Genomic DNA, 269,204 nt, shown 5'->3' on the forward strand with positions numbered 1-269,204 from the left:
GAAAAAAAACCCAGCGCTGTGTGCAATAAAGGTTATGTTTATATGTGGGGCGTTTGTGAAGTGAGCAGGGAATAAGCCAGAGCAGGGCTGGGGCAGGACAGGGCAGGAGGATGGAGAGGGACAGCCCAGGGCAGCCAAAGTACAGAAATACAAAGACAAGGGGTTAAATATTAAAGAATAATAAGGCAGAGCTGTAGGGCAGCAGGAGGGTCAGGAACTGGAGCAGGTCCTGGGAATGGTTCCACAGAGCAGGACAGACCAGAGTGTGCCACAGCACGGAGAGAGCAGTACAAGTCCAGCTCCAGCCCAGGACAAAGCGTGGTGCCAAACAGGAATCCTGGTCCAGCTCGTGCAGAGGAGTGAACGGCTGCCCAACCCTTGTGAGGCACAGCACAGCTCTGGCAGCTCACGGTAAGTGCAGGGTGGCTCCAGCATGGGATCCAGCATCCAGCGAGGCACAGCAGCTCCTCCAGGCAGGGTCTTGCTCCCTGGGATGTGTCCCAGCCCCAGCTGAGAGCAGGAGAAGGAGCACCGCTGTCCTTGGTCACGCTGGAATGTGCCGTGGTGGATCCAGCACAGCCTGGAGCCTGGGGAATCCAGCAGAGCCCTGCCCCTGGTGTCTCTGCCTCCCTGAATCCTGGTGAATCGAGGCTCAGGGCAGCACAGCACTGCACAGGTGCCCCAGGACACAGGGCAGCACAGAGAACCACCCAGCACCACCTCACCCAGTCATTTGTTCTTATTTCCCCCTCAGTTTTCACCACAAGCCACGCCAATATCAGACCAAAGAAATGCTGCTGCTACTTCCCCCCTTTCATACAAGGTTGTGAAAACAAGAGCACTTGAGAGCCCAGGGCTGCCAGCCCCCCTTACCTGCTCCAAAGGCAAAAACCAGCTCAGGCCATTATTAACTCTTGTTTAGTAACCCAAAGTAGAAGTTCCCCTTTCTGGTGCTGTCTGAGGTGTAGTTAACTAACTGCACTTTCATTTCCTTTTTTCCTGTAATTTATAAGCTCAAGTTTCCATTACTTTCCCATCCATGCAGGGTACCAGCTGGCTCCAGCTCTTTCCTTACAAACAGATCCATTTCCATTTCAGCCCAAAGCAGTTGGATTATCTACACACAGATTTGTACCCTTCTTTTTTTTGTTGTTGTTGCTCTTGACAGGGTTTAATTCATCAGCTATAATCAAGCACTGCAGAGGTAATTTTTTTCAACCTCTCTCTCTCCTTGTTTTTTTTTCTTTTAATTGGAGTACCCAAATTAAAATGACATGCAAATACAGTGATGTTACTGCAGCTCTGCAGTGCCCTTCCCAGCCTGCTGGCACACTGGCCAGCAGATCCTCCTTTGCCATCTGGTTCTTCCTAACAAAGGTATCTCCTGGAATCCTGCAGAGCAGGCAGCGCCTTGGCCAGAGCCTGGCAGCTGTTCACCTCTGGGGCTTGAGAAACAAGCTGCAAAGACAATTTCTTGTGCCCATTTTTTATAATTTTTGGCCATTATTCAGGTAGCACTCAGAGCCAAACTCTGTCAAGGAAGATCCCATATGGAGAGGGGCAGACCCTTCCCAGCCAGGCTGGTGGGGAGGCATCAGAGCACAGAACATTTATAAACCATTACACAACACAGGCTTTAAAGAAAACCAAGTGCCCAGCCCTTAAACCAGGGTCACAGCCAGGCAGCACCTCCAAAATACCAACCCCAGCTTGGAATAGAAATAGAAGGGGAAAACAGAATTAAAAGTAGAAGAGGCAAGAAAAGGCAAGCGTGTTCAGCCGTGAGAGTAAGCAGATTAGCAAGATAAATAGAGGAACAGATTAACAGAGATTAATACAACTTTATTGGAATTGCCTAGTAGATTTCCTTCTACATCTCAGCAAGGATTGCCCCCTTCCCTTCCCTGGCAGGCACAAGCCCTGGCCCTGCACATTTTAACACAGCACGAGTTTCCAGCAGTCCCCCTGAGCCCCTGCCACCCCCCTGCTCCCAGGGAGCCCCCTGCCCTTCACCACAGCAGGGTGGGAAGGAGAACAGCCCCCTCAGGCCATGTCAGACCAGCTCTGCCTCCCAACAGCAGAGAGGAAGCCACCAAGCTCAGGAATGCCCCAGAGGAGTAGGCCAGGGGGCTGGGTGGGCTCCAAGCCCAACCCCAGCATTGCCAGGGGGCTGCCTGGGGAAGGAAAGGGGGGTCAGCCCCAGGACACAGAGTCCCACCCAGTGCTGCTCTGGAACCAGGACACCCCAAGCAGCTCTGCCCAGGAAAGGAAAGAGCAGCTCCCAGCTCACCTCCTGCTCCCCTCCTCGCCTGCAGCACGTTCCCCTGGCAATGTCCCACTCCAGGCTGGCCCCACGCACCCTGCTGGCCTCTCTGCTGGCCACACAGAGCAGGGGACAAAGGCAACTGTTCTACCCAGCTGCAGAGGCAGAATGGAGGAGGTGGAGGCACAGGGGAGGGTCCTTGGGGTGAAACAATCCCCAGCTGGGCAGCGACCAGCCTGCAGAATCCGACTCTGCTGTGCTGGACCCCCTCCCACCCACACAGCTGCTGGGGCTCACAGCATCACTCAAGGGCTGGCCAAGGCTCCCAAACGTGCTGTGACACCGGTGCCCTGTCCCCAGCAGCCCCTCAGCAGCTGTGACCTGGCCCACGAAGTGATGCTGTCTGGGGAAGGACTGAGCAGGACGGAGAACTCCTGTGAGCACCAACACAAGGGCAGAGAACCTACACCTGCACCAGGAGCTACGAATCGGGGCAGGTTCACAGTCACCACAGCCCCAAATGCCTCTGGGGTACAGAACACACAAACAGGAGGGACAGTGCAGGCCACAGGTGGCTGCTGTGGCTACTTCTTCTCCTGCTTCTGCTGCTGGTACCTCCTGAAGTGGGTCTGGATGGTGATGGCTGCCCTCTCAGAGGGGTCAGTGACCTTGCTCTCCTTGCTGCCATCAGGGGTCACGTCACCTGGGGGGGCAAACAGAGCATCACAGTTAGCACAGACAGTGCCAGCAGCCCTGAACAAGCTCCACGGAGCAGGGCAGGGCTCTGGCATCACCCCCATGGGATCAGTGGCCTCCCCATTGCCCAGACAGGACAGCTGGCCTTGCTGCAGAGCTCTCAGCACGAAACCACCACTCCACCGGCTCACAGGGACAGCTCCAGGGCAGAAGGAGCAGGGAGCAGGAGGCAGAGCAAAGCCCAGCCTCCCTGGCAAGGCTAAGCCCTCTATTTACCCAGCTCCAGTCCCCGAAGGCAGCAGCTTCCCCACGTTTAATCACCACGCAGGATGCTCACTTACTTTCGCACACACAAATAAGATTAGAAGCGAGCCCGGCCCCGCGCAGCAATAAAGCTCTCACGCTGACAAATGGGAGCCCTCCCCACTCCCGCTTAATGTGGCATTAGGGAAGTATTGTGAAATTCAACAGGAACTGCATCAAAGCCACTCAGCGGTGCTCCTCTAAGCCACTGTGTCACTGCTAAGCACCCCCCGAGCAGCCATCAGCAATCCTGGGGCCAGATGCTGCTGAACAAACTCACCGCTGCCACCTGAACCCATCTCCCTTCCCTGCCTGAAAGAAACTGCAGAGTAAAAGGATAAATAAAAGGAGGGAGCAGGCTCCCCCCTGCCCTGCTCAACAAGACACTGCCAGCTGTGAATCCTGCCCAAGGGCAGAGGCTGAGGACAGGCACTGCTGGGCACTGGCAGGGCGAGCCTTGGCTGGGCAGCTCTGCCACGAGCTCACCTGCCCGAGGGGCTCAGCCCCTGGCACACCCAGACCTGCCCGAGGGGCTCAGCCCCTGGCACCCCCGGACCTGCCCGAGGGGCTCAGCCCCTGGCACCCCGGACCTGCCCGAGGGGCTCAGCCCCTGGCACCCCCGGACCTGCCCGAGGGGCTCAGCCCCTGGCACCCCCGGACCTGCCCGAGGGGCTCAGCCCCTGGCACCCCCGGACCTGCCCCTGTTTGCAGTGAACCCCAGCCCAGAGCCAGGCTGGGCAGAGCTCCTGGGCCATGGGGAGGGGAGGCAGCCCCAGCCCCCACGTCCCTTATCTGCTCGGCACCAAGAATAGCAGGGCTGAAATCCTCTTTGCTGAGCACTGCAGGGCCTCGAGACAGTCCCAGAGAGGAGGGGTGAATGCCAGGTGGTTCTCCCAGAAGCAGGAGAAGGGGGCTGTTCCATGGGACAGCATGGCCCCAGGGGAGTCAGTGGGGCAGATTTCCAGGGAAGAGGGGAGCTGGGGTCTGCACAGACACATTGGGGTTATAAATTCAGCCCTGCAGCACTGGGACCTTCTCTGGCTGATGCTACACACACTAACAAATATCTCATCATCAAATACCCCTTAATAACGTCACAGACAGATCTGTGGAAGGAGAGAGAGGCCAAGAAGGATGGGAAGGAGAGAGAAGCCAAAAAGGATGCAGGTACTGCAATGCCTGCTCTTCTGCTGCATCCAAGTCCCAGCCCTGAGTTCCACCCGTTTCTTGCGTTGATTGGGGCTTTTTCCTGCCTCCCTGCCTGTTCCACACTCACCTTTCTCTCCAGAAAGCGAGTAGATGCTGTTGTGCCGGGAGTTCCTGCCTCTCTAGAAAGTAGAGAAATAAAATAAAAGTTAGCTCTATCCCAGGCAGAGGCAGTGAGGGCAGTCCCGTTCAGGCCAGCCAGGAACCTTCCACTCTCCATTCCCTTTAGGAAACTGGAACATGCTTACTGTTGTTCCCTTAAAGAGCTCTGATTAATTAATCTGCATTTATGGAAAGACCTCCAAGGAGAGGCAGGAAATAGCTCTGCAGCCAAACTCAGAGCAGTGAGATGCTCCAGTCCACGGATGGATGTTGGCACAGGCTATCCTCACTGGATCTGCATTTCAAACCAGTAAGGAGACAGCCCCACACCATGAACCTGCAGCTCCTGGGCTGCCAGGCCTTCCAGAGGATATTCCCATTTCTAAAAATAAGCTTGAATTTGTCTGCAAATACCTCTCCAACATTTTCCAGCTTACCTTGCCCTCCTGACACTACATTTCCCCTTTGCCTAAACCTCCAGGCTGCCTGGCTCACAGCTGCCCCTGCAGCAGCACTGCCACCCCCTGAGCCTGCTGTCCTGGCAGTGCCAGCATCCCTCATCTGCTGTCCTGGCAGTGCCAGCATCCCTCACCTGGCTGTCCTGGCAGTGCCAGCATCCCTCACCTGGCTGTCCTGGCAGTGCCAGCAGCCTCACCTGGATGTCCTGGCAGTGCCAGCATCCCTCACCTGGCTGTCCTGGCAGTGCCAGCAGCCTCACCTGGCTGTTCTGGCAGTGCCAGCATCCCTCACCTGGCTGTCCCGGCATCCCTCACCTCGCTGTCCCGGCTGGTGCGGCGGCTCTGGGACACGCACTGGATCTGCCAGGGCAGGGGCTGGTACACCAGGTAAGGCAGGGGCTCCTCACGGAACAGGTTGGTCCCCAGCTGCACACGGGGAAGGTTTTTCAGCAGGGAAGACAACAGGGGAGGAAGAAGAACAGAAAGAGCTGCTCAGCCACGCTCAGCACCAGAGATGCCAGCCCTCCCCGACCCCACAGCACTCCCAGCCCTCCTGGCCAGGTGGTTTAGGAGGCACAGAAGCCATTCCCAGCAGGGCAGGCAGGAGCTGCTGCCTCCTCTCCCTGCCCCGGGCAGGTGAGAACTGCACTGCAGCAGTAGAAGCTCCTTCTGGGAGGACTCACCTGTCTGACCACCCTCACCACGAAGAACAGCGCTGTCATCAGGGTGCCCAGCATGGCCAGGGGTGCGGGGGCTGCCTCGGCCCAGGAGCTCTGGGAGCAGCACTCCAGGACCTCCAGCTGCCAGGACTGAGCTGTGCCTCCTTGGGCAGGCAGAGGCCAAGCCCCTTAATGAGCTTACAGCCCTGCTCAGCTTGCTGAAGTAATCAGGCCCTGCCCTTTTGCTCTTCTAATCGCAGTATCTCCAGCTGACAGGGCTGGCATTCCAGGAAAGGCAAATCCTCTGCTCCAGGAGCAGGCACAGACAGCCCAGCCCAGCCTGGGGTCACACCTGCTCCATGGGGACCCCCCTCGGCTGGGTCACAGCCCACCCAGGGCACCCTACACTCCAGCTGGGATTTGGGATGCTCAGCAGTGGGGTGGGAGCCTTGTCCCCAGCAGTGCCTGCCTGGACAGCGTGGGCTGCCTCCAGAGCTCTTATCCAGCTCTCCAGAGGGCAAAGACACACCAGTGCAGCTCAGGCACAGCAGCAACTGGGGCAAAAAAGCCTGGAGGTGCTTTGTTCTCTTTTTGAGGACAAAACTAGCTGCCTCCACTTGTGCACAAGCTGATGCACACCCTGCCCCACCCTGTGCCTCACCTGGTGCATACCCTGCCCCACCCTGTGCCTCACCTGGTGCACACCCTGCCCCACCCTGTGCCTCACCTGGTGCACACCCTGCTCCACCCTGTGCCTCACCTGGTGCACACCCTGCCCCCCCTGTGCCTCACCTGGTGCACACCCTGCCCCACCCTGTGCCTCACCTGGTGCACACCCTGCCCCCCTGTGCCTCACCAGCTCCCACAGGCTGCTGGCAGGAGGCGAGCAGGAGATGGGAGCAGGAGGAGAACACGTCACCAAGCCTCCCTAAATCCTGGTGAGGGTTACTCAGAGATCCCACAGCACCCAGCACGCTGCTGGGGCAGTTCCTGGCTGCTCCCAAAGCCAGGGGAAAGCAGCAGCCCTAGCCAAGCTGCAGGGAGACATTTCACAGATCCAGGCTGCCAGAGAGACGCCTTGTTTGCGTTTTGTAGTTTTGGTTTTCAGCTTTCTTCTCTCTGCCTCTGCATTTGCTACCCTGTCCAGATACTTAAAAGAATAATGGTAACAAAGCCCCAGCGAGCTTAAGTGGTCTTGGGAACTGTCAGAAATGACCTTGACAAGAAAAAAAACATGAGAGAGCCCAGAGACAGGGGGAGATGTGAGAGGTAAGTACAGCAGGATACCCAGCTACAACAAAACAGAGTGACAACCACCAGCATCATACAAAACAGGCTCATGTTGATTTAATTTATACAAAACCAGATACAGCTGCTACCCCGCGTTTTAAAAGGAAAAAGGAGCATGTTTCAAACCAAGTTATTGTTTAAAAATGGCATTTCCCTGCACCATTAATGCATGCTTCTCCCAAAACACAGAATGGACTCAGTGATATGGCTTGGGCCACAGCAACCACAGCTGTGGGGTCTCTAAAACCCCTGGCTGGAAGGACTGCCAGGTGTCCTCTGAGCATGCAGCAAACTAAAAGCAAATCCCTACAGGAAGGGGTTTGTTCAATCCAGCAGCAGGGGGATACCCGTGTTTGGACCCCTCCTTTCCTAGGAAGGAATAAGGCTACTGAGCAATTACAAAAATTCTAGAAAAACAGCAAGGAAAAAATAAAATAAATACATTCTTAAGAGTATTAAAATGGTGTTCATCAAAAAAATATTTCCGTATTTCTATTTGCAAGTAAACGTCCCCGTGCCAGGCTCTCGGTGTGTGCCAGCGTGCTGCACGCAGGGAGCAGAGCTGGGGGCTCCCCCTGCCCACCCTCACCCCCCAGGGGCTCTCACGGCACAGGGGGTGTGGGGCAGCAGCTCCAGAGCCTCCCCCCAGCAGCTGTCTCGGGAGAAAGGCTTTGAAGATGGTTTCTCACAGATGGGCTCCCTTGAAGTGCAGCGTCCTCGTCAGCCGGAAGGGGCGAGCGGCTCGGCAGCTTTTTAAAGCATCAAATATTTAGAGTCAGCTCGGAGCAAATACTGACAAAGACAACCAAATAGCACCTTCCCGTGAAAGCCTGGCTCCTCCCCGCTGGCGAGGGTGAAACCCCTCCCAGTTCCAAGCATCCCAGCGGGCTGGGACACCCTCTGCATGTGGCCTTTCCAGAGGAACCTGGTGAGCAAAGCCATGAGCCACTGGGAGCTCCAGGAGCTGCCATCCCAACTCCTCAGCCACTCTCCAGCCTCCCCACAGCCCTGCTCCCCCAGATCACTGCAGAGCTGCTGCAGGAGCAGCAATTCTGGGCTCCAGGATTCATGGCAGGGGCTCCCACCCGTGCATGGAAAGAGATCCCAGCTGCTGAGCTGGATCCCTCTCCCCAGGGCATGAAGGATGCAGGTGGGGCTGTCCCAGCACCCACAGGAGCTCCTCACCGTGCCTGCACAGACCCTGCCATGTCCTGCCACCCTTCTGCTCCTGCTGCCATCAGGGGACAGAGCTGCCTGCACAGACCCTCCCCGTGTCCTGCCACCTCCCTGCTCCTGCTGCCATCAGGGGACAGAGCTGCATGCACAGACCCTCCCCGTGTCCTGCCACCCCCCTGCTCCTGCTGCCATCAGGGGACAGAGCTGCCTGCACAGACCCTCCCCGTGTCCTGCCACCTCCCTGCTCCTGCTGCTGTCAGGGGACAGAGCTGCATGCACAGACCCTGCCATGTCCTGCCACCTCCCTGCTCCTGCTGCTGTCAGGGGACAGAGCTGCATGCACAGACCCTGCCATGTCCTGCCACCCTCCTGCTCCTGCTGCCATCAGGGGACAGAGCTGCAGCAGCTGCTTTGCTGCACAGCTCTGGCCAGTCTGGTGTGAGAGGAGCAGGGAGGGCTCCTCCAGATGTGCCACTCTTGGTTCAGCTCCCTCAGCTTCCACCCCAAAACAAGCAGAACATTCCCCAGGAGCCAGAATGTGCCATTCCCTGATTCTACCCCCATTCTGCTGCTCCCACATGCCAGAGGCCACCTGCCACGGCCCACCTGCCACCAGGCACTGCTGGGCATGGGGCAGGCTCATTCCCTGACCCATTTCCTCCAGCAGAGCCTCAGCTGGATGCACATCCTCCCCCTTGACCAGTTACTCCAAGTCCTCTGTGATTCACAGCCCTGCCTTGCCATCGCTGGAATACTAATGAGGGAAATGTTGATTTATTGAAGCCCTGATATGTCACTGCTGGATTAAACAGTCTATAAAGTATATTTGGACACATTACAGGATTAGAAGAACCCGCCTGGGAAGTTCTCTTCCTCCTTCCTCCACTCTCTTGCAGAAACATCCAGTTTCAAGGACGTGGCCACAGAGTGGAGGTGCCTGGGTGGGCATCCCCAAAACCCAGCCTACTGCTGGGGAGACTGCACAGGGCCCTCACCCCACCCTCCCTGCAGAGAAAAACCCCACCTGTCAGTAGTGGTACACCTTGATCTCTCTGTTTTCATCCAGTCCCAGCTGCAGGAGGCTGGGGGTGCTGCCTGGGGGTTTCTGTGCCCGTGGGGAGAGAGCTCTGGCAGCTGGGTGAAGGAAAAGCCTGGCCCACAGCAGGACAGGTTCCAGAGCCAGCCCAGTGCACACAGGCTGTGTTTGGCCTGCTGCATCCCAGGAAATGGAATTAGAGGGGGATTGGCAGTTCAGAGGCACACCACGCTCAGGGCAGCGCGGAGCCCACGGGGATTTGCTGCTCAGATCAGTGTACACTGAGGAGACCCCCAGAGCCCCAGCACAGGCTGGCACCACACAGCCTGGGAGCACCCCTGCCCACTGCTCAGAGAGGTCTTGCTGCCTGGATCCAGCCCCATGCTACAGGATTCCTCAAAGCAGAGCTGGAGAGAGCTCTGGGGGCAGCCCAGCCCCCCTGCCCCAGTCACACATCTCCAGGTGCCCCCACCTCCTCCCAGGCTGCTCAGCAGGGCCTGCCCGTGCCAAGGGCTCCATCCACAGCACCTGAAGCAGCTCTGCAAAGCCAGACCCCCTTCTTGCCCACCCCATTCTCCACTCTGCACTGCTTAAATCCGTGTTTTCAAATCCTCACATTCCCAGCTCCAACTGCTCCTTCACTGAGCAGCATCACTGAAGAGCATCACAACACAGGGAAAGGAAGGGAAACTTCCTCAGCCAGGTACAGCCCCGAGAGCAGCACACAGATCCCTCCTGCTCCATCTGCTGAACACCTCTGCAGAACAGGCACTGCCACAGGGGCCAAGGCCTCGAAACTGCTGCTCAGCTCCTCCTTTCACACCCTCCTGCCACCCTCCTCCCACCTGCTGCGGGAAGCAGGAATGCAATTAAAGACCAGACCCAGGTAAAAGATACACTTTGGAATCCTTCTTGAAGCCTTTCAGCCATTTCTTGTTGCTCTCAATCATCACCTCAATATTCTTTGTCTCTGGCTCACTGAACTTGGAATGCTGGAAGAGCCTGATTTGTTCACTGTGGCAGAGAGAGAGAGAGAGAGAGAGAGGGTAAGTGGGGGAAAAAAAGAGGTCTGGGAAGAAATTATCCCAGAGATGAGAAAGTGATGGGCTGCTGAAGAAAAAAACACCTCCTCTAATATACCTACTGATAGTTCACCTTTCCTCCTCAGTAAGTAGTTCACAGTAATTATCAAATTGTAATCTACTGTTACGTGAGGAGTGACCCAATAATCACTGCAGAGAAACAAAGCAGCACAGGGGAACTCAGGGAAAAAGTCCTTACTCTGCAGGGACATAGCCCAGCTTGCTGTCCAGGGGCACAGGAGTCCCACCGAGCCACGAGGAGCCACCTGCAAAGAGACATGGAACACAGAGCCCACAAACCCATATTTCTGCAAAGAGACATGGAACACAGAGCCCACAAATCCACATTTCTGGAACACAGAGCCCACAAATCCACATTTCTGCCTGGGTGTGCTCTCCTGCACCATGGGCACACTGCCCAAAGAGGACACCAAGGACACAGATGGAGAGGGGGCTCCAGGGGACAGGCCTGGCTCCTCCCTTGCTGCTCCCTTGGGCACTAAGGAGCAGGATGAGAGGATCAGCCCCATGCTGCACTTCTGCAGGCAGCTTCTCATCCCTGATGCCCTCAGCACCCTTCCTCAGCAGCACCAGTGCCCCCACCCTCCCCAGCACTGGAAGCCCGAGACAAAATCAGAAGCTGCAGGCAGCAAAGCAGGGGGGAACAAGGCCAGGAGACTCACCTGGGAAATACCTGTGCCATTTCTCTGCCAGCATGTTGTCCACTGACTGTCCTGGGATGGGATAACCAGAGCTGGGCCTGCTGCCCCGAGCCCACTGGTCCAGGGGGGACACCCTGGGGGGGTTCCCCAGGGGGCTGCCCCCCCCCAGGCCTGCCAAGGAGGGGTAGGTGGGAAGAGGGATGCCCTGATGGGGTGTGGAGGTGAGGAGAGGGGGCTGGTGCTGGCTCAGGGAGTCCAGGAGCCCCAGGACCCCGTTGAGCTCGCTGGTGATGCTCTGCACCGAGTCCCTCAGGTGCTGGATCTTGTCCTGCTGCAGCACGGGCCAGAAATCCATCCTCAAGTCAGCTGAAGGAAGAAAGGGGAAGAAAGGGATCACAGACCAGCCCTGACAAGAGCAGCCTGTGTGCAAGCAACCCAACCCTGCTGCCTGCCTGCCCTTCCTCCCCCAGCACCACTCCAGGCCAGCAAAGCCCAAGAGAAAGCAGGAGCAGCAGAGAGGGAGTGGCAGCAGCTTCTCCTGCCACGACAGAGGAAGGGGAAGCCCAGAGTCCTGCAGAAGAGCAATACAGATCTGCAGGATCAGAGGGAAACCAGAGAGATCTTATAATCCACAGAGATTTAAAAGGCAGGTTCCCTCACAGCTCCCATTCCTCTTATCTGCCACTCCAGGCAGGAAAGTTTCTCACCCAGGTGTGGGACACAGAGCAGTCCCAGACCTGCCTTGGACACAGCTGAGCAGAGGGAAAGGCAGAACAGGCCTAGAGCCTCCCATGTGGGCACTTACACCTGGACTGGCCCAGATTCACACTGGACGTGCTGTTTGTGTCCTCAGAGGTGCTCAGATCAAACGTCACCACCTTCCTGCACGCAGCACTCTTCAGTGTATCTTCATCTGAGAGCTGCTCAGGACAGGAAAACAATGCCAGTAAAACCTGCTGTATCATCCCTGGAACATAAAAGCCACTGGAAATCTGCCTGCAGAGCTGGGCTGCAGTCAGGCACAGGTCAAGTGAAGGCAAACTTGTCTCCAGCCCTGACAGCACAGCCTGAATGTCCAGAGACTGCTGTGGCTCTCAGAGAGCAGAGGCCAAAGCCAGCAGCCACGTGCAGCAGCCCCTGCAGCAGGAGTCAGCGTGGTTTGTGCTGTAAATAACCTCAGAGCTCTTGCAGGGCTGGGCTCTCTGTGCCCAGGGCAAGAGTTTGACCACCAAAGGTCTGGTTCTCTTGCATCTGCTGCTGCCCTGCCTGAGGCCACGTGGCAGAGCCAAAGGCTCCAAGGTTTGCCTTGGTCAGGAGAGCAAGCTCCATCCTGCTCACAGGAGGTGACCTGCCCTTGTTTCCTCCAGGCTCAATCCATGCAGCTTTTCCAAGCTGCCCTCTGCAGACACACACTCAGCAGCCTCTGGTGCTCTCGCAGAAAGTGGTTCCAAAATCCAGCTCTGCTGCCAACAGCAGGAGAGTTTACCTCCTCCAGCAGCGAGGACTCCAGCTGGCTGAGCTTCTCCTCCTTCTTCTTCAGCAGCACCTGTCCTTTCTGCATGGCTGACTTCATCTTGTCCAGCTCCTTTGCCTCCTGCACAGACCAACAGCCCCGCCAGGGAGGGAAATCAAACAGCAATGACAGGAAATAATCCCTGTCAGCAGCTGGGGGGAGTGTCACCCCTCACTCTGCTCAGCACAGCAAGTGCTGCTGGAGTGAAATCCCCCCAAGTTCAAGAGTGTGGGAAGGGCTGTGCACGGTGAGCACATGGCTCAAAGCAGGCTCAGCCCGAGGAAAAGGAGCTATCACCTCCAAACCCCATCCAAGAGGGTCCCCAAGCCCCCATCCCAAATGGACCCAAGCCCAGGGTCCCCAAGCCCACACCAAGAGGGTCCTCAAGCCCACACCAAGAGGGTCCCCAACCCCAGGGTCCCCAAGCCCGCACCAAGAGGGTCCCCAAGCCCACACCAAGAGGGTCACCAAGCCCAGGGTCCCCAAGCCCACACCAAGAGGGTCCCCAACCCCAGGGTCCCCAAGCCCACACCAAGAGGGTCCCCAAGCCCACACCAAGAGGGTCCCCAAGCCCAGGGTCCCCAAGCCCACACCAAGAGGGTCACCAAGCCCAGGGTCCCCAAGCCCAGGGTCCCCAAGCCCACACCAAGAGGGTCCCCAAGCCCAGGGTCACCAAGTCCACACCAAGAGGGTCACCAAGCCCAGGGTCCCCAAGCCCACACCAAGAGGGTCACCAAGTCCACACCAAGAAGGTCCCCAAGCCCAGGGTCCCCAAGCCCACACCAAGAGGGTCCCCAAGCCCCCACCCACAGCACCAGGAGCTGATGCCAGGACTGCGGGAGCTCTGTGACACCCAACACCCGAGCTCAGGCAGCACTCAGGGCTCACCTCCTGCAGGTTCTGGCGCACTCCCTGCAGGAGCTGGGAGCTGTGGGGATCCTGCTGGGCCCCCTGGGCCCTGTGCAGCTCCTGGTGCCACTGCAGGCTGGCAGCCCTGAGCGCCGAGCGCCGCCGGCGCAGGGAGCGGCTCTGGCGCAGCAGGAACTCCTTGGCGCTCCACAGGGACTGCCCCTCGGCCGAGAGGTAGCTCTGCACTCTGTGGGGAAAGCAGGGCTGTCCTGGCTCCCTGCGCTGCTGCACACCTCACACAGCAGCCCCAAAAGGGGCTCAGTGCCTGCTGTGCACACCAAGGGCAGAGCAGGGAGCTCTCCTGGCACGGGATCTCACCGGTCGAGCTGGAGCTCGCTCTCCTCGGGGCTCTGGGAGGCTGGGGAAGGCTCTCTGGACGAGTGCTGGGAGGGTGACACATTGCAAAAACCAAGTGTTTATGGGGGAAACAGAAGCCCAGGGCCCCCTGAGAATCCAATGACATCACTCTGGCACTGCCCAGATCAAGCACAGCACCAGGGCTGTTCTTGACGTGGCTCTTGAAGGTAACAATGACATTTCCATCCCTGCTTTTGATTTGAGTACCCCACACTCCTCTCCACCCACTAATAATAGACAGACACCTGCAAATACTACTGAACACACCAGCAAAGAAAATCCATCTCTGCACCTCAAATGGTTTCACACAGGGGGAACAAATGCTGGGATTTTCAAGGGAGTTTCAGCCTCAGATCTCACAAGGCAAACAGCTTCACAGGCTCTTTACTCACAGCTTGAGGAGTTTCTCTCAGGTCTTCAACACAGAGCTCAGCTTTCTTTCTTGGAGATTCCACACTTTCTTCTGCCTCCAGTTCTTTCAGAGCCTCCTGCTTGCTCCTGATTGCTTCCTCCAGCTCTCTGCCACAAGAAAAAGCAACAGCAGAGGCACTTGATTAGCCTGCAGTGGTGTCCACAGTGAGCTCCAGATTCCAGCAGGGAAAGGGCCACAGGTGTGCAAGACAACACCAGGGCTGAGCAGGAAACTGCTTTCCACCCTTCCTGAGCAGCTCAGCCCCCTCAGGAAAACCTCTTTGCATTTCAGTGCCCCTCTCACAGCATCTCATTAACCACCCAAGGCAGGAGTGGAGGAGACAAACCTGACCTGCAGAGGTGGAGGAGCAAATTGAAATCCACACCCTGAATTAATGAAAAATCCAGAACCAGCCCCCAGCAACCCTGTGCCCCCATGGGCACCTGAGGATTCTGAAGGAACATGGCCCAACACAGAGCTCAGAGGCCAGGGAGAGGCCCAGGTTAGGTTGGAAAGGTTTGCCAGGGGCACAGGGCAGATGTTTGGGCATCAGAGGCAATTTCTCACACCCACCCAATGCGTTTGTGCAGCCTCTGGCTCCGGCTCTGCAGCAAATCCACCTGGGCCTCCAGCTCAGCCTTCTGGTCCTGCAGCTCCTGCAGGGTCCTGCGCAGCTGCCGGACGGACTCCAGCAGGCTGCAGTGCTCCTTCCTGCTCTCCTCCAGGCGCCGCTGGGAGGCCAGGGCAGCTTCCTAGGAGAAAGCCAGAAGATCCCTCACAGTCATTTCCCCAAGAGCCAAACAAGGGGTCCCAGAGCTACACAGCCACACGGCAGTCCTGGGAGAGCAGGGCTGTTCTCTTTGGGGAGCTCAGAACTGACCCACCACCCAGCACTCTGCTTTCCTAAAGCCCCAGCTCTGAGGTGCTGCCCTCAGCCCCCGAGCAGCACAGCCCCTCTCCAGAGCCCAGTTGTCCATACGTCTCTCTCCAGCTGCATCCGTCCGTCCTCATCCAGCAGCAGCTGCCTCCTCCTCTGCAGGGACTCCTCCTGTGACAGGGGAAAGGCAGGGCAGTGACAGAGCCAGGACACTGCTGATGCTGAGCAGCACCTCAGGCCTGAGTCTCAAGACCTTTCCAAAACAAGGAGCGTTGTCAGGTTTGCTTCACCACCCCTCTGACTGCCCCCCAAAGCACTGAGCAGGCCCAGAGCTTGGACTCTCCCAGCAGACACCAGCACCAGGAATGCTTAGCCCTGCTCTGACTGGTGACAAAGCTTTACCTCTGAGTGGGATGGCAGCAGAAGCCCTGGCTGAGCTCTCCTGAGCAGCTCTCTGTGAGGAAGCAGCCCAAGGAGTGGCACAGGTCAGGGGAGCTCTGTGAGCCCAGCAGAGGACTCACCTGGCTCAGGAGCTGCTCTGATCTGGCTTGGATGTTCTTCATGCGGATCTCAAGCTCGTTCTCTGAATCCTGGAGCTTTCTTTCCTGCACAGGGAGCTGAGTTAAAGAGAAGGGCACAGGCTCCTCCCTCACCAGTAAAACACGAGCTGGGAGGGCGACCTGCCACTCGTGTCCATCACCCTGCAATGGTGACAGACAGGGGGACAGGCTGGGGAGCCTCCAGGCCACCCCTCAAGATCCCCAAGGGCCGGAGGCAGAGCCTGCTGCTCACCTTCTCCCTGTGCCTCTGCTGCAGGGCCGTCAGCCTCCCCTCCAGCTCTGCCTGCAGCTCCTTCACGTCGGTGTCGTGGAGCTGCCGCAGCCGCGCGGCCTCGCTGCGCAGCCCCTCCAGCAGCTCCGACCTCTGCCTGTGCTCCTGCCAGCCCAGAGGGCAGGGAAACACCTCTGTGAGGCACAGGGATCTCCAGCAATGCAGCACGGGCACACAGGGCTCTCCAGCAATGCAGCACGGACACACAGGGCTCTGCAGCAATGCAGCACGGACACACAGGGCTCTCCAGCACGGGCACACAGGGCTCTCCAGCATGGACACACAGGGCTCTCCAGCACGGGCACACAGGGCTCTCCAGCACGGACACACAGGGCTCTCCAGCATTGGCACACAGGGCTCTGCAGCACGGCACACAGGGCTCTCCAGCACGGGCACACAGGGCTCTCCAGCATGGCACACAGGGCTCTCCAGCACAGGCACACGGGCTCTCCAGCACGGACACACAGGGCTCTCCAGCACGGGCACACAGGGCTCTCCAGCATGGACACACAGGGCTCTCCAGCAATGCAGCACAGGCACACAGGGCTCTCCAGCACGGACACACAGGGCTCTCCAGCACGGGCACACAGGGCTCTCCAGCACAGGCACACAGGGCTCTCCAGCACGGGCACACAGGGCTCTCCAGCACAGGCACACAGGGCTCTCCAGCACGGACACACAGGGCTCTCCAGCACAGGCACACAGGGCTCTCCAGCACGGGCACACAGGGCTCTCCAGCACGGGCACACAGGGCTCTCCAGTGCAGCACGGGCACACAGGGCTCTCCAGCACGGGCACACAGGGCTCTCCAGCACGGGCACACAGGGCTCTCCAGCAATGCAGCACGGGCACACAGGGCTCTCCAGCATGGACACACAGGGCTCTCCAGCACGGGCACACAGGGCTCTCCAGCACAGACACACAGGGCTCTCCAGTGCAGCACGGGCACACAGGGCTCTCCAGCACGGGCACACAGGGCTCTCCAGCACAGGCACACAGGGCTCTCCAGCACGGACACACAGGGCTCTCCAGCACGGGCACACAGGGCTCTCCAGCAATGCAGCACGGGCACACAGGGCTCTCCAGCATGGACACACAGGGCTCTCCAGCACGGACACACAGGGCTCTCCAGCAATTCAGCATGGGCACACAGGGCTCTCTTGTATTGCATCTCCAGCAGCACCCACAGACATGCAGCACCCACTGCGAGTGCAGCCCCCCACCCAGTACCTCCTCCTGGTACTGCTCCTGGATCCGCTCCAGGGCCTCCCTGTGCTCCTCTCTCATCCTCTCCATTCTCCTCTCGTGCTCCTTCTCCACCTCCCGCCGTCTGTCGCTCATCAGCTCGCTGAGCTGCAGGGGTGGCAGGGAAAGGGGCTCCCCTGAACTGCAGCCCTGCACCAGAGTGGCCTCCCCAGCACCAGCCTCCCACCCAGCCCAGAGTGGGATCAGGGACTGTGTCCTGGGGAGCACAAAGCCTTCACCCCGCTGAGGGGAGATGCTGAGGGATGTCCTGCCCCTAAGGCAGGGGATGTGGGCACCAGAGCTCAGCCCACACCTGAGAGCATGAAGAGCCCTCAGCACAGAACCACCACTCACCTCACGCTCGTATTCCTTCACTTTAAGGGCTTTTTCCTGCACTTTCTGATCTGCTTTCTGCAGCTCCTCACGTAGCTGGGCCTCCTGGCTGCTCTGTGCCTCTGCCAGCTGGGCTTGCAGGCTGGCAATGACCTGTCAGGAAAGCCACCCACAGAAACTCTCAGCCTTGGCACAGGATCCATCCCGTGTCCTCCCCAGGACACTGCACAGCCTCACCAGGCCCTGCCTGCAGCACGGCCAAACACTGAGCCAGCCCAGAACCATAGCTAGGGAGGGGAAAAAAAACTCATGCCACCCTCCCTGGCCACCTTTGGTGACAGCACGAGGGGAAAACAAACAACCAACAATTTACATTCTGAGGACACCATCCTCACCTCACGGTGCTTCTCCTCTGCTGCAGCCCTCAGCTGCTGGAGCTCACTGGCAAACTGTTCTTCCAGCTCCTCTGCTGCCTACAGAAACACGAGCAAAACAGTCTGCTGGGAAACCTCAGCATGTGGGCACAAGGTGCATTTGCAATTAAATTCTGTCCCAAAGCATCAGAAGGCAGAGCAGTGACCCCCTCCAAACTGGGATCTCTGCAAGGTGCCTTGACTCTCTCCCTGCTTTCCCTCCCAGGGGATCTCGATGAATCCCAGCCATGCTGGGCTGGAGGCACTGGAAATGCCCCACTGAGGGGCTCCCCAGTCCCTGCAGGACTGAAGCAGCAGCCAAAGAGGTGCTGGGAGCTGATGAAGTGCCTCAGTCCAGTTCTGATCTGATAACAGGGCTGGCTTAGCTCGGGACACACACACAGAGTGATCCTTGTCTTGTCCTCAGATGCAGAGTGGCCATTGAAGTAATTGTTAGTTAATCACCACTGTAATAACAGCTGGGGGAGCTCTCCTGCCCACCTCCCTGTGTCTCCAGCAGCCCTGGCACTGCCCTTGGTGCCCTCAGCGAGCTGTCACCAAACCCTGCAGCTGAGAGTTAATCCCACACTTGGCACTGCCCTGCCAGCCAGCAATGGCCCAGGCTGGCCCTGCCTGGCAATAAAGATCTCACCTTCTTCTTCTCCCTGTCCAGCCTGTCCCTGAGCTGGCTCAGGAACTCCTCCTGCTCCTGTTCCAGCTCACTCATCTCCTTCTGCTGGGCCTCCTCTGCTGCCAGCTTCATTTCCTGCAGGGCAAGCTGCTGCTGCCTCTGCAGGCTCTCCTTCTCCAGCAGCTGCTGGGATTGCCACTCTTCCCTGAGCTTCTGCAGCGTGGCCTCCTGCTCTGCCCTGGTGGGTGTGGAGCAGAGCACAGAAATGGGGACCCAGCACTGGATGGGGCTCGGAGCTGCTGCCAGGGCAGGGAGGCCCAGAGCTCATCCCTGCAGGGATGTGCCCAATCCTCCCCTCCCAAACCAGCACTGCACAGCCCCAGGAACGGCAGCAGAGCCTCTCACCTCAGCCTCTCCTCCTCTGCCTCCACCTCTGAGGCCATTTGGGCTCGCAGCTTTTCGAGTCTCTTGGCTTTTTCCTCTCTGAGGAGCAACTCTTCCTCTTCCTCTTCCTGCTCAGATTTTGCTAAATCTTCCTCTGGAGTGCTGACAGAAAATAAAACCAAAGAAGATAGGTTCAGTGTCTCCCAGTCCCCTCTCCAAGGGCTCCAGCTCAGCTGGGGATCTCACTGGCTGTGAGACATTCATTCCCCCCACACCTGCAGGACCTGCTGCTGGCACAGGAGATGCAGCCCCAGCACCAAACCTGAGCAGTGTGGGTTTAAAACTTGCTATATCATCATAGTTTACACTTCTTTTGCGGTTTTTGTTCTTTTTTTTTTTTGCAGGTAAGTGAAATCCACTCTCACTAAATGGATGTAGGCTCTCAGGCAGGGTACCTGGATGCATTAGCACATCTGGAAGCTCCACATTGCCATCTTACACCTTTTGCTACACGTTTTTTCCCCCTTCAGGTGCCATTTCTGCATCCTCCTTCCCACCCAGACTGCATCCCCATGATTTCCATGCCAAGATGCTGTTTCTGGCTGCTCAGAACATGAGCATCGAGGCCAGCAAGGTAACAGAGAAACCCCAAGAGCAGACTCCCAGTGCTGCTCCAGCCCTGCCCTGCTCTCAGCTTTCCCACAGCCATCCCTGCCCTGTGCTAGGAGCCTGGTGTGGAAGGCCCTGTGTAAAACAGCCCCTAGCAGAACTGCAGACAGCTCCTCTGGGGTAACCCCACCTCCTCTAACATTCCCATTTCCATCCTGCTCCCACCATTCAGCCAGGGTCTGAGCAGCTGCCAGGTGGGAGAGCTCCAGGCACTGAGCTGCAAACTCCTCCCAGGTTAAGCACAACCCACAGCTCTCAGGGTGTGTGGGACCACCCTGCAGGATGCTCTCCTGCCCCTCTGCCAGGGGGCCAGAGCCCTTTCCTGAGTTCCACTGGCTTTGCAGATCCTCACACACAGAACTGTCCCTGACAATGCCTGTCCTTCCTCCTCCTCCTCCTCCTCCCTGAGAGCCCTGATCTTGCTCCTTCCCCAGCTCTGCCCCACTTCCCAGGTGGTGGCTACAGCAGCACTGAAATCCCACCTTGGAAAGGCTTGCAGGAGATGGAGTAAAAAAGGAAAGTACCTGAGGGGCTTTTCTTTTTGCTGAAGAAGCTTTTCAGCTTCCTCCTCCTTCTGCCTCATCTCCTCCTGGAATTGCTGGGTTTTCTCCCCCTTTGCTTGAAATAAATGTATTTCCTCTTGCTCCAGCTCTGTCTCCACCTCCTTGACTATTTCCTCCAGGGATTCATCGAGAGGCTGGCTCAAGGACTGCTCAGTTTCCTTCTCAGGGTGCCTACCAAAGACAAAAAGCTCCTTTGGCAAAAGGGTGACAGAAAACAGAGTAACATGAAAGGAACAGCAACCTCCTGCACAGAGCATCAACTCCAAACCAACAGTCTCAGAGCCACCTGCTCCAAAACCTTCTTTGCTGACCTCAGGTAGATCCTGAGGATCACTGGTGGATCCTCTGGAGAATCTCCAGCTGAGAAACTGAACCCAGCCCCAGCTGCACTCCAGGCCCAAATAACTCTGATTTTGGCCCACCAGAGCTCACCTTGAGAGGTCAAAAAGCCCTGGCCAGGCTGCCAGGCACAGGAGCAGATGCCATCAGTACCTGCTCCCAGCCCAGGGATTGGTGCTTCTCATGGACCAGGTACTTTTCTGCAATTGCATCCTAAAGTGTGCTGGGAATTTGCCAGCTCCAGGAAAAGCCCTCAGCACTCCAAAAATTCAAACCAAATCTGGTTCTAATTAAGGGTTTGTTTTTTTTTTCAGAGAGAGAGCAGCAAAATTAAAAGCTAAAGGGGAAGGAGGGGAAAATTGAGATTAATCTAGGAAGAAAGATTTTTGTTCTTTGCTGCTGAAGGCTGGAGCAGGAAGGTCTCACCATGCTGTGAGACTGGCAGTGCCAGGCAGAGGGACTTCTGCCAGGAATCAGGGAAATAACAGCCCCAGCTTTTCAGCCTCAAGTCAGGAGAGAAAAGGTCATTTCTGCAGCCATTAGCAAAAAGAGCAAGACAGAGCACAGTGGTGGGGTTCTGGAACAATCCCCCTTCATGGTGCCCCCCCTACACCACCCGCTGCAGGTGCAGGTGCTCTGCAGAGCAATTCAGCCCCTGCCACCTGGTTATCACGGTGTTCTTTTGCCCCAGTTTCTGCTCCAAAGGAGACCCAGGCAGCACACACACATTTACACAGCACCACAGCTCCTGGGAGAGCAGAGATTCCTTCCCCAGCACCCTGTCCCCAGAGACACTGCCTGATCTCTGCAGCTGCATCTGCTGCTGTGTCACTTGGCAGGCAGTGCAGAGTCAGCAGCTCACATCCCCGGAGCTGCAGGTAGGAACCCACACCCACCACCCTTGGAGCGGCACACAACAGCAGCTTGGGCTCTGACCCCACTATTTCAATGCCCCCAGGGTGCCCAGTGGCTGTAAATGGGGTGATCTGAGGGGGTTTTGCCCTTTTTGCCCAGCTCAGCATCCCTCAGCAGGTTCTGTGTGGAACTTTCTCGGGAAGGGAGAGCACGCCAGGGAATGGCTTTCCCAAAGACACAGCAGCAGCTCCCCTCAACCCAGGCAGTCCCGAGGCACAGCCCCCAGGGCTGAGCTGCTGCCCTGGCCCTGCCCAGCTGCCCACCTGGCACTCGGGCAGGGGCACAGCTCTGGCACGGGCACACAGCCCCGCCATGCCCACCAACCCCAGCGCCAGCCAGCCCGGGGGCACAGGGGGACAGGAGGTGCCACAGCCACACAGCAGGCACTGACACCAAGCCCTTACACGTTCTGTGGGGCAGGAAGCTCCTCAGGATCCACCAGGCTGTCCAGGGCTCCCTCCTGCTGCTGCACAGCCTCCTCCCCACGGGGATTTTCTACCCCCCAGCGACCCAGGGGTGTCTCAGCAGCACTGGGATCCCTCTCACTTGGCAGCACAAAAGAGGGGACAGAAGATCAGGTGAGCTCAGGGCAGAGTCAAGGGGCTGCTGCAGGTGGACAAGGATGTGCAGGTGACACAGGTGGGCACCAAGCCATGCCTGCCAACAGGACCTGCCTGGCCAACACGGGGCTGCCAGCGCTGCAGGGAAGCTCCACGCCATTCCCAGCTCCTCATTTTGGGCATTTTGGGCAGCTGAGGCTATCATGGGCACCAGCTCAGAGTGCTGGACCCCTTCCCTGGGTTATCCCACTCTTTCCAGGCCCTTGGAGAACACCCCCAAGGTGTGCCAGCCCTGCCAGCCATACTCACGCTGCTGTCCCCATCACAGGTGGGAGTGTTGGCAGGCATGCTTGTGTCTGCAGTCCTGCTGCAGCTCAGAGGCACAAGAGGAGAGACAGGGCAAGCACCAGCAGCTCCACAGGCAGAGAGAGAGAGAGAGAGGTGCTCACTGGGAAGCAGGAACAAGTGATAAGGAGACAATTCCTGCGGGCAGAACACGTTTTTGGAGACCCTCCCCCCAACAGCTCCTCCAAGAACAAGGCTGCAAATCCCACAGAGCAGTCATTAGGATGGACTGCAGGGTTTCCTGGCACAGGCAGCAGCTCCTTGGTTCCCTGTGCCCTGGAGAAGGTGTGACTCTGCTGGAGGCCAAGAGCTTTGACACCACTCATCTGGAAATGCCAGGCTGGGCTCTCCAAGCAGGAGGAGCTGGAGGGAGCACAGAGCTCACTGCTCAGAGCAGCATTCCAACTGCTCCACACAAATCCCCTCAAGGAGGCTGAAAACAGCTCCCCCAGACAGCCCAGTCCTCGTGGGCCCTGGAAGGCAGCATTCCTCCTGGGAAAATGATCTGCCCATGAGCCAGGACACAGAACAGCTCACACCTGCTCAAGGCCACCTCTGTGGAAGGAAGAGAACTGTTCCCATCACAGCTGGGCTCTCCTGGCATCAGGAACAGACACCTGAGAGCCTTCAGCCACAGGCTCAGCCCAGCAGGACCAGGGAGGTGCCATCAGGGAGTGCCCAGAGGTCACATCTGCCCTGGTAACAGCCCAGGGCCCAGCACAGGGCGTTACCAGCCCAGACCCTGCTGGCAGAGCCCAGCTGGGGCAGCCCCAGGGACAGGACAGGCTGGCACTTCCACTCCCCAGCCAGCCAGAAGCTGAAGCTGCTGGGACAGGGAGAAGGAGGCAGCAGAAGCAGAGGGAGCCCCTGAGAGAGGCTGCAGCACAGGGGGAGCTGCCCAGGGCACAGCAGGCAGGGCAAGGCAGGGAGGGCAGCAGGAGCTGGAGCTGCCCTCGCCTCCCTTGTGCCTCTGTTTGTACCATACCTCTCAGCAGCTTCTGCTCCTTTCCTTTGCTCTTCCTCTACACTGGCTTTGCTCTGGTCTTTGTCCTCTTCTCCCAGTTCCTGGGCCTGCAGGGAAAAGCAAACAGGGAGGAGTTTGTGGCTCCCTCAGCATCAAAGACCTCAGGGGAGTTCTGCTGAAGGTCCACAGAATCAGCTGGGCCACGTGGCACCCACAGGCTGTTCCAGAAGGCTGGATGTGCCAGGCTCCTCTCCTGAGGGTATCCAAGGGTCTCCAACCATGCCAGGAATCTTTCCAGAAGCACCAGGGGAGGCCTGGGAGCTTTCTCAGGATAAAAGATTAGTTCCCTGCCAGCACTAAGAACTTGGGACACGGGTTTGGCTTTTCTTTCCTGGAGGTCATTTTACAATCCTGAACTCCCTGGAAAGCACAGGAGAGAAATCCCCCAGAAGAGAAATGTCACACACACCAAGTGCTGTGGCAATGAAGCAAAGGCTGCATTGTCTGGGACCAAAAACCACACCAGGACTCAGTCCTACCTCCCATTTGGGCTCTGGGGCAGGGTGTGATGGGCTGCACAGAGTCACCAGTCCAGGGACTTCTGACTCCAGGGTACATCAGCAACCCAGCCCCCCTGGCAGCACAGTGAGCATTCAGTTGGCTCATTTATGGCATGGTAAACACTAGAAATATGAATGGAAAATATTGGAATGTGAAATAATCAGCTGCTCTTTCCCCTCCTGCCAGCTCCCAGATCCCTCTGTCCCTGCAGCAGGGACACCTGAGGAGGGCAAGGACTTCCCTCCTCACCTGTCAGCCCCACGGGAAGCAGGGAGGGCCCATTCACAGGTTTTTGGGGACCCCAGCAGGTGTGGGGCACGCAGGCTGTGCGTGGAGCAGGGCCAGGACAAGGCGGAATTAACGCCGCAGTAATTAATGCAAATGTTCAGCAGAGCAAACGGCAGAAGGATTCCCTGCAAGTGCTGTCAGCTCCCATCACATCAGCCTGGCCCCTCCTGCCCCTGAAACTGATGGCTGCAATTCCCCAGAACCGAGGAGCTCAGCAAACGTTTCCTCACTCCAAATGGGCTCTGTCAGAGCAGCCTGCAATGGGAAGGAGCCAGAAAAATGGGGCAGGAATCCTCCTGGAGAGAGGGGAACTGCTCTCAGGGAGCTCTCTGAGCCCCTGCACAGGGCTCCTGCTCACAGAGAGCCCTCTGAGCCCTGGGGCTCCTGCTGCCCCTCTGCCCAGCAGGGCAGTCCCTCCCGAGGAATCACAGGCTGCAGGAGCCTCTGGACACGTTGGGAAGGTGAGGACAGCCCCCATCTGCAGGGAACGAGGGCAGATTTTAGGCCCAGCCTGTGGAACTCTCAGAGCCTTGCCCCTCCTGCTGGCCCAGCATGCCAGCAGCCCCAGCAGCCCCAGCAGCTCAGTTCTGTGCCCACTGCATCCCCGGAGGACACTTCACATGCTCAAGACCCAGAACCAGCTGTGTGAACACAGGGCTGACAGATCCTGGGCCACCTCCTCCCTGTGCACAGCCCAGAGCCCGAGGGACCATCTCACATCAGCTCAGATCCTGCTGTGAGGTGCCAGCACGGAGCACCTGGCACAGCCTGGCTTCTTCCTGAGGGCCTGGCACTGCCCAGGCTCCCCAGGGAATGGTCACAGCCCCCAGGCTGCCAGAGCACTCTGGGGTTTTGGGGTGTCCCTGTGGGGCCAGGAGCTCAACTATGATGGTGTTTGTGGGTTCCTTCCAGCTCAGGACATTCCATGGTTCCACAGTTCTGCAACTTGAACCTCCAAGGGGGAAAAGGGGGAAAAAAAGGGGGGAAAAGGGGGGGGGAAGGGGGGGAAAAGGGGAAGGAGCAGCCTCCCCTCTCCCAGGTGCAGCAGGACACATCCCACCGAGCCTCTGCAGCCACCACAGCTCCTGCCAAACACACCAACAAACCCCCTCCAATTCTGTGCTCACAGAGCTGCCAGAGGTGCCTTTTATTTTTTTTTTTTTTTTTGAACAAGAGACTATTTTGCCAATGAATTCAAAGCAAGGCAAGCCCCTCGCATGGAAGCAGGCACATTCCTCCAGCCCAGCCTCCGAGCACAGACACAAAAGAGCAGCTGCAGTTCTGCAGGGAGCACCATTTCACACCCAGCTCTCCCCAAACAGGGCTGTGACAAACCCGACGTGGCTGCTCCAAGCAGCATTTGCATGCACAGTGCCTGCTGCAGGGAGGAGAGGGCCAGCACAGCAGGCATATGTTTTGTTTTCCCTTCACATCTGATTATGCTCATTATTAGGCACAAGAGGACAGGTGTATTCTCCAGACACAACCTGGCAGACAGGATTGCTCCTCCCTGCTGGACAGGTGGGGACTTTGCCACTCAGGGGCTCTCCTGCAGAGCAGCTGATGTGCTCACAATCAGGGCAAGGCTGAGTAACCCCAGCTGCATCCTGGACCCTGCCTCCAGCCACAGAGACGGGGCGGGAGGGCTCCAGAGGAACGTGGGGCTGAGCAAACCAACTCAGAGCCATGCTGAGAAGACAAGGATGAAGCAGAGATCACAGCAATCTCCAGGCAGAGCCGCCTGGCCAGTGCTGGGTGCCAGGCTGACACAGACATGTGCCCACCACGCACACTCCATGTGCCACAGACTCGCTGAAAGGAGCCCCTTTCCCCCCTGCATTACAGCAGGCAAGGCAACCAAATGCTTAAAAATAAGCTTCCCTCTACCAAAATCTGTCAGAGGGAGTTAACCTCCTTTTCTTCCCATTGATTCTATCGTGTTCTGCCACACAAATCCTTCCCATCTGCTTAGGAGAAAGAAAAGGACAAATGCACTCACAAAAGAAGAAAGGAGAGCAGACTCTGCTCCCTCCATTCCCCAGGAAAGCCATTTATTTACTGGCTCTCCTGCTGGGGCAGGGACAGCACCCAGGGCAGCCTGCCTGTGCACACCCCTCCAGCCACCTCTGCTCAGGGCTTGTGTCCTTGTGTAGCCACCTGCACCTCCTCCCTGCAGAAGAAACAATGCCCTGCTGGTGCTGCTGGGACCCTGGCACTGCCCACACCAAGCCCTGCTCAGCTCTGCAGGGCCTTCACTGACAGCATCACACCTCAGGGCTCCCCTGCCCGTCCCAGAGCCCCCCTGAGCCCCCACACAGCTCTGACCTTGCACCTGGGGCTGTCCAGATCAGGAGACACAGTCCCCACACCCAGAGCCTCCTGGGAGAGCTGGCTCTTGGAGTCCCAGCCCTAAAGGAGAGAGCAGAAAGGATCAGTCTCTGATGAGCCACCAGAGATCCTGACACCAATATCCCAGCACAGCTCAGAGCCCTCTCCCGCCCCACTGACAGCAGCTCAGCAGCATTGACCCTCCCTGTGGGACCAAGGGACACCAGTGTCACACAGGGAGGGCACTGTCACCCCCAGTGCACCCCCCCCATGCCACCAACCTCAGCAGGAGTGGGTGGCACAAGGAACACCCAAAGGGGGCACATCTTCCCAGCCCCTCCTGCTCCCCTTTGTGCCACTGCTGCACATTCCCAGGGATGATCTCTGTGCTCACAGCCAGCCCCACAAGGTGCTGCCCCTTTGGGACAATCCCCCCTGCAGCCCTGGGGCCCTGCACACACCAGGCAGAGCCCCTGGCCAGCACAGGCTGGTGCCACAGGAAACAATGACATTCTCTGCCATTTGCTGGCCTCTGCTCCCACTGGCAGATGGCAGTGGCAGCTTCCTGTGGAGGTGAAGAGATGCTGATGGGCATCTCCCCCCAGCCCAGGGCTGCTCTCTTGCAGGGACCCTCCAGAGTGGGGTCTCCAGCCAGGCACACCCCCCCAGCAAAGCTGCTGAGCCCCCAAAGCACAGTCCTTACACTGCCTGTTATTTTCCTTTCTGCAGTTACCCAAGCAGGCTCCCAGCTCTGTGTGACCTACTTTGGCAGGGATACCCCCTCACCCCCAGCCCCAGCCTGCGAGGGGCAGGGGGGCACTGCAGAGGTGGGCACTGCACCGTGCCAGGGGAAGCCCACCCCCAGGGAAAAAGGAGAAAAAGGAGGTTTTGGTGACTCACCACAGGCTGAGGCACCTCATGGTCGGAGCTCTTGGAGACTGGCAGGTCCTGCTCACAACCACTGACCCCGGATGCCTTTGAAAGCTGAGAGGAAAAAGCCATCACAGCCTGCACAGGTCCCAGCCCTGCAGCTTCACCTGGGCACTGCCAGCACGGCAGCTGCTGCTGCCAACACAAACCTGGCCTGTCCCAGGGAAGAAAAGGTGACTGGACATCATGGGGAAGGCACCAAGGATGTGTGCGACCCACAGGACAAGCACAAAGCACCAGAAGGGCAGGAGGTGGGGCTGGGGAGGGCAAAGAGGTGCTCTTTGAACATCCCTGATAAAAGGCACTTGCTTCCTCTCCATCTGCAAGGATCTCTGCAGCTCTCAGAGCTCCCACCCCACCACACAGCACTGGAGCCATAAAAGCACTTTAAAATCCCACTTTGCTGTGCCTAAGTGCAGCGAGGGCTCCTGCATTCCCAGCCATTTGCAGCTGCAGGGAACTGCTCGATGGGAGCACCCTGTGGCCCTGCTGACCTCGGCAGAGCAGCTCAGGAGCAGGGAGCTCACAGATGAGTTTGGGAAAGCAGCACCCTCAGCTCTTCAGGGCACAGCGCGCTTTCCAGGCTCGGGTTTGTAGTTCATCATTTCTTACAGACATTACACATCGGTGAACTTGAGAAATGATCAGAATCAGCAGGAAGGCAGCCAGATTGGAGAGAGATCGTCCATCAGATCCCGAATTCTGGCTGGGATCCTGCCCTGGAGCGTGAACACGAGCAGGCAGAGCGTGTCTGGCAGCCCAGCTGCGGGGCAGGCAGCGTGGGACACGGCCCCAGCCCCAGCCCCAGCCCCTGCAGCGTGGGCAGCTCTCCCCCCAGACTGGGACCAGCAGGTTCTGTGCTCCCAGCTCCAGGACTAGCCCTGGGCCCCGTCCTGCCCCGCTCCCAGCTCACACCTCGCGCAGAGCCGCGAGCGCGGCGCCAGGCAGCTCTGAGCAAGCTGAGAGAAACAACAGAAGGAGAGAAACAAAGCAGCACGGGCAGCTGGGCTCAGTGTGAGCTGCAGGATCAGCCCTGCCTGCCCAGCACAGGCCCTGGGAGCTGGGACTGCTCCTCCTCCAGACTCAGAACACGGCGCAGTCCAGGGCTCTGCCTGTGGCTGGCTCTGGGCAGCACTCATGTGTGCAGGGGGAAATGACTGCCCAGCTCAGCCCTGAAGGTGCCCAGCTGGGAATTCAGAGCACCCGTGCCCTCCCAGGAATGACTGCCCTGCTGACCAGGAAAGCATTTGGGCTGGCTTCTCAGAAAAGCAGATGGTGCTCCAAGAGCTTTCCTGAGTCAGGGCCTGACGAGACGATGGGAGCAGCCAACACCAAAACCACACAGGCAGGACTCTTACTTTGCCATCATCCAGCCTGTCCTCTGATACTGAATCTGCTGCTGCTTCTTCCCTCTCTTCCTGCAGCACCTTTTCTGCACAGGACAGGGTGTCAGCAGTGGCAGCCAGGCTGGCTGGCTGATCTGTCCCTTCCACAGCCAGAGGGGCGGCTCGGGGCTGCCCGGCACAGCTGGGCACGTCCAGCCCTGCTGTGCTCCTTTCCCCCTCAGACAGAGGCAGCTCCTCAGCTGCAGAGGCGTCTCCTTCCACCTCAGCATCTTCTTTGTGCACTGCCTCATCACCAGCAGGCTCCTGCTGCTCGCCCTGGGCAGACAGGCTGCTGCCAGCCTCCACAGAGAGGAGCTGAGCTGGAGACGGAGGGCACGCGGCTCCAGAATCCAGGGAAGACTCTGCCACTTCTTCAGGGTACCTCGATTTTAAGGATTCCTTCTAGGCAGCAAGTCAAACACAATTATAGAGCCAATATTCTCTCTGGGGGAGGCAGGAGTCAGGAACAGCACAGGCTCTCCTACAGCAAGCAGCACAATCACAAATCTTTGGGTGACTTCAAGACCTGTTTGACTTCTTTTGACACAGTCCCGTTCCAAGGCAAGGGACTCCACTGCCATCATCTCATTCATTTCTCAGGCTCTGACTTTTTTTGATCTGTTGCTTTTTTATCACAGGGTGTCAGTGGATAAGAGTGGCTGTGCAAGCCCCTGTGAGCACCCACGTGCCCCACTGCAGGCCCTTTTATGCTCCCACATTGGATCTGTCCGGTGAGAGATGGAAATTTGTAAGAGACCACGACAGGACATTTCACTTGTGCCTGACATTTCAAGCAGAGGAGAGGAGGCAGGATCTCCATCCCACCTTCCAGTGGGACAGACTGGAGGGTGGGCACTGACTGACGGCACCACTCAGAGCTCAGCAAGAGCTTGTGACTAACACAGGAGGCTGAGAGATGGGGGAAGAACAGCCCCAAATTAAAGCTTAGTCACCCAAAGGTTCATCTGCCTCTCCCAGCAGCGGGGAGGCCACAGCACTGCCCAAGGAGAGGGGAATGGCCAGGAGAAGGCTCCCTCATCAGCATGCAAACAGAGCTGCTGGCACGCCCCACTTCCTCACTGTTTTATTAATGCCACGGTGTCTTGTCAAACACTCCTGCATCCTGTGCACGCCGTGTTCTGTACACTGAGCGCATATTTTAGCGGTGTATTTTTATCAGAGTGCCTCTGGAATGCTCTCAGCTCCCAGGCCAGGCTGCAGCACTCCTAGAGAACGTCCCGAGCGTGTCACTGCTCTGCCACACCTCCCAGGGGCTGGGAGAGCATCCAGCAGGGTGGAGAGGGCAGAGGAGTCCAGCTCCAGGCACTTCCCAAAAACCCTTTAGCTCTGGGTCTCAGCTGCAATCCCCTGGAACTGAGATCTCCCAGCCCCTGTCCAGCAGAGTCCCAGAGTCACCAACCAGCCACACGAGGCTCCCTGGGGACAGCAGGACCCAGGGAAAGGTGGGCACAGGGAAGTTCTTTAGCCACCCTTGTGCTTCCCCTTTTATGGGGATTAGGGAGGCTGGAAAGTTCTGCTCCCTTTGCACAACTTGCTTCAGAGTTCTCCTGAGGACATCCCACCAGGAGACCTGGCAGTGTCCACAACATCCCAAACGAGGCCAAGCAGGGCTCTGAGGCTGAACACAGGATCACACACACACCAAAAGGTATCAGCACACCTGCAATGCTGTGCACACAAAAGGACTTCTCTCCAGGCAGGTTCACCTGAGCTACTGAAATATCCCAGAATAATCTCTCTGGCTGGCAGAATCCTGTTTCAATGGCAATAACAGGCAAACCTTCTGTTAGCCTCACACCTTGATGATCACAAATGTAACTCTGCAGAAGAGGGACCGTGCCAGTCAGACCCACAGGAGGAGGAGGAGGAAGAGGAGGGAGGTTTTTCCTCCTGCAATAACAGACTAGAGATTTTCTCTGGAGTTCAGAGCTGGACAAGTCAGTTGGGTTATAACTGGCTTTGGGTGTTCTTTTCACAAGCTGTAACATTCTCCCCACCCTGAGTGGCACTAACTGCTGGGAAATCCCTGCCCATCCAATCACTGCTTCCAGTGAGCAGCACTGAACTTTAACCAGCAACAGAAACAAGCCAAGCAGCTGCAGACACACACCACAACACCAGGAGCTGCCTACTGCATGCAAAGCCTGGCACCCTGCAAGCAGGCCAGGGATGCCAGGGAGCCACTGTCACCTCTCCCAGGCTGGCAGCTTCTTCCTCAGGGCTCCCATGGGGCTGGGGAGCAGCACCAGCAGCACCAGCTGATGGGCTGCCACGCTCCTCCTGCTCCTCCTTGCTGTTCTCCTAGTTGGGGGGACACAGCCACTTGCAGGATTCCCCACCCCACCTTCCCAAGCCGGAGGACTCGCCCACCCAGGACAGGTCACCACCCACCCCACGCAGCCCCAGAGCAGAAAGGGAGCTCACAGGCCCAGATTCCCAAACATCGAGCTGCTGGATGTTTCACTGCTGCTTTTCCTGCTGGCCAGCTCCATGAACTCACTGCTCCTGCTCTGAGCTCCCTGTGAGCCGTGCCTGATGCTGCCTCTGCTCCACCCAACACCCTGGCTCAGCAAGTCACTAAAACCTCCTATTTCCTTCCAACACAGCCATCCAACCCCGACCCCTGGCAACATGAAGGCAGTTTTTGTATTAATTCACCCACTACTGCTTCGATTTCCCCCTTAGGACTTGCTACACAAATCCTTTCCTGCTGCTTTGCAAGGGAGCAGGAGAGAGGCTCGGGAGCAGCTGAGGCTCCTCCTAGGAATGCTTTTCTACTGCCATCTCATGGAACTGCAGAGGAATTCTATCTTCCAGTCGGGCACTGCTGTCTTATCAGGACTAGGCTATCGCCCATCTGGGTTAACAGCCTGGCTGTTGGGCAGCAATTGCCTTTCCATAATAGATTCCCAAAGCCCCATCCCCTCGGCACTGAAATGCCAAGACAGCTCTTTGTTCCTGCAGACATTAACATTTCAGCGAGGAACTGGGCCCCCACAGGCTGCTGTTGTCTGGAGATGAGAGAGTCAGGGCTCCCTTTGTCACATCCACTTTAGCATAAGCCTTTGCAGATCCTGCCCAGCACCCTGAATAGGTTCTCCAGCAAAGTACTTTACAGCTTAATTTTCCTGTGCTGTGAAAAGGATAAGGAAAATACTCTAAAACACTTTAAAAGAAATTAATTTGCCTTTCAGATACTGGAACAGGATTTTCAAAGCGGCGAGAAAGGATTAATGTCAGCACAAACAGTCGGGCCAAATCAGCAGAGCTGCTTACAACGCACTTCCCATTGTGCCCTTGTCATCCTAAGCCTGATCCCAGCTAAGGAAGCGCAGGGAAAGCACAGCCCCTGCACAAGGCCTTGGCTGCGCTGCATGCTCTGAGCCTCAGCCACGGGATTTATCCTCAGGCTGGCAAGAAAGGAGAACAGGTTTTGTGTGGGCACAGAAAAGGGACCACGTGCAGCCCCCGGGAGAGCTCCTGTGGAACCCAGTGACAGCAGCAGAGCATTCCCACAGGACACTCCCTCTCCCCTGCCCAGGGCCAGCACTGCAGCTGCCAAGGAGCCTTCCTCCACAGCCCTGACAAACAGGGAGCAGAATGGAAGTGCCTCTTCCTCACTGAGCCTTCCTCCACAGCCCTGACAAACAGGGAGCAGAATGGAAGTGCCTCTTCCTCACTGAGCCTTCCTCCACAGCCCTGACAAACAGGGAGCAGAATGGAAGTGCCTCTTCCTCACTGAGCCTTCCTCCACAGCCCTGACAAACAGAGAGCAGAATGGAAGTGCCTCTTCCTCACTGAGCCTTCCTCCACAGCCCTGACAAACAGAGAGCAGAATGGAAGTGCCTCTTCCTCACTGAGCCTTCCTCCACAGCCCTAACAGAGAGAAGAATGAAGTGCCTCTTCCTCACTGAGCCTTCCTCCACAGCCCTGACAAACAGAGAGCAGAATGGAAGTGCCTCTTCCTCACTGAGCCTTCCTCCACAGCCCTGACAAACAGGGAGCAGAATGGAAGTGCCTCTTCCTCACTGAGCCTTCCTCCACACCAAGTGCAGCAGCACCTCTGACCCCAGAGCCTTTTCCTGCTGCTCCCTGGACAAGCAGATTTCCCCCTTGCCTGCTCCACCTACCTGCCTTTATTTTCCCTGTCTGAGGATGAAGCAGAGCTCCAGCCTGGGCAAAGATGTCTCCTCAATCCCAGGTACCAAACCAAACCACTCCAAGCACAAATTTCCCTTCAGTGCCCACCCCACTGTCCCCTGTGGGTCACACCTGACTTCCCCCAGCCCCCAGCCCTGCTGCTGAGCCTTCCTCTCCATCACTCTGCTCCAGGTTGTTCCTCTCAGAGGAAACTCATCCCTCTGGCACTATTCCTGCACCCTCATGCCCTGGCAGTGCCTCTCCCACCTGGGCAGCCTCCCCTGCCCATCCCATCACCCTGGTCTCACCTCAAAGTCAAAGCTGCCTGCCAGGGCTTCCACATCCAGGTACACGTTTTTTAACAGCCTCGAGGTCCCAGGGAAACTCTGCAGGATAAAAAAAGAAATGGCCAAAAGTGAGTTCTGGCAATGCCACAGGAGGGATCCTCGGCAGTGAAATTGGGCAGCAGAGCCCAATTTCAATTGCAGAGCCATGGCAGAGCACCTCCAGCCCGTTCATCCTGGAATGACCCCATGGCAGGTGCTCACTCACAGGGATTACCAGTGAAAATGGGATCAGATGCTTTTGGGGACCAAGCAGCACAAAGAAAAGAGAGCACAAATGAAAGCCCAGGGGCAAATGGAACAGCCATTCCCAGGGGAGCACCAGCAGGCTTCAGCACTCTGCTTACAGCCAGGGCACACAAATACCTCATTTTCACTCTCTTCATCTTCATTTGTCCATTTCTCTGGCACTGCCACGTTCAAGGAACTTTTCTCTTCACAGATCAAATCCAGCAGGTTCTTGCTGTGGCTGGTGGGCTTCGGGATCTCTGCAGGCTGTGAAGGCCAGGAGCCAGGCAAGTGGGAGGTCAGACAACAGAAGAGGGGAGATAGAGACCCACTGAGACACTGAGCTGCTGGGTCCTGACAGGGAGGTCAGTTTCCCACCACTTAATGTGTTTGTTTATTTTTGAAGATATTTATATCTATGTTTTGCACACATTTTCCTTTGGTTTCCTTTAAGAGGTCAATTTCTTACCATTGAACAAGATTTATTGACCATCAGGTCACTTTCTAGTAATGAATAAACAAAGCATTCCACATGGTTGTAAACCTTACACTCACCAGGACAACAGATCTTTTGATTTTATTCTTCAGTTAAATTAGTTTATCAAATTGTATTATCTGCATTTTTTCTCATGTTTCATTTGGACACCAAATTCTACTAAAACTTAACACACTTTCTTTCCTCCTCAAAAGGTATTGAAACAATCCTTTCAACCTGCCAAAGACAGCAGAGGAAAGCTCACCACTAATTTAGCACTAGAAATAGAAGAAATACAATTTTTAACATACAACAGTATTTCCAAACTGACAGAAGATGACAGATCCTGCCATTTAAGTGTCCCCACACCTGTGACCCTTTGCAGTGTGCTTCCAGGGCACATTCCCAGGGAGGAGGGAGCCTCACCAGCGTTCCTTCCTTGGGGGCGAGGCTGGAGTCCACCACGTTCCCCAGGTCCAGGCTCAGGGCCCCGCGGAGGGCGATGGAGGAAGGTGGGGTGAGCCCACGGAGAGGAGAGAGGCTGCCCAGGGGAGGCTGGATGGGGGCCAGCTGGGAGCCTGGGGGCTAGAGGAGCACAGGAAGGTCACTGGCAGGACAGCACGGGTGTGCAGCTCACACTCCTGACCTTGGAACGGGACAAGGAGCTCCCCTGGGGCTGTGGGACCAAGCCTGCTCAGTGCCTCCCCACCCAGCCCACGGGACAGGGGAGGAAACAGGGTCTGAGTCACTCACACACTTTGCTTTCCAAATGCCCACCTGAGTGGGTCCTGAACACTCCCCTCCCTCCCAGACACACCAAGGGTGGGTGTTTACTACAGAGTGTCTTACAGCCAAAATCAAAGGTGATTGTGCACCCAGTGCTCCCACCCCAGCTGATTCACTGCCCGCCACCTGGCTCTGGGGTCACAAGGCACTCTGTGTGCTCGTCATCCTCTGCCAGCCCTCCCCAAAGCACTCAGGCAGAGCCTACTCACAGGGAGTTGCTTCAGGAGCTGCTTCTCCTTCTTGTCCTTCTTCTTCTCTTTCTTCTCCTTCTTTTCCTTCTTTTCCTTCTTCTCTTTTTTCTCCTTCTTTTCCTTCTTCAGGCTGCCCCGTGCCAGCAGCTTCTCCCTCTCGCGGATGACCAGCTGCTTGTAGTGCTCATCACAGGGGTGCTCCCATGTGGACAGGCCACTCTCAAAGTTGAAGAAATAGATGTCACCCCCCGCGATATCCTGGCTGCAGGACAAAAACAGCGGGGAAAGGTGAAAGAGCACAAATTAAAAATACAGCTGCACAGGCCAGAGCACCTCTGCTGATGGTGTGAGCACCTGAAGCTCAGGGAAGAGGAGTGTGCTGTGTCCAGGAGGCCACACATGTACCAGTGTGGGAAGGAGCTCTCCCAGGATGTCATACCCAGCTTCCCAAACACTTCTTCCCCTTCTTCTGCCACCCCAAAAAAGCGCTGAGCTCCTGATCCCCCACCAAACCCAATCCTCTGCCAGCTGGAAGCCATTCTCCTTGTCCTGTCACTGGGAATGCCCAGCACAGCTGCTCCAGAGCTCTCACCAGGCCTTCCACTCGGGGGGCATTGGGGTCACCAGGCACTCCCTGGCCAGCCACAGCAGCTCGGATTCCTTGTCAGGGTCAATCCCAATTGTTGGTGCAAAATCCCGGATTTCTGGGGAAACAGAGAGCAACCTGTGAGCTTGGTCTACCCCACAGAGCTAAAGCTGTGGGCACACTGCGAAATCCTGAGCCCAAAGCCAGCAGCAAAGTCCTGTGTGCCTGTGAAGCCAGGCAGGAGACAGGGGCAGTGAACTGGAAGTGACCTGCATGCCTGAATCCCTTCTCCCAGCCCCTGGGAAGACAGGCTCGCTCACCCTGTTCCATAGGAACGTAGGAGTCATTGTAGTCTTCTTCCAGAATGAGCTGGTCCCCGATGAGCACGGCTCCTGCCATGGGTGCCACTCCTGGCGTGGGGAGGAACCAGCACAGAGTCACAACTGCCCTCAGGAAAGGCAATTCCTCACCCCCTGCACACAGCACACACAGCAAAACTGAACCAAAGAGCCTCCACACACTCTTCCATGGGCTGTGGAAATGGAGAGCAGAGCTGAAGTGGAACAAAGTTATAATCAGAGCCCCCAGGCCTCCCAGTTCCTACAGAAAAAATGCTTCAGGCACTTCTCAACCAGGAGAAAATAAGCTGAAATGAGACAGGGAAGAAGGAGAAAGCAAGCACCTTTCCCAAAGCATTGCTTCGTGATTTAACTCCCAGAGCACACCACAGCTGGGCCCTTCCAGCCCACCCAGCATGGTTCACACAGCTGGGATTCACCCAGCTCACCCCAAACGTCCTCACCTGTGCCTCTGTGTGGCCACATTAGTCCAGCACGAGCACTGGGGAACCACAACTGCTGCTCAAACACACAACTGAATGCCAAGGTCAAACATTTCAGCCTAAACCCCCCAAATTCTCAGTGCAAAAACCATTCCCTGCTTTCCTCGTGAGACCCAGGGTGCTGTGGTACCTGCCAGGTACCCGCAGTGACAGCACCCAGAGCAGGATCACCACCTGTGACACGGCCAGCGCTGCCCTCTCCACCTCCCCGTGTCCTCAGCCCACTCTGTATTTATAACTCTTATGTAAAGTCTCAGAAGCAGCAACTAATCCTGGCCTTGCCTGGCGAAGCTATTCTCAGGAGATCCAAACCACACCAGCACTATGGAGCTCGCACCACTCCCCCTCCCAAATGTCCCCAGTCAGAGCATTTGGGTGTGGGCAACTCACTCAGGGCCTTCTGTTCCTATTTTCCTCTCCCAAAACTATCTCAGCCCCGGCTCCATTCCTGGCGTTGGCCCTGGGGGATGAATTATGGGCTCACTCCTCTCCTGGAGAATCTGCCTTGCCACAAATGGGGGGACCTCAGTGCTTGAGGGGCAGCTACAGCAGATGGGGACAAGGGGGAAAGGCTTTAAACCGAAAGAGGAGAATCTAGGTGAGATCTGGGGAGGGAATTCTTTCCTGTGAGGGTGGGGAGACCCTGGCACAGGGTGCCCAGAGAAGCTGCGACAGCCCCATCCCTGGAAGTGTTCAAGGCCAGGTTGGATGGGGGGCTTGGAGTGAGCTGGGATACTGGAAGGCCCATGCCCATGGCATGGGGTGGAAGTGGATGATTTTCAGGTTTGTTCCAACCCGAAAAACCGTTCTAGAGCTCTGTGCAAACAGAACCGAAGCCTCTGTGCAGCCGCCGACGCGCCAGCCTGGAGCCATGGAAAAAGCGCGGCTGGCAAGGAGGACAAACAGCTATGGTTGATAGGGTAGTTGAAAAAGTAGGAAAAAAAGCCATTTTCGCCCGTATCACGACAGCACCCACGAGACACAAGCACAGCCCGGAGCCCGCGTGTGGCGGGAGGCCGGAACCGCGCGGCGCGGGGCCGCTCCCCGCAGCCCCCGCTCACCGAGGGGACCCTCCCGGGGCCCGGGCCCGGCTCCCTGCCGCTGTGGGACCCCTCCCCGCCCGCCGCTCACCGTGGCGCGGGCCCCGTCCGCCGCCCCGCGGGTGCCGCCGGTTGCCGGGAGCGCGGGAGCCACCGCGGCCGCTGCTCCAGGGCCCGCCCCCTCCCCGCCATTGGCCAGCCGGGCGATGAGCGCCATCCCATTGGCCGTCGGGGAGGCAGGATGCATGACGTCACCGCGGAGGGGCCGCCGGGGGCTGCGGTTGCCATGGCGACGCGTGGGTACGGCCCGCGGCCCGGCCCGGTCGGTCCCGGTGTGTCCCGGCGTGTCCCGGTGGGGCGGGACGGGGCAGCGGGACGGGCACGGGCAGGGGGACCGGGCAAGGGCCGGGGGCACCGGGCAGGGCCGGGGCGGGTCTCTCGGTGAGCGCTTCCGCCGGCGGGCGGGCTTTCCGGGGCGGGTCCGTGCGCGCCGCCATGCCCGCCGCCGCCGCGCCGCCCGCCCGCCCCGGCGCGGCCGCCCCGCCGAGGCGCGGGGCGCTGCGGGCCCGCTGACCGCGTCCGCCGAGGGCTCCCCACGGCCATGGCGCCCGCCTGGCCCTGGCTGCTGCTGTGGCTGGGCGTCCTGCGCGCCCTCCCGGCCCCGCCGCGCATCCGGCTGCCGCTGCGGGGCGGCGCGGCCCCGCCGTCGGGGCTCCGGCAGCGCCGGGCGCCGCTGGACGCCGAGCCCGACAGCGCCGGCAGCTTCGTGGAGATGATCGACAACCTGCGGGGCAAGTCCGGGCAGGGGTACTACGTGGAGATGACGGTGGGCAGCCCCCCGCAGAAGGTGAGGTGGGAGGGGATCCGCATCTCTCGCATCCTCCGCATCTCCCTCATCCCCTGCATTCCTCTCACCCCCGGGGGCTGCGGGTGCCCCTCCGGCCCGGTGCGGGGCTGCGGGGCGCAGGGCAGAGGCGCTGCGGGTGCCACCATGGCTTCGCGTGCCCCTCGCCGCACGGCCCGGGCAGCATTCCTGCTTCTCATCGCTCCGGTGATGCTTTTCCTGATGCATTTCGGCTAAAACTGGCCGCAGGGGCCCGCCGAAGGTGACCCCAGCGCTCCCGGGGCTGCCCGGGCGCTCTGGGCGCGGTGGCCGGTGCTGCGTGTGCCTCTACGTGCGGGCGAACCAGGCTGCATCGCTCCATCCCTCCCTTGCCGCTCCATCCCTCCCTCCCTCCCTCCCTCCCTCCCTCCCTGCCTCCATCCCTCCCTCCGTGTCTCCCTGCCCGCTCCCGAGCCGGAGGATGCCGCTGGAGCTGGCGCGGGCTGTGGGCGGCAGGGGGTGGGATGTGGCTGCGCAGCCCCGTGCCCGCCTGGAGTGGGCACATGCAGGCACGGAGGAGCCCACGGCCGAGCCGTGCTTAGCACCTCCTCCCAGCACAGCCCCGAGCGCAGCTGCTGCCTGGCTCTGCGTGCTGCTCCCGGCCGGGGAAATTCTCCAGAAATCCTCCCGAGCTCGGCTTTCCCGGGGACCTCGTTACGGCTTTCACTGCGCAGGAGTTGGGGCAGCCTGGGGAGGCAAAGTGCAGGACAATGGGATGGCCTGGATGGAAAGGGAGCCCACAGAGCCGGCAGAGCAGGCGTTGGTGCGTCACCAGGCTCTGATCCTGCTCCATCTTTTTGTCAGCATCCCTCACATGCTGCCCAGCTCATGTGGCACCGTGTGCCTGCCTGCTGGGGACGGGGCGAATGCTGAGGGCCAGCACAGGACAACCAGCTCCTCCTCTCTTTTATGGATGAGACTGGGGAGGTTCCCACTGCTAAATTCTTTTGTGCCCATCCTGATCAGCAGCAAGTCTGGCCCAGGGGTCCAGCTCGGTGGTCGAGGCTCCAGGTTCCTCCAAGCACCGGGCCACATTCCCTCATGCCTGCCATCACCACTTTTTGGGTGCTGCCAGAACAGCCAGCACCCACACAGGCTCTGAAATAAAGGCTGGCTTTCCCCACGAGCTGGTTGTGCTCTCTGTGCGTGGTGGGAGAGAGCGATGGGAGCAAGAAGTGGACGGAGGGATGATACCACTGCCATGGAAATTGCATCTCTGGGAGCACTATTCTGTTGTCTCTGTGTGCCTAGGATAAATTGCCTGGCAGGGTGTGTTTAGGAGGAAAAAAAAAGGAGGAGATTATTTCTAAAATCTAGTTTTAAATGTGATTTCATCATCTCCTGCCTGCCACGTGTCGCAGCTGCCAGATAATTTCCGTGCGAACCACCTGTTCCAGGCACTCGCGTGTTCCGGAGCCAGCCACCCTTTGGGCAGCATCTTCAGCCTTGGATTGCTTCCAAATGCAAACGTGGTGCCTCTGTGTGTGTGTGTGTGTGTGTGTGTGTGTGTGTGTGTGTGTGTGTGTGTGTGTTTGTGCTGGAGCAGAATCCCTCCAGGCATTGCAATGGAATGAGAGAATTCAAATGAAAGAGTTTGACTGTGCCTCTGCAGGAAATTGGGAGCCTGTTTGCCCCGGGGTGGGTGCATCCTTCCCAAAGGCTCTCACGCAGCAGGGAGATGGTGATCCATCTCCTCACCTTTCCTTTCACCTTCCCGATGCTGACAAGGAAGTTTCTGTATCCCCTTTTGCTTTAATTTTGGTTCTGAGCCGTGCTGCGCTGCCAAGTCACCGTCAGCAGCTGATCGCTCACACATTCCATGTGCCCAAGCATGTTGGTTTCCCTGGCTCCCCAGAACGGGCTGATTCATAAACACACAGGGGAGAGGGGTGAGCTGAGCAGCAGGAGCCAGTGTTTTGGGAAGATGGCACAGGCTTGGTGCCCCAAGAGCAGCACACAGTTCTAGGGACACGCGTGGCACGGAGCCAGTGCTGCTGCTGAGGTGCCTGGAGGGGCTGTCACTTCTAGGAACAGGTTTCAGGCAGTGTCCCTGCCACACATGTCTTGGCCTCCCCAGTTCACGTGCCATGTCCTGGCCTGAATGGATGGCTGGGCTGAGTCTCAAGGATCTGGGTCCTCTCCACGTGGGTCCTGTGCGTGACCCCTTCAGCAGGATGGAGCCTGCAAGAGTAAAAGCCTTCCCTGCCTCCTCTCCCTGCAGCGTCAGCTCAGCAGGTCCTTCTCCAGGGAAACCAGTCTCCTCTGGGTGCCCTGGGGATTGCAGATGAGCTGTGTGGAGCAGGTGGCCCCTAATGGCACAGGACTGTGAACAGCCCTGGGAGTGCAGCTGCCGGGTTGCCAGGCTGTGTGGTGGGTGCTGAGCTGGCACCTGCCCAGGGTGGGTACTGGGGGGATGAACGTGCTGCTCTGGTCTTTACCCACAGCCTGAAACGTTCCCCTTGGCAGGGAGGTGGAGCTGGGGCACTCAGGACATGCCAGCCCCTGTCAGGGAGAGCACTCGGCAGCTGCAGCCGGTGCTGCTGCGATTAACACAAGCGCATTAACCTCCTTCCTCTGCCTCTGACTCCACAGATTAGGGGCCAAAGCCCTGGAGCTGCTGCCCGGGGTGCTGCTGTGGAGCAGCTCCTGGGTCTGGGGCCAGGGCGTGCCCTGAGCTCTGCTGCCCAGCACAGCCAGGAGGCTCGGACAGCCCCACTCCCACCCCGGTAATTCAACCAGGGCTATCCCACCAGGGCTATCCCACCCAGCCATCCCGCCCCTCTCCTCACCAGGGCCACAGGCACGGGTCAGCTGAGGGCAGGATCAGGCTGGCCCACTCCTGCTCTGCCAGTGGGATGTTTGCCAAGCGTGGTAATCTTGCCCAGGCAGGAATGAATCTGGAGCAGGGCTCTGCATATGGGTGGTGATTAGTGGGCACAGGGACCCGCGGGGGCTGCCCACCAGCCATCCTTCCCAGCAGCTGTGCCAGCAAATCTGCTCTCCTGGCAGGGGGAGCCTATGCACTCTGTGTTGCTGCTGCTTCTGTCTGGCCCCAAGACACCTGCCAAGCGGTTCCCGAATCCTGCCTGTGGATTTGGGGGCTGAGGCTGGGCCGTGCTGAACGAGGAGTCACGCTCTGTTTGCACAGTGCTGCATGGTGTTTGCTCTTTGTGCAACTCCCTGATGTCACTGCCTCCTGCTCCACCACCTCCTCTCCTCTCTGGACACAACAAAAGGGGGTCCCACTGCACTTATGAGCCTTCCTGTCTTTCTTCCTTCTCCAGCTGAATATCCTGGTGGACACAGGGAGCAGTAACTTCGCCGTGGGAGCTGCACCACACCCCTTCCTCCGGAGATACTACCAGCGGCAGCTGTGAGTATTCTGGGGGGACACAGAGCACAGCCTCTCAGGCACACTGCTTCTCCTTGCTGGAGGTCTGGCCAGACCCTGCCAGGTACGACCTGGCCTCTGGAATGGCTGGATGCACATAAACCCTGCTGGTCTGACTCGTGCCTTTGCTGTCGTTGCAGCTCCAGCACCTACCGTGACCTGCGGAAGGGAGTGTACGTGCCCTACACCCAGGGCAAGTGGGAAGGGGAGCTGGGCACTGACCTTGTCACCATCCCCCACGGCCCCAACGTCACTGTCAGAGCCAACATCGCTGCCATCACAGAGTCAGACAAATTCTTCATCAACGGCTCCAACTGGGAAGGGATCCTGGGACTGGCATATGCTGAGATTGCCCGGGTGAGTCCTGGCTGACAGTCCTGGATGTCAGCACCAAAATGCTTCAGCCTTGTCCCTGTTTGTCCCCTGGGGCACGGCAGTGCTGTTGAGGGGAGCTCCCCTGGGTGCAGAGAGCTTCTGGAAAAAGGAGAGCACTGACACATCCCTGTCCTGCCTCTGCTTTCTCCTCCCACCAGCCCGACGACAGCCTGGAGCCCTTCTTTGACTCCCTGGTGAAGCAGACACGGGTGCCCAACATCTTCTCCCTGCAGCTGTGCGGAACAGGCTTCTCTCCCAACGAGACAGAGGCCGTGGCCTCGGTGGGAGGCAGCATGGTGAGTCCTCCACAGGTGGCTGGGGGGTTCCTTTGTGGCGCTGCCAGCGCGTGGTGGCAGCGCTGTCCTGTCTGCTCTGCAGATCATCGGTGGCATCGACCGCTCGCTGTACGTGGGTGACATCTGGTACACCCCCATCCGCAAGGAGTGGTACTACGAGGTCATCATCGTCAAGCTGGAGGTCAACGGGCAGGACCTGAACATGGACTGCAAGGAGGTGAGCAGTGGTGGGACCTGCCCCACAGGCCCTGGAGGCACCCAGCATTGGTCAGAGGCTGGGAGGGGAGTGGGCTGGGGTCCTGCACCTGGGTCACTCCTCCTCTTCTGCCCCCCAGTACAACTACGACAAGAGCATTGTGGACAGTGGGACCACCAACCTCAGGCTACCAAAGAAGGTGTTTGAGGCTGCGGTGAAATCCATCAAAACAGCATCTTCGGTCAGTGAAACCTATCCCTTCCCCACAGGCACGGCCCAGGGCAGGGCTGTGGGCAGTGTGGCTGCCCCTCACCAACCTGGCATCTCTGCTGCATGCCCAGCTTGGCCCCGCTCACCTTCCCTTTCCCTCTGGTAGACGGAGAAGTTTCCAGACGGCTTCTGGCTGGGGGAGCAGCTGGTTTGCTGGCAGGTCGGCACCACCCCCTGGCACATCTTCCCGGTCCTGTCCCTCTACCTGATGGGGGAGGTCACCAACCAGTCCTTCCGGATCACCATCCTGCCCCAGGTGAGTGCTGGGCTGGCCAGACCCCGCCCAGGGAGAGTGGGCTGGAGAGGGCAGCGCAGGCAGGACAGAGCTGCCTCCCGTGCCCCCTGCCCTGACTGCTCCTCTCCCCCTGCAGCAATACCTGCGCCCCGTGGAGGACGTGGCCACCTCTCAGGACGACTGCTACAAGTTTGCCATCTCCCAGTCCTCCACCGGCACCGTCATGGGCGCCGTGATCATGGAGGGTTTCTACGTGGTGTTCGACCGCGCCCGCAAGCGCATCGGCTTCGCCGTCAGCGCCTGCCACGGTGAGCTGGGCCCGCGGGGAGGGCGTGGAGGGGCCGTGGGTGTGCAGAGACCAGAGCCTGCCTCCCTTTGCCACAGTGCACGACGAGTTCCGGACGGCCGCGGTGGACGGGCCCCACCTGCACTCCAACATGGAGGACTGCGGCTACAACATCCCGCAGACGGACGAGTCCACGCTGATGACCATCGCCTACGTCATGGCGGCCATCTGCGCCCTCTTCATGCTGCCCCTGTGCCTCATGGTGTTCCAGTGGCGCTGCTTCCGCTGCCTGCGGCGGGACCACGACGACTTCGCCGACGACATCTCCCTGCTGAAGTGACGGCCGAGCGCGGGCGCAGCCCCGGGGCCGCAGGTGAGGCAGCAGGGCAGGGGCCTCGCTCCGGGGCTGGAGTGTGGCAGCAGCGTGGGGAGCTCACACCCTGAGGACTCGGTGTCCATCGGGGCCAGCAGCCAGGGCAGCCCCAGCCCGGGCTCCGTTCATCTGGGAGCTGCAGCAGGAGCGTGGCAGCCGGGCGGTGGGAGAGCTCAGCAACCCCATCCTGGGAGCTGGGGGCAGCTTCTCTGCTCCAGCACCAGGACAGGACCAAGCTCTCCCACCCAGCCTTGCCTGGCTTGGTGGAGTGACGCTGATGAGCCATCCCCTGCCTGTCCCCCTCCATCCCTGTGCGTCCCTTTCCACCTTGCCCCACCAGGAAGCTGCCAGCCCAGGCTCTCTTGTAGGGAGCTGTGCTGCAGCTGTGCCTCCCCTGTGACTCCCTGCACTGAGCCAGACTCTGGGGATCATCCTGGAGCCATCCAGCCTCGGGCTTTTCAGAGACAGCCCTGAAGGGCCAGCCTGGGCTGCCCAGACAGAGCTTTCCCTCCTGCCCTGCTGCCCCTACACTGCTCACCCTTACATTTCCCCTGCATTTTCCTGCCTTCCCAAGCTGTACTGCTGCTGCTGCCAGCCCCAGGATTCCCTGCACCTTCCTGGGACAGGCAGGAGCAGGCACCCATCCTCTCCCCACATCACATGGGATGGGAAACTCCCTGCCCTGGCTCCCAGCATCAGCAGTGGCTGCCATGCAGAAGCCAGTGCCAGGAGTGAAGTTCCCAGCCCTGGCACCGGCTGCTCCCCAGCCCACCCAGCCCTTCGAAAGCCATAGGGGAGCCTGGGCCCCCCCTGCAGCCCCCCCAGCTCACCGCCGGCACATCCCATGGCACAGCAGCTCCTCCCTGCTCACTCCACACGTCCAGGCCTGGCTGTGAGACACCCTGGCATCCCGGGGACAGGCGGCAGCTGCGGGAACTGCAGCAGTTATTGTTTTGTAAACACATGGTTGTATTTATTTTTATTTTTTTTTTACGAAGTGTGTCACTGGTAGCGCAGCTGCGCGTTGAGAGCGTGTACAGAGCCGGTCCCACGTGTACAGAGCACGGCTGCCTCTCACCTGTACAGTATATCCATATATCTATTTTTAATTCTAGCCCTGAAAGCCACTGTTCCAACATTAGGGGTCGGTCCTGTTTTGTTTTGGAGTTTTTTTTAAATCTTTTTAGCCTTCTGCTCAGCCCTCGGCTACAGTGGGCACCACGCAGGACCAGGGCTCACCCCGCAGCCACGTGTGTGGTGGGAGCAGGTGATGGTGAGGGGCTCCCAGCTGGCTTGAGGAGGGGCTGCAGGGCTGGAGCACGCAGAGCAGTGGCTCACAAGCCCAAAGGACCCTGAGCACAGAAGGCACCTCTGTCCTCAGAGAGGATTTTCGGTGTGTGAGGACAACCCCTCCTCCCCGTGCTGCAGGATCACCGTCCCTTCCCCAGAGCAGACACCCGTGACCTTGCAGGCAGTGGTAGTGCTGTATTCCCTTGCTTCTCTGCCTCCAGCCTGGATAGGAAAGAGCTCAGACACGGAGATTCCACAACTGAAAGGCATCACTCCTCCCTGAACAAAGAGGGGATATCTGCTGTGCCAGGGCCGAGCTGGCAGCTGCCCTGTGGAACCACTGGGTCAGGCAGGGGCAGGCTGAGCACCCGCAGCAATCGCCGAGCATAGAGCTTGTTAATTAAACCCCGCAGCCAAACGTTTCTCTGGGAAGGCAGCGAGGGAGCCAGGAAACACAGTCAGAGTAGGAGACCAGCCAGCCCTGCACGGGGCACTGCCACAACAGCCCCCACACTGCCCCTGCTCACACAGAGCCCCCCCAGCCCCAGCCTCGCTCCAAACCCCATCCAGCCACTCCCTGCAAGAGGGCAACATTCTCCCCCCACCCTCGTGCCTGCCCAGGACCCCCAGGACCCCAGAGACTCTGTTGTGGACCACTGCCTTAAAACGCCCCGAGCGTGCGGAGCCGCCTGCCCTGCGGCGGGTGGGCACCAGGGGCTCCCCTGCCCGCGGGGCAGAGGGGCTGCCAGCAGTGCCCAGTTCCTGCCACAGACCGCCAGGAAAGGGGGGGGGGATTTTTAGAGAGTCATTGCCAGATTTTCAGCGGTGCTGAGCACCTCGCAATCCCACCGAGATCCAAGGAGAAAGGGCTGGTGAGCCAGCCCGAGCTTTAGGAGGAGGGACAGGAGGGGAACACAGGAATTTTGACAGGTTGGTTTATCCCGAGCTGCAGCGCAGCCGCGTCCGTCCACTCCCTCCCCGGGCCCGGGGACAGCAGGGGATGGGACAGGAGAGGGTGGGACCATGGGCTGTCGCTGGAGGCTCCAGTACTCTGTAACCCAGTGTCTATGTAAGAACAATGAATGTTAACACGGTAAATTATTATGACATTAAAATAAACGACCACGAAAAATCGGCTCTTCATCTGCAACTTGTTCACTGGCAAGAGGGGAAAAAGCAGGTGATGACTGGCAGGGATGTGGGTGAGGCATCAGGTCATGAAGAATGGCCCTAGGAGAGGAGCTGATGGGAGCTAAGTGGGAAGAGGTGGTTCCCAGCAAGCAGGGAACTCTGACCCTCATTTGGAAGAAGCCAGCAAGGCTGCAGACTAAGAAATGAGGAGCTGCAGCAAATCACTGCATAATATACACACTTTATTTATGAATTTGTATGTTTACAGACTTTCTATACACACATTACCTATATAATAAAAATGTACATGTGTATACATGATCGTATAAATATAGAACTGTAGAAATCTTAGAACTGATCCTGTCCTATTCACAGCAACTCCTCCCAGGGGCCCACGTTGTCCCAGCAGCCGTCATTTGAGGCTTGGGCAAAAGGGGCAAGTGTCATTCGTGTTGGTTTGTGCCCAGAATTTGATGCACTGGAAGAGAGAGAATTAGTCAAGAGCCAGTGGCCCAACCCAGAGGTGCCATCATCATCCACAGCACTCGCTTTAGGGATGGTGTCCTTTGTTCCTTGCAGCCTCCATCACAAGATCACCACGAGGAAGGAGCCCTTGTCACCCTTGCAGGACCATCAGGCCCTCCTCAACAGGAGTTCCATTTCCTTGAGGGGCCACTGCTGGAGGCCCCAGAGCTGTGGGGATGGGGGTTGCCCACACAGGTGACCCACTGCCAGACCCACGGGACAGGAAAGTCTCCTCTTGCCAGGAGCTCCTGTCTGGCATCCCCAGCCCAGACACCTGGGCAGCAGTGGCAGCTCTCCCCTGACCCTGTGTTCCAGATCCTTCCAGACTGTGTTGCTCCAGCATCCAACCCTCACAGACACAGCACAGGCTCAGGGACACAAGGGCAGCCTGTTCCTAAAGCCACCACCCGCTGGCCAAGAGTAAAGGATGGGATGACAGGATGCAGGGAAGCTGTTTATTGATCATACCCTTCTCCTGGCAAGGTGTCAGGACAACAAGGACTCAGGAAGGGTCACCTGGAAGGACCAGGAGGAGGCTCTGAGCAGCAGAACACACTCACCTCCTTGTGCAGCACATGTGAGCAGGCCATGGGGTGAAGGTCACCAGGCTGCACGAGCTTCTGGCACATCAGACACAGCTTACAGGCAGCTGGGGTCTGGGAGGGGCAGTGAGGGAAAGAAAGGAGCAGGCAGGGAAGTCAGACACACAGCTCTGACCACGGAGTCAGCTGCAGCCCGAGGCCACAGTCCCCTCTGCCCACAGCCATCATGCCCTGAGAGCCACCATCATGCCTCGTGTCCCTCTGTTCCAGTGTGAAACCCAAAGGGTCTGTGCCCCCAATCCTCCCCTTCACCTCAGCAGCCCAGGTAGCTGTGGGAGGAGAGCTCCCAGCTCCAGGGGCTCATCCCATCCCTTCAGGACATCCCAGGCAGGCTCCCCCTCCCTACTCCCCAGGGAAGCCCAGCAGCCTTACGTGTGATGCCGTTCCTGGGTAGGCGACCTGGGCCGAGGGCAGGAACATGGGTGTGCTGATCTGAGGCAGGGGAGCAGAGAACATGGGGGCCCTGATCCGGCCCAGAGGCTGCAGCAAGGCAGAGGAGGCACGTCAGAACAGCCCGGGAGGAAAGGACAGAGGAGTCACCCCAAGGAAAACTGTTCCCTGCCAACACTGCAGTCAGCAGGACAGGGAACCCAGGGGACAGCCCTGATGCACAGCCCGAGCTCTGTGGGGAGCCAGGGAGCAGGGGCAGCTCTCCCTGCTCCCCAGGCAGCTCTCCCTGCTCCCCAGGCCCCCCTGCAGCAGCCCCCAGGCTGTCCCACCTGAGCACCAGCCGCTGCCCGCTCCTGCTGCTCTGCCAGCTTGGCTGCCACCAGCTGGTTCAGCTCCTCCATGGTCAGGCCGGCCATGGTCCTCCGGGCAGTCTTGATCTGCTGCAGGATGTTGGTCAGCTGGGCCCTGCGTGGACAACAGCCTGCTAAGAGCTCCTGGTCCTCACAGACTGGGATCCCTCAGCCAGCGCTGCCTGGGAGAAGCCGTGTGCTTTCCCTCCACCCTCCAAGTGAGGTGAGCCATGTGCTGAGGAACTTCTCTTCCCAAACCACTGGGGATAGAGCAGGGAACCCCCAGAGCCAGGCTGAGGGGGCTGTGCCCAGATATCCCTGCCATCCTGCAAAGCTCCCAGTGATCCCCATGCCCAGCACTAGTGTAAACCTCCTGGAGACCACCACCTCTGCCTGCCTCCCTTCCCGCAGACCCTGCTGACACCGGGAGCCCTCCTTCCCCTGATCCCAGCTCCCACTGCCCTCCCAAAACCACAGCAGACCCTTACTTGTTGCACTGTGGGAACCGAGCCAGCAGCTTCTCCAGCAGCTTCTCCAGCTTGTCGGCCGGCTGGGGCCGGGGGAACTCGGGGGCGACGCCGCCCAGGCCGGGCGGAGGAGGGATGGGGGCAGCGGGGGCCATGTGGGGGCTGTGCGTGCCCAGCAGCGAGGCCACCACCGGGCTGCTCCTGCCCTGGGAGGCGGGCAGGGGTGGGGAGGGCTGGTTGGGCCTGGACATGGCGGGGTTCAGCAGAGGGAAGGAGAGCGCCCGGGGATCGGCGCTCGGCATGACCATGGGGACGGGGACGGGCCCGATGGGGAAGGGGAGCCGGGGGGTCAGGGATGGGCTGGGCTGGAATGCCGTCAGCATGAAATCTGTCTGAGAAAGAAAAGCAGGGCAAGAGGGAAGGGCTGGTTAGAGTAAGAGCACCTGGAAGCAGAGCAAGTGCCTTCCTCTGCAGGCAGCGAGGTGGGAACTGCAGGCACTGGCAGCTGGAAAGGGAAGGAGACCTTTCCCCTCCTCTCTAGTAAGCCCAGACAGGCACTGGGTCACCCCACACATGCCCAGCACCAGGCAGGCTGTGCCAGGGCCTGGCAGCAGGGAATGCCCGTGTTGAGGGGCTGGAGAGGCACTCACTTCTGAAGGCGGAGGAGGCAGCGTTGGAGTTGGGATCTGGGGGAGGCTGCTCAGCTTTGTGCCATTCCTCACCATCTGGATGTGGTCATTGAACTGATCCTGACAGAGAGGGAAGAAAACAGGCACGTTTATCAAACCTGAGAAAGTTTGGGGCATTCCAAGGCAGGGGTGGCAGACCCTAAAGTGGCACTGTTTGGCTCCACAGAAGAATGGAGAGGAGCTGAAGGGAGGAACATCGTGTATGTGAAAGGCTGCTCACTGTGTGTGTGAAGAACTGCTCACTGCTAGGCTGGGAGAGGTCAGCAGGAACTTACTCGGACACTCTGCTTGGTCATACGTATCCTGTTCAGCCTCATCTCCCACTCCTGCTTTGGCCTCATGGTCTCCAGCGTGGGCGGCGCAGACCTGCAAGCACAGCTGAACTTTCCTACTTGCAACTGTGCTCTCACTGGCTGCAAAGTGGGAACAAGCAACCCCCACACCCTCCTGGCTTCCCCTCCTCCAGCAGGGTGGGAAGGACTCACCCCAAGGTGAGGCACCCACAAGGGAGAGGGACTGACCTGGGGGACACACAGGGACACCACAGCCAACAGCACTGGCAGATGAATAGTGACAGGGGATAAGCACAGCCCCACACACCCTTGCTGTGGGACATTATTCAATCACTCTGACCCAGCAAGAAAACCACAGGAAATCCTGAACTATTCCAGTCCAACCTCCAACGTAAGCAGAGGAAGAGGAGATGGGACACGGGGACACCTGAGTGACCCTCCCTGCCACTTCTGACACAACACAGGCTTACTTGAGGTAGGTGAGGTGTAGCTCTGCTTCTTTTTCTGCTTCTTCTAGTTTTAAGACCAGCAGCTCCTTCCGGCTCTCCAGGGACAGGATCTGTGGGGAGAGGCTCAGTTTTTGTACTCCCATTTCTTGCTGCCAGACCAGGCACTGGGCACGGCTCCCTGCTAATGCTCACTGCACCGACAGGTGTTCATCTTTCCTCTTATCCCACAGAGTGGGACTGGGCCTTGCTCCTAATTTCACAGCACTGTCCATTACCCAGCTGGAATCTCACACCAACCACTTTGCAGGGAGGGAGTCACCCACTCACCTCTGCTTTCCAGGCCCGCTCCGTCTCCTCAAGAATGTTCCTGTTGATTTCATTGTGCTGGTTCTTCAGCTTGTCCAGCTCCATCTCCCACAGCTGCCTGCACACAGAACAGAGCAGAACGAGCCCCCTCAGGCTCAGGCACTGGAATGGCCCCAAAGGATGGATCCCAGGAGCTCTGGATGGGCTGGAACACGGAAGATCAGCAGTCTCCAGCCTGTGACACCAGCCCCAGCTCCCTGGGCTGTGTGAATCACTGTCCCAGCAGGGAGCTGCTCCAGAGCACACAAACAAGCAGCGTGCAAAGACGCTGGGCCAAACAATGGGAATTCCCCTCAGCAAAACTCAGTCCAATCCCAGGGAAGATCTGAACCAGGAATCAACCCAAGCAATTATGCTGTTCTGATCCTGGAGAAGTTTAAAGCTGGGCATTTCCACCTGTGCTTTGGGAACACCTGGAGCATCCCTGCCCAGCTTTTAATACCCAGAGTTTAGTGTAGCTGGACAGCTGTGGGGAACAGATAGGGAAATCAGTCTGCCCTAATTCTGGGGAGTTGAAATTCAATCAGAAGTAGCAGTTACAAGCTGAGTCAATCCACCAAGCACAAACTCTAATCTTATGGGATCTTTATGTCACAAGTATCCAGGAGTCTGCTTGTGACTGGGATCAAGGAAGATTTAATCCAGAGCCCTGATGCTGAAAGAGGAGATAAAACCTCCAGGGCACTGGCCAGCAGTGCTGGCTCATTGTCTGTGCTCTGTCCCACCCAAATTCGGATTCACTCTGAGGCAGAATGACAGGAAGGAGCAGTGCTCTGGGCAGCACTCATCAGATGAGGGACAAGAGCCTTACTTCTCATCAGACTGCTCTGCAATCAGAGAGGCAATCTTGTTTTCCTTCTCCTCCTGCTCCTTCAGCAACCTGCACGGGAGAAAAGGGACAGCACAGCTGGAATCCCCCGGGAGCAGGGCCCACATTCCAACATCCCCAGGCCAACCCCACACCATGGGGTTGTGTGTGTGGGAAAACAGCCACCAACAGCCTCTGGAGCACAAATCCTGCTGTCTCATGACACTGCACAAAGGCTGTGGCACAGAACCAGGCTGGCTGCAGGCAGCTGTGCTGCTCCCCCAGCACATGCTCTGCCACGGTCACTTGCTGCTTCCTAAAAGTTTAAAGCTCTTTGTTCCATCAGGTTTATATCACAGTTAAGCAAGAAGAAACACTTTCTTTTCTGTACAAATACCTTCTGCCTTTCTCACAGAGTTTCTCAATTTCAGCTTTGAGATCCTGCTCTTTCTGCAGGAATTCTTTCTTTTCTTTCTCCATCTTTTTCTTAGTCTCCTCTCGCTTGATTGTAACATCCTGAATGGCTTTGAGGATCTCCTGGAGTAAAAGAAGCATCACACAGATACAGAGCAAAATTACCAAGTACTGGTTTTGATTTAAGATACATTATTTTTTTGATTAATTGATTAATGAGATTACACAGTGAATTCTTTCTTTTAAGTAGGATCAGTCAAGATATAAATTGTTTATTACAAGGAAACTCAGGAGACATGCTCTGGACTGCATGTTCTCCTGCCTCTTCATAAAGACTTTAAAATTAATTACAGGGCAGGTTAAAGAAAAACAGTTCTTCACCAAGTACCTGGTGGTTTTTCATCTCCTCTTCCCTCCGCTGCTGCAGCTGCTTAAGCTGGACCTGCAGCTGATTCTCCACCTGCCTCTGTTTGTCCAACACCTCCTGGTAGCGCTCCTTCAGCAAGGCCCTCTCGGACATCATCTTGTCCTGCAGTGGAGAGCAAAGCTGCTCTGTAACAAGGACAGCCTGTAACAGACTTCAAGGCTGACATCTGATGGACTTGGAGGTCTTTTCCAACTGTAATGATTCTATGATTCTATTTTGACAGGAAAAAAGTGGGAAGAACAGCTCCAGCTCCTGTGCCTGGGAGTGTGAGTGGCAGAGCCTGAGCACAGGGCTTTGGTACCCACCAAGTTCTTCTCGATGTCCTGGTCCGTGTTCACATCCGCATCGGCCGCCTTGAAGTCGGTCTGTGAAGGGACGTGATTGAGATCAGCCCCTGCAGTGACCAGAGAGGGACTCCAGGCCCTCCCTGGACACCTGTTCCAGTGCTCTGCCACCCTTCATAGAAAGGAGTTCTCCGTCATATTGTGATGAAAGTTATTTTAGTTTATGGCCATTGTTCCTCATCCTATAGCTGGGCACCAACAAAAAGAAGCCGGCACCATCCTGACGCCCCTTGGAGATATTTATATGCATTAATGGGATCCCCTCTCAGACTTATCTAGACCAACCAGGCCCAGCTCCTGCAGTCTCTCCTAATAAGAGAGATGCTCCAAACCCCTCATCATCTTCACAGCCTAGGCTGCACCCTTCTTCACTAGCTCCTTCTCTTTCTTGCACAGAGGAGCCCAGACCTGAACACAACACTCCAGCTGTGGCCTCATTAGGGTCGAATTTTAATTAAAGATTAATTAAAATTCAAGCAGAGGACCGGGTTCACAGCAGAAGCTGTAAAGCTGCAAGTACAGATGTGTTTCACCCTTCAGTCACGGCTTATTCAGTTCTTTGTCCTCCGGGTTCCACAGGAGCCGTGCAGGGCCCCGGCCCCGCAGAGCACAACCCCGGAGCCCCGGGGAGCTGCACCCACCTGCACCGCGATGTTCTGCGACGGCCTGGCCGGGGCCGCCTCCTCGTCGGGCTCCTCGGCCGCCGCTCCGCTCTGCCCCGCGGCCTCCGCGCCGCCGGGCCCGGGCTCCGCATCGCCGCCGGGGCCGGGGGCGGCCGCGGGGTCCGCCTGCCCGCCGGGCCCGGGCTCGCTGGGGCTCTCCGGGGCGGAGAGCGGGCTCCCGCTGCGGAACGGGGACATAGCTCAGCGCTGCGCCGCGGCCGCATCCCGGCCCCATCCCCGCTCCATCCCCGCTCCATCACCGCCACATCCCGGTGCCGCTGCCGCCCCGCCGGGCCCCCCCTTACCTGCAGGGCGGCGCGGCGGGGCCGGGCTCGCAGAGGCGCGGCGGGTCGGGGCCGTCGACCTGCGCCTGTTCCAGCGCCATGGGGGCGGCTGCGGGGCTGGGCCGGGCCGGCGGAGCGGCACCGGGGGGCACCGGGGGGCACCGAGCGGCACCGGGCGGAGCGCACGACCCGCGCCCCCGCCGCGCCGCCCCTTCCGCCCCGCGCCCCGGCGGATGTGACGCCGCTGTCAGCGGCACCGGGGTTCCGGCGGCGGCGGCGGCTCATGCCCGGTGAGGGCTGCGGGGCGGCAGCGGCGGGCGGCGGGGTCCGGGCGGCGGGATGCGCACCGGGCCGGGGAGCGCCGGCCGCGCTGCCGCCGGCTCCCCACGGGCCCGGGCGGGGGTGGCGGAGGGGAGCGGGGCTGCTCTGCCCGGGGGTGACCTCCGCGGTGTCCCTGGTGCCGGTGCCCAGCGGAGCGGGGAGCGGCGCGGCTGCCCCGGGGCGCTGCGCGGTGCCGCTGCCGGGGGGCATCGAGGGGCGCTTGGAGCCCGACTTTTAGGGAGAGAAAGCCGGAGGTCCGTGTCCAGCGGCAGCCGCAGCTGATGAGTTGTGTCAGAGGGGAATGGACCGGGTCGAGGGAGGAAAAGGGCCGAGGGTGTCGAGCTCCGGGCGCGTCGGAGGCAGCGGTATCCCCAGAGGTGTTTTCCCCGCTCTGCGGTGCCGTGGTTTATGGACTGCGGGTTGAACCGGGGCTCGGTGGTGATTTCTGCCCATGCCAGGGAAAAGCAGGTTCCTCCGGCCGTGGAGCAGGTGAGGAACGAGTTCGGTGGGGCTCCTGCAGAAGGGGAACCGGCTCTCGACTGCCCACGGAGCATGGCGGTGCCCGTGGTGTTTGTTCTGGGGAACCACGCATCAAGAGTTTCTTATCAGTTCCTTATCAGAGGCAAGAGGGGAAGTAGCTGCTCCTGCCAGCCCAGCGCGGTGTATTCTGGCCCGGGGCTGGCACCCAGCAGGCAGGGCAGGGCAGGGCTGGGATCGGTCCCTGCCCAGCCTGCGTGTGCCTCCCGTTCTGAACCGCTGGGAAGGAGCCGCTGGGGTTTCCCGGGAAGGGGATCTGCCGTGCAGCGTGTTGGTGGCAAGCCCCGTGGGGCTCTGTGGGACCTTCAGGTGGCCCTGGCCACTGCGTCCCTCACCAGGAGGGGTTGTCACCAGTTTCACGTCTGCCCTTGCAGCCCGCCTGTCTGATGCCGCATTGGAGGCGGGGAGCGCCGCTATGGAGTGCGGGGATGGAGGCCACGCTCTGCATCCACACGTGCCTTTGGCTCAGCGCTTCCTGGATCCCCCTGGCCTCGCCGGCCCTGGACGCTGAGGGCCGCCACGGGAAGCTGACGTGGGCAGTCAGCTTGGAGGCACCCGAGGAGGAGCTGGAGCAGCGGGCAGAGGAGCTGGCCCAGAGCGCGGGGCTGGTGAACATGGGCCGTGTCGGGGAGCTCAAGGGCCATTACCTCTTTGCCTACCAGCCCCACAGCCATGCGGAGACTGAGCACGAAGCCATAAGGAGATCCGTGGACACTTTGTTTGCACAGCACGACAGTGTGCGGTGGCACTCGGAACAGAAGCTTCTGAAGCGCTCCAAGCGCAGCCTGCACTTTAATGATCCCAAATACCCACAGCAGTGGCATCTGGTGAGTGGTTTCCCAGCTCCTGCTGTGCTCCCAGGCTCAGGCTGTCTGCGTGGCCACGGGCAAGCTGTCATGCAGGAGGCACAGCAGCCTCTTTCTGTTCTTTAAAGAGGAGGGAGCTCGCTGAGAGCTCGCCCTGCCTGCCACATGCTCGCTGTGATGATGGGAGGAAGCAGCTCCTGCAGCTGGTTGTGCACTGGTGGCACTGGGGTGGGCAGAGGGCTTTGGCTGGAGCACACTGTGCCCTTCACCTCATGGCTCCAGCAACTGTTGCTCACTGTCAGCCTCAGTTAATCTCCCCTGACTGTCCTGTGAGTCCTTCCCGTGCTGGCCCCAGCCCCACACATCATGTCCAGTGCCCCCAGGAGGTCCCCTCAGCGCTGACCATGTCCCCTCACTGTCCTTTCTGGTGCATAGAACAACCGCAAGAGCCCCGGGAAGGACATCAACGTCACGGGCGTGTGGGAGCGGAACGTGACAGGGCACGGGGTGACGGTGGTGGTGGTGGACGATGGCGTGGAGCACACCATCAAGGACATCCAGCCAAACTACGTGAGTGCCTGTGCAGGCTGGAGGCTGGGCAGTGTGACAGGAGTGTGTGTGAGTCCAGCCTGTGCTGTCACCTTGGCTCAGCCAGGGCAGAAAGTGCCAGCAGCAAACCTTTCCTGGGAGGTTCTGCACCCAGGTTTTGGGGTTGCCTGCCTTTGTGCAACCCGTGGGAGGCGGCTGGCATCCCTCTGACCCGCAGCACTGCCGGGAGCTGCCTTGGTTGGTCCCTTCCCCACAGCAGATAGCAGTGTTGAGCAGCAGCCCTGTGAGGAAGCAGCCTCCAATTTCCCATGACATCCAGCCTGTGTTTCAGCCCGTGTTGTGTTCTCTTAACTCCTGCTCTTCCCAAACTGAGGAGAGCAGAGCCCCAGTCTTGACCGTGGGTCTGTTTCCAGAGCCCAGAAGGCAGCTATGACCTGAACTCCAACGACCCTGACCCCATGCCTCACCCCGACGAGGAGAACGGGAACCACCACGGGACGCGCTGCGCCGGGGAGATCGCGGCTGTGCCCAACAACAGCTTCTGCACGGTGGGAGTCGCCTTCGGCAGCCGCATCGCGGGTACGTCAGGCTGCTGCACACCCTGGGCACTGCAGGGTCACCTGCACACCCCGGCCGAGCTGGGCTGGCCCTGCTGCTGAACCAAACAGCGGCACTGTGGTGTTTCACCCTGAGACACTTTTGGCCATGGGTGTGTGGTGTTTCACCCTGAGACACTTTTGGCCATGGGTTTGTGGTGTTTCACCCCCGGGACACTTTTGGCCATGGGTTTGTGGTGTTTCACCCCACAGACACTTTTGGCTGGCTGGGTGTGTGGTGTTTCACCCCAGGGACACTTTTGGCCATGGCTGTGTGGTGTTTCACCCCACAGACACTTTTGGCCATGGCTGGGTGGTGTTTCACCCCACAGACACTTTTGGCCATGGCTGGGTGGTGTTTCACCCCACAGACACTTTTGGCTGGCTGGGTGCTACAGCTGGGTGCTTGGAGACAAGTCCAGGCGTGCAGGAGCTCAGGTGGTGGTGGGATGAAGCCTCCTCCCATGGAGGGGCTGCTCCTCAGGTTTCCCTCTGTGGAGAAGCTTTAGGGCCATGGGGAAGGAAAGGAGTCGGTTCTGATGGACGGTTTGGATCCAGAGCTTTCTTCTGGCCCACAGCCTGAACCCAGAACCAGCTCCACCAGAACTCCTGACCCACGTGGATGCTGCTCCTTTTAACCCTGGGGAGAGGGCAGGGAAGGGGTAGGGAGCCACCCTGAAATCACAATGCAACGCCTGGGGTGGGACAGGGCTCTGAGGCAGCACTGCCCTGCTCGGGCTCACTGGGCTGCAGGGAGGGCCTGGTGCCTGCCTGAGCTCCTCTCCAGAGGAGCTGGCTCCTGGCAGCTTTTCCAGAGTGTTCCTGGCCTCCCTGGCTGCCAAACCTTTGGCAGAGCAGCTGTGCCGTGCTGGCTGAGCCAGGCAGTTGTGCCACGACATGCCCAGGTTGTGTCTGGAGGCACTGGGGCAGCAGATCTTGGCCAGCCCCTCTCACTGCCCTGGCTCTGCTCTCAGCTTTGCCTTGTGGGGTGGACAAGGGTGAAGAGCCAGTGCTGTGTCTCCCCCCTGCAAGGGCAGGGAACGTGTGCTGTGCCCCAGCTGCCTCCAGAGCTCCTGAGCTGCTCTGCAGAGGGAGGCGAGATCTCTGTGCCCTGCAGGATGTGTCCCTGGCAGGGCAGGGTCAGCCATGCAGGGACACCGTTGTGTCCCTACCTGGTCACACCACAGTCCCTGGGGTGCCAGGGGCAGCCAGGGCTTGCCCAGGGCACAGCAGGCAGAGGCTCCCAGCTGGCAGAAGCAGGGATGAGCTCATCATGTACCCAGAGCACAGGGAACAGGAGGGTTTGCCCCAGATCCAGCAGGACCTGGCGCTGCCTCAGCCCTCCAAAGCTGGGCTGGCCTTGCAGGGTGAGCACAGCGGGGCAGCCTCGAGCCAGGAGTTTGTTTGCAGTTTGTGCAGCTCACGTGACCCGTGTCCCTCACGTCCCTTGTCCTCTGTGCTGCAGGCATCCGAGTGCTGGACGGGCCCCTCACGGACAGCATGGAGGCCATTGCCTTCAACAAGCACTATCAGATCAATGACATCTACAGCTGCAGGTGAGCCCTGGGACCCTGAGCTGGCTGCCAGCCCTGCTCTGCCTGGGCACAGGGTCACAGCTCATGGCTGAGTGCTCACACCAGCTCCCATCCTCCCGTGGCTGCAGTTAGCATTGAGGCACCACAATCCTGATCCTGGAGACTGTCCTGGGCTCTGCACAGCACCTGCAGTTGTGAGGTGTCTCTCTGTGTGCTGCTGCAGCACGTCCCCTGGGCTGGCTGTGCTGGAGGGGGCACTGTGCTCCCCTCTGTGGTCAGGCTGAGCTGTGTGACAGGGACTGGAATATGTGAGAAGCCGCTTGTTAAATAAAAATCAAACATTTTGTGCGCTGGAATCTGACCCAGGGGCACAGTGCAGGCACGAGAGCCATGTCCCAGCAGCGAGGGGCCATCCTGATGGGTGGGAAAGTGCAGTGCTCTGCAGTCCCAGTCGTGGCTCTGGGAGCAGCTGGTGGCTGCTGGGAGCTCGCTGTGGTGGCAGGAAGAGCCGCCTGTGGCTCCTGGGGCTGTCACCTCACGCTGTCTCTCTTTGCAGCTGGGGTCCTGATGACGATGGGAAGACTGTGGATGGCCCCCACCAACTGGGAAAGGTAAATGCCAGCCCCAGCAGCCCTGGGGGAGCCTCCAGGGCTTGTGGCTTGCTGCCTGCCCGTTCAGGGGGGGAGGGACGTTGCCGTGACACTCTGCACGTCTGCGTGTGTCCCTTGGTGCCAGCAGAGGTTTCCCTGGCTGGGAGAGGCCACGCTGCAGCAGGAGGGCAGCGTGCAGGCGGGGCAGGATAGGATGAGCTTTCCAAGGAGAGGCTTCTTCCAGCAGGGAAAGGCTCTTTCACAACCTGTGAAAGGTGTGGCACTGACAGCTTGTGCAGCCCACGGGGTGCTCTCTGCTCAGGAGTTGGAGCTTTCCCTGTGCTCAGGGTGACTCTCCAGGCAGGGATGGTGCCTTTGGATACTGGGAGTAAATAAGGGAGGTGGGATTGCAGTGGGAGGAAGAGACAGAGCTGATGCTGCTCCTTCCCAGGCCATTAAGGCTTCTTTCTCAGAGCTCCTGTGCTGCAGAACACACCCAGCCTGCCTGTGCTGCAGCAAGGGCTCACCAAGGGGCCCCAAAACCAGCAGTGGGGTGTGGTTCTGCTCCAGTGCTCTTCTGCTGTGCTTTTCCAACCACAGCTCAGCAGTTCCTGCGCCCTTCGTAGCAGCGCTGACAACCGAGCTGTTGGCTCACCATAACAAACGGTTTCCAGTCCTGCAAGTTAATTTATTCCCTTCCTGCCTGCAGAGACAGCTGGAACAAGCTCCGGGACACAAAGCACAGGCAGAGCTTGCTGTGCCACAGAGAATGGGCAGAATGTGCCTTCATCTGCCAGGGGAAGGAGAGCAGGGTGGTCACCTCCAGTGGGGTTGTGTTCTTGCTCCTCCCTCAGGGGGAGCAGTGTCTGGGCTGAAATGTGTTCCCAGGTGGGGCCCATGCTCTGGTGTGTCCCAGCAAAGGCAAAGCCCCAGGGTCTGTGGGGCTGGGCGCTCCGAGAGGGGCGGTGGCTCTGTGTGTGGAGCCCTCATCACACGTGCTGGGCTGGCTGCTGCAGGAAGCCCTGGGATCAGTGTGGAAGGAGCCCCCCCTGCCCTGTCCCTCTCCACAGGCTGCCCTGCAGCACGGGGTGATCGCGGGTCGCCGCGGCTTCGGGAGCATCTTCGTGGTGGCTAGTGGCAATGGGGGCCAGCACAATGACAACTGCAACTACGATGGATATGCCAACTCCATCTACACTGTCACCATAGGTGAGCCTTCTGTCTCCTCCCCTCCCAGCCTGCAGCAGTGAGCTCATCCCAAAAGCACAGAACCTGCCCAGCTGGGAGCTGCTGGATGGTGGGAATCTGTGGGGAATGTCTGGGAACAAGCATGACAGTGTCTGGGGTGTGCTGGGCTTCAGCCCCCATGCCTGCAGTTTGCTTCTGACCTACAGAGCAAGAGGAGGCCAGAGAAATTCTTGCCCGTGCCCAGGCCTCCCTCCCGGGGCTGTGACAGACACTGCCCTATCTGGAATGCAGCATTCCCATCATTTGTTAGAGGAGAAGTGTGTAATCCACACTCTCCAGAGCAGAAGCTGCGTGAGGGGCAGGAGATGTGTGTGACACTGAGCACAGTGAGGGATTATTTATTGTGGCTGTCCTTCCTGTAGATCTTCCAGGCGGGCAAAAACAGGCTTGGTTCTGATTCCCCTGCCCAGCTCCCAGGCCCATCTGGCAGGAGAGGCTCTTAAGGATCAACACCCCGAAGTCCCAGCAGTGGGAGCAGGGCAGTTTCACACAGGGGGTGCCTCTCCTGTTTCCCCAGGAGCTGTGGATGAGACGGGCTCCATGCCCTTCTATGCTGAGGAGTGTGCCTCCATGCTGGCTGTCACCTTCAGCGGCGGGGACAAGATGATGAGGAGCATCGTGAGTACCTGTGTCCCCTGTCTGTGCCCTCCTGGCCACCTCAGGGACAGCCAGGACATCACTCTGTCCCCTCTGATTCCCTTTTGTTCCCTCTGATGTGCCTTTTACCCAGGCCCTGCACAGAGGGAGGCTCCTGCCCAGCCAGCCCCCCTCGCTCTGCTCCCAAGGGATGCTGGAGCACAGAGGGCAGGGAGAGCATCAGGCTCTTCAAACCACTTGGCCCCAGCTTCTCCTCTGTTCTGGCACGTGGGCCTCTCCCAGTTGAATTTTAAAGAATATTTTTATCAGCTTTTCCCTTCTTTTGCCAAAAAACAGCTTCTTGTCAACAGCACGTCCTTTCTGCCCGAGCCAAGCAGCCTGGGCTGTTTTCCCCGCTGCCTGCCTGACCCAGCCTGTCCCTTCCTTGGTGCCAGGCTGCCCCCACCCCAGTGGTGTGAGCCCTTCCTGTCCTGTGGGGCCAGCAGGGACTGCAGAGCCCACCCACCCCAGGGCAGCCTGGGGGAAACATCGCTGGCTCCTGATATTTAGGGTTGGGCTGTCCATGTTTGGAGGATCTCCCACCAGGACAGGACTTCCCAAAAGCTCTTTCCTGTGGCTCTGTGCCTGCCACAGAGCAGCTGAATCCAGGCTTGTCAAACAGGCTGGGGAAACCTGGGGAACAGGGAGAGCCTGGGATCCTCAGGCACCTGCCTGGGACTCAGCCAGCTCCTCCTGCAGCCCCGAGCCAGGGCAGGGATCTGTGCCTAGCCAGGGCATGGCACAATCTGCCACAGGGACAGTAAAACCCAGAGCAGGGCTGATTCTTGCTGTCAGAAATCGCTGCAGTTGTCCCAGGCTGGTTTGGAAAGTGCTGACCCTGGGAAAAAGAGAACCAGCGAGGGCTGTGCTGCATTCCACCAGGGGCTCCAGGCTCAGGGGTTGGTCTGGCTTCCCCAGCACGGTGTGAGTGCTTTGGAGGTCACAAATGCACGTTCATTTCAAACACTGGCTTTAGGGGACACTAACAGGGGAGCTGGCACTCCATGGGGCAGCCTGGGCAAGGTGCACACGTGGCCTGGGAACAGCCTGTACCACAGTGGCTCCTTCAGCCAGCCCAAGCCTTGCTAAACCCCACACAGCCCTTTTCAGGAGCACAGTCTGCTCCTGGGCACCCTGGAGCTTGCTGCAGTGCTGCCAGAGTTAACTCAGAGTTAATTTCCCTGCAGCCATCTGCTCCAGCTTTGTTTTTTTTTCCTTTCTTTTACCAGACCATAAACTTTGTGTGGTTTCCTTAATGGGAAGAATTTAATACGGCTTCTGGCACTGGATGTGTTTCCTACTGAAAGTTTGTGCTCTCAGGATGCTCTGTGTGGGACACTCAGTGTCCCAGCATGAGCTGGAGCCACTCACAGCTGGAAAAATGGGATGGAGTGAAGCAAAAACAGCAGAAACCCTTCAGATTTTGGGCTCTCTCCCCATGGGGAGCAGAGGGAGATGGATTCACTTGCTTTGCAGTGAAGTGGCAAAATTTGAGAGCTTCCTGACACCTCTTCAGAGGCTGTGTGTGCTCTGCAGAGTCCCAAGTGGCCCTCCTGCAGTCTGGCTGTGACACTGACCAGCAGTGACAGTGAGGAAGAGCCCAGACTGTGTCTGCCAGGAGCTTCCCACCGAGTTGCTTAGTTAGGGCTAGTTTCTCTCACTCTCCAAAGGGAACTGTCTCCATGCATCGTTTCCCACCTGGGATCGCTGTCCCTGCAGTGAGGCTGTCCCAGGAGCCCTTCCTGGCTGGGAGCAGGGACAGTTGTGCCACAAGCTGAGCTCGGGCTGGCACAGGCACGGCTCGGGTCCCTGTGCAGCCACCCCAGCCCAGCAGAGCGGCCTGAGCCAGGCCTGTCCCCCGTTCCTCGGCAGGTGACAACAGACTGGGACCTGCAGAAGGGCACGGGCTGCACAGAGGGGCACACGGGGACGTCGGCGGCCGCCCCGCTGGCCGCGGGGATGATCGCGCTGATGCTGCAGGTGCGGCCCTGCCTCACCTGGCGCGACGTGCAGCACGTCATCGTCTTCACCGCCACCAAGGTCAGGGCCTGGCCCTCCTCCTCCTCCTCCTCCCTCCCCTCAGGGGTGCTGCAGGGTGCCGGGGCCCTGCTGAGCACATCCTTGTTTGTGTCTGCTGCCCCTCCATAAATCTCTGCCTCGTCTGGCTCTCCCCTCACCCCGTGTTCCTTCCAGGAATGTGGCTGAGGCATTTTCCCCTGTCATGATAATAAATGGGTTATTTGCCTCAGGAATGCCTCCATCTGCCAATGTAGGGGTCTTCCAGAGGCTCAGCAGGTTCCAGGGCTCAGCAGGTGGGGCTGGCCCAGCCCAAGGGCTGACACCTCTGCGATGTCACCTCATGGTCCAGGCAGTGGGAAACAGGAGCTCTGCCCTGCCCTGGCCTTTCCTGGGCTCTCCAGAGAACTGGGCTCCTGGAAACAGGCACAACAGAGCCAGACAGCAAGCACAGCCCTGCCCTTCACCCAGAGCAGGAGTGGGAACTCACTGGAGGGATGGGACTTCTTCCTCACCCCTCTGGGGAGCAGTAGTCCATGTCCAGCTGATGCTGTGCTCTCTTTGGCATGGGACGGTGTTTTCCATAACTTCCAAGCCAATGTTGCCAGAGCAGTAAAATGCAGTAAGTGATGGGACCCAGATCTGTCCTGCCCCAGCTCTTGGTGATTTAAAGGACTCGGTTCCTTCTCTCCAGGGTTTCTGCCGTGCCACAGGCAGCGGTGTGGGCAGCAGGGAGCAGCTGGGATGTTTCAGAGCAGAGGCATTTGTGCCCTTTTGTGCGGCTCCATTTCCTTTCTGAGGAGCTGGAGCTGCTTTGTCCTGGGTTTGTTTCAAACAAAGATCAACCTGTTCCTTTCTAATAAGGCCATGTGGGTTTGCTTCCCCACCCCTATGGGATGTGTCTGGGCCTCCTTCCCTTCAGGCTGGGGATTCAGGCTGCCTGGGTCCCCCAGGTGAGCAGGGCACCCCGTGTGTCTTTGCAGTACGAGGACCGTCACGCCAAGTGGGACACGAACCAGGCTGGCTTCAGCCACAGCCACCAGCATGGCTTCGGCCTGCTCAACGCCTGGAGGCTGGTGAACGCTGCCAAGGTAATGCCCTGCCCTCCCACACCTGCCCCGGGGGCAGGCAGAGTAGCCCAGCCCTATGGCGGGGACAGCTCCTGTCCCGGTGATGCTGTGGGGTGACACCGCTGCCATTCAGCACTTTGGCCACCATCCTGCTGGCCCTGCCTCTGAGGCTGCTTTGGGTATGAGCTCACAAGGCTCCCAGCAGTGCCTGAGAGCTGCCCCCTGAGAGCTGCTGCTCTCCAGCACTATATATAGCCATGGTGAGGGCCCTGATCCACAGCAACGGGAGCAGCCCCAGCACCTTCCTCCCTCGGAGGGGCTGCAGGGAGGGTGTCCTGCCCCCAGAACCAGGCTGTTCTCAGCTGGCAGCTCTGGGGGAGTGGTGTGCTCACAGCAGGCAGAGGCATCCCCATCTCTTCCTCCTCTGTCACACGGAGCCCAGAGCACGTCCCTTTGGCACTTGGTCTCAGCTGTGTGTGGAGCTCTGTGCAGCTGTGCCGGGTCACTGCCACTGCCAGCCGTGCCCCCGGGGTCACAGGGACCTCCAGGCTGCTCCCTCTTCCTGCAGGCACTTGGGTTCTGCTCTTTCCTGTCCCCTGTACAGGGCCTGGAGTGGAACAGCCTCAGGACACCACTCAAAGCCACTGTGACAAACCCAGAGCTGGGGAGTCCCAAACCTTGGTCAGCCCTTCTGGCTCCCAGGCAGTGACTTTCCCTCCTTTCCTGGGCATGTGGGCACTGCTCCCATCCCTGGGGTGTCCCAGAGCACCATCAGGAGAGGCCCCTTGGCCTGGGCCCACATCCAGCACAGGAGCAGCCTGTGGGAGCTGGAGGGATGGGTGTGCAGGAAGGCTGCAATCCGGGCTGAACCCTCTCTCCTTCCCCTGGCAGATCTGGGAGTCCGTGCCATACCTGGCCTCGTATGTGAGCCCGGTGCTGAAGGAGGGCAGGAGCATCCCGTGGCTCCCTCAGGAGCTGGAGGTGGCCTGGAACGGTAAGAGCAGGTGTGCCATGGAGAGCAGGTGTGCCATGGAGAGCAGAGCCACCCTGCCTGGTCAGAGCAGGTGTGCCATGGAGAGCAGAGCCTGCCCTGCCGTGTGGCACAGCTGGGCAGGACCAGCCCTGGGCTGCAGGAGGACAGGAAGGGGTTAAGTGCTGGGCTGCCTGGGCTTTTTCCGCTGCCCATCCCCAGGGGATCCGGTCCCCACATCCCCATCCCTGCTCTGATGTGTTTGGGGAGCCAGTCGGGCTCAGGAGCAGGGCTGGGCTGGGCAGCGGCCAGAGCCGCTCTGCTGCCTTTGACCATTTTAGGAAATGCTGCAGCTCCCGACTTGGCCGGGCTGTGCCGAGCAGCAGCGGCTGCTCCGGGCTACCAGGGGCAGGGAGAGCTCGGCCCGGCCCTGCCCGGCCCCCAGCAGAGCACACAGGGGACAGTGCTGGCTCTGTGACATGCCTGTCCCAGTGTGTGCCCACGTCCCCCCTGGCAGGGAGCACCCACCCAGCTCGCCCTGCTGCAGAGGGGCTGTGGTCAGCAGCCCTGGGGCTGTGAGCATTCCTGGAGCTGGGAACAGCTGGAGATGGGCTGGGCCAGCCTGGACACCTGGCTTCTGCTCCCAGCCCCACACAGGGCAGCTGGGAAGAGGCAGAGAGCACGTGTGTGTCCTGTGAAGTGGCACCAGAGCCCAGTGGGGCTGCCTGGCACTGGGGACTCCATCACAACACCACCAGCCTTGACCAACCCCCCTTCCCTTTCCCAGTGACCCCTGCCGACCTGCAGCTGTCTGGCATGAGGACCCTGGAGCACGTGGCTGTCACTGTCACCATAACCCACCCTCGCCGTGGCAACCTGGAGATCCGGCTCCTGTGCCCCAGCGGGATGATGTCCCTGATTGGCACCGCCCGGAGCATGGACTCGTGAGCACCGAGGGCACAGGGCAGGGGCCGTGTCCCCCCTGGTGGCTCTGTGACCCCAGGTTGTTTCCTCTCCCCCCTTGGTAGGGACCCCAATGGCTTCTCTGACTGGACCTTCTCCACGGTGCGCTGCTGGGGCGAGGAGGCACAGGGCACCTACAGGCTGCTCATCAGGGACATCGGTGAGTGCTGCCCTCAGGGGACCCTCAGGAGTGCTGGCAGCTCTGTGCCACGTCCCAGGGAGCTGCCAGCTCATAGCCTGGTTGGCTCAGAGAGTTCCCCACTGGACCAGCCTGCTTCCTCCCCAGGAGATGACAGCCTGAGGCCTGGCACCTTGAAGCAGTGGCAGCTGACCCTGTATGGCTCCTCCTGGTCCCCAGCAGAGATGAAGGAACGGCAGAGGTAGGACACCACAGTTTGGGGTGGTGGTAGCCACAGAGGTGGGACACCACAGCTTGGGGTGGTGGTAGCCACAGAGGTAGGACACCACAGCTTGGGGTGGTGATAGCCACAGGGGTAGGACACCACAGCTTGGGGTGGTGGTAGCCACAGAGGTAGGACACCACAGCTTGGGGTGGTGGTAGCCACAGAGGTAGGACACCACGTGCCCAGCTTGGAGGGAGCCAGCAGAGGGAGGCTGGGGGTTCATCCCTGCCTGTGAGCAGTGGGTGGGTTGGAGCCGTGTTGCTGCCAGGTGGGGCTGGGGCTGCCCTCACACCTCACAGGGCAGCCATGGGCTGCAGAACACAGCTCTGTGTGCTGAAGAAGACACTCCAGACCCTTTGTGGGCATTCTGGAGGTCCCCCTGACCCATGGAGCCTCACAGGGTGTCTCTGTCCCCAGGCTGCTGGAGGAAGCCATGAGTGGGCAGTTCCTGAGCAGTGACTTCTCCCTGCCCTGTCCCCCAGGGCTGGACATCCCCGAGGAGCAGCGTTACACCATCACAGCCAACACCCTCAAGGTGAGCCTGCCTGCAGGCTGGGAACCCTGCATCCCCCAGGATGAGCTGGAAGAGCAGGACCCTGCTCTGTGCCCTCTCTGCTGGGCAGTGGGCAGGGCCCTCAGGGGGTTGAGAGCTGTGTTTTTCAAGGCGTTTCCCTCTGCAGACCCTCCTGCTCTTGGGATGCTTTGCCGTGTTCTGGACATTTTACTACATGCTGGAGGTTTGCCTGACGAGGAACGAGGTGGGGCTGGACCTGGCCTGCTCCAGCTCCAGCAGCTGCAGGTGGTACCAGCAGGGCAGGAAGCACCGAGCCCTGGAGAGTGACCTGGAAATGGAGTCGGTGCCTCTGTACCAGGAGAAGGACGTGGAGGAGGCTGAGATGGACTGTGAGCACCTGGAGCCTGCCAAGGATGGAGAGGAGGGGTCCTGGACCCCCACCCACCCCAAACTTTCCAGCAATGGAAGAGCTGTGAGCTTCCATGAGGCAGCCCCCACTGGAACAGGGTTCCTGGGCCAGGAGGCATCGACTGAACTCCTCGGGGAGGACAGGGAGCACCAGCCCTGCTGACTGGGGCTGGGGCCCTCCCTTGGTACGACCTGCCTGGGCTCAGGCAGCACAGACTCATTCCTGAGCCTCCACGGACCATTGCCACTGTGTCCTGCAGGAGGTGGTGTTGGAAGGGGCTTGGAAACAAGGAGAGAGGGCTGGTACTGGAAAGGGAGCTGCCCTTCCCTCCTCCTGGAAAACAAAGCAAGCCTTAAACCCTTTCCTGTTGGAGCCTGCCCTGCTGGACGCTCAGGGCACCGTTGTGAGTGGAGTGCCATTCCCACCGAGCCCCTTCCTGCCGCTGCAGCAGGGCCAAGACGTGTCCCTTTGTCCCTGATTTCTGCAGAGCCAGCCTGGAAATGCAGCAGGGCCCCAGCAGCCGCCTCTGCAGGCAGGGACCCCGCAGCACTGGCATTTTCTCGGGCTGGCAGCCGGCCCCTACCCACCAGTTATCCCAGTTTAGAAGCAGGGAGTTATTTCACTCATCTCCATCCAGCGCTTCTGCCTGCCCCCGTGCTCCAATCCTGCTGATTCCTCCTCTCCTGTGGGCACAGAGCAGCTGTGGGGTGGGGGAGGCAGGAGCCAGCCAGTTTGGGGGCAGGATGGGGCTGTCCCTGTGTCACTGGGCACTCTGGTAGCACGTAGGCCTGCTTTGGGCTGGGAAGGGGAGGCTGAGTTGCTCTGTCAGTGGCTGTCTGAGCAGGGTTGGGTTGTTCACATGTCTTTGGGTTCGGTGGTTTATTTTTTTAAAGCTGGGGTTTGTTTTTTAATCAGCAAAGCCCTTTTGTGTAGCTTTCCAAATAAAGCCTGAAAAACCCTCCTCTCCCCCATCCATCACTTTTCTGCCCTCCCAGAGCTTCCTCACTGTGGAAAAATGTGCCACACAGCAGCTGCCAGCCCTGGGGCCGGGGGGGACCCAGTGCTGGGGTGCTGCCTCTGGGGGGCTGTGAGCCCTCTGTGCCCTGGGATAAAAGGGGCTGCTCGGGCAGGGGGAGCCAAGGACTGGGCCAGAGCGTTGGAAGGAGCAAGGATAAGAGCGGCTCTCATGGTTCAGCAGGGAGAGGGCAGAGTTTTCCAAGCCAGGCAGGGAAAATCCAAGCTCCAGCTTTGGCTTTCCCAGCTTTGGAGGTGGCAGAAGGAGCAGCTCCCTTTTAGGGGACGGGACTTTGTCTCTCCAGGTGCCATCGGCCAGCCGCAGCAGGGCGGGCAGCAGGAAACCTCGTCAGGCCACGCTAGATGAATATAACCTTTTAATTTTGACAAAAACGAAGTACAAAACAGAGGCCAATTCTCTCTTCTCCCCGTTGCAGGGATCTCTGCGGCGGTGGCGCGGGGCTGGTGCGGGCGGCGGGCGGGGCGGCGGCCCCGGGGGCCGGGGCGCGGGCCCGTCCCGCCCGAGGGTACCGGCGAGGGCAGGGCCGGCTGGCGGCGGGGGTGCGAGGCCGGGGGTCTGCCGGGGGCAGGGGCTGCCCGGGGCACGGCGCTGGGGGCTGCGGCCCTGGGGCGGGGGCTGCGGCGGGCAGCGTGCGGCCGCTGGCGGGGCGATGGGGCTGGCGGGCGGATGCTCCTCAATAAATACCAATGGATGGGCGGCGGCGCTGGGCCGGGGGGAGCGGAGACGGAGGTCCCGGCTGGGGAGGGCTGGGGGCGGCGCGGCAGTGCCTAGCTGATGATCTGCCGGGGCCGGCCGTAGCTCATGCCCGCCTGTGACGCTCCCTTGTTGCTGCCCATCTGTAGCCCGATGATGTTCTTGCCCTCCTTCAGCTGGCTCTCGGTGAACTCCCGTTTGTGCTCCTGAGCTTTCCTGCGGGGCACAGGGAGAGGCCGTGGGGCACTCGCACCCCCGGCTGCCCGGGAGCCACCCCCGATCCCCAGGAATGTCCCAGCCACCCTCCCTCCCCAGCCGAAAGTCTGGCATCCCAATTCCATGTGCTTCCAGGCACAGCAAAGAGCCAGCTCTGAGCAGGCGCAGGACAAGTCCCCGTGCCCAGCTCGGCGCTCCCCCACTTACTTCATGAACCAGTTGGGGTCCCCGTGGTAGTTCCCGTCGTTCTTGGTGACTGCCAGGCTCCCCAGGGCCATCAGCGTCCTCTGCACCGCCGCCATGTCCTTGGCTGCCCAAGGAGAGAGGGCGTGAGGACAGGCACAGCACAGCGACCCTGGGACCCCCAACCCCTCCTGCCCCCCTCCCACACCTTCAAACAGGTCCACGGTCTGGAAGATGTCTGTCTTGACCACACCGTAGTCCTCGGCCGCCTTCAGGAACTGGGCAATCTGTTCCATCTGCTTGAAGACCATGGTGGGCGGCGCGTCGGGGATCTTGACGGGCTTGGAGCCGTCGGGGTAGAGGCTGTTCACCAGTCTGCTGAGCACCTGCCACAGAGGGGAGCCTGGGCTTGCTGCACTGCCCTCGGAGCTCCCTGTGCTGCCCTCGGAGCTCCCTGTGCTGCCCTCAGAGCTCCCCATGACCGCCCAGCCCCGGCCCCACTTACGATGCCGTTCTTCAGCCAGACCTGGAAGCCCAGGCGGCCCCGCTCGGGGCGTCCCACGGCAGCCCCGCACTGCGCCACGATCCACTCCACCAGCCGGTCCTCCAGCTCGTCATCGTACTTCTTCTCGATCTTGGACTGCACATCCCTGCTCATGCCATAGGCTGGCCCTTTGTTTGCCATGGCTGCTGTGGTGGGAGACCTGGTGGCACAACGGGGACAGTCAGGCTGTGGAGATGCTGTCTCCTATCCAGGGACCCCACGGACACCATGGTGTCATTCGCCTGCCACTCTGCTGCAGTGGGGACAAGCCCTTCCAAGTGTTCCCTCTCCCTTCAGCTCCATCCAGGTGTGTTTGGAGGAACCATGACCTCCAAAATCTGCCCCGACAGACGGTGAGTGTCCGGGCAGAGATGCCTCATCCCCAGCTCAGACAGTGCACAGGAGCAGCCTCATCCCTGTTCCTTGCCAGCTCTTGGTTGGCATGGATGTCCCTGGTGTGACCCATGCCAGGATCCAGGGGGCAGGGTGACCACGTCAAGGCTGGCTGGCTGTGGCACAGCAGGGTGGCTGTGGCACAGCAGGGTGGCCATGGCACAGCAGGGTGGCCATGGGTTGGCCTTGGCACAGCAGGTCCGGGAGCCAGGGAGGAGCGTGGGTGAGGCGGGAGCAGCGGGAGCCGTGCCCGTGCCCTTGTAAGGACATGCTGCGGGCAGTGATGGCAGGTAGCCGGCTGCAGGCAGGACCCGAGGGTGCCAAGGAGGATGCCAGGGAAGATGCCAGCAAGGAGAGGCTCTGGGAGTGGCAGCCAAGCCTTTGGTGAGGCTGGCATCGCTCCTCCCTGCCGGGCTCCTTGTTTGGCAGGAAGCCTCCGGGTGCCTCCAGGAGCAGTGTGATGTCCCACAGCCACACCCGGCCTCCAGTGGGCTCCTCCTGACCGCGGGATACCCCGGATCCTGCGGGCTGGGCTGAGACCCGGCACAGCTCAGCAAGAGAGAGGACACCGACCCCAGTGAGCTGCCAGCAATGCAGGGGTGCCCCCCTAGCCCCGTGGTTAATGTGGTGATACCCCACGAGCCCTACGGGCAGCCTGTGCCCAGACGCCATCACGGGCACGTCCCGTGATGCTGCAGCTGCCCCAGCCAATCCCGCTCCGTGTCCTGGCCCGACCTGGCACAGAGGGGTCACCCACGGCTCCCTCGGCCACATGGCATTGCCTGTCCCCTAGCCCGCCAGCCCTGTGCCCATCTCCCGTCCCCGCCGAGCACCGGGCAGACACGGGCACTAGGGGCTGGAGTTGCCCCTCCATCGCTGCCCTGAGCCCCGCACGGCCCCTCCGGCTGCCTCGGGGACCCGCGGCTGCGGAGCCCCGCCGAGAACGCGGTCCTGAGGGGAGCAGCAGGACAGAACCCCAGCAGTGACCCCAGCCCGAGCAGGGGAGCCCGACCCTCCTCCAGGGAGCATCATCCCCATCCCGGGGGGCCGCATCCACCCGGAGGAGCAGAATCCGCGGCATCCGGGGAGCAGCAGATCTCAGTCCCGGGAGCGGCTTCGCTACCCCGGCTACAGGGTCCCCATCCCGGGGAGCAGCACCCTCGTGCCGGGGCCGGAGTTCCCATCCCGGGGACCCTCCCCGCCGCCCCCCTCCCCCGCGGCAGGACTTACAAGCGGCTGTGGACGGAGCGAGGGCGATGCTCGGCGAGGGACCAGCGCACTGCCCCGCGGGGACCCCGACCGTGCGCTAAAAGGCGGGCGGCGGGACGGTGATGTCAGCGGGGCGCGGAGCCCGGCCCCCCCCAAACCCTCCCTCCCGGGGCGCCCGGCCCCGCAGCGCTCCATGACTCCATCCCAGGCACCATATTTGGGGAAAGACTCCGAAAAACAGCGACGAAAGCCCGTGCTGGAGCATTCCCCGCGTACCTCCGCCCCAGCGGGGCCGGGGCCAGGGCGGAACCGGGCCGGGGGCTGATGGAGTAAATCCTTTTATAGCCAGGCGGCAGCGCCGAGGGCTCCTGCTCTGACTTCATGGCTGGTTTTCCCGTGCGCTCACCGCCGGGAGCCGGGCCGGCCGCGCAGGGTCCCCCCGCGGGGATGCTGCGGGGGCACGGGTGACACCCACGGGGTCCGCCCGGGGCTGCCGGGACCGGCAGCGAGGCTGCGGCATCCCGCGGGCACCGCGCCTGGGCAGCCCGCAGATCCCGGGATTCCCCCTGCCCCGTGGGCACCAGCTGGAGCCGGTCAGGGCACAGCGCGGCACGCAGCAGCCCTGGAAACTGGCAGCGCGCTGCGAGGATGCCGCAGCCCGCAGGGAACTTTGCTGCCCACGAAGTGGGACCCCCCTCGGGCATCCCTTACCCACCTGTGGGGCTGCCAGTGTCCCCGTGACCCACAGGCCACCCCCACCCTCCCCACATGCACTCTCCAGGGCAGCATTTCCCAGCCCCTGCAGCATCTCCCCCCTCCCAAAATCCCGTGGGGAGAAGGGACCCCTGGCAGGCAGCAGAGGCACGGGCAAAGTGCAGACACTTTAATGCGAGTCCCTTCCCAGCAGATCCCGGCGCGGGGAGCGCGGCACCTCGGGGGGAGCGGCGGGGGCCCACTGTGGCCACCCCTCCTGGCACACTCCTGGAGGAGACACGAGTGGGGCCTCTCCGGCCACTGCCACTACCGTGCTGGCCCCACGCACCCCCCTCCCACACCCACTTGACTCAGGCACTGAAGAGAGACCCACACCCACGTGCTCGGGGGGCCATGGGGCTGCTGGCACGGAGCTCGCCCCAATCCCCCCTCTGTGCCCACGGGCACGCGGACACGGAGCAGCAGCAGCAGCAGCACCTTTTCCAGTGTCACTTGCCACAGAGGACGGATGCTCTGGTGGCCCCCCAGCCCCATTTTTGGCTGTGACAGGCCCAGGGATGGGCACAAAGTGCCTGGAGGAACCCGGCTGACGGAGAGGAGGCAAACCAGGACCCCAGGGCTATGTGGGGAGGGAGACAGAGTGGCTGGCAGAACCTGCAGCACAGACATCCCTCCCCAGGGGTGGGTGCCCCTCCCGGAGGCTGCAGCCGGGCATTTGGCACAGTCCCAGGGCAGCGGGTGGCTGCAGGCTCTTAGAAGACGTAGATCTTGTCCCGCTGGACACAGTCCAGGTCATCGTCCAGTGTCAGCAGCACCTGTGGGGCGAGGGCAGTGAGGGGAGCAGGACACTGGGGACCTGGGGACAGTGGCTGCCGTGCCAGTGGAACCGGCACCTACCAGGAAGGAGCCGAACATGGCGATGGAGGAGAGGAAATGCCAGATGTCGTGGTCGTCAAAGAAGTCGAGCAGGATGCAGTCACGGTTGTGCTCCCGGGATTCAGCTGGTGTTTTCTGCCGGGCACAGGGCCAGCGTCACTGTGCCCGCCCATGGCCACCCTGCCCGCCCTGCTGCCTATGCCACCCTCCTGCTCACCTGCCAGGTGCTGAGCCCCTGGAAGAAGAAGAAGAGGGCGAAGCCCCAGACCACGGAGGTGCTGATGATGCAGAGCAGGGGGATGAGCTTGATGCGCTCGCCACTGCGGAGCTGCGGGAGAGGCCGGGGTCACCATGTGGGCAGGGGCTGGCAGCAGTGCCCGCCCCTGTCCTGCCCTGCCCTGCCCTGCCTGCTGGGGGCCGAGGGCTCAACTCCCACCTTCATGATAATGTAGAAGGCGAAGTAGAGGAGGAGGTTGCAGATGCCGATGGCCAGCAGGTAGGAAGCAAAATCATTGGGGCGGACAATGAGGCCGTAGGCAGCGCTGGGGAGGCAGGGACAGGCAGTGGGGTCAGCCTGGGGGTCCCCCTGCCATGCCCACCGTCCCCAAAGCATGTCTGCAGCCCCCAGGAAATCAGGCAGCATGTGAGGACCCCGGGGTGCCACAGCTGCAGGGGGACCCGTCATGCTGGGCTCACAGCTGCCATGAGCTGCCAGTCCTTGGCCCAGGACTGGCCTGGACTGGTGAGGGGGTGACAGCAGGGATGGGGAAAAGCACGGCGGGATCTGGCACGTGCCCAGCTCTGCACTCACAGTGACCAGTTGATGATGTTCCCCATGACCAGGAGCACCATTCGGTCCTGCAGAAGAGGAGGGGGCTGTGAGGGGCAGCAGGGAGCAGCTCTGGGGGGGCTGCCAGGGAGGGTCTCCACAGAGCCGGGGGCCTCGGTGCCAGCACTCACCACGTACATGGGCCCGCTGCACTGCCGCACGCAGTCCGTGTACAGCACGTGCAGGATCCTGCGCAGGATGCCCGAGTCTGCGGGGAGAGGGGAGGTGACAGGTGACACAGGGGGCCACCACACTGTCCCCTCCCACCTTGCTCCCAGTGCCCCCCCTCACCCAGCTTCCAGCGCCCCATGTAGTACAGCTGGGTGCTCAGCAGCAGCGTGGCCACGATGTGGATGACGGAGAAGATGATCCAGAAGGCCGTGTTCCCCTTCCCAAAGACCTGCAGGGCGAGCAGGGGGCGGGCAGTGAGCCCTGGGGGCAGCCAGCCCCCCTCCCTCAGTGCCCACTGCACTCACCACGCCCACCACGGAGAAGAAGATGACGAGGGCCAGGCAGGCGTAGGCGCTGTAGGCGCTGGCGTTGATGTCCGGGTGACGCTTCTGGTAGAGCTTCAGCATGCAGAGCCCCGCGATCATGTACATGAAGGAGGTGTCTGGGGGGGCACAGCAGTGAGAGGGGTGTGGGTGGCCCTGCTGTGGGTGGGGGGGACTGGGGGGGCACTCACCGAACTGGAAGTTGGTGTAGTTGGGGCAGACGTGGTAGCAGGCACTGAGCAGCCCCTCCATCATGAGGGCAGTGCCCATGGCGTAGAAGAGCCCAAAGTGCTTGGGGATGCCACACTCCTGTGGGGCAGAGGAGAGGGAGGGAGGGGAAGTGGGGGGTCCCAGGAGGCTGAGCCCCACCAGGCAGCTGGAGCCCCCCAGGCAGCCCTGTCCCTCACCAGGGCGTGGGCATCGTTGCGCAGCAGCGCGCGGTTGTAGTTGATCTCGCGCTGCAGGATGATCAGCAGGAAGAGCAGACCCAGCAGCACGTAGCCCAGGTTGCTGAGGATGTTGTTGAAGGCGCTGCAAGGGGCCAGTCCCAGTGTGGGTGCCGTGAACCCCCTCCCTCCCCGGGGTCCTGCTGCAGCCCAGCCCTGGGCACAGGGGACCCCCAACCAGCCTCCACCGGCCCCCAGCCCACCTGAGGTTCCCCAGCGGGTGGGCGCACAAGAAGTTGTAGTAGCAGATGTCCTGGTTGCCAGTGACATTCACCACCTGTGGGCACGAGCAGGGTGAGGGACACAGCGGGCTCCCAGGGATGTCCCCACCATGCTGGGGAGCACGGTTTGGGACTGCAGCCCCCAGAGCTCCCAGAAGCCCCTCACTGCTGCCCTGCCACACTCACCGTCTGGTAGGTGATGACGAGCTGGATGACGGGGAGGGCGTAGAAGACAGCGATGGTGGCGATGTTCCTGGGAGAGGGTGGGGCTGTCAGGGGGTCCCTGCTGTGCACCCCAGACTGGGACACTGCTGGGTGCCCCCGTCCCCACTGCCTCCCACTCACCAGAAATAAATCTGGTACTTCTTCCGCAGCACCCGCTTGTCCTTGCGCGCCAGGTCGGCCACACACAGGTATTGCTGGAAGGAGAGGGGGGTCAGGGGCCTGCCTGGCCAGTGGGAACACGCTGGGGCTGGGGGGGACACCCACCTTGGTGCGGATGACATTCTTGTCATAGTCGATGTCGGCCAGTGTGTCGTAGTCATCCTCCTCCACGGAGCTGAGCGAGTCCAGGCGTGGCCGGCTGGCCACGTTCTCCAGTGACCGCTCCCCTGCGGCCGGGCCGGGGCCATCAGCAGAGACCCTGGGCCAGCCCGCCTCCGTGCCCACCCCTCAGAACCCCAATCAGCCCCAATTAACCACTGGGCTGCCTCCCTGCCAACTCACACCGGGGACAGGTTTCAGCTCCCTACAGTCCTGCCCTGGGGACAGGTGTGGCCACGCCACGGAACGCGAGGGCCAGGGGACAATGTCCTGCTCTGCAGCCCCTCAGGTGCTGTCCTTGCTCTGAGGGAGGGGAGCGGGGTTCTGTGCCCTGGGCACAGCCTGGGGCTGGGCAGATTTCGCCCTGATTGGCCCAACCCTGCCCGGTACCAGCATCTACCCATGGGAATGCTCAGTGGCCTCGTCGGGGCGGAGGGCGTGCGCCGCTTGAACTGCTCCTGCCCTTCAAAGAAAAGCCAGAGTTACTGAAGCAGAGCTCCCTGAGGTGTGTCACAGATGGAAACCCCACTGGGGGCTGCACAGAGGGGCCAGCAGCCCCAGGACCCTTCCCAGAGATGGAGGGGACAGAGCCAGGATGCCACTGGGCACGAGGCTCCGCAGGGCTGCAGCCACACCGGCAGCCCAAGAACTCACCCACGTAACTGTAGGAGACTTCTGCTGAGCCCAGGCTGTCTGTGATGCCCTCGGTGCTGCTGGAGGAGCCATTCCCTGCAAGGACAAGGTCAGGCAGAGGGTGGGCACAGCCCACAGGCAGGGGGGTGAGGGACAGGGAACAGTGTGTGGCACTCACCGAAGGAGCCGTAACCGTAGCTGTCGTAGGGGCCATGGTTCAGGAAGGAGTCGGGGATGCTGCGGGAGTGACCTGTGGGACAGGAGGGTCCCTGTCACCCTCTGTGACACCCCTGTCCCAGGGCTGCAAGGCTTTTGGGCACAAAGCAGCTCCCACCACCCCTGCCCTGGCACAGAGTGAGCTCAGAGCCAAGGACAGAGCTGGCACCTACCCAGGAGCGATGCTGGGAGTCCCCGGGAAAGCCATGAGAAGAAAGAGATAGACCTGGTGAGATGCACAGCCCCAGCACAGCCCTGCCAGCCCCACAGCAGGGACCTCCCTGTCCCTCTGACACTGGGATTTACCCCCAGGGACTCAGGGGGATACTCCTGCAGAGGCAGAGGCTTTGCCACAGGTTCAAGAGGGCAGAACAATGAGGAATTCCCCAGGCAGACCCCTCCATGCTGCTACCTCCAGCCCTCACCTGTATCCAGGCTGGGCGAATCCATGGCTGCCAGGAGCCCTTTCCTCTTGTGCTGCCTGCTGGGGGAAGTGCCTGTCAGCCCGTTGGTGCCACTACTGGGGCCAGGGGACACAGCCCCCGGGCCCCAGCAGGACTGTGCCCATGGGCTCAGCACCCAGAGGGGAGTGACAGCCAGGCACTCACCGGCAGCTCTCCCAGCAGGCGATGAGCAGGGTGAGGATGTAGAAGGAGAGGAAGATGCCGAGGCAGAAGAGAACACTGCGCACGTACGCCTCAGCTGTGCAGAGCCAGGACAGGCCCTCAGTGGGGGTGGCACCTCGGGGGCCCTGCCATGGGTCCCCACAGAGCCCAGCACCCCCAGCACCCCCAGCCCCTCCCAGACTCACAGGTGATGGCAGGTGACACCATCACTTCCAGTGTCTTCTGCCGGTTGTGCTGATCCACAGGCTCATCTGGAAGAAGGCAGGGACAGGGCTCAGCTCTCTGCCCTGTCCCCAGCTTGTCCCCACACAGAGCCTGTGGTGGCAGCTGCACTGCAAACCTGGAGAGGCATTCTTGGACAGGGGGTAGTAGGGCAGAGCCCCCCCGCACGCCTCGTCCTCCGTCTTCACCACCACCACCACATAGAAGCTATGGCTGGGGAAATCCTTCTTCTGCAGCAAGAGACAGGGGTCAGCAGAGCCTGGCAGGGGGTCTCGCATGCCAGAGGTTATCCCAGAGACATCCTCTGTGGGCTCTGGCAGCACCAGGCAGGGACAGGGCACAGCTCAGCCCTGTGGCACAGCCCCACGGCTCAGCCAGTGCCCACCTGCACTGTGATGGCCGCCTTCTTCGTCATGGTCTGGTACATCCCGATGAAGGCCACGTTGTTGTCCAGGTCGTACACGGGGCACTGTGGGGGCAGAGGAGCCGTCAGCCTCTCTGGGCACCACGGGTCAGCCAGAGAGGAGACGCACTGCCCAGACCTACCAGGATGTCCTGGATGGAGATGACGGAGCAGGGGAAGGCCATGGCTGAGGTCACCTTCACGATCACTGAGTCCACTTCCTCGGGGAACTCGTACTTGAAGTACTGTGGGGAGAAAGGGCCCATTGCTGCCATGGTGGCCACGCTCCCACCCTGGGGGCAGACCCCTCCCGTGCCACGCCGTGCTGGCTGCCCTCACCTGCGGCTGGGCGGCCGTGGCATTGAAGCTGAACCTTTCATTGGTCCTGCAGAGAGCACGGGAGAGGTGATGGGTGGCGAGGGGGGTCCACAGCCCCTGCAGCCTCCCCAGGCAGCAGGCAGGGAAGGGGACAAGGGCGCGGGGCTCCCCTCACCGCAGCACAAAGTTCTCCACGCGGGTGACCCGCAGCTGGTAGGAGGTGTTGAGGGAGAGTGTGGAGACATCCACGTAGAAGTGCTGGGTCTCCACCTCGGCCTTGGTCTGCGGCTGGCAGAGTGTGCGGCTCACCTCCTGGTACGCGTATTTCCGCTGGTACCTGGGCAGGGAGAGCCCAGGTGTGTGCCCAGCAGCCCTTCCCAGGGACCCCTGCGTGGGGCATCCCAGCCTGGGCAACTCCTGCGTGGGGAAGGAGGAGTCCCTGCCCGCCCCCTGGTACTCACAGGCCCCGGAGGATGAGCGGCACCTGGAAGGAGACCACCGCCTCCTTCTGCCTCACCACGAAGAGGACGGGCTGGTCCTTCTGGTCCGAGAGGACATTGACCGACACCCGCACGCCCTCGGTCTGCAGGGACAGGGGCAGCTGAGGTGCTGGCCGGGCAGGTCGGGCCGCAGCGGCTCGAATCGAAGGCTGGACTTCGCTCGGCCGCCGTGGCAGAGGCTGCCGTGCCCGGCGCACCCCGCAGCCGCCCTGGGCACGGTCAGCCCGCGGGGGACGCGGCAGGGGCGACCACCCCGGCTCACCCTATTCCTGCGGACGCTGTGGTTGAAGGCGTAGATGTTGAGCAGGTTGGCGTGCACCCAGTCGCTGTAGGTGGTGTTGAACTGCGCTTCCTTCTCGTGCACTTCGCGGTCCCCGTGGGGCAGGGGCTGGGGCCGGACGGGCGGCGGGGGCAGCAGCGCCCCGGCCAGCAGCGCCCAGGCCAGCACGGCCGCCCCGGCGCCCGACATCCCGCCAGCATCCCCGGCCAAGGTCCGCGGGGCGGGACGGCACAGACGGGACGGAAGGGACGGGTCGGGTCGGGACGGGACGGACGGACGGACGGACGGGACGCTCAGCCGGGGCGCGCCCGGGCGCGCTGCCCCATGGCCGGGCCGGAGCGGTGCCGGGCGCGGTGCGGGCGCTGTGCCGGGGCGCGGAGCCGCTCCGGTGCCGGTCCCTTCTCCCCTTCCCGTTCCGCACCGCGGTAAACACGGACCGGCGGTGACGTCAGCCCCGGCGCACGCCGAGTGCCCGGCCGGGGAAGTGACGCGGCGGGCGGGGCGGGGGGACCGGTCCGAACCCGGGGGACCGACCCGAGCCGTGCGGACCGGTCCGAACCCGGGGGACCGGGCCGAACCCGAGGGACCAGCCCGAGCCCGGGGGACCGGGCCGAACCCGAGGGACCGACCCGAGCCGTGGAGACCGGGCCGAACCCGGGGGACCGGGCCGAACCAGAGGGACCGGCCCGGCCGGGAACCCCCGCCCCGGGGCACCGAGCTCCGTGCGCGACCCCGCGGGGGAAGCCCGGCTCCGTAGGGAACCACACAGGGGATGCCCTGTCCTACAGGGCAGCCCCTGTCCCATATAAAACCCCATAACAGAGCCCTCCCTGCTCCCTATGGGACCACATTGGGGCAGCCCTGCTGTATAGGAGAGCCCCATGGCCATAAAGGACCCCGGCTCCAAAGGGGAGTCCCTGCTCCATATGGGATCATGTGGAACCCCACAGAAAAAGCCCTGGTCTGTAGGGCAGGTCCTGCCCCATATAGAACGGTGTAGGGCAGCCTTGTCCTGTATAGCCCCTGCTCCATAGGAGACCCCATATGGAGCGCGGGCCCCAAGGGGGAAGCCCAGGTGCCATGCAGCACTGCAGACACCCACCCAAACCCCTTGCCCGGCCTCCGTGCCCCTAAAGTCCATAAGGACGTGGAAGAATCCTGTCGAGGAAGGGCTGGGTCTGCCCCATCCCTTTCTCCTGCTGCTCTCTGGATTCCTACTGGGGTTCCTGCAGTCTCTCTCCTTTGTTGCACCCTTCACCACCAGAGATGGAATAATTCAAAGTAACTTGGGAGTTTTCCCATGCTTGAGGGAAGTGGCAGTGATGCCACACTGCATTTTTTGTGTGCCTCCCAAAATATCCCGATTCCAGCTGTTGCTGAGCCTCCTGCTTCCAGGCCTCTCTCCAACAGCTCTGTGACCTTTCTATCACATTTTATTTGCCTGCAGCTGGGGGTTTTGATTTAAAATCCCCCTCTGAAGGGGCTCATCCCCGTGTCACCTCACTCAGAGCCACTTCCTCGGTTGGCTCTGACATCCGGGACCGCTGCCAGCTTCCTGCTCTGCTCCAGGGGACAAACGCCACGAGACAAGGCACTGCTGCTATTGTGCACTTTATTTCTCCGGGCCCTCCTGTCCCTGAGGATCCCACAGCTTGGACAGTCTGCCCATGGTTTCCAGGTGCAGGTGGTGGCGCTGGCGGCAGATGGGACAACCTCAGGGACAGACATGCGGGAAGAGAAGCAGAATTCCAGCTGACTCCTAGGCCATGATGGAACTCGAGTCGCCTCTTGCAGGATGGCTGTGAGCAGGACTGCGTGGGGATGTGCATTCCCTGTTTGTTCCAGGGCCATTTTAGATCAATCTCTCAGGAATCCAACACAAGCCAACGTCCTGTCGAGGGCCAAAATAAACCAGTCCCCTTCACCTGCAGCACCGTGCTCACAGGTTTGGGTGCAGCACCCAGATCTCCACGGGGAAAGGAGGAAAAACAGACAAAAACAGCCCCAAACAGAGTGGGGGAAAGCAGGAATTAAACGAGGAGCAAGGATCTGGCAGAGCACAACTCCCAGAGGCGGAGAGGACCCGCAGTGGGAGCTTTGGCAGCACCTGCCCGGCCCCATGTAGAGCTCCAGGAGTGACCGAGACAGGGCAGGAGACGGCTGGGCACACACACACACACACACAGGCTGCGACACGGTGGGTGAAACATTGACATTTATATTGAAATATGCACTAACAGTGACTTCTACCAGCCGATGCATTTTTGCCAAAGCAGAATCACAAAGGTTGTGTCCTGGGGAAGGCTTGGGGCAGTGGGTGGGCAGAGGGGAGGTATGGGGGCCTCCCCACTCCTGCCTCACCCTCCCCCAGCACCTCACAAGACTCTGTCATTTCACATCTTTTGTTTGTTTTCCTCTCTGCTGCATAAACACAAAACTGGACACACTCACTCAGAGGAGGCCACAACTCCAGCCCAGCCCCATCCCGAGGGACATCCAGAGCTGGAGCCGAAGTGTTTTCACAGGAGGCACTCGGATTTCAGCAGGGGGTGAGCAGGAGGCAAAACCCCTCTTGCCCACCACACCTCTCAGGTGAGCAGGGCAGTTTCCTGCCAGGCAGCAACAAGCAGAGCCAGGAGCACGGAACCAGCACAGAGCATGGCACCTCAGCAAGCCAAGCCTAAGCAGAGCCAGCAGAGCCTCCCTGGTGACACCAGAGCCTGCCAAATTCCCTGGGCCACTCGGCACTCTGCCCACAGGGCTGGCTCACAGCAAGCACAGGGTGCTGAGCAGTCAGAGCTTTACTGCAGAGTACATTCCTGGTTAGCATCTCTTCAGCCAATGCAGCAGCAGCAGCAGGGAGGGAAGGGAGCAGGGATGCAGAGATTAAACTAGCACACGGCCTTTTCTCACAAGCCTGGAGATGGAAAGCTCTCAGGGAGCAAGAATGGGTTTTATCCCGGCTCCCTGAGGAGCCTGGGTTTGGGATAAACCCTTCCCCAGGAACTCTCCACTGCACTGTACTTTTAACATTTGATTTTCCACTTGCCCTTCCCCAATATTTCCAGCTTATGGGAAACATGAGCAGTGTTTCCTCAAAGACTGCCCTGCAAGGCCGTGGAGCGCCAGGGAGCAGCACCCCTGGTCTGGATCACGGGGGTAGGATGTGGTCCCTCCTCTCCCATGGCACTCTGCAGCTCCCTGTGTCTGATCCTGGCCAGGGGAATGCTTCACCTTTCCTTCATCTGTGTGTAGATCACATATACTGGAAACAAAACACACACTATGCATGCAATCCAGGCAGGAATCCTGCTATGATCAAACCTACAGGAGGAGGGGGATGAGGTGGGACGTTAGGGGATTCCTCAACGCTAGGTCAGAGTTACACACCAGCCCCTTGGCTACAGCAAAGGGCAGACAGACTATGTACAGTACCTATGGGCTTCAGCAAAGCCACCTGACACCTGAACACCCCTCCCTTGGAGCACGGAGTGAAGCTCTCTGTTCCTCCCAGGATTACCTGCCTGGCATCCTGTGGGAAGCACAAACCCAGTGTGGCACCACTGAGCTCCAGCTCCAGCAGGTAAGGCAGGGAGGAACAGATTTGGTTTAAAATAGGTTATTTGCAAGTTATCAATTCATCTAGGACTCTGCCTCTCAGGTTCAAAACACATCTTTCTGGAAGAGAAGCTCTGAGTTTGAAATGAAAAGTTGTTTTGCTACAACCAGCCCTCTGAACTACAAACCAAACCAAAACCTCACTGAGCCACAGCCCTTTTAGGAGGGCACCTGCCCCTCTGGCTCCCTTGCTCAAGGTGAGGAGCAGTGTCCAAGGCAGAAGAAGCTACACCTTAACTCCACTTTTTACTCTAAGAGGCTGTAGTTGCTCAAATAAAATGTTTATACAAGTAAACCAGTAGTGATAAGGAAATATACACCTTGGGATCTGTAAAGCTTCAGAGTGTTTTAGGCCTCGCAGCCAGGGGCTCTTCATGTGGGTTTGCTTTAGGGAAAAAAAAGGATATAACAGTCATACTTAATAAAAAAACAGAAAAAGAACTGCAAAGAGCCCGGGCACCTCAGAGGGATGTCTGTCACTTCCAGAGGAGTGAGGAAGTGACTGCCAATTACTGGATCATTAAAATCCTACACTGAGCAACTGCTAAAAGCCAGCAACATCACGGGCAGCAGGAGCAGGGGCCAGCAGCAGCACCCAAATGGGAGCACTCCCAGAAGAGCTGCGTGGGAGGGAAGGGAAGAGAAGGTGCCCCCGGGAGAGCTGCGTGGGAGGGAAGGTGCCCCCGCTAGCAGGACTGGGGAAACGAGCACAAGACAAGCACTGGGGAGTGTTACACAAGTTCAGGTAACTGTTTGCTTCTTTAAATTTCTGAATTCCAGTTTCAGGCTGCTTCAGAAAGGAGTGGGAAAGCAACACGTGTCATTTAAACCCCCCTCAGTAAAACAAACAACAAACAAACAAACAAAAAAACCCAAACAGAAAAATCCAAAACCACCTAAAAGGTGGAACCGAGTTTGGAAAAATGCATCTGTTCTGGCTTTTGCAAGTGGAATGTGATTCTTGTTCCCAGGCAAATACACAGAGCACGATGGCTGCAGCCAGGAACGGTGAGCCAGGAGCGGGCTGTCGGACAGGCTACAGGGGGTCTAGGACAAGCACGGGGCAACAAGACATGAGAGGGGCACAGAGTGACAGTCCTGTTCTCGTTTTAAATGAGGAATGGTTTAAAAGTAAAACTCTTCTTCAGCTAATTTCCTCCTGCAATAAAACCAACCCAGCCGGCCCTCGTATGTACAAGACCAGTTAAACATGAGCCTTCCCCCTCAAAACACTAGGTACGGACATCCGGTAACATTCTACAATGGAAAGTGCTTTAAGAAAGAAGGATTCTGTAGTGCCAGTGACAGAACTGATCTGATGGGCTGGATGATGCTCTCCATGCTGACAGCAGCGACTCAGGCCAGGGCAGCTCGTTTCTCCTCGGGGGTCTCCTCCAGCAGCTGCATGATCAGTTCGTGGAGGGGCTTGCAGACCTTGGCGTAGCCCCCGCCTGTCAGGTGCAGGAAGTCGAACATGTCGTGGTAGGAGATGGTGCCATCCGAGTGCACGAAGCCCACGTCCACGTCCAGCAGCTGCACGTTGGGCAGTTTGGGCAGCGAGGCTTTCAGCAGATGGTTCACCTTGGCGTTCTTCTGCCGCAGCGGGTTTGGCTTCTCTCCACGAGGTAGCAGGCCCTGGCACGAGAGGAGGCACAAAAGAGCTTTGATGCTCTGATGGCATCAGGAGCCCTGCTTTCCCTTCCAATTTGGGCTGCCTGTCAACATTTAGGATGTCTGTGACAAGAGGAAATCATCCCTTGAATCGGAATTTGTCCATTCAGGCCTAATGTGAAATGCAAGTGAAGGAGCCAGATGAGCTCCAAGCACTGACTGGCAGGGAAACTGCTTTCTTTTATTTTTTAAATGTATCAGCTTGTGCTCTTTCCATACACTTTCAGCTCCTCAGCAAGACAGGCAGCAGCTTCCTCAGGACAAGGAAGCCAACTAGGATTCCCAATGCCAACTGGGATTTGGGCACCTATTTTCCCCTCACAGGACTTCCTCAGCAACATTAATAAGTGGGATAGTTACTGGGAATGAGTCCACCCAGCTCTGGAAGGGCCAAGGGAGGGCTCCTGCAAAGCCAAGCCAGTGAGGAGAGGCACAAGCAGAGGGCAGATCAGGGGACTGCCCTCCCAGCACCACCCAGGGACTGCCAGTAAGGCAGAGGCACAGCCCAGGGAGCAGGGACATACCAGCACAATCACTTTGGCCTGTGGCTGCTGGGTGTTTATCAGGCGCACGATGGCCTCGATTCCCCCTGCGACTTCTTCTGCTGTGTTTTCGTGGTTATTTGTTCCAACCCAAACAACAATGACCTGCAAGGAGAGAAAAATGTTTGCAGCTTTTCCAGAGCCAAGCGGTAACAGGGCTGATGACCCTGAAATCCCTGCATAAACATCATCTGTGGCCAGAGGGCTGCAGGGAGAGTCAGGCTTAAGAGTTCAGCCCCGGGGCTGGCACTGCCCACTGCCCTCGGGGAAGGCACTTGTGCCAGGCCTGCAGCTGCAGGTGACCTTCACTGCACACCTGGATACCCTCACTAGCTCTGCAGCTCGTACCTTGGGTTTAATGTTCTCCAGTTCCCCGTTCTTCAGTCTCCATAGAACATGGCCAGTGGTGTCTCCACCAATCCCAAAATTCAGTGCATGGAGCGGTGAGAAGAGCTCTCGCCAGATCTGCAAGCAGAAACGAATGTGCTGCTTCAGAGCAGCATCCTGCCCGTGAGGCAGAGACACCACACGGTGTCCTCAAGGTCACTGAGGGCAGCCACGAGCCCTGCTCTGAAAACTCTCTCCACAAAGGGCACCTAGACAAGAACGAGGTTTTATGTGGAGTCAGAAGAGATGGAGCTGCTGAGGTTCAAGCTCTCAGACCTGGCACAAAGGAAGGAAAGATCTCTGGAGCAGTGATTTGCTGCACTCATCAGAGCGCTGATCTATTGCAGACCGTGGTGTCCCTAAGCACAGGGCCTTTGAAGAAGGAGTCTATGACCTGATTAAATCCTTCTCATCCCCAGGTAACAAAACTAGAACAAAGGGAAGCAGCTCTTGCAGAACAAAGCTGCTCAGCTGCCACCACGGCAGAAGAGAACTCTTCTTTCCCTCAATAATTTTAGGGAGGAACCAGTGGAACAATGCCCCTGGCACCCTGAATTCTACAGGCTAAGTGTGTGCAGCCACAGGGAACTCGATGGCCCTCAGGAGGCTGGGATCTGAGAGCTGAGGGGCTGTGCACACATGCCAAAATGCAGGCAGCCGGTCCTGGCCTCAGAGAGGGAGGCAAAAGCAGCCAGGTAAAGCAGTGTCCAGGCCCTGGGGAGTTCAGGAAGCAGGGCAGGAGGGCCTCAGGAGACAGCAGTGAAAACGGGAGCAGTGGAAGTCATCAGTGTTACACATGATCAGCCACTGGGTTAGAGAGGGATGCTCCAGTTGCTCCACCCCACCCCTCCCTCCCTCCATCCCTACCTCGTACTGCTGTAGCAACTGCACCATGGAGTCCCCCACGAAGAGCACGTCGGGCTCCTTGTCCTTGCAGTCCAGGACAAACCGATTGTGCTGCCAAAGAGAGCAACAAGGTGAGCTCCAGGTGACAACTGCCCCTGGGCACCCACCCCTGCTGCAGGACAGGGACAGCTGCCCAGCCAGCTCCCCCCTGCCATGGCCTCCAGCACCCTTGCTGGCATTAACCCCTGAGCTGCTGGACACTGCTCCCAGCTCCACAACCCCGCTGAATGGAACTTGGTGTGGTTTAGTTCATGGCCATTGCTCCTTGTCCTGTCACTGAGCAGAGTCAGGCCCTATCTTCTGGAGATTTTGTGTGGATTGATGGGATCCCCTCTCAGTCTTCTCAGGACTAACCCAGCTCAGCTCTTGCAGTCACTCCTCATCAGAAAGACACTCCAAACTTCTCTTTCTTTGCTCCATCATGGGAAGACACACAGCTGTGACAGCTGCCAGCTCCAGGCTATCGTGACCTCAGGGTCCCAAGCGTGGCCTGGCCCAACACCCCCCCAGTAGGGAGGATACCCCTGCCAGCCTTACCTGTGACATCCACCTGTCATCTCCCTGAATGTCCTCGGCGGCGTGTGGGACTGCTGCCGGGTTGGAGTCCCCCATGCCCATCCTGTTCCTGTGGGAAGAACAGTTCACAGCCACTGCTCCAGCAGCTCCCACAGCAGCCAGGCTGGCAAAGGGCTGCTGGAATCTGCTGCACACAACTCCTGCCTGCTCCTGTGCCTGCTGGCAGCTGGCTGAGAACAACAACACGGATGCTGCTCCATGCCAGAGTGACTCCGCAGCACACATTCCCCTGGAGCCAGGCTCCGATGGATGCCCCAGCACAGAGAACAAAGCCCAGCTCCGAGGATGCTCTGCAGCCCCACACCTGAGCCACGAGGGCTTTAATAGCTCAGCAACAACGGCTGAGACTCCCAGGATAGATCCCTATTAGCACCCAGGGATCCAGCTTACAGCTGCTGAGCTGCACAGTCCAGGTGGATAATCTGGCTCTGGGAGCAGCGCAGTGTGGTGGGATTGATCCCATTGATCCCAGAACCATTACAGAACGATCTCTGGAGATCGTCCAGTCCATCCCCCCTGCCAAGGCGGGGCCAGCTGGAGCAGGTGACACAGGAATGCATCCGGGTGAGTTTGGAGTGTCCAGAGAGGGAGATCCCCATCTCCCTGGGCAGCTGTTCCAGTGCTCTGCCGCCCCCCACGGAAAGAAGTTCCTCCCCACGTTGAGGTGGAATTTATATTTTAGTTTATGGCCCCTGCTCCTTGTCCTGCTGCTGGGCATCACTAAAGAGAGTCTGGAAGCATCCTCTGGCGCTCCCTGGAGATATCTGTACGGATCGATGGGATTCCTTTCTCCAGACTGACCAGGCCCATCTCCCCATCATAGAGATGCTCCAGCCCTTCATCATCCTTGCCCATCCCGGAGAACCTACAGCGGGTAGAGCAGCGGGCGATGCTTCCCGCGGCCGCCGCTCGCAGCCCACCGCGGCGAGCTGGGCTGGGCTGGGCTGGGCTGGGCTGGGCTGGGCCGGGCCGGGCCGGGCCGGGCGGGCTCCCCCCGCGGCCCCCTCCCCTTTCTCCTCCCGCTGCCCCGCGCCCCCGGCGGTGCTGGCGGGCGGGCGCGCCCCGCCCCGCGGTTCACTCGCACTCACGGCGGCTGCGGCTCCTTCCCCCGCGATTCCATGTCGGGCGCGTCCCCTCCGCTCGGCCCCGCGCCTGCGCCGCTTCCGCTTCCGCTTCCCCGCGCGCGCCCCGGCCGCCGCTTCCGCCCCGCGCCCGCGGAACTCCCGCCTTCCCGCCGTGACGTCACGGCAGCGCTCCCCTGACGTCACGCTGCGCCGAGGCGAAGCGCTACCCGGGGGGGGGGTGATGGAGTGATGTCACGAGGAATCCTTTTCCTGTTTATCGTGGGTTTCACCCTAAAACCACGGCACCTCCCGCCCCTCGCCATGACGTAATTCTACCCCTGATGCCCCTGACGTCATTTTGTCCTTAAGATGAGACGTGACCTGCATGTGCGGGGGTCCCCGATGGCCCTACAAGGAATGTTGTCACAAGAACAAGTTTCCAATTACCGTGGGTTCTGCCTCAAAACTGAAGCAGCTCCCTGGCCCCAGGGGGCCACCAGATGGGGCGGTCTCACCATGACATCATTCAGCTATCCCCACTGGAGAGTGACGTCAGACTCATCTCCCGTATCTCATTGGTTTCTCCTCAAAACCTCAGCACAAACAGCTCGCCGCAGCCCCTCTCCGTGACGTCATTCTCCTCCCGAGATGACGCGTGACCCAGGTGTATGTGAGGGGGGGAGATGCTGTCCCTGATGGCGTGACGTCACGCGGAGCAAGTTTCCGTTTCCATTTCCCGCGGGTTTCTCCCCAAACCCGCAGCGCGCGCCTTTCTCTCTCGCCGCTGCCCGCCGCGCGGGGGCGCCCGCCGCGGCCCGCGCGCCGTGACGCGAGCGGTGGCGTCAGAGCGCCGCCCCCGTCGCCATGGCAGCCGCCCGCCCCCCGGCGCCCCCCCGCGGATGAGCTCACGCGGTGCCGCAGCCCCGCGGGGGGGTTCGCTCCGCGCGACAAGATGGCGGCGGCGGCTGCGGCGGGAGGAGGCGGCGGAGCGGGGGCTCCCCCCGCGGCCCCTCGGCTCTCCCCGGCCCCGCCGCCCCCGCGGCCCCCCGGGCCCGCCCGCATCGGCTACTACGAGATCGAGCGCACCATCGGCAAGGGCAACTTCGCCGTGGTGAAGCTCGCCACGCACCTGGTGACCCGCGCCAAGGTGAGTCCCCCGCGGGGGTCTAGGCGCCGGCCCGGTGAGCGGCGAGGGAGCGGGGAGCGGCCCCGAGCCCCCCCTGCCCCGAGCGGGCGCTGCCGGAGAGCGGGGCCGCTGTCACGGGTGACTCGGGTGTCCCCGCGGGTCCCGTGGCACCAGGATAACGTGGAGGTGGAGCGGGGGGATGCTCCCGCGGTACCCGGGGATGCTCCCGGCGAGCCGGGGGGACACGGAGGGCAGGTGGGGGACAGGTCGTTTCTTACCGAGACGGTGGGAATCGATCGTGGCCGAGCCCTCAGGGCCGTGGGAAAGCGCAGGGAGCAGCGCAAGGAAGGAAGGGCCTCCCGAGGGAGCGGCGGATCCAGGTGGATCCAGGTGCGGCCGCGCTGCCAGGTGAGCCCCGGAACACGGCAGGAGATCCGGGTGGATCCCGGCACGGGCGAGCCCTGGAGCACGGCAGGAGATCCGTGAGGAACCGCACTGTCGCCGCTGTGCTCCCGGTGGTGCCGGTGACACCGAGCTCCCGGACGCGGCTCGTCGTGCTGCATGCAGCAGTGCCAGCCCGGGATGTCCCCGGAGCTGCGGCAGGAGCGGGGCTGGCATGGGCAGGCAGCAGACAGGCCTGAACCAAAGCCCTGCGCCTGCCCTGCTCTTGGCTCCGTGCAGCTCCTTGGAAGCGCTGCAGAGGGAGGATGGTGTTGGCTGGCCTTGTCCCTCAGTCAGTTCCCGGGGTTGTCCCTCTGTCACTTTCAGGGATTGCTCCTCTGTCAATTCCTGGGGTTGCCCCTCTGTCACTTTCAGGGATTGCCCCTCTGTCACTTTCAGGGTTGCCCCTCTGTCAATTCCTGGGGTTGCCCCTCTGTCACTTTCAGGGATTGCCCCTCTGTCAATTTCAGGGGTTGCCCCTCTGTCAGTTTCAGGGGTTGTCCCTCTGTCAATTTCAGGGGTTGTCCCTCTGTCACTTTCAGGGATTGCCCCTCTGTCAATTTCAGGGATTGCCCCTCTGTCAGTTTCAGGGGTTGTCCCTCTGTCAATTTCAGGGGTTGTCCCTCTGTCACTTTCAGAGATTGCCCCTCTGTCACTTTCAGGGATTATGCCTTTGTCACTTTCTGGGGTTGCCCCTCTGTCAGTTTCAGGAGCAGCCTTGTTTTGAAACAGGAGGAGAAATCCGCCATCGCCTTGGTTTGTTGGAGCTCTGGCTCTTTGCCCGGATAATAAAGTGAAATTAATTTCAGGGGCTATTTAAACATCAGTTATAACACCTCCTGGACAGTTCTTTGCAGAGCTGGGCTGCATTTGCCTGCCCTGACGGCTATTTTGTGCCTGCAAGTGCTTGATGCCACAATTAAACCTGCACTTGAGGTGCTCTGTGCTGTTGTTCTCCCCATGATGAACCTGAACCTTGCTGAGAGTAACAGGGTGATGGGTTCAGGTGCTCCGAGTGCAGGGGACTGACCCCTCTGAGTGGAGATCACTCCTGGAAAAGGAGGAATCTAGCTCTAAGCTGCTTTCCTGTTCCTGTTTCCAGACTCCCTCCTTGGGTCAAGGTTTCTTCTCAATGGTGCTGACTCTGAAGTTTGCAAAATACCAAAGAAGCAGAGACCATCTTTTGTGCAGGAATAGTTGATTTTGTCTGAAGAATGGCAGTGTACACACACAGATTTTGTCTGGAAATTGTGTCCCGGGTTTACAGGGCCAAGGCCGGATATTGCACATTGGCTTTGGGTGATGGAAGGGGATACTAAGCTTGGAAAGCTTTGCTTTACAGCAGTGTACACTCATTCCTACTGCCCTGGAGTGACTGAGGGTGGGCTGGGGAGTTCAGGAAGCAGCTTTCTGGTGGGATGGTGAGGTGCTGGGGGCTCTGGAGCAGCAGCATGTTCCCTGCATGAAGGAGATCCAGTCCCTGTCCCTCTGAACTCTGGGGGCTCCCCAAGCCTGGGGAAATACCTGTGCTGGAACAACTGCCATCTGTTCGGCTGAGCTGGGATAGCTTGGAGCTGAAACTTGACCTGGAAGCTTTCTTAAGTCCGAGGTCAGGTTTCCTTTCAAATCCCAGCCTCTGGAGAGGAGTGCGAGTGAATGGATTGGATTCTGCTTGCAGACCCTGAGCGCTGTGGGCTCAGTACTTTTCCTTCGCTGACAGAGCTGTTGCTGTTGGCTCTGGGAGAGGAGTGGGGAAGGAGAAAGGAGCTGCTTGGTTCAGGCTCTGGGACTCATGAGATTAGAGGGGAGGTGTTGATGTAAATGCACTGGAAAAGCCAAATCCTTATGGGGAAGCGTTTTTGACTGGCAGCAGAAATACAAAATAATGCTACTGCGAGCTTGTCTTCATCACAGTTACACTTTTAACACTTTGACTTAATGGAAACAACTTGGAAGCGAGTGAAGCCTTGGCAAAATGGTCCCATTTAGGGATCTGAAAGAATTCTTTGATCACGAAACGCAAGCGCAGCCCGGTTGCTGCCTGTGCTGGCAGCCCCTTCCTGAGGTGATCCTGCTCTCCCAGTAGTAGCTGCATAAGAGATCCGGGCAGCTCAAATATAGCCACCAAATCCCTGCACAAACTTGACCCCCTGTCATAATCTCTAAGAGAAAAGCGGGTTTGCTCGTCACAGCCCCTCCTTGGGAACCACGCTCCTGCACCCTCTCAGACGGAATTCCGCTGTGAGTGTCTGTGTGAGCTTGGAAATAGATGTACCCTGTGATTTGGGGCCTTTTCCAGAAGCTGGAATTAGTGACGGTGTGGGCTGGTGCCCATTGCTGGGCCTGGAGTTAGAGGTGGTCTGTGGATGGGTGCTGGATCCTGTTTTCCTTTTTGACGGACATTTACCAGGTCAAGTGGACTTTGACATGACAGCTCGAGATAACAGCTGGAGCGTTCCTGGCTTGTGTCCCCTTTTCCCTGAAAAGAGAAGCAGAAGGTAGTTGGGTCCTGAACTTAAAGGACTGAGATTTTCCTGGCCCTTGGGAAGTTGAGCACTGCATTTGTTTAGAGAGGAGCAGAGCGCCCGGCCCTGCTGGGCTGGCACGTTCTGCTGACACGAAACGTTGCAGTTTACACAGAACTGCATTTCAGGAGCTGAATGTGGGTCAGCAGTGCTGGGGACACTGAGGAAGGGGAATGTTAATCATCCCAAAGGGCAGGAGGCCTGTATTCATAATTGTCTCCGCTGGAGCTGATGGAATAGAAGGGAACAGTCTGCAATTTACGTATTAACCAAGGCAGCAATTTACATTCAGTCCCTGCCCATGCAAAGTTGGACTCTTGTGCTCTGTCAGAGCTGCTCTGGTGGCTGGGCAGGAGCTGGAGCCACTGCTCTGCCCTGGATGAACTGGGCACCTGTGGGATACCTTGCTGCATCCCTCTTTCTGTCCCCCTTCCTTTTGTCTCTTCTCATCTTTTACAAGAAACCCTTGTTTCTGTGCTAAAAATCGTCAGAGTGATCTGCTGAATGAATTGTTTTCCACAGAATTTCCATTTATAAATCATCCAAGTGACTTCATTAGAATTCCAGCTCTGTTCAGGCAGTGGGGTTGTTTTTAATGCCACATTTTTTCACAAGGGCTGGTCAGGGAATGTTGGTGAGTGTGCTAAGGAGCACATACCTTATGTTCCTATGCCCTTTGGGTGCTGTGTTTGAGCCTTCAGGAGCTGTTGGGGCTGAGGAGGACAGAGAGGGACACTGTGGTCACTGGGCACTGCTGAGAGCTCTCTGCTGTCCTGGTTCCATTCCTTCCATCAGCTCCATGTGGCTGGAGATGCAGCTGGAGCATGGATCAGCGCATACCTGCCGTGGGTGCCCTGCTCTCACAGAGTGCTTCACTGGGAGACAGGTGTCCCTTTCATGTCCATCTTTCTCTTGAAATGGGATTGACAGTCCTGGGAGAACATGGCTCCTTCCCAAGTGCAGTGATCTTCCTGCTGTGCTGCCTTAGCTTCTTGAGTGCTGGTTGTCAACTTAGGTTTGAGTTAAATTTCAATAATACGTGGATGGGCAAAGCTCAGAGCACGTTTCACTGGCTGTCTGTTGTGAGATCCTGTTTAAGGGGTACCTGGAATTGTTTTAGTGGGTGATAACCCAAATCCATGATGCTTTAATCCTTGGCAGAGCACAGCCCTTCTACCAGCACAAGCACAACTGCAGAAAGGCTAGAATTGAGCTGATTTTTTTTGAGGTTTTTAGGGAGCTGGAGAACAGGAGGCAGCTCTGCCCTCACTGGGAGAGGACATTCCCTTCCTTGAGAGAACAGGCTTAGTTTCTGTGGTTTGTCTTTGGGTGAGTTGGAGACATCAGTGGAACACATTTTTCACCAGAGTTCTTGGAGGTGGGCAGTGTGACACTGGAGCCCAGGATGAAGAGCGGGCTGGCACGCTTCATGGGGAGTTGGGCTTTGCCCTGAGAGTGCTCAGGCTTGGTTTGGTACACTCTGGTCTCTGAGCACGGGGGCTCCAGGACTTGCCTGGATTTCTCTGCTCAGATGCAGAGTGCTCTCAGCCCAGAGGGTGGGAGAGCCTTGGTGGCTCTCTGTCCTGCTCTGGCCGTACTGCAGTGAGGCACGTGGCTCTGGGCTGACTGAGGGCTGCTCCCTGCAGCCAGCTTGCCCGTGTGATAAGCCCCGTGCCAGCGTGCCCTGACTCATCGGCCTCGTGTCAGATGGGATTGTTCAATACCGGTGCCACACGTTTTGTAATGACCCACACCTGGTCACCTTTCATCAGTCATTTTCCTTTTCTTTTCCAGTGTTTGGTGGTGCTTCACCTGTCCTGCTTGTTATTTCTCCTGGCCATAAGGAAAGCTGATGCTGTGGATGGCTAATTCCTCAGGCAGCATGATCCTGCTGCTCACAGGGCCTTTGTTCTCCTCGCTTGTGTGCTGCAGGAGAGTTGTATTTTAGTTCTCATTTGGTGGGGAGATTTAGCAAAAGCCTAAAAGCTAGAAATGAACTTTGGCTAAGCAGAGTTGCCACAGTGAGGATAAGAGGGAATATTTCCTAAAACCTCAGAGAGCCATTGCCTGTATCAACTGTGGGCTGAAGTACTGACATTTTATGTTTCATTGCAATGTTTTTCTTGCTATAGCAAATAACATTTGATTACCGAGATGTTAATGTCAGAGCATGATTGAATTGGAAACCAGGCTGCTTCTTGAGATGCTAACAGGTGGAAACAGGAGAGCCAGCTGACAGTGGGCAGGGTGAGCTGGGGGCCTGTGGCATGTGTCCTGAGCCTTTCTGGGCAGGGAGTATTCTAAGAGAGCCAGGGTAGTTAATACCTATTTGTCAGCTGTGCAGCTCTTAGCTTATTTGGGGGGTGAGGTGGGTACAACTTCTGTACCTCTTCAACCTGGCTGCCTCCCACCTCCTGCCTGGAGTCCCTTCCTCCCGAATATTTGCTGTACCAGAGCTTTGGGGCTGCTGCAGCAGGAGGCAATCAACAGCTGATGAACGAGGTGGTGGCACCTTTGGGCAGGCACAGGGGCTGCCCTGTGAGGAAAAGCCACCGACAGGAACAGGAGGAGGAAGGGCTGTGAGAGACAGGGATCAGTGTCTCTTTTCCAGGAGGGTCTCATAGAGGTTTGGTGAATGCTGCTGAGGCCTAATGAGGGTTTCTAGAAGCTGTCTCCTCATTTGTGTTTGAAGGAGGAATTACATGAGAGGGAAATAAGGAAATGGCAGTGTGTTGCTGGGAGACTGGGCTCCTTGGGTATTAGACATTTTCACAGAGAAGCAGCTCTAAGCTCCTTTTTCCCATGTCCTCTCTCTGGGTCCTGTATCAGCCCTGTGCAGTGGCTGTACAGGGTGCTGCCCCTTCTTGCTCTCACCAAGATGATTGCATAACAGCTCTGTGTTTATCCCCACGAAAGTAAAGCTTTGGGAAGTTGCTCCAGCATTGCCAGCAGAATAGAATTCACAGTTTGTGGTGGAAGTTCTCCCTTCCTTTCTGACTGGAAAGATTCTCATGAGAGTTGTGACTTCCCTGTGTGACCACGGTGGGTCTCGTGCCCTGCACACCCCCAGCAAGATGCTGCATTTAGCTGAACCTGCACGAGCAAAGGTTGGAGTGGCTTGGAGCTTGCACAGGTTTAAACAGAGCAATTTGGAGATTCTCTAGTTAAGCCATTGTACTCATTTAATGCATTCAGGGCCTTTCTGCTGATCCCAGGCCAGGGGTTTAATATGCTGCATTAACACTTAAATGAAGAAACCACTGAAGGCTGATTCATTATTAGTCATTATATGTCTTTTTCTAGTAATTCTGACCCCAAGTCTCTCTAGTTGAGGCTAAACCTCACCCTCTCTGCTAAATGGCCATCAAAAGGGTTCCATGAAAAGGGAATTATGTGGCTTCAGCCAACTTTCAAAGTAGTCGAATCATGCTATCCCACACAAACAAACTCCCACAGCCAGTGGAACTGACACGTTGAGCTCAAAAATAGCCCAGCATGTGTGGGGGGAGCCGAGCTCAGCTCTGCTCTGCACATCAGAGGATGGGCAGGAGATCCTGGGGCAGCACAGCAGCAGGAGCAGAGCTGGATCTATTTGGAGCTGTCGGACCTGGACGGGTGTTATCTTGAAGCTTTGGGTGCTTTCCGAGTGCGTGGTCTGATCCCAGAGAAATGCTGCTGATGCTTCTGGTTTCTTCTCTGCATCCAGTGTAAGGGACAATTTCCTGCCAGGGCAGCTGTAGCTTGGGAGATCTGCAGGAAAGAGCTGGTGCTAGTGCAGTGCAGTGCAGGTGTGTTGGGAGTGACTCCAGCATCCCTCTGTGCAAGATGTGGAACTTATCCTGGGAGCTGGGCTTGGGCCTGCACTTTGTGGCTATAACTCAGTCACAAGAGTGCAAATGCTCTTCTTGGAGCTGCTTTGGCCATGGAATTTTGAAATGAGGGTGTAAATATGAGTATTGGCTTGTGCCCACAGCTGCAGTGTGTGCAGGAGTGGCTGCCTGTGCAGGGTTTGTGACAGCTGTCAGACGCAAACATGGCACTGGGAAACCTCCCCATGGGATTTGGGAGCTGCAGTTCCTGAGAACCTGAGAACCTGAGAACCTGTCTGAAGGAGCAGGTGAGGAAGGTGGGGATGCAGACACAGAAACCAGACGTGCTCTGGCACAGTGCAGGGTGCAGCAGCGGGCTGTGGTTCACCCGGCCTGGATGGCAGTGCTGGGGTCAGCTTGTGCACAGGGTGATTCAGCACAGCCTGCAGCAGGTCAGCTGAGCCATGGACAGAAACTGGCCATGTCCTCCCAGGGCCTGGAGTGGGAGCCTAACCAGCTTCCCAAATCCTGCCCTGGCTGCCTAACTAGGGCCTGCTGACAGGAGTGATCTGTGTGTTGAGTTACCGCCTTGATTTGCAGAGGGATGAAGGGACTGGCCTGAGCCAGCGTTGTGCAATGCAGGGGGTGCCTGTTCCCCACGGCCCACTTGGGTGTTGCCATTGCAGCTCGGGATCTCCTCTGGCTCTCCGGTATGGTTTGGCTCTGCCTTCAGCTCCTTAAAGCATCGGCTGCAGTTATAGAACATTAATTACAGTGCATTTGGAAGATGGTTTAGAAGAAAAGGAGTCTGTGGGGTATCAGCGTGCGACTGCGGGCCCGGAGCTGGAGGCCAGCGTGGTTTGACAGGGAGCCAGGCCCAGGACGACTGTCAGAGCTCCATTAGCTGAGCACACGCCTCGGCACCGCTGGGAATACAGAGAACGCGGGGCCGCGGCAGCACATTAAAGTGTTTCAATTAAAGTCTGCATTTGGAGGCTGTGTGCGTCTGCTGCCTTTCAGCAAGCAGATGGATGTTTCTTGTCTCCTTCCAATAACTTTTAAAATGTGGCTGGTCCTGTTGGAAGGAGTTCTGAATGAGAGGGATGCAGCGAGGTGTTTTCAAGGCTGGGGAAGTATGCGTGGATTCCTGCAGCAGAAGGAAGACACATTTTTTCCAGGTTTTTCCTTACCTACGCAAGTCAGTCTCAGCTTGTCCTGGTTCTTTGGCTGTCTTGGCTTTCAGCTGTGCCTTTTCCTGCAGAACCTCTCTCTGTGCAGAGTGTTAATTGCAGGAGTACCTTTGGAATGTGTATGGAGGATAGCAGGGATGGGTGTGTGACAGACCCATGGCCATCACACTGTGGGCACAAGGAGTTTTTTTAAGGCTCTGGGATCTGCTGTCATGTAACCTGAAGCGTTTCTGAATTTTTTGCTTGTGTTCAGGCTCATCAGGTACTTCCAGGTGTGTTTCTGGCCCCTCTCAGGGACAGTATCTTTGGAGCCCTGAGGCTTCTTGCTGTTGGGCGAAGGCAGCTGCATTGAAGCTGATGCCTAAAAACTAATTGTGGCATTTCGCAACGTGAAGTGTTCCTAATGGAAGGAGTACGTTTATGAGCTGTGTGTCATTGTGTGTGAAGTGTGATCAGATAACACGCTGAATTGCAGCACTGAGCCTAATTGGAGCTGGTTCCTGTCTGTGGAATGGAAGGATAGAGTCTGTTCAGGTGTCGTGCTGCTCCTGCAGGCTCGCAGGAGTCTGGAGCGGTGCTGATGCTCAGGGTACCCTTGCGAGGTAGATCTTCTGTGATACAGTCTTCAGACAGTGACAGTGAAGAAATTAAGGGAAAAAATGCCTCTTGTCACGCGTATATCTAAATTCTTAAAGATGTTTGTGCCCCTCTCAGCTGAAATAATTAGTGCTACAGGAAAGGGTTTGCTTTTGTCAGTCACTGTGACAGTGTGATCGTGTCTCTGCGTGCCCCAAATTTTCGTTTAAGCTCACAGCACTGGCAGCAGCCAAAGATGAAAGTATTAGTCTTGGTACTTAGTCCTTCCTCTCTGGATGTGCTTGTAGGAAATCCTTGGGCTGTAATCTTGCAAGTGGCTCTGTCAAGGTTATCAGCCCGGCTGGAGTGCCGCTGACGGACGGGCTCCGGGCAGCCTGCGCGGCTCTTCCCGGCTCCCACCAAGCCACTGCCACTGCCGGGAATTGTCCTGGCCTCTCCCCTGCCTTGGACAGAGAAAGCATCATGTGCTGGGTGATTTATGGCAGGTTTGCTCGTTCCCAGGTGGCCGGCAGACAATGGTGCTCTTTTGTTGTAGCCGGTGTCCTCTGCAGCCCGAGGCTGGAGCAGCTGTGGCTGCTTTCAGCAGTTTTGGAGGTCGGAGGACCCCCCCCAGCAAACTGACTATGGTACAGCTTAGCTTGTGCTCTATTTCTTTGCACATGTACCATTAATGAAATCGAACTGCTCCCCAGCAGCCATGGAGGAGCATGTTCTCAGCTCTACAAAGCCCATCTATGTTCTCCCATCTCTCTGACACAGTGAGAGGGTTGTCACTCGTACAGCAACTGTTTGTTTTCAAGCACAATCTCATTGGAAACCAATAAAAATCATTCTGATTCATTCTCTGTACAAGGATTTTAATACTTGGCTTCCACAGAGGCTGTTTTTCCCCTGAGCGGCTCTGGGATTTAAGTGTAAGATTTAAAAAAATCCAAAGACTTTTCCTTTCTGCTGGTTAATTCAGCTGGTTTATGTTAGAAACAAAGTGCAGAGTTGGTGGAGAGGGAAATCACGGTCGCTCCCTCCCCCTTGCTGCAGCGTGGGTGTCGTGTGCCCACTGCCCTGGCAGAGCTGAGGTACATGGGGAAACCTGTGCTTAGTCAGAACAAAATATTCATGTGTTTTTCATCCAAGCTGAGACTCCCATTACACAGTAAAATGACAAGTGAAGGCTGACTATAGGTATTTTCCCACTCAGTGGGCGCTTGTGCAGTTTCTGAGTCATCAGCTGACAGTGTGGGCCTTAGTCTCTGCTTTTCCTCGTGTGTGTGTGTGCTGCTGGTCCCAGTTTGGTTCCACAGACACAACTGGATCCTTGTTTTCACTTACCATTGACACAGTCAGGAATGAATTCAGTCCCTTCATGTGAGCCCAAAGGAAAATGGGGTGGTTTGGTGACTGCACTCTGGGATTTGAAATGCACCACCTTCTTTTAAGGTAAGGTGGGATACAGCCCCTGATTAGGAGATCACTGAATTGTCTAGTTCCTTTTTGAGGGACTGTCAAATCTCTAGAACTTTTGTAGAGCTTAAAGGCAGATGGATTTAGGATATTTAGGAGGTGTAACTGAAGTTGCCTGGAGCAGTGCTGCTGGCGGTGACCAGCACGTGGCTGGACCTGCTCCTGTTTCTGGGGCTCTTGGGGTTCCTTGTTGCTGTGCCATGGCAGTGAGGTGTGGAGCAGCACTCGCTTTAGTACAGCAGGAAATTAGTGGGAAAACTAAACGTGTCAGAGCTTTCACCATGGCAACAAAGCCCGGCTGGCTCGCAGCACAGTGAGACAAAAGCGGGTCAGGTCTGCACAGAGCAAGGTGGGAGCCTTCTGCAGGCTGAGTGTCTCCAAACCTTCTCCTGGGAAAAGGGCTTGTGAGGTGACCAACATCAGGATTTGGAGCTAGGGGATTGTAGGTGTGCTCCACTGATCTCATTCTTATGTCATCAAAGCACCTGACTTGGGAAGTGCCCACAGCCCCAAGGCTGCAGGAGCTCAAGGAGTGTTTGCACAAATCTCTCAGGCATATAGGGAGATTCTTGGGGCTGTCCCGGGCAGGGCCAGGACTTTGGCTTCATGGGTCCTTTCTGACTCCAGATACTCTATGATTCTGTGCTTTTTGCAGTGGATGGGAATGTTTTCTAAAGGCCACACAGTCACTCTGATTGTTTCCCTTTCCCTGAAACTGTTTGTAAATAATGGAGAGGTTGTAAGTCTGCCTTGTGTGACAGTGCCCAGACACAGTTGCTTAATTCCTCGGCTCTTTCTCTTGGGTTTGTGAACAGCCCAGAGGTTGCACGAGCACTAAGTCACGTTCTGATGGCACACCATCCGTTTGCCTATCTGTCTTCTCATTGCATATGTTCCAGCATTTTCAGCTCTTTGGTGAGGTCAGCACAGAAAGGGTTGAGAGCACTGACAGTGCCAGTGACACGTGGAAGGGCTGTCTGTGCTCTGTCCCCCTGACAGTGTCTCAGTGTGGCTTGGCCGTACCCAGCCAGGCTCAGCAGCGATGCTCCTGCCGTGCTGCTGCTCAGGAGTTGTTTTCCTCATAATTGAGCGGGATATTAAAAGGTTTATGGTTTACAGTTACAGGCGTTGCTCCGGCTGGAGGAACGTCGAAATCGATACGGCAATTACTGCCCGGCCCGTCACGGGTTGTGACTCTCACATGCTTGGGGAGACAAAAGTGGAAGTGGCTGGAGGAGTGCCACCAGCGGGGTGGCCACGGGCTCACCTCCAAGCCAGGGACAGGGTGCTGGGCAGCATTCCTGAGACGGGGATGGGGTGGCACACAAGGAACTCGCAATTGGGCTGTCGGTTTTGCAGAGCACGAATATTAAAAGAGAAAAAAAGTAACTTTAGAAGAGCTCTAAGAGCAAATTTTATACAGTTTTCTTGTTGTTGTCATCTTCTCTTCGGATTCGTCATCCAGGCTGGGACTGCAACTGGAGGAGGGTAATGGCAGCAGTGACCAGGCCTGGGTGGCCCTGGTCGGGAAGCGCCGCTTCCTGCCGGATTTGCATCCCAAGCCCTAAGTCAGCACTTCGGGGCTGTGTGTGGTAGGGTGCCCTGGCTTGTTGGAGTGAGTCATCATTCAAATAGACACCAGAGCAAACGTGCTTGTCCAAACAAGAGCAGCTCTGCAGAGGCAGCGGCTGCTCCGTCTGAGGTGAGCAGCAGAAGGCTTCTTGTCTTACCACCTGCAGCTCTCCCAAGTCCCAGCCCTTGCGCAGTGTCGGTGTGCTAGCACCGCCTTCCCTCCCCGCTGCCTGGAACAAAGCTGGCTTCCTGTGCTCCGAGGTCAGATCCTATCGCCCTGGAGGGAGCGGTGCTTTGGGCCTGGCAGATGTTTTCCTCACCAGGTCCCAGAACAAAGGCTGCTCTGCACAGTCTGCCATGGTGCTTCCTGCCCCTCGCTGGTAGAAACCTCAGCCGTGCATCTGAGTGTTGGGATTCAGTGCTAGGATGGATGCTCCAGTGGTTTTGTTAGAATAGGAGAATCAAATCCCAATTAAAATGGTGATTAAGATAGCTTTTTGGTTTTTGCTAGCTGTTTTTTTCTTATCTTAAATGTGTTTGAAGATCTTGAACAGCAATTCCAGTCCTCTGTTTGCTTTGATCCTTTGGTTTCAGGAGAGGCTGCGAGCGGCTCTGCAGGAATGGCATGTGTCACAGGAGCTTTGTTTGAGTTCTCTGTGCTCCAAATTCAGGGCTGGAGTAAGAAGTGTTTATGATGTGTGACTTGAGTGAGTCACCTCGAGTCGGAGGCAGCTGTCAGCCACGGGGACCTGCACAGCCCAACCCATGTGCAGTACACCTGGCTGGGGTTATCCCGAGCAGGGCACCTTGCTCAGCAGGCTCCTGGCTGGGCTCCGCTCCTTCTGTCACACAGAAACCATTAAAGCTGTGTGAGAAAAGCACTGTCACCTCAGCTGTGCTCTGCCTCCTGCCGTGCTCCTACCTTGTCATCTTTGGAGGGATTCCTCCCCAAATGCCCTCCCAAAAGGCAGGAAGAGAGTTGTACCCTACACAAAGGTGCAGATCAGCTCCTGCTGGCACAGTCCTGCTGCTCTGGCCCTGGTAGCATCCATTTGGGGTGACAACACTGGGTTCCCAGTGTGGGAATCCTTCCATGGAGTTCATTTTCCTCATTGTTGGCAAATTGTGAGCCAAATGTGTACACAGTTTAGAGCAACAACTTCCTATTGACAGTGCTTTCAGAGGAGCTCTTGTTTATAAAGTGAGGGATTTCCAGCTTTGTTTTTCTCTCTCTCCAGTGAAGAGTAAACTCTTGGAATGGAATGTTTCATTTTTCGACTGTTTGATAATAGTTGTTGGATTCTGCTGCTATTGGTGAAGCCCACAGGCTGAGGGGAAGGCTGAGCTCTGTATTTTGGATGTTTCTAGATCTATATGCAGTGTAAGTCCTCAGAGGATGGACGGGATCTGGGTAACAAAAGGTGTGTCAATGGGAAACGCAGATGTGCAGCTGAGCCTTACACCTTGGCTCTGTGTGATATCAGTAGAAAGGTCTTGACAGGCTCTGTCTGTGTTTGAGCTGGAAGAGAAATGGGAACAAGAGGAAGAAAGGCAGGAAAATAGGTGTATCCCTGTAGTTTGGTCTCTGTGTGTACAGCACAGAGGGCCTGAGCAGTGCTGTGCTGCTGTCCCGTGTACTCGGACTCACTGCTCAGTTTCTTAATGCAGGCACTGCAGGAGCATTGCCAAAAGCTCTGAGGGGAGTGCAGGAGATGGGATCCATTGAGCTGCTATCAAGCTGGTGTGTACAAAGTACCTTTTGATGCCATTGCCCAGCCAGTTCCATCTGGGTGAGCGGGGCGAGTTCCTCTCCGCACGGTTGGGCTTCATGCCAGGGTGTTCCATCTCACACACACGGATGAGAATGTTGTAAAAACATAAATCCCTGAGCTTCTCCTGGTGATATTACTGTCATTACTTTGCTAGTAGTTTTCAGAAGTTGGGGTTTAAGTGGTTCCTTTATTCTGCCATCTCCTGTGATATGTCTCAAACAGCCCCTGGAATTAGTGCCAAGCGCCGTGGTTGGGAGTCAGGTTGAGTGACGCCTTCGGCAACCAACTCAAGATCAGCAGGAGGAGATACAAGATACTCGGGTGCTGTTCGAGCTGATAGTGCCAGAGAAATATTTAGCACATAGGTGACACTTCTAATCTTTAAAGCACTTCATAAACATTGGCTAATCCCACAGTGCAGTCTTGGTTGGCAACCTATCTGTCTTCCCTGGAGAGAACAAACGGCTGGGGGACTCTGGGAAGCTGCAGTGCAAGGCTGTGATAGAGCTTGAATTTCAGTTGGATTTTTTAAAGTATAATCGAGCTACAAGATCCACTGCTTCTGTGACCTGAAGCACATGAACTGCCTGCACTTCGCTCGTACCTGGAGTGGGGGTTCCCTGTCCTCGTTCAGAGGATGCTGGACTGAGCCGTGCAGCCAGGCAAGAGAGGATGAGGAGAGCCTTCAGCATGCCCTGGGGCCTGGCCAGGCAGCTGCAGGTGGTGCTGTGTGAGTACCAGCTGTACTGGAGAGTCATGAGCAGTCAGGGTGGGAGCCCTGAAAAAAAAACGTGTGGCAAAATGCTGTTGTACAGCTGCCATTTACTGTAAGGAGAAAACCTGAATGACTTGTGCTCTTCAAGAACTTGACCTTTTCCTTCAGCACCCTGCTCTCATGGAAAGAGCAAATCCAAGGGCAGGGAAGGTCAGTGCTTCCATGGTCTCCTGCAGCCGTGTCCTCAGTGGCAGTGAGCACTGTATCCTGTGGGTGAGTGAAAGGGAGCTGGGAAAGGGCACTCAGTGTGATACCAGGTGAGGCATCTCCTCGAGCCTTGGGGCGTCCCTGACTCCAGTTCTGAGAGTGCCCAAATCCTCAAGCTACAGGCTGAGGAGGGAGGAGAGGCTCTGCCTCTCATGTTGAAACCGGGGCACTGTGTAGGAAGGAACGTAAGATTTGTATCATCAAAGGGCTGAAAGCAAGAGGGAACATGATTTTGTAGCCTAGTGATGAGGGAACTCCCCTGGGAGGGGATAGGGATCAGCTTCCATCTGTGCTCCAGGGACTGTTTATGTATTTTGTGTTGAGAATTGCTGGATGAAGCACATCTCGAGCAGCAGTGAGTTACTGAGGAGTAACTGGCAGCTCTGCTGGGCTGGCTGGCTGTGCCTCACCACCGCTGGGGCTTTTGCACTCACCTTGTCTCTTTTAGACTCTTTCAGGACAGGGACCGTGGTTATTTACAGCTGAGTTACCAGAACTTTGAGAAATAATAGACCTCATCCCACTGCAAGTATTAAGCAGCCACAGGAGTACTACCAGCCTTCTAGAAGGAAGCTAAAGTGTGTTTGTTTGACCTCCTTCATACACCTGAAGGTGTAAAGATAATGCAATGTGTGAGACAGCTTGGACCAGAAGAAGGTGGTTATCAGGAGTTACGAGGTGACGAAAACCAGTGTTGTTTAGATCTGGCGATTAAGAGCCTTCCTTTCACTTCTGATTTACTGCTTGAGTATCTAAATTGCTTAATGAGAAAAGTAATATGGAAAACTAACAAGGTAGGAAGCCTGGTTTCCAGTAAAGCTTAAACCACAAGGAGTTTATCACAACCTGGAGGGGGGCAGTCCTCCTATGTACTAATAAAGAAACCAAAAGGGTGTCTTCGCTCCCCAACTCAGAAGACAGAATAAATTTTTTATTTTTTCAGGCCTTGGTTTGTAAAAGATGGCAAAAGGCAGCCAGGTGAGGTGTACAGAACTAACTGCTCACTTGCTACCGGGAGTAGAAGCTACAAGGGCGTTGCACCAAACAAGCCTGGTCCTGTAGCATTTTGCTTAGATAAAAGATACAGAGAACCCTGGGCAGTAACCTGCAGTTCTTTCCAGGTGCTTGTGAGTTAATGAGCCTGTTCTGTGGAGCTGCCAGGTCAGGCAGCACAGCTGGGAAGGGGCTGGGGCAGGGAATGGTGTGACCCTGACGCCAGGAGAGGGTCACACCATTCCCTGCCCCAGGGTTTGGGGTAAATAAACTCTGATCTCTGCAGATTTTCTGTACAGGATGAGAGAATTCACCGTGAGCTGGCAGTGAGTGCTTGCAGCTCAGAAAGCCATGGGTGCCCTGGGACACATCCAAGGGAGTGTGGGCAGCAGGACTGGGGAGGAAATTCTGCCCTTCTGCTCTTGGCAGACCCCACCTGGAGTCCTACACACAGTTCTGGGATCTCCAGCACAAGCAAGACATGGAACTGTTGTAGCAGGTCCTGAGGAGGCCATGAAGTTGATAAGAGTACCTCCCCTGTGGGGACAGGCTGAGAGCTGGGGCTGCTCAGCCTGGAGAAGAGAAGGTTGTGTGGAGACCTTGCAGGAACTGGAAGGGTGATGAGGTCCTGCCCAGGGTGCCCTGAGCAGCTGTGGCTGCCCCATCCCTGGAAGTGTCCAAGGCCAGGTTGAACAGGTCTTTGAGCAATCTGGGATAGTGGAAGGTGCCCCTGGCCGTGGCAGGGGGTGGAACTGGATGGTATTTTTGGTCCTTTCCAACCCAGACCATTGTGGAACTCTATTCCATGCTCCTGTCAGTGGGCATTATCTGGCAGCTCAGCTCAGGCTGCAGCACGCTGCCTGTTGGCTGGGGAAGTTGTTTTGATTAGCTGCATCACCCTCGTGTGTGCAGGGATGAGTGTTTTCCTCGCAAACACCAGTCACCCCTCCATAGTGAGGAGACTATCAGCTCGTGTGCAAGAGGAAGGGTCTGAGCTTTATATAATCTGTTGGCTCAAAGACTTTTCAGAAACAAATCTTGCGACGGAGCTAGAGGCTAATGACAGCAATATGTCTGCTGGCAGGCAGCAGTGATTCAGAAGAGCTTCGGATCTATCCATATGCTCTTCTCCTTGCGTTACTTCTCAGCAGAGCTGAGTGCACTTGAGGAGGGGTTTGAGGAGGGTGTGTGGCATGGGAGAGATTCCAGCTTTCCTCCTGTCGAGGTGATTCCACTGCCTGCTGTGTGAGGGAGTCATCTGCTTGTGTGCTGTTACCTCTTGCGTCACAACATGTCATGGCCTTGGAAATAAACCCCCACCTAGTGAAGAATGGGCTGTATTTAGAATTGCTGGGGTGCTTCATCTCTGTAAGTTAATGTCCTTAAGCAGCCACTGCAAAAACTCTGGTCTGTGACTGGATGCTCTTTTGGAGTGCAGCTCTAGAAGCCCAGGAAAGCCTGTGTGTAATGCAGAATTCCTGCTGGTTTCAACCAAGACTTGCATTCTTCTCTTCTTTCTCCTTAGGTAAATGGCTACAGTGCTTCAGCAAACCCTGTCATCTCTTTGAGACAGGGTGTTTCTCACAAAGCTTGTGGAAGGATGAGTCCCACCATTCCATGAGTGTCTTGGGATACCGTGAGAGTGGGGTAGGGTAGAGCTCATGTCACCCACTCAGAGCTGCAGTGGTGAGGAGGTGGCCCTGCTGCACAAAGCCTCTTTACTTAGGAGTGGTTTAGGTCTTGCTTTCTGCTTTTTATGGCTCTTACCCAGTGGTTTTGTACTGCAGCTGATAAGTTGCTGCTGCTGCTCATCCTCCTTCCTGCACACCTCTGCAGGGATGTGCAGCCGAGGCAGGGATGAGTAATGCCTCTGGAAGAAGTGCTACCCTAACCTTTCATTCTGGGTGCGTACATCGAACATTCGAACCTCTACATTTTCCATTGCATTGGATGACTGTACATTCCTATCAAATGATTCACTGGATTAACATAACTTTTCTGTGAACCAAAATATCTCCTCAGACCCTTAGAGCTGAAGGGTTCTGTTGGATGCTCCATGTGTGCCTTCCCCAGCCCAGCGCTGTGTACACACGGGCTGGAGTGTGAGGCTCTCCTTTCTCTTCCCCTACAAGTGCACTTGGTTCCCTCACATTCCATTTCATTGACGTTTGCAAGCTTTTTTCTTTCTTTTTCCCCAGAGGGACTGAGCAGAGCTGTTTACCCTCAGCTGGCCAGCTTCCCCTCTGAGAGCAGGACTGGTGGACACAAGGGCGAAGGACAGCAGAGCACGGGCTTAGGGTGGGAGCAGGTTGATCCTCACCTGCTCAGGTGCTGTGCTGCTGCTCGTTCTGTTTCGACAGCTGTTCTGCAGCTCTCTCTGGGCTTTCAGACTGATTTGGCATTGAGCTGTGCTTGGGGCTCTGTAGCTGCCTGTGCCCGTTTGTGATGGAGTGCTATCCCTGCAGTGGTTCCTGGTTCCATCCCTCGACAGCTGCTCCTTAGAGAGTTGCAGGCTGCAGAGCTGCTGCCCAGAAACGAGGCATGTTCTGTGTGAGCAGCACGGCTCAGCTCACAGCTGCCAGAATCACAGCCTGGGTGCCTGTGGTACCACTGTGGAGATGAGTGGATCCCAGCTTTGCAGGGAGATAATTCCAGGCTGTTCCTCAGGACTTGTCGATGTGGGGTTGATTTTTTTCTTGGTTGTTGTGAAACTGCCCTCAGTGTACGCCTTATCTCAGAGCTGCTTGCCTGTCCTGCTCGTGTCCTGCTCCTCCTGGAGCCCTACTCCTGCTCCCAGGCTGGTTTCCAGGGGTGTTTATCTGTGTCCTGTGAGCTGCAGTCCTGGACGAGTTGTTCCTGAGCAGTAAGCTGGGAATGATTTCAGCTGGGCAGTGCTGGAATGCTCTGTGCCCATGGGGAGTTGTGGACTGTGGACCATTGGGGTGTTATGTGTGCAGTGACCTTGTGTCCTGCTCTTCTGGTGACGTTCAGTACCTTGATGTCCCCTGGCTCTAGTCCCCTCTGTGGCCATTGAACTCTGGCTACACCACTCCATGAGCTGGCCCTGCAGCTGTGTTCACCTGTGTTAGGGTGTGAAACTATTATTTAAATACTTATCTCCTCTTCATGTGACTTTTTTGGGTAATTTTAAGCATCTCCAAGTTGTTAATTCTGCTCGAATGATGGCCCTGTCTTTTGCAGCTCCCTGGGATACACGGCTGTGTGATCTGAGGGTGCAGCTAATGACTTTATAGCAGCTTTTACAGCTTGACCCTGGAGCCTGCTGGTTGTGTCTGGGAAGGAGCAGAGGAATGTGAGGCATAGAAGCTGCGGCTTGTAGGAAATACGTTTTTGTGGAGCCTTGCTGATGGCAGTGACTGGCTCCCCAGCAGCCTTGTGGACTCTTTGCAAGGTGCACGTTTTGGTCCTGGACCATTACACTTATCTCAGATATTATGTTTATTGTCTGACACTCTACCACATTCTGCAACCAGGGAAAATTCTTGTTTTTCCTGAGGCAGCTGTTGCGTTTATGGAATTTTTGGTATGTCCTAGAATAGAAACTCATTTTCATTTTGTACCTGAATCATAGAAAGTCAGGCTAACATGACAGATCTCGTTGCTGCAGAGACAAAAGTTCTCCTGCACCACACAAACCTCTGGCTGTGCTGGCTCCACTCAACTCTTCCCTCTCCTCACTGGCCCAGCTTAGCACAGCTGTAACTGCATGGGGCAGACACTGAGGGCAGCTGCCTTATGAGAGGTATTTTCCTGGAAAAGTGACAGCACGTGCTGTGGATTGGGGAGCAGCGCCCCTCACCCAGCTGTGCTGGAGCAGGAGCAGGACTCTGCACGTTCCATGCAGGCTGTGGAGAGCAGTCCTGGCCTGAGCGTTCCCCTTGCACACTCTGAACAAAGTAAAAAGCAATCCTTGGGCATGCAGGATCTCCTCTCTCCTGGTGGCTGACATTTTCCTGCATCCTGCTGCTGGGATTGAACTGAAATAAGCTGATCTGGTTGCTGGCACCGAGAGCAGCCATCAGTCAGTGTGGCCAGTCCTGCAGCTGGTAAATAAGCCTTTGTTTTCATCTGCATGTAAAGAGAGAAAAAATACTAATCAGCCTGGTGAGACAGCGCCTTCAGTTTCTTGCTGCTATCATTCAAATTAATAGAAATCTCATTTATCTCCTTCTGGTGATATATGTCCCTGGAGAGCAAGGTCATGGCAAATGATACAAATGAATGAATAGGGGAGATGGGAAATATGATCTGAAATTCCTGCAGGCTCGCTCATCTCGCACCCTCCGTGTGTCAAGGGAGCCTGGATTTACGTCACTGTGCCTTACATAAGGATCTATAATGTGATAGCTCCCGAGGTTGTGTGGGTCTTGGGAGGCTCCTGTGTAATTGGTTCAGTATGTGCTCAGCAGAGCTGCACAGCTCTTGTGCAGGACAGCTCTGCAAGGCTTGCTGCTCAGGAACCTTTATCCAGCCATTTTTTTCCTATAGCATCACCATTTTCTTTGGGGTTTCAGCTGTTGCAGGTGTCTTAAATGGTTAAAAATGCTTAAGGGGGGGAGAATTCAGTTAAGGTTAAATCAGCTCCCTGAAGTTGGGCACTCAATATTTCACAGAATCCTGGAATCACTGAGGTTGGAAAAGACCCAGGAATATCAAGTCCAACCTGTGCCCCATCCCCACCTTGTCCCCAGCCCAGAGCACTGAGTGCCACATCCTGTCCTTCCTTGGACACCTCCAGGGATGGGAACTCCAGATCTCCCTGGGCAGCCCCTGCCGAGGCCTGACCACCCTTTCCATGGAGAAATTCCTGTTGGTATCCACCCTGAGCCTCCCCTGGCCCAGCCTGAGGCCGTTCCCTCCCCTTCTGTCCCTGTTCCCTGGGAGCAGAGCCAGAAGGGCTCCCCTGATCCCCCCTTTTTCCAGGCTGAGGCCCTTTCCAGCTCCCTCAGCTGCTCCTGGGGCTCCAGTCCCTTCCCAGCTCTGTTCCCTGCTTGAACACAGAAGCAAGGAAAGAATTTGGGTAAATGTTGATATCAAGTGTGAATAGGCAAGGCAGTGTTTTTGGATTGGTGCACTTTTCCATGCTTTCTTGTACAGCTGCAATAAATCCCTTGCCCTGGACTGGTCAGCCACTTATTAAATGAACTGCCCCCCTCTCCTACTCCAGGCACTCCAGATGCTCTCTGGATGTGCCCTGACCAATGTGCATGTCCCCACATAAGCAGAATTGCAGATGAAGACTCGATGCAGGTCTGTGCTCAATCCCTTGCAGGTTTTGGGGCACACTCAGTGGTTTGGCTGCAGGGCTGGGTGTGAGCAGGCACTGCTGGGCCTGACATTTGTGTCGTGGTCTTGTGATAGTCCAGGTTTAGAAGGCAGGCAGCTTGTTTTACTGGGCACGTCACCCGAGAGCTGTACAGTATGAGCTGCTGGCTGCAGTCCCCTCTGACTGTACAGCCCAGGCAGGAGGGCTTTAGAGCACTCGAGCTCTGGGCCATGTGAAAATCTGTGTGTGACAAACCTGCCCTGCACTGCCTTTGTGCTCACAGGGATGGATGGAGCAGCCTCCCTCCCTCAAGATGGGACTCATCTCATCCTTGAGATAAGAAAGAGTCACTTCAAGTTGCATCTGGACTTTGAATTTTATTGTGGTTTTGTGTGGATGTGCAGAGAAATAAAAACTGCTTTCTGAGAAACACTGAGGTGCTGGAGCCTGTGCAGAGAAAGGCAATGGAGCTGGGGAAGGGTCTGGATCTCCAGGAGCAGGCAAGGATCAGCCTGGAAAGAAGGAGGCTCAGGGGGGCCTTGTGACTCTGCACAACTCCCTGACAGGAGGGGACAGCCAGGGGGTTGGGTTCTCCTCCCAGGGAAGAGGGACAGGAGGAGAGAAAATAGCCCCAAGTTGTGTCAAGGGAGATTTAGATATTAAGGAAAATTTCTTCACCAAAAGCATTGTCCAGCCCTGGAACAGCTGCCCAGGGCAGTGGTGGAGTCCCCATCTCTGGAGGTGTTTTAGAGCCATGTAGATGTTGCACTTGGGGACAGAGGGGGTGGTGGCCTTGGCAGTGTCATTGGACTGAACTTTGAGGGCTTTTCCACTCTAGACAATTCCATGATTCCAAGGCAGCAGGGCAGACTGAGACCTTTATTTGCTGAGGCAGGGGTGATGGTGGTCTGTTCCATACACAGCACCTTTCTGGGCTGCCATTTTCAGTTAGGAGTTCTTAAAACAAAGTCCTGTAAGGGAAATGAAGCCCTGCCTTGGCAGCCCTTCTGTCTGATCTTTGGTAAGTGCAGATGTGCATCTTGGAACAATTTACTCCTGGTTGTGTTTAGGGCTACCAGAGTGACTGTTCATTCCCACATATGGAGCATGGTTTCAGAAGGTAATTTAAACAAATGGAGCGCCACTTCCAATTTTTCAGGCTTCTAGTTTAGGAGCCAAAATTGTTCTCCTGGCTCCAGCTTGCCCACCCTGGCTGTATCAGTTCCCACATGGCCTGCCAAGTTTGCAGAGAACTATCTATGGTCCCTTTTCCCTTCTGAGGAGGCAAAACTCCCTTGGCTGAGAGTGGTTTGGGCTTTGTTGGGACATGGGGCGGGGCAGGGGTGGGCAGGGAAAGCCCTGCCTGGGACTGACCCCTGCTGTTCCTGAAGTCACAGGGGTTTTGTGAGCCCCAGCTGTGCCTTTGCCCGTGTGAGGGGTTAACACGAGCTGTGAGGTGCTCCTGGCTCCTGCTGGATGCTGCCAGGTGCCATCAGTTCCTGCTGCTGCACTTTGGGAAGGGTAGTCTGGGATCAGAAAGTGCCCTGGGCTGTGTGGTCAAGGAAAACACACCTCTGTTTTGTGGCTGTTGGCACTGGAGAGGTGCCTTAATACGTAGTTCTTTTGCTGTTCCATGGCTCTCGCTGGACTGTTAGGTCTAGGCTAAGTGAAATGATTTAGTAGCACATCAGCTTGTGCTTGTGAAAGTAAATATTTTTGTTCTACTGAAAGCAAATGGAAACGTGTGGTCAGTGTCCTGGTGCAATAAGTCCTGACCTGCTGCTTGGAAGAAGTAGGAAATGCTGTGATGAGGGAGAAGCGATGTATTTTGAGCTTGGTGCGTGTGTGTGCAGGGGAGCAGTGCTGCGCCCCAGAGATGCACAGCAGTTCCTGGGACACTTGCAGTGGCCGGGGGTCCATCTCCTCTGTGCTGCTGTTACTCAGTGGTCCCATGAGCTGTGAGTACCCACTGCCTGCCCTGGGCTTTGTACGTGTGGAACGGCTCAAATACCCAAAATTCAGACACGCCGAGCTGTGGGCTGCAGACTTGGTTTAAGACCCCCAAACGGATCTGTAGGTTGGCTGTATTTGTTTGGTTTTTGTTTTCTTGCAGTTTCTGTACATATAAAAGAGGCTTTGTCCTCTGTGGGCCCTGAATTTCCCATGGACAAGGAGAGGCATTGAGAGAATTCCAGGCTGCGGCTTTGCTTCCATGTGCCCCTGCTGCATTTACCTGTATTTAGTGCGTGTCTCTGACTCAGTGTTTACTCTTCAGTATTTAAACATTCCCTAGAAATTAAATCTTTTAAGAATATTATTCTTCACACCAAGTGCTTGTAGAAGCCCAGTTGTGCAATGCCTACGCTCATGTATTGGCTGCTGTCTTACTCCCTCGGAACAGGATTTATGGTGGCAAAGCAAAGCAGCAGCCACAATTAGAATTTGGGTACTACAGCGCTGAAGTGCTTTCAAAATAGCAGTGTCTGTGCTCCAAAAATACTCCATTGTCCCCTGCTTCGAGAGCTGGTGACAGCCATGGTTACTAGCCTCACGTGAGGGCTCTGTTGGTGCCGAGGGCAGGATCTCCCTCCCAAGTCTGGGGGCGCCTGAGTCCTTGGTGCTGCTGTTGGCACCATGAACAAGTTTGATTTGCATGGTTGGAGCAGCAGGGATCAGAGTGACACCCATTGCCGTTTGATCTTTGGCTCTTTGCCCCGTGCTGTCACCAACCTGGGGCTAATGGCCATGTGTGACATTTGGGAGCCTGGCTGGGGTGATTAGTGAGACGCTCCAGTTGCCCGTCCAGACCTGAGTTCACTCCTCGCAGTGCAGCTTGCGCAGAAAGTGAATCATGAGCCTGAGGTCCATCCTCTGCCATGCAGTGACGCCCAGCCTGTGTCCCAGGTCACTGCCCTGCTGTGAGCCATGCTCCTGGGGTGGCTTTGGCAGCCCTGGCACAGGACAGTGTCTGGGTGCCCTTTCACTCACACCGTGCTGTGCCACGCGGCCCCGAGAGCCCGGGGCTGGATCATGCTTTGGCTTTGAAGTAGGTTTTCAGCTCCTGAGCGTGTAATCTGTGGGTTTAAGTCATTTCTGCTGATAAGGGAAATCAGATAGTCTTGTTGGAAGTGGCTTGTAGGCTTCTCTGGTGTTGTAATTCAGCTCCGTGCCCAAGTGAAAGGTGATTCTTTAACAAGTTGGTCCGTGCAGTTACTGCTGTGGAAGATTCTTCTGTCAAGCTTGCTTTGTTATGAAACAAATTCAAATTTCAATCAAATCTTTGTGGTTTTGAGGGGAGCAGAAACTTCCCGAAGTTCCGAGAGGCAGCTCCTGTGTTCTGACATCATTAGAAGGTCTTAGTGGAAATGACTGCAAGGGTGTTTTGTCCTCAGCAAGCTGGAATGAGATTCCCTGATTCTCCCTTGCTGAAAGGGAGGGAATTTCTGCCTTCACTCAGGTAATACTGCTGTAGAACATCGGATTATTTTTATCTGAACTTTACAATCAGACCAAAGCTGCCAATGTTTCACCTTCCTTTGTTATAAACTCTGCTGAGGGCAGGCAGAGGGCTGGGGGCAGCCAGTACTTCTCCCACCAACTGGGGGTAAATCCATGGTGCTAAAGCTGGCACAGTTTGGTTTGCTTCTCCTGCAAAGCCTGGGCAAGCTGAGGGTGAGGAAGGGACTCTCCATCGCTTGGATGTGGTTTATCTTGGTTGTTGAGGGTTAATGTGTTGAAGCCTGCATTCCTCACAGTTTCACTTTTGGCTTCTCTTTCTAAAAATTTCCACTCCATTTCATAACAGTTCTGGAGTGAGGGGTGGTGATACTCGGGAACCTTTGAGTCTGAAAATGTTCTGTGTAATCGGGGGCTGGAGGCAGCCACAGTTGTTTTCAGGCCCAGGGGAACCAGTCTTCCTGACAATAACATTAACCCTCCCTAAATCAGCTAATTGAAGGATTTTTAATTAACTTAAGGGGTGGGGATGGTAAATAGAAGCAGTGGTTTTGAGAAGAAAATTGCTTTCTGCTGTAGTCTTGTGACTGATGAAAATTCTGATGTTTGAAGCTAAAAAATAGAGTCTCACTAGTTTGATCATTTCTATTGCTTTTGGAGCCAAGCACAGCCTCCAGTGACTGGGTTTTGTGGCACGTAACAAATATCATTATTGATGGAGGAGCGTCTGAGAGGCAGACTGCAGCCTTCCAAAGCTTTATGTGCACACAAAGGCTGGATTCAAAATTTTGAGTGTAACAACTGCACTGACTTTGTACTGAAAATACTTTGGTAGTATCCTGATAGTTCTGCCTCCCAAGCTGATAACCCGAGCTGGAATATCTTTGCCAGGCTGCACTGCAGCATAAGAAACTTTGCTGAGACTCAATGCCTTCATCAGTGTCTCTACAAGACATCTTGTGACAGGGCCACTGCTTGTTTGTTCCCATAGAAACTGCCATCTGATCGTGGCAAACTGCACAAAGGCTCCTGCTGCAAACGCAGCGTCTAAAAATTCTTCCGTGTATCATCCAGATCTGGCATGGTGCTTTATTCCTCTCTTCCCTGGCAGAATCTCGGCCCCTGCCCGCTCAGTGTGCTCCAGGACCCGCAGTGTTAATGCAATTGGCACCTTGAAAATAATCCTAGAACTAGAGGTGATGGTGTCACCTCCTAATTGTGATCTCAGAGGTGCTGGCAAGGGAGCAATGTTTGCAGCTTCTGTCAGCGTCAGGATGATGCACATGGAAATCATAAATACTGAATAAAAGGCATCTGATGCATTTGAAATCTTTGATACTGGGGGGAAATTCCTTTTCTGTAAGTGTGTGGCTGTTGCTTTTGACTTGTTTTGAGCATCCAGCTAGTTTGACTTTGGTATAGAAAAGACCCAGCGCTTACAGGTTTAGGAAAATATGTGCAAGTCTGTTTCAGAGCCCAGATCCCACATTCCCGAATGGACCTGGTAGCATATGGAGAGGAGCAGCGATTCCTTCCATCCTCTCTGTCACTGTAGGGTTGTGTGGTGATCCCAGTGTGATATTTAACACTCCTGCAGCCCTGGTGTGAGCAGGAGCTGCTGCACTGGTGCACAGAGCTGCACACCCGGTACGTGCGCGCTGCAGCTCCCGTGCATGGTGCATGGCACATGCCGGCGCCGCTGCAGGGCCCGGCCTCCCCCTGGAATGCGGGCAGGATCCGGAGCAGGAGCCCAGCACGGAGCCAGCACCGCGCTCGGGCTGCTGGGGCTGAGTGAAAGGGATTGTTATACGGGATGACAGATTCCTCTGGAGCTTGTTGCTGTTTGCAGAAGGGAAGCCAAGACATTGGTGCTTAATATCTTCCAGAAGTCCTTGGCTTTAACCCTTAGGGAGCCTCAGGAAATCCACTGGAAGCCGGTGCAAAGGCTCCCTGTGGCTCTGGCAGCTTCTCCCAGGCAACCAGCAGCAGGATGAGAGGACGTGACAGCCCCAAGCTCTGCCAGGGAAGCTCAGTTTGGACATCAGGAGGAATTTCTTCACAGAAGGGGTTGTTGAACATTGGAAGCGGCTGCCCACTGAGATTTGGAGTCCCCATCCCTGGAGGTGTCCAAGGAATGCCTGGATGTGGCACTCAGTGCTCTGGGCTGGATGACAAGTTGGGGATTGGGCACAGGTTGGACTCGATGGTCCTGGAGGTCTTTCCCAGATGACTCTGTGATGGTGCTGCACGTCCTGGTGCAGTGCCAGGTGTTTTCCCAGGCTGCAGTTTACAGCAGGAGCATTTCTGTGGTGCACGGCAGGCTGGGGAGCCCAGCCAAGGGCAGTCCTGCTGCGCGTGTTGGTTTTGTCATTAAAAAATAGCCATTTTCTGTCTTTACAAAATAGCTACTCCTAACTTGTGCTGCACCAGTGCTGGGTGCTCCATATGGGTTAGACAGGAGTGAGGTGAGGTATTCCCTCTCCTCTCAGGAGACCTCTCAGTCCAAGTGGTGTTCTTTGCACGATAAGCATTGCTTAAAAAAATCCAAACCCTAACGTACAGTGTGTTCTCAACACTTCACTTCATGCACACCAGCTTCTAAATTTCCTTATTTCTGAGCTTTTTTATTTTATAATGCAGTAATTCAAACCTGCCTCTGACTGCACACTCTGTACCTGAAATGCACTATTTTTCCCTGTCACTTGCATTTTTAGGTCACGACTGAATTAGAGCAAAATGACAATCCAGGGAACTTAGTATAACACCTTCAAAACCTGCTTGCTGTAATATCCTGGCAGCTTTTTAAAGACTTGTCTTGATGTTTGAGCCAGGCCTTTCCCATGAAACCTGGCAGGTGACTCCATGTCTCATGGCCCCTCTGCTCTCAGGGATGGTCCCCACTGGGGCTCTGTTCCACAGCAGCATTCCTGATGCATCTCCTGCTGTCACAGATTTCTTCCTGCGTGCAAATACATTTCCAAAACTCTGCTGCTAAGCAACTCTCTCCAAGGCTGGAGAGTAAGGCATGAGGAGCAGCTGAGGGAGCTGGGGGGCTCAGCCTGGAGAAAAGGAGGCGCAGGGGGGACCCTCTCTGTATAAATTCCTGACAGGTGTTGGAAGGAACTGCCCAGGAGGAGGTGGAATCCCCAGAGGTGTCCAAGGAAGGGCTGGACATGGCACCCAGTGCTCTGGGCTGAGGACAAAGTGGGGATTGGGCACAGGTTGGATGCAATGATCTCAGAGGGCTTTTCCGACCTCACTGATTCTGGGATTCTTTAAATGATTCAGTGGCAATCTCAGGAGAGGTTTGAAGGCAGAATCCTGCACAGAGGTCAGTTGCAGAGTTCAGCTGACATCTCCTAAAATAATACTGACAGATGGGTATTCAAGGTGTTGGTAAACTGAACTGGATTTGTTTCCATGGGATGTTTAGGCTGCAGTGCCTGAATTGAGGGGAGAGCAATTAAGCAAGTGGTTTGAACAGGTGACCTGGACCAGGAAGGGGACCAAGGTGGGCAAGTGTCCTCCCAGAATTTGATTCACCTCTTGGCTTTGCTTGCCTGCAGGTGGCTGGGAGGCCGAGCTGTAGCTCAAGCAGGGGTGCAGTCAGGCCTGAGCAGAACTGCAGTGCTCCCATCTGCTGTCACAGAGGCTGGATCTGAGCCTCCTTGGCCAAACAGCCGAGCTTACGTGACCGGGCTCTGCTTTTCACATCCCATTTGTTAGTTAACCAGTTTGCATCGATTTAAATGCACCTCCATGAGCTTCTGCACCAGTTTAAGTGCATTCAAAAACCGGTTTTAATTATCAAGTGCAGTCTTTGTGTAGTAAGTGCCAAGAGTGCTTTTAATTTGCATGGAAGCCATGGAGGTAGTGCTGCAGACTGTCAGCAGATCGTGGGGCTGCGCCACAGCCGTGTTCAGGCTCAGCCTTCATTCCTTCCGCTCAGTAGTGTCCTGCTGCATCCCACTAGAATTCCTGCTGATGCCACAAGCAGGAGCTTTTACAGCCTGCCTTTTACTTCAGCTTCTTTTCCTTTGGCTTAAGCTGATTTTTAATACTTGTTCTTAGATATTCTGCTTTTATGGTCCAGGTGTGGAGGAGTTTGATGAACTGACCTCCCAGGCATGCAGCTCTTGGTGCCTGCTCTCTGTGGATGGACGTGTGGACGTGTTTCAGGGTAGCAGCACTCACTGTAGGCTGCCATTTGTCTGTGTGGTTTGCTCCCTTCCCTCACCAGGATAAATAATTTTCCATACCACCTCTAATTCACGTTCTGACTCCTGTGAAGTTCTCAGCCTTGCATCTGGGAAGCATTACAGGAATTTTACAAGGCTTCTGAACTAAAAACAAATTACTGGCATAAATGTCAGCCGAAGCTGTTGGGGCTGGAGGGGGTTTCTGCTGTAACAGAGTGAGAAATGAAGAGACAGGGAGGTCAGTGGGAATGCAGACACGGCACGGTGTGAAGCTGTGGAATCCAGCAGACAGGAGTGGTGTGGCTATCCCGTGCTGTGTTTGAGGTGGTTAGGTGTGGCTGCCTGTAGTCTGCTGTGCTGAGACTTGCTCTGCCTTCGGCTCAATCCCATGGAGTCTCTTGCTCAGGAGAAAAAGGCAGCACACGCAGGGACCAGGAGATTCAGTGTCTGACCAGAACTTTAAAAAGCTTTGGAAATCTTGTCATTAAGAAGGATAAGGGCTAGAAGGAGATGTGGTGTAGCTTAAGGGATTCCTGTTCTTAAGCTGTGCATGGCTGACCTCCTTGGTCGCTGCTTGGTCCTCTGGGTCCTGCTCAGCCTGAAGCCCAGGGAACTTGCTGAGCAGCCATCAGGTTTTGTGGGGATATGTGGTAATTCCATACAGCCTGGATACGCTCTTCCCAGCCCCGTGTGGAGTACTGTGGCCTGTCCTTGTGCTCGGCCTCTTCCCAGGTGTGTGTTTGCAGCCCGAGGTGATGATTCATGGCGCTCGCCCTCGCAGCACCTCCCGTTTGCAGCGGGAGGTTCTTCGTGCACCAGGATGGTTTGTTTATCTAATTGGCATCTCCAGCTCCCTTCCCCGTGCCTTTCTCTGCAATCCCAAAGCCCTTGATGCTGTTCAGCATGCTCTGATGTAGTGTGTGTCAGCCAGGGCAGGTAACTCCGACTCTCTGTTGTTTCCCACTGTTGCCCCAGGTGATGAAATAATGAGGAGAAGCTCTCCAGGAGGGTTTGGGACCTGGCATCCAGATGAGTGTGACAAGTAGAGCTCTAGCAATGTGACCAGGGTTTCTCATGGCTGGCAGGACATTATTTACACAGCTGTGCTGTGGCTGAACATGACGGAATTTACCTGTCAGCCCTTGCAGCTTCCAGAATGGGAAAGAGTTTGTGTTTGGGATTAAATCACCACTGAACTGGTACTGAGGCTGTGAAGCAGCAAGTGTCAGGTGGGGGCACTTATCTCTCAGACCTTTTTGATGACTTCTGTTGGAAAAGAGAAGCTGAAGCTGCTGGCATAGGGTTAATCCAGGACTGGGAAAGGAGGACTGCAGCACGGATAAAGGCTGAGATCCTTGCGGGTGCTCTAGATGAGCTTCCTGTCCTGTGACATTTGTAAGCTGCTGTACCTGCCCTGAAATGATGAGATTTCCTTACCTGGGTGTAGCTGGTACTCTGAGCCATGGATGTGAATGTGGGGTTTGTGCTTTGGCCACTGAGATCCCAGCTGTGCTCCCTCTGGGACAAGGAAAGGTCACGGCAGAGCACAGCGCTCACACAAGCTGGGTATTAACACTGCAGCCGGCCAAGAGGATTTGGATGTATTGACTTTTCTCGTAACACCATCGGTATTTTCTTCACCTTGTGCAAGACACAAGTCCCTGCATTGATTGTGCAGAGGGATGTGGACAAGGTGAGAACTTCCTTCCTGAGCAAATGCAGCTTCTCTGAGCACATCTTCGTCCACAGTTTCCTGCTTTCAGTTGCTGCCAATATTTGCATTTGTGCCACCTCCAAAAGCCACTGATGTTGCTGCAGACTGGCCTAGTTTTATTTGCTGCATCACTTTGAGTTAGGTAGGTTCTGCTGTTGGTTAATTCTGAGGAGGAGATGCCCCGTGTTACCCATGAGCTTGCCAAGAGAAGTCTGGGAATCAGCAGTGTCAGTGCTTCCCTTATGTTGAGCGCTTCCTTATGACTAAAAACTGTACAAACTGCCTGTTTGCATGCAGAGAGCTTGCTTTTGGTGACCCCAAACAAACCAGCAGGCTTGTGCTGACAGCTTGCCCGAGAAACATGTGCCTCTGCCATCCGAGTGTCCGTACAGGAGCGCTGTGTGGAGTGACATCCACCCAGCAGAGCTCCCGAGGAGAACACAACCTGCAGTAGCCTGGAGTTGATGTTGTGTTTTTATCACAGCCGTGTGTCCATATGCCACTCGAGTGCCTCAGCGTGTGCCTCATATGCATATCTCCAGTGTGCTTCCTTGCCCTCTGTTTTCCCCCTTCTCCGTAGTAATTCTGGTCTCTGCTGCTGGAGTTCTCCTGTGCAGCTCTGGTATCTGCTTACAGGAGTGATTTTTACCCCTCCAGCAGCTGCTTAATCCAAACATGCTGTGTTCCCGAGCTTCCCAAGTGTTTGTGGCAGGCAGGAGCAGCTGGAAGAGCTGTTCCCTGCCAGCCCCTCTGACAGCTCACGTTGTCAGCCCAGGAGGGCTGTGGTGGACAGGGAGGAGGGGGCTCCTTTGCTCACTGCAAATGCAGGAGGAGTTCGGGTGGTTGAGTCTGCTCCAGGTTTATTAGTTTATTCCAGAGACCCTCTCTGGTGACAGCTCTCAGTGTGGCTGCAGGCTGCCATGTGCCCTTGGGGTGACACGGGAGCCAAGCTGCAGGGACACCTCCATCCATGGCAGAGGACACCCAGGGACTGTTTACTGAGCCTTTTCCAGGAGGAATCTGGAGCAGGAGGACTCCCCAGGACAGTTCTAGGAAATGTCTTGCTCCCAAATAAACATGTTGATTTTCTCAATGCAGTCAGTTTGCCGGTGCCATCTGTTGGCTCCCATTCCATGGAGGAGATCCGTGCTGATTTACAGGAATGCCACTGCCATAATTACACTTTTACAGTGATCACTGATCACACTGAGCACATGGGCTCCTTTTGGAAGAAGTGGGAGTTTCTGATTTTCACTCAGGCCACTGCAGAAACAACTGAACTAAAAGGGAAAAGATGATTTCTTCATGGAATGATTGCTCATGCAAGAAATTTTATTTATCATTGGATTATAATTAGATCCAAGCAGATGCATGGCATGAAGGAGCAGATTTTAGCCCAGCCTGGGGTGTCTGGCTTGTTCCTTTGTTCACAACACAGAAATAAAAGGAAGCAGTGTCCCATGGCTCCTTTCCATTGAAAACAGACCGTGCTTCCACCTCTTTCTCCCTCAGAGCCTTTCCAAGCAGCTGGAGCAGTGCAGGGCACAGTGGCTGTCCTCTCCCTGCCCATCCGCCTGGGCACCCAGCAGTTCAGTTCCCTTCCTGTTGGCAGGGCACTGTGGATTCAAGGAAGTCTGTCTGGACTGTTATCCACACTCAGCTGAGAAACAAGACCTCCATATAAATTTTAACTCCTGCAAGTTGATATTGTCCTGTCTCCCGTTCCAAGCCTTGTGCCTTGTTTTAGAGCCCCTCACCTTGGCATATTTAGCTCTGCTGGCTGCCAGATTTGAAAATCTGGTATCTCAGAGCAAAGTGGGAATTTGGGAATTACACTTTGAGAACTTCAGGAGAATCCTGTGAGTTTGAGAGCAAGAATTGTCCAGGCTTTGTGTGCTCCCTTTTAGCCCCCAGAGTTTCTGTACCCCTCCTTCCACTTCCCAATTACCCCTTCTGCTTTTGTGTGGTTGGAATTTCCACTCCTCCTCACAAGGCTTTGCCTGGCATGCACATCCACTCAGCACAGCTTTGGGATCCCAGGAGTTACAGGGCAGTGTTCAGCTGAGCACCAGGAGAAGAAAAATCTGGAAAAGCAATGAACGAGCCACCTGCAACCTGCAGCTGTTGCTTTGAACTCCTTACCTGCTCTCCACCAATTGTTTTTAGCAACTTGTCATTTCTCCCAAGTAACAATTCCTTCCCAAATTACTATTGCAAGTTTTACTTGGATGCAAGAAGGAATAAATGAACTGTTTACAAGTGGCGGGAACATTTTGTTAATTGGTAGCAGCATGCATGCTCCAGGCTTGGCATTTATCCTCCTGCCTGTAAGCTTCATTAACTTCTGATAAAAGAATAGTTAATTTCTCAGACTCCTTTTTTAGAGTATTTAATTGTTTGAGAATTTAGATGATGGTTTTCTTCCACTTCTACTTGTGCCTGAATTTTTGCTTTACTTAATGATGTTTAGTCTTCCTCTCTATTTTATGTGGTGTTTGTAAGCATGAGGGAATGCACTAGATTTTTGGGTTTGTTATAACTGGAACTGATTCTTTTTGCATAAATAATTATATATATATATATATTATATATATATATATATATATATGTGTGTGTGTGTATATGTATATATATTTGGAGGCAGGGCAGTTATCACCCTGATGAGGATTTTATCATAAAATATGAAGGTTAGTTTTCATGTGCTTTAGATTTTTCCCTTAAAGATCCTAAAGATCCTTTTGTTTGGCTGTTTTTCTCTAATTTATAATCTCCAACAAATAAATAAATAATGAAATAAAGGACTGAATTCATTGTGGCCATCCCTTGAGCTTTAGATGGAGTCAGTGTGGCTGGTGCGACACAAGGACCTCAGCCAGTCCCTTCTCTGTTGAAATCCCAAATCATCTTTTGAGGGAAGGGAGAATATCAGCCAGCTAGGAGATGCAGGAATGGAGAAACCAACCTGATCTGTTCTGGAAAACCTTTCCACCAGTCCTTCCCTCTGGAAAAGTATTGATTCTCCCAAAGAACCCAAAGAGCAAAGCTCTAGAACAGACCGACTGCAGAGCCCCGGGTGGAACATCAGCCCCCTGAAATCCCTGAATTCCCTGCGTGTCCCTGCTGCCCAGTGCACAGGGGATTTCCTACTTCCACCCTCGCAGGGTCCTGAGGAAGCTCTGCATTTCCTGAAACCAGAGCACGAGGTGCTTTCCCCAGGATTTTTCAGGAGACTTTTGCCTTTCATGTTGCATTGGTTGCTGGAGGCATTTGTGTGGAATGAAAACATTTGGAAGAAACCCCTTCAGGTCTCTCCTCCGTGTAACTGCTGAGGGTGGGTTTGGGTTTGGGGCTGCTTGGCTGAGATTCCTCTCCAGAAGAACATCTCCTGCGTGCTGTTGGTCTGGCTTTGCTCCCCATCCAGGTATTGTGTGTCTAGTGGGTGTGGAGTTTCACTCACCGCGTGGAAATCCCACAGCGTCACAGGGAGACAGGGGAGGTGGCAGCCTGGTGCTCCTGCCCCAGGTTATCAGGGAAAACCAGAGGAATTCAGTTCTGTTGTGTCTGGCCCTACTGACCAAGTTGGGTGCAATCAGATGCTCTACATACCCTGAACTTGGCTGAGAGTGTCAGCCCGAGCCATATAATTAAGCTGGGAAATGCGAGTTCCTTAGAGCAAATATAGAGCTGGGAATGAGTAAGGAGCTTAGGAATACTCCAGATCTGTGGATTTTCATTTATGTCTTTGGGCCTGAAAATGACTCATGTCTCTGGGTAGACATCTTGGCTTTGCTCTCAGAGGAAGCGTCTCTTAGCTTTTATGTGCATTTATGCTTAAGCTTTACAAAAGCCCGTTCTTGCAGGAAAACCTTGGGTGAAAAGCATGTGGAGAGTGTTTCCCAATCCCCCTCTGGCTCTCTGTACATCCCCAGCCCGCTGCTGAGCGCCATGCTTGGATCCCTGTGGCGCGGATCCGCGCTGGGCTGCTCCCGGGGCTCTGCCCCCGTTAATCACAGCCCCGGTGCCTGGCAGCCCCTGCTGCCGTTTCACCTCGTGCCTGGGCTCCAGCCCCTCCTGCCAGCAGCTCCCAGCGCCGAGTGCCAGACCTGGCTGCCGTTCAGCTCCCGCTCCTGCTGGAGGAAGCATGCTCAGTGACTTGGAAGGCTGGAAACGTTCCTGCGCTCTGAATTAAAGGTTTCAAATGAAAGAAACAGCTTATTGTGCTTGGGTGCCGTTTCGGGATTCTGCTGGGTTCTGCTCACATGCAGGGCGGTTATTGCTCTGGCAGGGATTTGATCATAAAATATGGGGCTTAATTTTCATGTGCTTCAGATTGTTCCCTTAAAGAAAGATTCCCTTAAAGGATCTGAAGCTGCTTTTGTGTGGTTGTGTGCGTGCCTGTGAGAGCATCCCTTAGCCCTGCCCTTGGGGCTGGCACTAGGAGAGGGACATGTGTTCGGGTCGTGTGCCCCTGTGGGTTTGTGCCCGTGGTCCTGGCACGCTGCCGTGCACAGAGCACTTGTCCTTGTCCCCACTGAGCTCTGGGGTCTGGGACAAGCCAAGCATTTCTGTGTCAGATCTTTCTGGCTGTGCATCCTCAGCGGTTTTCGTGGCAGTGCTGCTTTGCATGCCCTTCCCCAGGCCTTTGCATGATCCTACAGCCTTCCTGGGCAGGACTTGTGTAAATTAGGCTCTCCAGCAAAGCAACCAGGAGATTTGTAGAAACAGATCTTTTCCCAGGGAGAGCCCTTTCCAAGTGGGAAAACCTGCTGGGGGATGGGGACTCATCCCACAAATCCCCAGACTGGAGCTCAAAGGGGTGTTTCGTGGTCCGGAGGAAGACATTAAAGGCTGAAATTTGATTTAGAAGCAGAAAGGCAGATGCTCCTCTGCCAGGCAGAGCAGCTTTTTCTCTCAGCTGTTTTCTCCATCAAGGTTTCACTCTGCCTTTTCTCTCCTGTTCATCCTGGCATTCCAGAAAAGATTCCCATCCCTGCTGTCTGTGTGTGGATGAAGCAGGGTGCCCAGTGGACTTGAGGACAGGTGGTTCTTAGCACAGAAGTGTCTCCGTGTTTAGAGTCTGGTGGTTCCACAGTCCATGCCCAAAGGAGCTGGGAGCTGCCAGCACCAGGGAGGTGGAGGGAAAGTCTTGGAGACTGGAGAGCAGCTGACTGGAAGCACTTAGACTTGTTTAAACTCCATTAGTGTTGCGTTGCAGAGCACTTCTGGTTTAAAACAGATAAATAAACACCTCAATTGTTAGAAGCCTGACACTGCCCCCCATTCCCATCCCTGCTGGGGTTTATCAGCCCTGGTGCAGGGAGCTGCTGTGTGGATCATGCAGCTGGGTCAGTAACTTCTCTTGTTTCCCCTCTGCCAGGTTGCGATAAAGATCATTGATAAGACTCAGCTGGATGAAGAGAACCTGAAGAAGATATTTAGAGAAGTTCAGATCATGAAGATGCTTTGCCACCCTCATATCATCAGGTTGTACCAGGTAGGAGCGTTCTGCCGTGGAGCTCCCATCCCTTGACTCCACACTGTGCAGCAGCACTTGCTCCAGAGCTGTCCCTCCATTCCTTCCACATGGAACTGGGAAAGCCCTTTATGTTTTGAAGGTCTCAAAGTGTTTTGACTGGAGGGGCAGGGGGAAAGTGTAGCTAATCCTTCTCTTTCTGGGACATCATGCTTCTGCTGCGGGCTGGCCTCCTGCCACTTGTTTATGGCCATTGTGTGCTCAGTTTCCCAGTTGAAACCGGATGCAGGTTCCCCTTCTCCCTTTAAGGGAGGGAGTAAATCTCACCCAGGAGTAGACTGAGCTCTCCTCTCCCTGCCCAGCTCCCTGTGGCCCCCAGGCCCTGCTATCTGCTCAGCCCTTTCCTGGAAGGGGATCAATACTGGCAGCAGACCTGCTTTTGAATATTGTTTGAAGACTTTTTTTCCAGTTTGTTTGACTTTTGTGTCTGCAAACAAAACCCCCAGAGGCAGAAGCCACGTGGTCTGCCCTTTACACAGGTAGCTGGTTGTGCCCCTCTGTGAGGAGGGTGCAGCAGAGTGATGGGAGCTGAGGCATGAGGGACTCTGTTTCCCATCTGTGCTTGAGAGATTTGAACATTTATTTGGACTCTAAAGAGTTAAAACTGAATGGAAGTGACAAAGGTTAATGTTTAGCTCCTTTGACCAAACCATGTGCGAGATGCTTACAGGGACTGTGGCACTTTCAAGGTATTCAGGGGGTGCTTCTTTGCAAACTTACTCCTTAAACCTTTCTTTTGAGCCAAAAAAACCTTTTAAAACCTGTTTCATTCCATCTAAAGCTTTGGATGTGGGACTGAAGAGGCGACACTTGGGGCTGGGCTTTGTTCAGGGTGGGAGAAGAGCAGGGTAGCAGCCCTGAGAAGTCTCCCAGGCTGCTGGAACAGGACAAGACCTGGGAGCAAAGGCTAACAGGAGGGGAAACAGACCAGGAGGAGGAAGGTGCAGCTGAAGTGTAAGGTGTAGTTACAGATTTAGTGTTTGAAACTTGCTGTTTCATCCTTCCTATCCCCAGTTCCTGTCATCCCTGCAGTGGCTCTGGGAAGCACGGGAAGGTTAGAGTTTGGATTTATGAAGGCAGTTCCCTCTGTTACAGGGGAATAAGGGTGGTTTCAGAGCTATTTCTCGTTGCACTCAGCAGTCTCCTTATGTGTCACTGCTGTGTCCTTGTGTGCAGGTTATGGAGACGGAGCGGATGATTTATCTGGTGACAGAGTATGCCAGTGGAGGGGAAATATTTGGTAAGTACATTTATTGCATTCTTTAATCAGATAATGCACTTGGTCAACTACAGTAAACTGAAAATAGCCACCACACTCTCTTGTTTCAGCCGAGAGGTGCCCTTCAGCCTGCAGACTTTCCATTGACAAGAGGAGTAAAAGAATAAATGAGACCAACTCGATGGAAAATAGCCCCCATAACCTCTGTTTCTTCTTTGGGTTTCATTGACAGGTGGTGCTGCTCCTCTTTCATGCTCACTTTGGGATTAAAGATGTTGGAAATAGTCATGCAGTTGGATTTTAGTGTTGCTGAGTGCTTTGCTTCCCAGCAAGTTAAATGAACCTTGTTGATGACAGTGGAACTGTTGGGATGTGTCAGCAGCTTTCAAAGAAACAGGCAGTCCTGCACTTCTGGAGGGTTTTGTGCTCAAAACCATGTCTTGTCTTTTCTTTATGATATCTGATGTTATCTTAGCCAGCATTGGTTACATTCCTTCCAAGCACCATTGTCCCAGAGAGTTTTGGCTGAGTGTTCTTGACCACAGGAGCTGTTCCTGAAAGAGAGAAAAGTATCTGTGCAGCATAACTGAAAGAACTGTGGGCTGATTTATTCATTTGTTTGGTGAGCAATAGCAAAACTTATAGAAGCACGAATTTACTTATAGACTGGAATTTTGTACTGGGTGACAGAGACAGGATTTTGCAACATTGGTCTGTACTGGCTTTGCCAATATGAGCCTCCAGAAAGGGGGAAAATCCTGTGTGCTTGAATTAGCTTCAGTCAAGGAAGTGAGGACAGTCACACGTGGCCTGTCAGCTCCTGGGAACACTCCCCCTGTCCTCGTCAGTCATTACAGAAGATGCACTTTTGATTTTACTTCTCTTTTCTCTGGAGGAGAAGCTGAGTTGTAGTAAAAGATGAAGCTTTTAGTGAAGCAAGAAAAGCCCCAAATTAAGGAAACTAAAAGCTGAAAAGTGCTGGTTTCCAGCCACTACAAACTGCCACCAGTTCCTCAGTACCTCTGTAGATGGTTGCCATGGCTTCTTGTCAATATTGTCCATGTCCCTTGGATTTCTCCCTGAGAAGGTGACAGCCGAAGGGGAAGCAAGTGACAGCTGATGTTTGGGAAGTGTGGATTGCCTGGTGAAAAACTGACTTGCTGAGCCTTCCAGTTGTTTATTCAAATATGAATCATGGTGCTGGACACACTCAGCAGTTCCAAAGGCTTGTGAAATTCACCTTCCTATGCACAGCAAAATCACCTGCACGTGTCCTGGAGTTGGCTTGGGTGTGTATCACCACAGAAAAGTATAAATCTCTTTTTACTTTTTCTCCCTCTTCTGTTGAATTTGGCAGGAATGGGCTCATCTTTTTTTAAATCCAGAGCTATGTGCAAGCTCACATACAAACTTGGAATGAATTCTTTGGTTACAAAAATAGCCTTCTGCGTGAGTCGAAGTGAAAACCTAATTGCTTTCTGAAAGATTTTCTGCTGTAGTAAATTCAGCTCATTAGCATGGCTAATTTCCATGTTGCTGCCCAGCATTTTATCCTCACTGATAGCTGGGAGAAGCCAGCTCTGTGATAGCGTGAGGCTTCTGCAGACCCAAGCCAGGAGGTCGTGCCTCCCTCCCCAGTTTTGAGGATTTTTGGGCACTGCCCTCAGTGCAAGAGCAGAGAGGGGAAAACTCAAGTCTCAGCTTTTCGTATTCAGAGTTTCCTGAGGAGCCATTAAGACTTTGTTCTACCAGCGGAAGCAATTTGCAGGGAGGAAGCAGGAGCCCATTCTGGGGAGGTTTCCTTGCAGTCCTTGCATCTCCAGCACTGGAGGGTCTCACGTCCGTGTGTGCTGGAGACAGAGTCCATGGCAGCGTGGGCAGCTGGGCTCTCCTCTTGGGTAAAACCTCACCTGCATGGTGCCTCCTCTCCGTGCCTATCCCTGCTAGGGCAGCTGGGCTTGTTGGGAGTGGCTGGATGTGCTGCAGGGATGGTGTGTGAGGTGTGTGTGGGCAGTGCAGCCACTGGCACCGTGCCTCTTACTGGGCACTGGGGGTTCTGTGTGAAATGGGCCTGTGCAGAGTCTCTTCAATCTTCTTTTTGGTCATGTCTTAACACCTGCATGATGTAGGCTTTAAAATGTGGTGCTGGAGGGTAAGGGGGGGCTGACAGCTGTGATGTTCTGGGTGCCAAACGCCATGGGCCATTTGAGTGCAACCCCATAGAACCAGAGTTGCAGCATTGTGCCATTGTAAACTGCAGGTTTTTGTAAGGAACACATCTTAAATTGCTTCTCTGATGCTTTCAGAACTTCCCAAGGCTTAAAGCTGTCAGCATTTCCCAGGCAGTGCCAGAGGTCAGAGCTTTCAGCAGCGAGAGCGATGGTTTCTGTAAATGGCTGCAGTCAGTCAGGGCTGGCCTGTCCCTGCCCATGGGAGCTCCACAGGGATCCCAGCTCAGCACCTGGGAGGGCTGCACCACCTGTTTATCCCAAGTTCCAGTAAAGGGCTGAGCACTCCTTCGGCGGCCAGGCTGTGCCGTAAGAGTCTTTGATTCATCTCTTACTGGAAATGGTTGATAATTCACTTTGTTTGCGTAGCAGGGACCAGGGACAGGCCTTGGTTTTGCTGTGGGCTCCAGCAGCCAAATGTAAATTGTTATTTTTGTCCCTGTCCGTGTTTTGCGTGTGGTTGGGTGGCTGGTTTGACATTATGAAGAAATGAATGTCTCCTTTTAAACATAGGGTGGTCTCTATTCCAGGTCCCTCGAGTGTCCTTTTTTGAGGTCAGATGGGATATAGGCTAAAAATCTGGTTTGCTTTCAGCTGTTTACTATGAAAACTGTAAATAATCTCCAGTCCTCACTGACGGAATATGAGTTCTTGGTTGATTATCAAAAAAAAATCACAGGAAATTTAGAAAATTATCATCTGGTTGATGTGGTTCCCACGTCTGCCCTGTCTCCCCACCGCCCGCCCGCTTGTCCTGAGCACTGTGAGCCTGAACTGGGCAGACACATTAAACAGTGTTGTGGTGCCTGTCTCTAGAAGGTCAGACTGCTTCTGACATCACAAGGTCACCAAATTCACTGGAAATGTGACTTAATCCCCCACACAGAGATGTGAAGCTTCATCAGTGTTTGTTTTCCAGACAGAAAGCAGCTTAAAAGCACGAGGCGTCTGTCCAGAGGCGGGGAGTGGAAACTTGTGTGTCAGTGCTTTCTGAACCAAAGGTGATTTTTCCCCAGTGTAGGATTGGATTGTTTTTTTTAACACAGAGAGCAGCGTCAGGTGCTTCATGTAAGTAGGGAGAGCAGTGACTGATGTGTGTAGGGGTTGTGCAATGAAATGATGCATTCCTTCCCCTCTGGAAGACGCCCAGAGGAGCATCGCTGTGCACGAGCCAGGCTCTGGGTGCTCTGGCACGCTCAGAGCAGGGTGCTGCCTCCCAGCTCAGCACTCAGGTCAGCTCTGTAACCTCCCCTGCATGGGAGGTTTGTGCAGACTAAGCTCGCAATGGTTAATTTTGGCATACAGTTGCCCTTGGTGGTATGTGAAGCATTCTGTAGCCTCATTGTTTCTGTCCTTCCTCTGGAGCTGGTGCAGAAATGTCAGTGGGCTCCGAGCGCCGTGCCTACGTGCAGAGCCTGGGCCTCTGCTCCCAGTTCTTCATCAAAAGTGAAATTTCACACCTAACCTAAAAAGGGCCTTTTGCAGCCTAAGAAGGACTGGCTGGGCAGAGGGGCAGCAGTTTTCTGGGTAAGAGGCATGGAGCAGCGGGTGCCCCAAGTGCCCCAGGGGGTGTCACTGGCTGTGCCAGGACTGGTGAACTTGGTTTGGGCAGAAATCCACATAGGAAAGCCTTGCAGAAAGACACCTGCTGCAGTAGCTGGATTTGCTTTCTTGCCTGCAGAATTGCTAAAATATTTCAGAAATTGTTGAGAGATTGGAGCCTTGTGCTTTGTTTCAAGGGCACTTGCTGTATGGACAGGCTGGCTCCCAAATCTCAGTGGAGCAGAAGGTGTGAATGACCTTGTTTAGGAGCTGAGCTATTACCTGTTGATCAGTGGCTTAAATTGGAGCAGCCCTTGCTGTGCTCTGCTGTCAGTCTCCTTAGAGTCACAAATTTATGACCATGCAAATGCCTTAATGAAATACTACGGGGCAATTTGAGATGGTGGCTTTGCTTTGCCCAGCGAGCGAGCTGAGGGTCAGATTGGACTTGGTGATGGTTTTCCTTCTCCAGCCCTGATTTGGATTTGCTTACGGAATAAGTTTATCCCATGAACAAGAGTTAATTGACAAGTTCTTTGAAAAACACCTCGAGTCTGTTGCACAACATGAGTGGGCAAAGGCAGAAGTAGGTTGCTGTGCAGTCAGGAGCAGCACAACTGCTTTGATGGATCTTGGTAATTAGTATTTACTGCGAGTCAATTATGTCACGGGTATTTTAATGAATGGGTGACTGGGGAAAAACACAACCACCCGATGAGAAACCTGCACAAGTGATTTATTGTTATTATTTTCAAGAACAGATATCTGTATTGAGCCCCCAGTTTAATGGAGTTTAGGGAGGGATGTGAATCATTTCAGCCTAATTTTGACCAGAGATGTTTTGAGGCCAACTTGATGGCCCAACCAGGGAGTTACAATCTCCTGAAGTGAGGTTTCCTTTCTCTGCCTTTTCTGCTGCCTGTCTCCTGCCTATCCATCCCTGCTTGTGGGACAGAGTGACAAGTGGCTTCTGTGAGCCTGGTGCTTCCAGGTTTTAAGTGGATTGAACTTCAGCTGGGTCACTGCTGTGTGCCTGCCTTTGTGATCTCTTGGAGAGGCTTTTCCTGTCCGTGTGTGCAGTGCTGGCTTCCCAGGAAAGCCCAGCTGGCAACAAACACTACCTTTGAGTGAGAGCACAGGCTTTCAGCAAAATATTTGGGAGTGCTCAGATTTCCGTAGTGGAGGCCAGCTCCATTTTTATAATGAAATGCTTTCTTGGATTTCGCAAGGATGTTGTTGCATTGATGCACAGAGAAGGAGGATGTTCAGTCCCTCCTGCAGCTGCTGGTAGCTGTGCTGGCTGGAGAGCTGAGGTGAGCAGCTGCTTGTGGCTGTGACTACCTGGGAGCTCACTGGTTCCAGCAGGAGTTAGACCAAAGACACGTTTCCTGTGAAAAAGCAGGGGGAAGGAAGGATGGCACGTGGACAGGAAGATGCACCTCTCAAGGTGCTGTGGTACCAGGCTTGGGGTCTGACTGAGGGCAAAGGCTGGAAAAGCTTCATTTTTATTTTGATGTAGAAAACGATTTTAAAACCTTTGCCCCTGTGTACAAAGCTGCTCTGATTTTCCAGGCATCCCTCAGCTGTCCTCTATGTAACACCAACTGCAAAGCCAGCCCGAGCAAGGGCTGGTTGGCAGCGGTGTGCCCGTCCCTGCTTGTCCTCCTCCATGGCTGCTGCTGGAGCTGGGAACCACGCTGTGCCCACATTGCTCCCACCTCCCCAGCTCTCTCCACGAGCAGGAGAAGCCCCTGTGTCCATAACCCTGTGTTCTCCTCCACCTCACAGATCACCTCGTGGCCCACGGGCGCATGGCCGAGAAGGAGGCCCGGAGAAAGTTCAAGCAGATCGTGGCTGCTGTCAACTTCTGTCACTGTCGTAACATAGTCCACAGGGATCTGAAGGCAGAAAATCTCCTCCTGGATGCAAACCTGAACATCAAAATAGCAGGTGAGCTAAGCTGAGCGGAGTGGGAGGAAGGCAGCTGCTTTCAGGAGTTAATAAATGTAGGCACTGGCTGCTTCCAGGTATTCAGGGAGAAGGAAACGCGGTGCAGCTAAAGGAAGCTTTGGATTTCTGTGTGGCCTGCTGCCCAGAGCTGGAACTGCCAGGTTGTAGCCAGGAGATTTATACCTCCCTTTGAGTAGTGCAAAGTAAAAGAAGAAGAAAAAAAAGTCAGGTTTGGCTTCCCAGGCTGCAGACACTGCAGCGTTCACTCCTCTGGGTGATGGGTGAGACAGTATCACAAAACTGACCTTGTTCTAAGTCCTGCTGCTGGTTCAGGGCTTCTTCAGAGCAGGTCAGGCTAGGTGAGAGAGCAGGAATGGCAAAGTAGGGATGACAAGGTGGATGGGGGAGCAGTGGAGGGGAAACTGCACTCCTGGAATCGTTCTCGATGTGCTGTGACAGAGCCAGAGTGGCCTCAGTGCTTTGGGGCTTTATACCCTGCAGGGGGAGAAGCTGAAGCAGCTGAGCACACGGGCCCTCACTGACTGCTCCCAGAGTTTTGCAGGGATTTTTTTGTCACTATCTGCCCTTCCAGAGAGCTTCTTCCCTGGGCATTTCTGTCCTGACCTAACACAGCTGCATGTCTGTGATCCACTGACCATGAGACTGAGCCTTGGCTCATCTCTGGGGGGCACTGACTAGGCTTGACTTCACTGGGCTTGGTGGGATTATGACCAACTGAACCAATGGGATTTACCACTTAAGAGTTGGACTCAATCCTCGTGGGTCCTTTCCAACTGAGAATATTCTGTGATCCTGCCCTGGTCATCTCATTTCATGGGCTTTGGGAGTGGTAGATCTTACACTCAGCATTTAATTCTCCCAGAGCCTAGGGCACAGCAGAGCATCTTTAGAGAGCACTTGGTTGCTCCCTCTCCCAGCACACTTCCTGGGTGAGATTGTTGTCTTTTGCAAGGGTTTGTAACTTGATTTTTTTTTTTTTTAAGTGCTGAGGGCTACAAAACTTCAGTCTGAGCAATGTTACTTCTGGGACGTGGGAAATACTCCTCTGTCTAGATAGCATCTTGAAGAAAGGAAACAGTCTAGCTCATTGTTGCTGTTCTCTCGTGTACCATCCTGAGGTGTTAGATTAGAGCTCAACACTCGGTTTGTGGTAAAATCATCAGCAATTTCTTATGCTTCCCTCACACTCCATCTGTGAGGAGGTAGTGGGAAAGGAATAGAAAGGAGAGATGGACTTCATGGACTTCCCTCTGGTGCTTAACAGTGTGAACCACGTCCTTCTTGGCACAGGAATGATAACCTGCTCCTCACTGTTCTGGGAGCAGGAGATAAGTGACAGAGGCATCGCTGATGAAGCAGGAGTGCAGCTCCTTGGAGTAGGAGTGGAGGGGCTGTGGAGCTCGGGGAGTGCTGCTGGGGAGGTCTCTGAGCAGCACTTTCTGGTGTTCCATGCAAAGGCTGCACTAATGGTTTGAGGCCATCTTGTGTTCACAGGAAAAATGCGCTGTGTGTGGAGGGGGAGGGTGCCTGGCAAACAGCGAGAAGTTAAAAACCAACCCAGGTGGAAACTGGAATTCAGCTGCATTTGCTGGAGAAATGTCCACATGAGCAGGCTGAGAAGCTCTGGAAATTGTGGAAACCTTTTTTTATCTAAGGGAGTTGGAAACTATTTTCCTTCCAAATCTGTGCTCCCAGAATGACTCCAGGAGATAGTCCCCACCCTGGTGGTGGCAGTGTTTGCCTTGGCAGGAAGATGCTGTAGTGCTTTGAAAAGTAGCCTGGAAAAGCTGATTTATGGTATAGGATTTTCCAAGTATTAAGTTTTCTCCCTATAACTCATCAGTTACAATTTGACACCAGTTCTTCCATTGTTTCAAGAGAAAAAAAAAAAAAAGTGATAGCAACAGATCTGCTTCACAACAGACCTCCCAGGAGAAATGCTACAGAAATGCATACACCAGTTACACTGGTGAAGAACCAGCTGAGCTTCACTTATTGGGCCAAACCCATTAACTGTGTCTAACACAAAATTTGGAGCTTTTCAGACTCTGATCAGTGCAGATTTTCTGGCACTTTCTGCCTGACACCCAATTGAAGCTCTAAATCCCTCACCTGGCATTCAGCAGGTGCCAGCTCCCGGGGTGGGCAGTGCTGCTGCTCTCACTGGTGGGCACTCTTTGGGCTGGGTTTTGATTGATTGATTGATTGATTGATTGATTGATTGCTGCCTCGCTGTTTTGCGTAAACAGCGAGATCCCAGCGCCGTGACCCTCGCTCTCATTTTTCCCATGGATGCTTTTTCTCCAGTGTACCTTCTCAGAGGCTGAGTCAGTAGCTGCTGGCACTGTGCTCCCTGTGCTCCCAGCCCGAGAGTTCAGCCAGGAGTTGATGATTGCTAAACAGCCCGGCCTTGCCGGGGATGGTTTCAGAGAGGAATCTGATCTATGCATCGCTTTGCATTCGTCTGCAGGAGTCAGCTGCTCCTTCCCCTCCTGAGGGTGAAATCCCTCTTGGGCAGAGACTGAAGCCACTCCCTGAGCTCAGCTCCAAGGAAACTTGAGGGACTGGACCCACTGTTTTGTAGCAGAGATGTTTGTTTTAAATATTTTCCCTGTATCACATCATTGTGGCTCACCTTGCTGCTCAAAAGTGCCTCTTTCCCTCTGCATCTGTTTGTGGAATGTGGCCTGATTGCTCCCTGAGGATTTGGATTTATGCATCTCCTTGGCCATAGATTTTACGAAAGTTTATTTAAGTTGTAATTTGTGTTTTTGTTTGGTTTAGATTTTGTGCTTAGTTGCTCCGGGGTTTTCAAGTCCTCCCGTGAACTTTCTTTGGGTTTTTAAAGCCCTGCTGTTTTCCCCAGCCTTGACCTCAGTCCTGCAGCGCAGGTGGGATCTGGAAGCCGTTTCCAGCCTGGGAGCAGTGTCCCCGTGCAGGATCTGCTGGCTCCAGCTCCCTGCAGAGCCCAGCAGGCTGCCTGCCCCGAGCCCAGGAGGGGCTGGGCACAGCAGCATCCCTGCCCAGGGAGAGGTTTCACCCCGAGCTGGGGCAGCCACGGGCTGAGCACACAGCTCTGGGACCCGCTGGCCCCATTCCCTAAGGACAGACACTGCATTTCCCCTTCTCCCCACCTCCTCTCCCTGTCCAGAAGAGCTGTGAATCCCTGGATGAATTTCAGCACGATGGGGAAGGGGTGAAGTTTCCCAGCTGACCAATCTGCAGGAAGCAGAGGAGGGGGCAGGAGGCAGCTGTTGCGTGTCTGTTCCGAGCTGCAGTGCTGCCAGCTGGCATGGCACAGCCCTGGAATGGCATGGACCTGGAATGGCATGGACCTGGAATGGCACAGCCCTGCCCCTGCTGCTGACACTCGCTGTGACCTGTGCAGCAGAGTGGGGCTCACCTGAGCAGGGCTGGAGCTGCTCCCGGCTGTGCACTCCTTGGAAAATCCAGGTGGTTCCCCAAGGCCCGCTGGTGTACTTACAAAGACAAATAAAAGTAACTAAACTAGGATGACTTGCTCAATATATGGGAAGTGCCAAAATTCCACAGTCATAAGGAGTTTATGTCTAAACCTGATACAAATGCTGTGTGTTGGGAAATACATCCAGTGCTGCAGCGTTTATGGCTGGCTCCAGTGGCCGTAACTCAGGCACTTGTTACACATCCTGCTTTGAACGTGAGACAGCAGCTCAAAAGCTTGCAGAGGTAGAAAAGACAATTGTGCAGCTGTGTGCTATTTCCCTGGAATTGTCCTCCAAAGGCTGACTGGAGGTTTAGATGGCTTCACTGCCAACAGTAAAAACCCAACGGGCGTGTAAGTGCCTTGTTTTGATTTCCAATGCCCTTAAAGAACATTTACCATCTCTGCTCTGTTTGGAGGTGGGCTTGGAGCAGCCTGGTGTGTACTCCAGGTGTTTCCACAGGAACAGGCTGCGTTAGGTATTCTCCACATGCATAAATCATCTCCACAGTGAGAATTTCCTCCCTGCAAAGGGACGGGGAGAAGGAATTTGGCTGTGCCCCCAAATTCCTTCTCCCCGTCCCTTTGCAGGAGCTGAGCTGGCAGGAGCGGTGCCAGGTGGGCTGCTGGGTTCTGCAGATGCTGTGCAAAGGAGGAGAGGAGTCACCTGAAACTAGGTCATAGAAAATCATGTAAGGAGAGCAGCAAGAGGGAGCCTGGACTCCCCAGTTAGTGCATTCTGGGGAGTGCTGGTGGGATTTGCCTGCCTCTGGCACAGAGCTGTTGGCATCACTGGTGATCCTCACTTGGAATTTGATGTAGAACTGGTAATTAATTGGTAATTATCTGGTAATATTGGATAATCTTGAATGTATTAGAAAAAACATATGGACACCTCAGAACTCCTCTCTGTGACTGTGATTGCTTCAATTCAGTTGAGAAGAAAAAAAATGAAGGAAACTTCTTTTGTTTAACAAGAACCAGCTCCCTTCTCTCTTGGATCCAGACTTGTTTCCTTGCCCTTTGCAGTGCAGGTCCCAGCTGTGAGCCAGGGGGAGGCAGATTAATTAACAGAGAATGCCATTAGTGCCCACATAAGCTGATGGTTGGCTGCCTACGAGGTGAAGACCTTTCTGTTTCAGGATTTGTTATTTGCTCTTGGTGAAGGATTTGACTCTGTTGGTAGAGCTGCCCACCATAACCCTGTAGTGTTTTCTGGAAAAATCAGAATTCCCATTCTTTTTCCCTTTGCACTCTGTCCTTGCTGGCACTGCCCAGAGCTCAGGGCACTGGGGAGGTTTGGAGTCACCACCCCTGGAGGTGTCCAAGGAGATACTGGACATGGTACTCAGTCTCTGGGCTGGTGACAAGGTGGGGATCGGGCACAGGTTGCACTCAGTGACTGTGGAGGTATTTTCTAACCTCAGTGATTCCATTTCCAGTGTCTGTGTACCGGTTACCCATTACAGGATGGTACGGGACCTTACCAGACTCAGCAGGTTACTGAAATACCATTTGTTCAGGACAGTTGGAGTGAATCACATTCCTCTCATCGGTTCTCTTTGTTCTTTCAGATTTTGGGTTCAGCAACATCTTCACCCCTGGCCAGCTCCTTAAAACCTGGTGTGGGAGTCCTCCCTATGCTGCCCCAGAGCTCTTTGAAGGCAAGGAGTACGATGGGCCAAAGGTTGATATTTGGGTATGTGATGAGCCTCTTTCTCTCTGACTTTGATCTGATTTTTTGCTGTGTTTGTTTGGCTTTGCTTCCTGAGTGCTCAGTACATGTTTTGGAGAAAAGCCCTGACACAGCAAAAAGCGTTTTCCAAAGAAACACTTCCAGAGCTGCATTCTGGCTACTCTATCCCATATTTTCCCCGTGGGGAGGTGCCAGAAGCGTGCCTTGCCCAGAGATGGATTTTCATGGTGTTTGGCCTTGCTGACGGGGTTTGTTTGGTGCAGAGCCTCGGCGTGGTGCTGTACGTGCTGGTGTGCGGGGCGCTGCCCTTCGACGGGAGCACGCTGCAGAACCTGCGCGCGCGGGTGCTCAGCGGCAAGTTCCGCATCCCCTTCTTCATGTCCACAGGTAAGGGGCTTTTCACTGCACTCCCTCACAGCATTGTGGGGCATGAATTCCCAGCAACGGCCCCGTCAGAGAGGAGCGTTTGTGTCCTGCTGCTGCAAAACCACTTTGATTACAAATCTTGGGGGTGAAATGTGTGATTAATTTTCATTTAAAATCAGCTTAACAAAGAGTCACGTGGAGGTACTTGGTTGCCTGCTGTCAGGTTAAGGTACAATTTTGCATGGAGTTTCCCAGCTAAAGACTTCCTTGCTCGCTGGCTTATCTGGGGAAGAGATTCACTCCATGCAGAATATTCTGCTAAAATATGGAGCTTTCAAAGCAAGCTTAGATCCAAGCCTAAACAGGAGAGCCTCAGCAGTCCCTCTTGGTGACAGCACAGGTGTAATATGATGGCACAACTGTGGAGTGGAGAACATCCTGAGGGTCTTTTGCTCTCAACCTCCAAAAGCCACTCACATCAGGATGGGGAGGGACAGGGTGACAGGGCTCTGTGTGGCCAGGCTGGTTTCCCTCCTTCCTAGCACAGGGGAGTCGGTGTCTGCAGCAGTGAGGCACGCTGGGTACCAGCAGGTGTGAAGTGCAAGGAGAAGCAGTATTTCTGTGAGGTGACTCCCCAGAGGGGAGCTGGGAAAGGGAACGCTGCAGCAGCCGTGTCCCTCCCACGAGTGACCCGGCCTCTCTTCCCTGGCAGAGTGTGAACACTTGATCCGCCACATGCTGGTGCTGGACCCAAGCAAGAGGCTCTCCATGGAGCAGATCTGCAAACACAAGTGGATGAAGCTGGGGGAGGCTGATGCAGAGTTTGACAGGGTGAGCAGCAGCAAGCAGGGTCTGCTTGGTGACTCAAACAGGCTCTGGGCATGTGGTGCTGCAGCGTTGGTTCTGCTCTTTGGGAACACTCATTCCCAGGCGTGGCCTTTCCCTTTTCTCTGTGTTCTGGGCTTGCTTTCCACATCATTCCTTATCTATGTACGTCTTTTATCTTCCTCTGTGGCACTGGGAGCTTGGGGCAGTGGATTTCGGATCAGTTGCCATCAGACCTCACGCCAGCTGCAGCCAGAGCCCGGTGCTTGGGCTCTTGGGAGCGCTGTGACTCATCGGTGTGCCTTTGGGAATGTCAGCTCTGACTGTGTGCCTGTGCCCTCACAGCTGATAGCAGAGTGTCAGCACCTGAAGACGGAGAGGCAGCTGGAGCCGCTGAATGAGGACGTGCTGCTGGCCATGGCGGACATGGGGCTGGACAAGGAGCGCACGGTGCAGGTGAGGCCTGCCGTGTCCTGCCTGCTCCTCTTGCTGATAAATGGCTGTGTTTGGTGGCAGCTGAGCAGCCCCACACAGTGTAAAATGTACTTTATCACTGCCCAAGAGGGGGTGACCGCTCTGCTGTGCCTTGCAGTCGCTGCGAGCCGACGCGTACGATCACTACAGCGCGATCTACAGCCTGCTCTGCGACCGCCTCAAGCGGCACAAGAACCTGCGCATCGCCCCCTCGCCCAGCATCCCGCGCACCATCACCTTCCCCACCTCAGCCAACATCCAGGTGCATCCCCTTTGCCAGTGTTCCTCCAGCCCTGTGGGGCCAGCCAGTCCCTTACCTGCTAAACTCAGACTTGCTCGTGGGTGTCCACACCCTGGCTGGAGTGTCCAAACATTCCTCGTCTGAGAATTTGGTACTTAGGGTGCACTAATCCCGAGGTTAGGAACAGTTTGTGCATTGCCTGAACATCCTTCAGACAGTCTCCTGCTCCCTTAGTGACAGAGGGGAAGGAACTGAGGAAGTTCGCAGCCCAGGGCTGCTGGATGATGCTTCCTCCCCACCTTGCACTGCTGATGGAGCAATGAGCTCTTGCTTTGGGAGGGGCCAGGCCATAAGGGAAGCAGAAGAGATGCTGACCCTGCCTGAACAGAAGGAAGCGGGGGGTAAAAGGGGCAACCTCTTGAGAATAAACAGCTCTTCACTGGCTCCAGGGAAGAGAATAAACACCTCCCTGTTCCAGGTGCTTAAGGCTGGTGTTAATCCATCAGTGTTTGTAAAGCAATGCTGTGTTTGTGTTTTCTGACCCTGATCTCTCCACTCAGCAGACAGAACAGACAGGCAACACCATGAACATCAACGTGCCCCAAGTCCAGCTCATCAACCCTGAGAACCAAATTGTGGAGGTGAAGCACATCCCCATGACCCCTGCAAAGCTCTTTTTCTGGCTCACATTGAAGCCTTTCCTTTGATCCTCATGTTGCATTTCAACATCTCCCATGTTTGTGCTGCCCAGACTGATGGAACAATGAACTTGGACAGTGATGAGGGGGAGGAGCCATCACCTGAGGCTCTGGTCCGTTACCTGTCCATGAGGAGGCACACAGTGGGAGTAGCTGACCCACGGTGAGTACTGCACTCCAGCCTGCACATTCACTCCAGCATTGACTTTGGTCCTTCTGGGTGTTCCTTTAAACAGTGCCAGTCCCCCTGAACAGCTTAGTCAGTATTTTAGATGGGGATGAGGTACTTTCCTCCTGCCCTTCCTGATCAGCTCTGGGTAAGCTGTGCTTTGGTCAAGGCAGGTGTCTCACCTGAGCTGCACTGCTGTCATGTCCAAGGTGAAGTTTCTGTGATAAATGCCATTGAGGTTAATGCCCAAGAGCTAATTCTGCCAAATCTCAACATGGAGGGGGAAAAAGGGACAAATAAAACCAGAGAGTGGCTTGGCTGCTCTGTGTGATCATTTTCCAGAGCAGTAAGAAGCTTTTTGTGAAGGGAAGCTGGGTGTACTGGGTCTGTGAGGGCTTTCCTCACACCACGGCTAATTCCCCTCTCCAACTGTGATTGTACAGGACGGAAGTCATGGAAGACCTGCAGAAGCTCCTGCCTGGCTTCCCCCGTGTCACTCCTCAGGCTCCCTTCCTGCAGGTGACCCCGAATGTGAACTTCATGCACAATGTGCTGCCCAGGCAGAACCTGCAGCCCACGGGGCAGCTGGAGTACAAGGTACTGCCCATGATCCCTGCTGTGCTCTGAGCCCTGCCAGGTGGGAGGGTGTTTGTGCTCCCTCTGTTTGTCACTCCTTGGACTGCATAAGCCTCAAGAATTTCTCTCTTTATGTATGATTCCAGTTGGTTCCCTAAAGTAGGTTTAGATCAAATATTAAGAAAATATTCTTTACTGTGAGAGTGGTGAGGCACTGGAACAGGTTGCCCAGAAAAGCTGCAGATACCCTATCCCTGGAAGTGTTCAAGAGCAGGCTGGATGGAGCTCTGAGCAACCTGGGATAGTGAAAGGTGTCCCTGCCCATGGCAGGGGGTTGGAATGAGCTGATCTTTAAGGTCCTTTCCAACCCAAACCACTCTGTGATTATGTGAAAAAGCCGAAGAATGAAAGAGCAGTGCAATATGAAATTAATAAATGGGCTGGGGTGAAACAGGACTGTGCTGTCTGGCTTTGAGCTGCAGGTTGCAGCCTGCCTGGCAGCTAAAGCAGCGTGCAGGGAGCTGCAGAGTTAAACCCTGCTCATCCACTGCCACTGCCTGTCCCTGCCCCACATCCCTCAGATGCTGGTGACATCCCTGAAGCCCAGAAGGCTTGTCTCCTCCTGCTGCATGCCCTGGGGCTCTGCTGGGGTGGGTGACGGTGCTGTGTGTGTGTTGCAGGAGCAGTCCCTGCTGCAGCCCCCCACGCTGCAGCTGCTGAACGGGATGGGCCCGCTGGGCCGGCGCGCGTCCGACGGCGGGGCCAACATCCAGCTGCACGCGCAGCAGCTGCTCAAGCGGCCCCGGGGCCCCTCGCCACTCGTCACCATGACGCCAGTGAGTAGCACAGAGCTTCAAAATGTCCCCTCCCGCAGGCAGAGGTGGCTGTGCCCAGGGCACGGCAGGCCTGGTGCTGCAGGGATGTGCCTGCTCGCTGCCCAGGGTTCTCTTGCTCCCCTTGCAGCACTGCCGTGCTCTCCTGCAGGAGCCAGGTGGGGCTGTGTGCTCCTCTCTGGAACTGACAGTGTTTGTGGACTTTTTAGTGGTTGCTTTTGTCCTTTGCTGATCCCATGGAGAAAACCCAAGTGTCCATCTCGGATGTGTTCTTGCTCTCTGGGTGCATCTGTATCAATGAATTCCCCAAGTAGCAGCAGCCCTGCCCAGGCACTTGGACTGGGGAAGGAATGTTGGAAGGGGTTCTTGGCCAGGTTTCCTTGGTGCTGCAGAGGAGCCAGCACACACCCCTGTGGAAGCTTGTTTGGGAAGATCAGGTGTCCCCTGTGTGGAGGGGACTGTGCTGGGTGTCCTCCTGAGCCGTGGCTTGTCTCTCCACAGGCCGTGCCAGCTGTCACCCCTGTGGACGAGGAGAGCTCCGATGGGGAGCCGGACCAGGAAGCTGTGCAGAGGTAACTCCCACTGTTAACATTTGCCCTTCCTACCTCCACAAGGCTCACCTTGGGCTGTTCCAGAGCTGATTCAAACACAGCCACCTCTTCAGGGCACCACTGTTGATTTTACTGCGAAGGCTCAACACTTCTCCTGTTCCTCTGGGTGTTGATTACTGTAGGCAGTTGCTCCTCTGGCACTACTGGGTGCTTGCAAAGCTGGATTCCCCTGAGACGGGTAGCTGATTGAGCAGTAGGTTCTCCAGAAACTCTTGGAACTGCTAAATTCCTTTGCTTAGTGTGCACCAGCATGCGATCCACACTAACCTGCCAAGTGAGTGCTGAGGGATTCCCCTCCCTGCTGGGTGCTGGAGGTGGCAGAATCTCCTCTGTGGCCTTGGGTGCCAGTGCAGCAGCTTTTGTATCAAGACATGCAGTAAACATCCAACTCTGATGCCTCAAACAAAGTGAGCTTGCTGGAATTACGGGTACCTCTAGCTGCTAATTTTAGCATCAGGCCTTAAAATAGTCTGCTCCAATAAGGGAAGCATTATTAGCTCTCAGGCTGGGAACTTCTGTTCTCTGTGTCTGCTCTAAACACATTGTAGGAGGTGGGTAGAATGTGCTTGTACTTTCTCAGTCCATGAACACACTAACCGTGGCCTTGCTAACATTTTCTTAGGAGCTTTTGCGTAGTTTCCTCTCTGCTAACCAGCTGGGCACTACGTGTGGTGGGTGCTCCTGCTTCTTACCTCAAACTGGAAGAGCTTTCTGGATCCCCCTTTGTACAGGTCATCACCTGGGTAAGGGAGTGGCTCCTCAGGGGCTCACAAGGGTTCAGGCTGGGGGTTGTTGCAGGCAGGGTGACACTGGGGTGGGTGCAGATCATGCTCCAGAGCCTTGGCCAGCTGTGCTCCTGTGCTCCTCTCAGCGCTCCCAAGGAACAGTGGGCGTGAGCAGTGACAGGCTGTGCACTGAGACTCCCTTTGCATACCTCAGCCTGGAAAGTCTACTTGTAGCCTCAGGAGTAGCTTGAACAGGCATTAGCAGTTCTAATGTAGGGCCGGTAATGTCCTCTGACAGCACCTCAAACAGCAGGTGGTCTTCTTGGCTGTGCAAACATGATAAATCTCATTCTTGGCAAGGGGATGCCTGGACATCTTACCTGGGCAGATTTTCACTATTCTAAACCTGAAGGTTTCAGCTGAGCCTTTAAAGCATTAGCTCAGCTGGAAACATTCTGAAACCCCTGTGCAGTGTTTTGCAAGGCACTGAAATGTTCAGATCCCACTGAAAACCAAGTCCCCTTGGACTCAGAGGTCACTTCACTGCTCTCGACAGTGCTGCCCTTAGTTCTTTCACAGCACATGTTCTTCTTCCACCAGATGGCCTTGAAAAAGCACCATCCAGGTTGTGTGTTAACTTGTTCTCCACCCCCTTGTGTTGCGACATGTCAGTAGTCATCAGAGGAGAAGGGTAAATAGCATTAACATCGGGGACAGATGCAAATATTTAGCTTCTCAGGACACTGCCCCAAATACTCTGTTTGCAGCCAGCAGTGAGCAGCTTTTGCCCTCCTTAATCTGACCTTGAAAGCAGAGCACAGTCTTCTCTCTGTTCCAGGGAGCAGTCACATCTCCTTTGAGCTTTGGGAAACTTTCTTCCACCCGAAACGCTGTTAGAGCTCGTGATTGGATTGTTCCCTGGAGGGCTGAAATAAAATGATCTTAGCAAACCACAACAGTAAAGCTCTTTGGGAACCTTTCCCTGTCTACATCAAATGATTCTTAAACAGCTAATGGCACGGGCTTTGGCGGGGCACCACGGCACTGTTAACCTGCTGCTTCTGCTTAAGTGGCTTCAGCAGCAAAGAGAGGCTGGGTTTGGGCAAGTCTGTGTTGCTTGCTGCTCTTTCTGCTTCCCGGGAGCAGTAGCTGGGTAAAAGAGCAGAGGTGAGGGTTTGCAGGTGTCACTGCCCGAGTGGTGCCTGGCCTGGTTACCGGAGCTGCCTCACTGCTGGTTCACAGGGCACAAAGGGTTCAGCTCATCCCAGTGGCCTTGAGCGGGCACAGCCTGGTGCAGTGCCAGCCCTGGGCAGGGGCTTCAGCCCCTCTCTGCCAGCTCCACTGCCCTGGGCTCCGCTGGGCCAGGAGCAGCAGGCAGGCAGCAGCTCTCAGCACTGCCTGGCCCTTCCTCACATCCTTGTCGGAGCAGAGACTCCGAGTTCCTCCTCCCCGGTCTCTGGGGGCTTTGAAGGAGACCTGCAGCTCTTTTCCAGTGCACAGCGGGCTTTTGTTAAAGCTGTTGCCCCCTGCTCAGGTGTGAGAGGCAAGCCCAGCCCTGGTGCTGGTGGCTCCAGAGGGAGAAATCCTCTAGCTGCTTGGTTCCTGTTCTCTGCACATCCCGGGCCATTCCCGACTTTGAGCAGGGACTAGATGGCGCACTTGGACCGGGCTGGCACAGCCCTGCCTCAGCCCAGCCCTTCCTCATGCTCCTCGGCAGCCGGAGCTGGGGTGGCCCAGGGTAGCTCTGAGGAGCCAGGGCTCCCGGGCAGGAGCAGCAGCTCTGCTCTGTGTCCAGCTCTGCTGGGTTATCTCTGCCCTGGCTGCCCGGGCTGGGACAGAGGGGCAGACCTGCTCTGGTGCAGAGAATGCCTGCTGAGGGCAGGTAGGTATTCCCAAAGGGACATACCAGCATTCCCCTTGAGGTGAAACGTGGCTTTCCTGCTGGGAGGAGCAAACGGCTCCTCTCTCCTTGCAAGGCTGGCAGTGGAGCACCAGCAGCTGATACTGCACTTGTCCCCAAAGCACTGGGGAGCCAGTGCTGTGACTGGCATGGGCAGCGTGTCCGTGCCATGCTCTGAGCACTGCACAAGCTTCTTCCTTCCGCGTTCTCTGGGTTATCTAACACTCCCTGTTTTCGGAGTACTCCCATCAGTCTCTTATAAAATGTGCTCCTGCTTGTTGCAGATACTTGGCAAATAGGTCAAAAAGGCACACTCTGGCCATGACCAACCCTACAGCTGAAATCCCTCCAGACTTGCAGAGGCAGCTAGGACAGCAGTCCTTCCGACCCCGGGCTTGGGCTCCACACCTGGGACCCGACCAGCACCGGTGAGTAACGGCACCGGCCGGCCGGGCAGCTTGCGCCAGGAGCCTGCCCAGGTGGCCCTGGAACGGAGCACTGAGGACATCCCGCTGGCAGGGAGGGGTGAGGAGGAGGAGCAGGGACAGAGCAGACCCACGGAGCAGAGGGTGTCTGATCCCCTGCCTGCAGGGACCAGCAGGAACCAGCTGGCTCTTCCCTCCAGTCCCGCTCTTGTGGCTGGATGTGATTTGCTGCCATCACAGAAATATTGGGAATAAGCTGGTTTTTTTAGAGGAAATCTTTTCCCTGTGTAATGGTAGGCATCAAGGTAGCAGATTTGCTACAGAACATTTTTGGAGGCAAATGCAGGCAAATATTGCACCAAGAGTCATCCACAGCAGAGCTTAAAACCCTCACTGTTCTGCACCAGAGTTGTGTGTTCTGACTGCAAAGTCTCTGTGCAAAGCTCCTCGAGAGTAATTTCATTTCTCACCTGAACCCTTGATGGGAATGATGTGAGAAAAGGAATCTGGTTGGGGAAGGAAAAAACAATCACAGTGTCTGGGAAAGAGGGAACTTTTGGATTGGATCTAAACACACTCAGGATGTGTGGGAGGGACAGTCCTGATGAAGTGTTAATGTGACAGAGCTCTTGTCACAGCAGCCAACGGAGATGCTAATGCCACAGAAGCTTAAATTCCTCTTAACAACAACAACAAAAAACTCCTAAAAAATGCTTGAAGGTGCACTGACACCTCAGTGCTAGGAGCAAACCAGCCGCACACTGCGGTTTGCTGCCTCTTGGGTAGCAGTGGCTGCCAGGCCAGGCTGGTGCTGCTGTTCAGCCCCTCAGGCAGCTCACAGTGGCAGGCTTGACAAAGCCCTTTTTATTGGAGCCAGAGACCTGCTGAGCTGAGCACTGATGAACTCAGCAGGGACAGGTGAACTCTGCTCAGACTGAGACAGTGCTAGTGCCACGCTGGAGCTGGAAAACCAAGATAAGCACCTCTCTGCCCTCAAGTTACTCTTCAGTGGTGCCTGGGGGATGGGAAGAGCAGAGGGGAAACATTTCTAGGGCCACAGCTTGATAGGAAGAGGAGTGCAGCTTGCAAAACAAACAGAGTGTCCTGCTTTCAGGATTGCTGCAAATCCTAAAGGTAAGCCAAGTCCCTCACGCACAGCAGGAACGGAATTTTTACAAGACTTTGAACACACTTACCCTGTAAATAATGTTGGTATCACCTCTGGCTCTTGGCTCTGGAGTCCTGAAGCTGTTGCATCATGAGTAGGGTGGTATCTGCTTGTTCCACTCTTGGTGTTGTAACGTGCTGTGAGCCTGTTCTGTGTTTTTCCTGTGAAATCACGGAAATTTCATCTGACCATGGGCTAAACACAGTGTTCCACAGTGAGTTCATTACATACCTGGCACAGAAATTAGCAGTCATTGTGTAAATAAACCACATTATTGAATGACAGGTGGGTTTTATTTTAACCTATTTTAAGCCATCTTATGTGTCTTCTTACTTGTCACGTTAAATGAAAGCAGAATTGAAGTCCAGCTGTACAGGGAAGTGCAGCTGTTCTGCCTTGCCCACACGGGTTTCAAAAACTCAGCATGATTTTATCTGTAGCTTCTGCTTTCCATCAATGCAACAGGAGAACAAATGGATCAGGATAATGGATGGCATGGCTTCAAAAGGCAGGAGCACGGCTCTTTCCTTGGAAGGAAGCTGAACTGTGTCCTCCCAAGACAGAGACAGGGACAAAACGGAACCCAGCCTCCTGGAAGGGGTCCAGCATCAGTCACCTTGTGACAAGGGGAGCCTGGAGCAGGCCCTCAGAGTGACCTCTGGAGCTCAGGACCACTCCAGCTGCAGCCAGGCGAGCTCCTGCTGGGTTTGGTGTCAGAGGTGCTGTAAAGACCACGTCTCCATGACCTTCTCACTCACAAAGGCTGCTGCTGGAGCCTGTGCATTAAATGCTGCTTGCTGGGTTCTGGAGATGGCATCTGCAGAATCTTTACAAAAGAAATCCTTTAGTGATGGGAGAAAATCCTCCCTGGGAGGGTGGGGGGGCCCTGGCACAGGGTGCCCAGAGGAGCTGTGGCTGCCCCATCCCTGGAGGTGTCCAAGGCCAGGTTGGGCAGGACTTGGAGCAGCCTGGGCTAGTGGAAGATGTCCCTCTCAGCCCAAACCATTCTGTGATCCTATGATTTGCAGAGAAATCAGGTTCCACAGATAGCACTTGCCTGGAAGCCATGAGGGCAGGCAGAGCCCCAGTTGTTTGTTGTGAGCATGTTGTCCTGAGTGTCTGCCAGGTTATCTCTGCTCCTGATAACACAGATGGCACCTAATGGCAGAGCAGGAACTGAGTGATAATGGGGAGCCCCAGCTTCGGGAGAAAACAGCTCCTGAAAAAAATCTGGCTCCCTCTGATGGCAAAGAAAGAAACCTCATTGTGAAGGGGAAGTGCTTGAGGTGCCTTGGGCACAGCTTGGTTCAGGTGTGCCCGCTCTGACTGCCCAGTGTGGAGCACCCAGGCAGCTGGGAGGCTGCTGGAAATGGAAAGCCTTTGCTGCAGTTTGTGTTTTGGCTGGTGTCACATCTCTAACCCCCTTTCCCCTGTGTTCAGTTCTATTTACAAGGACTCCAACACTCTGCACCTCCCCACCGAGCGCTTCTCCCCGGTGCGGCGCTTCTCCGACGGGGCTGCCAGCATCCAGGCTTTCAAAGCCCACCTGGAGAAGATGGGCAATAACAGCAGCATCAAACAGCTTCAGCAGGTGAGTAGGGGCTGGGGGTCCACAAAACAGCCTCCACAAGGAATTCTTACTGCCTCGGTCTTGCTGCTTCAGGAAGCAAAAGAGGAATCTTTATATGGAAGGCTGAGGGACACCCTGGGGACTGTGCAGGGTTTGTTCCTGCCCTGTGTGACTGCAGCAAACCCCGAGTGTCCTCTGGATGTATGAGCTGTTCACCTGCAGTTGGGCACCTGGGGGGATTTCTGCCCCCTCTTTTCTGGGGAGAACCATCATGCTGTGGTCACCTATGGGTGTCCTGCCTGTCCCACCAGCAACTGTCAGACGGCAGCTCCTGCTCTCCCACATTTCTTCTGGCAGAAGTTTGGGGCTGTTCCAGCTGTTCCTTGGGAAAGGGCAGCTCCTGAGTATATTGTCGGATATTCGCTGCATAGCCAGGCACAACTTGCCAATGGCTGGAGCAGGATTTGGCCCCAGGACAGGCCTTTCCCCTTGCAGCACAGCACAAATGAGATGCTCTCCTCACCTTGAAGTGTCGTTTCCAGAGCTTGCTGCCTGCGTTAAGGGAACACAGCAGTGCCAGCTGAGTGTCGTGTGCACCCCTTGCTTTCCTGGCTTTTTGCCACGTCCCTGCACACCTGATTCTGTCAGAGGGAATGGATTAGGCTTGCTTTGCCAGCTTTTCTCCGAGGGGTGGGCTGCAGAGCATGCCATCCCACACACAGCAGGCTGCTGTGCACCAGAAGGTCATTTTTGGGACGTGCTGGATTCCTTTTAGGAGTGTGAGCAGCTCCAGAAGATGTACGGTGGGCACATGGACGAGCGGACGCTGGAGAAGACGCAGCAGCAGCACATGTTGTACCAGCAGGAGCAGCACCACCAGATCCTTCATCAGCAGATTCAGGTAGTGCAGCCCGAGCCAGAGCTGCTGAAGGCCTAGCTCTGTTTTCCTGTGTTGCTGCAGACACAACTCGTGAGCAGGTCCCGGGGGGATTGAGGGAGGGGCGTTTGCTGGGCTTGCTGTAGCGGGAAGGCTGAAGGATTTCAGCAGAGATGTTTGCACAGCTGCTGTGGTAGCTGTGGCAGCCAGGGCTGCAGTCAGGGACTGACACTCAGTGAATCTGGATATGTCCTGCTTCACCCAGCAGTGTTTCTAAATTTACTGACTGAGACATTGACTGCAAACACTTCTTGTTTTCTTGTGGTGCCTGGTTCAGGACTGTATCCGGCCTCCCCAGCCATCTCCACCCTTGCAAGCTCCATGTGAAAACCAGCCAGCTCTGCTCACTCACCAGCTCCAGAGGTAAAGAAATGGCTTTAGGACAGCTCTGGGTTTGACTCTTCCTGAAGCCCAGGGATGAGCTGACACACTCAGGAGAGGCCAGGCTGAGTTGGAGGTTTATGGAGTCAGAATGATAGTGCCAGTTCCCAGGTGAATGTACCTGGTCCTCTGGGCTGGATTCTCTCAGAAGGACTTTAGAGTCAGAGAAATCTGATTCAAAGGCACAGACCTTCTTTGAGCAGAGGATTGACAGTCCTGCCTTTTGAGTGGCTCCAAACTCTTCTCATGCTTCCCTGGGTGTCTCACACCTTGCCAGGCCCTCGGTGAGCTCAGCCTCCTTGCCCTCAGCACCCTGACTTGTGGGTGAGGGAGGCTGAGTTACGGGAAATGAGAGCAGGGTGTCTCACCAGGTGCAGTGACTCAGGAGGTGAGCCTGCAGTGTCCTTGTCCCCTTGTCCTGTAGTAACCACCAGGTCGTGCTCATTCCCTGTGTGACTTGGACAAGGGAGGTGGCTCTCAGAAGAGAAGCCAAGCTGCAGAGACCTTGGGATCCCCAGCAAGGGCTCTATGGTGTTTATTTTGAACAAGACACGCAGTGTTTGGCATCAGTTCTCACAGTTGAAACGGCATCTTGACAAGGAGCAGGCCTGGTGAGAAGGTGCTTGTTTCCCTGCGTAGGTTACGGATCCAGCCATCCAGCCCGCCCCCAAACCACCCCAGCAATCATCTCTTCAGGCAACCCAACAGCAGCCCGCCCCCCGTGAGCAGCAGCGTGCTCCAGCCCCATGGTAAGCAGTTCTGGGAGCTGGGCAGGGCCGTGGGATCCCATCAAACCCTGCAGAAGCAGCCTGGGGTTGCCAGGGCTCCGTTCCCCCCCAGCCCAGGCCCTGCACAGTTTGCTGATGATGTAAAAGATTCTCCATCTGGCAGCAAGGGCTGCTGTTATCGGGAGCTCGCAAGAAGCTGCCAGCTGGAATGTGCTGTCAGGTTCCTTGTCACAAGATCCTTACTTATCTCTCCCGGGGGTGGGGAGGAAGGGCTGATATTCTCAGGTTTATGCAAATCCCTGTCAGCTCCGCAGAGTTTCTGTTTTGGTGCAAGGGGCTCTGGCTGTGACCTTTGCACGCTGGCACAGCATGACAGAGTACCCATACGGACACGTACCGGGCTCTCAGCCTGGCCCGGAGTCATGGAATGAATCACAGCATCATAGCCTGGTTTGGGTTGGAAGGGACCTTAAAGATCATCCTTCTCCAGCCCCCTGCTGCGGGCAGGGACACCTTTCACTAGCCCAGGTTAATCCAAGCCCTGTCCAGCACTTCGGAGAACGGGGCAGATCTCGCTCCCAAGCCTCGCCCTGGGCTCGCAGGGGTGCTGAGTGTCTTTGTTCCTTGCAGGTGCTGCCTCCCAGTCCCAGTTCCAAGGGATGCCATCCCACAACACAATCTTCCCGCAGTCGGGTAACTGTTCCCCTCCCCCGGCCATGGGGCTGACGTGCCTGGCCCTGCAGCAGCAGCAGTCGCAGCCCCAGCAGGTCACCATCCAGGTGCAGGAGCCCGGGGACATGGTGGGCAGCAGCCTCCTGCCCGGGGCCTCCGTGGGCGGGCAGGGCCTGGCATCCCACGCGCGGGGGATGTCCCTGAGCCCCAGCGCCAGCCAGATCCAGATGCAGCACCGCGCCAACCTGATGGCCTCCCTGAGCTACGGCCACCGGCAGCTGTCCAAGCAGCTGAGCGCCGACAGCGCCGAGTCGCACAGGTGAGGGCCCCTCCTGCCCGCTGGGGCTCGGGGCAGCGCTGCGGGCAGCAGGGAGTGGCAACGTGAGACATGCTGTCCTCGCCACTCTGCCTTGTGCTTGCCCCGGGGCTCCAGCTGGGCCAGGGCTGCCGTGCCAAGTGCCTGGGGAAGCCCCTCCGGTGCAGGAGCAGCTCTGGCTCCCGCTGAGCAGCGCGGTCACCGGTCCTTTTCCTTGTCCTTGCAGTCTGAACGTGAACAGGTATCCCCCCGCCAACTACGACCAGGTGCACTTACACCCCCACCTGTTCCCGGAGCAGCCCCGCGTTTCCCCCAGCAACTACAGCCCGCCGGGAGGGGTGGGGTTCCCTGCAGCCCAGCAGGCTCTGAAGGTCCCACAGCTTGAGCAGTACCCCAGTTTCCCCCCGAACGCACATCAGCAGCAGCAGCACTACACGGCATCGGCACTACAGCAGGCACTGTTGTCCCCGACCCCGCCCGACTACAGCCGACACCAGCAGGTACCGCACATCCTCCAGGGACTGCTTTCCCCCCGGCACTCGCTCACGGGGCACACGGACATGCGGCTGCCCCAGGCAGAATTTGCACAGCTCATCAAACGGCGGCAGCAGCAGCAGCAGCAGCAAGAATACCAAGAGTTGTTCAGGCATATGAGTCAAGGGGATGCTGGGAATATGGGCACCAGCATGGGACAGAACCTCTCGGAGCGCCAGTCATTGTCTTTGCCTTATCAGAGTGCTGACACGTACCACCCCCAGAACAGCCCCCAACATCTCTTAAAAATCAGGGCGCAAGAATGTATCCAGCAGGTCCCTGCCTCCGTGCCACCACTGCCGCAGGGATACGGACACCAGCCAGCCCTGTTCCACTCGGAGAGCATGGAGGAGGACTGCGCCTGCGAGGGAAACAGGGACAGCTTTCCTGACAGTAAGAGTTCAAACACATTGACCAAAGGTTGCCACGAGAGCCCTCTGCTTGTAAATGCAGGAGGGCACGGGGACCCCGAATCTTTGCTAGGAACTGCTAATCCTGCGCAGGAGCTGGCAACGCACCAGTACAGGCATCAGCCTGCGCCCGGATTCAGGAATAAGGTGCCCAGCAGAGGTAAGGCTCCCTGCTGCCCGTGCAGGCCAGCTGTCTGTCGGTGCCAGCCACTCACCTTCCTGCCCAGGATGCCGTCCCACCCGGCACACCAAGGGTTTCCTGACATACTCTGCATAGCACAGAATTACCGAGATTCTTTCTGGCTTTTGTGGCCTGAAGTAAATTGCAGGCACAGCCTCTGTAATAAACAGGGTTGAATAAGGAAGGAGCCCCATGGGCTGCTTCCCTTGGGAATTTGACCTACTTCTGCAGGCAGGTAAAGACCAGGGCACAGCTTGGTGCCATCTTTTCAGGGGTGCTGCATGGTGGCCACAGATTTATTCTTGTTGGTGATGTTCCCTATGCCCTGTAAACACGGGATAGGAACAGCTCAGCTGCCAGCACACCCCAGCCGTGGCAGTGCAGCCATTTATTGCTGCTCTTAAGCACAGACCCTCAAGCCAGGCACTGCTAAAGCTCCCCCAAACACACAGAGTAAGTGTTGGTCAGTGTGCTGTGGCTCCAGCAGCCTTGCAGTCTCTCTGGCACTTTGGGAAGCAGCAGCAGCCGCAAGGCTCTATACCTGCTTGAACTGGGAAGGGTGGATTCTGGAGTGAGTTTAAACTTGCCATTAGGATCTGAAGACCTTTCCTTCTCCTTGGAAGCAGCTGCACCTTTGCTCCTCGGTGGCTGCTCTGGCAGCACTGGGCTGTCATAGAATTCCTGCCTGAGCTGTAATTACAGGCTCCTCTGCAGGAAAAACACCCTCTGAGCCCCTTGCTAAGAGGGCTTTGAGGAGAGGCTGAGTGGGCAGATCAGTATTCCCTGCAGGACTCGGGGTGCTGGGCTGGAGCCACCAGCTCGCCCTTGGCACTCGGGGCCCTGTTGCGGAGGAGCTGTGTCCAGGGCACAGGAGGCCCAGCTTTGTTCAGGGACACAGCACGGGTTTGTTGGGAAAGTACCGGGCTGGAATAGGCTGGCTCGGAGGGCTGAGTGGGGCTGCCAAGCCCTGACCCCCCAGAGCGTGGGCGGGGGGCAGGGACAAGGCTGGGCTGTGCTGAAATCCTCCTAAATTCTGAATTCTGTTTGCTCTCAGAGCTCCACTTCCCTGCTGTGCTTGGAGTGGGGGGAATCGCCCCAGGCTCAGCGGAGATTGGAAGCTCTGGAGGGGTGTTTGGTATGAAATCATGAGGCTGAATCTTGTCACTGAAGCCTGTTAGATGGACAGTGAGGTCTGCTGAAGTCAGAAGCCAAATCTCAGCCCCCGCACTGCTGGTGCAAGGACTGGTTACACAAAGGGAGAAGGACTTTAGACTGCAGGGCCTTGTAAATGAGTAAAAGCAAATAGATGTTTACAAATAGGCTTGTGTCAGCCCTTCTGACAAGGCCGTTTGTAGTAAACTATGTCCTGGGATGCAACGGCTTGTACCGTTTTCCCTATGGCCTCCATAACCCACTTGGACTCAGGCCTTCGCTACCTTGGGTCCAGGCAGAGTCACCTCAGAGCTTCCCAGTACCCTTTCCTACAGCAAATCCTACATCCCTGGGCTTTCCTGGTTTTGACCTACACCAAAGCCTACATCACTCAGTTTTCCCACTATTAACCTACACCAAATCCTTATCCATGGGCTTTCCCACTCTTTTCCCTAGACTGTGTAGTGAGGGTGCAGTTTGAGGGGTATCTTCCCTCCCCACCTCAGCTCCCCAGATGGATTTTCCCTGGAGCAGAGCGTAGTTTCCCTGTGGCTGCGGAGTGTATGTGCTTCCAAGGGCGCTTGCTAACGCTGATCACAACGCTCTGGATGTCTGCGCAGCAGCTGCCAGGGATGGCAGCCGGGGACCTTGAGAGCTGACCAAATCTGTTTGGGATGTGACTGAGCTGCCTGTGAACGGCCCTGCTCCAGTTCTGCTCCAGCGTGGCCGTCCCGGGGCTGGGAGTGCTGCCCATGGGAAACCTGGGCGGAGGGAGCCGGGCTGGCGGCAGCGCCGTGCCAGCGTCACATGCCACAGTGACACAAAGGATGTGGGGATGAAAGGCTCTCCTCTGCAGGGCTGGGGCTGCGAATCCGGGCTGTCTGTCCCTTGGTGCAGAGCAGCATCCCCAGAGGTGAGGTGCTGGCAGTGGGAAGCAAATGGTTTTGGGTCCTGGCTCTTCCAGGCTGAGGGAACTCGTCACCCGCAGCACAGGGGCTGGGGCTGGGGCTGTTTGTGGAGCTGGAGCAGCAGGCTGCTGGCCCCAACCACTGTTCCCACAGTTGGAGCAGCATCCCAGGCAGTGTGTGGGTGGCACTGATCCGCTAACATCTGTTACCTCATGTTTTCCTTCCCGCTTTTCCGGGAAGGCTGACTGTTAACCGCATGTAACCCCACGGTTGTGCAAAGGAAGGGGGAGGCTGCACCTCTGCCTGCCCTGGGACAGGGCTCCGGCAGGAATGCCACATTCCTGATGGAGGAATGGCACGGGGAGCAGTGTGCTGCCCGTGCTCTGCCATGCTCTGTCCATGTGCTGCCTGTGAGCAGCGTGAGGACTACACGGAATGGGGTCTCACTTGAATTCTGTTAAATTTGTGGACAGATTTTGGGACTGCTCTGTGCAGTGATCAGATCTTTGTGATCCTTGTGGGTCCATGTGGGGATGTTCTAGGATTCGATGAGATCTCTTTGGGGAGCAGTTTCGTGGTAGTTGCAGTGCCAGCTGGGCCGTGCAGTGTCCCAGCACAGCAGCACATCACTCCCACTGGCCAAAGCCCTGGGAAGGCTCTGGCTTTGTGAGGGATGTACCTGCAGCTGTGTCACCTCGGGGCAGCTCCCCAGCGCTCGGGCGTTTGTGCTCAGCAGGGTCTGCACTCAGCGAGCTCAGCTCCGATGGCAGGCTCCTCCATGGCTCAGGACTTTATCCAAAACATCGTGTACTTGATGATGAGAGGCTTTGCCTGATAGGAATGTGGCCTTTGCCCTCAGTCACAAAGCTTGCAGTGCAGATGGACTTTGCCAGGCAGAGCACTCGTGTGCTCCCGCAGCCAGATTGTGGGAGGGCAGGGAGAAGTCATCTGATAAAAGTGAAGATCCTGGCCAGCTCTTTCAGCAGGATTATGCTGCTTACAATTGCCAAGGGACCCTGCTGGAACATCCCGTGTTGGAGGCTCCCCCAGCTCTTGTGTAACATTGTGGGGGTCGAGCTCAGGCTTGAGGGAAAGGCAGAAGTGAGAAAGGGTCTGGTTCCTGTGCTCCTGCCCCAGTACCTGCAGCCTTAGGCTGCTTTTGTAGACCTGATGGAAGGCAGCTAGCATTGGGATCTTTTGGGATACTGATGCTGGAGGGAGAGGCCTGTGTGAGTGCAACTGGGGGCAGTGGTGCTGCACCACTCTACCTGGAGCTCTGCCAGCAAGGAGCGTTGGTGTGTAGCATCACATCTCAGTTCTGCAGTGGCAGAGGTGGCTGCAAGTTCCTTGTACTAACCTGTCCTTTTTCTGTCCTGTCTGGTTTTCAAGAGTCCATCGTAGGGAACTGCATGGACAGGAGCTCCCCTGGCCAAGCCATGCAGGTGCCTGACCACAACGGCCTGGGCTACCCCGTGCGCCCCTCGTCCAGCGAGCACCCGCGGCCCCGCACCCTGCAGAGACATCACACCATCCAGAACAGTGATGATGCCTACGTAGGTGCCTTTGCCTGCCAGGTCCCTCCTCTGAAACGGCCTGGCCTGCCTGTGGCCACGCAGGGCTCTGCAGACACAGCCAGCCAGCTGTGGGACCAGCACTGCAGTGAAGGAGCTGGTCATGGTAGCCCAGACCTCAGTGCTCTGTGCCCTCTGGGGTTTGGGGTGCTGGGAAGTGTCCTGCCCAAATCTGGATGTGGGCTTTGCTACAGCTCCCTTCTGCTGTAGGTGAGAATGTCAGCTTCACTGGTTCAGTGGTGCCCAGTGACAGGACAAGGAGCAATGGCCAGAAACTAAAACACAACAAGTTCCACCTCACCATTAGTAAGAAGTTTCCATGGAGGGTGGCAGAGCACTGGAACCGCTGCCCAGGGTAGGGCCTGGAGTCTCCCTCCCTCTCTGGAGACATCCCAAAACCAGCCAGATGTGTTTCCCTGTCACCTGTTCCAGGTGTGCCTGCCTTGGCAGGGGTTTGTGCTGGATGATCTCCTGATGTCCCACAGCCCCAGCTGTGCAGCTGTGGTGTGATTCTGTTAGTTCAGAGGCATTTTGACCATTCAGTCCATCCTCCTGTTGAAGGGACAGGCTGCACTGCCTGATGCAGTTCTTGTCTTTCCCAACCCTTGCTGAAGGTTTGCAGAGGCTCCCTGGGCACCCTGTCCATGGGCAGATGGGGAACAGCAGGATCCTGAGCTCCCCTGAGTGTGTCCTGCTGTCCCCACAGGTGCAGCTGGATAACTTGCCAGGGATGAGTTTGATGGCAGGGAAAGCGCTCAGCTCAGCCCGGATGTCGGACGCCGTGCTCAGCCAGTCGTCGCTGATGGCCAGTCAGCAGCTGCGCGACAGGGACGGCGAGGGTGAGCAGGGGAGGGGGCCTGGGCAGCTCCTCGGGGAGCTGAGTCACAGCCACGGGTGCTGAGTCACCTCTTTGCCCTTCCAGAATGCGGGGAGAGTTTGGAAGGTCAGGAGCACGCGAACCTGGGCGAGGGCAGCCAGCACCTCAACACCTCCTGCTACCCTTCGACGTGTATCACGGACGTCCTGCTGAGCTACAAGCACCCGGAGGTGCCCTTTGGGATGGAGCAGGCAGGGGTGTAACCAGGAGGGAGTGAGTATCCTGTGTCCTTCTCTCAGCACACCACACCTCGGGCCTCACTCCCGTGGGTCACCGTCCCTGCTCATTGCTCCAGTGCTGGGGTTGGGACCATTGGCTCAGAGCTCCTGTGCTGAAGGTGTTTGCTGTCCCCCATTTGCCCAGGGACAGCGTCCCTCCTTCCAGGCTTGTGCTGCACTCAGATCCCTCTGCATGGCAGGGTCTCTCTCCTGGGGCAGGGTCAGGAATGGCCTGGGAATGCTGGAGGGCTGTGGGAGGAGATGTGCCATGCTGTGTCCCCTAATATCTGTCTTTCTCTCTCTTGCAGGGTTTGTGTACAGCTTTGAAATGAAAAGGTCCATTTTAAACCAACAGTATCTAGCAGCATTGCGCCAAATTGCCGTAGTATTTCTGACTAACTGGAATACCATGGCCCCTTTCCTCATCCTCATTTCATCCAGTGTGTCGTTCCTTTGGGTTCTTTAATTTCTGCCACACTTGCCTGTAACTCCAGCTACACCCAGAGCCCTGAGCCCGACACGGAGGATCGGCCTCGGCACCGGGGCTGCTCTGGGGGCTGGCCCTGCCCGGGGCCCCACGCCGGGCTGAGCCTCCCTGGAGCCTGCCCTGGGCAGGTCCAAGGGGGCTGGAGCCTCTCCTGGATGGAGGCCACGCTCTCCTTCCACCCTGTCCCTCTGCACTGGGGGGTCTGGGTCTGGCAGGGCCCTCCTCACCCTGGTGCAATCCACTTCTTGTCTCACCTCTGTCTGCTCTGTTCCCTCTCGTGTGTCGGGGTGCTGACAGGATCACCCCTGCCTTGCCCTCCCTCCCCTTTTCTTTCCAAATCTGCCACGACTTGGGGTTTTTTCTTTTCCTGGCTAATGTAGGGCAGATGGATTTTTCTTTGTTTCCTTCGCTTTTCCTCCCGATCACGTAGGAATTGGGTTTTTTTTGGTAAATGTTGTTTTATTATTATTGTTATTAATAAAAGGCAAAAGGAATTTCTGTTTGAGAGAAATTTTTAACTAGATTCTGTTCTATATGAATTGTGACTTGCACCTTTTGTTCAAAGTATTTTATTTCTTTTAATGACATTGTACTTGTGACTGGTTTTCTCTCGTGCCAGTGGCGACAGTGGTAATTCTCCTTATACAGTCGGGACGTGCAGAGGTCTCTTCTTTGTCCCTTTTCCATCCTTTTCGTGGTGGATAGAGCGGGAGGCTCCCCTCCCCGGGTATCAGGAGCACGTGGTGTCACCCTTGCCTTTGGGACTTGACAAGCTCCAGCTCAGATCCTTCTTACTGACATTTTTGCCGGAATATTTTTTAAAACTAAAGGAAACATCGACCCAGCCCTCCCGACTTTGCACAGAAGGAAGTGTGAAACCAGCACGGCAGAGGTGACTTTGCTGTCCTTACCCCGTGCCTCTTCCCGGCCTCCCCTTCTCCGGGAGAACGACGCTGACAGCTCTGCGATCCCGAGAGTCACAGAGGAGGGAAGGAAGCTCCACAGCCCGGCCGTGCCCGGCCCCCCCGGGCCGGATGGAGCGGGAAGGGTGGGAAACGCTGAAAGCCTTTTGCTCTGTCCCTTTGGTTCATTTTCCTTTTGTTTACATGACACTGTATCCTGGGAGAGTCGCCGGCCCCCCCCCAGCAGCAGCTGCCCCGCAGGGCCGTCACCGTGCCATCCGCAGTATCACACTTTTTTTATCATGGCTTTGTATTGTAGTAATCAATACGCGCAGTATATGTTGAATGTATATTAATATACTTTGCTATTATTTCTGTTTTTTGGAAATGTCAGAAGTATTTTTTTTTTCTTCCTCATTTATGTTGGACTAAAAACGAACAGGAAAAAAAAAGTTTCAGTAAATCTTCAGTCCATTTTTTGTGGGTCACTTGCAACTAGTCAATTAGTTGGACAGTGGGATCATAACAAATAAAACCATGATTATGATCTTCCCTGGGCTCTTGTTTGCCTTGTTGCTCAACACCAAAGTTCATGGGGTGGCAGCTGCTGTGTCCCCAACCCATCCCTGGCGCTGTCACTTGGCCCGGTCCCCAGCAGCCCCCCGGCAGTCGCAGCCCCCTGCAGCCGGAGCCCGGCTCGCCGTGCGGGCGTGGGGACCGGCAGTGCTGCCGATCAGAGCTTGCCCGGCATCTGCTGCCCTGGGGCTTTTCCAGCTCTGGGAGGTGCAGGGAGCTGTGCCTGCAGCACCTGCGGTGGCAGTTCCCTTGCGATGCCCTTGCGGTGCCCAGCGGGCTGGCACGGGCTGGGGCTGCAGGGAGCCGGTGCCACCCAGAAACGGGAACGTCGTTCCTCTGTAGCAGCTCGCCTGGCATTGCCAGCCCTGCCCACCCCCCGCAGCCCCTCCGGGGACACGGCCCCTCTCTCCCTGTCCCCGCTCTCTTCCCTTGCCAGGCCAGGCTCAGCCTGATTCCTGTGCATCCCTGGACTGGTGGCAATGGGACAGGGAAGCACCTGGGGGGGGCTCGGGCTGAGGGGGTTTTGGGGCGGCCGTGCCGGTGCTGGTGCCTGCCCTGCGCCTTCCCCTTCCCCAGGTCCCCAGCGAGGGCTGGCGTGGGCGGGCAGGGGCGCCGCTCCCGGGACCTCTGAGCTGGGACACAGCGGGAAAAGGGGGTGACGTGAGCGGCCCCCTGAAGGACGGGGCACAGACCCGCGGCCGAGGCGAGGGGTCCGGGTACGGCAGGCCAAATCCCTGCGGGAATAAACCTTGTCCCCGGGCCGGCGGCCAATCCCTGGGGGCTGCGAGGGGCCCCGGCAAGGCCGCGGGGCGAGCGGGAATCTGGGTCACCGGGAGCGTAAACAGCTCCTTGGCCGGCGAGGCGCGTCCCGCGGGGAGCTCCTGTTTGCTCGCCGCCCCTGCCAAGCCGCGCTCCGCTGCGATGCTGCGCGATCCTTGAACCCTGCGCGCCACATCGCCCGCCGGGAGCGCGTTCCGGGGCCGCCGCTGGCTTATCTCCGCGGAACTGCCCCTCCGGCATAAATAGCGGCGGCGGAGCCCCGGCCGCTCAGACGGGACGAGCAGCAGCGCTAGAGAGAGCTGGTAAGAGCCTGGGCTGCCCCGCAGGAGCCGCCCGGACAGAGCGGGGACCCCTGAGCCGGGCTGGGGACTCAGCCCGCGCCGGGCCGGCTCTGCCCGGGCTCCCCGCGCTCAACTCTCTTGCTCTGCCCGCAGGTCCAACGCGAAGATGAGAGCCGTGGTGCTGACCCTCGCCCTGCTCTGCCTAACGGGTAGGTGTGGATGGGGCTGCGGATCCCCGCGGGATGGAGCGGCGCGGGCGGGATGGGGAGGCCGAGCGCGACGGGAGCGCTGCTGGAAGCCGCTGCTTTCCGAAGCGCTTTGCACGCCGGGCTGCAGCCGAGGGGCTCCCTGGCTCCTCCCGAGCCGGGCAGGGCTGGAGCCGTCCCCGGGCGGCGTGTCCTGAGCACGGGCGGCTTTCTCCGCAGGCACCCAGGCCCGCTCCTTCTGGCAGCACGATGAGCCCCAAGCGCCCCTGGATCGCCTCAAGGACATGCTCGATGTGTACCTGGAGTCTGTGAAGGCCAGCGGCAAGGAAGCCATTTCCCAGTTCGAGGCCTCCACCGTGGGCAAACAGCTGGAGTAAGTGGGGGGTGTGTGGCGGGGGGCTGGGGGGGCCCGGGCGCCGTGCGTGACCTCCCTCCCGTCCCGCAGCCTGAAGCTGGGAGAGAACCTCGACACGCTGGGCGCAGCCGCCGCCAAGCTGAGAGAGGATGTGGCCCCCTACTACAAAGAGGTGCGGGAGATGTGGCTGAAAGACACCGAGTCCCTGCGCAAGGAGCTGACCAAGGACCTGGAGGAGGTGAAGGAGAAGATCAAGCCCTTCCTGGACCAGTTCTCTGCCAAGTGGACGGAGGATCTGGAGCAGTACCGCCAGCGCCTGGCACCCCTCGCCCAGGAGCTGAAGGAGCTCAGCAAGCAGAAGGTGGAGCTGCTGCAGCAGAAGCTGACCCCGGTGGCTGAGGAGGCGCGGGACCGTCTGCGCGGGCACGTCGAGGAGTTGCGCAAGAACGTGGCCCCCTTCAGCGATGAGCTGCGCCAGAAGCTGAGCCAGAAGCTGGAGGAGATCCGGGAGAAGGGCATCCCCCAGGCCGCCGAATACCAGGCCAAGGTGGTGGAGCAGCTCAGCAACCTGCGGGAGAAGATGACGCCCCTGGTGCAGGACTTCAAGGAGCGCCTCACCCCCTACACCGAGACCCTCAAGGCTCGTTTCCTCAGCTGGCTGGAGGAGCTCCAGAAGACCATGGCTTGAGCTGCCGGCCGGCGCGGCCAGGGACTGACCCCAGCCCCGCTCCGCCGCCGCCCCGGGCGCTCCCTGCCCTGCCCCGGGCACTTCTCCTCAGGGGGCTCTGGGGACAGGCTGCAGGAGCCCCGGGCCAGCCCAGCCCTAGGGTGTCCTCCCCAGAGACTCCCCTTTCCCCTAGAATTCCCTCCCCAGCCGGGCGTCGCTCTCAGCTTTGCCTCCCTTTTGAGAAATAAACTTGACTTAAGTTATTGGAGCTCGCTCAGTCTTTGCAGTGGATGCTGGAGGGGGCAAGGGGTGCTATGAGCTGGGGGTACTGGGGGACTCAGAGGGACTGGGGAGACAGGGAGCTGGTGAGGGGTGCCCTGGGCTGGTGAGGGGTGCCTTTGAGTCCAGCTCTGCCCGAGGTGCAGCAGAGCTCAGCCCCAAGTAGGGCGCTGGAGTGTGGTGGCACTGAATGTGCAGGAGTTTTTGGGAGCAGCACCCGGCTCCTGCTCTCCTGGGCACCCCGACATGGCCATGTGTACCCCGGTGCTGGCGTCTGTCCCAGCCCTCCCTCCCCCTGCGTGTCCCGCTCCTCCCGGCCAGCCCCCAAGTGATGGCAGCACAGCGTTTGCGTCAGCCCCGCTTTATTTGAGAGCACCACGACAGCGGGGGGGAGCCGGGGGTCCCCAGCCCCGAGAGAGCCCGGGCAGCCCCTGGCGAGGCTACGAGGCCTGAGTCTTCTTCAGCAGCTCGGCCAGCTGCTCCTTGAGCCACACCAGCCGCTGCTTCGCCAGCTCGGCGTTGTCCGACAGCCACTGCCTGCACGGGGAGGAGAGAGGAGGGGAGGGCAGGGGGTCAGCGAGGGGCCCTGGCCGGGTCCGCCGGCACCGGGGAAAGGGACAGGGACAGGGCTGGGGTTCGGGGACACCTGGCCTGCTGCGCCGCCTCCGACTCCCGCACCCTGCTGAAGGCGTCCTTGGTCATGGCCGTGACTTTCTGGGCCAGCTCCTGCACTTTCTGCACCAGCGCCTTCGGATCCTCGGGCGAGTCGGCCCCTGCAAGCGCGAGCCTGGTGGCACTGGGGGCAGAGGGTCCCGCGGCTGTGCCCCCCGTGTGTGCCCCCGGCGCCCTGAGCCCCCACCCCTCCTCCTGCGCAGCCCCCCGGCCCTTACTTGCTCCCACCGCCAGGACGGCCGTGCAGGCGAGCAGGAACAGCAGCGACGCCTTCATGGCTGGGGAGAGAGAAGAGCGCACGATGTGGGGCACGGGGGTCCCGAGCCTGTGTCCCCTTCCCAGCACGACCCTCGCCAGGGATGTCCCCACTCACCTGTGCCGGGCTCTGTGACGCGGGGGCAGCCCGGGCTCTCTCTTTATAGCCTCCCACGGCCGCCTGGGGGATTCGTGCAAAGGGCAGGGCAGGGCAGGGCGCGGGGGGGCTGCAGGGGCGCTGCGTCCAGCCAGGAGTTGGGAAATCCCGCGGGACGGAGCTGCTGGGGCCCCGCGTGTCTGTGCGTGTGCACAGAGCTGGGCGTGGGCACACGCGTGTGCGCAGCCAGCCCGCTGCCCGAGGAGGGGACAGCCCTGGGCACGCACGGCACAAGGGTGACATCCAGCGGCCCTGTCCCTGGGCACGACGCCCTCGGGCACCGCGAGGCTCTTCGGACCTTGCCGGTGCCACTGCCTGGCGGGTCCCTGCCCCTGCCCGCCGTGCCCTTTGCCCGCAGTGACAGATGGCCGCGGCTCCGCTGTCCCCGGGGCGGGGTGGGCTGGGCCGGGCGCTGCCCCCGGGTGTGTGCCCAGAGCCCGATGCCCGCGGCCGGGGACACGCACGGGTCCCAGCTGCATCCCCAGGCACGTGTGGCTGCAGTGCCCTGCAGTGTCCTGGCCTCTTCTTGTGCCAGGGCTCCCTCCAGGAGCCCGGCCTGGGAAGGAACGATGCCATCCTGCCTGTGCACAGCCTCAGCTGTGTGTGTCCCCCAGCTCCACCACAGCGTCCCCCTGAGCCCGAGTCCTGCCCTGAGCCCGTGCCCTGCCCGCTGCCCAGCCCAGCCGGTGGCAGAGCTGGAGGTCCCTGCAGCATCCCCAGCCCCCGTGTCCTGTCACACTGCCACCCATCCCACAGCCACACATCGCAGGCACTGCACTGCCAGCACTGACAGAGCCACTGCTGCCTCCACAGAGCACTGAGGTGTCTCCCCAGCCCAGCTCCCTGTCCCCAGGAGGGGGTCGGTGTGCCCCCCACCCCTGTCTGTCCCCGTCCCCCTGCTGGGGGCTGGCGGGGCCGCGGGTGATGTCAGGGCTCTGGGTGATGTCAGGCCTGCGCACACATCAGGCACTTCCACGTTGTGACCGTGCTAAAGTCCAAGCCCTTGCTGTGTCACAGCCCGCGTGGAAGCTGCAGGAGCCCTCGGGCTGCATAAATAGTGCTGGGAGCTGCCGGCTCTGCAGCTACAGCGGCACTGGCAGCACAGGTGAGCAGTGCAGGGGCTGCAGGGAGCCAGGAGGGAGCCAGAAGGGAGCCACGGGGGAAGCCAGGAGGGAGCCAGGAGGGAGCCAGGAGGGAGCCAGGAGGGAGCCCGGCTCTCCGTGGCCTCTGGCTGGGAGCTGCTGGTTCCTGGGGCTTCCTTCACCTCTCTCTGTGCTTCTACAGGAGTCCCCAGCACTCAGGATGGCGCCCAAGGCGGCCGCCCTTGTCCTGGTTCTCCTTGCGATCTCAGGTGAGGTGGCGTGCGGGTCCCTGGTGGCAGCAGGTGGTGGCAATGTCCCTGCTGTCCCCGGGGGAACGGGACTGTGTGAGCGCTGAGCCCAGCACCCCCTGCAGGCTCCCGGGCTGATGTGAACCCTGACGAGGTGGCCGGCGTGATCTGGAAGTACTTCACGGAGCTGGGCAACAATGCCAAGGACACGGCGGACCAGCTGCACCAGACCGAGATCAGCAAGCAGCTCAAGTGAGCCCAGCCGCGGGGCCGGGGGGCTCGGGGGGCAGGCGGGGGGCAGGGTGTGGGCAAACAGGCCCTGACGTGTCCTCTGTCCCCAGCACCCTGCTGAAGAGCAACCTGCAGAGCGTCAGCGCCTACGCCGAGGACCTGCAGCAGCGCCTGGTGCCTTTTGCGGTGGAGCTGAAGGCACGGCTGGCACAGGACTCAGAGCGCCTGAAGGAGCAGATCCGGCGGGAGCTGCAGGAGCTGCACGCCAAGCTGGCGCCCTACGCCGACGAGGTGCACCAGCAGATCGGCACCAACATCCGCCAGCTGCAGGCCAAGATGAGCCCGTACGCCGAGGAGCTGCGCTCGCAGGTGGAGCGCAGCACCAGCGAGTTGAAGCAGGCGCTGGAGCCCTACGCGGCCGAGCTGCGGGAGCGGCTGCAGGACAACGCCGAGAGCATCCAGGCCTCGCTGAGCCCCTACGCCGACCGCCTGCAGCAGCAGATCGACGGCGGCGTGGAGAGCGTCAAGCAGCGGCTGTCGCCCATGGCGGACGAGCTGAAGGCGCAGGTGGAGCAGAGCGTGGCCGAGCTGCGGCGCGGGCTCAGCCCTTACGCGCAGGAGGTGCGGGACGGCCTCAACCGGCAGCTGGAGAGCCTGAGTGCGCAGATGGAGCGGGCGACAGAGGAGCTGCGCGCCCGCCTGGCCGCCAGCTCCGAGGAGCTGCGCGCCCAGCTGAGCCCGCTGGCCCGGGAGCTGCGGGAGGCGGCGAGCGGCGACACCGAGAGCCTGCGGCAGCGCCTGCAGCCCCTGGCGCAGCAGTTGGAGCAGCGCCTGGGCCAGAGCCTGGAGACATTCCGGCAGCAGGCGGCTCCCTTCGGAGAGACCTTCGGGCAGCAGCTGGTGCAGCGGCTGGAGGAAATGCGCGGCAAGCTGGACTCGGGCGCGGCCGGCGTGGAGGATCACCTGGAGCTGCTGGAGAAGGAGGTGCGGGAGAAGGTGGCCGCTTTCCTCAGCACCGCCGCGCCCCCGCAGAACTAAACCGCCCCGCCAGCCACACACGTTCCAAGCGTTCCTGGCCACTTGCAGTGGCAGAAATAAATGTCCTTGTGATGCACGTGCTGCTCCGTGTCCTTCCTTTCCGCAGCATCCCCTGTCCATCCTCCTCTGGGGTGGGATACCTGGGGCACCCTCAGCTGCTCTGTGGGGGAACATCACCCCGAATCTGAGCTCTGGGGCAGCAGGGCCAGGTGGGTGGGAGGTGTCTGTGGTGGCAGCCATGGGCGAGCCCAGGGCCGGGGCCGCGCTGTCCCCTCAGCACAGCTGGGAACACCCGGGTGGCCGCAGAAGGGACAGAGCCGCGGGGTGCGGCCAAACATCCGCAGCGCGGTGGGGCAGCAGCTGCCAGGAGAGGTGGGATCAGCGGGTGGGGACACTCGCCTCGTCCCCGCAGCGCAGCAAGGGAGCTCGGCGACAGGGAAAGGGGACTGAGGCGCTCTTCCGGCAGGACGGGACGGGACGAGGTGAGGCACGGCCAGCGCTGCCTGGAGCGACCTCACGTGTCGGCGCAGGCGAGGGAGCCGCGCGGACTTTGGTGCCGGAGCAGCGCTGCCGACCGCTCGGCGCTTCACCCCGGCAGCGCCGCACTTCGCCCCGCAGCCCCGGTGCCCGGGATTGTTCCCGGGAAGAACCAACGCGTCAAGAAAAGGACACAAGCGCGGCGGTGTCCGGCGGGAGCGCGGCCACGGAAGGGGAAGGTGTAAGCCCGACCCGCTCATCCCCGCCCGCCCCGGGCTCGCCCTCCCGCACCCACCGCGGGGCTCCGGGCTCCCTTTGCGTCCGGACAGGAGCTGCACCGGTGTCCCCGTCCCGGCGGCTCCGTCCCGCATTCCCTGCGGGATGCAGCGAGCGGCGGGCCAGGGCTAGCCCTGTCCCCCGAGCCCGGGGGGCAGCGGCCCCCAGGTCACCTCCCCGGAACGTGCCCGGACCTCCACGTTGTGTTTACACGGAGTGAGGTCCAAAAAGCCCACAAGTCCCGTCCCAAAGCCGCCTTATAGGCCGCTCCTCGGCCGCCCCCCGAGCCTACATAAGGGCGGGCAGCAGCCGCCTCCGGGCGGGAGGGACACGGGAGGCGACCCGAGCCAGGTGAGGGGCGGGGGGCTTTAAGTTTGTGCGCCCGGAGGAGCTGGCCGTGACTCCAGGTGCACAGCAGCAGGGCAGCCGAGGTGTTCCGGGGGCCCACGGGTGTCATGGGGAACCGCAGGGAATTTTAGGGGAGCTGCGGGTGCCCAAGGGGACCCCAGGAGCGAGGTCCTTGTGGGGAGCAGCCGAGGCACCGCCCCTGTGAGCACTCGGACGGCTCCTGTCCCCTCTCCCGCAGCCCGAGCATGCTGCTGAAGGCCGCGCTGCTGCTCTCGCTCCTGGCCGGCTGCCCAGGTGCGTGCGGGCCCGGGGGCTGCGGGGGCGGCCGGGCGGGCCGGGCAGCAGCACCAGCGGCGCTCCCGCCCGCAGTGTCCCCGGCCGAGGCGGCGCAGGGCGGGCTCTGGCAGTACCTGAGCCAACTGACGGGGGACAAGGACAGCCTGGAGGGCGGCCACAGCAAGCTAGGCAGCGACATCACGTGAGTGCCGTGCCCCGCTCCCCTCCGGGCCCGGCTCTCCCTGCCCGGGGACCGCAGGGCAGGGCCAGCGGGGGATGGGGCGGGGGGCAGCGTTTATTGGGGTGCGGGGCACGGGGGGCCGCGGTCACTCGGGGCTCTCTCGTGCAGGAACCTGAAGGAGAGCATTCAGGATGGGGTCAGCTACATGGGGGGCTTCCTGGAGAAGCTGTCCCCCCTGGGCAGGGGCCTGCAGCCCCCCCGGCTGTACGAGGACTCGGCCAGCCTGCGCAAGGCCATCCGCAGGGAGCTGGACAGCCTCCGCCTGCAGCTGTCCCCGTACGTGGACGAGGTGCACCAGCAGGTCGGCAAGCAGCTGGACGAGCTCCGGCAGCAGCTGCGGCCGTTCACGGAGGAGCTGCTGGACCAGGTGTCCCTGCGGGCCCGCGAGCTGCGGCGGCACCTGGTGCCCAGCCGGGAGGTGGCGGCGCAGCTCCTGGACGGCGCCGACGAGCTGCAGCGCTTCATGGCTCACTACACCGACAAGATCGCCTTCCACACGGAGCAGGTGAAGGACATCTTCCAGCCGTACGCGGAGCGGCTGCTGAGCGAGATCCACCGCAACGTGCAGGAGCTGCACCGCGGCGTGGCCCCGCACGCCCGCGCCAGCCCCGAGCAGCTCAACCAGCACATCCAGGAGCTGTCCGCCAAGCTGACCCGCAACGCGCGGGACCTGCACCGGCAGATCCAGCGGAACCTGGAGCAGCTGAAGGCCAAGCTGAGCCTGTACCCCGGCAGCCCCGGCGGGCCCTCGGCGCCCCCGGGCCGCTCCCGGGAGGCGCTGGCGCGGGAGGTGCAGCGGCGGGTGGAGGAGTTCCGGCGGGACACGTACGCGCAGATCCAGGCCTTCACCCGGGCGCTGGACCAGGAGACCGAGGAGATGCGGCTGAAGCTCAGCGCCCGCCCGGAGCCGCCCGAGGAGCCGCTGGACGCGCCGCCGCCGCCCGTGGAGGACCTGCGCGCCCGGCTGGACGCGCTGTGGCGGGACCTGGCGCTGAGCCTGAGCGAGCGGGGCGGGGAGGGCCCCGGGGAGGGCCTCGGGGCAGGCCCTGGGGGGGGTCCCGGGGCGGGCCCGGCGCGGCTCCGGGGCTGAACGCGAATAAAGGCGCCGCCATCGCGGCCCGCGCGCCTCACATGATCCGCCCGAGCCGCCTGACCCGTACGCGTCATCGCCACGCGCCACCATCATGTCGGCGCTGGGGGCCACCGAGGCGGCGGCCGCGCCTGCTGGGGCCCTGTTCCGGCCCCTCAGCGCCGAGGACGGCGAGCAGCAGCCGGCAGAGATCGAGTCCCTGTGCATGAATTGCTTCCGCAACGTGAGGGGCCCCCGGAGGGCTGGGCAGCGGGGACTGTGGGGCACTGGGGCCGCCGGGGACCCGGGGGAGAGCAGGACAGGGGCGTGCGGGGCCAGGGCCGGTACGGGGGTCTGTGGGGGTCAGGGGATGCACACCTGTGTGGGCCGGGCTCGGGGGTCCCCAATGGCCGTGGGAAGAGCGGGCAGAGGCCGGCGGGGGGTTCCAGCGGGGGCAGGAGCGAGGAAGGACCTGCCGGGAGCCACAGCTGCTCTCGGAGTAGGGAGCACCAGGGAGGGCGTTTCCAGGAGCTCTTGGGGGCTGGGGAGGGGAGGTTTGGGGGCCAGGCAGGGAAGGGGCTGGGACCTGCCCGTGCTAGAGGTGCTGTCAGGGCCATGGCCCCAGACTCGGGTTCCCATGAGCCTCTCGCTGCTCCTGCAGGGAGTGACCCGGCTCCTGCTCACCAGGATCCCCTTCTTCAAGGAGATCATCGTCAGCTCCTTTTCCTGCCCCAGCTGCTCCTGGTCCAACACGGAGATCCAGGCAGCGGGCAGGATCCAGGAGCAGGGCGTGCGCTACACCCTGGCCGTCACCTCCCGCCAGGTGGGCAGTGCCCCCCCCCTGCCCTGCTGCAGGCCCAGCACCTGCACATCCCTGCAGGAGGGGCTGGGCCAGGCCTCTGGGGTCCCCCTGCGTCCCAGGGGAGGCTCAGGCTGTCCCTGCCTCTGTGCAGGACATGAACAGGGAGGTGGTGAAGACCGACTGTGCCTCAGCCCGAATTCCAGAGCTGGACTTTGAGGTGCCTGCCTTCAGCCAGAAGGGAGGTGGGTGAATGGGGCAGTGCTTGGGGGGCTCCTGGGGATCCCTGGGGTCTGTTCACGGTTGTCAGCTCTGTGTTCTTGCCTTGCCAAGTGCTCACCACCATCGAGGGCATCATTGACAGAGCTGTGGCAGGCCTGGAGCAGGACCAGCCCGCCCGCAGGGTAAGGGCTGGAGAGGGAAACTCCTCAGGGATGGAGAGTGCTTGGGATGTCCATCCCCTGCCTGCTGGAGTCACACAGGGCTGCTGGGGACAGCTCTGGTCTGTGCCACAGTCACCTTTGTCAGCAGCTCTGGGCTGTCCCCAGCAGCTGAGCCCCACCTTGGGTTGTCCCCATTTTAAAGGATTCTGTGGTTCCGTGTCCCTTCCAGGCAACGGACAAAGAGGTGGCCAGGAAGATAGACGAGTTCATTGGTAAACTGAGGCAGCTGAAGGAAGTCAACTCCCCCTTCACCTTTGTGAGTGCTCAGAGCAGGGCAGGCCTGGCTGGGTGAGGCTGCAGGGCAGCTCCCTCAGGGCCCCTTGTCCTGCAGATCCTGGACGACCCCTCCGGGAACAGCTTCGTGGAGAACCCGCGGGCGCCGCACAGGGACGAGGCCCTGCTGGTCACTCACTACAGGAGGAGCCCCCAGCAGTGTGCCCTGCTGGGCCTGGAGGTGGCTGCAGCAGCCCCTGCTCCCTGGGAGCCCCAGCAGGGAGCAGGAGCTGACTTTGCTGCCCTTGCAGGGAGAGGAGGTGGACGCGAAGCCGCCGGACGCCGCCGAGGACCTGAGGGACGAGGTGGGGGCTGCTGCAGAGTCAGGGACTCTCAGGCCAGCTGCTCTGGGCTGGCTGGGACCTTCTGGCTGCCCCTTCCCTCCCCCAGGTGCTGCAGTTCAACACCAACTGCCCCGAGTGCAACGCCCCGGCCAGCACCAACATGAAGTTAGTGCGTATCCTTCCACAGGGCCGGGGGGCACTGCGGGCCTGGCCTCTCCCTGCTGCACCACAGGCCTGAGGCAGTTCTCAGCTGGGGCCTGCTGGGGTGCAGAGCTGTCTCAGGGCTGCTCACAACTCCCAGGGGGGTCCTGCCATCCCTCGGCTGCTGCTTTGATGTTTGCCTTGACTCCCTGCTCCAGAAATCCCCCACTTCAAGGAAGTGATTATCATGGCCACTAACTGTGACTCCTGTGGGCACAGGACCAATGAGGTGAGCTGGGCAGAGAGCAGGGAGTGGAGTTCTGTGCTTCTGTCCCTGAGCTCTGCTTCCCATCTGGGCTGCTGGGGAGGGAAACTGCACTTGGGGTATTGTCAGGAGGTGCTTTCTGCTGGGTGCTGAAGCCACTGCCCCAGCTGTGGAGTGGGCTCTGCGCTGCTGGGATGAACCTGTTAAAGCACAGGGGCAGGGCGGGTGTGAGCTCACTGCCAGCTGTTCCCAGGTGAAGTCTGGAGGAGCCATCGAGCCACAGGGCACCAGGATCACGCTCAGGATTACAGACCCTTCCGACATGACCAGGGATATCCTGAAGGTGCAGTGCCCAGAATCCCTGCCCTGTCCTCCTGGGGGGTCTGGGGGCTCAGCCCTCCCCGTGTGGGCTCACAGGGGGCTCCCCTCTGCAGTCAGAGACATGCAGTGTAGAGATCCCTGAGCTGGAGTTTGAGCTGGGCATGGGAGCTCTGGGGGGGAAGTTCACCACGCTGGAGGGGCTGCTGAAGGACATCCGGGACCTGGTGAGTGCTCCTGGGGGGCTCAGCCCCCTTGCTGGCCCTGCTGGGGGGGCTGGCTGCCTCACAGCTGCCTCACCTGCCCTTGCAGGTGGAGAAGAACCCCTTCACCCTGGGGGACAGCTCCACAGCCAGCAGGACAGGGAAGCTGCAGGAGTTCATTGGGAAGCTGCAGGACGTGAGTTTGCTCTGGATTTTCCGTGCTCTGCATGGGTCCAGGAGGTGCTGAAGGACTGGGAGGAGCCGTAATGGGATGTGCTCTGTTCCTGCAGATCATAGAGGGGAAGGCCCAGGCTCACTTCATCATGGATGACCCTGCAGGCAACAGCTACCTTCAGGTGCAGCCCTGGGCCCTCGGGCTGTGCTCCCTGGGCACTTTGGGGGGTTAATTTCCCTGGCATGAGGTGGCACTGGGCTTCCCTTTGGAGCTCTGGGCACGAGCAGATGCTGGAAGCCCTGCTGGCTTTGTGGGGGTGCCCAGGGCTCCCAGCCTGCAGCAGAGGGGAGTGCAGGGGCTGTGTCCCTGTCCCCACAGAACGTGTATGCCCCGGAGGAGGACCCGGAGCTGAGCGTGCAGCGCTACGAGCGCACCTTTGAGCAGAACGAAGAGCTGGGCCTGAACGACATGAGGACAGAGGGCTATGAGGCAGAGCCGGCCTCGGGCCGGTAGTGGGGCCACCCCAGCCCTCCCACCCCCTTCCCCAGCTGTGCCAGGGACCAGGACTTGTGTGGGGCCAGGGCTCCTCTGCCCTTCCTGGGCTGGGGAGCTGTTTGTGCCCGCAGGCAGCGGGGCTGGGCCTCCCGTCGGAGCTGTGGCGTGAGCTGCAGGGGATTTGGGGCAGGGGGTGGCAGCGCAGGCGGCTCCCAATAAAGCTGGTTGAAAACGCTGATGGCGTCGTGTCCTGCTGCTCCGTTTATAACTGCAACTGCCCCGTGCCCACGCCCACAGCCCCGCCCTCGGCTCCATTCACGGCATTGGCTGCTGTTTGACCACACCTATGGCCCCACCCTCTGCTCCATTTATGGCATTGGCTGCTGTTTGACCACACCTATGGCCCCGCCCTCTGCTCCATTTATGGCATTGGGCCATAGCCACGCCCACAGCGCCATTCATGGCCTATCCGCTACCTGGCTACGCCCATCCGATACAACTCCATGTATGGCAGTGGCCACGCCCTTCTCCTCTCCCCGCCACGCTCAGGCCCCGCCCCTTCCGGCCGGCGCCGCAGTTTTGCGTCACAGCGCGATGGCGGCGCCGGGGCTGTCGAAGGCCGAGTACCTGCGGCGGTACCTGAGCGGCCCCGCCGAGCCCGCCCAGCCCCGCCGCCGCCGCAAGAAGAAGCCGCCGGGCGGCACCGGCAGAGGCGGGTGAGTCCCGGGGGCAGCAGGCGCGACCCTGTGCGCTGCCCGGCCTTGGGCGCCCCCCCGAGCGCAGCAATCCCCGCTCCGATCCTCCCTCCGAGCCCCGCGGCTGCCCCGCCGCAGATCCCCCGGTCCCCACGGGCCCTGACGGCCGCGCCTTTCCCCCCTGCCAGGATGCGGATCGTGGATGACGATGTGAGCTGGAACAGCATCGCCGCCGCCCCGGACAAGGAGGAGGAGGAGGAGGATGAAGGGGACATGCCTGTGGTGAGCGGGGAGTCCCGGCAGGCGCGCTCTCACACCCTCAGTCTGTTCTGGCGGTCACCTCGTGTCTCCCTTTGGAAAGAACTCGCTAGAGCGTCCCTGCCTGCCCTGTGCTGGGGCGGGTTCTGCCTCAGGGGTGGGCGGGAGCCCTGCAGGAAGGAGCAAGCTCCCTGCGGATCCAGCCCGCTCTCTGTGGGCCCGCACGGGGTTCTGTGCTCCAGAACAGCTGCTGGAGCAAGGCAGAGGCACTGGGATTGCTGCTGCCTGTGTAAGGAGTGGGAACGGTGCCTTTTGCTGAGCCCCTGGTGCTCGCTGGGTGTTTGCAGGTGGCAGAGTTCATTGATGAGCGCCCCGAGGAGGTGAAGCTCATGGAGGAATTCCGAACAAACTCCAAATGGAAGCTCCTGGGAGGTGAGAGCAGCCCCTTCCACCCTCTCTCCCTAATCCCTGGCTTCTCCAAACCATGAAGCAAGTTCAAAATAATCCTGGAGGTGCTGTAGGGCTGCTGGGCTGTGCAGAGCTCTAGTCATGGTGATTGCAATTGTTTTCCCTCAGATGAGGACTCGCAGAGTTCGGATGTTTCGGGATCCACCAAGTCTGCCACGAGGTATGGGGGCTCAGCCAGGAATTCTGCTCTCTGCTCATCTGGCTTTGTCTGCCTGGTTCTGTGCTTTGGTGGGAAATGTGGGCACTTCTTCCTGCTGGATAGCCCCTGCCTGGGGAGGGGCACTGGCAGCTCTGGGTGTTTGTGACATTGCCAGGGAGACTGGGGTGATGGTCCCTGTGAGTTTGATGGTGGAGACTTTCCCATTCCAGCTCTGCTGGGATCCAGGCTGCTCTGGAGGGTTTCTGGGGTCTGCTGGGGCTCAGGGCTGCAGCATCCCAGTGAATCCACGTTCACAAGCTGTTCCCAGCTCTGGGGTCCTGCTCTGTTTCCAGACAAACCAGGCAGGAAGGGAGCTCACTGTCACCTTCTCTGCCCTCGCAGGCGGCGGCGCCACGACTCCCCAGAGCCCTCAGCCCCAGCAGGGAAACACAACGGCTCCTTGGGGCCCTCTGCTCCCAGGCGGCAGCGGCACGACACCCCTGATGTGTCACCTCCCCGGAGACAGAGACACGACACCCCTGATGTGTCACCTCCCCGGAGACAGAGACACGACACCCCTGACCCATCCCCTCCCAGGAGACAGAGACATGACACCCCTGATGTGTCACCTCCCCGGAGACAGAGACACGACACCCCTGACCCATCCCCTCCCAGGAGACAGAGACATGACACCCCTAATGTGTCACCACCCAGGAGACAGCGACATGACACCCCTGACCCATCCCCTCCTAGGAGACAGAGACACGACACCCCTGACCCATCCCCTCCCCGGAGACAACGACATGACACCCCGGATCCGTCCCCTCCTAGGAGACGGCGTCATGACACGCCAGACTTGTCACCTCCCAAAAAGCAGCGTCGTGACACCCCAGATCTGTCCCCTCCCCGGCGGCGACAGCGTCACGATACCCCTGACCCATTCCCTCCCAGGCGACAGCGTCATGACACACCAGACCTGTCCCCTCCCAGGAGACAACGACACGACACGCCAGACTCGTCACCTCCCAGGAGACGACGTCCTGGCACCCCAGATCTGTCACCTCCCCGGCGGCGGCAGCGACATGACACCCCAGACTTGTCCTCTCCCAGGAGACAGCGACATGACACCCCAGACCTGTCCCCTCCCAGGAGACAGCGACATGACACCCCAGACTTGTCCCCTCCCAGGAGACAGCGACATGACACCCCAGACCTGTCCCCTCCCAGGAGACAGCGACATGACACCCCAGACCTGTCCCCTCCCAGGAGACAGCGTCAGGATTTGTCACCTCGCAGAGAGAAGCCGGGGTCCCCAAGTAGGAAGAAGAGCCGAACGAAAGGTGAGTGTCACACGCTGTGTCCCCCGTGTCCTGGGGACTCCCTGGGATCCACGCTGCCACAGGTGAGTGCTGTGGGCTGCTGCTCTGCTGGCACAGCTGGCAGTGGCAGTGTCTGTCTGTGTGGGAACAGCTGGGTGGTACTTGTACCCTCACTCTGATTTATCTCCTCCAGGACGGGCTTCTCCCACCCAGAGGGACCAGCAGAGGTCACGGAGCCCCCCGGAGCACTCCCCCCACCACCGGGATGCCAAGGTGTCTCTTTCCCTTCCCTTCCAGCTGTGGAAGCCCAGTGCTTGACAAACTGGGGGAGTTCTTGGCTCTAACAGGGCTGTCCCTGCCCTGTCCCTATGGTTTGGGTCACCCCTCGTTCTGGCTGCCCCTCAGCCAGCTGTACCTGGGATCTCTGTGCTCCCCAGGCTAGCACGATGTCATCCGGGGCCAAAGCGGGCCTGGTGTCGGCTGACGTGCTGCAGAGGGAGAAGCAGGAGCTGCGGAAGCACGAGAGGAGCACCAGGCACCTGGAAGGTGGGAGTGGGGAACACAGCCCGATCCCCAGCTCACTCCTCCTCTGCTCCGTGGGGCCCTGGCACTGGGATCCTGCTGGGAGCATCCCTGTGGAGCTGCAGCTGGACATGCTGCTGGAAGCCTTGGCCAGGGTCTCTGTTCCACATGGGAATTTCAGAGCAATGCCAGGGAAGTCATAGGGAGTGGCAAATGCTTCTCCTCTGCAAGTCTGAAGGAGCAGATGGATAGTGAGAGCTCAGGGTCTGTATGGGGCAGCAGGGAAAGCTTAGCACGAGCTGAGATCCTGCCTGGCTTTGGGTGGCAGGCTCTTGGGAAGATGAGGACAAGCAAAAGAGAAGTCACAGTTAGTCATTGAGTTGTCTGGAGGTGATAAAATGTCCCAAAATTGTGACTTGAGGCATGTGTCCCCCCAGAGGAATCCCGGAACGCTCAGACCGTGTTCCGAGACAAGTCCGGCCGCAAGAGGAACCTGGCCCAGGAGCAGCTGGAGCAGAGGCTGAAGGCTGAGGCAGAGGCCAAGAGAGAAGAGCAATATGCCAAGTGGGGAAAAGGGTGAGTAAGGGACTCCTCAGCACAGTCCTTGGGCCTCCCATCTCCTGCTGTTAGTTTGGGTCTGCTGCCAGACTGGTGTTGCATTTCCCTGTGCTCTGAGGCTGAGCCTGGACCAGCACATGTTCCATGTGTCTGAAAACCCCTACCTGTGCTGGAGGTGCTTGGGGAATGCTGCACAGGCAGTGGGAGTCGAGGGTGTGACCCCTCCTGCACATTGAAGGAGTCCCAAGGAGTGATGGCTGGGGTTTGGGTGACACGGTGTGTTTTCCAGGCTGGCCCAGGAGAGGCAGCAGCAGCAGAATGTGGAGGATGCAGTCAAGGAGATGCAGAAGCCCTTGGCCCGTTATATTGATGACCAGGACCTGGACCGAATGCTGAGGGAGCAGGAGAGGGAAGGAGACCCCATGGCTGCTCTCATCAAGAAGAGGAAGGCCAAGGAGAACAAGGAGAAAGGTTTGCCTCTGGAACACACCTGTGTGTGGTTTAAGGTGTCAGCAGTGCAGAAATGCAGCTGTTGCTCAGAGAACAGCCAAGGGCACTTCTGGACCCTCTGGAGTTACTGGCCTGTTACCAGTAACAGTTGCATGAGTTGATAGCTGGGAGAGCAGGGCCTGCTGACTGAAAACTCAGCACTTTGTCACAGTGAGCCCTTGGCAGCCGTGGCTGGCTGCCAGGAGCCTGTGCTCTCTACCTGTACCCACCTGCAGACACCTCCTGGGTGCGTGAGGATGTGACCACCTGGCTGTGCTGAAAACAGCTCCTCTGCTCTTTGTGTTCTAGAAAAACCCAGGTACAAGGGACCAGCACCTCCACTCAACAGGTTCAACATCTGGCCCGGGCATCGCTGGGACGGTGTGGACAGGTACTTGTTCCTGTTGGAATAACAGTGAACTGAAAGGAGTCCTGCTTCAGGGCATTGCCAGTTCTGGGGAGTGAGGGTGTTGGCAGCTGGGAGGCTGAATGGGTTCAGTTACTAATGGGTGATGGGACAGCTGGGACAAAGGAGGTGAGGCATCAGCTCTTGGTAACCACAGGTCCAGGTGGAGACTGAGCCAGAGTAAATTGCTGGAAAGGTTGCAGTGGTCAGGAGAGCTGGTGGCCAGCAGCTGCTGTCACTGGGTGTCCCCTGCAGGTCCAACGGGTTCGAGCAGCAGCGCTTCGCCCGCATTGCCAACAAGAAGGCAGTGCAGGAGCTGGCCTACAAGTGGAGCGTGGAGGACATGTAGGGAGAGCTCCTGCAGTGCCCCACAGGCACCACCTGCTGCCACAGCCCTGAGGAATGGCCTGCTCTCCCTGCTGCAAGGCCTGTGCTCGGCGTTCAGCAGCACACTGGGCCATCTTCTGAGAGGCAAGGCTGGATCTCCCTGGCAGCCAGAGCCTCCAGCTCCGTGGGGAGGACACTGGTTTCTTGTTTGTTTTCTAACAAACTTCTGTTCTATGCCAAATGACTTCTGAGGGCAGTTCCCAAGTCTTCAGGTGTCCTAAATCTCAGGTGAAAATCTGAATGCTTGGGCTTGGGAGAGTTCCCCTCATGCCGTGGGTCAGTCTGCTCCAGAACTCAGGTTAAGTGGAACTTCTGAACTTTTGTCAAGTTTATGCAGTTATTTTGCCATGTGGATCCCAGAGTCACCCACATGCAGGAAAGTTCAAACTCAGCTTCTCCTGACCCTGTCCAAGCAGGAAGCTGAGCAGGGAATGCTCTGGCACTGGAAGAGCGACCTGCAGTGCTGCATTGGGCAGCAAGATCTTCAGGAGCCTCTGCAGTTCTGCAGGGCTCCATTTCTAGTGGAAATAAATGTGTGGAGAATTAGGACTTAAGGCCTGGAATTGTTTCCCTCACAGTTTGGAGCAGCTGCTCCCCCCAGACCCCTCTGGATTTGGGGCTGATCTCAGCACTTGGCTCGCTCTGGTGGGAGGTGTAACAACCTGTAACAACCCTCTCCTGTGATCAGATTTGTCAGTCTCAGAGCTTCCCTTAATCCCTGTGTGCCAGAAAGCACTTGTGGAAATAAATACAGTTGTTCTTGCTGAGGTCCCAGGCAGCAGGGATGAATGCAGGCAGCAGTTTCCATGGAGATGCCTTGGCTGCAGCAGTGGGCAGGGCAGGGCAGGATCGCTGTTTCCAGGGATTCTCCAGCACTGGGAGGGCCGTGGGTGGGAGGGACAGCAGCACAGTCTGCTCTGGAGTGCCAGACTCGTGGGACTTCCCTGCTTTTCATCCCTCTGTCACATTTCCAGCAGCCCTGGAATTGGTGTGTTCACCTGTAAATAAACCCTTTTTTTTTTTTTTTTTACTCGATTCTGCGTGCTGGTGCTTTTTCCAAGGCAGCTGAACCATTCCCAGCCCTGCTGCACCTGCTGGGCAGGAGATGGTTTGGGATCAGGGGGTGATGGTGTGAGGTGGCAGCACATTTCCAGACAGGTGCTTCCAGTTGTGCTTCCCCCTTCTGTCACCGAGGCCCTGTTCCATTTCCCCTGTAACCTGAGGCAGCTGCAGCCTCCACAAGTGCAGTTCCACTTGACACATTCGTTTTTGCTCTCACTTAATCTGAGTGCTGCTGGAGATGTGAAGAACCTGCTGTGGAATGATTGGATTCGCCCTGGTGAGCAGAGCTGGATGCTGGTACCTTCCCCACCTGCCTGGTGACAGTGGCTGCTCTTGCAGAGCCACAGCTGCCAGCAGCTGCCTCGTGCCACTCTTGGGACTGGAGGCTGCTCTTAAGGAGGCAAAGCACTTTTAAATGCTGGTACTGAACAAAATGTGCTTAGGACCTGAAAATGGCATCAGGTTCTGCTCTTGCAGCTGATTTGGAAGGCTGGGGTTTTAAAATTTTAGAGGTACTACCCTGGGGACCTCCTCGCTCATCACAATGCTGGATTTATACATCTGTTACCTGTTTGCTACCAGATACTGTATTTTTAAGAGATATCCGTGAGGAAAGGGGGGCTCACGTGGTGAACACCTCCCTCCCAATCCCATCCTGTGTGCTGCCTGGGGAGAAGGACGCTGGGTTTGTCCCTGTGCCCTTGTTCTGCATCCCACATCCCCTGTCCCATCTGTGGCCTTGTCTGAGCAGTTCTGGCAGCAGAGCAATTGGCAAACGCTGTGGGATCCTCTGGGACGAGCTGGGTGATGGAGATGGAGCAGTGACACTGGGACTGGATCTCTTCATTAGTGGTTCTGGAAGGGCAGAGCCCTGGTCTTGGCATCGAGCAGCAACTTTGATTAGCTTTAACCCAAAAAAATGAATATTAAAATCTTAATTTAATTTAAACCACTGTCATTCACAGTCATGGCAAACAGCAAGCAGAGTAATTATTATGCAAATAAGACAGATAGAAAAATGATTAATAATTGCGCAAATTAAAAATTATTGTAAACATCCTGTGAGTGGTGATAAGTCGGGGAGGAGCGAGCGGGGGAGGCAGCGGGGCTCAGCCACCTCCTGCATCCCGATTTCCTCATTAGCAGGAGCAGCAAACGAGGAGCCCAGGGCTGCCTGGGGGAGCAGGGCCAGCCTGGGGATCTGCTCCAGCTCGTCTTTACCGTGAGGAAAGCTGGGTTTAACCATTTCCCCCTTCCCGGGGTGCCCGTGCTCCGGGCACTGCCTGTGTGTCCCTCTGCAGCCTGCCAGGGGATGCCAGCACTGCTCCCCAGGCTGCTAATGACCCTGGGAGCTGCCCCCGACCATTACCAGCTGATGTGTCCGGTGTTTCTAACTGCACAGCCGTATTTTCCCCATTTTCCTTTTGTGCTTATTCCAGGGAGCAGGATCATTCCAGTCCCAGGCTCTCGCTGGCTCCTGGCCTTCCAGGGGCACCGCTCGCGTCAAGGACGAGCAATTAAACCCGGCCTCGCACAGCATAATTAGATTTTTGTTGATGAGCTCGTGGTAATGTGTTTAGTTTAGATTAAGAGCTTAATTCCTGGGGTGTGGCACCACCTGTCCCTGGGAGCCCACGGGAGCGGGGCTGGTCCTGGGAGGGGACCCTTGGCCACCACCCCTGCCTGTGTGTCACCTGTTCCCACAAAGGTGACTGTGGCTTCTCCCCCAGCTGCCTCTTGCCTGTTGTTTTTTTAGCAGCTCCAGCAAAGTGGGTTTTGGCAGTGCTGTGTTATTGCTCCCTTTCCTGCTGAGTTCTATTATTTTTTAATTAAAAAGAGCCTGAGATTTGTCATTTCACGTCTCTCTAAGCAGCAGCAGCTCCAGGTCGTGGGTGCTTGGCAGAGCTGGTGGCTCCCTGAGTCCTCCCGGGCTCCCAGCATGGATCACCTGGGCATGGGGCACAGTGGGACCCCCCCGGGCACAGACACCCCCTCTGCTTGGTGGGGAGAAGAGTTTTCCCTGGGGACTCCATCCCACAGCGGGGCTGGGAGTGAGAATCCCTGAGACTGGCAGGTTAGTGATTGTATATGCATATGTGCACTTTCTCTAATTACGGAATAATTAGGGACACGCAGAGATAAAAATTACTAATAATATTTACTCTAGACTCTATTTTTTTTCAATAACCTCTCTCTCTCTCCCTCCTTCACCGAGTCTTGGTGGAAATAACTTTGCAGATCCCAGCTAATGAATATTTGTAAATGCAAGAACATTCGGCGCCGGAATATCCAGAGGGCATCCTCTCTCTGCCTTGTAATTTTTTTCCACCAGATATTTAATATTTATGGTTCCACAGCCTCGTGAATAAAGAGCCACACGCAAACCCCCAGGAGCTCGGGGGCCGGGATATTTATGGCGCTTCCTCTTTTCCTTTTCAATTACAAAGACACCTCACATAATTAAGTGCTAATAACCTTGTTAATCTAAAATTGATACTCTTTCTCCTGGCTATCTCTTAATAGAATTAAAAACAGATTAATAATCAAGGGTAGGAGAAGTTGCACGGGATGCAGGGAGAGGGGGCCAGGCTCGGGAGCTCCCGGGAGCCAGGCTGGGATGGGCAGTGCCAGGAATGGGCTGGCAGGGAGCTCTGCTTCCCCCTTGCTCTTTACACAGCTTAAATTTTTAAGACAAACAGCCACGTAACACCGTCTCCTAATGAAACTGTTTTATGTTAATTAATTATGTATCAAGGCTCATTTTCATGCGTGGCCCGGCTCCGCTTCCCCTCTGCCAAGCCTTTGATCTGTCAGAGGCTAAACGGCAGATAAATAATCAAATGGAGAAGCAGCCTGGATGGAAATAAACATGGCTTAGACGCGATATCTGGAGGGTGAGCAGGGCCCTGGTAATGGGGCTCAGGGCTCAGCCACGCTCGGCTGCACCCCCGCGCTGGGGAAGTGTCTGTGCCTCAGTGTCCCTGGGCCACCCCTGGGGACAGCACCGTGTCCTGTGCCTCAGTGTCCCTGCGGCCCCGCTCCAGCAGAGGATGTGGGAACAGCCCATCCATTCTGGGCAGGTGGAAGGAATGCAGGTGAGCACCTGTGCCCTCACCTGTGCCGTGGGTGGCAGAGAGGAGGGAGCAGCCCTGGGTGGCTCCCATGGCACATCCTGGCCGGGCCAGCAGCGCTCGGGTGGCGGTGCCAGGCTGCGAGCCCGGGACCGGGGACGGTGCCCAGCGGGACCAGCCAGGGCTCCGGGCACGGCCACTCGCTGCAGCCACCCGCCCCGGGCGGTCCGGCCGTGGCTGTCACCACCCCCAAGCCGCAGCAATCACAGGGAGCGCTCCGAGAGCCTGGTCCCCTCCAGCCTCGCCCCGGGCCCTGCCTTTGGGCTTCTGAAGGCTCTGCCCCAGCGCTGTCAGCTCCCGTTAATGCGCACATCAGAGCCGGAGCTGCCGAACATCCTCGGGAGCCGCGGGGATTGCTCGGCAGCCAGCAGCGGTGCAGGGGGCTCAGGGCTGCCCAGGGTCCCTTGGGCAGGGGGGCTCTGACCCTCGGAGCGCGGGGGAGCTGCTGGGAAGGTGTGGGATGTCCCTGAGCAAGGATGTAAAATAACAGGACACGGTGCTCTGCTCTGCTTGGGCACGAGGGGATCACTCAGAGGTTGGACTTGATCTGGGAGGTCTTTCCCAACCTGAGTGATTCTGTGGAGGAAGGACCCTCCCGCAGCAACATCTCCCACATGTCACTTGTGGGCAAGCAAGGAAAAGAGACTTAGCAAGAAACCCCACAAAAATCAAGCAGAGAGGCTGCTGCTGCACTCTGCAGAGTGGGATTTGCCTGCCAAGGTCCTCTCTGTGCCACTGTGGCTGCAGACTGGGATTCCCCACTCGGCCCTGGCGTGGCTCAGCATCCTGCCAGTGAGCTAATCAGGTCAATGCATTTTTAACGGGGCATAGGAAATCTTTATATTTTCTGTCAGGCTCATTCTTCTCCCCCGTCTCTCTGTGGGGGCTGAATTATTTAATGCTGAATATCAAGCAGGGCTGGTTTCCCTGTGCTGGCTGCTGACTGTGCACTTTAGGGCTGCTGAGATTGGCAGTGGCTGCGCTGCGAGCCGGCCCGGGAGAACCCGTGCAGCAGCACATTGCCTGCTTGCAGCCAGATTTATGGAACACCTTGGGTCCTTCTGGGTGTCTGAATTAGTGGGATAAGTTTGGAGAAGGGATGGGCAGTGCCAGAACAACGTGCTCACAAATCACACCATGCCCAGTGTCCCTAATGCACCTCTGTGTGCAGTCAGCACATCAGCTGGAGTCTGGGGGTGATCTCCAGGCTGGGGAAGGCTGGAAGTGCAGAGCAGGACTCCAGGGGATCCAGCAGCCTCAGCTCAGCACATCCCTGCTCTGGGGCACCACAGTGGGCAGGGCTGGGGTGGCAGCAACGTGTGACAGCGGGCACAGGTCGTGTGTGACCAGGAGCAGCCGTGGGCACTCAGACACAGAGGGCTGGCTTGTGTATCGGGGTTTATCTTTCCCATTAATGGCTTTCTAAATTGGTGGCAGTGGAGCAAAAAACCCAATCTGAACTCTGAGCATGCATGATTACTATTGTAATAACCTTGGCTAATAAGAATATGATGTGGTGTTAGGCTGGGAAAGAAAACACATTTCTCATTAGCTTTTTGATTAATTACTCCACATAATTTCCTAGGGGGACATGCCTGGGACTGATTGCCTTTGCTTTTGACGCGTGCAAGTGGTTTACCTTAAGTTAATAATTTTCTCGGTGACATTTTAATGGCAGGCCTCAATTAATCTCCAGTCATGGGGCAAAGGCCAGGCCCCTGCCATCCCCTCGCTCCTCTGGGGGCTCAGGGCACCCCCCTTGCCCACCCTTCCCCAGGACAGGGCAGAGGAGCTGCCTGGGGGTGAATGTTAAGGCCAGGCTTGGGCAGCCCTTGGCAGAGGTTTGGGCTCCAAGGTCCTGGACCTCCCTGCCCTGCCCCACACGCGATGCTGCGGCTTCTCAGGGCTTTAAATACCTGGGAATGCAGCAGCTGTGCAGCCCAGTGCTCCCCCAGCACTGCCAGGGATCCAGCTGTTCCCAGGCATATGTTTACACGGCCTGGAAGCACCGATTTCCTTCCGTGCCTTATAATATAAATATTTTACAGGAGCTAAAATATTCAACACTCGTTTGATGTTGCCACATGGAGCGGGATCAAATGAGGGTGGGAAGGAGGGGAAAAGAGGAGAGGGGAGCAAGCAGAGACTCATTTGTTTCCCTGCCTGGGAATGGAATGATGCTGCATATTTCTGCATCAGGAATCACCCGGAACAGCGACCTCTGCTCCTCGGGCAGCTGCCTGGCTGGGGCAGCTCTGCAGGGCATCTCTGGTGTGCCTGGGTGGGACTGTCCCAGCGGCTCCTCCTGCACCTGGGATGTGCATCCCACATCCCAGGTTCATCCAAAATCCACCCCCCCCCTCTCCAGCCAAGCCTGTGCTCCACACAAACTTTAAAACGGGCAGGTCCAGCCAAACTCCTGCCAGCTGAAATGTCAGGGTAATGCCAGGCCTTGCCCTGCCATCCTGGCATTCCTGGGGCTGCTGCCTTGGTGCTGGGCTGGAGGGACAGGGATGGGCATGGGTGGGCATGGCCGGGCAGCACCCCTGGGCACGCTCACCTGGGGCAGGTGCTGGCTGGGAGGAGAGGAGCCAGCAATATTTATGTTTCCATCCAAATGCATGGATCAAAGCTGACACTTTAATCTGTTCAACAACATCTCAAGGATAAAAAAGTTGCAGGCAAATCACAGGCCTAAATTGGTAATATATTTCTGCTTGTCAGTTGACAAATCACTTTACAAACCCTTCTGCATCTTCCCACAGTCCCTGGTTTGCTGCTTTGGGATGTGCCAGCCTTCATCCCTGGGGTTGTGGTGTTTGTGCCACACTCCTCCTCAGGAGGGAGGCGCTGGAGCTCAGGGCAGGCTTTGGCAGCAGCCGGGTGAGCTGGGGCTGCTGGTGCTCAGCCTTTCTGCCTGGCCCAAAGCCGTGCTTCCTTCCCTCCCATTCCACTCCCCTCCACAGCCCCAGCGAGCCTGGGGACATGCCCAGCCGAGCCCACGTGGTGATGGTGGCACTGGGGATGTGCCCAGCCCAGCCCCCTGTGGTGATGGTGGCACTGGGGACGTGCCCAGCCCAGCCCACCATGGAGATGGTGGCACTGGGGATGTGCCCAGCCCACCGTGGCGATGGTGGCACTGGGGACGTGCCCAGCCCAGCCCACCGTGGCGATGGTGGCACTGGGGATGTGCCCAGCCCACCGTGGCGATGGTGGCACTGGGGACGTGCCCAGCTGAGCCCACGTGGTGATGGTGGCACTGGGGACGTGCCCAGCCCAGCATGGAGATGGTGGCACTGGGGATGTGCCCAGCCCACCGTGGCGATGGTGGCACAGCAGCCCTGTGGAGGCAGGCCAGACTCCAGTGGGGAGCGAGGAGTCCCTGCCAGAGCTGGCTCAGAGCAGAGGGATCCTGCAGGGAGACAGCACTCAGCACTCACTGCCAAGGGCTTTTTCTGCCTTGACTTCTTTTTATTGAGTTTCTTTTTCTCTTCTTTCCCTCTCCTGGCCAGTGCCAGGCCAAGTTGATGAATTATCCCAATATATATTCTGTCTGGAAAGAAAACACATATCATATGTATCTTTGACAAGTTATTATTCTTCCTTATCAGAATGTGTGCATCCAGCCTGGCCATAACTCACCCCCGGCGGGAGCGGCGCGGCTGATCCAGCCCTGCTGGATGCTCCGGCTGCGGGGACGGGCAGGGCTCCGCCTGCCAGCCGGGGAGGGGGCCTGGGCGGAGGCGAGAGCCCCACGTCGAGCTAATTCAGCGCCTGCCTCACCTCCAGCTGATTGCTGCAAATTAAATTTCACGCCAATGAGCCGGAGGAGGTGGCGTGCGGCGCGGGGGGAGAGGGGCGCTGGCGCGGGCACGCTGCGGGGCTGGCACTGCCTCCTGCCCCAGCGGGGACACTGGGGGCCTGTCCGAGCCCCTGGGCTGGCCCTGAGCCCCCAGCCCGTCCTGCCCAGCACCCCAGGCTGGCCCTGAGCCCCCCAGCCCATCCTGCCCAGCACCCCAGGCTGGCCCTGAGCCCTCAGCCCGTCCTGCCCAGCGCCCCTGTGCCCATGCCCCTACAGCGGCTGTGCCAGGCTCGGGCAGAGATCAGAAATCAGGTCCTAGCTGGATGAGCAAACATTTCTGGCTGTTCCTGCTGCAATGCCAGCCTCAGGCCCTGGAGTGAAGTCCAGCAGGAGAGCAGCTCTCTTTGCAGCGGGACAGGGCACGGGGCTGGGCTGCTCAGGGTGGGCTCTCCCAGGTGGAGCTCTGGGATCCATCCAGGTGTGCTCAGCATACCTGGATGCAGGGCTGCGAGCAGCGGGAGCGCTCCCATCCATCCCCGCTGCAGAGCCTTTAATGTTGGACTTATTAAGATAATAACTGCTCCATCTCTGCCGGTTTGAAACATGATCTAATAGGAATCTTACAACAAAAGTTGCCAAGCAGCCAGGCCAGGATTTACTAATAGACTCCGAGCGTGCTGTAACTGAGATGGAAATTAATTTAGTGATTAGGAGATTAATAAATGGAGCAGAGCATATCCTTTCCTTTAAAGGCCCGGAGGAAGCACTGGGATGTGGCATTCCCGTGGTGCCTTCACGGGAAGTGTTCAACTCTTTAATCTCCACGCTTCCTCCCAGGCTCTGGGGCGAGGCTGCAGGAGAAGCTGTGCTGCCTCATTTTCTCTTAAATCCCATCTTCTTCCCCAGCTGTTTGTTAGCATTCTTTTGTCTACACAGACACCTGAGCCTGGCACCTGGGGACAAAATTCCCCCTCCAAGCCGCCTGAATCCGGGCCAGCGGCAGCTCTGGGAGCGCACGGCGGTGGGGAGGGAGGCAGTGGTGCTTTGAGCCTGCCCCTCTTTGTTGCTGTTGGTTCTGCTCAGCAGCAGCTGTGCATCCATATTTATTGAGGGGAAGGGAAGGAAAACTGTTGGTAATCCCAGGGAAGTGGAACATCTTGTAATTATCTGGGCAGCTCGGCTGGCGTGGGCGCACCGGGGCTCCCGGGAGTCCGGGGTCACCCCGAAGGGCAGGCGGGAAAGGTGGGATGTTAAACATGCTCTGAGCACTGCAGGGGGAAAAGGGATTGATGCACAAGGGGAGCTGGTGGCCTCCTGCCCGGTGGCTCCTTGGCTGGGGTGAGGTGAGAGCTGCTTCCCTCCCCAAAATGCTGCTGGGACCAAAAGCTGGGGTGGGAGATGGTGAGTGACAGGGAATGTGGCAATTCCCTGGCTCTGCTCGGAGCAGTGGGTGAGGTGGGAAGCAGGAGGGAGATGCCAATGCTCTGAGGGCATGAGATGCCCCTGCACCCCGGGTACCTCTGGGCCAGGGGCAGGAAATGGAGCCCAGGACACCAACAGAGCTGGCAGCTGCTCTCTGCTGGCATTTCCAGTGATCTCTTACAGATGCTGATAAGGTTTCTGATTGAGGGCAGGGGTTCCAGATGAAGGGGAGTGTGTGTGTTTGTGTGTGTGTTTCTTCTCTCTCACTTTTTCTCTCCCCTGCTATCTCCAGCACAGCCTTGCAAGAAGAAAAGCTTGTGGGCATCTGTGCTTTTCCTCTGCCTTCCCTGGGGACCATCAATATGCAGGGACTGTTACCTGGGAAAGGGCCTTTCCCTCTGTTCCTCAAGGTCATGGCAGGAGCTCCTGGCTGCTGAGGATGGTCCTGGAGCAGAGCAGGGATGCTTGGGCAGAACGTGCTGCCCTGGAAGAGGATTAGGATGGCGTTGTGTTAGGGTCATGCTGGTGGCATGAGAGTGCAGCCAGGCTCCAGGACCTGCTCCCAAATCCATGGTGCAGTATTTTCCCAGTGGGAAATCCACCCTCCTGCCCTCAGGGAGTGAAGGTGGGTGGAGAGCATCCCTGCTGAGGACGTGGCTTCTGTCCATCCCTGCTCCCCAGCTCCTGGCACTGGGATGAAGGCAAATATTTGGAGAACGGCAGAGCCCGGCTTGCTTCAGACAGAGCCGGCAGCCTCTCGGAGGCTGGGATTAATTTGAAGGAATTTACTGGTGGGGTTTGTGGCAGAGAGAACAGTTTGCTTATTTCACACTCGTATGGCCACCTGCTACGAACTGTTTGTTCAGTTTCAAATTCTTTAATTAAAATCAACATAAAACAGATTGAAAACATCCCAAGAAGGGGATGCTTGATTTGCTGGAGGATATTGCAGCAAACGAGCCAAAGCACTCAGAGGACACCGGATCACGGGAAGCGCCCTGGGCAGACACTTGGGTCTGCCTGGGCCACCGGCCTGGGGCTGGGGGCAGGTGGCCCTGGGGCATCTAAGCTTCAGCACTGGGGCAGAGAGGATGTGCTGCCTCCTTCTTTATCAAGGTTCCCTGGCCAGCGTGGCCGTCCTGGCGTGGTGGGCGCAGGCGCGCGGTGGCGGCTCAGCCCTCGGCAGAGCTGATCAGAGGCCTCCTCCAACAAACATCAAAGCTTCAATTAACAGGGGCCGCGTGCGACCCTCTTGCAGAGCGCAGATAAGAATAGAAATTTCCCTTGGAAAACGGATTTGTGTTTAGCTGCGTGCGCCGGGCGGTAAATGACCTGCACCGGAGAGGGGCCGGGGACAATTACGGTGCTCATTGGGAGCTGGTTATCTGAGGGAAACAGGCGCGCTGCTATTTAGCTGTCTAATATCCCAGTGGGAGGGGAGGCGGAATTAAAACCCGTCTCTTTTCAGAGCCATTTCAATCTGAAGGATTCTTCCTTTATGCGGTGGCTTTTCATTTCAAGGGGCTTCTTCCTCTCTCCCGGGCCCTGATTTGCGTGTGGCCACCTGCAATGGAGAAGGACGGCGAGGGGAAGGAGGGCTTGGCTGGGTCTGCGCCCTGCCATGGAGCCTCGGGGTGCTCGGGGAGAGGAGCAGCCTCTCTGCGGATTCCTCCCAGCACCGGCATCTCCCGCTCCGATCCCGGTGAAACAACAACAACCACGCGGTGCAGAAAGTTAATCCAGAGCCAGACGGGCGTTTTAATCACTGGAAAGGTTAAAACAAGCCCTCCCCGGCTGTGCGCGGGCTCCCGCCAGCTCCCGCGCTCCTGCGGGCCTGGGAGGCCCAGAGCACCACGACTGTATTGATTCAATTATTCTCTACAATGTAATACTCTGCATTTGTGTGATAGCAACAAACAGAGTTGAAAGACGTACAAAAATAAATGATCTGAAAGTTAATATGGCTGAATGAGCAGCTCTGAATGAGGGGAGAGCGCTTTGGTTTTACATTGTGGAATCAATGGCGTGCAGAACAATGTCCTCCCTTCCCCGGGGCCCGGGGGCCCTGCCTCAATCGATCACTATGCAAATTAATTGAATTTGTGAAACCTGCATCACTGGGTAATTGATGCTTCTTATAATTACCTCCAAGTTATGAGCTTTTAGGGGATTTCATTGATCCCCGCTCGGGGCCGGGGCCAGGGCAGGTTCCGGGGGTGAGGCTGAGGCACCGGGGGCTCACTGGGATCCCTGGGTGTGCCAACCACTGCCCAGAGCTGCTGGGACTTGCAGAGCCTGCATGCTGTGTGGATGCAGCCCCCCAGGAAAGCCCCTTTCCCTCCTCGGGGCCCAGAGGATGCCGAGGTGGCAGTGACAGGTGCCACAGGAGCACGTGGCCGGGCCAGCCGTGCCCGGCTGGTGGCTGGTGGGAGCGAACAGGTTGTATCCAAAGGGATAATAGGCTTATACAGCGCATTATTTAAGAAAAAAGGACAGGCAATTGAGCTCTGCAGACTAATTAGATTAAACTGATGAGCTCATCAGTATTGTGTGTAATTAAGATCAGAGCTAATTGCAGCACTTTGATGCCCTGCCTTACCCGAGGTGTCCCTTGCCCAGCTAGTGGGATGTGGCTGGGCTGCCTGGGTTTCTGCTCCCTCCAGGGAAGAGCAGGGGACATGTGACTCTGCCCAGTTCCTGCCGAGCTGGGGGCCAGGCAGGAGGGAATCTGGAGGTTTGAGCAAAGAGCTTTGTGCCAAACGGAGAGAGCAAAGGGGGAGTGGGATGGGCTGCATGGAAAGTTGGAGAAGCAGAAGCCAGCCCAGGTTCCAAGGGAAGTGCAGCCATTGCTTCCTGGAGGATGGACAGGATTTATCCAGATGGACACTGCTTCACGAGACAGACAGTTCTGGCTGTGGTGTGGCAGTGGGAGCAGCCTGGGTACAGCTTTTATCCTGCTCTTCCCTGTTCCTGTCTGATCTTTCCTCTTGCTCCTGCACCACCACCTCCTCCCTGCTCCTCCCGTTATCCGCCCACCTCACTTCTCTCTCCCGCTGTCTCACCTGCCTCACCCTTCTGCTCCCCCTCCCTGACACAGAACCTCTTTGTGCCCCTCCAGGGCTCCACTCCCGGGCCCTCTGTGCAGCTCTGGGCAGGGGCTCCCACCGTCCCTGCCGAGCCCCTCCCGATGCTCCCCTCCCTCTGCCCGCCCCGGTGCTGCGCTCCCTCCGCTCTGGCTCCTTGTCTCCGTCTCCAAGGTTACACCAACCGCTTCCCGCTCCTCTCCTGAGCTCCCAGCGGGATTTCCCGATGCTGTTCACCAGTTGGGTTTTGTTCCTCGCTGCCTTTCCCAGTTCTCCCGCACCTTTCTGCATCCTGCCACTGCATCGTTCATGGGTGAGCATCACTTGCACCTGACTGAAGGGAGGGCAGGATTTTGCAGCGCCTTCTCTCCAGAGAAATTCCCCACAACTCAGGGCTGTGCATCCAGGACCCCTCCAGGGCATGCTGGCTGAGCTGGCGGCCCTCAGGGGGACCCTGGGCAGCTCCCCCGAGGTGGGGTGGGTTCCTGCAGGGGCTGCCTTTGGAGAGGTGCTCATCCTGGTGGGAATCTGGGCAGCAGGAGAGCAAATGTGAACAATCACCATTTCCTTCTTTCTGGGTGGCTGCAATGGCAGGTGTGGGGGCAGGAGGCCTGAGGTGCCTCTCTGCCTGTCCCCTCCTCAACGTGGGGCTCCCCAGGGCTAGAGAGGGGCTGGGAGTCCTTCCAGCCCCCCCTGCAGCAGGTGTCCCCATGGCACACCCCTTCTGGGCGAGCATTTGGGGACACTGCCTCGAGCTAGTGACAGGGAGGTTTCACTCTAATCCTTCCTGCCGGGCTCTTTGGTTCTTACGGCCTGCAAAGTGACAGGGTGGGGGAAGCAAGCAAACCCCAAACCCCTTCCCAGATGTACGAGCAGCCTGAAATATCTCTGGCTTCTCTCCCTGCAATAACTGGAGGGAACAGGAGCAGATGTTTATAGGTCACGCTGCTGGTTTTTCCCTTTCTTTTCCACCAAGTGTTTATTTTTCTCCGGTTTCTCTTGCTAGTGGGGATTCGGGTCGCAGCGGAAAGCCCGGCAGGTGCCGGCAGCCCCCGTGGTGGTGCTGGGGGGATGTCCGGGGCACAGCGGGCCCCAGCAGCGGTGCGGGGACGCGGAGCCCTGGGGGGGGACACGGGCAGAGGGGTGGGCGAGCCCCGGGCTGTCCCCGCGGCGCGGACGGGAGGTGGCACTGCTGCACCGGCGCAGCGCCCGCAGCCCCGCGCCCCGCTCGCCCCGCTCGCTGCAATTAGCGAGGGGCTCTGACAGGACCCGCAGGGTCCCGCGGTGCTCCCGACCGCAGTGTCCCCCTCCGATGGCAGCCTGGCCCCCGCCAGGTCGGGACTGGCCGTGTCCCCGCGCCGCTGGTGACACTGCGGTGATGAGGATGCCCTGAGCTGGCCCCATGGGCTGTCTCTGTCCCACACTGCTGCGCTGGTGCCCCAGGAGCTGCGGCACCCAGAGATGTCCCTGCAAAGTCCTTTTATCCCTATAGGAATAAAGGCTCTTTCTGCCTCCTGACGGGCGCTCAGCTCAGCCACACGGCGGGATGCAACAGGTCACCGTCTGGGGGGCCTGTGCTTTTGGGGTCACAGCAGCCTGCCCTGAACACCACCAGTGCCTTTGGGGCCACAGCAGCCTGCTCTGAACACCCCCAGTGCTTTTGGGGTCACAGCAGCCTGCCCTAAATACCCCCAGTGCCTTTGGGGTCACAGCATCCAGCCCTAAACACCCCCAGTGCCTTTGGGGCCACAGCAGCCTGCCCTAAATACCCCCAGTGCCTTTGGGGTCACAGCATCCAGCCCAAATCCAGCCGGGGAGGGGCTGGTTCTGCCCAGGGAGGGGCTGGTGCTGCCCGCACTGCCGGGGGTGTTGCCAGATGCATCCAGCTGTTTCCACTGGCACAGGAGAGGGACAGGAGGGCTGCTCCTCCCTCGGGGGCACGTTCCCAAAGGAAAGGTCTTGGAACAGGAGAGATTTCTCTCTCAAGGCTTTTCTTTTTCTACCAGCTCTTTTGGAGGGGGGAGTTTGGAGCAGAGGAGAGTTCAGACAGATCTGATTCCCCTATCTCAGACAAACACACTCGCCTTTCCCTGACTGCAGATCAACAGGACATGTTCCAGGGAAAGATCATCTCGAAAGAAATGGATTTTCCCCCTACTGCTCTGCCATTTTTGCTTGTATTTCTGAAAGCCAGAGTGACGGGTTGTGAACTTTAAGGAGCGATTTCTACTCCTTGCTCTCGTCTGACATGTGGGCAGTGGGACTGCGAGCCTGAGGAGGAGACAGGGCAGAACAGCTCGGGGGGGGATGTTGAGGGCGAGGCAGCAGCCTCCAGACTCCCAAAGCAGCTTCCCCTCCAAGCCTGACACAGGAAACTCCGTGCAGGGTGCCGGGGAGGGGCAGGGGCTGCTCCGTGCGAGGGGCAGTGCCCCGGCAGCGAGGGCTCAGCGCTAATTGCAGCCAGCAATAAACACCGAGAATATCAATAGAATGATGGCATTTAATTAGTATCCAATGGCTCGTATGGATTTCTGCGTTAGATCCACATTAACATGAGATTCTCTGATCCCGAGAAATGTTAAGGAACAAATGCTTAGGGATTAGCTCAGGTGCAGTGATCCTCGCTGTCTCCAGGGAGAGGGAGGTCCCTGCAGGTGTGTTGGGATGGCATCTGTCCCGTCCTTCCCCTTCCCTGGGCTTTCTGGCTCTTTTCCCAGCACAGAGCTTTTCCAACAGGTCCTGCCCAGCTGGGCTGGCTGCGTCCACAAACAAAAATCCTGAGAAATGGAAATGAAGTGTCTGAGTTCCACCCAAACCCGGCACCCTCCACATTAAGTGAAGCCCCCCCCACCAGCCCCGCAGCCTTTTGAGTTTTGTATGAAACACTCATTATACCTTTGGTGTGACAAATGATTGAAAAGTGTAATTTGAAAGCTAAGCTCCCCATCACACTCTTCCCTATTGTTTATTTGCCAGCTCCAAACGGGTTGGCTGCCAAGGAAAGTAATCAGAAGGTAATAGCCTGATATCGGATGAATCCCCAGAGCTGCCAGCAAGCTGGAAAACTACAATCTCGGTGCCGCCTGCAGTATTGATGCGCTGAAAATAATTGTGTAGAACAGCAGAGCTGGGATCAAACTTGGGCTGACACTCGGCATTGTACGGCTCGCGTTCGGCGTGGTCTGATGTGGTTATTTGTGACTGGCTCGGGGCGAGGCAGCCAAAAGTGTCTCAGGGAGAGCTGCTGCACTCTGTTTGCCCATGTAGATGAGAAAACACCTTCCCAAAGCAAAGTGCATCTCTTTATCTCCATCCCTCCCTCCCTGCCTTGCCTCTTGCTTCCCCTCTTGCTGCGATCCCGGGAAAGCGTTGATTTTATTGAGTGTGGCAAGTGGCAGTTCATTAAAAAGTGGGAGCAGATGGGGAAGGGATTGTAGAAGAAGATTAATGATGCGCACCGACAAGTAAATCGGCCCAGGTTCTGGAGTAAACACAATCACACCGGCTTCCTGGGAGCGGGTAATCCTCCTCTGTCAGCTCGGGCCTCGTTAGCCGGCTGGCGGGGCCGGAGCTAACGAGCAGGGATGCCTTGGGAGCCCGCGGCAGCCCGACGTGGCCGGAACCCAGTTCTGGTGCCGGTGCCAGCAGGGACTGGGAGCGGGCCTGGCCGTGGGGCTGGCACTGGCTGCTCAAGGCCATTGTGGTGCTGCCATGCCCGGGAGAGGCCGTGAGATCACGGCAGCCTCTCGTGGGGTTTTCTGGCACGGTGGGCTCCGTGTCCTCACCGCTGCCAGCTCTGCCCTGGCTGAACTGCTCCCAGCTGAGCTGTGCCTGTTCCCTCTGGCAGCACCCAGAAGCCAGCTGGGAATCGTGGGTGATGGATGCCCGGGGTGAGAGGGCACCCAGTGCCCTGCAGAGCTGCCCAGCTCCCGTGGGATGTGCGGCATTCCCGTCTGGGATGCTCAGTGATGCTGCTTACCTGGGGGAGCAGAGCTGTCCCAGCAAAGGAGAGCAGGGCTGCTCCCATGAAATCCCTGCCTGCAGCCTCCAGTCTGCACTGTGACAAAACTCACCTGTCCCTCCCTCCCCATCTGTCCTGTCCTGTCCTGTCCTGTCCTGTCCCGGGGCTCTGTTTGTCCCCTGGCAGCCTGACCTCGCCGTGAGCTGATGGAGAGGCCGTGCACAGATTTAAACAGAGGCTGCAGCCGTTGTGCAGCAGGACAGCTGGCTCCTGCCAGCCTCCCCTCTGGAGGACAAGCCTTTCATTATGGATGGGGCTGTAATTTTGCTGCAATTTCCAGAAAAGTGCTCGACTCCTTGTTTAAGCACCAGCGGGAGCAGGAGCGGGAAGAGGGCACATCCGCGTGTGGCGTGCTCAGCGGTGACAGGGGGCCTGAGGGGCTGCTGGCTCTCGTTGCTGTCGGGGATGTCACCCCCCCGGGGGGCTGCAGAGCAGGAGCCAGGCAGGACAGGGCTCTGTGGATCCTCCCAGGCCGGCATTGCCGCTGTCACCGCCGCTGTCCCTGCCTCACCCGCCACCGCGGCCGCCCGGCACAGGGGGATGTTACCAGGGAGGGCCACTGCCCAGCTGAGCCACCGCCAGGGGCATAAATAATTTAATAAAGGAACTTTGGAAATTATATTGCCCTAAATAATATAATAAACCCTAATTTACTCACATTTATCTCCCGGAGTTTTTTGTGAAAGCAGTAATCTTGCATCTTCTACAGTGATGGATTAGCAGGAAGGAAACTCCGCTGGGGAATAAAAACCCACATCGTGTAGTTTTTGACATGTTATTATTCAGTTTTATCTCGGGTTGCTCATTCCTGGGCCATTACTCATGTTCACAGGGATTTTTCTCCACCCTTATTTATTTATTTTTACCATGACCAGAAGCAGAGATGTCAACAAATCATCCTGCCTTCCCCTGCTCCATTTGGAGGGGACAGTGTAGCAGTGGGGGGTCCTGGTGGCACCCCATGCCCCAGGGCACTGTAGGGAGGATGGCACCATGCAGGTCCTGCCCACCCTCCCTGCAGCACCCCGGCTGTGGCAGCCAGGGAGGGACACAACTTAATTAGTGCATGAGTTTCTAAGAGATCGGATCGATGGTGCAGATCAGAGCTGTAAGTCCTGCCTGTGCTGAGGGTGCTGGATAAAACAGCCCGGGCAGGGAGCCGGGCTCCGGCAGGGCAGGGTGTCAGGGGACAATGCTCCGGCAGCCAGGGACGTGCCAGCACCTTGTGCCATGACCCAGGAGGGATGGCAGGGGTGGCACTGCTCCCTTCTCCGTGCAAGGGGGCTGCAGGCAGCACCGAGGACACGGTAGCCCTCGGGAGCTTTAATTATTCCTAAAAGTCAGCCTTTATTGCTCATTAGCAGCTGCGAGCAGCGAGGCAGGATGCGGCGCCCCAGCACTGTGCCCTCGCAGGGAAGGATTTTTGGCTGCCTTGCTGAAGTCACAAGGAGGTTATTAAATAACTGCAATTACACGAGGAGTGCCGGGATGGTGCCTCTCATTTATTAGCACTGCTTTGTTTACTCCCAGCCTTGAGAGGAAGGGTAGAACTGGAGCAGCAGCCAGTGCCCAGCAGAACCATGGTGGCATCAGAGCGGCCCATCCCAGGGATCTCCCACAGAAAAAATACTGGGAAAAACATCTTTACTCTGAGGGGGTGAGGCCCTGGCACAGGTGCCCAGAGAAGCTGTGGCTGCCCCTGGATGCCTGGCAGTGCCTAAGGCCAGGCTGGACAGGCTTGGAGCAGCCTGGGACAGTGGAAGGTGTTCCTGCCATGGCAGGGGTGGCCCTGGATGAGCTTTAAGGCTCCCTCCAACCCAAACCTTCCTGGGATTCTTTGATCCTACAAAACCAGTCCCCACTGTGGGGTTGGCAGCCCAGGACTGCCCCAGCTCCACTGCCAGCCAGCTCCAGCCCCAGCCCCAGCTGGGGACGCGCAGGCGGCGCTTCCTCCTCTGTGTACAAATACAGAGAGTTCTGTTTGTTTGTGTGTGCTGGAATGTGCCTGCTGCATGCACACACGCAGAAATATAAATATAAATATAGATATATGCACAGGGGCTGGGCTGGGAAGCACGCAGCTCGCAGTGGGAAGGGGTTGGCAGAGCAAAAAACCCTGGAAGACATCCAAGCTATGGGAATGACAGTACATATGGGCCCCTGGATGGTGGGGGAGGCAGGACTGCGTTCCTCTCTCCACCACTGCTGCAGGCACCATCCGGGGGCTCTGCCAGCCCCTCCTGTTTCCCCCCCACCCCACCTCCCAAACATCCTGTGCATCATCCCAGTATAAAACTCAAACTGGAAGCAGCAGAGCTCCCTCCCTCGCAGGGCTGAGCTGGAGGGGTGCAGAGCGGGCTCCGTGATGCTGCAGAGGGGGACACAAAGCCTGTGCACAGCCTGGGTCCTGTGCAGGGTTTCTGGCACAGCTCTCCTGCAGCAGTGACCCCCCAGACCTGGCCAGCAGATCCCTGTTTGCCCAGCCCTCTCCAAGTTTGCTCAGCTCGAGCCTGACCACCGTGAGCAAACGAGGGGCTGTTTATCCTCACACTAATGAAGAGCTGAGTGAGGGCAGGTGGGCAGGACAGCTCATTTTCCAGGGAACACCCACCCAGCCCCCAGCTTTCCAGTGAGCCCAGGCTCTCTGGTGGCACTGGCATCTGTTTTCTGCCGTGTCCGTGCCCAGTGCTGCCCTCGAGCTGCCCGCTCTCCTGGGGCACCAGGAAATCTCATTTACTGCAAACAGGGATGGTATCGAGCCAAGCAAGGAGGTGATCAGGGGCTCCTGGAATTGTCAGTGGGGATGTTTAGTTAGAGCTCAGGGAACAGTCATCATTCCCTGCTGCTCTGCTCTGGTCCCGGCTCCATGCCACCCGGCTGCCCCAGCACACAGAGCTGGCTCCATCCACTCCTCCATCCCAGCTCCATCCTGGCTCCATCCCGGTCTCTATCCCCAGCTCCATCCACTCCTCCATCCCAGCTCCATCCCAGCTCCATCCCAGTCTCTATCTCCAGCTCCATCCTGGCTCCATCCCCAGCTCCATCCTGGCTCCATCCCCAGCTCCATCCCAGCTCCATCCCAGCTCCATCCCGGCTCCATCCCCAGCTCTATCCCAGCTCAATCCCTGCTCCATCCCCAGCTCCCTCCTCAAATCCCTGCTCCTGACCCTCAAGGTGAGCTCGATGGGGGTCAGCCCGCTCCAGCGCTGATTGCAGAGCCGGCAGGAGCTGCTGAGATTTCTAATTAAGATTAAAGAATGCACACAGCTTATAAATGCTTCCTAGGAATGTATAATTTGATTTTCTTGTTTTCTCGTGTGTCCTGCTCCTGAAGCAGCTCAGATGGCTCCTGGCCACAGGCTCCAGCTGCTCCTCGCCCATCCCAGAGAGGCAGAGCAGGGTCCTGGTGCCTCTCCCACAGCATCCTGGGCAGGGATGGCATGGAAAACACCCTGGTGAAGGCTCTGCCCGTCTGGGAGGACAGGCAGGGTGCTGTGCTGTTCTGCATGAGGAGGAGGCACAATGAGCCCACGGCGCCTTGAAAGGGAGCTGGGATGGGATTGTTGTACCAGGAGGGCCGCTGGAGGATCCCGGTGTCCCCTGCCCCACCCCTGGCCCCATTCCCAGCCCCGGCACCGGCCCGAGGCGAGCCCGGAGCAGGCACAGACCTCTCCAGGGCAGGTACCTGCGCGGGGGGACAGCTGTGCATCAATATTTATTCAAAACTCCCGGGAAACCTGGATGAAGTGTAATTATCTCAGCTCAATCAACCAGGATTAGCATAACATCCAGTCACCCATCAGACGGGGTTTGATTTCTGGGATCAAAGCCGGCTGGAGCCGCTGATGAGGCGGCTGCAGGGGAGGCGGGAGGGGAGCTGCGGCCGCTGCTGCCTCGGCCCGGAGTTCCCAGCTCGCTTCTCCCTCCCAGACCCATCCCGAGAGCGCCCTCCGCGCTCCTCGCTCGCTCCCCGTGCAGCATCGCCCCCTCTGCTCCACTCCCCGTAATTAACAACTAAATATAGATCTTAATTAAGGCGCTGATGAATTTAATTTGGAGTGGCATTACTGCCTTAACTTCCAGAGCTCAACGCCTTGTTTGGATAATGTATAATATAAGCTAAATGAGTGCTTACTTGTTACCACCATAAATAATTCCTCACAAATCCCTTCAGATATGTCTCAGTCACTAATCCATCTCCTCCTACGGAATATTCACGGGCACCAAGCCTCTTCCTGCAGATTTTAACATAAACCTTCCAGCCTCGTGCCAAACTCCCCCTGCTGAGCCTGCTGGGGGGGGAAAGGGGAGAGGTGGCAGAGTGGGGTGGAAGGATGGGGAGTCTGGTGTGAAATCAGCTCAGCCCCAAACCCCCTTGAGGAGCCTGGGCTGAGGATGCCCGGCAGCTCCCAGGGCACTCCTGGTGGATGGGGAGTCCAGGTGGGAGCAGGTCCTGCAGCCCCTGGCTCTGGCACACGATCCGGGCAGGGGGATGCAGGTGGGAGTGCAGTGAGGGAGCTGGAGGGGGGCACGGGGGGCACCCCACGGACCCCTGGATTAGACCTGGTGGGAGGGAGGCTGTCAGGTGCAGCAGGAGGTCGGATAGTCAGGAATCAGCTCCTGCCTTTGATTAAATAACTTCCACAATCATTTTCCTCTGCAGAGCAAGTCCAGAGCTGTGTTGGGAAGAGAAATAAACCCCCGAGTTTGCTCTGCCCTCAGCCCCGAGCCACGGCTGTGTCTTGCTGCTCAAAGGATTTCTGGGAAAGCTCCTCCACTTTCATTCCTTAAACACAGAGCAAAACAATCAATGGGCTTTGGATATCACCTAAGCCCTGCTCATGGGCAGCAGTGCTGAGAGGATGGAGCTGTTACAGCCTGAGAGGGAACACGCTCAGGAAAGGCCACAGCTGGAATTCCCAGGGCTCCCCCTGCCCTGGCCTGCCACAGCAGCTCTCTGCAGATGCAACAAGGACACTGCTCGTCCCTGCTGTGGCCTGGGAGGCCCAGCTGTGAGCCACCCCCTGCTCCAGGCTCCCACTGGGACCCCTTGGCTTTGCCAGCCCTGTGCCATCCTTTTCTCACGCAGGGAATAACACTCCACAAGGGATTCAGTCCCACTCTGCCTTTTGTCACTACCAGTGCAAGAAAACCAGATCTGAGGCCCTGCCAGTTTGTTCACCTCTGGAAGGAAAGAAACATTTGAGGTGCTGCCTGGTAAAATCACACTGGTGGCAGACATGGTGTGGCCATGTGGGCGAGGGAGTGACCTCAGGGAAGGGCCAGTCCTTGGATGGCCAGACAGGGCGTGTGACACCACGGATGTCCTTGCTGCCTTCCCAGTGGGTCACAGGCAGCCAGAGCTGGGCCAGCACCCTGCTAAGGACAGCAGTGCCACCACCCTGCTAAGGACAGCAGCTGCCCTGGGCACTCATCTGTGTCCTGTGCCCTGTGCCCTGTGTGCTGTGCCCTGTGTGCCATGCCCTGTGCCCTGTGCTCTGTGCCCTGTGCCCTGGCTGCCAGGCCTTCCCTGGAAGGGATGTGGCCCAGGGCAGTGAGATAAAAGCTGGCTAACCCCATGCTCAAGGCACAGGGACATCATTTGCTGGTGGCAGAGGACTCTGGGCTGCTGTGCCAGCCCCGGGCAGGACCCTGGCCAGGCTGGGCACTGCTCTCTGGCCTGGTCCTTCTCCTCCTGTCTGCTCCACTTCCCTGCTCCCTGCTGTCCCAGTACAAATCATTTGCTCAGATAACAGATGACGTGTTTATCCCAGGGGATACAAGCCTGAATATTAGGATGTCAAAACCAGCTGCATTTGCAATACGTTACTGTCAAATGGAGAATAAAAAGGGAGTTGCAGTTATTTAATTTGGTGCCAGCACAGGAGAGAGGGAGCAGGGGGAGCGGTGGCTCTTGGCCGAGCTGGGATCCTCAGGAGGCTGCCAGGGGGTCTGGGGAGGGCAGGGGGTGGGGGCTCACTGCTGGGAGGACTCTGCACTGCTGCCTCTGCTCCCCTCCCACCCAGCCTGGGAACAGGAGAGGCCAGGCAGGGCACAGGGGGCACGTGGCAGCTCATTCATCCGTGCCAGCAAAATTTGTACTTGAAAAAATTTGTTGGGAAAAGAAAGGCTTTTTTGAAGACAAACATCCCAGCTCCTTGGGGAAGGCTCTGAGCTTGCAGAATACCAATTAAAAGTATAAAAGTGCTCTTAAAAAAATAAATGTGTGAAGGCGAGTTCTGAGGTGGGGAGAGGGGGCTGGGGAGGTTGGCACACGGGGTCCTTTGGCAGAAAGAGTCCAGTGGAGGACTGGAGAACAGTCCCTGCTGCACATCTGAGGTGTTTCTCCAGGTGTCCCAGGCCTCTGGCTGCCCAGGGGGAGCTGCCACCTCCTAGGACAGCACGTGCTCAATGGCACCATGTCCCTTTTGCCCCCCTGAGCCCCCCATGGCTCATGGCAGCACTACCTGGCCCAGGTGACCTTCCCAGAGGTGGCACTGGGGCAGGGGACACTTGTCCTCTGTCACCTCAGGGCCCGGTGAGTGACAGCCTGCCCGTGGCAGGGCCCAGAGCCTCCCTGCTGATGCTGAGATAATGCACTGGGTAATACTTTTTGACATATTTCATTGAAATATAACAAAATATTTGCATAGCTTTATTAGATAAAGGGGAGCTGACTGGAGGCAGAGCTCATTTGGAAATACCATGTGAAAATTCATTTAAAATGAAAGAATCTGGAAGCTTAAGTTTATGGTAATAGATTGATTGCCCAGAGTAGCTAATGACTGCCAACAAATAGATCCCAGCGGCTGCATCCTGCTCCCCTGCTGCCCTGGAGGTAACAAATCCCCCTTTAGGGGTGAAATGGGGCTGTGGGTGCCGGTTCTGGCCCAGACTGGGAGCACTGGGAGCACTGGGAGCCTGTGGGGCAGTGGGACAGGAGGAGGAGGGAAGGGGCTGCCTGACTCCAGCTTCCATTTCCATCTCCTGATGCTCAGGCAGACTGGAGTGGAGGCACTGAAAAGCTGCAGACGAGAGGTGGGGAAATTAATAATGTCACAGTAATAGCAGTAATGAGTGGCTGTGCGTGTGCTAATTAGTTTGGAGCCCTGTCTGCAGCTCGGGCACACCCCTGCGTGCCAGGCTCCTCAGCAGGGAGGAGCTGCCAGCTGGAGCCAGCCCTGCTGCCCACCTGGGCTGGGCTTTGGCCTTAGAGCCAGGGATAACCAGGCTAATCCGGAGCTCACAGAGAGGGGCAGCCCCTCCCAGCCCAGGGCTGCAGGAGAAGCAGCTGCTCAGAGGAGCTGTGCCAGGTCCTGGCTGGCACCGGGTGGTTCCTCCTCGGCAGCCCAGTGGGACAGGGTGGTCCTGGGGTCCCAGACCCTCCCCAGATGGGCACTGGGCACATCTGGGACAGGCTGGAAGGGCCCAGAGAACTCATTTGCTCCCTGCTTGCAGCAGTTTCCCTAAATTCCCTCAAGCCCACGAGCAGCCTCAGCTCAAGGCTTTCCTCAGAAACAGCTGCCCATGGGCTTCTCCTGTTCCCTCAGTCCTGGCGTTTCCCTCGAGGGGATGGGGCTCAGGAGGCTGAGCAGAGAAACCTGCTACTCACAAGGGGGGAGCTGGAGATTTCTCTGCACAGAGCTGCACATGGGAATGGCAGGAAGGGTTTGCTGGCGACGCTTTCCTCATCCCTCTCTGCTGTGTGGATGCAGCTCCCATTAGTATTCGGGGCTGGTGGGAGCAGCCACTTAGGCCTGGAGACAGCTCTGCACAGGCACGGTGGAAATGTCTCTATAAATGACTGTGGGTTTGAGCGACGTGCCCTTCTTAAGCTAAATAAAATGAAAGATAAACCTTCTAAAAAATACATGAGCTAAACATCCCTTCCACGCTTCATTATGCAAATGGCTCTGCCCATTGCCGCAGCAATTAGCTGCTCCCTCGAGCTGGGGCCAGGGAAACCGGGCCTTTCTCCTCCTCTTCCTGGCTGGGAAGGGAAGGGGGAACATCAAACCATGGCTGTTGTGGCTCTGCAGTGCTGGGGTGGAGCTTTGGAATGCTCTGCTGGGAACGGTCACCTCTGGGGACAGCAGTGGCTGCGGCGTGCCCTGGCCAGGCTGGGGCAGGGACTGTCCAGGGGAAGCAGCTGAGAAGTGATGGACCCTCCTCCCTCTCTGGCAGGGACACTCCAGTGCTGGGGGGCTGTGGCCTCCAAGGGCTGCAGGGATTTCTTGGAAGCAGGTTCAGATCACCATCGGGAGAGTTCCTGCTCGGAAAGGGGCTCAGGGGCTGCCAGGGAGGTGGTGGAGCCCTCCAGGGAAGGGCTGGACGTGGCACTCAGTGCTCTGGGCTGGTGACAGGCTGGGGATCGAGCACAGGCTGGGTTTGATGATCCTGAAGGTCCTTTCCAGCCCCAGGGATCCTGTGATGACCACGGTGGGTGGCACTGCTCTGGTGGGAGGGAGGGAGCTGTGTCCCCTTCCAGCCATGAGTCACCCGTGGTTCCATCTGCGTTTGTCCTTGTCAGGCTCTGGCCCCTCAGAGTCCCTCCTGCTCCAGCACACAACGCAGATTTACAAGTTATCAATCTTGCTCTGGAGCTGCTCCATCAGTGAGATCCCTCCCTGTTGGTGCCCGAGCTCTGCCAGGGCCCTTATCAGGTTTGCAATTTGGGATCTGCGTTAAGTGCTCAGAAATCAATTTTCAGCTTATTTTGTGCTACAAAATTTGCCATGCCTGGATCTCTGATACTAATTGAACAAGAGCAATTGATGTTTTAGTAGTAATTAAAGATGGTAATTATTACCAAATCTCCCCGTGGCCCTGCATGTTTGCTTTGGACTTGTCAAAACTGGAGGCAGGTGGAATCAATCTTAATAAAGTTGGGACTTCAAAGCTGCTTCCTGGTAATGGCTTTCCACAAGGCTGGTGAGGAGTGGAAGGCAGAGATGGAGAGAGAGCCTTGAGCTTGTAGAGGGCAGGCACTTTATTGGGTGCTTTCCAATTAAGTGAATGTTAAAAATCTTTATCCAAAATGAAAACTCCCCATGGTTTTTTCATCCCGGAGTGGCTGGAAGGGAGTTTGCAAGGCACAGGGATGCCATGGCTGTCCCAGCCCTTGCTGCTGGCCCGTCCTCTCCCCAGCAGTGGGAGGGCTCCTGTGCTTGGCTGTGCCTTCCAGTGTCACAGGGCTCAGCCCCACAGCCGAGCTGGACATGAAGTGCTGAGTGATTTATCAGCACCTGCTTCACCTCAGCACCTGCTTCACCTCAGCATCTATTCACCTCAGCATCTGCTTCACCTGCACCTTTCCCTGCGCTGCCAGAGCCCAGCACGCCCTGGGGACACGGGGCTGAGTTTGGGACAGGGGCACGTCCTGGGGACACGGGGCTGAGTTTGGGACAGGAGCACACCCTGGGGACACAGGGCTGAGTTTGGGACAGGAGCACGTCCTGGGGACACGGGGCTGAGTCTGGGATGCACTATGGGCAGCAGGAAGGGAAGGAGGAGAAGCCTCTGTGCAGGAAGGCTGGCAGTGCCCAGCTGCATTTTGGGCTGGTGTGGAGATGTTCCAGCCCACAGGAGAGCATGCAGAGACAGAAAACTGCTGCCTGGATTCACCTGCCGCTGCTCCTGTGCCAGGCAAACCCACCTCGGCTGAGAGGGCTCCTGGCTGGGTTCCGCAGGCACAGGCGGATCGCTGCCTCCGTGTCCCCATGGAAACAGCGGCGGGATGCTGCAGAGCAGGGCAGGGCAGGGCAGGGCAGGGCAGGGCAGGGCAGAGCTCCCACAGCCCCGGCTCGGCTCCCCAGCCCCGCTCCTGCCACAAGAGCCCTTGAGCAGGGGGGGCTGAGCCCCAGCTCCCTTTTCCCTCAGGAGAGCGAGACCCTCTCTTCAGGGGAAAATGGAAATGTAATCAGATCGGCTTGTGTGGAGCAAATAGAAAATCAGTTTTAATAAAGGCAGAAGAAATGCAAAGCAGCCGCTTGTGACGGAAATGGTGCTAAATAGACACCTCTTTAAGGAGAACTGCTCCGGGGATGTTTATCGGGAGAGGCACGGCTCTGGGCTCCCTCCTGCTCGCTCTGCTGATCCCGGGGGCAGCAGGAGCAGCTCCTGGAGTGGCATTTGGGCAGCAGCATCCCCGACAGAGGGGCACGGGTGCCCCCATCCCTGCCCCCTCCCGGGGCAGCCCCTGCGGGGGGAGCGGCTCCCCCGGCACCGCGGGGCTCAATTATTGCTCAGAGGAGCCACTTTGCCTTTATTGCTTCCATTTATTACCCGGGGGCCAGCGCCTGTTTTCTGAGGCAGCTATCTGGTTACATCGTGGCCGATAAGCAATGCTGGCCTGTCTTTATAAGACAGCCAAAATTTATCACTTTCCACTTATTTATTTATTTGGTGGGGCTCTGGTGGTGGTCTGTATTTTTCTTCCAGTGACGTTTTGCAAAAGGCTTTATTTTCCCCTTCAGCCCCAGGGGACAAAGCAAACCCAGCCTGAAAGAGGAGCCAGCTCTGTAATGAACCCCACAGGAAGGGAGTGCAGGAGATCAGGGTGTGCTGGGCCCCACGGGGCAGCCACTGCAGCCACCACTGGCTCCATTTGCCAGAGGAGCTCCTGGGTCCTGCCCAGGATGAGGGGCAGAGCTGGGGGTGGGATGGGTTTCCCAGTCTGATCCCTTCCCTGTGGGTGTGGGATGGGTTTCCCAGTCTGATCCCTTCCCATTGGGTGTGGGATGGGTTTCCCAGTCTGATCCCTTCCCAATGGGTGTGGGATGGGTTTTCCAGTCTGATCCCTTCCCATTGGGTGTGGGATGGGTTTTCCAGTCTGATCCCTTCCCAGTGGGTGTGGGATGGGTTTCCCAGTCTGATCCCTTCCCATTGGGTGTGGGATGGGTTTCCCATTCTGATCCCTTCCCAGTGAGGGTGGGATGGGTTTTCCAGTCTGATCCCTTCCCAATGGGTGGGATGGGTTTTCCAGTCTGATCCCTTCCCAGTGAGGGTGGGATGGGTTTCCCAGCCACCATGCACAGCTCCTGCTGGGGAGCCATGGATTAAACACCTCAGCCCTTCTCTCGGGAGGAAGAGAGAAGGGCTGAGGTGTTTAATCCATGGGCTTTTCCCCACTGGGAAGCAGCTCCAGAGATAAATGGCAGAGCTTCCCCTTTTCCAGCAGTCTTTCCAGAAGGAAAGGGTTGGGTGTTTGGGGGGCAGGAGGAGTGGGAAGGCACACAAAGCCGAGGAAGGATCAGTAATTGGCCAGCCGTAATTTCATAATTCATCTCTGTGAAACACAATGAAATTAAAAGAGTTTAGATTCCAAAGTGTAATGATCATCAATTAAATTCTGCCGGGGCTGAGCTTCCCTCTCATTTGAATTTTATTTTATTATTATGACTTCTCTGTGATTGCGAGAGGGTGAAAACAAAAGCTGCTGCTGGAGGTGGTGGTGGTGGGGAATTAGAGCCAGCAATTACTGCTGGGTGACAGAGGAACCGAGGGACAGGCGGCGGCTCCTCGGCCCAGGCAGGGGCATCCATCATCCTGAGCCTAATCAGTTAATGCTGATAAACTGCCAGCAATAACTGACAATTGAGCTGGGGGCTCTGGGCTCGGAGTTCATTCATTTTGAAAGTGCCATAACTAACCCATTAAACCCAGGAAAGCACAAAAGCAGCGCCCCGGCCCCTGCCTGCTGCCCTAATGAAGGCTGCTGTTGATTCTTTTAAGTGTGGATGATGATGTGTTTAGTGGCTATTGATGCCGGGGGTTTAGCCCGGGCTGGAAAAGCCGCTTGACGTTTTGAAGAAAGGAGTTTGTGTTTATCCGTGGCAGCTCCTGCCCCGGGTGCGATAATCCCGGGCTGGGGGGGCCGCGGGTCAAGGCTGTGTCTGCAGGACCCCAAAGTGTGTGCGATGATGGCAGAGAGCTGCTGCTCCTGGGGGGATCCCCTCCTGGGATGGATCCTCGTGTCTCCGCTCCATTCCTGCTGCAAAGGAGCGGGGCTGGGCGGCAAAGCTGCCCTGGGATGGCCAAGCACGCATCCAGCAGCACAGCCCTCGGGGCAGGGCGGCTGGGCGTGCTGCCCGAGCTGCTCCCTGCCTGCACTCCCTCCTGCCTCTGCCAGCGCTGCCAGGGGGCGAGTCAAGGCTCCGACACGGACACAAGCCCAGGGGCCGATCGTGCCAAGGCCGGGCACCGGGGGATGTTCGGGGTGATCCAGTGCCCCAGCCACGGCCCCTGCTCTGCCCAGCCCGGGCTCAATCCCTGCCCCAGCCCCGGGGTGATTCAGTGCCCAGCCCGGGCTCAATCCCTGCCCAGCCCCGGGGTGATTCAGTGCCCAGCCCCGGGGTGATTCAGTGCCCGGCCCGGGCTCATTCCCTGCCCCAGTCACGGCCCCTGCTCTGCCCAGCCCTCTCTGGCTGTGGCCCTGCTTCCATCAGAGCCTCGGGGACAGAGGTGTCCTGATTTATACCCCCAGGGGTTCTGCTCAGCCAGCGCTCCGCAGGGAGTAGCTTCTCCCATAAATTACATAAATTATACAGCCGGAAAGTGTCTCTTTTAGCTGTGTACAGGGGCTGGAGGGCTTCCCTGGTGCATTTTTCCCTTGGTGGGGGGTTTCACCCACACACCCCACAGTGGTTCCACCATTCCAGGTGCTGGGATGTCTTGCCCAGCTGCCGATGTCTCATCCCCCTCAGCCTGGTGCCTGCATTCGTCTGGATCCAGCTCCCAGCACTGTTTTTTTTCCACCTTTGTTGTTAGACTGAAGAGCCCTCTATTATCAATTTTTTTTTGTTCTCTGTGTAGGTATTTAAGACTTTGATCAAGTCACCTCATCACCTTCCCTTTGTTAATCTGCAGAGACTGAACTCCTTGAGACTTTTGCAATGAGGCAGGAATTGTGCCTCTGTGTCCCCGGGCTCCTTTGAAATTCCCAGCCAGAGAGTCGAAGGTTGGGCACCTGAAAACGAGAGGGTACCTGGAGAACTTGCCCCATCGGGGCTCTGTGCTTCTCGCCTGCTTTTGCAGTGGGCTTTGACACTGTGTGAGGGACTGTCAGGAAGTTTCTGATCGCATTTTTCTTTTTTTCCCGATGGATAATAACTCCTCCTCAGAAGCAGATTTCCCAGGGAAAGGCTGTCTCTTCTCCGAGTGTGCTCTCTGCCCTGAGCCAGTGTCCCCACGCTGGGATCTGTGGGGTCTGTGGCCAGAGGAGCTGGGCAGTCGCTGCTTCTTCCCGTCCTTGCCAGCATCCCACCCTGCCACGCCCCGCTCTTCTCACGCCCTTCCCCTCTCGCTGCCACCAGGAGCCCCGGGTGTGTTTGGAGAGGTGGGGAGAGCAGCACCTGGGAGTTTTTTCCTGGAAAATGTGCCATGCTCGGCTCTGGCTGCTCTCGTGGACCAGTCGAGGAGGAGAGGCTTTCACGTGGACCCCGCAGCCCCCTCTGCACGGCGCCTTTGGGGCTGGGCTCTCCTGGGAGCCCACTAAAGCTGATCATCAAAGCTGGTTAGTCTTTGCAGGAAGCGGGATTGCGGAGACACTAAACGATTCTGAGGGGATGTTTCACCTCCAAGAGGTCTGCTTGCCAGCCTGGCTCTGCATTTCAAACCCCTGGGCCCAGCCTGGTCTCCAAAGGACCAAAGTGCAGCGTGTTTGATGGATTCCAGGCTGGGATTGCCTGGGCTGTGCCTCCCAGCTCCACGGCAGGCTGGTGGCTGTGCCAGCCCTGTGCCAGCCTGGCCATGGCTCTGCCCCCCGTCCCCCAGAGCCCCTGGCCGTGAGGCTGCCTCTCCTTGGCTGCTGCCTGGTGCTGGGCTCACCCTCCCTCACACCATGGGCCTTCCTCCCTCCCTCAGCCTCCTCTGCCAGCTGCCCTGGTGTAATGAGTTGTCAGGATGGTGAGGATGGACGGGGCGCACGGGGTCCTGATGAGATGATACAGCAACAATTCCATTTCATCTCGAATTTGACATTAAACTTTAATAGTCTCAAGGACAAGAAGCCAAGAGATATCAGATGTAATGAGATAAAGCAAAGTTTCTCTGACAGCAAATTTGATCACAAATGGGCTCTGAGATTGCTTCTTTGATATAAATGAAACATAATTCATCTTTCAGTGCCTTGAATGGGCTTTGAGGCCATGTGTAATAACAGTGTCGCCATTGCTGGCTCTGACAAGTGCCAGCGTGGCCCCGCAGGAAGGGCCCTGAGCCGCTGCTCCTGCTCCTCCCTGGCCCTGCTGGGGCGTGGAAGTGGCAGGAGCTGCCGAGGGGAGCCACAGGCAGGGACAGGCAGCGCTGCTCTGCCCCCCAGCATGGCAGAGGCGCTTCCAGCACGATCCTGGAGAGCTGGGAGCTGCTGGTGTGCCTGGGCTGGGCTCCTGTGCTGCATGCAGGGGTTTCCAGCCACCTGCTCAGCTGCAGGCTCTGGACTCACCTGGCCAAGCACAAGGCAGGGCTCAACGTGGCCTCTCCTGGTGCCCCTTGGCACGACATTCATGGTGGTCCTTGTCCCCAGGGGAGGATGAGGAGTGCAGGGCAGGATGAGGAGGTCTTTCTGCTGCAGTTGAAGACATGTCGGATATCTGTGGAGAAAGGAACAGGCCCTTTTTGCATGATAAAGAAGCCTGAGAATTGAGGATGGCAGCTGCTTCATTTCCTGTTGGTTTTTTTTTTTCTAATTTTTATTATCATTAAATTGCTTCCAGTGACCTGTAATATTTTTGTACAGTGGCAATTACAGCTCTTGGAGGATTAAACTGTGCTCACACACACACACAGAGCCTGCTGGCTTCATCTAAAGGGCAGAGACACGGCTCCCTGCCACGAGGGCAGCCCCATCCCCACGGCATCACCCCTCTCCTGCCTGCCACTGCCTGCAGTGGCCTCCAGCAGGGCTGTGGTGAGGAGAATTCTCCCCTGCCTGCGGCTCCCGTGGCCAGGAGCACGCAGCAGAGAGATCCAGCCTGGCTGTGCAGCCAGAGCCCTCCAGTTCCCCCCGTGCTGCTGGAGCTGGAGCGCAGGGGCTGAGCGGCTGCTGGGGCCCTTCCTGCCTCCAGCTCCTGGTGAATATGAAAAGTCCAATTGATTCCCTCTAATAAATGAAGCAGTTGGATGTCTCATTTGTAACTTGACATCCACGCCGGCGCTTCAGCTGCTGCTCCTCACCCCTGGCTGGGAGATGCTTTTATTGAGATGGTTTTGTGCAGAGCTATTGCCATGTGCAGGCACCGACCTGTCCTGATGGGCCCTGGGGGGCTGGGGAGGAGCTGCTGGCAGGGGCAGGGTGGGCTGGGACAGGGCTCTGGGGGCTGTGGGTGGCTGCTCTCTGCCCAGAGCTCAGGGACAGGGCTCTGGGGGCTGTGGGTGGCTGCTCTCTGCCCAGAGCTCAAGGACAGGGCTCCGGGGGCTGTGGGTGGCTGTTCTCTGCCCCAAAATCAGGGACAGGGCTCTGGGGGCTGTGGGTGGCTGCTCTCTGCCCAGAGCTCAGGGACAGGGCTCTGGGGGCTGTGGGTGGCTGTTCTCTGTCCAGAGATCAGGGACAGGGCTCTGGGGGCTGTGGGTGGCTGCTCTCTGCCCCAAAATCAGGGACAGGGCTCTGGGGGCTGTGGGTGGCTGCTCTCTGCCCAGAGCTCAGGGACAGGGCTCTGGGGGCTGTGGATGGATGCGGCTGTGCCCGCTGCCCTCCCCTCCCGTCCCCTCACTGCTGCCCTTCCTCCACAGGCTGGAAACAATCAGGATAAATCAGAAACCCTCCCCTGGCCTCAGCAAGGTGCTGGGAACTCGGCATAGGAGTTTATCCATCCTAAATAATAATGCACTGGAGCTGCCAGCTCCCCGCTGGCTCCATTTGCATGATGCTAAAAATCAATGACCCGGGTGACTCTTTGGTGGCAGAGAGAGTCCAGAGGACTTGGAGCTGGGCTGTGCAGGGACTTGGGATGCTGGCAGCACGGGCAGTGAGGAGGCTGGCCCGGGCTGGCCATGCCCTGCCTTTCACACCAATCTGACAAAGGGAGCTGGATGCTGCCAGTGCAGAGCTGGGGCCGATTAAATCTTTGTTTAAGGGCTCCAGAGCTCCATTGCCTACATCAGGAGGGAGTTAATTAAACAGGGAAGGTGGGAGGTGGTGGCTGAGGGCATTTCCGTGGAGGCACAGCTCGGGAGCAGCACAGGCAGCGTGCCAGACAGGAGCCAGCCCTCGGCACCACTGCCTGCTCGTGCCACTGCCAGCACATCTGGGGGCAGCTGGAAAACTCCACCGTGGTGCCACCTCCTCTCTGGCCCCTGCTTTTCCTTTCTTTCCCCCGTGGAATCTCTGGAAAATGGTGCTTTTCCCAGGAATTCCAGTGGAGCTCCTCTCCAAGGCCAGTGCAGCTGCTGCCTCTCCAGGCCTCCCATTTGTTTTTGGGATCCTGGGCTGTCTGGAATTGCTTTCCACTTCCCTGTCAGGAGTGGGAGGCTCTGTGGCAGCCACCCTGCTGCTGCCATTGGGCTGTGCCAGACCATAGATTAGATTCCTGCTTGCTCCATGGAAGATCCCTGGTGATATCAATTAGATATGTCAGAGGGACCCAGGGGAATGGTTCTGCTGTTATTTATTTATTGGTGTTGGGGCCATTGCTGGCTCCCAGAGCGAGACACATAATGTCTCTCGCCTTTCTTCACTCACACTCCCTCTCCTGCTTTTTATGCTCTTAATAAAGCCCAGCAAAGGTTATTTCCAGAGGGGAGAGGCTGCTGTGGGTACCCTGCTGTGCTGCATGGAGCCTCCCTGCTAGCAGAGCCAGGCTGGTGCTCACCCTCCCTGAGCTGAACCGTGTCACCTTTGCCTCCCTGCACACTTCCCAGAGCCTCCTAATTCCCTGTCCAGCAGAGCTTCCAGCTCAGTGTGCCCTGGAGAGCCCTGGCACGGGGCAGAGCAGGAGGCACCACTCAGCCCTGGCAGCCCCGAGTGCCACCAGCTCCTGCTGCAGGTGCCAGCAAGAGGCACCAGAGCAAATTTAATGAGATAAGTGAGAAAGTGGTGCAAACAGTTAAAACCTGTCAGGGCTGGAGGCAGAGAGATGGGGGCACGAAAGGAGCCTTGGTGATTCTGGGATACATCTACTGAGCCGGTGCTGTATTGTGGGGCTGGGTGCAGGGACAGGGAAATGTCACCTCAGGGTGTCAGATTCTGTGGGGCACCTTGGGGCAGCCTGTCCAGTCCCTTCTCTACTGCAGGGAGCTGGGGGATTACCAAAGTGAGGATTGGTTCAAGAGGAAAAGGTTTAACCAGCCTGAAATTGGGAGTTTATCTCTGACATCCCCAGGGAAGGATGCTGGTCCCCAGCACCCTCGTGCCCAGGCCCTGCAGAGCTGCACCCCCACATCCCCAGGATTTCCCTAAAGGCGCAGTCCTCCTGCTCCGGAGGAAGCTGCTGGGTTTGCTCTGCAGTGCTGGATGGCTCTGGGCTCCTGGTCCTGCAGCCCGGCTGCTCTGCAGGGCCCGTTAATCTGGCCGGGATGAAATACTGCTGGCTCCTGTCATCATCCATCTCCTCTTCCCCCCGAGGTCAAGTGGGGCCCTCCCGTCCATCCCAATGAGCAGGGCAGCCCATAAAACATGGTTTATGAGCTCTGCCTAACGAATCCCTCCCCCGAGGCATCTGCAGGAACAGCTCCTCTCCATCCCCCGAGCGATTTCCTGGGGGCTCCAGAGGGTTTATTCCAAATCAGTGGGGGTTCTTGGGAGGATCACTGATTGCTTAAATTGTCCCCAGGCTCTTGCTGGGGTCCCTCACGCTCCTGTGTCACCCCCATCAGGTTTGGGGGGTCCTGCCCCTGCCAGCCCCCGGTGCCAGGCTGTGAGGAAATCACTGCACCCATCTGGGAGCTGCCCGGTGGCAATGGCCCGGTTGGCTCCAGCTCCATCCCTCGGAGTGAGTCCCGTTCACATGTTAATGCCTCCAGGATGAAACCTGCCTGATTAAATTTTAGACTTGCAAATGGCTTTGGTAAACAGGCGTTGGGAAAGGCGGGCGGGGCTGCTGCCTCATCGCAGATACAGCAAATAGCAGCACTTTGTGATTAGGTGTGAGATTCACTCTCGCAAAATGGGAGTCTCCAGGGGCTCTTTTCTGGTGAGAAATCCTTTAAGTACATAAATTTATGGCAGCCTTTATTTCCCCAAACAAAAAGAGGTCCCAGGCAGTTGTGGGCGGCTGAATGGGCAATTAGGGGGTGAGGAGCTGGAATGGATGGCAGCCCTGGCTGGGTGAGGCGGTGCCCACTCCCACCCGGCCCCAGCACTGGGGGCAGTGGGACAGTGGGTCACAAGGCTCGGGGGAAAGGTGGTGCTGTGGGAAATGCCTCTGAGACCGGGATTAATCCATCCATGCTGCACCCTGGGGCTGCTGCTGCTGCAGGGAATGCAGGAATTGCAGGCAGGCAGGGGGGATGGAGCCTTCTGCTCCTGGGGAAGCACTTGAGCATCATCATCTGTGGGTGGGGAGGCGGAGGCGGGGAGCAGAGATGCAGCTTGGCAGAGAGATCCTTCCCTCCTGCCGGCCCTGGCAGCAGCCCGTGTCTCAGTTGCAGCCCAGGATGGATTATTCCAGCCTGGCACACGAGTTTCCTTTATTTTCCCGATGAAAAAGCAGGCCTGGATTTGAAACACCTTTAAAAATGCAGATAGTGGGGCAGCCCGCCGTGACCCCTGTGCACGATACAGAGCAGGACTTTCATGGGAGCCTTGCATTCATTCTTATCTGCAGCGCTGGGAAACGCTGCTAGGAAAGCAGACAAAGGCAGTGCCGGAGCTGGAGCCCGCACTGAGCACAGATTAAACCATTTGTCTTTTGCTCCCCTGCTGAGCAAGAGCACACGGGGCTGCTGCAGCCCCAAATCTGGGGAGAAAGGCAGCAGAGGCAGGCAGGCTCCGAGGGGAGAGGGCTGAGCTGCACGCAGGGCACACGGCTTTCCTGGAGCTGCTTCGCTCTCTGGCAGAATCTTCCCAGCCTGGAGGGGTTTTTGCTTCCAGGGTCCTTTCTTGGCACCTCTGCCTCGCTGTGTGTGTGAGAGGAGGGTGTAGCCAGGTGGGGGGCAGAGCCTTCTCCCAGGTAACAAGCAGTAGCACAAGAGGAAAGGGTCTCTGGTTGTGCCAGGGGAGGTTTAGATGGATATTGGGACCTATTTCTGCACTGAAATTGTGGTCCAGCCCTGGAGGGATTTAAAAGTGATGTAGATGTGGCACTTGGGGACATGGTTTAGTGCTGGTCTCGGCAGTGCTCGGTTGGGCTTTTCCATCCTCAACAATTCTATGATCTCTCTCCCCTGCCCACTGCTCGGCTGAGCATTCCCTGGGATTGGATTCTGGGGCTTCACCTCCTGGCCTGCCCTTCTGCTGGGGAGCTGGGCACGCCCACGGAGAGCCAGAGCTTTACCCACCCAAGATCTCCACTGCTTTCCTGGTTCTGGGCATTGCAACACTCACCATCCGTTCACTCCAGAGCAATCCCCAGTGGTCCTGGCTCTGAGCAAACACGGCTGCACTCGCTGGGCATCAGCAGGGACTGATCTTTCCTGTGCCCACTGCAGCCCTCAGGGAGGAGCTGGTGCTGAATCCTGTCCGTGCCAGGCAGGTGGAGGGGGGGATGTCCCACCTGCAGGAGCGCTGGGAATTCCGGAATGTGTGCGGGGCATGAGGCAGGAACAGCGGAGGTGGGGCTGGGGTGGGCACAGAGAGCACCTGCAAACCCATGGATGTGGGAGGGCTCCTGTGGGACAGGTGAATGCAGGCGCCTGGCAGAATCCCCCGGGGAAAGGATGGAGCCAGTGGGTGCCAGCTCCCGGCCGAGGCACCGTGCCAGGCACCAGCACCGTGCCAGGCACCAGCATCGCAGCCCCCGGCCGCATCCTCATGGGCACAGCCCGGGCTCGGCTTGACAGCATTCCTGGGAAAGTACTTTAAATAATGCATGAAGTTTCCGTGCAGTTCAAGGCTCCCGCGCTGGTTTACCAGCAGCTGCGGTGTGTTCCCGTCTGATAAACACGGCTGGTGTATATTCCGGATATCGCATCCCCGTGCCAGCCCCGCGGGGAGGTGTCTCGGGTCACACAGCTGGGCTGTTTGCTGCGCATGAGGATGAGGCTGCGGGAGCATCCCGGTGGAAACGCTGCCGGGAAGCTCCGCTCGGAGCCGCCCCGCCGTTAGTGAGAGAGTCTAATCGCTACATCTAATTACTGAGACGGGGAAATCGATACGGAAGATTTCCAAGTGGCCTAAAATATCCTGAATTCCCTCCCTTGCAGGCGGCTGCCAGCTGGCTGCGGCGCAGCTCTGCAGCGGGGGGCGATGAGGCTGCGGGCTGCGGGGCTTGACCGGGTGAGGGAGAGCAGGGTTTGGGATGAAGGAGCCTTGGCTGCCTCTGGGCCATGGGCAGCGCTGACAGAGAAGGCTGGAGCTGGCACAGGGGGCTGGAGAGCACCTGGGCCTCTGCTTTAGGAGGCAAAGCTTCCCGTCTGGGGCCTCAGCTCCTTGGGTGGGAGTGTCCTGGCTAGAGGAGACACAGGGAGCAGAGGGCACCAATCCAGGCTGGATGGGGATGGGGACAAGGAGAAGGAGGAAGCTGTGTCGGGTTTGTTTTTGTCTCGGGCTTTTCAGAACACAGGAACAAACATTTCCTACATCCCACAGTGAATACCCGGGGCTCAGATTTAATCTCCCATTTATTCACATGCTGATGAGGCCCCAAGCATCCCTTTCCAGGAGCTGTTGTTTGAGCTTCCCCAGCCCCTTTCTCAGCCAGAAAAGCTTGTAGAGGCTACAAGTGGCCTTGGCTGCTTTCCTGCCCGAGCAGCAAGGACGTGGGCCCGGGAGCAGGGGGTTCAGTGCCCCCCATCCCATCCCCATCCCTCCCACTGCAGGGTCCTCCAGCCGCTCTCGCCCCTGCGCTGCGGGGGAAGCGAGCCAGCCCCTTAATGAGGTGAGCTGGGGCTCTTCCCTCGCTCGGCAGCTAATTGAGGTGTGCGAGCTGCTCTCCCGTTAGGCAATCGCCGGGAGTTTGTCTGAATCCATCGCCGAGCAGCCGCGGGATCAAAGGGCCGGGCTCTCCAGCCTGCCATGCCCGGGCTGCTGACAGTGCCTGCTGCCACTTCCCTGAGTGACTGCTTGACACAATAAATCTGTGGGAGAAGGAGGCAGTTCTGATCTGCTGTCATCTTCCCCAAATGCTCCTGATGCATTTTCTTTCCTCATTACACATGAGATGTCAAGTCCTCACCTGCGAGAGTGCAACTCGACATCTCCCCTGCACGTCTGCCTCCCCCTCCCGCTGACAGGGTCCCTGCGGGGGTGGGGAGCTGCCCCCACCTTCCCAGGGCTGCTCCCTCAGCCTGGCACCCTCCAGAGCAGCTCCTGGCCCGTGCTGTGCCCCTCTGCCCCCGGGGAGCACGCCGCCAGCCTGTTCTGGGGTCCCTGCAGCCAGAAGCCGGGCTGTTGGCTGCCTCATCCTCCCCTTTTTGGGGATGAGCCTCTTTGGTGTCTCCTTGGTGGGGATGGTGTCCTGGCTGCAGCTCCAGGAGCTCCTGTGGGACTGCTGGGGCTCCGGGAAGGGCGGCAGAGCCAGTTCACCTCCAGCCTGCCTCTGCAAAGGAGAAGGAGCAATTAGCAGTCTGATAGCAAGATTAATAGCAGATGCTCATAATTAACTCACTGTGCATGTAAGCAGCTATTGTCTCCATTTTACCTTGCGTGGATTGATATTCAGGAGTGACTCATTACAGAGACAGAAGCGATTTTGCCTGCAGAGTGCAGCCACCAGAATGGAAATTGCAATTAGAGTTGGCTGTGTCCCTGCCAAAGGCTTGAGGAGCAGGCACTGTGTGGGCCAGGCGCCCCTGCCTGTCCTGGGGGCTGTCCTGGGCCCCCCAAACAGTGCCCGGGGCTGGGGGCTGCCCTGCTCCCAGCTCATCCCAAAGGTTTGTGGCTGCAGAGCTGGCCCAGCCCGCTGCTCAACAGAGATGAAAAATGGCTGGAGAAGCTGGAGAGTGGCCAGAAAGTGCTGAGAGTTGCAAAGGGAAGCAGAACAAAGCGAGGTCAAATGCTGTGGTGCTCTCCAGCCAGAAAAGCGTTTTTTTCCCCTAGAAATGCCATCCAGGCTGGCCCTTCCCCTGCTGGTGTGTCAGGTACCCTGTGGCAGCAGCAGTGGGGACTTTGCAATGTGTGACCCCCCAAGAAGGGCTCTGTGTGTCTGTTAAAGGATGCAGGAGCAGCTTCCCTGTGCCTGGTGCTGGTTTTGGGGGCAGGAACACTGTGGGGTACCTGGTCTGTCCCTGCCTGACCCGTGTGAAGTGCCCAGCCCCGCCGAGGGCCAGCCAGGACACCCACGTGTGGCTCGGGGCACGCCAGAGCCCAGGGACCCCCATCCAGCCTGGCCAGAGCCGTGGTGGGAGCGCTGGCCCTCTGCAGCCCTGGCTGTGGCTCACCCTGCCCTCTTTGGGATCAGCCTGGGCTGTGTGCTGGTGGCTGCTGAGCTGCAGGGACTCGCTGGCCCGGCTCCTTTGGCCATCCCAGTAATTGCCTGTGTCAATTCACTTCCCTGGAACAGCTTCTCTGAGGACGGCCCTCCCTGGGGAGCGGTGTAGAACTGCTGCTGCTGCTGCTGCTGCTGCTGCAGTCTATCTTTTGTGTGGTTTTTCTCCCCTCCCTGCCACCATCACCTCACAGAAGGGGGACTGAGGCAGGAAAGGTTTATTTGTGTAAGCCTGAAGGATTTTCACTCTGCAGACACGAGCTGCCACAGCAGGGATGAGGGTCCTGCACAGGGGATTTGGTGGGGGACCTTGGGGGGCATCGTTACAGCACTGACACCAAAACAAGCTCTGGTGGGCTTTTGGAGAAACGCTGGGCTCCCCTAGAGACCCCCGGCCTGTGTCTGAGTTGTGCTGGAGAGGTGGGATGGAGCCGGAGGGATGGATGCCAGGAGCAGCACTGCCCCTGGGCAGGGAGGGCAGGGGTCCTGTCCCTGCTGGGGGGCTGCAGTGGTTCCTGTGACCTCAGTGTGGATCTTGTGGCACTTGGTGTGTTCCTGACACCTCGGATTTGACATGGAAAAATAAACTGGGGGATCACAGCCTGTGTTCCAGGGGTGGCATCCATGGCACAGGGAGTGTTCCCAGGGGTGGCATCCATGGCACAGGGAGTGTCCCAGGGGTGGCATCCATGGCACAGGGAGTGTTCCAGGGGTGGTACCCGTGGCACAGGGAGTGTTCCAGGGTGGCATCCGTGGCACAGGGAGTGTTCCAGGGGTGGCATCCATGGCACAGGGAGTGTTCCAGGTGTGGTACCCGTGGCACAGGGAGTGTTCCAGGGGTGGCATCCATGGCACAGGGAGTGTTCCAGGGGTGGCATCCATGGCACAGGGAGTGTTCCCAGGGTGGCCTCCGTGGCACAGGGAGTGTTCCAGGGGTGGCATCCATGGCACAGGGAGTGTTCCAGGGTGGCCTCCGTGGCACAGGGAGTGTTCCAGGGGTGGCATCCATGGCACAGGGAGTGTTCCAGGGGTGGCATCCATGGCACAGGGAGTGTTCCAGGGGTGGCATCCATGGCACAGGGAGTGTTCCAGGGGTGGCATCCATGGCACAGGGAGTGTTCCAGGGGTGGCATCCATGGCACAGGGAGTGTTCCAGGGGTGGTACCCGTGGCACAGGGAGTGTTCCAGGGGTGGCATCCATGGCACAGGGAGTGTTCCAGGGGTGGCACCCGTGGCACAGGGAGTGTTCCAGGGGTGGTATCCGTGGCACAGGGAGTGTTCCAGGGGTGGCATCCATGGCACAGGGAGTGTTCCAGGGGTGGTACCCGTGGCACAGGGAGTATTCCAGGGGTGGTATCTGTGGCACAGGGAGGGCTGTCACACTCACCTGCTGGGGGACACCTCTCCAGCCCCAGCCTGGCCGGGTTCCCTGGCTGGGAGATCTGCAGATCCGTGCCCAGCTCTGGGTGGGCTCAGCCCGGGCAGGTGATGGGCAGGGGAGCAGCAGCAGCGCCACAGCTGCTCCTTTCTTGGGCTCTGGGCTGCCAGGCTGGGCTGCCAGGCTGGCAGGGAAGGAGCTCGCTCTGCCCAGCCTCCAGCTCCTGCCTCTCCTCCCTGGCTGGCGCTGCCTGAACAGCCCGCGAAGGCGCGGCCATATGGTAATGCATATTTAACTGGTATTTACATTCAACAGTGTCTCTCTGCAGCTCTGTTTTCCTTCCCAAACGCTCTAATTCCTCCCGGCTCCCAGCTGGGGAGGCCAGGGGAAGGCGGGTGCCCTTGGCAGGGGTGAGAGGGGCTGTGCTGGGCTGGTGCTGCCTGCAGGCTCCTGCTCGGCGTCTCCTTTGCTGGGGCAGCTCTCCTGTCGGCAAGCCAAAGGGCAGAGATCCCAGCCCTGGGTTGGGAGCCCAAAGTGTGCTCCGAGGGGAGAGGAAACCCTGCAGAGAGCTGATTTTTGGGGTAAGACACCTGTGTTCCCAGGAAAGATGGGGAGAAGGTTGTGTTTGGATCTGCAGAAAGCCACCTTGGATGTGCTGGGTGTCCTGCCCCAGCCTGGCTTCCCCCGGGGCTCCCCCCCACCCCAGCCCCTGGGAGAGCATCCTGCTGTGCCAGGAGAGTGCTTGGCACAGCCGCTGGCACCAGGAGGGCTGGCCATGTCCTGGTGCCTCTCTCTGGCACTCTCACCAAAGGCTGAGAAATGTGAAAAGCAATTAAGACCAGAGGGGAACTGTTAAGGCAAAGAAACAAATAGCTCCTGTTGCAATTGACTTTGCTCCTTAATCCTGGTGCTGGGAGCTATCGTTATTCCAAACATACCAGCATAATAATTAAACATAATTACTTGTAGGTTCTGGGCCGGTGACTATCTATACCGAACGCTCCTAATGAAATTTCTATTAAGCACACACTGACTGCTTAATAAATAATAACAAGGCCTCAGTGTCTGGTCAGGGAAGGGCCCTGGTGTGTCCAGGGGGGAGAGGGCTGGGAGCAGAGGGCTGTGGAGCAGCATTCCCCTCTTCCCTCCTGTGCCATCCCGTGTCCTCCAGCAGGTGCAGGAGTCCTGAACACCCTGCAGGGCCTGGCTGCCCCATCCTCACCAGCCCTGGGGGTCCCCAGCAGCCCCTGGCCCTTAAAATGCAGCCTGGGGTGACCTGTGAAAGGCCCTTCAGGGATTTTGGTCTCTCTGTATTGATGTAAAAGCCAACGTTGGGTAATGAGGACGTTGTCGGCGCTCCAGAGAGAGAAATCACCTGTTCAGCTCAGAACATTTTCCTTGAGAATTAATCCTAATTTAGGATCCAATTATAAACATAGAGGGTAATATAATGGCCTGAAACATTAGTCAAGGCAAATTCTATAATTGATGAGTGCTAATGTGAAACAGTTGGAAAATGAGGACGCATTTTGTTTTTAAATCCTCCCTCCTCCCCCTCCTCTGAGAAATCCTCGGCTTTGGGAGCCGGAGCATTTCAAGAGAACAAAGACCCTTTGAAAGCTCCTTTTTTTCCCCCTTTCAATGCTTATCTGAAAGGACATCTCTCTCCCCTTAGTTGCTGTAATCATAAAAGCACAGGTGACAAACTGCTTCGTACCGGCATCATCAATTCCAAGTTGGGGATTTTTTAAACACGTTTGTGTCTGTGTGTATGTACACACACGGCAGCAGCACCGCGGCTCGCGGCTCGGTGCCAGCAGATGATTCCTATCAGCCCCGGGGGAAGGCAGCCCACAAACTTTCAGAGGAACAACTTTCATCTCGGCCTGCCCTGCGGTGGCTGCGGCGCTCCCTGGGCAGGGGACAGGGGCCTGGGGTCCGCTGGGTCCCTCCCTGCCCCGTGGTGCTGGCAGTGAGGCTGGGCAGACATTCCACAGGGAAGGTTTGCTGATCTCGGGAATACTTTCATCCATGCTGTGCTTTGCTGCTGTGGGAAGGAAAGATAAATGTAATGTCAGGGCTCGGAGGTGCCCCAGACAAGGTCCCTGGGCAGCCAGGGGATGTAGTTCTGAGTTCCATCAGCCTTATCCTGATCTTCCCCCCTGTCCAGCTGACTCCAGCACAGCTCAGAGTCAGACTGGCTCATGGGCTTTACTGTGATAAATAAGGGCTGCAAACCCCTTATGGACACTGCCCACAGCACCGGGGCAAAACCCCTCTGACAGACACTGCTGATGAGATGGGGTGGTGGATCTGCCGTCCCCGTGTTTGGGGGAAGGAAGGAATGCACCCACCCCCAGGGCTGGGAACCCCTTCCCTCCTCACAGCTCTGAACGAGCAGCAGCTCCTTAAAGGCCAGACCCAGCTTGGATCCTGCTGCTGCTGCTGGAGCTGCTGCTCCTGGACAGGTTCTCCCTCTCCCCCTGCTCTGGGGTGGGACCCTCCCGGGTGGGACCCTCCCTGCCAGTGCCCAGCATCTCCTGGTCCAGGGCAGCCTCCCCCGGGGCTGGGCAGCCGCTGGACCTCACTGGTTTCCAAGGTGACAACCTCCTTCCCAGGGTGACAGTCTCCTTCCCAGGGTGACAACCTCCTTCCCAAGGTGACAGTCTCCTTCCCAGGGTGACAAACCCCTTCCCAAGGTGACAGTCTCCTTCCCAAGGTGACAGTCTCCTTCCCAAGGTGACAACCCCCTTCCCAAGGTGACACTCTCCTTCCCAAGGTGACAACCTCCTTCCCAGGGTGACACTCTCCTTCCCAGGGTGACACTCTCCTTCCCAGGGTGACAGTCTCCTTCCCAGGGTGGCACTCCTCCCGCAGCCTGGGAACTCCCAGGTGATTTCTGGTCTCTGAGCAGCACCTGGTCCCTGGTGATGCCTTGCTGTGCCAGGATGGCTCTGCTGCCAGGCTCTGCTCCTCCGTGTGATCCACGGAGTGTTTGGGGCGGATGAGGCTGGCTCGGGCTGGCACAGGCTGGCAGCAATGAACACCTGGCTCTGGAACCAGCGTGCTCAGCCCTGTGGAGAAACTTCCTGCGCTTTTCCCACTGCTGTTTTCCTCCTCAGGCTCAGCCCTGTGTGGGCAGAGGTGAAAGTGGACTGGAATAAATTCCCTTGGTGGGCTGGGGGCTCTGGAAATGGGTGGGGGGCTCTGGGGTGGATGGGAAAAGCATGGGCTGGAATCAAGCTGAGCACCCCAAAGCCTCGAGGGGCAGTGGGTGGGGGAAGCTGGTGCTGGTCAGGGGGTGCAGGGCAGAGCTCTGCCCCTCGCTCCAGCACTCCGTCACCTTCCCTCAGGCTTTTATCTCCAATCTTTTGTCAATGATAAAAAGCAAAGGGAAAGGGAAAAGAGAAAAATCCGAGGAGGTTGAAAGTCATCCTTTGAGGACAATTTTATTGTTGCTTTGCCGTCTGAGTGGCTGAATCCACTCACAGTCTGTGCCAGGCAAACACCTGAGCTGTGTGAGCTCACGGAGCTTTGGGCCAAGCAGGAGTGGAACAGCACACCTGCCCTGCTGTGCCCCTGTCCCAGGGCTGCCTCCACACCCTCGGGTGTTTGGCACTGCTATTTCAGCTCTGCTGCACTTCCACTGCAGGTGGGAGCCTGAGCATTCCCCAGAGAGGCTCAGCTGATCCCCGCAGATCCCACACAGACTGCCCGAGGTGCCAGCAGCCCCTGCTGCAGATCTGCCATCTCATCCCCTGCTCTGGTGCTCCAGCCTCAGTGAGCTGCTGGCCCAAAGCTCGGCTTTGGGGCAGGATGCTCAGAAAATCCCCCTTGGAGCTGGGAGGGGGAAAGGGGGTGCAGGAGGGGTCAGACAGGGCTCAGGCAAGGGCTGCTGGTGCAGGGTGCTGGCAGGTGAAGCTGCCTGCCTCGGGGAACTCCTGCAGCACTCGGTGATTGCTGTGGTGTCAACACCTCCCCTTCCCTCTCTGTGACATCCCTTTGTGAGCCGGCTTCAAAGGCGCCTCTCCCCCCTGCCCTCCTTTGGGAAGGTGTATATGAAACTTTAATTACAGGAGCAGTGTTTAAAGGGTGGTTACACCTGCTGAACAGACAGCAGTCACGGGAGCACGTGGGGAAACGGCAGGGGGACAGAACTTTGTGGTGTGATCCAGGTGTGTCAGCTCCCCCCGTCCCGTTTGTGAGGGAGAGCAGGCCGTGGCCTCTGATAAATGTTTAAATGGGGCTCAGGCAAGTCAGATGTGGAGGAAGGAAGTGATTTATCCCTCTGCAGCAGCGTCCTGGCACAGCTGCCAATAACCCTGCAGATGACAAACGCCCCTTCCCGAGCGAGCATCACTCTGCTCTGTGCTGGGGACAGGGGAGGGGACGAGCCAGTGCTGGCCTTCGATTCCTGCTCCCAGAGCAACATCCTGTGCTTTCAGGGGCTGGGCTTTGGGCTGTTCTCACTGGTTTGGGCTGGTTCCCTTCTCCCTGTTCTCCCTGCACCCCCAGACCCCGGGGTGGAGGCTGGGGCCGCCTGCCTGGCTTTGGCAGGTGTTTATAAACAGGAGGATTTTATTTCACACAGCAGGAGATGGAGGGACAAGGCAGGGAGTGAGTGGCCTGAGGTGGCTTGGGGAGCCAGTGGTGGCCAGGGCTGTTTGTGCCTCTCTTGTGGTTGGTGCCCAGCACAGTGAGCCCTGGAATGGCTGGCAGGGCTGGCACCAGGCTCAGCATTGTGGTGCACAAAGTGACATTTGAGGACAACGTGGCAACTTATTGCTGAGCAGAGGAGAATAAATCTGCAGCGTAGGGGTGGAGGCACAGTGCTGTAAAGCAAAGAGCCAATATAACAGTCTACATAACACCATTAGTCTGCAGCCAGGCAGTTGATATAGAAGGAGAGATGGCGTGAGCCAACAGGTCCCCACTTTATTTTTTTCCCCGTGTTTAATACAGTGTTCTGGAGCTGCTCTCTATGCTCAGCGTGTTTTATTGTTTTGCTCACCCTGAAAGAGGAACTGCTGGGGCTTTGATAAATGGATGGAAGTGCTGGGCTGGCTGTCACTGCAGTTTTTGTGTTCCGACCCACAGGGCTGGTCCCTGGGCATCCTCTTTTCTCCTGGTCTCTTCCTTCTGCTCCTCTGTCCAGTGCTCATCCTGAACTCTGCTGGCACCCAGGATGGCATTTGGAGCCTGCCCAGAACTTTGGGTTAATTCGGTTACTGATTTTGTAGATGAAAAGGAGCTGGGGGACTGAGGAGGGGAACAAGGGCAGCAGAAACATCCACTTCCCTAGGAGGGACATGGAGCCCTGATTACCCTCCCTGGGAGGGACATGGAGCCCTGATTACCCTGCCTGGGAGGGACATGGAGCCCTGATTTCCCTCCCTCGTGCTGGAGCCCAAGGCTGGGTCTGTCTGTCTGGGTACTCTTGGCTCAGTGTTCCCATTAGTTCCTCGCCCCTCCGAAGTGCCCGACAGTCGCTGCTGGAATCCGAAGGATAGTGAGGGATCCTGGGGTGTCCCTGGGCTCTCCCCTGCTCCTGCCTGCCTGGGGGTGGGGGTCTGACCCCTGGGAGGCTCCAGGCTGGGTTCAGTATGAGCACAGCACGGGGCCAGCAGGAAGGTGAAGGTTTGCAGAAGCGCTGAACAAACCCCGCAAGAAGGAGCTGGGGAAAGGAGCTCCCGACTGAGAAAGCAATTTTGGAAGACAAATGTAATCTGAGGATCTGAATATCCACAAGTGAAATAGGGGGGAAGATAAAAGGAGCAAGGAGTCAGGGAATCCGAGCAGCGGCGGGGGCACTTCAAAGGGGAAGGGAGCTGGCTCATGGATTTAGCGGCAGCCGTGGCCGTGCCGGCGCGGAGCAGGGAGCCAGCCCGGCAGAGAGCCGGCCCTGCGCAGGAAAGGGAATTTTAAAAGCAAAATTTCAGACGCCTGTTTCCCCCTGGGTGAAATTACACAGAGAAATATTCTGGCAAAATACGAAAGGGACTGAGATGAAAGCGGAGCCCAGAATATCCATTGCAAATGGCATCTGGCCGGGAGGGACAGCGGGGGGCTGCACCTCCAGAGCTGGCTGCAGGGCTGGGGGCCCAGGGGGGCATCACCTGTTCTCAGGTGCTGGGGGAGAGCTGATAACTGCCCAGCTTCTCCTGGGGCTCTCAGGGTGTTGATTAGAGCCGGACAAACCCCACAAAAATGGGCTGGGGGTGCTCATGTGAATTTGAGGTGTGGGAGGATTTGGTGGTCTCGAGCTGGCTGGGCCATGGCAGTGCCAGGGACCTGAACCCTCCTGGCTGGGCCATGGCAGTGCCAGGGACCTGAACCCTCCTGGCTGGGCCATGGCAGTGCCAGGGACCTGAACCCTCCTGGCTGCAAGGGGCAGGGGTGGGATGGCACTGACAGTGCCCTGTGTGATGCCCCCAGCTGAGATGGATGGGACAGTGGGGACAAGCTCTCTGGAGCACGACCTGCCCAGGGTGAGTGGCCAGGCGAGGGAGGGCTGGGAGCAGAGAAGGCAGGAGCAGGTGGAGAGCAGGAACAAAGGCACCCCGGTGGCTCGGGAAAGATTGCCTTTGCTTGCGGCTGAAAGCGCCGGGCAATAATAATCAAGATTTATCGCTTGGCAATCACCATGGCAACATCAAAACACAAGTGGGAGAGAGATGCTCCCCGGGGGGCTCCCTGCATCTCCTCCTGCTGCTGCTCAGCCCGAGCCGGAGGAAGCAGAGCCTGGCGGAAGGGAAGCTGGCTCTGCTGGTGGAGGAAGGAGCTCTCCCAGCCGCCACTGAGCCCTGCCTGGCAGCAGGAACGTCGGAGACAAGGGTCATTCCCTGCCCCACAGATCCAGGGTGCCTGCCCCACTCCCAGCCAAGGCTGCTCCTCGGGACACTGCTGTCCCTTGCCACCTCCTCTTCAGGTGCCAGCCTGCTGCTGGGTGCAAACTGTGTGGGAAGAAGAAAACGCTGCGTTTCCTGCAGTGGTGTTGGTGGCTCCTTGTGCTGCTCCAGAGGGGGAGCAGGCTCCTTCCTGGCACTGGGACTGGCACCAGCACTGTCCTGCTGCCCCTGGGCAGCTCTGAAAGGAGAACTCGCCTTGCTGGCACCATTCCAGCCCTGTCTCTGCTACCAGAGCTGCTAAGCCTCCATAAATATGCTTTTATTAATCAAGTAGTGTTTGTTTAGCATAAACCAACTCCCCTGCTAAATGGCTGCAGGAGCAGCACGTGGTTCACAGCCATGACTCAGGGCTGCCAGTGCTGCTCTGCAGGGCTGGGAGGGCATCATCCATCTCTGCTCCTCACTGCCAGCTGCCTCTGGAGCCCCGGGCACAGCGGGCTGGCTCCCTCCCGGCGGCTCCCTTCGGGTCTGGGTGCTGGAAAGGCTCCTCAGGGCTGTGCTCCTTTCCTGGGATGTGCTGAGAGCAGGATCCATGCTGAGAGCACATCCCTGCTGGTGTGAAGGTGCTGATGGAACCCCCAGCAGGGACCACTGGCATCCCCCTGGTCCCCAAAGGGCACAGCTGGCCCTGAGCCTGGGGGGGTCCTGCACGGGAAGGAGCAGCCATGGCCAGACCCCTGGGCCAGGAGAGCACAGCAGAGAAGAGAGGGACCCTCTGCAGGGGCTGCTGCCTCTGCCCTCTTTGGGAGCTTATGGAGAGATTGGAATGGGGGGAAAGCAGCTTCTGCCTTTGAAGGGGCAGCCAGGCTGTGTCTGCCGGGAGAGGAGCTGCAGGCTGCCGGCTCCTCCGCTTGCTGATCCAGTGCCAGGCTGCAGGGGCTGAAGCAGCCTGTGGAGTTAGCAAAATCCTTTATTTTACATTTGATATCTTGTTCAGATCAATAAGGATTCCTTGAGCAATTCGGGGGCTTGTAGTCTCCTGATTAGCTGTCCCTTTATCCAGTTAGATTTTTCTTATCTAGAGTAATTGTTGTTCCAGAGAACATCTACGGCTGCAACATGACCTTAGCGGCAAGGGTACAGCTCCCCGAGAAATACAGCTCCCCACCCGGGCCCTCCCTGCCAGCCCCCCCACCTTATCTCCCTGTAAATTGTTGCTGCAAGCTTTTGTTGCCTTCCCAAGGTGAGCCGGGGCGATCCAGAAGGCAAATAAATAAATCTCCATTGCTGAAAGGCCCCGGCGCTGGCCGTGGGGAGGAGGAGGAGGAGGAGGAGGAGGGGGAGGGATGGTTGCTGCTGTGGCTGCTGGTGTCCTGCAGGCTCTCTCCAGCAGATCTCTTGTCCCATGGTCTTTGACAGGAGTTTTTTATGAGCCACTGTGGCTCCTCCATCTATTCCCAGCCCCGGCACCTTCGGTGGGTTTGTGCTCCGGCCTCAGATTGGAAATAAATTGATGGCTAAAATAAAACCCCTCTCCAGATGGGAGGGTGATGATGAATGAGGGAGGAGAAGGGGATGCAGGGAGGTTTCTCCCTTCTTGAGTTGCTGTTGAACATCTTGGTTTTGTCTCTGGCTCCCAGGGACGCTCCTGGATGCTGCCCTTTGCCAGAGGGGGAATGTGGTGTCTGGGTTTTCCACTGGGATTTCATCTCTCCCTCCTGATGGGATCTCTCTTTGCCCTGAATAGTTAATGGAAACTAATGCAGGGCTGACACTGAAGGAGAGTCGACAGCAGCCCCTCAAATGGCACCTGACACCGGCAATTCCTGGGAAACAAACAGCTCCATTAAGCTCCCGGCATGCGGGAGGCTCCGGGGCTGCTGTCTCCATGGAGCACCTGCCTGCGGCTCCTCTCTGGCTGCTCTGGGAGAATCACAGCCACGGATTTTCCTGTGGGATGCCCAGTGTCCTGCCCAGCCCCCGGGGGATGCAGCTGGCAGCTTTTCCCAGAATGGATTTCAAGGGAGGGGGACAGAGGCGAGGTGTGCTCTGGAAAGCAGCTGGTGGCTGAAGGTGTGGGCGACTGGGTGTTTTTCCAAACACCTGGCAAATGAGGTCCCCACTGGCTCTGTGGAGGATCAGCACTGCTGAGACTGAATGTGGCAAAAGGCCCTGGCCAAGACGTGGAGGGAAAAATTATCAACTCCCCGAAATGCTTCAGCATTTCCAAAATAGACCCGAGTGCCTTCAGGTACCGACTGTGCAGGTGTGATCCTGCAGGAGGGAGGGAGGGACAAGGATGGTCGAGGGGTGGGATGGGATCCATGGGATGGCCTGGGAATGCCAAGCGGGCACAGGGACAAGGACAGGCGCCTGCTGTGCCCTGGCTGCCACAGCAGAGCTGTGCCCAAGGAGGGTCCTCACCCAACCATCACCAAACCATCTTTGGGAGCACCCAGGAAACTCAGCCTTGTTTATTTGTGGTTTCTTCCTTTCCTCTCACTCCCTGTTGTGTGGCAAACTGCCTGGAGACTCTGGAGAGCCCTGACTGTGTTTAGGTGCTGCTCCAGCCCTTTTTCTGCTCGGCCGAGGGCGAGAGCACAGGGCTGATGGACTTACAGCTGCACCACCGGTCCCCTCAGCATCCCCCGGTTCCCGCAGCATCCCCCGGTCCCCGCAGCATCCCCCGGTCCCCGCAGCATCCCCCGCTCCTCCCGGCACCCCGGCGCTGCCGCCGGGAGCCATGAGGGGGAGCTCAGCCCATTCCTTCCCTTCTCCTGGGCTGCGAGCAGGGCTGGAGCGGCTCTGCCGAGGGTGCCGTGGGCACCGGGGAGCCCTCGCTGCTCCGCCCGCAGCCCGGGGACACCTGGGGGGCGTTCACACCCCAAACACCCCCGGATGTGCCCGGTGCGGGGCAGGAGCCCGGACAAGGCAGGACTGCTTCCCCTGGGGAGCCAGTGTGCACTTGCAGCATCCTCATCCTCATCCTCATCCTCATCCTCATCCTCATCCTCATCCTCATCCTCATCCTCATCCTCAGTCTCGCCTCTGTCCCTTCTCCAGTGTTCCCCTGTGTGCCACCCTGGAGTGTCCCAGCTCCTGTGGGTGCTCTCAGGTGGCACCCCTGGCACCCCTGTGCCCACCTGCCAAATAAGGGGCACAGCTGGGCTGCAGGAGCCCCTCGGGGTCTCACCCAGGGGTGCAGGGAGATCCCCAGCTTGCAGGGAGTCTGAGGCATCCCTTGTCCCTCCTGGCTGACTGCTGACTCGTGTCAGAAACAGCAAAAAGGGCAGAAAATGGGGGAGATTTTCTGCATTTCAGTTTTCTGAAAAAAGGAGAAATCCCATCCTATGTCTGCAATTATTTTATTATGCAGCACTAATGAAAAATACACTTGAACATCTAAAAAAGGCCTATGGTAAAGAGTTACTTAATGGAATAAATCACTCTAAATTAAGCAATTATGCCTTTGATTTTTTTTTCCTTTTTTTTTTTTTTTTTTTTAATTTAAACCACCAATTGGCCAAAGGTGCTTCAGTTGTGTGAGATAACGGCTGTGGGCACAGTGAGGGCACATCTCCAGGGAGAGCCAGAGCCCAGGGCTGCTCCAGAGCAAGGCTGGGTGTGCTGGGAGCCCCGGAGATGCTGCAGAGCTGAGGGGGTGCGGGTGGGCATGGCTGGGATGGGGGTGCAGGACTCAGGGTCCATCCCAGCCCCCCTGCACAGCCAGTCCTTGCTGGCAGCTCCTGCCAAGCCCATGGAGCCTCTTCCAGCACAGCTCAGGCAGCTGGTGCAGGCCAGGGAGCGAGAGGCAGCAAATAAATAAGCTAAAGGAGTAGCTGGGCTCTTCAAGGGGGAAATCAGGCCTGTAAATTAGGCAGGGATAATCTTCTGATCCCAGGAACTGAGCTGTGTAAATATGACCTGGCCAAGGTGCCCCGGGGTGAGGGAGCAGCTCTGCAGGGCAGGCAGGGCTTGTCCTGGGCAGGGGAGTTCCCACCTTCTCCTCCCTGGGAGAAGCCAGCCCAGGGCAGCTCTGGGCCAGCAGGGACTCCCTGGTCCCTGTGCCATGGCATCTGCTCTGGTCCCAGCTCTGCACCCAGCCCCACCCCCCAGCTCCACCCTCCCTGGCTTATTTGTTAAATATCCTGTAATTATAGAGAAATAAAAGGCTCCTACAGATGAGGGGGTAATTATACTTAATAGGAACAGAATGAGTATTCCTGGTTAACCATTTGGGCTAGGGAGGCAGATGGCACACAAGCCCAGTTTCCCTGAGCGTGGCAGCCCTGGCAGTGCTCTCATTAACCAGTTGCTCTCATTAACCAGTTGCTCTCATTAACCAGTTGCTCCCTGGCTCGGGACCAAAGGCATTCATTGGTTAAGCACCCTGGTGGCACTGCTGATGGATCTGGCCTTGTCCTTGAGGTGAGAGCCCTCCATGGGCACTTTGGGCTGCCTGCCCTGCCCTGCTGTGCCCGGGCCAGCAGCTCTGGGTGATCCCTCCTGAGGAGCATGCCCCAGGTCACTCAGAGGCACTGGCTGCTGCTGGCAGTGGATATGGATATTTTTTAGGGATATTTTTTATCCATACCTCTGGGGATGCTGCAGACAGGCTGCTGCTCCCACCCAGCGCCGTGGGAGGTGAAGGGGCTCAGTGATTCTGAGATCCTCCTTGCTCCTGGCAATTTGAGTTTTGTCCTCTCTGGCACCGTGGTGAAACCCCAGACGGAGGTGGCTGCTGTGTGGGCAGGAGGTGACAGAAGCCAGGGGTGCCCTGTCCAAGGCAGGGCTTGGGGAGGAGCTGCCCCTCAGCCTCTGGGCAGGGAGGAGCCCTGGGGCTTGGGCAGCCTCCTCCTGGAGGCACCAGGACTCTGTCTCTGCTGCTGGGAGCCCCTTTGAACACGGGCATTATGGAGTGTTCAAACAGCATTAATAAACACAGCAGCAGCCACAGGGAGAGCTTGGTATTTACTGTAAATTCAGCATCTAAACAGAGACATCGTTTTGTCTTCTACGCTTTAACACCATTCATAATTGGGTGCTTTAGCAGCCTTCCCCTGGGGCCGAGATGCCTTTTCCATTCCAGGCTATTCCCAGCCACCCGCTGCGCCCCTCCAGAGCTGCCTGCTGCTTAAACACACTCAGGGCTGCTGGGGCTGAGCCACAGACCCTGTGCTGTCACCCAGGGCCCTTCTCCGTCCCCTCCACGAGACCCCTGGACCCTGCCCTGGTGGAATCCACCGGTGCTGCTGCTGTGTGTGTGCTCTCCTCTGGGTGTGTGTAAATAAACAATTCAAATATAAATACAGGTGGGTGTGATTCATCACGGTGGCCACAGAGCCTCTCTCCTCCTTGGAGGGCCCTGGCACAGCAGAGCACTCGTGTCCCCTCTTCTCTCACTTGGGGCTACCCCCCCAAACCTGCACATTCTTGCCCCCTATTAAAAAGCTGTGAAAAAATAATTTAGCCAGGACTAAACAAACTGTGCTGGGCAGCTGCTGCCATTTATTCCCCACAGGGGGGTGGTGCCTTGGGAAAGGTGAGAACAACCCTGGGAATGAGCTGTGCTGGGTCCTGCCCGGCTCAGAGCAGCCAGGCTGGCACCAGCCCTCCCTCCTGGATGGTTTGGAGCTGCCAGGGATGAATTTGTGGGGCCTTTGGCATTCACCTGGAAAAGGAATGAGTGTGCCTGGAATGGGAGGTGGCTGCAGGGGGACAAAGGGCAGATGCCAGGGGAGGTCTCTTGGTGTCCTCTCCTCATTTTGGGTCCTTGGTGCTTCCAGCCTTTCTGCTGGGGGATGCTCTGGGCGAGCCTCCCTCCAGCGTGGGCCAGCAGGAGCCTCTGTCCTTGCTGGGACAGAGATCCCCCGCTCCCCATCCTTCTCCAGCCCGTCACCCTTCCCTCAGCTCCCGGCTCTGCAGCTGAGCATCCAGGGGATGAGCCTGCTCTGCCTCTTTCCCTCCTTCCCTCCTTCCCTGGCACATCCGGGGGAGCCCCACGGGCTTTGCTGGGGGAACCCCCGGGCCTGGCCCCCCATCCCAGCAGCTTTAGGGCTCCGTGTGGGAGAAGGAAGGCTTCGCCACCTAATAAATTTAGATTTAATTTGCAAGTGAAAAAGAGTGTTTTCTTTTGTAGCTGATGCTGCAGCCCAAATGTCTGAGCTTCTAGGGTTTAAGTCTAATTAACTGCATTTCACAGCTTATTTAAAGAAAAGAATGGAGGCATTAAAATTGTAAAATCTAATTTTTAAGTAAATCTTTCAGCACAAAATGAATGTCGCAGTCTCCCAGCCGCCTTGGCAATATATCTCTTGTCTTCAAATTTCAACATGAGCTTTTGCAAACATGAAATTATTCATTAGACCGTCTGGTAAAAGGATAAATAAGTGTCGCTTCACATCCAAGATCTCCCGGTTTTCCATTTAGCAAAAGATTGGTTTATTCAGGATTATGCAGAGGGGCCGATGGGAGGCAGGAGGGAAGGGAGAACCCAGTGGCCACGTGCTCTGCTTGGGCTCTGCTGGGCCCTTTGGGCAGTGAATCTCCCTGGAATTCTGTCCATTTCCCTGGAATTTTGTCCCCTTTATTTTCCTGGTCCAATAAAGGCCAGCGTCACTGTCCCACAGCCCTGCCCTTGGCTGTCCCCTTCCACACTGCTCACACCATCAAAGGGAGCTTGTTCTGCCCTCCTTAAAAAGGAATGGATTTGATGGAATGAAAACTGTTATTTTAACAACTCCATATTTTTTACCACTTAAAAAAAGCCAGCCATTTGTCTTTTGCTTGATTAAAGTCACAATTAACTGTAGGAGCGAGGTGTTCAAGGCTAACTCTGGGTCTCAGTGCTCCTGGTCCCTCCCTGCCTGGGCAGAGGGGGGATGTGCCCGGGATGTGCCCGTGATGAGCATCGGGATGTGCCTGGGATGAGCATCGCAATGTACCGCAGGATGTGCCCAGGATGTGCCTGGGATGTGCCCATGGATGTGCCCAGGATGTGCCCGGGATGTGCCCGGGATGTGCCTGGGATGTGCCCAGGATGTGCCTCTCTTTTGCCCCGGGATGTGCCCGGGATGTGCCTGGGATTTGCCCAGGATGTGCCTCTCTTTTGCCTCGGGATGTGCCCGGGATGTGCCCGGGATGTGCCCAGGATGTGCTCGGCCCAGCCCAGCCCAGCCCTGGGGCAGGCTGGTGCCAAACTGCGCCGTAATTAACGGTGGGGTGCAGAACAGCAGAGAAGTAATTAACAGCTGAGGAATGCTTGGAAAAATGACGCTCATTAGCACACCCCAGGATCCCGGGCTGGAAACGGGATGTGAGGATGTGAGGGATGGATTGGCACTGCCCACCACGGTGTGGGGGCACGGGGAAGGGGCTTCCCACCTCCCCTCCCTTCCCCATGGCCTGCAGCCCCAGCCAGGGATGTTCCACCATGGATTGGGGCAGGAACCTCGTGTCTGACCCGTTGGAGCATGTGGAGATCACCTGGAGGTGGACGAGCTGTGTCAGTAAGAGCTGGGCTGACACCGGGTCCCCTCTCTGGTGACAGCCTCATCTCCTGCCCAGCACTGAGGGACAGCCTGGGGCTGCCTCCTGGATGTGGGGGCATTCCGGGGAAATAATGACCCACACAGGGGCTGGCCTCGACTGAAATACCTCAAAAATGACTGGTGAAGTGGGATGTTTCTGGTTTAGTTTCATTCTACACCAGAATCACACAAGTGAAAGCAGACGAGTGACTGGAATCTCGCGTCAAGCCAGGGAACTGAAATGCAGGGAGCAGCACCGGTCCTGAATCCAGCTCATTGCTGCAGTATTGCCCTGCTGGTGCTGAGGGCTCCCTGGAGGGATGGCTCCTTGGGGATGGGGCCACACGGGGCCCTAGAGGGGCGTTTGCCTTCAGCAGAGCGAGATCTGGGCTGATCCTGGGAAGCAGAAGCTGATTTTTCCCCAGCCAGGGCAGTCCCATCTGGTGTCTGCCCATTTCGTGCCTCTGAGCAGGGCAAAATCCTGCCAGGATGGAGGCAGGAGTGGGAGCAGTGCTGTGGGTATCTCCTTGCAGGGCTGCTGTTTCTCGTTGGTTTTTAATTCTGAATTACAATGTGTTTCTGCAGGCTCTACTGTATCCCTGGAATCATGCTCTGTGCTAAATCAGTCTGTGGCAATCAATGCTTTTCTAATGAACTCTGAATTCCTGATGTCAGGACATTGTGCTGCTGCTTGTTTTCTCCCTGCCCTTCTTTTTCCTCTGCGTTATTCCTGTGAGCTGCAGAACACATATTCCATGCATATACAGATATATATACACACACACACACACACACACACACACACATATATATATATATATATACATGTTATTTTTTTCCCTTCCTCCCCTCTGCAGACCTCATTGGCAAAGTTAATGGTGTGCTTCTGGAGTAATTAGAATGATTTAAATGGCCTCATAACAAAGTTCTTCTGCAGGAGCAGAGGCTTCTCACCCTCTGTATCTGTCACATCTGGGCTGGGAGTGGTGGTGGAGGGAAATGTGGTAGGAAATGGAGAGGAGCAGCCCCTGGCCGGGAGATCTGGGTGTGGGCAGGTGGAATTAATTATTCATGGGCAGCAGCCCGGCAGGGTTTGTTTGTACACCTGGAAATCGATGGCAGCGAGGGGGTGGCTGCTGCGGCGGTGACCCCTCTGTCCCTTCCCCTGGAGCTGGCAAAGCAGAGATGTGCTCCCTCTCTCCAGACCTGGCTGGGATCCCTGCCAGCACCAGAAGATTCAGGAATATCTCAAGGCCGGGATTTGGGCTGCAGGAAGGCGCTGGCTCTGCAACCAGCGGTGCCTTTGGAAGCTGCTGCTGCCTCCAGCCGTTTGTCCCCCACTCCTGCCGATTTCCCGGGAGCAATCCCTGACCTGCTCCAGCCAAAGCCAGCCCAGGCCCCCGAAAGGGCCGTGAGGAAGAGCCCATCCCCACGGGCGCTCCCAGCCCTGCACATCCAACATCTGCATTCGAGCCCCAAGGGATGCTCTCGCCATGGCAACCACTCCTGTGGCCAGCGGTGCAGCATCCCCCGAGCAGCGCCGGCAGGCAGCCCAGTGTCACCACGGTCCTGGTGGCCCCACCGGGATGGAGCCTGCCTTTGGAGTCTCCTCTCGTGTTCCCAACAGCTCCTCAGAAATTAAGAATCAATCCGATTATTCAAGCCCATAAACAACATCATAAAAATAACATCAATTTGCACAGAAAGGCGCTGCATTAATGCGCCGAAATAATGATGCACTTTTACAACATAAATTTACAATCAATCTTGCTTTTAACACCGTGAAACAACAGTTGGAGGAGGATCAATCCTTCGCCTGAATTAGACGCTTGAGTCAGAGATGCTTCGGGGGTTATTTTTGGAAGCTTTTAGCGCCGGCTCTGGCAGGGCTGGCGCTGTCGGCTCCGCGGCTCCCGCAGCACCCGGCACTGGCGGCGGGACCCCGGGGGTGGCAGCAGGAGCTGTGCCGGCTCTGCTGTGCCAGCTCTGCTGTGCCGGCCCTGCTGCCTTGCCTTTCCCGAGCTGGGGCTGGGAGCGGGCAGTGCCGCGGGGAGGGCGGCAGGGCGGTGGCACTGCCAAGAGCGGGCTGGGCTGCGGCAGCTCCGCTCCTGCGGCTGGGCTGTGAGCACAGGGACCCATCCCCGGGGCGGGAGGGAGCGTGTCTGGCTGCCCTGGTCCTGCAGAACTGCCCCAGCCTGGCTGCTCGTGTCCCGGGAATGCACATGTTCTTGGATAAAGTCAGACGACTGCAGCTCTGTGTGCCAGCCTTGCCAAAAACCCATCCCTGACATTTCCCCACATCCTCTGTCCTGGAAAGCACACCGGGAGGCTCAGCAGTGACCACTGCTGCTGCTTGCCAGAGCTGCATCCCACCCGGGAAATTCTTCCAGGTACCTTCCCAGTAAAGGCTCAGACTCTCTGGACTCCAGGCCCTGTTGCTACAGCTTTTTAGCACGGCTTTCTATTTTTATTATTTTTACTTATAAATGGGCCCCAAAATGAAATCTCTGCTTATGGAGAGATTGATTAGTGAACCAACTCAATTATGTCTTTAGCCGAGAGCTATATTAAGTAATGCAGCAAAATTATTGCTGTGTGCAGATCCATTTTGTTAAGCAGCTGTTGGCTGGCCCGAGGAGGAGAAGATGGAGGTTAAAATGTTTTTATTGTTCTGGATGCACCCAGGGACCCCAAAGCCACGGGGTGGCCGATCCCAAGGGTGGCCAGGGGACAGTGTGAGCCCAGGCCCTCGGCTGAGCTGGGATTGCTCCCCCAGGGACCCCAAGCTCCAGAGGGAATCACGCCCAGCCCTGAGGCCGGGCTGTCCAGCTGGGAGCCTCTGGGCGTTCCCTGGGTTTTGGTGCCTGCCTGGCTCTGCCACAGCAAAGGGTGCACAAAGGCACAGCCCAGGAAGGGATGGAGCAGCAGAAGGAGCATCTTTTCTGTTTCCTTTCCCGGCTGATGGGTGTTCCTTGGCGTGGATTCCCTCCCTTGTCCTGCTGCCCGTGCCTGCTCCGCACACTCAGGGCTGGGGTTTAGGACAGGCTGCCTTCAGCACACTGTAAATAAGGGCTGGCAGACATTGACACCCTCTGTGTGCTGGGTTACAAACGGCAAGGTTGGGGAATGCCCACCCTAACCCTGCTGTGCATCCCTCTGGCTCTGCAGGGTGCTGTGGGGGCCCCTCCTGCAGCCCCTCCTAAAAGTGCCCGACAGCTCGTTCTGCCCCGCAGGCTCAGGTGGAATAATGAGTTTTCATTGCTGTGCCATAAACTTTATGGAAGTGATAAAGGAATGGAGCTCTGTGCCAGTGAGTGCTGGCAATGCAGGGGGGGCAGGGGCTCAGGGGGCTTTGGGCCCCCCGTGAGTGATTAATTGGACAGTGGTGTAATTGGTGCTGAGCAGGGCTCCCCTGGCTGGGGCAGGAGGGCTCGGGGGCTGTGGGGCCTGTGGGGGCCAGGAGGGACGTGGACATGTACAGGGAGAGTCCCTGAATTAATCCCCAGCCCTGTTCCAGCTGCACACACAGGTCACACGTTTTATTGACTGTGGCACCCTTCCATCTGTTCCAGCCTGATATTTTGGGTCCTTCCTCCTCCTCAAAGCTTTGCTTTTATGACAGCTCAGCTCCCCAAAGGCAGCTTTTTTCTCCTGCTGCTTTTCCAAACCTCCTGAGGATTTCTTTCCCTGCTTACGCTCAAAGCTCATCCTGTTCCAAACCCCTGCCATGGGCAGGGACATCTTCTGCTGTCCCAGCTGCTCCAAGCCCTGTCCAACCCAGCCTTGGACACTTCCAGGGACAGTCACAGCTTCTCTGGGCAGCCTGGTGCCCTCAGCATGCCCCGAGGGCAGAGGGACAGCCCGGGCTCAGCAGCCAGCCCTGAGAGCTGCAAAGTGCGCTATTAAATATTTAATTCAGCTTAACAAGTCAATAGAGCCGGTGCTGCTGTCGGAGGGTCGGGGGCTCGCTCCCAGCCTGCTCGGATTAACAAAGCACCTGGGCAGGCAGGATCTGCTGATCCAGGCAGCCAGGGCTGTTACCCAGCGCTCCAGAGGCAGCATTAACTGGGAAGCATCGATTTCGACATTAGCCGGCTTTTACATTCGAAAGCAGACGATGCAAGGACCTTCAATTATCTTCAAAGCAACTGAAGGGAAGGAAATTGGTCTTAGATGTGGTAAATAGACTCCACAAACTCCACTGAAGCATGCAAAGATGTACACAAGGGAATTACAGATCCTCGCCTAACTGGCTGGAGTTTACTCAAAAATGTGATTGGAATTCTCCGGATTTCACAGGAGGATGTTTTGGCACTAATCCCATCTGGGGCCTTGTTAATCTGATTGGGATTATTGCTGCAGGAAGCAATCCCCACCTGGTGTTTCCTGAGGGTCAGCCCCTGTGCAGGAATGCTTGGAAAGAGAGAATTCCTCCCAAAATAACTCCGTGACTTATTGCCAGTCGGCTCACTGGTTTTTATCTGCTATCGTACTGGTTGCCTGCATACATGGAACCAGATTTTCCCAGGAGCTCTGGAGCAGCCAGGGAATGGTCCTTTGCTCCTGAATTACCCCTCCATGCCTGCAGGTGCTGTGCACACACCAAGTTCTGTCCCAGCTCCTCCAAGAGCCTGGTGGCCCCTGTAGGGCAGGGCTCCCCATTCCCGAGGGAATCACGCCGAGCTCCCCATCCCTCACAGGGATTCCCTGGCACAGCTCTCCCCCCGTTTGGCACAGGGGTTCCCTGGCCGAGGGGTTCCCTGTCCCAGCTCTCCCCCCGTTTGGCACAGGGGTTCCCTGGCCCGGGGGTTCCCTGTCCCAGCTCTCCCCCCGTTTGGCACGGGTTCCTGCCTGGGGTCCCTGTCCCAGCTCTCCCCCCGTTTGGCACAGGGGTTCCCTGGCCCGGGGGTTCCCTGTCCCAGCTCTCCCCCCGTTTGGCACAGGGCTGCTGGGCCCGGCGCAGGATCCCAGCCGGGCTCCTGGCTGTGCTGCCTCACCAGGGCCTTGTGTAAAGCACATCAAACAGCATTTTCCCGCTCACCACCCTCTGCCTTTCCACGGGGGATAGCGGCGGGCCCGGCTCCCTCCATCTCCCCGGTCCCCAGGCACTGCTCAGTGCCAGGTGATTAACGCTCCTGAGGAGCAGGACTCTCCCTGGGAGCCAGCGCCGCTCCCCCCTGTGCCAGGCAGGAAACAGCAGCAGGAACGCGGCTCTCACTGTGCCGAGGCTGAAGGAAGGAAAACCTGTGTAAAACGGTTTTTTCTCCGAGCCTTGGTGGTTTCCTCAGCCCCAACGGCTGCATCGAGCAAACACACCAGATCTTCCGAGGAGGATTATTGACTGGGAGTCACACGCCGTGTAAACAGGGCTGGCAGGTTTGATCTGCAGCGTGGCCGTGTCAGAGCTGCCATTGATCCGAGCCCCGGGCACCCCGGGCTGGCTGGGTGGGAGCAGGGCTGGCAGGGATGGCACTGCCCGGGCACCCCAGGCTGGCTGGGTGGGAGCAGGGCTGGCAGGGATGACACTGCCCAGGCAGGGGCCCTGTTCCATGTTCCTGGCACGGGCCAGGAGGTGCAGGACTCAGTCCCTGTGCTGAGGCACTGCTGCCCACCCCAGCAGGGTCTGTCTGCATCAGGTCAGGCTGGGTTTGCTCTTCCTATTGCTTAGCAACACGGCAGGGCCGGGGAGGAAGAGGAGAACCACAGGGGGCTGAGCTGGGCTTTGGCTGTGCTCGGTCACAGCAGTGTCAGAATGCTGTCCCTGTCCCCATCCCGGCCTCTGGTGATGGAACTGGGCTCTGTGGGAGCCTCGGGCCGTGGTTATTCCTGTGTTTGTTTGGGTCTCTGTGGAATGGGTGGTTTGTGCTCTGCCACAGTGGGTGGGTGCTGCTGGAAGCAGTTTGGGATATCCTGAGCTGCCTGCTTGGTCGGGTGGAGTGCAACCACACACCCGGGGTGTCCCTCCCAGGCTGGGGCAGTCCCCACTAACAGGACACAGCCAGCATGGTGTGGGGTGGACAGCCCTGTCATGAGCCCCTTCAGGGAACGCTGTCCCAAGGAACCCACGGGCTGGGCTCTGTCCCTGCACCAGCCCCAAAAGGTGAGGGATGCCATCCCAGCTGAGCCTGGCCTGCCCAGGAACCTTCCCTGCAAACCCGGCCTCTCGGGAGCTCAGCTGTGAGTCAGCAGCAGGGCTCGGCACCAGTGGCCGCTGGGACAGGGGAGGGACACGGGGGGAAGGAGCCTCCTGTGGCCGGGAGCCGGCGGAGTTTGTGCGGGGACAGGGCAGGCAGACGGCAGCAGATCTGCGGTGCTGGGAAATCACTTCTGCGTTTGGACTGAGTACAGAGCTCAGAGCGATGAAAAAGCCAAAACACAACCTGCAGACTCTCGGCCACAGTGCGGGATCTGAAAGCCTCCTTGAGGATTTTATCTCCTCTGGGTACGGCTGCTGGGGTGCAATGGAGCGAGGGAGAGCTCAAGCTCTGAGCATCCCTTGGCCCAGCCCGGTGGGAGCAGCCCTGGGCACTGCTGGGCATCACACAGGGCTCCCTAGAGCTCCCTGCAGAATATTTTATATTTTTACCCCCAAGTAATCCACCCTCACTCTGTAATTACCCTTCTCTAGCCACATTTTCTGTTCTCTGGTAATTAAATCAAGCAGCACAAGGGCAGAAATACCTCATGAGCTCCACTCTGGCATTACATCAACACCTCGGAGCTGCCAATGCCTCAGTTTTCCTGCACAGCCTCCACAGCGCTCATTGGGAACAGTTTCATCTCATTGCCATCTCTGGGACCCTGTGCCCAGGCTGTGCCAGGGGATGCTGCCCCGGGAGGGAGGTGCTGGCTCTGCCCAAGGGTACCCAGAGCACTCTGAGTCAGGGGGGGCCAAGGGCAGGGCTGGGGGCTCAGTGCTCACCTGGAGCCGCAGTCCCGGGCGGGTCAGGGCTGGCAGCTCCCAGCAGCCCCAGCCTGGCCCAGGTTCCGCTCCGTTTGCCTGGGATGTGCTCCAAACCGTGTCCAGTCACAGGGAATTTTCAGCCTGAACGGTGATTTGGCTCCGTCCTGGAGGCAGCAGAAGGTTTCTGTGCTGCCGAGGGGCTCCAGCAGCTCGAGCAGGGACCCTGGTGCTGCCCTTGGGGCCGGGGGGTGCTGGCAGGGCAGGCGGCCGTGCTGGTGCCAGGGCAGGTGCCAGAGCTGGGACAAGGACGGGGACAGACTGGGGTAGCCAATTGCTGGGTGTGGGACAGCTGCAGTGCCCATTCCTGGGCAGGGATGCTGCATGCCCAGAGCACCCAGTGCCCAGCAGCCGTGCCCCGGGAGATGGGCACTCCTCCCACCCGGGAGCTATTTATCTTGGGAGAAACAGAGGAATATTTTGTATCTTTGACAAAGCAGCACTTTACAAGCGGTTGACACTTTATTAACTAATCTCTGATACTTGAGTAATTTATTATGTTTAAGCTGGTGCCATCAAGTCTCTCAGCAGTGTCCGTGTGCGCCGGGAAATAAATTAAAGACTGTCCAGAGATACTTGGCTCATCGCTGTGATTGCTGGGCTGGCGAGATGGAGGGCTAAGGTTCTCTCCTCCTGCAAATTGGAAATTAGGAATTAATAAGATGACAGGCCAGAGAGCCCCGCTGGCTGCGTCTGGCACAGAGCTGCCGGTGGGGGAGCGGGCCCGGCGCTCCTGGTGTCCGTCCAGGGAGGCTCCAGGAAGCCTGGGGGCGTGGTGGCAGCATTTCCAAGGAGTCAGTGGGATAATGTGGGTAATTACAGCCCTGTCAGGCGGGCACCAGTCCTGGACAACGTGATGGAGGAGCTGACGTGGGACCTCATCAGTAAAAATTTAGAGCAGGTGATGCAACAAATGCCAACCAGGGCGGGGTGTGGAGCACAGCCCCTGCCAGGCTGAGCTGGGATCTCTCTGATTCCATTGCAAGCTCACCTGATAAAGGCACCACTGCTGGTGAGGCACTCCTCAGCTCTGGGAGATGGCCCAGCTGGGCTCCAAAGGTTTGGGATGGAGGCTTGGGATCCCCTCTGGGCTGGGGGGCACCGGCTGGGGCAGCTGACAGCTCTTCCCACGGCGGTGGCACCAGGAGATGGTGAGCTGCCCCATCCACCCGTTTCCATGGCAACACACAATTCCTGGCTGAGGGAGGAGGGAGCAGCCCTGGCAGGAGCTGCTCTGCTGCCGAGCCTGGGCTGGGGCTGGGGCTGGGGCCGGTTCCTCCTCCACCAGCCACGGCCACACCAGTGCTTGGGCACAGTCAGTGGCAATTAAAACGTGTATCATTAACAAACAACAACTGAAACTAATTATTCAACTGTGCCTGGGTTTCCCCCTCCCCAAACTGCCCAACTCAGGGAAAGAAGCAGGAGTAGGGAACGAGGCTGAGGGCAAAACCTGATTATGTTTATTAAGCCAATACAAAAATGCGGTGCTGTAATAGTAATGAAATTAATTTAAAAAGCAATTTGCTTCCAAAAATGGGATTTGTCAGCCCATGGGATGCTGCATGGGTCTGGCAGGGGAAGTGGGCAGGATGCAGCCCCCAGCCTGACCCCCCGTGGTGCCCAGGGATTGTCACACACCTGGCAGGATGGATTCTGGGGACAGAGCTCTGTCCTGCCTTTCCCATCGTGGCTTGCCCCTCAAAGGCAGGTGAGCTGTTGCTCTGGAATGCTGGGGTTTTTGGGTGAGACGTGCAGGAAAGAGAAGGGAAAGGCAGAGGGATCTCTCCACTCCCTTATCACATCCCGTTGGATGCCTGCACTCCGTAACCTGCCTGGTGCCAGTCAGGGGACGGTTCGTGACTTTGTTGAAAGTGAAAAATCATCTGCTGAAAGATGAGAAAAGTGCTGGCTTGGAAGTGACACGTTTTTGGCCCAAGCTGCTGGGTCTGGAAAGCTGCTCAGAGGAAGCAGATTGCTTTCAACCAGAGAGGGTTTGATTGAAAACCTTGTTTTCTGTGGGAGGGAAAAAGTTTTGACAAAACGTTTTTATAGTAACCTGGGCCCTGTCTCGCTGCCGGCTCTGGAAGTCGCTTTCTCCTCTCACTGGAGCGCTTCCCTCAGCAGCTGCTGTGCTGAGGATTTCATTTGGAGGATGCTTCTGCAGCCAGGCACGGGGTGGGGATGGGGCAGCACCGCTGGGGTGCTGGAGCACGAGGGAGAAGCTGCCCCAGCCTGGTTTCCCTGCAGAGGGACTGTGATCAGTACCCAGGTGGTGCTCCCAGATTGCCTCTGGCTGCCGTGCAGAGCAGTGGGCTCACTGTTTTCACAGCCTGCTGGGCTGTATTTTGCCATTCTGACTCCTTCAGTCCATGATGGAGGTGGTTTCTGCCATGCAAAGTAGGTCAGAACCTGAGCAAAGGTGCCCTGGATTGGGAAGTGGGAAGCACCGAGCTCTACTCTCTCCTGTCCTGCTCCTTCCTCCAACGACATGCTGGCATCTCACCACTGGGTTTGAGCAGTAGATTATAAGTTAAATTATAAGCAATGCTGAGCTCTCACCAGGCTCTGTCTGTTCTGCCAGTGCAGGAGATGCTCCCCCAGCCCAGCTCTGCATCCAGGCCAGTGCAGTCATTGCGACTGCAGGGGGCTGGGCTGCAGCCCTGGGCCTGCTCCTTCCCTGGGAGGGGGGCAGCTCAGCTTTCAGCCTCCTCCTCAGCCTCCTCAAGCCCCAGAAATGGGGCAGCTCAGCCTTCAGCCTCCTCCTCAGCATCCTGGGAGCAGCAGTGGAGCCGTGCTCTGCCTGCATGGGAGACCAAACCCTCCCGCTGCTGCTCTTGCTGCAGCTGGCACCAGTTCCTCACTGCAGGTTCCAGAAAAATATTATTTTACCCCAAGAAATTATCCTGAGCAGCCCTGGCAGTGCCCAGCCCACCTGGAGTGCCAGCTTGCCCCGGGTGGTGGGGCAGAGGGACACTGCCACGCCCAGGTGTGACCCTGCTGTGGCACTGCCCTTGTGCAGCTGGTGGGATGCGGCAGGAGGGGACCCAAACCCTCAGCAGTTATGGGGGTCTCCAGTGCTTGGCATCGAGCAGGAGGGCCCCTCCCTCTGGGCGGGCTGGGGACAGGGCAGCTGGAAGTGCCAGTCCGGCTGCAGAGGCACAAAAGCCCTGGGCACGGCACGGAGAGGATCTGTGAGCCAGCAGGAGCCTCCCGGGCAGGCCTCAGGGAGATGAGAGAGCTCTGCAGGGCTGGTCCCCAGGTTCAGCAGAGCAAAGTGCTGGCTAAGCTGCTCCTCTGGCTCACCCCTCCGTGCAGCTGTAATGGATGGAGAGGAGTGGGACTGAAGGTCTTGGGGGCACAGAAGACAGCGCCTGAGCCATCAGTCAGGTGCAAAAGCAAAGTAGTAACATTTCAGGGCAGTAATTTTTAATAATTTATGAGTTTCACTCGGTTCCCAGAGTGTTATTACCTCACTTAACATCATTTACAAATTACACATGATCCCATCAATTGTAGTAAAGTGAGGAAGTGTCTGGGAGACGCTCAAAAATCAAGTGCTATAGAGCAAATGAGGATTTATGGAGCCGGGCGGGCTGCAGAGGTGGCGGGGCAGCCTCGCAGTGTCGGGTGTCACCCAGCCCCGGGCTGCTGCTGCTCCCCGCACTCCCGTGTCCCTGCCACCAGGCCTGGTGGCTGCACAGGGTGACAGAAGGGACGAGGCATGAGCTGTGGACCTGTCCCACACAGTGTTCTGTCCCTTCCCCGCCAGGAAGGAAGGCAGCAGGTCAGCCCTGGTCCTGCTCTCTTCCTCCTCATCCTCCTCATCCTCGTCGTTAGCGCTGCATCCCAGGCGAGCCCGGGCAGCGCCACTTCCTTTGTGCCGCCGGTGGCACAGAAACCTTCTCCATGGCAACACAGCCAGCGGCAGGCAGGGATGCTCTTCCAGACGGGCGCTGGGCACCCTCCGGGCACCCGACAGCAGCGAGGCCTTCGGGGGGCTCCAGCAGGAGGGGACCCAGGGGGTCTGGAGGGTCTGGAGGAGGGGAAGGGACGGCCAGCTGCAGCAGCCGTGGCATGAGCAGCTCGCCGTGTCCCCTGTGGGATGCTGAGCAGGGCTGGGTACCCTGGTGTGGGCTGAATCGAGGGTTGGGAGGAGCATCCATGGTCCTCCCATCCATGGTCTGCTTGGCACGGGCAGAGCTCCCTGGGGGGAGCTGCCGTCCCCAAATTGCCAGGGACACCCGTGGGCTCCATGGCCAGGAACTGCCTCATCTGCAAACAGATTATTTTTAAGTGAAAAGACAATAGCAGCTGCTTAAATGCATTGACTTGTTGGAAACCACACAGATTGGGATACCGATGGCACCGAGTGCTATCGCTGAGGTGTCTCGGCCCATCTGCGTAAAGTAACTATTGATTTTGGTTGATATGCATCGATTCTAAGAAAACTGCCCTGCTTTGAAAATGAACTTCCAGGAGTTTCAAGGGAAGAAGCAGCGAGCGGCGTCGCTCTCGCAGGGCCTCCTCGTTTCGTTAAAGGTGGCTCCTGCATCTGAAAAACAGGAGCGAAGGCAAACAAATAGCTCGGAGGGAATTAAAACGCATCGATCCTCGGGGCAGGGGATAATGGCCTCCGCTAAAAGCTTTTGGAGACGTTAATACATCGCTTTGAATAAAGATCTGCGGGCGCGGGAGGCGCGGAGCTCGGGGCTGCGCTGGTCCGCAGGAGCCGGGCTGGGCCACCTGGCCCTCGCTGGCCCTCGCTGTCCCTCTGTCCGTCCCCCCGCAGTATTTCCTCCTCGCTGGCATTTTAATTGGCAGGGCAGGGCAGTGCCTGGGCAGCGGGTCCCGGCAGCCTGGCCTGGCCGAGCTGCACGTCCAGACCAAGAGGCATGAATCCATCTGGGAGAGGCAGTCCGAGCGCCTCCAGCAAGTCCTCTCTGTTAATTAAAGGTATTAATTGGCATGCAGCCTGCTTATTTAAAGAGGCAGCGGCCTCTGCGGTGCCTGGCAGCAATTAGAGCTGCCCAGAGAGGTGGGCACGGGGACAGCACAGTTTGTGAGGCACGTCTGTCCCACCCTGGCAAGGACAGGGCTGGCGCTGGCAGCCCAGGAATGCCCGCGGGGCTGGACCTGTCCCTGCTGTCCCTGATGTCCCCAGAGCGTGCTGTGAGCCAGACCTGCTGCAAGCAGGAGAGCTGGGATGGCAGGAAACACATTTTTGCTGGAAGATGTACTGGGTGAGAGACGTGTTTCCTTCCTTGCACTGATTAATTTGCACCGTAAGCCACCAAAGGGAGGGAGGCCTGCGTGGCTGCACTCGTGGTCATTCCCGAGCAGCCTGGGCACTGTTCCTGCACCCCAGGAAGGGCATGGGAGGCAACACTGGCCCTGGCAGTGTGCCCTGGCCGGGCAGGCAGCAGTGACAGCTCCAAGGGCCCCGATGCTCCTCCCTGACTCCGTAAAAGTCCTTGCACTTCCATTTCTGAGCGCAGTCTGGGAGCGACACGAAAATTAGATCTAATAATGAATGATTACAACTTCCAAGGTAAGTCTAGTTGGTTGACTAATCAATTTGGTTAAGTGAAAATCCATAGCAAATGAGGCAGCCGCAGTACAACATTTCTCCATCCAATTTAAATTAAAACACCAACCATAATAATTTCACAATTACTCTGGGAGGATGCACCAGGGACTTGCCCCCGAGAAGGGAAATGTCAAGGACTGCAGGAGAGGCCCCAGGAGCAGGGAGCAGCCTCGGGCATGGCTGGCTGCCCGTCAGGTGCCCACAGCTCCCAGGGTGAGGCCAGCCCAGGAGCTGGAGAGGGGAACCTGCTCCCTCCCATCCTGTTGTAATTCCTCTGTTCTGCTGTGGCAGGAACGTGAGGGACAGGAACATGAAATCCCCTGGAAAGTCTCTGCTACTGCAGCCTTTAGTGGCCTGAATTATTGATGTGTGTGCAGTTGTGCTGTGAGCCAAACTGTGCCCAAAATAAACACCAGCAGCCACTGGGGTCTGCACTGGGCACGGGGGCTCCAGGGGATGGGTTGGTGGTGAGGTGGGGCCTGGAGGGGGCACCAGCCCTTCCCTCTCCTGTTTCTGGCTGTCCCTTCACCTGTGCCAGGGATAACGATCACTGCATGCCCTGGTTGGCTGCCAGGGGTGCCCAGTGTGGCACAGTCACTGTGCTTCCCCGGGGGCTGGGGCCAAACTTTGTAGGACTGTGCTGATAAACAATGGAGCAGCTTCTTCCCCCCGTGGCTGTGGAAATGCTCCTGCCTGGAGCAGGAGAAGCCTCTGCATGGTTTGGATATAAAAGGGTCAGAGATAGAGAGAGCCAAGAGACATTTATTTATTTCATGCTGGAATGCAGAGGTCCCCGCGCGGGCACTGGCTCAGGAGCAGCACAGATTTCAGCGTGGTGGCTCCTGAGTCACCTTTCCCAGCCTGGGGAACGGGAGTTTGTGCCTGAACACACAAAATGGTTGCTACCATTGCTGGAGGAATTGTAGCGTTTCCCCTCGGAAAGCTTCGGGGAAAAGAGATGATCAGATGTGGCTCGTGTAACAGATGGATTTATGGATTATTTGGAGCCTCTTGTGCTAATTTTGCAAATGCTGTATGTCTGCAGGCTCTTAATAGCTGCATTCCTGGCTAAATGGATAAAGAATATGTCCTGTGGGGACTGCAGGCTTTGGGGAATAACTTATGCAAATTCTCGGGGCTGAGTGTGGGTGGTGAGGAGTTCCCTCTCAGGACACCCAGAACTGCCTGGTGCCACCCAAAGCCCAGCAGGAGAAACCTTGCAGCCAGCTTGGGCCAGCAGGGACGTGGGACTGGGATGGGAGATGTGTGTTCTGATGCAGAGGGACCTGTGGTGGGACCAGGGGATGGAGCTCCTGGGGCCACCTTTCAGAGCCCGGGCTGGTGTCCCAGGGCTATCCTGCCATGTCCCTGCTCCAGCCAAGCAGCCCGCACACCCCCAGGTTTAGGATGTCCTCGGAATGTTGAGGCTGTGGGTTTATTACCACTTGAGCTCTGCCTGAGAGGGAGAGTGCGGGCAGAGCCACAGCCCAGCTGGAGAGCAGGAGTCAAGGTGGTGGAAGATGCATTCCAAATGCAAGGTGGAGGGGAGAGAAATTATTAAACTCTCAGATAGCAACAGAGCTTCCTTTGTGAGCGCTGGAGATGGGAAATTATGCTGAAGCAATGCATTGCAAATCACTCTCTGAAAGGCAGAGAAGGGCCTTTTATCCTGCGGCCCTGAAGTTTTCCTGGTATCTTTGTATGCAGAGGCATTCCTTCAGGGGAGAAAGAGAAGCCAGCAATTTTGTGCCTGATTGGCAGGCTGTCCAGCGCTGGAAAGATATTTGTTTTTTCAGAGAAGGGCTCACAGGCTGAAATCTCGCTCTTGCATTTTCCATTACAGAGGAAAATGAAACTTGGAAGACGCTCTCGGTGAGCGCTGCTTGGCCTCGGAGTAACCGCGGTGCTCCAGCAGCTGCAGAGGAGGGCTGCTCCTCCCGGGGGCTCCAGGGGGGATTGGGGCAGCTCCAGGGGGAATTGGGGCATCTCTGGGGGGATTGGGGCAGCTCCAGGGGCATTGGGCAGCTCTGGGGGATTGGGGCAGCTCCAGGGGGGATTGGGGCAGCTCCAGGGGGAATTGGGGCATCTCTGGGGGGATTGGGGCAGCTCCAGGGGGGATTGGGGCAGCACAAGGGGCTGCTTAGCCCCGGTGCCCTCCACAGGCTCTGGGCAGGTCTGGGCTGAGCCCAGCAGCCCTGGCTGCCCCGTGCCCCCTCGCCAGGCTCCTCCATGCCAGGCAGAGAGCAGGAACATCTGCTCCCAGGAATGGCTCCCTCTGAGCAGGCTCTGCCTGGCTGGTGGAGCGGAGCTCTGGAGAGCGTTCAAGAGGCGCTGCAGAATCAGGAGCAGCTCGGCAGAGCCTCCACATCTCACTCTCTCTCCTCACTTCAGGAAAGACTCTGAAGTGCTGGAGCGGGCCCAGGGAAGGGCAGTGAAGCTGAGGAAGGGTCTCGAGTCAGTGCCATACGGAGCAGCTGGGGGGGCTCAGCCTGGAGAAAAGGAGGCTCAGGGGGCCCTTTGGCTCTGCTCCCAGGGAACAGGGACAGGGCAGGAGGAAATGGCTTCAAGTCCTGCCAGGGGAGGCTCAGGCTGGGCATCAGCAGGAATGTCTCCATGGAAAGGGCAGTCAGGCCTTGGCAGGGGCTGCCCAGGGAGGTGTCCAAAGGACTGGACGTGGCACTCAGTGCTCTGGGCTGGGTGACAAGGTGGGGATCAGTCACAGCTTGGACTCCCTGAACTTGGAGGTCTTTTCCAGCCTCAGTGGTCCTGTGATTCTCTAATCCTCAATCAGAGATCGAGTCAGAACTTGTGCCAGGCCTGTCCTCAGCTCGTGGGGAGAGCACCAGGGATGGGATTCCATGCTAGCAAACACCTCTGCAGCACCTCATTAAATCACGGCGTTTCTGAAGCACAGCGGGACCCTGGTGGGAATAAATAGCGCAATCTCCCCGGCTGAAGTATTTTCACATCTGAGTTATTTCCTCTGCATATGATCAGCTCCTTCCTCGGGTTTGTTCTCTCCCCCGGCTCTGCCACCAACGATTTTCACTGATGAGCACAATTAACAAATGAGAGACAAAGTTGAAAAAAACACATCAGCCCCCCCAGCCTGCCTTTAATGTTTTAAAGTTGAACAAATGGCCCGGGAAAATGGAGTGAGGAGAGATCGCTGGGGCTGATCACAGCACAGCTTCTCCCTCCTTGCTGCTCGTCTTTGTAGGTGACAGCATGACAAGGAAAGAGGAAGAGAGAAAAGGGGGTGTCCAAAACTCCCCAGTGGAAAGAGAGAGGGGGTGTTCATGGCACCACTGTTTGTGGGTGGCAGGGGATGGGCAGGGCTGCGAGGTGAGGGCTGTGAATTGGATTTAGAAGTAAAGTTAATTTACTTTCACACAGTTTGCAGCCTGTAAAAGCCGTGTGGGAGTTGTACAAACAGAGGGGTCCCCCAGGCTCAGCCTCAGCTGGGCCAGGCTCTGTGTGTGCCCAGGGGTGATGGAGCTGGGCTGGGGAATGCAGCCCCTGTGGGATCCCAGAGCGTGGATCCAGGGGGCTCCTCTGTGGGGTCCCAGGGCAGGGGTGGGGGGGTTTCCCTCTGTGGGATCCCTGGGTGCCTCTCACCAGCCCCTCCAGCTCCCCAGCAGCTGCTGAGGGACCCCAGCTGCCCCCAGTGCTCCCAGTCTCCCCCTCCACGCCGCCTTCCTCAGGAAGTGTTTGCTCCAATTACAGGGTGAGTAACGAGCCCTCCCTCGCAGTTAATGTGTGAGGGAGCTTTATTGCCAACAGGAGAGAGATGACACAGGAGATATTACACACGGTGCTGCTGGTAATTATTTTTATGGCTCCGCGTGAGGTTTATGGTGGTGCCTCGGTGTGTTCGGAGGTGCCACCTCCCATTTTGGGGTAATTCATGTCCCCTGTGCCCATGGGCAGGATGTGCCAGGTCAGGGGCTGTGGTGGGCACTGGGCTGGTGCCAGGAAAAGGCTCGGAGGTCTGGTGGTGCCAGCCTGCTGCCTGCAGAGCTCTGCCTGCCCCCTCACCCCCATGCTGCCCCTGCAGACCTGCTCCTTTCCCCTCCTTTGTGCAAACCCTCCCTGGGCAAAGCCGAGGGCTCCTCTTGGCAAAGAACTCACTGCTCCAGGGAAAATGAAGGGATATAAACATCTTGAAAGGTGAGGAATTCTCGTGGCCTTTCTCTAGTGAATTTTGCTTCTGTAAATCTCTCCCTCTATCTTTGTGTCTGCTAATTGGTCTTAGCATTAATTAATCTGATTTCATTATATTCTCTTTAATTTGTCAAGATATCGTTTTTTTCTTGGGCGAAGAAACGCTTTAGAGGGTTGTCACAATTGGAATAATTCCCCCCTCCTTTAAAATTACCAGAGAAGTCATTATCAATTAAGCTAATTTGCATACACATTAGAGTAATCATTTTAGCTTAGCCAAATTTGTGAAAATTTACATAGTATATTGACCTTCCACACTCCCACTTAAACACATAAAGTGCAGGAGGGACTCGCAGAGGCCTCGACGGTGGAGTGGGGTTTATTTTGCAGGGCTCTGCTACTCAGAGAGGCCTAATTAGACCAAGCAATTTTTTCTTTCAGCCATAATTGCAAAACAAATAGGTTCTTCTGCAGTTCCTTCCCTTTCCCTCTGCTGAGGGGATGTTGGCAGAGCAGGACCTGCTCCTGTCCACTGCTGTGACACGTTTGTGTCCATGGCTCCTCACTGGGGCACAGCAAGGAGGAGCTCCAGGAGGCAGCTGGGACCCCCAGGCCGAGCAGGGTCCCCCGTGACCCCCAGGCACAGCTGGCTGAATTCCCACCCTGCTTTGCCCAGAGGTGCAGAGCAGCACAAAAATCCTCCTCTAGCCTTGGAACCCAGCAGCCCTCTTCCCCCAGCAGCAGGCATTTTGGCCTTGAGTGGTTTTAACGGCAGCCTTCATGGTTTGATGGAGGATTTTACACTAATGCAAGGCATTACCTAGTTAATTTGGCCAGAATAGAGTGTAATTTTGCACGGTCAAAGTCATTGCTGCTTGAGCTAAAACTTCCATTACGGTGCCCTGCCCACCCGCGGGGGGAGATGAGTGCTGCTCTGCTAGTGGGGTCCTGGGGAGCCCCCGAGGGGCCCAGGGACAGCAGGGCACAGCAGCTGGGGCAGTGGCCAGAGCCTGGGCCTGTCCCGGGCCAGGGAAGGGCTGCGGGATCACCCCTGCCCGGGTCTCGTCAGGAGCACGGCGAGCTGGAGTCCCTGCTCGTGTCCCAGGCACTGGCCAAATGTCCCTCACCAGAGCCACCTCTGCTGTCCCGGGGCTGGGGCTGAGCCAGCAGAGCCAGCAGCCAAGCCCTGGCTGCAGAACTGTCACCAAACCATCACCAAACCCACCGAGCCCTGGCTGCAGCACAGTCACCAAACCATCACCAAACCCACCGAGCCCTGGCTGCAGCACAGTCACCAAACCATCACCAAACCCACTGACCCCTGGCTGCAGAACTGTCACCAAACCATCACCAAACCCACCGAGCCCTGGCTGCAGTGCAGTCACCAAACCATCACCAAACCCACTGACCCCTGGCTGCAGAACTGTCACCAAACCATCACCAAACCCACTGAGCCCTGGCTGCAGCACAGTCACCAAACCATCACCAAACCCACCGAGCCCTGGCTGCAGAACTGTCACCAAACCATCACCAAAACCTCAGAGGGCAGGAGAGGCTGCAGAACTGACTCCAGCCCAGGCAGCCGCCTCGCCATCGCACCGGGGACAAACCCGGGAGGTTCCCCGGTAAAAAATGCATAAAAATAAATGAACAAATGCTGAAATCAGCACAGCTGTGCCTTGTGGGCATTGTGATGTTGTGTTTGAGGTGAGGGGTGCTCTGTGCAGGCCGGGGACACGCAGCTGCCTGTGACTGCACCAGGGAAGGGCAGACGCGAGAAAACACCAATTTCTGCTTGGAGAAATCTGGCCACAGTCTGTGATTAGACTTCAAGACACATCTAGCACCAAACCAAGCCTGCTTGACACCTCCAAATGAGGTCTGGCAGCCCCCGCCCCGTGGGGGTCACACCTGGCTGGGAGGAATCGATCATGGGGAAGGCAGCGTGCCCCATCTCCGGTGAGGGTGGTGGAGGCTGGGTTGGGCTGGGGGTGAGGGCACTGGGGCAGGGGGACAGAGCCCTCCCAGCCCCTCTGGTCGCACAGCAGATCCACCCTGCCTCCGGACCTGCCTAATTACAGCAGGAGAGAGGAGAGGTGTCTGCCGAGGTGTCTGTCGAGCTGTCAGGAGGATGAGCTCGCCCTGAGTCAGAGACATGGAAAGCGCAGGAGGAAGGGAATAGTCTTGATCAGAGGCCCAGGGCCTCAGCCGTTCTCCCGAGGACTCAGTTTCCCCCGGGGCTATGCAGAGCAGGGGCTCATCAGCCTGCCGTGCCTCCGGGCACTGTCCCTGCCCTGCCTGCTCCTCCCCAGCATCGTCCCCGGCCAGCCCCGCTGTGCTGCCCCTCCCTGTGGCAGGGGAGGGTGAAATGTGGTCATTGCCTGGGCCCTGCTGCTCTTCGCATCTTCGCTGCTTTATTGTCAATGATAATTACAGGGGGATTATTTCAGGCAGCAATGCAAACCCTTCTCCAGTGCAGAGGGAGGGATTTTTTCCATCCGGAGGAATGCAGGAACCGTCCACCCACCTGTGTAGTGCTTCTTGTGCCTGGTTAAAGATCATTAGGGCCTTTGTTAGCAGAGCTGACTGACAAGGGGAGTAGATTAATATTAGAACACCCTGTCAAAAGTGGTGAAAAAGCTGGATTGATTTTATGGGAGTTTAGTCAGAGCTGTGTGTAGAGCCCTTGGGTGGTTACACTGCGCTGAGCAATCTCCTGGATGAGCAAGTCCCCCTGGGACAGGCAGCTTGGCTGTTATTGCAGATGGGCTGGCTCTGCCCCCTGGGAACCCAGCACCCCAAATCTCAGTGCCAGGGCTGTGCCAGGGCTGTGGGTGCCCGCAGTGCCCTGCCCCGGGCGCTCCCCAGCCCCAGCTGCTCTCAGTGACCACCCTGGGCAGGAGGGCAGAGCTCACGGGCAGCTCCGTGCCAAGGAGCCAGGGCAGGCTCACCAGTCCCCTTCCTCCTGGCCACGTCGAGCCCCTGCCCCACTGCCAGGCTCAGCCTGGCCTGTCTGGGACACTCCCTAATCCAGGTCATCCTTCCCCCTGCACCGCCCTTCTTCCCTTCTCCTCTGCACAACAGAAACTCCTGCCCTGGCCCCATCTCTGCTTCCACTAATGCTCTTCACTTTCAAATGCTAATAATCCTCAGCACTAAAAGGCTCAGAAGTGGTTCTAGATTGTTTGATCTTTGCCCTGTGATCTACTTTCATCTCCCAGCTTTCAAATGTGACTCGGGGTTTGCTTTGCCCCATTAAGGCTCTCCATGCACCGGCAGGCACTGGGCTGGCTTTTGGCAGCAAACCCACCAGACTGATGGAGATGTGCAAGATAAACTTGGGAACACTGCCTTTTCCTGGCAGCTCCTCACTCACTGTGCAGGCACAGCCAGGGCTGTGGTTGATGCTTCCAGAGGTGCTGCCTGGCCACCCAGGAGCAGGGGACACTCTGGGGACCAGTGCCACCCCCCTCTGCCTCCCCTCAGCTGCAGAGCCCACACTGTTTAATATTTAAACCCAAGCAGTTTAATATTTAAACCCAAGCAGCCCAGGCAAAGCTGCTTTTCTTCTTTTTATTTATTCTTTTAATTAAATGCCAATTAGAAAGGAAGAGAGAGAGGAAAAAAAAGGTATTAAACACTTAAATACACACTACACCCAGGTTGCTCGAAGTTGCTACGAGCTAATTAGCTACTTAAGTGATCATTTGAAATTCCATATCAAACAATTCATAATCTGCTCCAGAACCTGGAGCTAGCGAGGAAAATCACCGACCCACAGAACCACATGGTGGTTTGGGTCGGCAAAGGCCTTAAAGATCACCTCATTCCACCCCCCTGGCACGGGCAGGGGCACCTTGCACCAGACCAGGCTGCTCCAAGCCCTGTGCAGGTGGCTCGTGCCAGCCCTGGCTTGTGCCAGCCCTGGCTCCCTTCAGAGCCTGGCACCAGCTCAGACCCTGCAGCCCGTAGGGACCAAAGAGCCAGGAGACCCAAACATCCCCCTGTGCAGGCGGTTCCCAGGTCTGCCAGCCCCACCAGAGGATGGCTGCCTCATTTCCTGCTGCTGCTGGAGCAGCTGCTCTGGGGGCTGGCAGCCCCTGCCCCGCCAGGGCTGCATGAGGAGGGGCTCAGCTGGGCCATGCCCTCTGCAGAGCAGAGCTGGGCTCTGCCTGTCGTTAATCAATGTGCTGAGGGGTTTTCCAAAGTCACTTTGGCCTCTCCTGCCAGCGGGAGGGGGACTGGGCAGGGCAGGGGGTGCCAGGGGCTGGGGCAGAGCTCGGGGCACGGGAGCCAGCGCAGCGTGGGGAGAGATTTATTAGCATTTGCATGTGCACTAATAAGAAAACATCATTCCAGGCTTCAGCCCTCATTTGCCTGCCAGCAAACAGCAGAGCAGCTCGAGCGGGAGCGTGTTGTAAATGCGCCGGGGAGATTTCAAAGGCACTTTAAAGCGGGAATGTGGTCTGGGGAAGAGGCTGTTTTCAATGCAGATTTGTTTTTGTTTGAATTAGTTGATGCTTATTTTAAGCTCCTGTGGCACACTGTCATCTCCGGATTGCTTGTTTTCCTGTGCCAAAGTCAACCTTAATTTCTCCCCTCCTTTCAAGAGGGAGCCGTGATTTTCCCTCTGCTGCACTGAGCATCAGATGGGCAGGACAGAGCCGGGCTCTCTGAGCGGTGCTGACAGGATTGCCTTCTGATTGCCGGAGTAAAACCCTGCATTCCAACTACGGCTGGGGCAGATGGCGCAGGAAAGCGCTGCAAACTCGTCTCTAATTCCTAGTGAAGGACAAACCTCGCGGGGACCGGAGATTCACCGTGGATAAGCTGGAAAACTTCTGCTGCTTTTCTAAAGCTCATCTGGCAACGCTGTGCATCGGAGCTGGGCAGCCCCTCCCGGCCCCGTGTGGCCTGGGGGGACTGAGGGGCCCCTCCGGCGTGGTTTGCTTTGGGAAACAGTGAACATTTGGCTCGGCTTTGCAGGGAAGGGAGCGGGAGCAGCCCGGGCTGGGCGCCGGGGATGTGCGCCGACGGGAGGATGAGGAGGGTGAGAGTTTTCTTGTCTGAGAGCATCCTGTGTCACCCTGGCAGCCGTGGCATGGCCAGGGCAGAGGGTGCTGTGCCAATGCCACTGCCCCCCGAGGCGTGGGCTGGGTGCAGGGACACCTGCAGAGGTGTCACCTGGGATCACCATGGCCACACACCAGGGAGGGGCTCGTCCTGGGGACGGAGCAAAGGCAGTGTCCCCCCGTGGTGGTGATGGCACGGCCTTCAGCCAGACCCCGGGACACAAAGGATCAAATATTAACTAATTAGCTAATTATGGCCCTGGCAGGCAGATGGGTGGGTGCTGATGGAGCTGGACGTGAAGGAGGGCACAGAGACACTGCTCCCACGAGCACCCACCCACTGCCCAGGTTGTGACACCTCCATGGACGTGGTTTGGTCCTTGGCACCACTTCCTTTGAGGATGGGCACCTCATAAATTATTAAAGGCAAGCAGTAAAGCTCTTGACCTTTCCTTGAGCTTGCCCCTGCGCCATGCCTCAGCCCAGTGTGCTCCCCACTCCAGGAGCTGGGCTGACCCTCCTGTGCTGTGCTCCCTGCTCCAGGAGCTGGGGCTGACCCTCCTGTGCTGTGCTCCCTGCTCCAGGATCTGGGGCTGACCCTCCTGTGCTGTGCTCCCCGCTCCAGGATCTGAGGCTGACCCTCCTGGGCTGTGCTCCCGGCTCCAGGAGCTGGGGCTGACCCTCCTGGGCTGTGCTCCCCGCTCCAGGATCTGGGGCTGACCCTGCTCTGAGGTTTAACAGGATTTCTGTTAAACCCCACACAGGGCTGCTCCTCACCTGCTGCTGTAATCTGCTCCGCCAAGCTCCAGCTCTGGGCACAAAGCTGGGCTTTGCTGTGCTTATTTGCCTTCTCTCTTGCCCTGCATCCCGCAGCCCTGCTTCAGGGAGGAAAAGTTAATCTGCTTCCCCTTTGGCTCCAGACAAAGGCTTTTGGAAGGGGATACAAACTGCTGATGGATTGCTGTCTCTGAGCCTCAGGTGGGACAGGGCCACTTAAAGAGTCCCCAGCAGAGGGGAGAAGGTCACCTGCACAAGATGCTGAGGCCTCACGTGCTGGGTTTCAGCATTTCCAGGTGCTGCACGGATTAACAGAAAATAACTGGAGAGTGGGACATGACTCATGAAGTGACACTGATGTGGCTGGGGTGGCTCCTGAGCTCCTGAGCCTCCATCCCACCCCTGCAGCAAACACACCCCTGAGCACCCCTGCAAGGGCCTGGCTGTGCCTCAGTGTCCCAGGAGCAGGCTGGAGGCTCTGCAGGGCTCCAGCAGCTCTCACTCGGGAGATGAATGTCCAACTTCAGCTGGAGGAATCCTCTGGTGAACCTGCAAAATTAGAGCTGTTGGCTTTGGAGCTCCCTGCAAACGCTTCCTCACAGAACCCGAAATGACCGAGATTAGATGGAATTAATATGTGCGTTTCCCCATAAAGATTTCCAGCACAAGCATTTCATAAAAATGCAAATCTCAGCTGAGATTTATAATTAGGAGGGATATGTGTGGAGCTAACAAATGATCAGCACAGCCCAGCTCTCCATGGATAATTGCTCGGGGCTGGCGCGGGGTCCCACGGCAGCCTCGGAGCCTCACGAGGAGCTCAGGCTCTCCCGGGAAAGCAGCCAGAGCTCTGCAGGAAAGAGGGGTGTGCAGGGATTGGTGAAGTGTCCAGGCTGTCCTCTGCCACTTCCCCAGGAGGAGGAGGCAGGATGGTGTCTCACAGACCACTTGTCCTCAGCAGGGCAGCAGTCCCAGTGCTGCTCCTTCTCTGAGCTGTGGATGTTCCTGTGGATGTTCCTGTGGATGTTCCTGTGGATGTGGGACAGGACCCTGCTGTGCTGGGAACTGCAGTCTGTCACGAGAAGCAGAGAGATGTGGCAGTCCTGTTCCCTCTGGAACAGTCCCTTTGGAAGAGATGAGCTGGCACACACTGATTTCACAGGATTTCAGTGTTGGACCATCCCTAAATCCCAGACCCTGGATGCTGAGTCAGAGCCTGCCAAGGTTCTGGGAAGGCAGCGAGGAGGGAAGGGACAGGAAGGGGCAGGAAGGGGCAGGAAGGGGCAGGAAGCTGTTGGAGCAGGGCTGCTCCCCCAGGCACTGCTCCACACCTCACTGCAAGGCTTCATTTCCCTTCCCTCTCTGCCATTCCCTCCTAGGCCAGGAGGAGACCCTGGTGGAATATGAACTCCACGGTGGCCAAGTGATTATTTATTGCAATCATTGCTTTCAGGTGCTTTGGCTCCTCTCTGTTAATTAGGCTGCAGGGTGTAATAAAGGTGATGGAAAGTGGAGGGAGCTGGAGCTGCTCAGGGAGGAGCTGCCACATCCAGCCTTGGCACTGGGCAGGAGGGCAGAGGGACCTCTGGGCTGAACTGCCCCTCCTGGAGCCTGAAGCCAAACCCACTGCCCCGTGGGACTGTCCTGCTGTCCTGGCATCCCAGGGCATCCCTGGGCACCCCCAGGGCACCCCCAGGCTGCTGCCTGCAGGGATGGAGGATGCTGAGCTCATCCCAGGATGGGTGGAAGCTGGGCCTGAGGCAGAGCTGTCCTGCCCCTGCCCTGCACAAATATCAGGGGAGGAAGTTGAAAGGAGCTTGTTTAAATGACATTTGGATCCCCTGCCCCAGGGACTCGTGCTGAAGCAGGGTGTGAGTAGAGTGGCTAAGAGCCGAGAGCAGCTCTGCTCCAACAGTTATTGGAAATTTAAACCCACAAATGAAGCAGATTCTCTTTGATGATGATGGAATCCATGGTCCAGGTCCCCCAGTCCCTCTCACTGCATGCAGGGGCTCCCTGGACACTGATGGCAGCTGAAATGATGGCAGCTCTCCCTTCCAACCAGCTCCGATGGATTCTCTGGGTCCCCAGCTGGGTGCTGAGCAAGGCACCACCCTCTGCTCCCTGGGGTTTTTCCAATGTGTGGGACAGGTGAGAGATGAGTCTTGAATATGGGAAAAAAATCAGCATCATTACCTGTCCCTGTGGGCAGCCAGACCAGGTCTGAACCCACTTTGGCCAGAGGAATTCTCTGTTGACACCTTTGCCTCCAGAACCAGGGGATTCATTAAACAAACAGGCTGATGAAATGTGTCTTTTCCCCTCCAAAACTCCCAGATTTGCTGCAAAAAGCCAAACGCCACCGAGCGCTTCCTTAACCTCCATCCCTCCTCCTCCAGCTGCCCACAGACAACATTTTTGGGTTATCAGGGTCATCTTTGGCAAAAACCTGTCAGTCCTTTGTTCTGCCCTGCTGTTTTAATGAGTACTCGGGGCTATTTAAAGAAACTTGACAGTTTCTAGACCTGAACCTGTGCTGGGAGGTCGCTGTGCAGCATGATTTCAGCAGCTCTTCCTCCTCCTCCTCCTCCTCTTCCTCCTCCAGCTCGGTGACACTCACCTGCACGGCCAGAGGTGCCTGTCCTGGCTGATCCCAGCAGTAAAGGCAGGATGGGAGCAGGGCTGCAGCTCCCTGGCTCCTTCCTGGGCACTGAGCTGCCTGGGACTTCGGGAAAACAGATTAAACAGGATTTGGGGCTCGGCCCAGGTCTCTGATGCAGCTCAGGGCAAAAGGGAGAGAGGCAGAAAGAGCACCAGAGAAAAGCTATTTTATTTCAGTGCAAAATATCCACTTTAAATACCCTTTTTATTACATTATCTGCATAGTAATACTAATAATAGATCTTGTTGGCAGTTCTAATGAGGCTGGAGAATATAAAGTTTCCAATAAAGTTAATTGTTGCCTTTAATACTCTCATACATTTATACGTGGTAAATCTTTAAAGAAAAAGCACTCGTTTCTTTTCCATTAAGCACTCAGGAGTGGCCCAGCCTCTGGGGGCCCAAAGCTCATGTGCTGCTGGGTCAGGCACTGCCAAAACAGCTGAGTTATCCCCGGGAAAAGCTCTGTCCAGGAGTGAAGTGGGAGCAGGCAGGAGCAGAGGGGATTTTCCTTCCCTGAGGCTGACTCCTGCCTGGGATTCCTGCTGAGGAGAGTTTGTTTGCCCTGTGAGAGTCTCCAGGGACTCACAGCAGCAGCTAATCCTTTACTGAAAGCTCTGTTAGGCATTAGCTTGGAAAAACAACCACCAGCCACGCTCAGAAACTAAGCAGGACCCTTCCAGCAGGAAAAGCAGCGTTAGGAACTGGCCTGCAGTGGAGGCTGGGAACATCCCCGAGTGCTCCAGCTGCTGGGGCTGGGGCAGAGCCCCTCCTGGCCCCACGGGGTCCCTTCCCTTCCCTTCCCTTCCCTTCCCTTCCCTTCCCTTCCCTTCCCTTCCCTTCCCTTCCCTTCCCTTCCCTTCCCTTCCCTTCCCTTCCCTTCCCTTCCCTTCCCTTCCCTTCCCTTCCCCTTCCCTTCCCTTCCCTTCCCTTCCCTTCCCTTCCCTTCCCTTCCCTTCCCTTCCCTTCCCTTCCCTTCCCTTCCCTTCCCTTCCCTTCCCTTCCCTTCCCTTCCCTTCCCTTCCCTTCCCTTCCCTTCCCTTCCCTTCCCTTCCCTTCCCTTCCCTTCCCTTCCTTTCCCTTCCCTTCCCTTCCCAACAGGTGGTTGGATAATTAAGAGTGCTTTATGCACTGTTTTGCTCAGTGTAATTGCAGACTCTGTATAAATAATTCACATGGAATTATTTCACCCAGGACATCGCCCGCCTCCTCATCATTTGCTTAGCGGGAAGGGGCTCTGCCAGAGCAGCCGTGTTTGCTCCAGGACCTGCACTCAGCCCGGCTGGGGGGATTGCTGCAAATGGAATAAGGGCTGCAGCTTGTTTGTCCCTCTGTGCTGGGAGGTGCAGGGGGCAGTCACAAAAGGGGCATTGCTGATAGGGGTGATCATTAAACACAAGAACGGGGATGGATGGCAGGGCAGCCCCTCGGGCTCAGGAGGGACCATGGGGCTGCTCTGGAGCCCACGTGCTCTGCTCCCATCACCCAGGGGCTGCCTCCCCATTCCCACAGCTCAGGGCAGCTCAGCTCAGGCTCTGGCCCGCTCAGGAGGAGATTTAGGGGTGATGGTCTCGTGTTCAGGCACAGCTGAGTGAGAACACAGGGACCAGACCCATCCTGGCACTGGCTGTGGCACCTCGGAGGGGGGCAGCTGCCCCAGAGCCAGAGCTCACCCCTTCCATGCCAGGAGCTGCAAGCACTCGATGAACATTCATTAGGAAGAGGCTTCACACCCAGCCTGGGCAGCAGCTCCTGTGATTATCCCCGCTGCACAGCAGAAGCTCCAGCCTGGAGTGAATCAGTGACCTCTCCAAGGTCACCCAGCGTGCTGGTGACAGAGACGGATTCAGGGCCCAGGAGGGGGGCTTTAAAAAACACCTCCTTATCTTTATTTTTTATTGCATTTAAAAATAAACCACGGTTATTAAATATCATAATACCCATAATAGATTTTAAACTTGAACCGCTGCCAGAGATGCTAAATGATAAATACAGCTATTATCAGAGGGAGCACTCAGAGAAATTGATAGCCAGCATTTGTTTAATGAGTGTGTGTACACACGTGTGGGGAGGGAGCGGCTCTGGTGCACTCCCAGAGAGGGTGGGCCTTGTGGAACAGGGAGCTGTCAGCTCGGGCTGCTCAGAGCGTCCCAGGAGGTCCTGGGCCCTCCAGTCTGGCTGTCCAGGGCTGCTCGGCACCCACAGCAGAGCATCCCACAGTGCTGAGGCTGCAGGGCCAGGAGGATCCAGCTGCCTTGGGGCTGAGCTCTGTGAGATTTGGGGCCCCGAGGCATTCAGGGTGTGGCGCTGCCCCGGGTCTGGTCCCCTCCAGGTCCCCTGCTGTCACCCGGGAGGGGCAGGGAATGCCCCTGTGGCAGGGCAGGGGTGGCTGCAGTGACCTTTGCAGAACGGGTTCAATTGCAGCCAGCAGTCGCTCACGGGGCTGCTCCAAGGGAAGCAGGGACAGGTTTGAGGGCTCTCAGGGCTGCCCTGGCCCTTCCCCAGGTGTCACACGGTGTTCCCCGTGCCACTGCCACCAGCACCAGCCCTGCTGTCCGGCTGGCCCCAGGTGCCAGCCCAGCTGGTGCAGGTGCTGCCAGGGCAGCTGTGCCAAGGTTTCCAGGGGGGACTGGTGGCTTTTGGGGTGAGGTTTTGGGGTGTTTTTGGTTTTCCTTGGCACTACAGGAGCCTTTGTAAAATGCCAGAGCTGCAGTCTCCCTTCAGGTACTGGGAGGCCAGAATTGTTGGGCCCCAGGACCTCTTTTGCATGCAGGAACAATCAGAAAAGTTCAGATTTTTAGCCCAGCTTGTCTCCTCTCTTCTTTGGCTGAGCTGAGCAACACCCCCAGCTCTGAGTGTGCTTCAGGGGTGTTTCTGCCCCGGGGTGCTCCCTCCTCCAGCCCCCCCTCTGATGTCCTGACGCTGATGTTTCCTCTCTGTGCTCTCTTAATCTCATCTCCTCCAAAACTGCTTTGTCTTTGCTTTTCCAGGCCCTAAATATCTATTTGCATCCCTCTGTAATGCCCCGTTTCAGCTGCTGAGCGCTTACAGTGCAGGAATTAATGTCTGAGCTGTGCCAGCAGCAGGGCTGGGGGGAGGCTGCTGCAGCAGCTCTCCTGGGGCTCCCTGCCTCTGTCAGGGGCTCCTGGAGCCCTGCACAGCCAGCCCTCCTCTGCCCAGGAGCTGCTCTCCCTCTCGGGTCACTCGCGCTCCTGGGATGGGCAAGGCTCTCCCAACTGCACCTGCCAGCAGCAGCGCTGCTCCAGCAGGACACGGCGCTGGTGGCAGCAGGAGCAGCTCCGTGCAGGCTCTGCAGTGGCTCCCCTGTCCACCCTCGACCCTGCCCCTGCTTTATTTATTTATGTTTCAGCAGAAGCATAATACAAATAAAGCACGGCCGTAAAAATGTCAGGGAAAGTTCAAACCTATTCATTACCCATTTCACTCCGATTAAAATTTCCATCAAGGCTGCTTGGTTTTGACTTGAGTTGCTTTCCTTTTAATGAGCTTGATCTAGAAAGTAAAAGATGCTAATTCATCCTTACATCTCTATCATCTCCTGGCTTTTGCTATATAAAGCATCAAGGTCGCATTCTGGGGAAATGTCTTTTTACCAAAGGTGCCATAATAATAATGAAGCAGCAATTTGTTTCAGCAAACTGCCTACAGTAATGAAGCTTAATTATAACCGTGTTATTAATACTGCTGCTTAAGGTAATTCACTTCTGAGAGGGGCGCAGAACAGTAAACTATAATTTAAACAAGAATCGAGACCTAATTTAAATCATCAGATCTGCTGTGGAGAAGGCAAACAGAGCTGGAGCTCTCCCTCTGCTGCCTCCATCACCAGCCGCTCCCCTCGCAGGGCTGCAGGAGCACAGAGAGCAGCCAGGAGCGGCTGCTGCCTCTTCCTGACCTCCAAAGTGCCTGTGAAACACAAAATATTCCACGTGCCCTGCAAGAACGGGGCTGATGGACGTGCTGGGATGTCTGTGCTCGTGTGGGTCTCCCAGACCTGTTCCCTGCCAGGCAGGAGCACCCCCTCCAATGCCCAGCCTCTGGGGAAACCCATGAAATGCCACTCTTGGAATTCTATTTTTATGCCTTTCTTCCACTCTGTGATTTTAGGGCATGTGCCTGGAGGCTCAGGGTCCTTACGAGCTTCCCACGGTGCTGCTGTCCCTCCTGCCTGTTCCCTGGTGCTGCTGTCCCCTCTGCCTGTCCCCTGGTGCTGCTGTCCCCTCTGCCTGTCCCCTGGTGCTGCTGTCCCCTCTGCCTGTCCCCAGCTCTCTTTCCCAGGCCGAACATCTCCACCCAGGCCTGTCCCTCTCCTGTGCTCCCTGCTCCCTCCCTGCCAGTGGCACGCAGCCTTCTGTGAACTTCCCCACTCCTGGATGCTCTTTCCCATCTTCCCAGGCCCCTGCTACCCCTCTCTCCATAACAAGCTGCCTTCCTGCACCCAGCTGTAAGCCCTGACATCCTCCTTCCCCGAATCCCTCATTATTTCTGCCTCCTCCCTGCACTCTCACCTCGCAGCCTCCTCCCCGCAGCATCTCCCCGCTGCACCCCTCGCATGGCTGCCCCGGCTCCGAGAAGCCAAATGACACGAGATGATGGCTCTGCTGTGCCAGTAATAGCGTTTCCTGTGCCCGTAATAGCGTTCCTCGCTCAGCCTGCCCGGGAAATGGAGCGCGGAGCCGCGGCAGCCCCCTCGCCCCTGCCGCCCCTCGCAGGGCTCGCTGTGCTCCCCGAGCCCGGCCTGGGGGACCCTTCCTCCCTGGAAGATGTGTTCCCCCGGCCGTGGGGGATGCTATCCCAGCTCCGGGCTCTGCCAGGTGTGCTGTGCTCAACAGGCTGCCGGGGAGGGGGAGGAGAGGTGCGGGAGAAGTAAATAGGTGGAATGTTTCTTCTCGGGAAGGGGAAAAAAAGCCTCCATCACTGTTCCACTTGACTGCAGCCTCCCGCAGGCTGTTTCATCTCATATTATCTAAGCTCCAAGGGGGTGTCCAATTTGAGGAACAATAACTATAAAGTCATTTTCGGTCCCCCGCTGTGGCGCAGCACATGATAGCCTGTGTAAAGCAGCAAACAGCCTCGCTGGCCGCGCCGGGCTGGGGCCGGGCGGGGGGAGCCGCTGCCCGGACCTGCCGGAGCCCGCGGCTCCTCTGGCACCGAGGGGCTGCGGGGGAGCCGGAGGGGCTGCGGGGAGCCCGCAGCTCCTTTGGCACCGAGGGGCTGCGGGGGAGCCGCAGGGACCTGCCCGGAGCTGCCGGGAGCCCGCGGCTCCTCTGGCCCCGGGAGCAGCCAAGGGCACGGCGCTGCCGGGAAGGTCACCGGGGCCGCGGATGTGCAGCCGCTGCCCGGCAGCTCCGCAGCTTCCCTGCCCCGCGTTCTCCTCCCCATTTCCCCCGCGGTGCCGCCGCCCGAGCGGCGCTGCCGAGGTTACACCGCTGCCGTGAGCCCGCTCCAGCTGATCCTGCCTGCCGAGCGGGATCAAGAGCAGGAAATTGGAGAAAATGGGGCAGTTTGGGGTCCTGGGCTCAGCAAGGTGCTGGAACGGCTCCCTGCTCCGCCTCGGGAGGGGTGGGGGGTCCCAGGGTGCCAGGGCAGCTGGGGGCAGTGCTGGGTGAGCCGGGAGCTGCCTGGCCACGGGGATGCAGCTGTGCTCCAGCTGCTGGACTGGAGCAAGGATCTCCCCCTGGCAGAGGGGCTGCTGCTGAAAACACGGGATGAGCAGTTGGGTTTCCTTTGCAGCTGGAGGAGTGTCCCAGGCCAGGAGCCAGGTGGGCTTGGGAGCCTCCAGCTCCCTGGAATTGCTCCCACCGCAGGATGAGGCGTCCACGAGCCCCCTCCCTCCAAAGGTGGATTGAGATGAGTATCAGGAGAGCAAATAATAGTGGATACACCTGGTACATGGGATTTGGAACAAGTCCTTCTACAGGCACACTCTTGCTAGGGCTGCTTAAAGAATAAATGGAGTCAAAATGAGGAACTCCATGACAATTGATATGGATGGTCTCCACAATTCAATACTGGGAGAGAAGGATGAACCTATTACAGTAATTAACTTGTTGCACATCAAAGCAAATGTGCTAAAGAAGCTTTTCTGTGCAGCAGTTCTATTCAGTGGAGGAAGAACCAGAAAAACCAGAGAATAAAGTGTGCCCTTCCTGCTGTCACTATCCTCTAGTTTCAAGGATCTCTCCCGAGGGATTTTAAACCTGTGACTGGCTGCAAATCCCTCTTGAGGCCCACTGGGACTCCCATGAAAGCCCCCATGTCTGCAGGGAAGGTGGTGGACAGAGCATCCTCATCTGTTCAGAGCAGCCCAGTCAGGCTGGATCTAATTTAAGACAGAGTTTGAGAAGAGGAGAAATAGTAGGTGCCAGGGACTTTGGGAAGAGCAGAAGTTTTAATTGGGTTTTATCTATTAGTTAATCAGGAAGTATTTCGGTGACAATTAGGTCACAGCCTCTGGCATATCTGTGAAGCAGCCATCCATCATTAGCCCTACCTGGGCTTGCAAAGTGGTATTTATGAGTTTCCAACTGGTGAAAAAGCCCTTCTAAGAAATTAAGGTGAAAAGCACACTCCTGACCATGGGGGGAGGGCTGTCAGCCGTGATTGATGGCTGGGAGCAGGGAAGAACAGCTGTTTACTGGGCCCAGCAAGGTTCAAACCCTCTGGGTGTCTGCAGCAGCTGGTCCTGAGGAGCTGGGCTGGGTTTGTCCTGCTGAGCTGGGTCTGTCCTGCTGAGCTGGGTCTGTCCTGCAGGGCTGCGTTTGTCCTGCAGGAATGGGTCTGTCTTGCAGGTCGGAGTTTGTCCTGCAGGTCTGGGTTTGTCCTGCAGGGCTGGGTCTGTCCTGCAGGGCTGGGTCTGTCCTGCTGAGCTGGGTCTGTCCTGCAGGTCTGAGTTTGTCCTGCAGGGCTGGGTTTGTCCTGCAGGGCTGTCCCGCAGGAGGCTCCAGGTGGGTGATGCTGCCCCCTCTGCCCTGTGACCCCAGGGGCCGGGGCTGGCATCTGGCGTGGCACAGGGCCAGGACGTGGAGGTGGCACAGTCCCTGTGCCCAGGAGCTGGCTGAGCCCGGCTCTCCACACGCTGCTCTGCCCCTGGTGCTGCAGGAGGAGCTGCATTCCCCGAGCTGCCATGCACACCCTGGGCTAAGGGAGTGGGCTCTGCACAGCTCTGCCCAGACACGCTGAAATCCTTGAAACCCAGGCGGCTGCTGCTGTTGTCATTGAGGAGGAGGATGGAAAAGGGAACAGCGGGGTGACCCTGCTGTCCCCTTGGAGCTGGGGCTCAGCAGAGCAGGGATGGGCAGGAGAAGCCATCCCTGGTGGGTCTGTGCAGGACACAGGGACAGCAGGGAGGCGGTGGCCATGTGAACGAGCCTGCTTCTTTTTTCTGACATGATTCTGATCAAAGAAATGTTAATTGGGCATCCTATAAACAGTTTGTTCTCACCCTCCCAGCTCTCCAAGGAGCAGCAGAGGGATGAGGCTGGGAGTCAGCGAAGAGCAGCCATGAGCCCAATCCCATGGGATGGAGCCGTGGTCTCCAGGTCTCCTTGGAGGCAGGAAACGGGCAAGGCAAGGACCTGAGCCAGACTGAATTACCGAGAGGAGGAGGGGATAATCACATGGAAATTGCAGGTGAGATGAGGCCGGTCTGGCTTTCAGCAGCCCTGGGATGAGCTCAGGCACACGAGGTTCTCCTCTCTAAAACAAACACTCGGCTGCCGGGCCAGACAGGCAGGAGCCCTTCTCTGTTAATTATCTGCAGCAGTGGAGGCTGCTCAGCTGCGAGTGCATCGAGCTGCCGGGCACGCTGGGCACATCCCTCCTCCAGGTTAAGTGGTAATTACACCTAATTAGGAGCAAATAAATATTTTATATGCTTTGGACTAGTGCAAGTGACCAGCAGAAGCCTCTAAGTGCTGGAGAACTCCTCAGCAGCTGCAAGTCCTTGCTGCAGCCGTCCCGCAGGGTCCCCTCAAAGGCCAGCACGGCTCTTGCTGCTAATGCCTGTAAATCCTGAGCACACCCCTGGAATTCCTGCTGCAGCCTCTCTGTGTCCCGGGGATTCCCTGCCTCACTGCTGGCCCTTCGTGGCAGGGAGGAGGGCTCAGCACCACAGCTCTGCCTTGATTCTGTGGTGCTCTGCAATAAACAGCAGTGAGTGTTCATTATTATTTAAACACCCCGTGCTTCCCCAGCCGTATTTGGGCGGCGTTTTTCCACAGCATATGTTGGAATTTACAGTAAGTGCAGCCGCTCTACAGTCAACATTTGGTTTCTCTCACCCACAGACTGCACAGCTAATTAGGGGAGGTTTTCCCTCGTTATCCTGGGGAGGTCAAGCTCAGCAATTTGCATTTTGTAGATCTGGGAGCAGCGGTGGCGGAGCTCATCCGGCCTGAACGAGGCACAGAGATCCCAGCATGGGGCACAGTGGGCTCAGGAGCACAGCCACAGTCCCCAGGAGCTGGGGCTGGCCAGGCTCTCCCAGAGGATGCCACATGGTGAGAAGGAAGAAGGGGAAGGAGTGGGAATCTTCATCTTGGCTGGAGAGAGAGATCACAGAGCCACAAAACCATTCAGGCTGTAAAAGACCTCACGGGCCCAAGCTCTGACTGAGCAGCACCGTCTCACTAAACCGTGGAGATCTTGCTCCTGAGCTGTCTCTGCCCCCCTGTGCTGCTCCAAAGGGAAATGTCACACTTGACTGCAGAGCTTTGTACCCACAGCAGCCAAGGAAGGGCTGCCAGGGCTCTGTGCTGCCCTTGATCCTCTGCCCTCTGGCATTATCCTGCTTTAAGCTCCCCAGGCACTCCAGGCTGGCCTGGGAGCAGGGTAAATCCGGGCACTGGAACCTGTCCTGCTGTGTTTGCACAGCATCCAGGCACAGGCCTGGAGACTGCAGAATCAAGTGAAACCTCCTCCCTGAGCCACCTCTGAGGGACACAGAGCTCCCCACCCCGGGTCTGCCTGGCTGCTCCAGCAATTCCACCTCCTGTGAGCACCCACAGCCAGAGGAAGGCTCCTCCTGAGCAGGGTCAGCCCTGCTCCTTGCTCCAGACGTGCTCTCGAGCTGCTCTCAGACTCTATTTAGGTATTTCCACATTAATTCCAAGGAGAAGGGCTCAAAAGTTCAGAATGGGAGAGAGGGATCTTTGATGTAGGAGGCTCTTGTCTCTGAAAAAAGCTTTATATTATTATGTAAAACATAAAGGGCATTAGTTAGAAAACTGTGCTGCTTAATTTAGGAGCTCTGTCTTCTCAGGCTCTTCCCCCTCCTTGGTTTAATGAGCGAGGGGGAGGCAGCTTTGCTCCAGAAATGAACTTTTCCCTCCCAGGCTCAAGGAGGGGGACTTGTCGTGGAAGCAGAGGTGACAGCACAGCCTGCTCTGGCCCTGAGCAGCTGGGGTCACCTGGAGCAGGAGGGAAGGTGGTGAGGGGGGCTGGAACCCGTGGGTGCCCATCTGCCCCAGCCCTGGCAGAGGGGGCGATGCCTGGTGAGCATCCTGAGTGCAGCCCCCACCCTGCCAGTTTGGGGGTCTGGGGTGACCCTGCCCGGCCACCAGAGAGCCCAAACTGCCCCCCAGAGCTGCTCCCCTGGCAGGGCCCCCCGCCCCAGCCCTGCTGGGGCTGCTGCCAAAGGCGTAATGAGAAAAGTACACCTTCCCCAGATCAATAGGGAGACCTGGGGGTCACTAATTGGAGGCTGCTCAGCAGCACAGCCGGAGCCCAGGCAGCACTTGAGCCTGGCTGGGAGATCATCAATCACATTCTGAGCCAGCACAGCCTCCCCTGCTCTCAGTGCTCCATCGATCCTGCCCTGGCTCCCGCTGCTCCAGCAGGAGAGCAGGAGAACCACGGGGACACGGGAGCCGAGCTGGGCTGAGCCGGGCTGAGCCTAGCCGAGCCGAGCCGAGCTGAGCCGAGCCAAGCTGAGCTGAGCCAAGCTGAGCCTAGCCGAGCTGAGCTGAGCTGAGCTGAGCTGAGCTGAGCCTAGCCGAGCTGAGCTGGGCTGGGCAGGTGCTGCTCCAGGCCCCCAGCAATTGCACCCAGATGTTTTCCTTAGCAAGGAATTTGTTTGCCTTTCCAGAAGGGAAATCCACCAGGGTTTGCAGCCTGGTTTGTTTGTTCTGGTGCTGGCTTTGGAAACACTCTGAGGATGTTGGCCAAACAAAAGGTGATCAGTTGGTGGTGCTTGAAATAAACAGGGCAGGAGATTCTCCTCCTTTTAATGCCTTTATTAAAGTGATCAGCTCGAAGATGGGGGTTTTGGCAGATCCGCGGAGTTCTGCCGCCGCTCCCAGCAGTGACTCAGAAGAGGAGGATTTGCAGCTCTGTGCCCAAGGGGGCAGGGCCGGGAGTCCTGTCCTCGCAAGGCAGTGGGGTATACCCAGGGTGTCTCCGTTTGGGTTATCAGTCCAGCGGGTCCTGGGTCTGACTGACATCGTTTGTAGTTAGGGCGAGGAGTGACCGAGGTTTTCAAGTGTCTCTTCCAGCTTCGGACCTCGGCCCTGCTGTCCAGACACCACTCTGACCCCCCAATTCTGTTTCGGCTCGTCTCTTTTGGGGTATTTTCCAGGATTTGGTAAAAGTCCTGTCCTAAGGTAGCCTGGGTTTGGGGGAAATTTGATGTCTCCTGAGATGCAAATATCCCCCTCTCCTCTCACCGTCCGAGGGGGGGGGGGTTGTTGTCTTCTTGGCAGCAGGCTAGGGTGGTACTGAAATAAACAAGAATCTCCTACAATTGAGAGTCAAATGGCGATACTTAAGGATACTTAACTGGCGGTTACAACATTTCCCTAACAAAGAACTCTAAGCCAACGCTCAACTCTCAGATCAACTCAAAAACTCCTCTGCTGCTCCTTCTCTTAGGAAAAAAAACGGTAACCTTTTTTTTTGTTCATAACAGTGCTTGGCTGTGCCAGGCCATCCTGGGTCTGGGCAGGTGGGGGGAGTCACCCTCCTCATCCTGCCCCTGCCCTGGGGCACAGCAGCCAGGGTCAGCACTGGCTCTGCATCCTCAGAAGCCCAGATCTCCTTCTGGGGCTCAGCCTGGCTCCAGACAGGGCTCAACAGCCCCATCCAAGAGGGAAAAGCTGTTCCAAATGAAGGAACATTCCAGTGCTGAAGGAAGGAGCCAAGTCCTGCTTCATCAATCCAAGCCCGAGTGCTTTAGGGATGGCTTTGCCCCCCCTGCAAACTCCCCAGCACTGCATCACCTGCCCCAGGGGAGCACTCCCAGCTGTGGGGGGGAGCAGGGAGCAGGGCCTGATGCACATTTGCTGCTGTGTCCTCGAAATAACACCCAGAACTTGCTGGAGAGCCCGTGTGCTCCCTCAGATGCACCCAGGATTGCTCAGAGAGGAGCAGCAATAATCACCACAACCCAAAGACAAAAAAAAAAAAAAAAAAAAAAAAAATCAAAGGCTAATCCTAAAAACTCTCCTTTAATCTTTGTGCTTCCAGATGTCGTCTCCCTTTCATCTAGGACTTTGCTGTTCACTACAGTTACAGAAACCACAAGGCTGAAAGAGGGGAGGAAAAAAGAAGAGATTAAATTAATGAGCAGGTAAGCGGGTTTATCATTTTGTCTGATCCTTCCTTCCTTCCTGCTAATTTCTCTGAGCCAATTTGGGAGGCAGAGCCTGATGGTAACTTTGCCACAGACTGTTGTATCCCTTTTCTTCCTTACATCATTTATCCCAATGATGATAATGTCTGATTTGTGGAGCTGCTTGGAGGGCCAGTGCAGCGGGGGGATGTTGGCAGAGAAAAACATTTGCCTGCATCAAGATAATGAAATGGGTACTTTGGGCTTCTGGTGGCTCTGTCTGGGCTGTGCCGTAATGAGGCTGTAATGAGCAAGGGCACAAACACTGGGAACGTGCAGAGGGCTGGGACAGGAGCTCCAGAGTGTCCAGGGCTGAGCCCAGGCTGCATCTCCCTGTCTTCTGAACGCTGAAGGTGCCCTGGGTGGCTGCAGCCATTCCCACTCCCCAGTGCAGTACCCAGGGGCAGGGTGGGCTGCCGAGGGCGCTGCCACCGCGGGCACAGGGGGCTGGAGTGTCCCTTCAGGGCCACCCCTGGGCAGGCAGTGCCGTGGGGCAGAGCAGGTAGCACATGCTGCATTAATGGCTCGTTAATCCCGGGGCTGAGGAGCCAAGTGGGAGGTGATCCATCCAGCCTCAGTGGCAGCAGTTCCTGCCCAGGGCTGGGCTGCTGCCAGGCCGGGAGTGGCCACGAGTGCGGCAGGAAAGAGCCCTGGGTGCTGGGGGTGACCTGGCCATGGCTGCTGTCCCTGAGCCAGGGGATGGGGGCACTGAGTGCTCCAGCAGTGGGGCCTGTCTGGCAGCTGATGCAGCCTTAGCTCGTTAGTTATGAGCTGGAAGCAGGAAAGGAGCCGGTGCCAGGCGTGCGGACGGCTCGCGGCTTTCGGTCTCCCTGCGCCAGGGCTGTAATGAATTGTCCTGGGGCCTCGTCACCCTGTGGGTCAGCAGCCAGGCTGGGCACTGATCATCCAGCCTGGTGCATGTCCCTGCTGGCTCTCCCTCCCTCCCTTGCCCTGCTCTCCCTGCCTGGCCTTGCACAGCTGCTGCGGGAGGAAGATGAACGCTCGCTCAGCAAAGCATTTACCAGGAGGGCACTTCCCCACCAGACAGGTGGGTTCATAAATCCTCTGGTCCCGTCCAGACAAGAGCAGATTACTGCCTGCCCTCGATGAGCTTTGCTCAGGATTGAATTACAGGCTCTGCAGAAGGCCCTGTGGGGACAGGTCCTGCTCAGGGAGCCACCTGCATCCTCCCACTCCAGGGATGGGCTTCTCCCCTGCTCTGGCACCACCACCCTGAGCCCCTGCAGCCCCTGGCAGGGGCAGGAGGAGAGGCCCCAGCCTGCTGATCCTGGCTGTGGGCACAGGCAGGGCTGGGGGATCTCTGAGAGCCACCCTGTGCTTGGATCCACGCTCAGGACCAGCTCCTCTTCCTCTCCTGAGCTTCTCTTCCTAATGATGTTTGCTCCAAAGCTGTTTTCCCCTTGGTTCCTTCCACCTGCTGCCTCCTTCCAACCCAATTAGTGCATTGTTGGTGGTTCCTTGGATGTCAGTGACGGTGTCCATGTGCCCCTGGCTTTGAGGTCGGTCCCTCAGCCCCGTCAGGCACTGTCTGACCCATCCCTCTGTTTCATCTTCTCTTGCTGGTGCTGCCTGGGCTGCTCTGAAGTCCTGGAGCTGACTCCAAAGTAGAAAGCTTTTCAATTAAGAAACTTTTATTTTTTTAGGACTCATTAAAAGAGAGTGAGAAAGAGAGAGGGTTATTTTTTTCCTCCTTTGTGGTAATTATTATTAATGGCCTTTCTTTTCAGCAGGGGTTTGTTACCCCGGCGCAGGAGGGGGATGCTGGCAGGCTCTGGCACAGGGGGGTGTAACTGGAAGTGACGGGAACGCTGTCTCCTACATGATTTCATTAGCAGGAGAGCACATCTGAGGGAATGCACGATTCCAGCAGCTCCTGTGTCGTGCAGCACTGCAGGGCTGGGAGAGGAGGGAGCTGAGAGCTGGGCATGAAGAGCCTGGCTGTGCCTGCATCTCCCAGATCTCCTCCTGGAAACAGCAATCCTCCACTTCCTTTAGGCCCCAGGCAGCCCTGCCAGCACTCCCAGCCAAGCTCCCAGGACTGAGGTTGGCCCTGCCCCACAGGAGCTGTGCCCCAGCCCCTCTCTCTGTCCTCTCTGGGGTCTCTCCCTCTCCCTGCCCATCAAACCATCCACGGGCAGGGTGCCATGTGTGACCCACTTCTGTACCCAGCGCAGCGCTGCTGCTGCAGAGCTGGAATGCTGCAGGAATCCAGGTGATCACAGGCTCCCACATCCCCCCAGGTACACAAACACCAGCAGGGCCCGGCCGAGGGCAGCTCTGGGCAGGGAACAGCCCGAGCAGCCTCTGCAGAGCAGAAAGCAGAAAATGGGACAGGTCTCTGGGAGCCCAGCTCTGCCCTCAGCCTGGCTGGGACAGCTGGTGCCAAACGTGCAGCTCCTCTGCTCCTGGGAAGGTGGAGAGCATCTCAGCTGCTCTTTGGGGAGAAGAGGCTCGAGGCTCTGGGGAGGAAGGAGGTGCCAGGTGCTCTCACAGTGCTTCCTCGTGGTGACCCCGTGGCTTTGTTCTGCTTTGGATAAATCCCGTTTTCTGAGCCAAATCTGCGAAATGAGACTGCACTTAAAGAAACTGAACCCCTCCTGTGCCCCGTGCTGCCAGAGGATTAAAAGCAGTGACAGTGCCATGGCTCTCTGGGGCTACAGCTGCAGAATCCAGGGATTGACCCCCCACCCAAATGGGGCATCCCCTGCCCACCCCAGGCTCTGGCTCTCCCCATCTGGGGAATCTGGTCCAAGCTCTCTGCAAACCCAGGGGGCATCAGCTGCCTCAGGATGGCTTTGCCACAAGTGACAGCAGAGAACTGCTTTATTATTCTTCTTTTATGATCTTTTTAATGAAAGCTGAGGCTCTGGAGAAGGATGGCAAGGCCTTTCCCTGACCCCACCAAACTCCCTCATTGCCCTTCAGGGATGGGCAAACACCCAGTGATAAACACTTGGCTAATGGGCACGGCTCCACATCATAAACATCACCTCCTGCTCCACTAATTGTCCTCCTTGTCGCTGCTCCTTGCTCAGTGACAAACGGTTGGGTTTAATGGAGATCAGCTCCCCCTGTCACTCCTCAGCCATCCCTCA

The 269,204-nt window shown here is 57.4% G+C and overlaps 14 protein-coding genes and 1 long non-coding RNA gene across 32 annotated transcripts; 9 read left to right on the forward strand and 6 right to left on the reverse strand.

The window, feature by feature from the left end:
• Positions 1-2,688: 2,688 nt before the first annotated feature.
• LOC127060426 (uncharacterized) lies at positions 2,689-5,536 on the reverse strand. Its single transcript, XR_007779483.1, has 3 exons — positions 5,344-5,536; positions 4,539-4,590; positions 2,689-2,966 (listed from the first exon to the last, which is right to left on the reverse strand). It is a non-coding gene; the product is annotated as an uncharacterized LOC127060426 (long non-coding RNA).
• Positions 5,537-7,009: 1,473 nt separating this feature from the next.
• On the reverse strand, positions 7,010-37,497 carry CEP164 (centrosomal protein 164). 4 transcript variants are annotated; one of them, XM_050983600.1, is made up of 31 exons: positions 37,429-37,497; positions 35,777-35,866; positions 35,463-35,574; positions 34,889-35,132; positions 34,320-34,478; positions 33,557-33,685; positions 33,155-33,232; positions 27,271-27,354; positions 26,368-26,451; positions 23,215-23,300; positions 21,729-21,869; positions 20,032-20,241; positions 18,860-19,000; positions 18,476-18,692; positions 17,806-17,883; positions 17,432-17,563; positions 17,063-17,185; positions 15,794-15,937; positions 15,523-15,606; positions 15,104-15,172; positions 14,698-14,876; positions 14,105-14,231; positions 13,674-13,738; positions 13,335-13,542; positions 12,420-12,527; positions 11,739-11,853; positions 10,955-11,299; positions 10,471-10,537; positions 10,087-10,203; positions 9,178-9,280; positions 7,010-7,726 (listed from the first exon to the last, which is right to left on the reverse strand). In XM_050983600.1, the coding sequence occupies exons 2-30, from the start codon at positions 35,853-35,855 to the stop codon at positions 9,181-9,183; spliced, it is 3,825 nt and encodes a 1,274-aa protein (XP_050839557.1). In that variant the 5' UTR covers positions 35,856-35,866; positions 37,429-37,497; the 3' UTR covers positions 7,010-7,726; positions 9,178-9,180. The 4 variants fall into 4 exon arrangements, with proteins under 4 accessions (XP_050839557.1, XP_050839558.1, XP_050839559.1 ...); XM_050983601.1 differs by lacking the exon at positions 21,729-21,869; XM_050983602.1 differs by lacking the exons at positions 26,368-26,451; positions 27,271-27,354.
• A 426-nt stretch (positions 37,498-37,923) lies between these two features.
• BACE1 (beta-secretase 1) lies at positions 37,924-46,075 on the forward strand. Its single transcript, XM_050983475.1, has 9 exons — positions 37,924-38,184; positions 41,505-41,593; positions 41,752-41,968; positions 42,145-42,282; positions 42,365-42,499; positions 42,618-42,719; positions 42,855-43,004; positions 43,120-43,291; positions 43,368-46,075. The coding sequence occupies exons 1-9, from the start codon at positions 37,939-37,941 to the stop codon at positions 43,607-43,609; spliced, it is 1,491 nt and encodes a 496-aa protein (XP_050839432.1). The 5' UTR covers positions 37,924-37,938; the 3' UTR covers positions 43,610-46,075.
• A 209-nt stretch (positions 46,076-46,284) lies between these two features.
• Positions 46,285-53,331, reverse strand: RNF214 (ring finger protein 214). Of its 2 annotated transcripts, none has more exons than XM_050983473.1 (15): positions 53,155-53,331; positions 52,829-53,030; positions 52,149-52,208; positions 51,805-51,945; positions 51,400-51,539; positions 51,006-51,074; positions 50,156-50,252; positions 49,850-49,938; positions 49,362-49,464; positions 49,048-49,146; positions 48,419-48,789; positions 47,910-48,045; positions 47,563-47,670; positions 47,149-47,244; positions 46,285-46,541 (listed from the first exon to the last, which is right to left on the reverse strand). In XM_050983473.1, exons 1-15 carry the CDS (start codon positions 53,232-53,234, stop codon positions 46,476-46,478), a joined length of 1,857 nt encoding a protein of 618 aa, XP_050839430.1. In that variant the 5' UTR covers positions 53,235-53,331; the 3' UTR covers positions 46,285-46,475. The 2 variants fall into 2 exon arrangements, with proteins under 2 accessions (XP_050839430.1, XP_050839431.1); XM_050983474.1 differs by having other exon boundaries at positions 49,362-49,452; positions 53,155-53,329.
• A 19-nt stretch (positions 53,332-53,350) lies between these two features.
• On the forward strand, positions 53,351-67,258 carry PCSK7 (proprotein convertase subtilisin/kexin type 7). Of its 3 annotated transcripts, none has more exons than XM_050983471.1 (16): positions 53,351-53,423; positions 54,366-54,818; positions 55,233-55,367; positions 55,760-55,925; positions 57,408-57,498; positions 58,034-58,088; positions 59,138-59,276; positions 59,833-59,933; positions 61,824-61,991; positions 62,951-63,058; positions 63,929-64,031; positions 64,795-64,951; positions 65,036-65,130; positions 65,257-65,350; positions 65,792-65,909; positions 66,055-67,258. In XM_050983471.1, exons 2-16 carry the CDS (start codon positions 54,378-54,380, stop codon positions 66,457-66,459), a joined length of 2,376 nt encoding a protein of 791 aa, XP_050839428.1. In that variant the 5' UTR covers positions 53,351-53,423; positions 54,366-54,377; the 3' UTR covers positions 66,460-67,258. The 3 variants fall into 3 exon arrangements, with proteins under 3 accessions (XP_050839428.1, XP_050839429.1, XP_050839427.1); XM_050983470.1 differs by lacking the exon at positions 53,351-53,423 and adding an exon at positions 53,633-53,943; XM_050983472.1 differs by lacking the exons at positions 53,351-53,423; positions 61,824-61,991 and adding an exon at positions 53,631-53,943.
• Positions 67,259-67,949: 691 nt separating this feature from the next.
• Positions 67,950-70,734, reverse strand: TAGLN (transgelin). Its single transcript, XM_050983658.1, has 5 exons — positions 70,593-70,734; positions 68,931-69,129; positions 68,634-68,811; positions 68,450-68,552; positions 67,950-68,242 (listed from the first exon to the last, which is right to left on the reverse strand). Exons 2-5 carry the CDS (start codon positions 69,108-69,110, stop codon positions 68,101-68,103), a joined length of 603 nt encoding a protein of 200 aa, XP_050839615.1. The 5' UTR covers positions 69,111-69,129; positions 70,593-70,734; the 3' UTR covers positions 67,950-68,100.
• Positions 70,735-71,439: 705 nt separating this feature from the next.
• Positions 71,440-78,320, reverse strand: SIDT2 (SID1 transmembrane family member 2). 4 transcript variants are annotated; one of them, XM_050983616.1, is made up of 27 exons: positions 77,875-78,320; positions 77,574-77,695; positions 77,288-77,449; positions 77,134-77,179; positions 76,938-77,039; positions 76,777-76,860; positions 76,510-76,621; positions 76,355-76,420; positions 76,152-76,245; positions 75,969-76,024; positions 75,506-75,577; positions 75,349-75,423; positions 75,095-75,157; positions 74,641-74,762; positions 74,497-74,570; positions 74,338-74,404; positions 74,134-74,207; positions 73,892-74,015; positions 73,676-73,793; positions 73,467-73,603; positions 73,282-73,390; positions 73,122-73,198; positions 72,973-73,019; positions 72,598-72,703; positions 72,379-72,489; positions 72,183-72,296; positions 71,440-72,100 (listed from the first exon to the last, which is right to left on the reverse strand). In XM_050983616.1, exons 1-27 carry the CDS (start codon positions 78,079-78,081, stop codon positions 72,038-72,040), a joined length of 2,604 nt encoding a protein of 867 aa, XP_050839573.1. In that variant the 5' UTR covers positions 78,082-78,320; the 3' UTR covers positions 71,440-72,037. The 4 variants fall into 4 exon arrangements, with proteins under 4 accessions (XP_050839573.1, XP_050839572.1, XP_050839575.1 ...); XM_050983615.1 differs by having other exon boundaries at positions 75,969-76,027; XM_050983618.1 differs by lacking the exon at positions 75,095-75,157.
• Positions 78,321-80,094: 1,774 nt separating this feature from the next.
• On the reverse strand, positions 80,095-88,177 carry PAFAH1B2 (platelet activating factor acetylhydrolase 1b catalytic subunit 2). 2 transcript variants are annotated; one of them, XM_050983456.1, is made up of 6 exons: positions 88,061-88,177; positions 85,554-85,641; positions 84,978-85,067; positions 84,072-84,188; positions 83,706-83,828; positions 80,095-83,145 (listed from the first exon to the last, which is right to left on the reverse strand). In XM_050983456.1, the coding sequence occupies exons 2-6, from the start codon at positions 85,632-85,634 to the stop codon at positions 82,867-82,869; spliced, it is 690 nt and encodes a 229-aa protein (XP_050839413.1). In that variant the 5' UTR covers positions 85,635-85,641; positions 88,061-88,177; the 3' UTR covers positions 80,095-82,866. The 2 variants fall into 2 exon arrangements, with proteins under 2 accessions (XP_050839413.1, XP_050839412.1); XM_050983455.1 differs by lacking the exon at positions 88,061-88,177 and adding an exon at positions 86,681-86,848.
• Positions 87,662-156,839, forward strand: SIK3 (SIK family kinase 3). 4 transcript variants are annotated; one of them, XM_050983451.1, is made up of 25 exons: positions 87,662-87,803; positions 123,158-123,274; positions 124,490-124,553; positions 130,091-130,252; positions 135,311-135,435; positions 135,696-135,819; positions 136,511-136,629; positions 136,969-137,079; positions 137,216-137,359; positions 137,899-137,979; positions 138,090-138,199; positions 138,649-138,802; positions 139,462-139,617; positions 140,116-140,186; positions 143,135-143,278; positions 145,884-146,034; positions 146,789-146,914; positions 147,228-147,313; positions 147,971-148,080; positions 148,690-149,050; positions 149,274-150,151; positions 153,622-153,785; positions 154,510-154,642; positions 154,726-154,893; positions 155,207-156,839. In XM_050983451.1, the coding sequence occupies exons 2-24, from the start codon at positions 123,233-123,235 to the stop codon at positions 154,881-154,883; spliced, it is 3,774 nt and encodes a 1,257-aa protein (XP_050839408.1). In that variant the 5' UTR covers positions 87,662-87,803; positions 123,158-123,232; the 3' UTR covers positions 154,884-154,893; positions 155,207-156,839. The 4 variants fall into 4 exon arrangements, with proteins under 4 accessions (XP_050839408.1, XP_050839409.1, XP_050839410.1 ...); XM_050983452.1 differs by having other exon boundaries at positions 137,902-137,979; XM_050983453.1 differs by lacking the exon at positions 143,135-143,278.
• A 985-nt stretch (positions 156,840-157,824) lies between these two features.
• Positions 157,825-159,420, forward strand: APOA1 (apolipoprotein A1). Its single transcript, XM_009098008.4, has 4 exons — positions 157,825-157,945; positions 158,078-158,133; positions 158,350-158,503; positions 158,576-159,420. The coding sequence occupies exons 2-4, from the start codon at positions 158,091-158,093 to the stop codon at positions 159,171-159,173; spliced, it is 795 nt and encodes a 264-aa protein (XP_009096256.1). The 5' UTR covers positions 157,825-157,945; positions 158,078-158,090; the 3' UTR covers positions 159,174-159,420.
• Positions 159,421-161,501: 2,081 nt separating this feature from the next.
• APOA4 (apolipoprotein A4) lies at positions 161,502-163,190 on the forward strand. The gene is made up of 4 exons (XM_050983479.1): positions 161,502-161,620; positions 161,800-161,866; positions 161,971-162,097; positions 162,187-163,190. The coding sequence occupies exons 2-4, from the start codon at positions 161,818-161,820 to the stop codon at positions 163,112-163,114; spliced, it is 1,104 nt and encodes a 367-aa protein (XP_050839436.1). The 5' UTR covers positions 161,502-161,620; positions 161,800-161,817; the 3' UTR covers positions 163,115-163,190.
• Positions 163,191-163,317: 127 nt separating this feature from the next.
• LOC127060419 (serine/arginine repetitive matrix protein 1-like) lies at positions 163,318-164,087 on the forward strand. Of its 2 annotated transcripts, XM_050983481.1 has the most exons (3): positions 163,318-163,486; positions 163,581-163,596; positions 163,713-164,087. In XM_050983481.1, the coding sequence occupies exons 1-3, from the start codon at positions 163,353-163,355 to the stop codon at positions 164,085-164,087; spliced, it is 525 nt and encodes a 174-aa protein (XP_050839438.1). In that variant the 5' UTR covers positions 163,318-163,352. The 2 variants fall into 2 exon arrangements, with proteins under 2 accessions (XP_050839438.1, XP_050839437.1); XM_050983480.1 differs by having other exon boundaries at positions 163,318-163,596; positions 163,713-163,999.
• Positions 164,088-164,124: 37 nt separating this feature from the next.
• APOA5 (apolipoprotein A5) lies at positions 164,125-165,867 on the forward strand. 2 transcript variants are annotated; one of them, XM_050983477.1, is made up of 4 exons: positions 164,125-164,218; positions 164,454-164,509; positions 164,585-164,693; positions 164,841-165,867. In XM_050983477.1, the coding sequence occupies exons 2-4, from the start codon at positions 164,461-164,463 to the stop codon at positions 165,820-165,822; spliced, it is 1,140 nt and encodes a 379-aa protein (XP_050839434.1). In that variant the 5' UTR covers positions 164,125-164,218; positions 164,454-164,460; the 3' UTR covers positions 165,823-165,867. The 2 variants fall into 2 exon arrangements, with proteins under 2 accessions (XP_050839434.1, XP_050839435.1); XM_050983478.1 differs by having other exon boundaries at positions 164,138-164,218; positions 164,337-164,509.
• On the forward strand, positions 165,867-169,435 carry ZPR1 (ZPR1 zinc finger). 3 transcript variants are annotated; one of them, XM_009098045.4, is made up of 14 exons: positions 165,867-166,045; positions 166,463-166,624; positions 166,755-166,845; positions 166,934-167,004; positions 167,213-167,299; positions 167,375-167,497; positions 167,568-167,621; positions 167,707-167,773; positions 167,960-168,030; positions 168,260-168,349; positions 168,441-168,551; positions 168,637-168,723; positions 168,818-168,883; positions 169,081-169,435. In XM_009098045.4, exons 1-14 carry the CDS (start codon positions 165,917-165,919, stop codon positions 169,213-169,215), a joined length of 1,344 nt encoding a protein of 447 aa, XP_009096293.2. In that variant the 5' UTR covers positions 165,867-165,916; the 3' UTR covers positions 169,216-169,435. The 3 variants fall into 3 exon arrangements, with proteins under 3 accessions (XP_009096293.2, XP_018778568.3, XP_018778566.3); XM_018923021.3 differs by lacking the exon at positions 165,867-166,045 and having other exon boundaries at positions 166,091-166,624; XM_018923023.3 differs by lacking the exons at positions 165,867-166,045; positions 167,375-167,497 and having other exon boundaries at positions 166,090-166,624.
• Positions 169,436-169,757: 322 nt separating this feature from the next.
• Positions 169,758-175,466, forward strand: BUD13 (BUD13 homolog). Its single transcript, XM_030233072.2, has 11 exons — positions 169,758-169,913; positions 170,081-170,174; positions 170,498-170,582; positions 170,727-170,778; positions 171,160-172,097; positions 172,270-172,349; positions 172,514-172,622; positions 173,036-173,174; positions 173,446-173,627; positions 173,955-174,036; positions 174,307-175,466. Exons 1-11 carry the CDS (start codon positions 169,792-169,794, stop codon positions 174,398-174,400), a joined length of 1,977 nt encoding a protein of 658 aa, XP_030088932.2. The 5' UTR covers positions 169,758-169,791; the 3' UTR covers positions 174,401-175,466.
• The last annotated feature ends 93,738 nt before the right edge of the window (positions 175,467-269,204 follow it).

Source organism: Serinus canaria, chromosome 24, assembly GCF_022539315.1.
Source record: "Serinus canaria isolate serCan28SL12 chromosome 24, serCan2020, whole genome shotgun sequence".
NCBI classification, from domain to species: domain Eukaryota; kingdom Metazoa; phylum Chordata; class Aves; order Passeriformes; family Fringillidae; genus Serinus; species Serinus canaria.

Bases quoted from the DNA above. Each gene is read 5' to 3' on its own strand.
- BUD13 (XM_030233072.2), top strand. From the start codon at position 169,792: ATGGCGGCGCCGGGGCTGTCGAAGGCCGAGTACCTGCGGCGGTACCTG. The intron at 172,350-172,513 runs GTGTCTCTTTCC...TGTGCTCCCCAG, and splicing joins CCCACCACCGGGATGCCAAG to GCTAGCACGATGTCATCCGG. The intron at 172,623-173,035 runs GTGGGAGTGGGG...GTGTCCCCCCAG, and splicing joins GAGCACCAGGCACCTGGAAG to AGGAATCCCGGAACGCTCAG.
- RNF214 (XM_050983473.1), bottom strand. From the start codon at position 53,234: ATGGCGCTGGAACAGGCGCAGGTCGACGGCCCCGACCCGCCGCGCCTC. The intron at 49,939-50,155 runs GTGAGTGGGTGA...CTCTCCCCACAG, and splicing joins AGCGGGCCTGGAAAGCAGAG to ATCCTGTCCCTGGAGAGCCG. The intron at 49,465-49,849 runs GTAAGCCTGTGT...AGGAAAGTTCAG, and splicing joins CTACACCTCACCTACCTCAA to CTGTGCTTGCAGGTCTGCGC.
- APOA4 (XM_050983479.1), top strand. From the start codon at position 161,818: ATGGCGCCCAAGGCGGCCGCCCTTGTCCTGGTTCTCCTTGCGATCTCA. The intron at 161,867-161,970 runs GTGAGGTGGCGT...CACCCCCTGCAG, and splicing joins GGTTCTCCTTGCGATCTCAG to GCTCCCGGGCTGATGTGAAC. The intron at 162,098-162,186 runs GTGAGCCCAGCC...CTCTGTCCCCAG, and splicing joins GAGATCAGCAAGCAGCTCAA to CACCCTGCTGAAGAGCAACC.
- LOC127060419 (XM_050983480.1), top strand. From the start codon at position 163,353: ATGGGCGAGCCCAGGGCCGGGGCCGCGCTGTCCCCTCAGCACAGCTGG. The intron at 163,597-163,712 runs GTGAGGCACGGC...TCACCCCGGCAG, and splicing joins GCAGGACGGGACGGGACGAG to CGCCGCACTTCGCCCCGCAG.
- APOA1 (XM_009098008.4), top strand. From the start codon at position 158,091: ATGAGAGCCGTGGTGCTGACCCTCGCCCTGCTCTGCCTAACGG. The intron at 158,134-158,349 runs GTAGGTGTGGAT...CTTTCTCCGCAG, and splicing joins CGCCCTGCTCTGCCTAACGG to GCACCCAGGCCCGCTCCTTC. The intron at 158,504-158,575 runs GTAAGTGGGGGG...CCCGTCCCGCAG, and splicing joins ACCGTGGGCAAACAGCTGGA to CCTGAAGCTGGGAGAGAACC.
- PAFAH1B2 (XM_050983455.1), bottom strand. From the start codon at position 86,712: ATGGAATCGCGGGGGAAGGAGCCGCAGCCGCC. The intron at 85,642-86,680 runs GTGAGTGCGAGT...TTCTTCCCACAG, and splicing joins GGGAAGGAGCCGCAGCCGCC to GAACAGGATGGGCATGGGGG. The intron at 84,189-84,977 runs GTAGGGATGGAG...TTCTGCTTGCAG, and splicing joins AGTTGCTACAGCAGTACGAG to ATCTGGCGAGAGCTCTTCTC.
- SIK3 (XM_050983451.1), top strand. From the start codon at position 123,233: ATGAAGATGCTTTGCCACCCTCATATCATCAGGTTGTACCAG. The intron at 138,200-138,648 runs GTGAGTACTGCA...GTGATTGTACAG, and splicing joins GTGGGAGTAGCTGACCCACG to GACGGAAGTCATGGAAGACC. The intron at 146,035-146,788 runs GTGAGTAGGGGC...GATTCCTTTTAG, and splicing joins GCATCAAACAGCTTCAGCAG to GAGTGTGAGCAGCTCCAGAA.
- BACE1 (XM_050983475.1), top strand. From the start codon at position 37,939: ATGGCGCCCGCCTGGCCCTGGCTGCTGCTGTGGCTGGGCGTCCTGCGC. The intron at 41,969-42,144 runs GTGAGTCCTGGC...TCCTCCCACCAG, and splicing joins CATATGCTGAGATTGCCCGG to CCCGACGACAGCCTGGAGCC. The intron at 42,720-42,854 runs GTCAGTGAAACC...TCCCTCTGGTAG, and splicing joins CCATCAAAACAGCATCTTCG to ACGGAGAAGTTTCCAGACGG.
- PCSK7 (XM_050983470.1), top strand. From the start codon at position 53,863: ATGGACTGCGGGTTGAACCGGGGCTCGGTGGTGATTTCTGCCCATGCC. The intron at 64,952-65,035 runs GTGAGCACCGAG...CCCCCTTGGTAG, and splicing joins ACCGCCCGGAGCATGGACTC to GGACCCCAATGGCTTCTCTG. The intron at 65,131-65,256 runs GTGAGTGCTGCC...CTTCCTCCCCAG, and splicing joins GCTGCTCATCAGGGACATCG to GAGATGACAGCCTGAGGCCT.
- ZPR1 (XM_018923021.3), top strand. From the start codon at position 166,172: ATGCACACCTGTGTGGGCCGGGCTCGGGGGTCCCCAATGGCCGTGGGA. The intron at 167,300-167,374 runs GTGAGTGCTCAG...CTTGTCCTGCAG, and splicing joins TCAACTCCCCCTTCACCTTT to ATCCTGGACGACCCCTCCGG. The intron at 168,884-169,080 runs GTGCAGCCCTGG...CTGTCCCCACAG, and splicing joins CAGGCAACAGCTACCTTCAG to AACGTGTATGCCCCGGAGGA.
- SIDT2 (XM_050983615.1), bottom strand. From the start codon at position 78,081: ATGTCGGGCGCCGGGGCGGCCGTGCTGGCCTGGGCGCTGCTGGCCGGG. The intron at 74,763-75,094 runs GTAGATGCTGGT...GCCCGGCCGCAG, and splicing joins GCCACTGAGCATTCCCATGG to GGGAGCGGTCACTGGAGAAC. The intron at 74,571-74,640 runs GTGGGTGTCCCC...CTCTCCTTCCAG, and splicing joins AGAATGTCATCCGCACCAAG to CAATACCTGTGTGTGGCCGA.
- TAGLN (XM_050983658.1), bottom strand. From the start codon at position 69,110: ATGGCAAACAAAGGGCCAGCCTATGGCATGAGCAGGGATGTGCAGTCC. The intron at 68,812-68,930 runs GTAAGTGGGGCC...CCTCTGTGGCAG, and splicing joins TCTGGCTGAAGAACGGCATC to GTGCTCAGCAGACTGGTGAA. The intron at 68,553-68,633 runs GTGTGGGAGGGG...CTCCTTGGGCAG, and splicing joins GACCGTGGACCTGTTTGAAG to CCAAGGACATGGCGGCGGTG.
- APOA5 (XM_050983477.1), top strand. From the start codon at position 164,461: ATGCTGCTGAAGGCCGCGCTGCTGCTCTCGCTCCTGGCCGGCTGCCCA. The intron at 164,510-164,584 runs GTGCGTGCGGGC...TCCCGCCCGCAG, and splicing joins GCTCCTGGCCGGCTGCCCAG to TGTCCCCGGCCGAGGCGGCG. The intron at 164,694-164,840 runs GTGAGTGCCGTG...TCTCTCGTGCAG, and splicing joins AAGCTAGGCAGCGACATCAC to GAACCTGAAGGAGAGCATTC.
- CEP164 (XM_050983600.1), bottom strand. From the start codon at position 35,855: ATGGCAGGAGCCGTGCTCATCGGGGACCAGCTCATTCTGGAAGAAGAC. The intron at 27,355-33,154 runs GTGAGACCAGGG...TTTTCCTCTCAG, and splicing joins CAGGCAGCTTTGACTTTGAG to CTTTCAAAGGCATCCGGGGT. The intron at 10,538-10,954 runs GTGAGTCTCCTG...GTCTCTTTGCAG, and splicing joins ATGGCACAGGTATTTCCCAG to GTGGCTCCTCGTGGCTCGGT.